The 250,531-nt window shown below is 43.1% G+C and overlaps 2 protein-coding genes and 2 long non-coding RNA genes across 8 annotated transcripts; 1 reads left to right on the top strand and 3 right to left on the bottom strand.

Moving 5' to 3' along the window:
• Nucleotides 1-7,342: 7,342 nt before the first annotated feature.
• On the bottom strand, nucleotides 7,343-53,299 carry LOC133270997 (uncharacterized). Its single transcript, XR_009743984.1, has 3 exons — nucleotides 52,716-53,299; nucleotides 40,189-40,263; nucleotides 7,343-7,737 (listed from the first exon to the last, which is right to left on the bottom strand). It is a non-coding gene; the product is annotated as an uncharacterized LOC133270997 (long non-coding RNA).
• Nucleotides 53,300-60,328: 7,029 nt separating this feature from the next.
• Nucleotides 60,329-61,623, top strand: LOC133270991 (uncharacterized). The gene is made up of 2 exons (XR_009743981.1): nucleotides 60,329-61,195; nucleotides 61,441-61,623. It is a non-coding gene; the product is annotated as an uncharacterized LOC133270991 (long non-coding RNA).
• A 1,049-nt stretch (nucleotides 61,624-62,672) lies between these two features.
• SATB2 (SATB homeobox 2) lies at nucleotides 62,673-202,819 on the bottom strand. 5 transcript variants are annotated; one of them, XM_061456601.1, is made up of 12 exons: nucleotides 202,804-202,819; nucleotides 196,368-196,446; nucleotides 192,516-192,734; nucleotides 172,804-172,980; nucleotides 136,153-136,279; nucleotides 134,016-134,139; nucleotides 129,190-129,292; nucleotides 116,080-116,552; nucleotides 103,731-103,943; nucleotides 98,588-98,743; nucleotides 86,566-86,763; nucleotides 62,673-65,799 (listed from the first exon to the last, which is right to left on the bottom strand). In XM_061456601.1, exons 3-12 carry the CDS (start codon nucleotides 192,682-192,684, stop codon nucleotides 65,344-65,346), a joined length of 2,196 nt encoding a protein of 731 aa, XP_061312585.1. In that variant the 5' UTR covers nucleotides 192,685-192,734; nucleotides 196,368-196,446; nucleotides 202,804-202,819; the 3' UTR covers nucleotides 62,673-65,343. The 5 variants fall into 5 exon arrangements, with proteins under 5 accessions (XP_061312585.1, XP_061312591.1, XP_061312577.1 ...); XM_061456607.1 differs by lacking the exon at nucleotides 202,804-202,819 and adding an exon at nucleotides 197,997-198,413; XM_061456593.1 differs by lacking the exons at nucleotides 196,368-196,446; nucleotides 202,804-202,819 and adding an exon at nucleotides 193,287-193,980.
• Nucleotides 192,735-198,551, bottom strand: LOC133269520 (basic proline-rich protein-like). Its single transcript, XM_061453939.1, has 4 exons — nucleotides 197,642-198,551; nucleotides 195,830-196,182; nucleotides 194,540-195,372; nucleotides 192,735-193,260 (listed from the first exon to the last, which is right to left on the bottom strand). The coding sequence occupies exons 1-4, from the start codon at nucleotides 198,549-198,551 to the stop codon at nucleotides 192,735-192,737; spliced, it is 2,622 nt and encodes an 873-aa protein (XP_061309923.1).
• Nucleotides 202,820-250,531: the final 47,712 nt, after the last annotated feature.

The raw sequence follows: 250,531 nt of genomic DNA, 5'->3' as shown, positions 1-250,531 counted from the left end.
GGAAGTCTCCTTTATGGAATGCTAGGGAATGACAATACAGACTGAAAGAAGGTGTTACATTTATTACTTTTTAAGCATCACATCAGACTTTTGAAAGTAAAATATCTCCAATATAATCTTATCAGATCTCCACTGAAACTGAAATCTAATGTAATTACTTCTCCTCCAAACCTTGTAGCAAGGCACTCGGGGGAGTGTTTATACACATCAGTGTTGGCTGTCCTTTATCACCACTGATAATCCTTGAGCTATGCTTATATGAAACATTATAAAAGGCACAGCAAAGTTACCTAGCCTCTGTCTCTGCTGACCTCCCCACCTGTACAAAAGGCACCATCCCAGTGAACATAAAAGCAAACAAAAGGAATGTATGAAGCTGACTGAACAGCTCAGGAGGAGATGGAAAAGTTATTTGTAACCCTTAACAAGCTCATAGCAACGAGATGACATACTAATTTACTGGCTGCTTTACACTGCACAGTCCCCAAAACTAGAGTAAACAGTGCATTGCAGGAATGATACTTGGCTATTCATTTTCTCACCAAACAATTCTCAGTTACAAATGTAGAGGTTGTTTTGTTTCTTAAACTATATTCCCCCAAGAAACACCAGCAGTAATAAAACAAAACAAAAACCCCCAACATTGCCATTTCCCAATTTTCAGCAGACACAAACTTCGGCTCAAAGGTTTGATTTGGCACCTATGCCCCAATGCCAAGTGACCACTTAAATTTGCCCCCCTACCTCTGACTTTCTTTATATCTTTTTTGATATGCAGCATGTGGGAACAGGGTACCCCACAAAGCCAGAACTGTTGCCAATAACACACACTCCTTATTCAAAATGCTTCCAGCTTGATGGAGTTTATCTACATTTATTTTATACTATATATCCTTCTTGCAGAGTCCCTGTCACTTACTAGAGTTTGGAAGAAGTGTCACAGAGTCTCAGTGTCACTTCATTTAAAGCTTATAGTTATCATACATTGCAGAAGCTTTCCTGCTTTTCAGCTCAAGAGAAAAAGTTTCCCAATTTACACAATTTTCTGAAAGTAAAATATGAGGGTTTAAAGTACTTAGTATTCCCAAGTTCCCAGGAAAGACTAAATCCATGTTTCCCACCTTACACTTTTATGTCTTCACACAGATGCATGGATCACATTCCCCCTCTATATGCTTTGTCACTCCATACAGTCTTTAAACCTCCTGGAGAGGTTCCTGCTTCTCCAAACATCACTGCAGTTACCACCACCACCACCAAGACACAGAGAAACAGCCAATTCATATCCACCATCTTAGACGCATTCACTGTAGTGCTGGATAGTCATCTCCTCATAGACACACTGACTACTTCTCATGCCCCAGCCCACTACACAGCCTCCCTGAGTTCTCTTTCAGTATTAAATCGTCAGCAGCTTCTTCTATCATCTGAAGAGCTGCCCTCAAATGCTTCAAGATTTTCTATTTCGATCCTCTTGCTCTCTCTCTGCTCTTCATGACAAGACCCCTTTTCTCAATCTGCAGAACTCCAGCTCTCACACACAGACCATTCTCCTTCTCCAGGCACTAGTGCAAGCAAGCCATAGGAGGACTTCAGATCTGGTTTCCAGCAGAGAACATTTGAGGGCTGTCAAAAGCCAGCCTCCTAGTAGAAAAGAGAGTTTGGATTAGACAGGAGAAAGAATATCTGTTTAAAACATCTTGGGTTTGTCTTATCTTGCTATAGCTCTCATCATCAATACACCTCTTAGCCTTCTTAAAACACAGCTCTGGGCCACCTTGAGACAAGAAATAAGTACACCCTTGTCTTCAGACAGCTGTAAGAAGCCCACAACAACCACATGCTAACAACAGCAATGCCCAGGAGCTCTACAGACCTGCTGCAAGAGAGAGCAGCAAGCCAACTCTGCCTCTACCAGGCCTCCCCATATTAGAGACTACGTTACTTAAAGGCCAAAGAAATTTCAAGGTTAAAATATCCAAGTTTTCTTAAGCCACTTCTTGGGTTTGAGAGGAGCTGGCAAAAAATAAACTTATCTACAGTAGTTTGTTGAGGAATTTAAGTTAGATCTGGCCCTTGGCCAAGTTAGCCATTAGAGAGCACTAAACTTCCTTGGTTTTGTCTGTGTGTGTTGGGGATGAGGAAAGCCAACAGGATGGGCACCGTGTAGAAACTCCCTGAACCCATGTTCTCCTGTTCCCCCACTCCAGCACAGCATCTGTCCCAGGCAAGTTAGTGCTGGATAGCTTGAAAATAAATAGAATAACACCTACACCTGCTCTAGCCAGTAGACAGCAGGTTTTTTATCGCTTTACTTGCCTGGATCACCCAGATAGAAGCAATTCTGACTCTAGAAGAGAGTAAACCAGACACCTTGCGCACAACTCTGGTTCATACATAGTTTCATCTCTTCTGCAGGCTTGCAGAAGAAAGGCTATAAAGACGCAGCACAAAACCCAGCTTGCATCTACTCCACACAGGACTCAAGCCTCTTGCTACATGCAAGGGACGACTCCTTTGCCCAAATCACTACCTCTATTTTTCTGCAAAAGCACTTCTTTTCACATCACACATATACAAAGCTGTTAGCATACAGCTTTTACTCTAATTCAGCATAGCCTTCCAGCTTTGCCAACCTCATCCAGAGCACAAAAATAAACCCCTAAACTTCTGCTCTCTTTCTCAAAGGAGCGCTACTAGGATCCAGAGTATATGAGAAATAAATAAATACAGCCCACAAAGAAACCAAAATAGAAAGACTTACCAGACTAAAGCAAAAAGATTTAGCTCCAGGAGAAAAACTGGCAGTACTGTGCTGCGCTCCAAAAAGGCTGCTCATCCCGTGCCTAACTCCCACCAGGCTCCAGCCAGCCCATTAGCAGCCAATTAAAAAGTTCACAGGTGCTAAAGTGACAAGTAGCAGAGTATTTTGCCTATCCCGGTGTAGCAAAACTCTGCAGTGGAGGAGGGCTCACTTCGGGCAGATTTGAAATGCTTTAATCAAACTAAGTTTAACAAAAACCTTACTACCCCCAAAATCTTAGTTTTTTTCTTTATACTGACTTTTAGAAATGTGAAGCCACCGATGGTTTGTTTGCATTCTCCATCTCAGCTGATTCTGAGCGTTTCTGTATTTGATCTTCATTTCCCCTGAGTTGCTGTCTGGGACATACATACATACATACAACAGCCATGCAGCTTGGTACAGCTGTATTCGAACCAAGCTTTTTTTCCTTAGTATGTATATTTCAAGTGCTGGTTACACAGACTGTGTGTGAGGGAAGCATTTACTTTTGTTTCAGCTTATCTTCTGATACAATTCCAGATACTGGATTAGAGTTACGTAATAACAATATTTTTCAGTTTGAGACAAAAAGGTAATAAAAACATTACTTTCTATCTTCATCAACTTTGCTTGGGTAGAGCTGCATTCTTAAACAAAAAGAGGGATTTTGCTTAAAAAGTTGTTCTACCTGCTTTGGTTTCCCAGGCTGTTACTGGGAATTTGAGCTGAAAAGATGTGGGAAGAATATATTCATGAAACAAACAATGATACTAAGGAAAATACACCGATGGGTTACAAATGCAGGTGGCTTTGACAGCTGGTGCTAATAAAGCCTCATGGAGAACTACTATTGCTGTCTTCTGGCTCCATAGTGAAGGAAAAGTGAAGGAAAACCAGTCGTGCACAAAGAGGCTTTTGGCCTTTAACCTCCACCCAGGACATATTGTACTGTGCTAGTGCACACTTCAGGCTAAGCTTCTTTGCAGGATAGCCTGGGCGGAATACTGGCTCAGCAGGTCCAACTTATATATGGTTTGCATTGTCATTTCCAGGCAAATCACTCACCTCTGTGAGCCCAATTTCAGGTTACAAACCTATTTTGTACCTAGCAATATCGAGCAGCATTTTTACTGGTCCTTACCTAGCTCTCAGGGTGGAATGGCAGGCTGACAGCTCCCAGCACATCCTCCTCAGCATCCTTGAAGAGGCTCAGAGATGGTAGGAGAAACCTAACTCAGTGAGGTTCACTCAGCAACAGCCAGATTTCATATGGGTTACTGCATCCTCTGCCTGTTCTGTCTGCCTATAACCTGAACTCCCTACTTGAAAAGCTGCGTAAACCCAGACACAAATAATAGTGCACTCTGTGCTTGTGCACTTGCACAGTTTTCACCATAAGGTCTCAAAATCAGTGGGTCCCCTTATATGTATTCCATAGAAAGAGTCCTTTTCTTGTTACCCTAGATGCGGTGTACACGTGTTTCTTTTTAGTACAAAATAGTTTCAGCTACAGAGTTCACAGTCTAAATATACAGGTTAGGCAAATCAAGATATGGGAACAGAAAAGAAAGGTAAAACCTCTTGCCCAAGATCAATGATGATACAAAACCAGTTCCCCTCTCACACCCCACCACCCTTTGCTGGATAACACTGTCTTGCACTGCTTTGACTGCTCTGGGCAGTTTTAATGAAGCCATGCTGAACTGGAAGATGATGATACTTTTGGGTCCTTCACATTAGTCTCAGCAGGCCTTATGGTGTCTTGAAATAGTTTTGCTCCATTCTTATCTTTAAAACCAGGAGAAATGGCTCTTCAAAGGTGGAACCCACTGCTGGCAAGAAGGCGCTAAGGATGTTTGCCATTAAAGGACTTTTTGACTCTTTACCAATGTCTTACAGCATTGGTAGACACATAAAATTACTTGCTTCCTCAGACATCTCTCCTTCTCAGCCCTTCTGTTTAGTTCTTGGTGCCAACAGACTTAGGGTTTAGGGAAATTATGAAATTGAGGAACCCAGTTTCCCAGTGTGCTGCTTCAGTTCAGAGAAAAATCCTGTCAGAGAGGGTAAAACGGCAGGAACTGCATTTTCCGTATCACAGCATCATGTTTAGCTACACAATACTCACAAGATATAAACTGAATTAATGACATTATGCCCTGTGTCCATTTTCATCAGAGCGTGGTGCAGCATAGTTCTCAATGCTGGGCAGTAATTGTTTGAATTTGTACCAATGAGAAATAGTTTGAAAAGTATCATGGGAGATCATTCTTATAACTCATCTGCTAAAAAAAAAAAGAAAATAATTGGGATGACTAAAAGTGCTTGACAATTTAGTCAACTTGAGCAACCTCATCAAAAAAAGGAGAAAACTACTGGAAATGCCAAAAATTTCCAGCTTTTAGTGTCAAAGAAGCATCTTTCTTTGCAATAGACCTTTGAAAGAAACTAGCTAGAGGGGCAAATAGTTAAAATGCAATAAAATTCTAGGACAGTGGGCACGGAAGACTTCTTAAACTGAATCAGCTGAGCTTGATCTGAAGAACAGGTGTCCCAAAATAAAAATCAAAGAAATCCAGGATGAGCCTCCCAGGACAGTGAGCAGTGCACCCAGTACAAACAGCTTGTGGGGTTAGGCTCACATGCTGTTGGATCACTCTCCACTGCACACAGAGGATGGGTATTCCTCCACCCAGGGGGGGCACAGCTGCCTTGGCTTCTCAAAGATGCGCTGGTGGCATGAAGCAGAAGTAACATTTGCCTTGAAGGAGGAGGCACAGGGGGAGCCAGGAGAGCCCACCTCAGAAGCAGGCAGTTTCTGCCGCAAGAAAAAGCACAGCTCTTTTCTTCACCAGACTGGCCCCTTTCTCAAATGGTTTAAGACCTTTTTGTCTGCCTTTGTGGCAGAAGGACACAACTGCAGGTCCAAGAGGGAAACCTGAAAAGCCATCAGATTCGCTCTGGACCAGGGTGAGGCCAGTTAAAGCAACTTGTCTTTCTGTCCAGGCACTTGAGCCGAGAGAGACAACTGTGAAACCAAACTGATTCTGGTAAAAGATGATAAAAACTGTTCCTCTAAATCAAGACAAGAACTGTTGAAGATATCTCTGTGTGTCCCCCACTCCCACTGCAGGAGGGTGACCCCGGGGGGGGGGGGGGGGGCATGGACATGTTAAAAAAAGCTAAAATAAGCTTATGAGATCCCAAATGAATGTTTCAGTTTGTCACACAGGCTGCTAGTCTCTCCAGGCTGACTGTGTCCCAACTCCAGGGTGAAGAGACTGACAGGGGCCATGGGTAGGGGCAGGAAATGAGCCACTTGCAAACCTGCCCCAAAACCTCATGGGTCTCAAGAGAAGGGCAGTCACACAGGAACAGATCTGCCTGCCCATGTGGCTGGTTCCTTTCAAGAACTGGCAGAAATGCTGAAGTCCCACAAACTGTTTCGGATATGTTGAATCAGCCTTTACCAATGAAAAAAAGATGCTGTGCTGGGTAATTTTTCACCAGCTGTAGTTGCAGGATACAGTAATCAGAGGGTGGGGTGGTCATTATTACCACAGGCACTTCTGCCATATTAAAAAGGAAACACAGTACAGACCAGTAGGATGAGCCCTGGAGACTCTGTCCCGCATGCTGTTACACACCTGGGGCGCTAACACATGAATTCTTCAGTAGTGGGATAACACCAATTCCTGCAGAGAGAATGTGGGCAAAGATCCCACAAGTTATGCCTGAAAAAGAGCTGATTAGGGATGCCAAGTTTTGTCCGTGTGTAAATTTACAGTTGGTGGCATTTCCACTGTAAGTGCCATTGTCAAGATTTTAGGATTGGATTGCAAAAAAAAACCTGCATTTGACTGAAACTTGCCATTCAACTTCTCATCATCACAGTAACATACCATACTGTACCAAGAATGAAAAGAGAGAGAGAGAGAAAACAACAACATTTAGCAGGTTTTAAAATTATGCAGATATTTTTAATGGCTTTGGAGTATTCAGACACTCACTCATATGTCAGAAAACAGATTTGATTTATAGGAATGACATTTGGCAGAGCAATTAATCCATACTATGTTCTAATCATGTTTGGTATAAGGAGAGGAAAAAAAAGTCAAACTTAGGTTTAAAGCTGACTGTGCCAGGAATTATTTTCAAAGAAGGCTCAGAAGGTTTTTTAGTAAGATCAAGGACAAAATCTGGTCTTTTATTCCTTCCCCACTCTACCACCCAACAGGAGAATGAAGACTGCATCCCATTTTCTAGTTGATCTCAACAATTAAATCTTCTTGCCTCCTCTGGAGGTAAAATGGGAGTCTGGACCTCTTTGGTTGTTAAGCAGATAAGCCCTCCTTCCCACATTATTCCTGATTTCCAGTGAGATTGCCTAAAGGAAATCTTGAGAGGGAAACTATGGACATAAAAAAAAACCAGGCAGAGTAGGGATTTGCCTTTGCGTGAAAGCCCTTTGGTCTGGTTTGTTTTTCCTGGAATGAAACTTTCATTGGTCTCATTTGTGTTCATCTCAGAAACATTTCTTGAGACAGAAATGTATAGCTCCCCACCTGGCATTGCTTAGATCTCCACTGCCACTTGCTATGGGGGCTTTCACGCCACAAGAGAACAGCGCTGCTGCTCAGGCACCTTGCAGTGCAGGCACCACTGCAGCAGGGCCCAGGCCCAAGGGGGACCCACTCTGCAGCTTCCCTCCTGGGTGCAGGGTGGGACCTTCATGTCTGGGCCCCATGGACCCTGTGTCCCCAGAAGAGGTGTCCTGCTGAGACCCAACAAGCTCACCTGGGAGGGTACAGCCAGACTGCTCACATGCCCAGCAGCTGTCTTTGCTCTTCTAGGTAGACCCATGGCTGCTGACACCTTCCTTGTGCTAAGCTGGTTTTGTACAAACATGAGCCTGTTTCTTTTATTCCTGCTTTTATCCATGATGTTGAGTTCTGCAGAGAGGAGAAACAACCCTGTGTTTCTCATTCAGTGTGACAGACATGACCATTAAGAAAAGCTTCTCTGACAAATCCATTATGGAACACAAGAGCAAGCACTACATGGTAGCTTTCACTTGGGGACTTTGCAGAAGCTGTGTGCCAGCTCACACAGTAACTGCACCATGTCTAACACAGCACTAGTGCCAGTTTGCCGGGAGAAATCTCTCTTAAAGCCTATTTTGTCTCAAATCCCTCAGAATTAAGTCGAACAGCTGTTCCACAACATACCAATGTTAGACGTGCACTTGAGCTTCTACCATGGACTGCTCTACACTGGTGGTTGGGCATTCACCAACAAATCAAACAAATCTAACACTTCATTTGATTTTCCTGTTCCTGGGTATGTTTGGGTTTTTTTTAATCATATTTCTTAAAACCAGACCTCCTCCCTCCATTAACTAGTACCTCTCATTCACACCCTACCTTCCGAAACTCCAGCTGAATTTATGCACCAATGAAAATGTATTCCTCTACACTCCTTCCAGGATAGCTTTGCAAATCCCAGGTTACACTTTTAAAACAAATAAATAATTTTTTTAGCAGGTTGCGTTTAACACCTGCTATGAAGATTGCAAAACCATTCCTATTCTACCTATGACTCAATTTTCTCACACTCATAACTCAGAAAATATTTGCCTCTGGGTTTAATAGCTTCCATATTCTTTTCTGTCTGAAGATGTATCGTTAAATATTATTACTACTGGAGGTATGTTTGGGCAATATCTTTCAGCTGTATTTGAATTAAAGGGAGAGAGAAGAGGAATTCTGACCAGATGCACTGTTTTTGGAAGACGAGTTACAAAGAACCAGCTGGTCTGAGCTAGCTTCCACTGAAAATTATACCTTTAGGAAAGACTAAGGTAGGAGAGAAAAGTTCAAAGACATTAGGGAGTAACTACTGGGCCTGCTGTAGCAGCCACTGACTGTCTTGCAGCCAAACAAGGATTCATTCAGCTCTATGCAGGTTTGTGCCAGCTTATTACCCAGCTGTACTGACCCAATAGGCCAGAGAATGCTTGCAGCAGCCTGCATAGTGGGACTGTAGCTCTTCCAGGGAAAGGGGCATACCCCAGCATCCATCAAAAATCACAATGAAATCCAATACAGTAAAACATCAACATTAGGAACTGAAAGGAAAAAGAAATCACAGAAAAACCCATCAGACTTGTGTCTTGTCAATCCTGGCCACAAACACGACCATCCTCTGCAATGATTTCTTCTTGCTAGCTCATATTGCTAGCACATATCCTCTGCCACAGATTCTGCTTTTGCAATGTGAGCTGGTGGGATGGGTGAAGCTAAATGGAGGGCTAAGAGGGGAACCTCTCCACCATATAAAATCCGTACGTTCTCTCTCTCAAAGGAGCTCTGTGCAGGCAAAATCTCCTACCTATGGGAGCTCCCGTGGGTGTTAATGGAGAGTTTCTCCCTGACACACACATCTGAACTGCCTCACTGCCATACCTGAGCAACTTGTACATTTTGCTTTGATTAACCTACCCTCAAAACTCTTCTGTGCTGCCTTGTGCCTGCTAGAGAGGGAAGAAGAGGTTGGGGCAGCTGCTGAGGTTGCTTTTCAAGGTCCCCAGGCTCTGCCTCACACCAGCTGGGGGGGGCAAAAGTGCCCATGCAAGTGCCTCAGGGCTGCCGCCCTTAAATCACCAGCTGGCTGTCCCAGCCTGGAGCAGAGCTGCTGTCTCCACAGTGCAGAGACTGAAGGTTGTGTCCAGTCTTTCTATTGCCTTCCTGTTGAGAAAATTGCTGCCTATCCAGATGTTGCTCTCCAAGTGTCAAGGACAGCCCTGTGCTCACTTTGCCCCCTTCCCAGCAGCCAGCCTTTATTAAAGCACTGACTTGGATCTCAGTCTGGTGCTGTGAGCTGCTATGTGAAGCCAGCTAGAGGATAGGTTACCCAAGGCATGAATTCACAGGTGACTTTAAGCACAAATAGTCAGACATAACGCCACAAAATAAAACTATGGAATAATAACAAAATGTGGCTTTTCAAGTCCCCTGCCTTTTTCAGGGGAGCAACTTAGGGTGTTACACTCTTACAGAAGTTAGTTAAAATTGGAACAAATAAAGATCCTAAACCAAGCAACACTTCATATGCAAGTATGAGGCCTGATGCAGTGCTCAACTGAGTCAAGAGAAAGATGCGTATTCAGTTCCCTAGGTCATAGTAAAGCATGCTTTTACCAGAACATGGAGTCTGATTTACACATTTTCACATGGTATTTTGCTATAAAAACTTTTCATTATACCTGCCTGAAGCTTTCTCTCCTAGATTTACTACTTATCAGTGTTTTTTTCCTGCACTGACAGAGACAGACACTGTCTGAGGAGTCATTATTTCTCATACAAGTACACAAAACTGGTAAGTGTTTCAGGTTTGATGTTACAGCACTCACTGTCACCTTGGTATCTGCTGCTGCCAGTTATTGTCTTCACAAGCTCTTTGTCAGAGCGGTTTCGTTTTTGCTGGAAGGCTTTCAAGTTCTCTTTGTGACTTGAAATCCGCATCACACATAGGCATGCAGGCATGCACACACACTGCTTTAAATATCATAAACAAATGATACCATGAGCCTTTCCAAAGCATCTTAAAGAGCTCTTTTCTTTCATAGGATGATGTATGTGGATTTTTCTGAGGATGCCTCACGCACTGTTTTGGGGATTTTTTTGTTTTTTAATAATAGGAAATAGGTGTTTCCTCAAAGCCTCAATTTTGAAATCTGGAGTGTGGGTTCTTCAGTAGGTGTGGCAGCATGTGGGTATTCTCTCCTGTTTTTAGAACTCAAGTTGCTATAACAACCCATGGCATCTGTTCAACCCACTACCTAAGAGGCCCCTTTCTTTATTTCTTCTTTTCTTTCTTTCCTTTTGGGCCTCCTATTCTTCTGAAGTCAAGTGCTCTGCTTTGATTTTTATTTCAGGAGCTAGCTTATGCTCCAATGTCTATATGCAGAATGAGATGAAAGAAGACAAAATCTGTGCTGAAAAGATCACAACTTTGGGAGAATATCAGGGTGAGTAGGATGAGTTCAGGGCTGGGCCCTGTTCCTGCTGAAGTAAAGACCCACTGGTTCCTGCTGTAAGCCTGACATTCACTGCCCTGGTTTATGAAAGTGGGGGTATCCCTGCTGAATGACAGAGAAGTGATGGACACTACCAGGGAGCCACTGGCAGAACAAGAGCCAACAGATGGACAATGAGTATAACTTGCTCTGTCTAATTATTATGTTTCCTCCTTATCAGCTGCTTTCTTCCCTTCTGGAGAAAATTTAGATTTTTATTAAAATGGATTGCAGGAGGGAGAATAAAAGAGACAGAATTTCATTCATTCATACCAGAGCAGCAGTGGCACACAGGCTCTGGGGTTTGGATATCCCACTCTCCCTGTGGGTTAGCTGCACAGATTTCATGCTTCAGGATACAGCACTGCCTGTGAAAATAAAAAGAGCTTGTCACTGGTAGAGTCCTTGGCTGCAGTGCCACTGGGGAAGCTGTAGTTCAGCTACAGAGTCCTACACATGGAAGAAAACGGGAATGTAGCTATAGTTCTTGTGAAGTAAACAGGACACTGGTTTCAATGGGAATATTTCTGATTTAGGATGAAACATTCTGTCTGTGAGTTTTTAAAAATACTTAGGATTTTCTATCCACAGAAATAAATTTCATTAAAACCTTTGTTTTCCACAAGAAAAAAAAAAAAAAGCGCTTTTCACTAAACATTAGCATTTTCTCATCAGCACGGCTCCAAAATGCTACTGCTGTCAGTCAGCTGCTAGCGGTGCTGGGCACACCATGTCTGTCCAGCCCCTGTAGCCCCCTGGTTTGTCAGAAACTAGAAACTGATGTGGCATTTCTTAGGGCCTCAGGCCAAGCTGAGTGTCTCAGAAACACTGCAGCAGTGTTCACAGTAACGTGCAGAGTGACAACTCTCCCATATGTGATTCTGGACACAGGTAACTTGTAAATGAACTGAGGTATAAGCTGTCCTGTCCTGACTCACATACACCTCTGAATTCATGCCTCCAAACCAAGGCACTGCTGATGAATGTGCTCAGAGCTATAGACAAGGATACAAAGCTCATTGTGGGCAGGATTTGCAGGCTTTTGGATGCCACGTGAGGTCTGTAGGAAGCCAAGCTCCTTGTCTCATGCGGCCAGCCCTGTCTGCAATGAAGCTTTCCAGCAAAGAAAGCTCATACAGGTAGCAAGAAGCCTGGTGCTGGTGTGCTGGAGTGATGTAACATGTCAATTCAGCCTCAGCCTCTCCCCACCCCACGCCAGATGCTGAAGGCAAGAGTTCGCAGGGACGGTAGGCTCAGCAGCAAACATGGCTGAGCCACACAGGCAGGAAAAGGTGGCTCTTGGATCAGTGCTGGGGACAGGAGATGGCTTAGACCCATCCCAGGGACTGGGAGGATGGAAAGCCTCCAGAGAGATCTGTCCTCCTCAGTCTCTCCTTCTTCCTGCCACCACTAGACCTAATCTTAACCTTCACTTTTACCTAAATACAAAGCAATATCTTTACTTACTAAAGAGAGGCAGACATAGGCAAGGTGTCCTTCACCTCACTTAAAGACTTTGAGGGCTAATAAGTAATCCCGTGCCATGAAAACTCCCATGAGGGGCAAGCAACCTGGTTTCCCATTTGTCTCAGGAAGCATGAGATAATTTTCTCTGAAATCACACCTTTCTCCTTCAAAGCTTCTGTGTATATTTGGTAACTTTTACATATGTCATTTCTGTACAACAGCCACAGCTCCCACCTGGAGTTTTGCAACATTGTCCACATGTTACCTTTCCTGCAGGATATAAATGTGTTACTGATACTATTTTTGCACAACAGAGAGAAAATGAGAGGTAAAAAAAAAAAAAGTAGAAGGAATGAAGTTGCATGCCAGCTGCCAAACTGGGGCTCACCTTCCACTGGAGAAAAGAGAATGAAGAAGAGCCACCTTTCTCCTTTACTTTGCAAATGCACAGAGGCATCCTGTCACAGGGATGAACACCAACCATCCTGAGCTGCCAGCAATCCTGTTGCTGGTCAGGGTCCTGAGGACCTCACTCCCAGCAGGTAGGTCTCTGAGGTTCAGCAGCTACAGTGCAATAACACTGAAAGTAGACCTTCATTCACCCACAGTCATCAACAGCCTTGGCACTGGCGGTACCCACTCTTTCTTTCCTGTAGTCTGAAGGCAACAAAACATGTGGGCATCCCCACTGAGATTCCAGCAGGATATCTGTAGAAATGGTTAAAAAGAACTGGAGAAATACAGAACCAATTGCAGCTATTGTAGAGATCATGTAACTCAAAGTGGAATGGGAAGGGAAGATCTCAGTGTCAGGCAGGAGCCAATGTGCCAGCTCCAAATCAAGAGCCAAAGAGTGACTGCAGATGGGTTCATCCTGCAAATACTTCCTAGTGACACCAGGTATCACAGTGCGGCACATGAATCCTCAACTTTGTAGGATTCGTGTGCTCACCAGGTGAGGATAGCCGTGCACAAGTACTCCTGAGTAGAACAAAACTGGCCTAAGTATTGAAACCATGTCCAACAAGCATATATCTGGTTCTTCTCTGTGGGATGATGACTCCCTTTTAACATCCTTCAGTGTTAACCCTGGGTTGCAGTAAAACATCACAGTTTAGCCTTTCTACACTGGTATACATCAGCTTTGCAGAGCCGGTGTTCTGTATAAAGGGTGTAATAAACCATTACAGTGTTCCTGAAGACTGGTTATTGGAGAGGCAGGAATCTCAAGATTAGTCTAGTGGAAAACACAGACATACCTGATTTTTTTCCTGCACACTTCTTATTTGACTTGCACTCTGAGAAATGCTAGTGTCACTAAAAGGTAACACCTGAATATTTTAAATGGACACATTTATTTCTATTCTACTTTACCAAGAGTTCTTCTTACTCGTTTGGGTAGGAGAGAGGCCACGTAGGCATCTGTTCACTTGTCAACATTCTCTAAACCCCAGGATTAATAGACTACTACTGTGAAGCCCAATCAGGAGATGATATAGCTAGAGTCAGACTTTACTGCAACTTAATGCTCCTATCACAGTAATATGATCCGATCCAGAGCCCTCATTTCTGGGTGTAGGTTATAAACAACTGAAATAAAGATTTCTTTCATTGCAGACATGGCAATTTGATCCCAAATGACCAATGTTCCGTATGAAAAGTCCAATAACCAATGCTGTGAAATACCTTTTAAAGCTTCATTTCAAACTTTCATACTAGGTTTTCATCCCCATTCTGCCAGAGTTCAAATCCAGACAAGTCTACCCATCTTTTGGTCATATCTCTGCATTGATACTTGGAAATCATAGATCTAAAATGACAGTTCTGTCACTTTTTCTATGTTGAACTAAAATCCTGATGCAAAACACTCCAATCAATATGGCTCTTTTCCAAATTAGGATCCAGGACTGGGGCTCAAATCCACTGGCTGCAGGGGAAGGTGTTCCACCCTGACCATCAGGCAGAATTACAGATTCCCAGAACATTTTGAGTGTTTGGTACTTTGGTATCATTTTGAGCTTTCTGCAGTAGGGTTCAGTGGCATTAAAGCCTGGACTCTTCCATATGTGTAATCAGCATTGACAACTTGTTAAGTAATTCTTCTGAAACTCAGCAAGGCGAACATAAGAGATTGCCTGTGTTCCTTGTGCAGGTTGGGACCACATGCAGACCACGAGATGTTTAAAAGTATTTTCATTAGGCAGCATTTCCAGCTATACTGCTAACAGTGTTCAAAATGGAAAGCAATTCTCTTCCTGGCAACATTTCAGAAGATCTAAAATGCATCATTCTAATTACTGCCTGACAAATAATCCTGGAATGCTAGCTAGGAAGTTTGAAGTGCAGACAACAGATATATTATCATCACACTGGTATACTGAACTTTTTATGATGTCTAATATCTCTAAGTTATAAATGAATGAAAGCATCTTTTGCCACTGGTGGAGTGCAGCCCTCTAGCACGCAAACTGAAGGTTCAGATGTTAGTATGACACAGCTATAAACCCAAGGTCATTTTGTGGTAAAACAGTCCAGAAGAGGTGCCAAATCTGTCTTCAGACTACTCTTGATCATTCTGGACAGTGATTTAATTCACTCTTTCCAGAAATTCATAGAATTAAATTAACTCTTTGCAGTTCTGTTTTTGTCACAGAGGACTGCCTAATCTCAGGAAGATTGGAGTTTCCTCTGTCAAGCCCACACATAGATCTGCTGTTCCGAGCAGCAGAGCTCAATTCAAACTTCTTCAGAGGTCTGAATAATTAATTGCCACCCCCAACCCCCCCCCCCCCCCCCACCCCCTTCCCAGGTTCCTGGCAGCATCTGGGATCTCCACATTCCAAAATACCAACAGTGTCTTTGTCCTCCTCATGCACACAGCCCCACTGTGGCAGCTGAGAGTATGCAGAGACTTCACTGGGCTGTGGGTATGCCTGCCTTGGCTGTTGTTCGAGGAAGCTTCCATGCCAACTTTTCTAAGCATTGTCTGTCACTTGTATGAGGTGCACTTAACATGCAGAGTTGATTTAAAGCCACAGCCTAAGTGAGCCCAAGTGAACGAGTGTGATTCACATGTCAGGAGATCAAAAGTAGTTTCGAGTGGGAAAAGCAGCCATTAGGAGAGGTAAGAAAGTAAAGGCAGTTCCCTGTGTCCCTGCAATGCCTCTACAGTCATGAACTGAGCTGAATAATGTAACTGAAAATTGTGCTAGCTGCCATCTGTAAACACCTCTGGCGGTTACTGCTTATCACCCAGGCTAGCAATGTGGACGGATTTCATGGTATTCAATTAATTTAAACCCCCCTCTCTCTTCTCTCTCTTCCTCCCCCCTCCTTTCTAAGAAATAGCTATTTGACATAAACATCTTTGTTTGGCATATCATGAGATCTGCTGCTAATTATAATGCTGAACCCAGATGCTGGTGGAGGAAATTAATCTACGTCCTGCGTAGTTTGTTGGGCTTGTTTTAGTAGATTTGCCAAATATTTAGTGAAACCCTCATATGACTTTTATTATCTGGAGATAGATATTAAAGGGCCAAATACTGTTCTTATTCTCACTAGTGTAAACCTAGACAGTTCCATGGAGGGAAATAAATAAGGTTACATTACTATGGATTTACATAACATTAGTCTAGATTTACGGTACTGTAAATCCTCAACAGTCAAACTAGGAAGCTAAACCACAAATACTCCATCATCTAAACCTGGACTCTTAGCTGAAAAGCACAGTTTGGAGCTTGAGCGAAATGCCAGTATTCAACATTTATTTTGCTACATTGGCATACAAAAATCACTTTTATTTTACAAGTTGGCCTACAGAAAACACCTGTGGAATAACTAGCATCAAAATGATTCTGTTGAGAAAAGCAAAAATGTTTCATTGTAAAGCAGTTCAAGCTATGAGCTGCTCCAGGGGCCAAAAAGACTCATTTTCCTACTTGGTTCACTTGAGTTTCCCCCAACACCCCATAACATATCACCAGCAGAGGAAGACCACAGGTGGTGGAAGCTGTTTGTGTGTGCAGGGCAATCCCAAGGTGAGCACTGGCACTGGACATACAGACTGCACACGTGAAGTCCCTGGAGGCACCAAGAGCTCACTTGGACCCAAGGGAATTTCACACTCCCCCAAAGAAAAACATTTCAGTTCCTTTAGTAAAAATGGTCCAACCATAGAAAATACGCATTTCAGCTGCAGAAAAAATGACCATTTCTCTGTAGAAAAATGGGGTTTGCTAATTTCCCCTTTCCCCACCCATTTTTTTACAACATAATATTTTCCCGTTGCAAAACTGTGAGGCGGGGAAGCATCAAAATAACCGGTGTTTCCCACACAGAAGACAAATGTAAGCTTTCAGCTCTAAGCTTGAAACTAACCAAAAAACAAGCAAACAACAAACCTGGACAGCCTTTAAACCCCAAATCGCCAAAGTCAGTGTTCCCCAAACAGGAGCAAATCTATGTTGTGAAAAGCGTATTTTCCATGAGAAACACAACTGACAGAACATTTCCCACCCTGCTCACAGACAAAACTGAGTAAGCCAGAAGAGCATCCCTGTATGCCAGCTGACATTTAAGGCAGTAGTATCATTTAAGCAATGCAGATCTAAAGACAGGAAATTTCCTAAGGAAAAAAAAAAAAATAAGAACTTTGCTGAGAGATGATAACCTCTGGTGCAAAGAATGGCTGCTAATCCCAGCTGGACAGCATTTGCAGGAAATGCCATAGCCCTCAACTGTGGTGATGACTGTAGAAAGAAAACAGATATTTATAAAGTAAATAATATGAATTTTTAATTTAAATAGATATGCGGCTTCATCTATGGCATTTACAGTGCATCGTTAATTGTAGTTACCCCATTGGAAAGATACCTTTCAGAGAAGCACTAGGTCCTGCGATTACAAGTGTGAAACAGGCTGCTGCTATCAGAAGGGGCGGAGACCCCCATCAGTAAGACTCAATTTCCCATTTCATGGAACAGGCTGCACAGCCCAACTCACAAGTTAAGAGATCCTCAGGGATCCATGTAGATCAAAGTAATTTACAGGAGCCTGAGGCTAGCTGTACAAACTGAGCAAAGTCATGTTCTCAGCCTGACAGTAATTGAGTGGGACAGATTTTAGGCAAAACAAGTTCTTGCTTTGTGCAGTACTTGGAAGGCCTCCACAGTTTTTTCCTACACAGGTACAGTAAGCCAGGCAAGTTCTCTGTTGAGAGGAACTTCTTGTATTGCAGATTTGAAGACACTGCCACCAAATAAAAAACTTCAAAACATTTATTGTCTCTTTTACATCCTTTTCCTTGGATATTCTCTGTGGAGCTGTTTGCCACCTGAGTTTGCTCTGCATTTTGCCCAGACTACACAGGTTTAATTTTCAAATGTCTTTTCCAAGCCAAGAGGGGCAGAAGTAATTTGCTACATTAACAGGCAGGTTAAGTATCTTTCCAAGCAGCAGCAAATTCTTATCCTTTTTGACAGATGTGTCTGGAGCAGCAGAGGGTGCATTCACCTTTGATGTGGGTTTGGAGAGCTCCAGTGCTTTGTGTAGTCTTTTGGGCTAAAGCAAACACAACATAATTTGCCTTTCTGCAGCATGGTTCCAACTCAAGCTAGAATTTGGCAAAGCAAAACAATGCTAATAAAGCAAGTGTGAAGGAAATCCGAATATTCATGATTTGCGTGGCAACATCTTCTACAGTCCTTTGGACATTAGAGTAAAAATGGAACCTTAGACTTGCTTTTTTTCTCCTAGAAGCCCAGCTACATGTCACACCTTCCCAGTCAGCACCACCCAGAAAACAGAGTTGAGCCTTGCTTTCCAGAGGAAGGCCTTCAAGTAACACTTCATGCTGCAGCTACTCACAGGATTAACCTTTCTCACTGCACAGGGATCTGAGGGACAGAGGTTTCGACCCTTGAGGGCAGTGGTAAGAGCACAGAAGCCCCAGGCTATTCAAATGTACACCCCATACATTCATCAATGGAGTCAGGGTACAGAGGATGCAGTTTGCAAAACAGTCCAGTTACCAGTCTAGAAGGAAGGGAAGAGCTGGAGACAGCACAACCTCTTCCTTCTAAAATGCATCAGGGTTTCCAGAATCACAGAAATCACAGCAGAAATGTGGTTGCCACACATTTAAGAAACTGACTTCAGGTGGGCAACCTGCTCTGACAGATTTTGCATTAACACACCAAACTGTACTTGCTAACACTTCACATCAAAAAGCAGGTGCACGCATACATGCGCAAGCAGCACACCAGGACTCCAAGCCCTGATCCAGTTGGAGCTCGATCCAAGGAAGCATGGGACACTGCCAGGGTTCGAACATGAGGCTTGGCTCCAGAAAGGATGGGAACCACTAGACGACACACTTCTTTGGCACAGGTGGAGCCCAACCCCAGAGATCTGGAAGACAACCAAATACAGACAAGCCACTACAGCCGGCACTCAACACAGCTTCACACAAGCATCCTCCTGTAACCTTCTAGCTTTGCAATCATTCGCACAGTGAAATGGCAGTAGTAAGCTACAGTATGAGGAGTAATGCTTTCAGATATCAGTGTGATATATGGCCCTATGGAATAATACTTCATAAAGGTAAATATCCAGTTGTTCTTGTGGTACTCTCTTGATTGTCATTCAGCCCACAATGAACGCTATCAGTGTAGTAAGCTAATAGAATTGAAATGTTAACTAAGCTTATTGATAGTGCCCTGTATCTAGTCCATTATAATCTCTGCCTAGAGATTGTGGACTTCGTAATAGCTGGCAATAAAATATTTTTGTCCATAAAAAAGGAAGATAACCACTGCACATATACTTTGCTAAAAAGCATTGAATGACTTAAAGTTTATAAATATGCAATGCTTGTTTCAACTAATACGCATTTTTGTTTCATAAAAGAATTCCTTTTACTGTCCTTTTAGCTGCAAATTCTGTTTTTTCAAGGACAACCTAATACAGTCATGTAAATTGCTGGCATTTATATCTCTAATAAAATGTAACCTGATAATCAGTGACTATAAAGGATTTTTTTTTTCTCTTACATTATCACAGAGCAGCCGTAAAAGTACAAAATCCACTGAACTGTGTGTACCTAGTCCTAATGACAATCACAGGGCTTCATCCTTCTGGCCTCAGCAAAACCCAATAGACTGGGCCCCTGAATGAAAAGACTAAAATGGTTGTTCCCCTCAAATATTTACTCATGCTTCCTCCTTTCTCAAACCAGATGCCAAGCTCCTGCTGCCTCTTCACTTTTAAGAGTATTTGGCTCTTTGCTTTAACTCTTCTAGTGCTCTGGGTGAGCAGAAACTCCCAGTGCAGATCACACCCACTGTCACATTTACACCAGGAAGGGGCTGGGAGAGGAACTGCCGCTTCTATTTTACAAGAGTGCTTTGGGCGTTGGCACGTACATACACAAAGTGGCTGTTGACTTCCTCCTGAAGACATATTTTAATGACTTATTTATTATGCCTTCATTTTACTTCGGGTGGACAGAAACTCCCTGTTTAGATGCACTTTTATACAGAAATCCAGCAGCAGGCAGCAGGGGAAATACCGTCCCTGTGCTGATTCTACGAGAATGCAAGGATGGCCTTACTGGGTTTACCCTGTACCCCAGCCAGAACAAGAATACTACACCAAACATTAATTTAAATGCCATAAATTTTGCATCAGGTAGATGAAAACCTATTTGTACAATCTGCTTTGTCCACCTCATTTCCAATTACCTGGATTGTCAGCCATCAACACCGTATTTCTCACACCTCTATAAGCTTCTGCTTTCTCTTCCCTTTCTTGGATGCCCTTTTCCTCTTGCCTTTCTGTTGCCTAAATTCAAGCTATAGGAGGAATTCAGGAGAAGAGGAAAATATTGGGAGGAAAATACATCATGGGCTAAAATGAAGCCAGAACTTGTTTGACAGTGAGTAAGGTACATCCTCACCTTGGGCCAAGCACATGTTCCTGCTGTGAAGGGAGCGATATTGCTGGCAGGGCAATACACGGATGGGGGAGCACAGGCTGCCCTGTGTGCTCCCTCCCCGCAGATGAAGGCAGCCTCACTCTGCTACCAGATTCTCCTGGGCTTTTCCTTTTTTAAAGGGCAGGGGAAAAGAGAGGCCCATGTACAAGCAGTATAAATAAATCCAAACAGAGACATAATTAGACTGTCTTTGCAACAATACAAAGCACAGCAAAAATACAAGTCTTTAGTAATAAATGACATTTTTGGTCTTGAACAGATTATAAGTACTATGGATTTGAAAGTCAACATTTTCCTTCCATTCACTAGCTCACATTTTTCTTACAATGGAGTCCCTTTTAATAGCTAATCACAGACACCACATCCAAGAAAGAGAATAAGCAAACTGGCCTATAAGTCTTCAGCTCTGTGAGGTGGCAGCTGCATGAAAGATTTCAGGGAAAGTTTGGACCCAGCCAAAGCCCATTGGGAACACCAGGGACAGCTGCAGTCCTGAGTACCTTTGCTACAAAACACTCTCCAGAATCAAGGGCTCTGGGATCCACAGCCATCTATGAAGCTATTTAGCTATTGCTAAAGCCTCTTTCATTATAGTTTTTGTTACCAATGTTTTATTGTTTTTCCACAGCAATGCCAATGAGCATTAATTCTGTTTCCTCTTTGTACCATTTGATGCCAATGTGTCTCTACTTACTTGTGATTTTCTCTGGCACCCAGAAAGGTATGCCAAGCCCAGCTCTACAGGCTACGTGCAGTCATTTATACCAGCACAAAGCAGATGGAAATCACTCCATGATCAGGACAGCATTCGCTGCCTGCTTGCTCCACTGCAGGCAACAACTCCCCTTCAAGCAGGTACAGGGCAATGGCAATTCCAGCCTTGAGCCTTTAAAGGCTGCAGCTCTTCACTGTCCCATTCCCTTGCGAAGGGTATAAAGTTTTCAGCAAGACGCATTTATTGAAACTTTGAGGGAAGCAAGGATTCATTAAATGCCCTATCAGATGTAAAATATATTTTGCACAATCCTGCAAAGAAAGTTTCTGCAACAAGGTTAAAAGACATCACTGCCAAATGTTTCAGAGGAATAATGTTTATAGACTGAGACTGATTCCCTTCTCCCTGTTGGAGCTACAGCCATAGAGAGTCAGTATAAGCCAAAGCAGAATCAGGTTCTGGCTAATTTCAAAGTACTGCATTACCAAACCTCTAACCAGGTGTGGCAAGTGGGTGGAAAAGCTACTAGTAGCAAACAAATTATTTTGGCCACCTATGAGTTAGGAACTCAGGAAAGAGAGAAAAATGGAGAAAAGGCATCAAGCACAACCAATCACATGAAATGGGTCAGCACTTAGGAATGCAAAAGCTTGTCGTATCCCTTTAATTATAAGGGTAAGTTTAAGAATAAAAGACACAATTACAGCTGAAAAAACACTTCACTTAAAGACCAAGGGAATAGTTATACATCGCACATCTTTCCAAAAGAAACATTTCTGAGATGGAATATATATACAAAAAAATACCATCAGAAACCCAGTAACAATTCTTTTAAAACATCTGACGCATAGAGGGTTCTCTTCCAAAGAATGTATCTGAGGTGTGAAAAGTCACTTTGTAAATACATTCTGATTTTTCAAAGGCTGTGAGTTGGAGCAGAACTGTTCTCCAATCAAGAAAAAAGCCCAAGAGAAATTTATAGAGCTCCCCAGGTGCAGCCATCCTGTCCCCAGCCACACCACCTCTCCGTGGGCCTTCAGAGATGGGCTATGCAACACAGCACAACAGACATCCTCCACTACTATATGGCCTGTTATTTAGCTTTCACCTACCAAAGTTCTGGACCCCATTTCTGTGCATGCTGGTATCAACAGACACTAATGAAAAGCCCCTCTCTTCACACTTTGCTCCCTCATTTCCTGGGCTACCCAGGCAGGTATAATGTACCCAGCTAACATGGGAGTCACAAGTCCTTCCACTGCAAACTGCAGCTTTCGGTCTTCAACGTTGATCTGAACAGTTTCTTAAGAGTTCTGTAATTTTAAAATCCGGCCTCAAGGGGGAGATGCCAGAGTTAAGGATCTTCATTGATCAGCATGTGCATATTGTAATAGTCTTAAAAGTTTGCTAGTCCCAAATTGCATTGCAAAGATAATCCTTCTACTACACTGTCCCTTAGCCTTTGAGCTGTGCTTTCAGTGACAACCCACAGTGACCTTCTGCCAGCTGGAACTTGACCACTGCTTCTGAAATACAAATCCATATCATTGACCTTGTCCCAGTCAATTCCACAAGCCAAATCTGAAACCCATCCTTGTCAATAGGAGCCCAGAACTGATCCCGTTGGCTGGATCAGATCTTTGCATTAAGCACACAAAGGTTATAGGAATGCCAAATACTTTGCAGGATCATACCGTTGGTTTCCATTAGTTTGCAGTGCATCTTTCCAGACACAACTAAAGTAGTGAACTTCTGCTTAATTTAAAAATATATATATATATACAAAATATAACAATATATCTACTTAGTATCCTGCTTTCAACAGCAGGGAAATCAACCCAATCCTGTCTCAGCTAAATTGACCTAAACTCTCTGCTTCTTCTTGCATCTGGTTCCCCATAGCACATTTGGCTTTCTCATCAGGATAAGCCTGGTGCTATGCACTTCTTGACATCTACTTCACAGGGCAACATACAGTGTTTACGAAACAGAAAATACTTGCATCATCCATTTCATCAAGGTGTTCACATGCTCCACATCTTTAATGACAGACCATGTACCACCAGGCTATTTTGAGGAGCTTGAGATAATACGGAAGAGCCTTAGTTCAAGCTGAGGTAAAAACCTACAAATAGTTTTTGGATAAATTCATGAAAATGGTACATATTAAGTCACTGATACACTGAGAATATTACTTCATGTAATTTTATTACTGAATATGAGAAGGAGTACAGACAGACACATGTAGTTTCTGGGCGTGCTGAAAAGCAGGTGTACAGCTGATGAACCAAGGTAGATCAGTGGATAACAAACAAAACCTTACTCAGGAGGTCTGGTCCAGGTACAACATCTCTGCATCATGAGAATATATGCAAGACAGAAGGTGGACCACAGCTGGGTCAGTCAGCAGCCTATCTCTGAACTCATGACACTTAGGAGGTGCTCAAGGATGGAAGAGTCTGACAGCTGAGGCTGAGTTTGGTTTAAGCCTGATGGCATCCCTTATCAAAGCTGGACTTTACCCTGTCCATTTAATATGGCAAAGATGTACTCCTTCCCTTCAAACTATGGACACATGGAAAAACCCGCTGTCAAATATCCTTTCCCAGGAAAAAGAGAGTTCTTTTCAAATGTCTTAAAATTATGGACAAATATTGCCTCCTGTGTAATTGTTTAATGTTCCTTCCCCTTAAATGTAAATTTGTGCTGTAATCACAACTCATATTCTTATGTAGCTATTCTCAGGTAACCATACGCAAATACTGGAAGCATTTGTATATTCATGCTTTAAAGCCAGTCTGACTTGCCTAGCTTTAGCATCATATAAAAAGCTGAACATTGTATCTAGCTCTGGTATAACATATAAATTTGTTGGGGAGGAGATTGGCAGGTAAATCAGGGGGTTAATATTCTGGTGCTTTTCCAGTGACCCCCTCCCTGCAGAGCAAACAAGTTTTCTCTAAACCAAACCAAAAGGGAAGCAGTCCATCCTGCTGGCAGCAGCACACACTGCTGGAGGTGCCCTCCCATTCCCCCACAGACAGCAAAGGTGAGGAGCAGCAGGGTAAGGCCAGAGCTGGTGGGAAGGTGGCCTCTGCCCAGCTGGTCCCATGCTGCTCCCAGCCTGTGCATACAGGCACAAGCTCTGCATCCGTGGCATACCCCTGTGTGTGCTGCAACTCTTAGTGCCCAATGCACACAGTGAGGCCTGGCAAAGCAAATGAGTGAAGTCTCAGTAATCACTTGGCCATTCAAGTTCTCCACAGATATTAATGGGACAGATGGAATAAGTGATTGGTCTCTAAGTGATCCAGCTTCTACTGGCTCAAACTGGAGCTTGAAGACATGATGACATGTACAGGCAATAAATTCTAAAGGAGATTTACAAAGCAACAGATTATTTGGTTGAACAAAGCCAAGTTATTAAACATTTGCAAAGCCCTAAGATCACCTAAAGGCACAAAGAACTCAAGAAAGCATAAAAAAAAGTTATACAGGGAAAGAGAGAGAATAAAATAAATTCCCCTAATGTACCACAAATATCAACCACCACACACTACCTACAAACCATATGTTTTTCCCATCTGTTCTGTTATCTTCAACTAAATTTATAGTATTTAGGCTATCAGAAGAATTGTCAAGCCTTAGCTGGGCAGGATTATAAAACCTAGGTGTTATTACACTTTAAAAGACATTCATTTCCCCCTCCCCCTACCACACCAGGCACAAAATTATGCCTTTCTCTTGCTGCCTCCTGGCTCTGGCACTACAGAGGATGCTGTGCCTGTTCCCAGCTACAGTAAGTGGTAGGGCATCCCCAGCACCCCAGCAAGAGAACAGTCATTCTGCTTTTTTGTTTTTCCTTCTGTTCCCCGTCCTTCTCTCCAGGTAGGTCAAGCAGACGGGTGCTGAAGCTGCAGAGCTGCTTCCTGTGATGCTGCGAACCACCAAAGCCCACATAAGTCAGCAGGGAGCTCCCAGTTCTGCCACAGTTGAATTCTCCAGCTGCTTAGCCAGAGTTTCAAATTTGAACCAACAGGTGTTAGAGAGATCAGTGCTGTGTCCATGAAATGATAGTGCAGGCAAAAGACTGGGGCAGAACAACAGTTTGCTTCAAAACATACAGGAAGTGAAGGTCTTTGGGAAGGAAACAGTGAGGCCCCATAAGTGATCACCAGCATCATGAAATGAAAAAGGCACCCTCCCTTCCCCATGTGCTTTTTTTTTCCATTCCCCAATGCTTTTACCGTTAGCGCAGCCTCCTTCCATATACTGCATGCCTCTGAGGAAGCCAGAGCTTTTAAACTGCTCTAAGAAAAAGCACTTTTAAAGTCACCCTGGATGACTCACAGTCCACCCTTTCACTGTTAGTCCTACAGCCAGTCCTTTAGGAAGAGTTCAGCATGGTGGACATTTAAACTCCTTAAAAATATAGCCCTAGTCTTGAGAACCATATTCCTAAGAAGTGTTATTCCATCCAGGGCACATTAGATCTCTTCCACACATGCAGCAAGTGTGTGCTTAAAAGCATAAACACACAGAGGAAAACCACTTGGAAAAACCCAACCCTGACTGTCAAGTCAAATAACAGTCCTCCATGCTGAACACTACCCCCTTCGTGCACAAGACTCTCCAGTTTGTGCATTGCTTGCAATAGCTGTCTGCCTCTCAGCACCTCCATCCAGAAAGCAACACGACTTGCACAGCTTCAAAAGCCTCCTAGGAAGCCCGCAGATAAGTACAGTGGGTAAGATTCCAGTTTGGTTTTTCACTTGCAAAGGATTACGGTAAACGTAACAATTTTCCGCACAGAAGGTCTTTAAAGAGTGTGCAGAATTCCAATTGGTGTCTCATTAATGCCAAGTCGTGGAGCAAATGGTGCCACACTCCTGCTGTGTGGTCCACCTGCCCGTTGCCAAGCGGTTCTCTCCAGTGCTGCCTCAACCTGCTGACTGCCAGGTGATGGTCTCCTGCTGCCCCCACCCCTGCTGTGGAGCTGGTGCTGCCTCCAGGAGGTTCTCTCCTTTGCTTAAAGAGCTGATTTCTGAAACGTGCTAAACCTCAGCGTTGATCCCTAGGAGTCCAGCTCCCCCTTCGACCTTAAACAGTGTGTACAGAGGATGTGCTGGCACAGCACCACCACCCTTCTGCTTTCCAGGGTGAATGGCAGATTGCAATGCAATTTTGCTCTCAGTCTCTCTGTATTCATGACTTTCACCTGTCATAATCAGCAGTCATTTCCAAGCTTGCCACTGTCACGGAAGAGGCAGATGAGTTCAGAAAGAAGTGCTGTTTCATTCTTACAAATGTTACTGCACAAAACGGGATTTGTGGTGCTGCACCACACTTCTTTTAATCTGTTTTCAATAAAAGGAAGGATTTGCATCAGGGAAGTAGGAGCAGGCTACAGAGTCAGTCCCCTCCATTTCCTTCTCGTAATATTGAAACAAGTCTAGGTCAGGTGGAACACCAAACATCATAGAATGCCCTGGAAAGTGGTACTTCTGGCCAGCAGGCAATGTGGGTGCAAATCCCACCTCTAGGCAGTAATCTACAAACAGAGCTCTGTAAACAGTGGAGTTTGGTGTTCAGTGGCTGAGCAGAAATATTATAAATTAAACTTGGCAATAAGCAGGAGGGCCCTTCAGAAGGTCTGCTGTTCATGAGCAAAGGCTTATTGATAGCGTGGTTTAAGCTTTTCTTATGAAGCAACTGTTTCTTGATACAGGTCTAGCTATATGGATACAGCATAAAATATTTCAACTCTTATAGCCAAAACTATTCATCCAATTTGATCCAAATTAATCACTGGTTTTCATTGCTTCAAAATGGCATTTGAAATGCTATAATGAAACTGATTAATCCCATTTTTTTAGGCAAGTTGTTTGTCTTTCAATAACTTTATATTCAATACTGCATTCAGTGTTGTGTAACAAACATACTCAGTCTTTGTAAAACTGTTCCCCTCTTCACAGCTTCCTAAAATCTCACAAGCAAGGCTGGGCTCTTTTTCCCTAGATATATCCCTGTAATAACTCTAAATACAAGTCCAAACTTCATCTTTTGCAATATCTATGTAGGGCTGATGACAGGCAATCACACAACCAATAGAAGAGATTCCTGAGAAAGGAAGAACTCCGCTCATCTTGATCCAAGACAGAGTGCAGAGGGTTACCAAACACATCTTCACTTTTGTAAAGCAAAGAAATCTGACCTAGAACTGAGAAATATGAATCCAGGAACCATACTATGCCATTTGGAGAGAGTCACCTTTAGAGTACAGCAGGCCATAGAAGCCACCCATGTGTGGAAAAATCAACACTTTTATTCCAAAGTTAATCCGGGATTTCAGAAATTCTTTTCTATATAAGACATGAAAGAGATCATTGTACAGGATAAGCAAAGAAACCCTTGCACAGGGGGAAAACAGCAGGCCTGCCACACCAGGATGTAGAAGGAGGCTTGCTGTTGCATTCTTTCATGTCTCCATGCTCAGGAGCACACATACATACATCTGATGCACACATGCAGGCATGCTCACTCACTTTTTCATCTGAAATCTGCCTCATCTCACTATTACTGCCCCCAAGTAAAGTAGCATGCTGCTGATGTTGCAAGGCAGGACAGTTGGTCTGTGATCAACCAGCCAGCCAGAAAGAACAACACCACTGGGGATGCACAGTTTTGCGTTTTCCCACATTGAATGGGGCATTAACTTCAAAGTCTATGATCCCTTAAACCTTTAACAATAATTAATAGGAGAAAGATGACTAATATTTGTGTTTGCTCTTAAATCTGCTTCGGAGGAGAAAAAAAAAAGCTCAAAGAAAGTGACATTTTGTGCAAGCAAAGTCAACAATATTAGTTATTCCTGAATTGGTTTGTCTTAACTCCGGTGTTAATGCTTTACTTGGCCTTGTGTTCCCAAGTGGATTGCATTTAGCACTTCAGTTCCTAGAGCATGAAATATTTCACTCATAGGTCTCCCTGTGCTAACCAGAGCAACCTGAGGGCTACAGCAATGTCTGCCAATTGCCATGGGCTACTGCAGCCCTGAGGAACTGTCAAAGCTCAAGGAAAATAAGCTCACACCCTCCAGTCCTGAGTCCCAGACCCTGGGCTTGGGGACTCCAGCGTCCCCAGTGCCAGGGTATGGGATCCTGCAGGGAACCAACACACCAAGTGGGCTGATGCTTTCCTAGCCCAAGGGGAGAATCACATACATTATCTCTAAGTGTTAGCTTCATCACTGACCCCAGCAACTCAGTATTTCACTTCAGAAGGTTTGTTTTCTTCAGACATAAATGGTGTGATGGATTTTATTTTCTTCTCCAGTCAGATCCATGTATTCTTCTATTTTGACAAGCAAATTTACAGTATTATTTTAAGAGGACTCCATGTTCACATCATCTCCAATGTACCACCTCAGGGAAAACTGTTAAAAATTAGAAAGCTGTTCTTTCACACCAACCAGAGGTCTGCTGAGCAAAGCCAGATTTCTTTCATCTTGTGTGTAATAGCCATACCGAGAGAGGCTGCACACATCTGAGAGCTCAGAATGACTAAACCAGCAGAAAAGACAAACTCTGCAGTTTTTATTTGTCAGTTTTAAACAACCCATGGAAAGAGGTGGTAAAGTTGACAGATTTTTCCTAAGTTCTCACCGCAGATGCTCTCACAAGGCCATTTTACCATTTTAAGAAGCCTCTCTGCTCACCCAATCCTGGCATTGCTTTTTGCATGCCAGAACACTAAGCCAGGTCAGCTACCCCAAGCACTGCTCACTCCTGAGCCAGGTACAGCAGGCAATGAGAATTTGTTCAAGTCCACATCAGAGATTATGGGGAAGTTGAGTGATCTCAGAATGCCCTGTGATAAGGAGATGTTTCCTATATCGAGCTCTGCCGAGTGCTCTATACCAACAGCACAATCTAAAGCCACCCCAAACCAAGGGGAGCCTGGGCCAGAAAGCATGGAGTTAGCAGTTGCATTTCATGTTCCCTCTGTCTCGCTTAAGGCAAACTTACTACCAATATTCACGAACGGGATGAGCCTCAGAACCCAGGAAAAGGTCAGGTCTCAAACTAGCCCTGGAGTCAGCCCAAATTTCAAGGGTCTCGATTTCCTCTGGAATTCTGAGGCTCCCAAATTTCTTGTTATTCTTGCCTCGTTTTAGGCATCACTTAATCTACATTTAAATGAATGTACAAAATTAAAATTTTGTTAGATTTTGTCTGACCATTTCCAATTCCTTAACAATCAGTAATGGAGTAAAACTGAAACGGAAAATGAATGTCCCTTCTTTCAGGAGAGCCCACTTCAATGGCCTAAATCCAAAAGCCACTAAACTAAATGGGAGTCCTTGGATTAGGTTCTTAACAAGTTTCAGATGCTCAGTCATTTCCATCAGTCACTTGCAGAGATGGGAATGAACTTCAAAGGGTTTGATGTAGAACTGAACTTCCAAGACTTCGGATCTGAGCATCCTGGGACTTGTAGGTATGTTTCCAATCATCTGCAGATGCAGTCTGCAATGAAATGAAACAGATCCCTAAAGGTTCTGTATTTTGCAGACAGAAAGGTCAAAAGAAAGTGTTTTGTTTGCAGGAGATGGTCAGTGCATTCTCCCAGTGATTCTTATCAAACCCTCACACAAGCATGTGAACCACAAAGACAGGAGCCAAACTACTGGTATTTAATGGCTCATTCTCCAACACGGATTGGCTTATAAACATACACTGTGTTCTCATTCAGTGGTAATTTACTTTAACAATAAACTTATTGTGACTTGTATTTCCACTTCAAAGAGTTTTAATGTGGCAAATGGGAGGGACATAAGTGGGAGTTTTCCTCTGGTGAATAAAACAAAGATACAGTAAGGTGAAGAAAAAAAGCTCAGTAATTATCCTCCATAGGGTGTAAGGCTATAAAATAGCAGTGCCTCAAATTATTTGCAGACATGTCCACATTTGAAAGACATAAAATCTTTTAGAGGATAACACACCTGTGCCACGGGTAATTGCCCCCACTTGCAAATTAGAACTGCCCAACAGATGCTTATTCCACCACACACGTACAGCAAAAGCAGTAGGAAAGGCTTTACCTCTTTGGAGAAGTGGAAAATTATTACACCCACCATAAACGTACAAATCAGCTTTGCTTGTACCTCATTCTACAGTGGCTGCTTCAGCACACAGATCTTACCCTTGCTAGGATAAGCACAGATGTGAGCCAGCCCAGAGGCTGCCTGGGAGGTGGGCAGGACTCAAAGATAACAAGTAAGCCTCCACCTATGGTAGGGTGTCAACAGCCAGAGATATGCAGGGACAGCAACCCTGAGTTGTACAGGGAAGAGACAGGCAGGTGGAAGAGGGCTCTGGGGTACCTGCGAGACCCCATCAAGCCCCAGCACAGAGCCCGGGCTGCAAAGCTGCTACAGTGACTGCTGAGGGAGGACCAGCCCACCCTATCGGAACAACTTGGACCCAGCAGCCTGAGCTTAAGACAAGCTGGCACCTGGGCAATTTTGAAACACTGTCCAGCGTTTTCCAGCAGGGTTTACAACCCCACCCCTCCCTGCCTGGGCTAGCCCTGACGCAGCCATCCAAGACTGCAACACGCTGAGGGATGGATCCCTGCAGGTCTCCAGAGCCTCACTCCCATTGATTTAGCTCAAAAAAAAAACAACAAAAAAACCAACATGAGTGTCTGTGAGGGGCTGGCTCTACCATCTCCTCTTTCTACTGTTCTCCTGTCCTTAGTGAAAACATTTTCTCTTCCTAAGAAGTCCCAGATTCCTTTCATGGCACCACTTGATTCAATCCAACCACCCATGGAGTATATGTCTCCAGCATTATCAAAGATTCTACTCTGGAAGAGCAGCCCAAAAGAAGAGCTGTTTGCAGGGTGTTGGAAGGGACAAGGTCAGCCTGATTTCCACCCTGTATGTCACAGCTGCCTGGAAAAGCACTGACTAAAACAGTTTTTCTTTGAAAAGATCGATGCCATTTTGTTCATACCAAAACGTTTAGGGAAACATGTTGATTATGATAAAACTGTAATGGGGAAAATAGTCCAAACATTCCATTGCAATCATATCATATAGTTAATGCTACAGGAAATATTTATATTGACCCTTCACAGCCATGCATTTTCTATTTAATATGACTATTACATTTAACATTAAATCTAATAGAACAATTTCTAGGGAAATGATCAACATTTCCCCTGATTCACTTCACATAAGATGCTGAGATTTTAATTTTTCAATTCAATTACAAATGAACTTTAATTTTTAAACACTTATACCTCCTGCCAGCCAGGAAATTTGGCTCCTCACCGCCAATAGTCAAAGGTCAGAGTAGCTCACTGGAGTTGCTGGTAGACCTCCAGCCTCTTGTTGCCATGAGAGTGACTGGGAGGTAGTCCGCCAAACAGGTTATCACAGGGCAAAGCTGGTTGCTTCAGCACAGAGCGGACATGCTCAGCAGACCACAAGTGAAGAGTCAGAGACAGCATTAAGGGCCATAGCCTGCTCCTAGCACACCTCTCAGTCTGCGAAATGGCTTCTCATCATGTGTAGGCAATTGGAGACTTGTGTTTCACCACAGCAATTTTACCTGTTTTGTTCCAGTTCTACAGTCTGTCCCTTAAGATATTCCTGTTCTATCTGCTGAACAGCTGGTGATCTTCATCCTGCATGTGTCACATACATTTACGTATGTTATTAAAACCAAACCCCATTTAGCCAAGTGTACTGGGAGATACATCACTGAAAGCACCGTGTTAAGTCATAGCCTAAGCAGCACCAGCCAGGAGTGTGGTGGCACCTAGAGAAATGCCACCTCTGAAGTGTGTTAGATCTGCCATATATGACATGTTTAATTTGCTATTCATTTCTTGTGCTTGCTCTGCAGCTTGAAGTACCTACTTGCAAGCTTGAGCTCTTGAGGTAAGGAGCTTCTTGATGTGCCCCACAGCTTATACAAACATGTCATTAGAGAAGTCTGCCTAAAAGGCTGCTCTAACATAACCTATGCCAACTTTCTTAAGCATAGCATTCATTTAAACATATCTTTCTACATATATAAAGTATATATATCTACAGATACTTTTATAAAGAGTATGTCTGTGTAGATAACCACTGTCATAATATAGTTCAGCAAAATGTGTCTGGGATTTTGTATCTGTTTCCAGCCCTAATGGTGGACACACACATAAATGTGTTTGATCAGAGGCACTAAAAATATGTTTAGAGCAAACACTTGAAGAATAGCCACTGAAGCCAGCCACAGTCTTTCCTAAGAGCCCATCACACTTTCTTCCTCTTCCTTACCTTCTAGTTGACTTCAAGCAATTAATTTTCTGAAATGCCAAGTACATTTTCCTCTTCACTCAATTTTAACTTGCACTTGTTTAAACCACATACTGATAAGGTGTCCCAGTTACTGGAGGGGTAGGGAGAGTGCTTAAAACAGAATCCAGTGCACATGAAAACCAGAGACCAGGAGGCATTTTGAGGGGCTTCTCCTCTAAAGTCTATAATTCTTAAAACTACATTTTGGTGGGCTTGAATTTTAGTTTAACGATAGCTGGGCTTAAAAATATTGATATTACCAGCTGAGAATGGTTTTCGACATTATGATGTAAAATAAACAGCTTTGCCATATAACCATAATTTTTGTACACTGCATGCAGTACCCATCATAAAAAATTCAACTGGATTAGGAAATTCAAGACTCAAAGTAGGCTGAATAAAAGATGTTGTGAATTTCCTGGTATTTGCAGGGTAATTTGGGCAGCTTCTTTTCTCTTGCTTCACCAAAAGACTGTGACTATGCTGAGACCCCACAAATCTAGTAGCATAGAGGAGATTTCCAACCAAACCACATATATACAATGGTTTGGGGAATCCCAGATCTGCTTTGGACACACTGAAGGCTGACAGCTCCCTTCCAGATTTTTCCAGAACACACTTTGCTTGCTTGTAGTGACATTTTGCCCAGGAGGGGTATGAAAACCATGCCTTTTGGTTTACTTGTTTTACTGCACAAACTTCTGTGCTACCTTAGACACTTTTGAAAACAAGAAGCCATCCACAAGCAGTAAGGATGCTAATAAAGGCATCGCTATTGTTTGTGGGTGCAAGTAGGATGCCAGTCCATCAAGACAATGTCTGCAATGGCCTACACTGACCATGAAATGATATTGCACATTATTTTCCTTCCTGTCTGCACTTCCTACTAATCATGACAATCTACAAGGAAGTGGGGCTTAACACCTAAATATTATTATCCTAAATTTTATGGGTTTTTTGAAAGGTAGAAATAATAAATTAAAAGCCTCAAAACCAACTGGTCTTGAACTAATTCTCCATCTCTACACACACATATGGGCCGTTTTCTCCATTTGCAATGATGGGAGAACTTACTTAGCTTACAGCCACCATTTTAATCAAGATTTTTCCCTAAAGATGTCCCCAGTCTTTTGATGCTGAGAACACACACTGTTTGTGACACAAAGAGGTTAACAGTGCTACCCAGCTGACCTGCAGTCTGTCCTGCACAATTTCCATGGTTTCTTCTCCTCCTTGCTGATCTCAAAAGCTGAGATACCAGCACTATGAGTGCTGCAGTGAGCATCCTCTCCTATGCCCATTCCCTCTTCAAGCGATTGGCAAAATAGACATTACTGCATATTTAATGTGCTGGAGTCACATAGCCCATGGTTTACCTTCTAGCGTCATGCCAAACACATCACAGGAACTGGCACTATGAGCACCAGAGGCAGAGCAGCTCCTAATCAAAATGGCTCCCTCTCAAACAAGGGTGCTGAGCCAGGGAACAGATCTAGCTTGTTTTGTCCCCAAATTGCCATACTCCTCAGGGGCTAAATGCCTCCCTGCCCCAACTCAAGCCACTGCATCTTTGCCTGACAGCTCTGTTAGTTGAATACAGCCTGCACTTCCTACCCAGTTGTGGCCAGTCAGCTCTCCCTGCTAGCATACAGCCACTCGCTTCCTTCTGCCAGGACCCACTGGCAGTTGTGACTGCAGCTGTGAAGGGCAATGGCAGGGACTGAAGGCAGTGGGTTACCACAGACAGCAGAAGCAGCACCTTAGGGTACAGCTCAGATGCTGACATGGCTTCACACAGTACTCATTTAGTGCACTGTATCTGGGGTTTTTCTTGTTCTCACTTGACCCATAAAATAATGCTCATCTTTTCTGTAAGAAAAGTGCATGCCACTGTTTGAATAATATGGGGCAAAGGATTTTGCATACCTGTTCTGGCAGCTCACCCTAGCCTGACATGGCTATTCACTCCACACTTCTGTTGTTTCTGGTCCTCTGGCTTTGAACTTACGGTTATTCCTGTGCCATTGGGACTGGTTGGCTTGAGCACAGGAGTAGCAAGGGGTCTCTAATGTGGCAAATGAAAAAGGGAAGACTTAAAGGAGATGCTATCAATACTTCTACAAGACCTCTGGATTGAAGATAGCAGAGTATGCAATCAAGCGGTTTTGCTTACCACTGGCAGCTCCAATCCAGTGGGCGCAGCCTTCCACAACAAAAAAGAGGCAATGGCTCTATTTAGATTACCGTGCTGCTGTCTGTGCTGTCACATGAATGTGCTGTCACTGTGTTAGGTGTGCCAAGAAGCTAATGAGCTCCTGTAGCTAATGTGGCTATATGTAAGCTGCAGCTTAGAAACACCCTGAGGCAATACTTGTGCCTCAGTTTCTCTGTAAATATACCCTATCTGTAATAGTTCTTTCCTAAACTATACTTGCAACTGAAAGTTGCTGAGATAACAGGAAATGGGGGTGTAGGAGTACAGCAGTGACATGTTCTACAGCTGACCCAGGAACTCCAGGGTAAAGGTATGAACCACCAGTGACTGATGAAATTAGCTTAATCATTAGGTCTGAATGTATAAATGCTGTAGTAAAAGAACAATCCCAGTTTCTAATATATCTTCCACTTCCACAGAAAACTTTACCTAGCACTGATGCCAGTGATACAAGAAATAGGTGTTCTTTCTGGGAAAGGTCCAGCAGCAAAGGCCAACTGTGTCTCTGCCATTTAAAAAGACATGCTGTCTGTAGGAGGAGAGAGGAGAACTTGCACAATCAGGTGAACATTTATTTTCTCCATCTTTAAACTCCGGTACACTGTATCAGAAGACACCCCAGCCTAATTGGGTCTCTGTGTGAAGTACGTAGCCTCCTAGTTAATGAGTTACTTAATAGCTCATAAAGTGTCCTCTAGGCTCCCCTCAAACTATAACCATTCCCAGGCAGCAAACCAAGCACTTATCACACTTACAGACAGTTTTAATATCAAAAGTCAGAAAGCAGAAGAAAGACTAAATAAATAAATTTGTTATACTTTTTGTTGAGGGGTAGGGGGAAAGACGGGCATTCTGTCTGCATGTTAGGGGACAGGCCCTTCTAGACTGCTTTTTCCTTTGGTCATTAAAATGCAGAGAGACAATAAAGCTGTGTAATCATCCTGTAACATTTCAGCACAAGTATTAAACCAGGATCTTCTACTGAGTTAAACCGAGACCCAAGATTTTCCTGGATGTTAGGCACAGCCATTGACAGCTCACACAGACTGCAGCAGGAGCCGAGCACAGCAGAAGCTAAGCTTGGCTTCCTCTGGATCAAAGGGCACAATCCTTTGGCACCACAACGCCAGGTAAAGTGTCTAGATGGACTTTGAAATATGCCAGAAAACGCGAAAGTTTTCAAATTAACTTTTATGTTACATCCCACTCAGCTGGTGTAGAGTGCATTAAATGCTACCATGGAGTGTGTCAGAGCATACTCCATAGAGGACATTTAATGTTAATGTCAGCACTTACAGGGTCACTGGCAATAACAAGTGGTTATCTAAGTGACTGATGACCCAAGCCTCTGGCACAAAGGTTGTTATTTCTTTTGTATTTGTGGTTATTTCCTACTAATAATGCATGTGTTTCTTTCCTCATACATAAAGCCTAAGAAATCTATTAAGATGACAGTATTTGAACAATAGTAAAATACAGTGCAGTTATGAACTATTAAAAAAAAAATTAGTAAGAATTTGAAACTATCTAGCATGTACTCTTAGGGATTTATCATTCTATCCTAAAGGGCTTTATTCCAGGAGAGATTTGGTCCAAATGAATATTAGTGACTTGCGGATGTGCAATGTATGCCTTAGCTAGTATACCAAATCATGAATGAAATCTTGGCAGGGAATATAGGGCACGTATTGGAAGAAGGTTTTCCAGACAATTGTGATTTCAACAGTTATAGTGAATTTATAAAATACTTTAAGAGGCAACATTTCTTCATGGTGCATCCTTGTTATTTTCCATAGATTCAGCACTGCATGCAAAGCATACATTACAAATTATGCATGCTAATGAGCCAGTAGCTTATAAGTAAATGTATGTTCTCTAACAAACATAGACATTATACCTGTGCTTGCAGGCACACAGTTTGCACTATTTGATGTTCCTTAACTTTCTGAAGATCTAAGGTTGTTTCCACAAGAGAATTAAATACCTTTTTCAGTAATAATCCCTCCTTCCCCCCAGCTTTCTGGAGAATTTTGTTGACCTTTTTTGTTTATTCTTGCTGCCAAGCCATAAAACTCACACAGTTAAGGCAGTATTAAGGTGACTTTTGTCATTTTTGTTTCCACAAGAGGCAGCTCCACTGACCCAAGAGCCTCCGAGGCAGTATCACTTCACTCAGGTTAGCATGCGTGGCTGTGCTGCTCGCTGCAGAGAAGACCTCAAGGGCGGGCATTTCGGCATGCTGCCAGCAATGACATCATCCCCCAGCTTACAAGAACCTTGTAAGCTTGGTTTGGGCAGAGCAAATCTGGACAAGTGCCGATGTGCAGTCAGACACAAGAGCAAGGCAGAACACTGTTCCACCACAGGCTCACAGAAGCACAGTACCCTGCATCCCTGCAAACGTGGCTCTGGAGCCCAAGTACACTCACTTGGAGAAGCACATGCCCCTGGTACAGCTCCCAGGAGCCACTTTTTTCTCCTTCTGCATAGGACTGTTTTAACACTCGCACTTTTTAAATTCCTTTTACCCTTGCAGCAACAAGAATTAGCTGGAGGCAACTGGTTACTCACTGACCTCTGATCCCACACGTATAACTGCCTGTGCTTTGCACCCACACCAACCCAGGCCAAGCTGTGGCTGTGCAGGCCCATGGAAGGCCCCGCACCCAGTCCTGTATGGCTGAGGAGTGGAAGGGGTACCTGAGCTGGAGGAGGTCTGCAGAACCTCACCATGCAGGGTGACGTTTGCCAAGGAAATAAGCAGGTTGGCTTTAAAAGCATGCTGTTCGATGATTCTGTTCTAAAAGCATCATGATACATTTAACCAAGTTGACAGAACAGGAAGAAAACAAGAAAACAAACTCAAGGCAAACTGCATTTGATCTGGAAATTATTAATATTTGAGACAATAAAGACAACCTCATTGAATACTATTTGCATAGATTCCCTCCTCGGAGCCAAACCACACTTTAAAGGACTTCATCTTGAAAGAGCACTGCCGAATTGAAACAGAACTACTACCATGACTAGAGGGCTGTGGTGCCAAAAGATGTCAGATTGAACACGAAACAGAATTTTCATTCTTTTGTGTACTCCATAAATATTAACAACTTGACACCCCATAATGAAAGCAAAATGCACTTAAGCACGGGCAGAAAAACCAAACTAGCCAACTATTCTTCTTTTAGGATTACAATTGAAAATTAGTGGTAGGGGTCAGAGTTTTCCAGCATAACTGTAGGTTGGGATTAACTCTATGGACATCCTGAGTGCATAGGAGGAGAATTTAGCCTTGAGTGGTGCTGGAGGATTGCAAACACCATGAAACAGGCACCCTACCCTTCCAGGGCTTTGCTGGATGGAAGCAGCTGCCCAATCCTTAAGTCAGCCAATTGGCCTCAGCCCACACTTAAGGCCATGAACAGAGAGGAGAGGTGCAGCACAGGACTACGGCACTTAGCTGGCCTGCTGAGCACCAGTCCTGAAGGAACCTCACCTGCTGTGGTCCAGAGGCAGAGCGTTACCTCCTCACATCCATGTGATGTACTGACAAAGTTTGCAAGTCACACAGAAAAGAAGAAAACTTCAATTGCTGGGCAAGAAGTGACAGGGAGAGCACAGCAGACAGGATTTGCTGCAATGCATTGCTTCGATTCGTATCAGTTGAGCATTTGCCTACCAATTCTCACTTTGCTCATTTATCTGATAGAAGGCTCTGTAAGTCTATAGCAAAAAAAAAACCAAACCAAAACAAAACCAAACCCCAAAATCTCATAATTTAAATCATAAAAGATTTTTGTCTTGGTGCCCATGCCCATCAAAAACTTTTCTAGGCAAGAACTTCCACCAAGACCTATGACAGAAGAGAAGTTAACAGAGAGGTTCTGAGTATGTAGACTCCACAGGGGTGCATTTGGTTTGGCTCCACAAAATACTTCTATATATGGTTTGGAGAGAGCTGTAAAGGGCAGGAAATTGCCTGTCTGTGCATAAAGTAGTAAATGGTGAAGTATTTTTTTGAATTCTCCCCCCCTCTGCAGACCAGCACAGGCTTTTGCATACACTATCAGGAAAGAAGCATATTTACAAATATTTAGGTGATTGCATAACAGAGTGAAAGACAATTCTAGCACTGAGAAGTGCACAAGTCACAGAAATATAGTTCTGTAGTACCTTGCTGCTCCTCTTATAAATAAAATTAAAAAGCAGAATGTTACTACCATCACATATTTTCTTCCACCAATTTTAGAGCCAGCTTCAGGAACCAAAGTGAGAATTAAAGGGGCAAAGGTGCATCAGGAAATAAAAGTGTTCCTAAGCTGAAATATGTCAACTTTTGACTCCTTCGGGTTTTGCAAGTCTCCCAAGAGCCGTCTATATGCCTGCTCCTTGTTTACCACAGTTTCATTTGCTGTGTCTGAGGCAAGAGGAAACTAACCTTACTGAGGGCCCTGGACACCAAGATGAATAATAGCTTTCCTCAAGGAAAGTTCATATTTGACAGTGAGGGCATGCACAAGGCTTTGCTTGCAAGCTTCTGTTGCAGGGAATCAGGGCCTGCCTGAGCTCAAAGTCGTTAATGCTTCCACATCCTCCTCCAGCACAGGAGGAAAGCACTGTGGAGTCTGTCCTACCATCTCCTACTGAGACACACTGTATTTTCATACTCTGGCAAATACAAACTGCGTGTGTACCGCCTTCAAGGAAGGCTTAGAGCTTTGCAATGCTCTAATCTCTACATTGTTTAGGCAATTTCATTGACCCTTTCTACTCTCCTGGCAGCTGCTTTAGGAGGACATGCAGAAGCAGCTGCTGTAGGAGCATAGGGGTGGTCCTGACAGAAGTAACTCACACCAATGCTTCTGGAAGAGGCACACAAGCCATCTCTTGCACCAGCACCTTTTTTAAAGGTGCCACAAAAATGCTCTGAGCTCCCTTGGTTGCTGTACAACATAATTCCAATGTTTGATCAGTTCCAGGAAGTGCTTTACAAGGCCAACTTACATTTTAGACCCAAAACACCTCCAATAACAATGAGACAGAAAAAGAGCTGTAGAGGTATTTTACTGCCCAGCCAGAAACATGTTCTGGTTAGAAGCTTCTACCTTAACCCCAGCAGCCTACCCAACAGATGTTACTATGCTTCCTGGGGCTCAGGATGACTTGATCCAACTTAAACGTAAAAGTACATGAGAACAATATCAACACATTTATATAAGCGACAAATGTGTGTTTTAAATTAGCTTGTTCCACAAACATAGGCCATTGAACAGCCCCATCTGCACATGGGGAAGGCAGCAATGGCCAGGTGCGTGCGTAGGAGAGGGGAACGATGAAGCAAGGAGGTAAAAACTGGAACAAGTAGCTGAGTGCAATGAGAGGAAAGACAAGGGAAGAGGAAAGAGGACAGAGCTTTTTAGTGCAGCTCAGCAGCACAGTGCTGACCTGTGTCACTGCTGCTGAAACTACTGTGAAGCAGAAGGGTAGTTCCAGGGATCCTGCAATTGCACCGCCACCGAGCTTCACTTTTCAGGGGCTTTCTGCAAGCTGCTGAGCCTAGGTAAGTCTGGCATTCACCCGAGTCTGCCTGGCAGCCCAATGGGATGCCTACAGTGTGACTGCCATACCATTTCACTGGGAACAAACAGGGGCCTGCAAGAGCAGGAAAGGAAGCGGCAGCCTGTTATCCTTGGGGTGGAAAAACCCCTAAGAAAAAAAACACACACCAAACAACAAACACCCCCAAAAACATCTTGGCCCACCTCATTGCCATCTGCTGACATGCAAGTGGAACAGGGATTTACAGTAACCCTGAGAGTGGCCAGAACCACTTTATGAATTTAACTCAAACATCTCATCTGGGTTTGAAAGAGGCTTTTTAAAAACCTACTAAAGCTCAAGCTGAAATTTTAGAGATCCCAAGGCAAAATCCTTGGCTCTGACCAGGAAGCACAGATGGCAAGTGCTCAGGGACAGCAAGACTACAACAAAGCAGGAAACACCTCCTCTTGGAAATGGGAGCTACGTGGAGAGGGAATCCATAAATACTCAGCGCCTGGGGTTTGGTCTGGAGCAACAGCCACAGGTCTCTGTGTCTGTTTAATGATCTTTGTATCATTAAACCTCCTGTTTTCCTAGTTGCAGATACTAGCTGGGCGCTCCCTTGGAAAACCTACGGCATTCCATACCCAAATTTTGAAATTCAATGGACATTGGCCATTTAAGTCCCACAGGGACACAGGAGCATATTCTCAATTTCTGTGCACCTTCACCTTTATGCATGTGCTTAAAATGACTGCATTTTAAGTGTCACTGAAAAGGATGTGTTAAATATGCTTCCACTGGCTTTAGACAATCCCAGCTTTTTACCAGAGGAAACTGAATAAATAAGATTTTAAATAAAAATTACAAAACCTTTTAAATAGACACAGCCAAATCATTCTGTTGAACCTTTTGATATATACTAAACCTACCACATTCTTTTAAAAAATTACAATTTTTCTAATTTAATTTAAACCAGCCACGAAAACAAAGGATTTAACTGCACTGCAGTTAATGATTCCAATAAAAAACCCTAGCTGTTTACATGTTCAACACAGAGAGTTTTCCTGGCCCCTTTTAGCTGTCCATACAATACATTGTTAAGTTAACACTTAATAACACCAGATTAATATATAACAGAGAGAGGGTGTATTGTAGCCTCATTTGCTCCATTTAGCAAGTTCTATTAAATTCTGGTTTTCTCCCTTAGAAGATCATAAATATGCCAGTGCTCACCTTTGAGAATGAAAGTCTAAAGTGCAACTTCATCTGGGCAAATCACTTGGCAAGTAATTTGTGACCCTTGATTTTAAATCACATTAAGAGTACCTATTCTGCTAAATGGGGGACCTGAGGCCAACTGGAGCATGAAGAAGAAGAGCAGGTTAGTTGCCCCTTTCCCCCCACCTCTCTCCCCAAGCCTGTGAACCTACCTGAGAGCCAGGCTGGTCCCACACAAACACTGCTGACCACAAGCTAAAGAAACACTACCTGCAAGTCTTGGCTTTCTCATGAGTATCGCTGTACCAGCTGACATTTAGGGGAGCCTGTCTCTTGCCAGCTTGTGGTGGTGTCTGATGGATGTTACTGCAGCAAGGAGCACTCTGACATACTGAAACTGCTATGAGTTGCTAAAGGATACAACACACCCATGACAGGCTAAAGCGGACTAATAACAACCTCCCCGTTCTCCACCGTTGGAAGGGGGCAGCAGAAAACTCCAAAACAGAGTTTGCAGCAGGGATTTTTGGAAAAGATATGTAAAGAAGACCACAGCTCAGGTTCCTGGGGAAGCCCAAGAACCCTCAATATAGGAGGGGGGGACTTGCCTTTGTAACAGAAGTATCTTTGTTCAACAGCAGCCCAAAGGTCGGTGCAGGAAGCCAGGTGCCCAGTGGGAAGACTTACAGAGTGACCCAAGAGTACCTGTGCTGGAGGGAGTGAAGGAGCACATCCAGCATCCACATACAGAACTAGCTCATAATCATCAAGATGGATACAGGGAGACTTCACCAGTCACCACTGTTTGTTACCATCCTTTTAACCACCTCCTTAGTCTGTATTGACTTCCCTTATCCCCTCCCTAAACCAGAAAGGCTGTTGAGCTGGATGCTGCTACACCTGCACTGCAGATATGTCCCCCAGCCCCTGTGCTCACCCAGAAATCACAGTGCAGCTGATTATGTCCACCCTGCTCTGAGCAAGTGGCACTGCCTCCCTGACTCAGTGCAAGATTTGTGCTAGAGTTAACTTGGGAGCAGCTATGAATTTAGGTTCCCTGCTTTTTATGGGTCTGCAGGGGTAACAGTAGCTTATACTTTAGTACAGTCTAACCACTAGTTCTCTTGCTGATGCACTTGGTCCTTAAGATTTAAGGAAGGCCTGTGTTACAGGAACAGGAAAACCAAAACAAGTGTAGGAGAAAAATACATTCTGGCTAGAACTTCAGCAGGGATATGGTTCTCTTGTTAATGACTGCAAATATATGAAAGAACTATAAATAAAGCTACAAATATGTCAAGGTGTGATTAGCAATGAGAAAGCAGAACTCCTGCTCGTGCGTTTCTGCAGTGCTGACCAACACTCAGGATTTTGAAAGCAGTATGTGGAGCGTGCATCTTAGCTCCACCACTGGTGTCCAAACTCTTTCAAAGGACATTCTTTTGGGTTTTTGCCAATCACTTAGTGCTTTGTACTCTTATCTTAACCCCCACAGAAATTAGGCATTCCTAGCCATGAAGATTAGTTCAGGTTCAGCTCTAGCATGTATACATTTTTGCCAGTTGTTATATGTAATGTACTATATATTCTAGTATAATGTAATAAATTACAGCAATTTAGCAGTAATAGAGTATGCATTTTTACACAATATTATAATAAACACAAATTAAGAGAGAGTTTCTAGGCACATCTTCTTTCTAAATCACAAACATAGTTGTGATACTTTGTAAATTATGTGAATTAATACAGTTGCAACATTACCAGAGCTCTCTGGCCTCATACTGATATTTGGCGAGAAGAACCTGAAACTTCCCTGCGTTAGGAAGACCACAGAAAGCTTCTATGTCCTTTACTTCCAGGTGGCTGTACTAAAAGTGCCAAGTACAATTGAGCATCCACTGATGAGCAGCTACCTAAAACAGAGGAATACAGAACACTTCCAGGCCTCATTCTCCACCACCAAGTTGCACTTGGAAGAGATGGGGAATGTCTGCACTGTGCAATTCAGTGCAGGGCAGATACCCAAGACCACTGGGGACCTGAAACAGTGCTGCCACTACAGCAGGGTGCTCTGCCCAGGATAATTAGTTGGTCTACAAAGATCTAGGACAGCTCAGCTGCTCCCAGGGTGAGCACCCACCTGCAGCGAGCTGTTCTGTGCATCCGTTCAAATGCCAGGCTCCCAGCTTCCCTACAGGTCACCTGGACTGTAGCATGCACAAAACAAAAGCACACAGCCGCCAAGCTTTTCACAATTGCATGTTCTCCTTTCAGAGGGCTTTACCAGTTACACTGGGTTTGGCTAGTTAATTTTCTTCATAGTAACTTGTATCATGCTATGTTTTAGATCTGTGGTGAAAATGGCGTTTTCACTCCTAGATGCCCATGTTGAGGCACCATATCATATCTCATCTTGTGTAGCCCAAATGAGTGACAATACACACCACAGGTAATCACATTGTCTAGAGCATCTGCATTTGAGGCAAGAGGAGCTGAGCCCAGATGGGTCAGTTCCCAGCTGCAAGGGCACTCTTACAACTTGAAGCAGCCAACTTTTATTCAACTGCATGGAAAAGATTTGTGGAGAAAGAACCAAAATGCAGTGGAAGCTGCAACAGCTGCAGAGGCTGGTGACTGGAACATTCCCTTATGTAGATGGAAAACATAAGACTCAATTCTTTCAGCCTGAGCTCTGTACTCTTCGTGGTTGACATTCCCATGAAAGAGCTCATTGTCAAATACAACATTAGCTGCTCAAAATACACACCTTGCCTGTATGTTATTTCTCCCAACACATTTGTTCTTCTGCAGCTGCTTCCAGTTCCACTGCCTAGGTACCAAGTCAAGTCATCTAAAAGGAGGAAGGCAGAGATTCATGCTTTAAGAGATTAGTGGATTTTCCCCCATCTCTGTACTGTTCTCCCCATATTTCTGTAAGGCTGGAAATGCCTTGTCCTACCTTGGCATTTCCACCCTTTATACAGTGTTCAGCCAACTCTTCTGTACAGCCCTGCCAATTAATTAGCAGCTGCACTACAACATGGATGATGGTGGTGGATGTCTTACAGCTGTGCCAGCAGAACGTGGGCTGCAGTACACCACTAGCTGGTAAGCAGCACATGAAATACCTGATACCAGGAGAAGGGCATTGGACAAGGCCACTGCTCGAGTTGAGCCCTGCTTAGGGAAAAATCAGAACAAGTTTCTCACCATGACATCTTTAGGAGGGTGGCAAGGTGGGCAATGCCAGGCTGGTGGCCAGCTGCAACAGCCCTGGGTGGTGTTTCCCTTTCCCCAGTTCTAATGTGGGAAGCATTGCCAGCAACGGGCATGAAAAGTTTTCCTGGTAGACCAGAAGCTTGTTGCATTTTGCAAATTAGCTTGATCTTACCCGAGGAAACATGCAAGAGTCCCTTATAATGTTTCTAATGGCTGCTAAGCCTCGGAGCTAGCATAAAGTAATGGCTTTCAGGCTGTTTATTGCTCCCTGCCACCCCAAAACCTGTCTACCTTTTGCTAACAGTAACCTTATGTTTAGAGAGGCATTTGCAGTTTATTGTACCATTATTTTATGTAAGCTCCAGCTACTATTTGCTATGGACTCAGAAGGTGTCTCTGAAAGCATTTCTGTTTACTTCCCTTTCCAAATAGTAGCAATCCTAAATTTTCTGCATTTGGCCACACATAATGTGTGTCTGAGGAAAAGAGACCAAATCCTGAGGTACAACACAGTAACTATACATTTAGTTACCGGTGGAAATTACATATTAACAGCTGTTAATAATATACTTGAATAGCTAATTCTGAAGCTTCTCTCTCTTTTCTTGGTTTTCAGCTCAGTCCATACAGCCCTAGGCAGTTGTGAGCTGCTTCCAAAAGGATCCACAAAAGATCATCTCAGAAAAGTAAACATGTCAAATTTCAGTCTCCAGAAAAAGGAGAAAAGCCAGTGCTCCATATTAATAAAGAGAGCTGAGTCTGTATAATCAGGGCTCATATCACATATTACTATGCATGCTAAACCTACTGTTTATGTTATAGATGTACCAAAAGCCTGTAGTTCTGGCCACTGCACATTTGGAGGTATATGGGTTTAGACTTTAAGCAGTTTTAGAACAAAGCTAATCTCACTCTGGAGCTAAAAAAAAAAATTAATATAAGCAAGACTTTCTCATATCAGAAATCCTTCACATGTTTGTTATTACATGAATCCTCCAGAATATTTTCTAGCAGAAATACTTGGCACAGTAAGAAAGTTCCTATGTATTTGTTCAGTTAAAAGAAATAAAATCAAATTAAGATTGCAAGGCTAGTGATGCAGTCATACCCCTGGATATAACCCGAGACTCAGACAAACCAGTAGTGGGAGGATCATTTATACTTAGCGACTAGGCTGTCAGCGTGAAACCTCAAGTGGGTTGTAAGTGTAGGGTTGACTGTCTTTGGGTTTTTTATATTTGCTGATTCAGCTCTGACGATCAAGGGATGTTGTTCAATTTGTCTAAGCAGACTAAATCAACTGATTTCATATTTATTTCAGTTTTGTTTGCCTTATCTCAATCTATTTGGCTGATAACCAGGCCTGGCAAGAAGCACCGGCATTTTCTTTAATGATCACCTTCTCCAAATATGATCTCACTCATCTTCAACACCCTTGAAAGTAAATATGCACAAAACCAGACATACACAAAAAGACCCCAACTATGACCATTAAGAGTAGAAAATCCTTTGTATGCCACACAAAACCAGAACTAAAGGCTCTTGGTCCACAGGAGGTGCCTGGTGTCAATTGCCAAATGCACTGCCAAACAGATCAGTAATTTTGGGGTTTATTTGCTTTGGAAGTTTTTGAAGTGTTCGTCAAGCAGCAAAACACCTCACACCATGTTTCCTTCAAGCCTGGCCATATGCCTCATGTTGACCTTGCCCACAGTTGCTGGTCGTTATTAATCAGAAACAGCTCCTCTCTCTTTTCCCCGTCCTTCAAAACCCTTGTCTTTAAGTGGGTTTGGTGCCATTTTCAGAGGGCCAGTCCAAGAAACTGAGAACTAGAAATTTTCTGGTTTCCTTTCTTTTTTTGTTAAGGTGTAGTTTGTAGGCAGTCAGAAGTGACATCACTTTTCTAACATATGTTCCTAACCATAGGTGGTGGGAATTCCAAAGCACACTCAGGACTGGTCTTCTCTCTTTTCACACTTAATCAATAGTAAGACTTCAATTGATCCTAATTGAAACTGAATTTGGTAAGCACTGGGGAAGCCTCACTCAAAGTAGAATAATTGAGGAGTCAGACGAAAGCAACAGCCTCCTGGATTTCAGGATTAAAAGCAACACAGGACTCTTAATCTTTCTCCTCTTTGCCCATTTATGACCAGCATTGCCTGGGCTCCTCAGACAGATAGTATCCATCTCTGCAGAGCAAACATAGTCAGGGGCTACAGAAGTCCAATTGCCTGCATAAGCCCTCCTGCTTTCCAAAGGCTCTCTCACCTTCCTACACAGTATGAAAAAATAATAATAATCAGGCACTGTTTTGATAGAGACAAAGTGGTTGTTCAAATAGTTCTGCTAATTTCACAAAGATGCGTGATAATGCTTCACATATGGCTCTGTGCCTTTTAATAACAGAAATTGAACACACATTTCAAGACACAAGTTTTGTTGATATGCTGCTGATAGTCCAGAGTAACTGTTTGCCTTGTGGTTTTAATTATTCTAAAGACAGCCCAGGGATCATTTACCCAGAGCTAATGGGTTTATGGGCTCTTTAAGAAGCATGATAAGCCCACAGATGTGGCAGTGAATGGCATGCAGGTCAGAGCTACCACAGGGGCCAGTAGTCTTGGAAGATGAGAAGGTCATAGGGAAGGATTTATACTGTAGCCTCAGGCCTCTTAATTATCACATGGCCGTTAGGATAGTTGTGCTCTGTGTAAACATCTCTGTTTTCTCTGGAGGGGACTCTGATCTCGAGGGCACAGTCCCAAGAGGCAGTTCCTGGCTTCACAACGCTGTACCCAAGGATAGGGCTGGACCACTCATGCCAGAGAGCAGGCCCTGAGGGTCAATCTCCTTGTTCCCTCCTCAAAGGGCCTGGCACTTATCCATGGTAGTCATCCACACCTGCGCAAGCCAGTCTCCCATACAGCCAAAATACATCAGGAGACCACAGCTGTTCTGCTGTCCCTATGCACATGCCTACCTTGCCAAAACCCCATGCCAACCCTGGGCCTGTTTGAGCTGGGATAGAAGCTGGACAGCTGGAAAAGGACAGGCTGCAACTAGTTATACCAGCTAAAATGACAACATTTGGCTGCTAAAATAGATTCTGGTTGCCATTAAGCCCTGTGCCAGGAGTTAGGCCAAGATGGTGATAACACTGTACCATCAATAGTGTTAGGGAGTGCGGGGAAAAGGGGCTTTATCTTGTGTTTATGAACAGGGACCATACCTAGGCCTCTCCATAGCAAGGGAGAGCCTTCCCATGGCTGCAACTTCTCCGAACAGCAAATATGGGGGGTCTGAAACTACATCAGGATATTGTAGGCCCAACTCCCTCTTAACACTGATCTAACACAAAGTCAGTGGTGCTATTCCTGGATCACACCAATATAAGGTGGGTAGGAATCTGGTCCCTTCTGTACAGGCTGTGTTACACAATATTCAGCATAATTTCTTTTAGAACACTACCTGTTAATCATTCTAGACAGTGACTCATTTTAGGAATTAAATATAACCAACTCATTGTATAAACGAAACATCTTGAAGCTAGAAGATGATTTTATCCAGAAAATGAAAAGTACAGACAGAGTACGCAAGAAGCCCTAAGAAGTAGAAGCCAACAGTGTCTTAGGTTTAAGAGTTTACAACAGATCTAGAGTGTTTGAAAATGCAACAGGGTGTTTCCCTCTGCACTGGTGGAAAGTAGGAGGCCAGCAGCCTCACAGACACCAACACAACCAGCCCCCTTGTCAGGGGCTGCAGAACCATGCCTCCCAGTTCTGCAAAGAAATTTGCCGTTCACGTGGACTTTCAGAAAGGGATAAGGACTGCCACATTAGAAGTGTCTCCTTCTTTGCGAGAGACCCTATCAATTTTGCAGAGGTTTTGAGCCCATTATCACATTACAGGTAGACAGTTGTCATAAAGCATTAGATCTAAGCAAGGCTGACAGAATAACTGCAGGCTAGCTCCAGGCTTGGCAGTCTGTGCAGCACCTGCAAGCTCAGGACCAGTGTGCTCCATGAAGAGACAAGCTGGTGTAATCTGCTGTGAATCACTTTGAATTGCTGCCCTTAATTGACAGTGCACTCAAGACCTGGCCTGCTATAAAGCACTGGTATACACATGCTCTTGCCAGGAACCTGCTTGCCCTTAGATGAGCAACAGCTTGAGTGCCACCTTTTTTTACTAGAGTAAGAACTCTGTATTTTGCTCTGCTCTTTCGTTACTGCACGCTCACCATCATCAGAAGAATAAATAAGAAAGTTTCTCCTGGGAGTGTGGAGGTTTTACAGGTGTTTGTGGGGAAAGCAGTCAATATGCTGCTACCCTGGGGGAAAGGAGAGGACACACACTTCAGATAAAGTCATGAAAGCCCAGACCCTGGAGAAGCACACAACCAGCATCAAAGTGGTATGGAATAAGGCTCTCTGAGCAAAATGGCAACAGCATTCTGGCATCCTGACACATCATTCAGGTTTCTCAATATCTTTTCTTACGGAGTATGCGTGGGAAAAGACATCCAGATGATACGGACAGCAGAGGACAGAAGTCATGATTGTCATCCTTGCACTCCAACATGAACCTAATTCTGTTCTCTCCAAGCCAGCAGGCATTTGCCAGATATTTCAACAGGCAGATGCCAAAACTTCCTTGGCCAGGTGAGGAGGATTCCTCTTTTATCTACTGCTGTCTCAAGTCGCCTCCTAAACAAACTCTCACCTCCTTCTGTCCAAAGCTGGGACACCTCCTTTGGCTTCAAGTTTGTTGTTCTCATTGATGCCAAAATCTTAATGGACTTTTAGATCCAAATTCTTATTTATGCTGTGCTGGAAGCATCAAGAAACTGAAAATGAAAGTGCTCAAATGCCTAGCTCCTGTGGTACCAATACAGGATGTAGAGATGCCAGAAAACAAAGGGGATTCAGGCCTTAGAGGCCCTTTAGAAGTCTCAGTTTTTTAATTAAACATCAAAAAACCTTTGCTGAAAAGATTAGGGGGCAACATTCAGAGCATGCTGGGGGGACATTCTGGCTGCTGAGCCAAGTCCCTTCTCTGCCACAGATGCAATTGTTTGCTTCCTGGTGCGAAGCCAGCTGAAAGAAAAACCATAAAGAGATCACATGGTTGAAAGGAGCAGTTTCCATGACCAGACAAACCCTTCTCCTTATTCTTTTAAAGTCTGAGGGGCCCAGACTACAGTACCTGGCCAGACTGACAGCTCAGAGCCACAGGATTTACCCAGGACTACACGCTGCATCCTGCACCAGCTCTGCCTTCTTCAGCATCCCCAGGGACCAGTCCAACCTCTTCGGTGTTTGCTTAGCCCCGCATGTTCCTTTCAAGGGCTGATTTGTAAGAGGGACCACCAGCAAAAAAAATGTCAGATCTGGTTTACGACTTGGTTTGAAGGCATTTAGATAGAGGAATAATTGCACAGGGATGTGGTTTACTCTGGAGAAATAAAGGCTGTGTTTAAATGTCTGAAATTCCTGGTGACTCTAATAATTGCAACCTCTGCCTCAATAAAATGCACAAATAATGTTATTGAAACATTTCCAATCAAAAGGTATTATTTTTGGTTTAAAACAGATGCAGTAGTCAGTATTTAAAAGGAAGACGTCTGGGCGGGCTTACCTCTATTTCAAGGGAAAACTACTGGAACATTGGTTCAGTCTCTCTTTCTCTGTTTTTATAGCCAACTTATTACAACATTAAAACCTTCATACAGTTCCTCTGTTACTTTTTCTAACCAACTGGAGAGTAGCTCTACAGTCATGAACTGAAGAGGTTTTATTGCATTAAGGTGTATTTAAGAGCTTGACCTGGTAAGCCACCACATCCCTGGAGAAGCTCTATCTCTGCAGTAGCTGAGCACCCTCAGTATTGTGCCATGTCAGCTTAACAGGCACCAGCATTGCTCCAAGCATGGCTATTGCACCAGTCTAGCAGGCAACAAATGAATTTAGAAACTTAGGTGCCCCCTGCCAGTTTTCACTTGGAGGATCACAGGGCTACATGACAATGGCTTGTAGGTTCAAGACTGTATTTTCAGTGGCATCTTGACACTTCAAGATACACCAGACACCTACCAGTAAGACTTAGAAGGTTCAAGCTTGTAAAGTGCCCACCTGCAGCTTTAAATGCTTAAATAGCAAGTGCCTCTCTCTCTTCTGAAAAGGGAACTCAGGATCCTCAGCACTCTTGGAATTTTGCCTTGAGCTCTCTGCTGACCTGCATTGCTCACATGAGCAAAATCAGATGCATCTCACAGAAGCTGGCAGAAATTGGGCCAGTGTTTCATGATTCATGTGCCTATAGGATTAGCTATAATTAGTGTCTTCAAGTAAGACAATAACTGTATCATGCTATTGCACTCCATGGATGCAGTATCAGCACATATGGAAGACATTTATTACTATAAATATTCGGGCACTTGATAGTTATCCAAAAATACAAAATCAGGTTAATCATTCTATCCTACAATCCCTGGCAAGAGATTTGAACTCAGGTTTTTCTGGCTCAGCTTAAGGTTTTACATATATGATCACTTCTGCCAGCTGGCAGAACTAAAATCTTAGGCTGAAGTAGTTCTCCAGCAGCCAAATCTATCTGCACAGTAACATTAAAGAGCTTGGCTTTTTGCAAGCCATTCACTACCTAAAGATATCTTGCTGCTGCATATAGCTATGAAAGTTTATGTAGAACAGGTAGAAGAATTACTTTTCAGAGTTAATAATTAACGTCTCTCAGGGGAATAACCAACTGAGGCTACTGTCTTATTTCCAAAGGTTGCCCATACATGCTGCCCACACATTATACATGGGTAGCTATGCTGTTCCCACATGCATATGTGTTAAGTTGTTTCCAAAAAATAAGCTGGAAGAGGAAACCTCTAAATGCTAGCTAGAATGCATAGCTAATCATCAGAGCCGAGGCATGGCAGAATAAACTAACAAACCTCCCGTCAAAAAGCTGTTCAGCAACATCAGCACCAGTGGTTATTCGACTTCCAGTAACACAGCACACCATCCTTGGACTCATCAGCTCTCCCACAAATGCAATAAAATTCAATGGCCATTTTATGATCTCCTATTAGGTGTCATAAAACCACAAGACCCATGTATTACTTCCCAGCCCTGCTTTTTAAGGGAAACTGGTGGAGTTCAGTGCACACAGGTCCATGATTTGTGAATTTACAGCAAGTACAGTCACACTCTCAGTCCCTGGATCTGTCTCAGCCCACCTGCACCGTTACGCATGTATACAAGATGAAAACATTTCTCAGATACCAAATATTCAGAGGCCTGGCCATGGCTCATGAGCCCAGTCGCAGCTCCAGGTTTGGTAACAGGACAGCTACTTTCTCTGGACAGAGTCAGAGCCAAAAAAATACACTAATGGATCAGTGCCAGCCCAGCACAGATGCACCCCAGGCACCCCTGCAGTGAGGTTCTGAAACTGTAAGGCTCTGCAGAGCCAGACCAGGACTCTGCAGATCCAGCACACAGTTAAAGCCTCCATCAGGAGCCAAGCTGGCTCTTTGCGGAGGCTCTGTAACACATCTGTACCCCAGCCTTCAATGCATCCCAGAGTGGATATACTACCTAGGTTATTGCACCACTCATCAGCTTATGACCAACTGATGGGAAACAGAAAAGCTGGTGGGATCTTGTTACAAAAGATTACAAAAGAGAGCAGCATCTAGTAGGTGAACACAGCAATGCTGATGCCATCTGGGACGGGAATTCCCCCAATCACATATAACTGCTCAAGTGTTAGGCTTTAAAACAATTTTTACTTCTTTTCCCCAAGTAGCATTGACTTAACATCCCTGAAGAACAAAACTTTCCCACACCACCACAGTACAGGTCCCAGGTACATGAAACATTCCACCTTTGAGCCATGTGCAAAAAAGCTGAAGCGGGTAGAACACATACGAGGTTTTTGCAGTACATAACATAGGGCCTCACATTCTTCCCCTTCACTTGGAAACTTCAGGTAACTCAAATCGAGGAGTTTCAAGCTTTCCCTTCCTAACCTTCACCTACTCCGCAGCTTACAAACGCACCACCACCTCACACACTTGCTCAGGGAGCATCCAGACTCTTCCTCCTTACCCTGACTACTTCCAGGATGAACGCACCAGCACATTCCTCTTCTGCTGCCATTCCTGCTCCTCTATCAAATTGCTGTAGTTAGCCCACTCTTCCCTGCTTACTCTTCCAGGTCAGCACATAACCACAGGCTCCTTACCCGAGACCACCTCTTTCTTTTACTGTACATGACAGTCTCCTCCAGATTCCTTCACTGTCTGCTACTTGAAAAAAAGCCCTCTTGACCCTGGCAGGAAAGCAGTAGGCTGAGCCAGTTAAACCCCCTCACGAAACACACCTTGAGGCATTTAAGCAGGTGGCCCCATTCCACACCCCTACCCAGGTTAGATCTTGGAGCTGAGTGAACCCTGCTCTGGGCTGGTAGCTGCTGCCCTAAACCACCTTTACCTCACAGTTCAAGGAATGTGCTTCTCCCTGCAGACCTTTCCACTGTGTTTTGGGCAGTAGGACAAAATAACCATGGCAATACATTACTAGTGCCTTGGTTCAGTTTGGAAGGCTGGATCACCATCTGGATACTGCAGTGGTTGACATACCCATTTACATGGCCATATATGTAGTATGTAATGTGTATATACCTGTATATGCATGTATATACAAGCATTTACCAGACAATACACTATGTTTATCCATAGAACCTTAACTAACATTGCATCAAAAGAAAAGAAACAATTTGCAGAGGGTGAGTGCCTGTTAATCATAAGCTAAAGGGGAAAGGAAAAATTTTAAGTGAGATATAAAGGGAGGAAGTGACTCAGTGGGTGGGAGGGAGGGGACAAGCATTCCAGACAGATGGGACATGAATAACTTTTCCATCTCCCTCTCTCTCTTCTCTCCCAAGTCTTGCAGGAACTGCTGTGTTGAAATAGTCAGTCATTAACTATTTGATGAGGTTTTAAAATCTGAACTGAATTCTCTGAATGTAACCAACTATTATTACAGGGTCTGCATCACAGCAATGCAAGTGTTGGAGCCCTTTGGCAAGCCATAGTGGTGAAGGCAGGCCTGAGCACCCTGTAGGAAAAGCCACTAAATGGCATCAGTTGTTTAGCTGTGCATAGCCTTGGTAATGCTGCAGGAATCAGAGCAGTGGTGATTAGTGAGTGTGCAGACCAACTGTGACCAAGCAACAGGGCATCCATCCGCACAGCCAGCACAAAAGCTGACATTCAGGCTCTGCTGGCATTGCTCAGCCTGCAGGAGAATCAGGGCCCAGTATGCACTGGGCGAAGGTCACGCTGAAGGAAATAACTGTGGTCTTCCAAAAACCTTCTTGCTTTGGCTGTCCTCCTGCGCTGCAGTCCCTGGGGTAGATTCTTCCACCAAACATCATCCACCTTTCCAGAAGGCTGGGGCGCAAGCAAAAATGCCCTTTGGTGCTAGTTCAAGGGCAGGATTCAGACCACAAGTGCCAATAAGTTCCCCTGCTGCCCATGGGGAATCTCTCCTGCGCAGTCCACCTTATGCTACACAAACAGGCTCTGAAAAAAACCCGAATGAAGTATTTCCCTTTCTGAATGCCAAAGGCTAATTGACCAGCATGAGACCTGCTGAACTTGGTGGAACCAGGGTGGATATAATCACTCAGGAGAGCCAATAACCAATTAGCTGAATGGCTTCAGCAGTTTTGAGGTCTGCCTCTTTATTCAGGAGCAAAATAAAGATCAATTTCTTAATAAGCTTTGTAATATCTGCTATTCCTTCCTTCTCATTATTATTATTAGCAGCAGTGTTTTGTGCATGTAATGAAAGAGTAAGACAAGGGCTGGAAGAGCCTGAATGGTAGAGAAGGAGTAAGCAAAGTGTCAACCCAAAACACCATATATGCATATGCATACACATACACATATAAAACAGGAAGGCTGTACAAATTATCTACAGCACAGGTACAGCAGGTCATGAGGGGTTTCTTACCACAAAGTAAGAGCCTACCCCTGCTGGTAACTTTTACCTATTTATCAGAGGTTTGGCACAAAGAAAAGCCACACCTAGTGTGGCAGTATCAAGCCTGGCCTGGCCTCTCCAGTGCTGCTGCAATGGCCATGGGCTCACTGTAGCCCATGGGCTCAGCCAGTTGCTTCCATCAGGCTGAGACCAGTAGGGGCCAGTTGGTAACCAGGCATGGTAACCAGAGCACAGCTGCTCACTGGCCCTGCTGCCGTGGCAGCGCATGGCAGACAGGGCATAAGTACACTGACCCTTCTGCCACTGAGCACACTGACCTCTGGCTGAGGCTGAGGTAATCTGCCACTGCTGCATCCATCAGAACCCCAAGAGATATGCTCCTCAAATCCCATCATTGCATTGCCCTGTAGTTCCCCTATGTGTTTTGCTTTTGAAATTGCAGGTTCCTACTCTCCCTGCAGCTACATCAGTTGAAATCACATTCCCTTTGTCAGAGAGCCTTCAGCACTCTTTGCTGTCTCCTTTCTTGCAGTAAGGCAAGAAACAGCAGAGCAATGTACAGATTCCTCCCTGCCTCCCAATTCCTCTGTTTCTCCTTCCCTGAAATCAGGGCTACTTGGAGCTAACAACCTCACCCATGAAGACACAAACAGCATTGTCTACATTTTTCAGCATCTCCCCCATACACCATCACGTGTTGTCGGGCAGCCTTCTTGTGCAAGTGTGTTTCCCTTTTGAATACAGGACTCTGTGTGGCCCAGAGAAAGCCTCCTCCACAACAGCAGCAGCAAGACTGCCTTCCTTTCTCCTGTGTGCGTTTTAGCTGAGAGTGTTTTACCAGACTGCGCAAGCAAAACATTGCAGAAGTCATCTCTAAAGGAGAAACTGAGCTCAAGAGGAAGGGTTAGGGTTTTTTTAAGGAGCTGTAGCTGGATAATTGTCCAAGACAGACTGGCTTGTTGACTCTCTCACAGCAAAAGGCACAGGGCTGTTTAATTGATTTTAGCCTGTAACTAAACATATACTTCTTTCAATATAATGAACAGCGATGCTACAATAGTGCTCTCCTAATGTAAATTGATCCATTACAGATGAGTGTTTAGATCAATGTGTGATGTCCTGATTGGAAATAAAACTGTTTGTTCAAGATCGCTATAAAGACAACGGGCACTGATAGATGATATTTATGTGACAAGGAATGGCTCTTAAAAAGGAGATTGCCAAGACCATGTCCATCAATTATGAAACTAACATTCACCCAGCAGATACGCACATATTTGTAAAGGCAAGAAAGAAGAAAAGATCCCAAAGCCTTTGATGTAAAATACACAAGAAACTGGAATGGCAGAGAGTCTTGTCGAAAGCTGAGATAGCTTCATGGCCGCACACGGTGACAGCGTAAGTCAGACAGAGGAGCAAGAGCACTCACTAAAATCTCATAGGACGAATCTCTGTGGCTTTACACGGATGGGAGACCTGAAGGAACCCCTGAAGCCTTGTGAGTTTGCAGCAGCTGAAAGACTTCCCAGGTCTTTCATTTCCAGGGCTGCCTTGGGGCAGCACCACGTGTCCCAGTTCAGCATTCAGGGGACTGTAAAAGGTAAAACTCTTAATGGAAGAGGGCCACGTACAGCCCCTCCCTCTTTGTGGTGGGGACTGTGCCCAGCCAGGGCAAAGCTGCAGTCTCTGCAGGCTGGTGCAGGTGGGCTCACCTCCCTCAGACCCTTGGTGCTGCTCACTTTCCAGTGTGGAACACACCGTCAGCCCCAGGCACATGGGCACGGGTGACTGCAGCAGCCTGGGTAGGGGAGTGAGCACCCGTGGCCTTGTAGGACTGAATGACACCGTTTATCTAGCCGCACTACACTGGGGTTTGTTCCAGATAATTGCACCATGGTTTGCGCCCTATATGCTCACAACCCATGTTTTGTCATCTCGGTGCATTTAAAGTTGATGACTCCAGTTACCTTCCAAGTCAGTTGTGATTAACACATGTGCTTCTCTCCATGGTAGCTGTTACTTGTGGTCTTTTATTACCTTTCTTGCATGGGGCATTTTTGTTTTCTCGTTTGTGTTTTCTAAGAGCTGCAGTATGGCTTGCCTTTGTGCTGGATTGTGTTCCAGACATTCATTACTGGGGCAGCTTCAAGCACTTCTTTTTCTTCTAGGGATGAGCTTCTCCTTTGAAGCACTCTGCCGGAGCCCCGTCCTGGCACTTGGTGGGACAGTGCTGTGTCTGTACCACCACACGGGGCCTGGAGCCCTCGTGCCGGCCGGATCCCCAGCTCCGCAGGCAGGAAACCTGGTCAGGGCAGGGTGGACCTGCCCTGTCAGTGGCGGTGCTGGGGGGTCCCAGCAGCATGGCCTCCATGGGTGATTGACACAATCAGTATGGGCACCAGGGCCTGCCGCCACAGACACCACCACACCACCTCAGAAGCAAGCTCGCTCTGCCCACCCTGGCTCTTCCTCATCCCATTGGCTCGGGCACCAGCAGCTCCGCTCCTGATTGGCTGTGCCTGTGGTCTGTCACCACACAGGGGCAGTATGGGGGAAGGTGTGGGGTGCAGGTGCGCTTGGCCAGATGAGGTGTCAGACCATCAGGCTGCAGGCAGCTCTCCCCTTGCTCCAGCCGGGGCTCTGGGAAGCCTTCTGTTGTCTTTAAATGGCGCCGGTGCAAGAGTGGGAACATGTGGGCAGCCCCGGTGCCAGAGCTGGGTGGACCTGCTGAGATGGGAGGAGCCACCGGTTGCCTGAGGACTGGCGGTGTTCAAGGCCAGGTAGGACAGAGCCTTGGGTGACATGGTTTAGTGTGAGGTGTCCCTGCCCGTGGCAGGGGGTTGGAACTAGGTGATCTTAAGGTCCTTTCCAACCCTAACTATTCTGTGACTGTGGTGACGGGTAGGACGGCACACTCAGGGCCTGGAGCCTTGCACTAGCTGGGCAAGTGCTGGAAACAGCAGGCTTGCCTCTCATTTCAGTACCAGCCAGCCACAGATGGCCGTGATGGGACAGGGCTGAGCTGGCTTGGTGCGGTGGCACTCAGCTTGCAGGAGGTGTAATTGCTGTCTGTGAATGGACTGGGTGATGGGTGGCCAGAGGTCAGAAGGGGACGCTGGGTGGGGGAAATTAAATGAAAGGACAATGTTGACACAGAACAAATGATGCTAAATGGTCTGTGAAAACAGATCCATTAAGGAAATGATATTCTGCAACAGCAGAATAATACAAATTTAAATACAAATAGAGGAGGAAAATAGCCTTTAAATACAAACAGAGGAAACTTGTGAAACTGGTGGCTGAACCTCCTGGTGAAGGATTGCATTTGCTGGTCATGTCCTACTCCGCTGTCCTTGCAAGAGTCCCCTTCATGTCAGTCTGCTGTGTCTGTCCTCCCCTGAGATGTAATACATACCAAAGACTTCTTCTGGCCAGCTCTGATCATAAATAGCTGAGAATGTGTGGAGTGTAGCATATACTTTCATCACATGGTAAAGAGGGACTAAGGCTGTGTGAGCAAGGAACAGTCTGTTAGGGCAAGAAGGAGCTGGTCCCTCTACTCTCAAAGCCAAGGGCATGAGCTCCTACTGATCTGAATAGACTTGGGACATGGAGGGGTCACCTCTCATGTCAGTTTGTGAGGAAAGTGTTCAGGGACGTTGTGGTGGTTGTTGCTGCTTAGGCACTGCCACTCATGCTCAGGTTGTTCAGTTATTGCAACCCAGGAGCAGGCTTCCTGAGGATGTGACAGAGCAGCTCTGTTGCTCTCAGCACCATGCCAGCTTATGCAGCTTTGAATGGTGTTCCTCCAGCATCCTCTGTCTCCCACCTCCATCTGTATAAAAGAAAAGCACAGTGGACAAAATGGCTCAGCTGTGTTTTGGGTGTTGAGGAGGGCGCAACATTACCTCCAACACTGTTTCATGCTACCTTAACAGCTCTACAGTGCACAGAGGAGTGTGGTATGAAACAGATGAGTACTGCATTAGAAAATAGCTTTTCTGGGAGCAGTTGCCCTTTAGGGCAATGCTAGCAGTTAACTTTGTACTTCACAGTCCTACCACAGCATGAAGCACATCCATTCAAACATCAGCTCTATAGCTCTGCAGAACATGGGTTAAGAAACAGGCAGGCACAGGCCTGTTGGTGACACCTCAACAAGACCAAGACTGATGTCTTCCTCTGCAGGGGCACAGACAGGGGCTATAATATTTCTGTAGCTCTTCTTGTCTCAGAAGGGTTTTGTTCCATTCACGTGCAGTTACTCTGTGTTTGGCCGGCACTTTCCACCCTGAAGGAAATCAGTCCCTCAGAAAGCCCTCGGTTGTGCCTGGAGTCACTCAGGAAATATTGGCCAGTGGCACATTCAGCCTGGTGCTGTAATGAGAGCAGGTCTGGAAACCTCCCCATGCCTACAGCATGGAGCCCTCAGAGCCGCCCACTGTGCGCACTCATCCTTGGTCTCACTTCAGTAGTGAGCAGTGATCAGGTTTATTCTCCCTGCCTGTTGCTCTCTTCGCTACAGCTCTCATCAGCAAAGGAGCTGACCTGGGTCTCAGCCAGGTAAACTCCTAGGAGGGACGCATGCCAGGTCCTGGCAATGCCAGAGGCACGAAACACTTCCAAACACTGCCCCAGAACTACAAAATCTCCCTCTATTACTCTTGCTTGAGTGCCAAATCAATGCATGAGACAAAGGAGAAATTATCTTCTCTGATCTTCCCTTGCCGGTATCTTTCCTGTGTCTGGATCTCAGAGCCACCTTACAGAGCAAAACCATCTGTTTTACTTCAGTAGAACTCTGATTTCTGTTTGAAGGCACCTGACCTATCTCTCAGGCTGAAGAGCCCTATCTATACTGATCCAGGTATGAGATGTAATGAAAAGCTACAGTTCTGTATGTATTCTGCAGATATGCAGAATAAAACGATGTAAATTAAAGAGTGACAGGTAGTACCTGTGCATTTTCAAGGTTCACAAGCAGCAAACAGCCTTTTTATTAAAAAGCTTCTCTTCCTGCCATTATCTTGGTGCACTCTCAAGGGCAGTACAGAGGGGAATTCTGTCGCTAACCAAAGCAGGTTTTTCCTTGAAATGGCCACCGTCAGCCCCAATTCAAGATCAGAACAGCTACTTCAGAGGGAAAACCCATCCTCCAGTACCTGGAACTTTCACTCAGAAGAAAAAAGCCTAACAAAACACAAAACCAGGAAGGGAAAGCCAAACAAATCCCCTTAGACTATGGTACAGATGTAGCAGAGGAGAAACCACCATTCAAACAAACTACTGAAGGCAACAGTAGATTTTTCCATCTCCTGAGGTCTTCAAATCAAGACCAGATCCCTCTGAAGGGTAAATTACGCCACTCCTCTTAGGAGGAACGGGATGTAGCTCCTGACACACGAGTGCAGGACAGCGGGGATGACTCTCGCCTTAAACATGCACTGCCTTGCAGGCCAGGCCGCGATTCCAGGGCTGAGGCATGGTGTGCCTGGTGTGCGCATGGGACCCCCGGCAGAGGTGAGCTGCTCGGCAGAAGGGCAGCCTGTCACACAGCCAGACCGCCAGGGGAACAGCAGCACAGCTCAGGAGCTTGAGGGGTGTCTGAGCCTTGCCTTGCCTCCCACCAGCCTTCTCCGCCCCCCTCCCCGCTCCAGTGGCGCACACCCGCCAGTCGAGCAAGAGTAATAGAAGCACTTGGCTATCAGCAACCGAAAATTGGGAAGGAGGGGAAAGCCTGCAGGAATCTGCGCTCGAGGCGCTGCTGTCTCTCCCTCACCCCTCTCATCGTTTTGCCTGAGGTGGGGCTGACTCACCCGCAGCACGCTCCCCGGCTGGCAAGCTCCCCACCGCCTGCACCGCAGCCAAGGAGTGAGCACACAGGTTTCCTGCCATCGCAGTGAGATGGGGCTTTCACACTCCTGAACTGTCTGTATATGAGCAAGAAGGGGATCTTGGCAGGGATGCCAGAGCCACCTCCTTCCATCCTTGCTTCCGTGAACTTTTCCAAAGGTTTCAAGGGTGGCCTGCATTTGCTGTTCCCTATTGGCTTTGTCACATTGCCTGCTCCCCAAGTCTCAGGCTGCCAGCACATCTCTCCCCTGGATGACTTAGCTCGTGTTATTTTGTGTTAAAACCAGTATGATTTTTTAATGGCTATAAATAAGTTAAAACTGCATCTTTAATTAATCACTGCACTTTATATTGTAAGTGGAGATTTTTCGTAATGACTCGTTTATGATTTTAAGATGCCATTTGCTCACTGTCAAATGCATCCCTCCATGTTTATCCCTTTTATCCCTCCCTGTTTAACAGATTCAGGGTGGAAACAAAATTTCATCAATAAAGGATTCTAATCCATTTAGTCCAGAGCAAATAATTGGTTACTAAGTAAGTGGGAAGGGATTGAGTGGATACTTTTATCTAAGCAACAGTGAACTTTAGGCAATAGACAGTATGTTCATAAACCCATTTTAAACTAATCTTAAAATGTTTATTTTTCACTCATGAGGGTTTGAAATTGGAAATACGTATGTCTGGATGACTAGAACATGAACAACAAATAGGAGCAGCAGTATGTAAAGTATAGAGGAGTAGAAGCATTGATAGAAATATTTCTGCTATAGCAGCTACTAAATGATATTTTTTTATGGTTTGGAAGAAGAACCCGTATGTTTATAGGATTTCCCCCCCCCCCCAATTAAAATATGTGTGTGTTTTTCCCTAGATATTGTTTAGCTATACACACACACACAGAGTGCATGTATAAAACTATCAGTGAAGTGAGAGCTGTTTCTCCTTTTGTTTCTTGTCCCACTGGCAGGCAGCAAAGGACACCCAATCCAGCACCATCAGCATCTTCACAGCATCTGCCCTGTGCAGGATCAAAGTCCAGTTCGTGCCCTCTGAGAGAGACCGTGGAGCCCCAGCCTGGCCTGCCTGCCTCACGCATCGGGACTGTGCCTGCTGTTGAGAGCAGAAGCAGCTCACTAGCACCAGGCTGTTGCGAGTTACAGCACATTGTGAGTCACAGCAGCTCAGCAACCCGTTGTGAGTTACAGCCCTTTCCTGACACTAAGGCTGCACCTCTGGCCTGGAGATGGTTTGTTCTATTTGCCTGCACCAGCCCCCTCAGCAGGGGCACAGGCAGCCCAGGGCCCCCTCAGAGGTCAGTGCAGGGAGAGCAGCTGTGCACCCACTGAACAGCAGTCAACCAAACACTGCCGTGCCCAGCTTGGGGGTGCCCACACTGGCTGTTCAGGTATTCCCTGAGCAGTCAGAAAGACACTTGTTTTCACTTGGTCTCGGATTATATTCAAGTGACAAGCAGGTGGCTGGATATCCGAAGATGTGTTTTTTACTCAAGGATGCAAATAAGCCACAAAAAGAACTACTGAATAGGAACTAGAGAAAAAAACAATAAATGCTTTTAAAAACTGCTCTACCTCAATTCCTAGACAACTCAAGTCTGATGTGCGGTATACGATCTGTCAGCTAGGATTGAATCCAGGCACTCACCACTTTGTTAGCTTAAGAATTTTGAGCAATTTTTTCCATTTATCTGTATTCTCCCCCAAATCATTTCACACATTTCTCAGATACATCAATCCTTCCGGCATTCCTCTAGACACTCAGTAGGATGCCCTGCTATAAATATAATAAAGCCTTTTATTATGTCCATTAACCATGGACATGTGTGCTCCAAAAGTTTCCTGACACGCAGTCATTTGTGGCTTTTTAATTATAAACAGGAAAAAAATCCAGCAAAAGAAGACAGCAGGCTGGAAGCGGATCTCCATGTGTGAGTTTTGAGTGTGTTCTCCGAAGGGCTGACGGCACCCACTCCCTCCTCCTCATCCCTTCGGAGACTGCCTGTGAACACACGTGTCCACAGCCAGTGACACAACAGGTCAGCTGTGCTGACCCCAGGGGGCTCCTGCAGGTTTACAGTAACACCTATTAATTTATTTGTTGATATGCAGGTACAGCCCCTTCATTTTGCAGACCTTCTTCCACTTGGATTCAGCAGAAAAGAAAAAAGGCCCAGTAAATTACTTGACAAATTAAGTCATATTTATTGAATGCCTTTTATTTCAACAACCAAAAAATTCTAACAGCCTAACAATGCACATAAGTTAAAAATTAATTATCACTTAGTGATAACAAAGATAAAGTTGATTTACATGGAAAAAAGAACATTTACAATATGTTAATCCTTATTCACATTGTTGATACCGCAATAAAACACAATTTGTTTTTTTCTTTTTTTACTTTTTATTTCACAAAAAAAGGCGGAAAATTGTGCTTTGTTAAGAGGCACTACAAGAAAAGTTTCTTTCTCCAAATAGATATTATATGATGGATATTGAATAAATAGACATATATGCATTGTAATTCGCAAAGTTCTGGCAAGACCACAGGCTAAAATGCCCACAGATTCACTTAGAACCACTGCAAAATTGGCAGTGAAATTAAAAATAAAAAGGCAAGACTCAGCATTGAAAAAATACCTAATAAAATTTTTGGTTGAAGTGTAAAAGATACCAAATGTTGATGCCATCATCGGATGAACAGCCTTACGGAGTGTGGCAAAATTCAGTTTCCTTTCAAATGTATGGAGTGATTTCAGCTACAGGATAAGACGACAGTTTTGAAAGAGTAGCTCTGAGAGAAACATAAAGCAGCAACCATCGAAATTCTGATTAAAGCTGCAGCATACTACAGAAATAAAGGATGAAGAGCAAAAGGGGCATTAAGTAAGCAACCCACCATCATTTTGCAAAGTTATATGAAATTTATGCAGAGATACTCATATGTTTCAAACATTAGTTCTGAAAAAATCCGTAAAAACTCCAGAGGTTACTGATCAGCTAGAATTAGCTTGTATTGCAACGTCTTCTCCCTGTATATTGTCTGTTCTGAGGAAATATCTACACGTAGAGGTTCGGTTTTCATTTTTAACTCCTACCTTTTATACCTTTCAAATATATAAATAGTATTAACAGTTATATTACATTGCCTGGTGTAGTAAACAGAAAAGTAACTTTCAAAGTGATATTGCATGAGGTCTTTGTCAAGGTTACACAAAAAGCCCATATGAAAAAAGAAAGGAAAAAACCCCAAAGCCTTGTTGGTGCGATTATGACTGCAGTTTGAACAGGCGTCTGAAATCAATCCAGCTGCACGAGTAGCAAAGGTGAGGTCTTGTCTCGGAAATCATTGCACAGGAGTGGAAACGAAATGCTACTTGGTGTCTCTTTCGACATGATGCCTCAGAACTGGTGGATGCTATAGGAGACTGCAGCTTTAGTGCTCATGCCACTGAAGAGTCAGTCGGTATTAGCTCTGCTTTATGTAACATAGCTGCCAGCTAGGCTGCTGCAAAACCCTTCGGCAGGAGGTGGATGGGTGCAAAGGGCCCCCTGTAGCAGGGAGCCCGGGGCACCGAGTCCTGGGGTGGGCTGCAGGCGGGGGACCCGCGGCTGAAAACACTTCATTTCACTGGCACAAAACGCGTGACACGGAGGAAGCCCGGCTAAACTGGGCACACGGGGAGGGAGGGCTGGCGAGAAGGGCGAGCGGGAAGTCAGCAGCACAAACCCTCGGTCTGTCAGCAATTTACCAGGACAGGGTGGCTGGGATTGTGGCGTTTTGTGTCCTGATGTAACTTTACACTTGTGTGAGTGTGTTTCACCTCAGTATAAACAAAAAGCAACAACAAGAAGGAAGCTCATACATTTTAAGATCTGAAACAGAGAACAGGTAAATAAAATCCACAGTAAAATGTGGTTCATAGTATGAATTCCGTACATCAAATCTCAACATGTTATCTTTCTTCTCTTTCGATAAAGACCTCGTTAACAGACAAGTCTGCTATGCACTGAATTTCAGGTTTAGTCATTCTGAATCCCATGAAAATTCATCTGTTCACTATGGAAAGGACTGTCTGGAGAGTGGAACATGCTGTATCCTTTTAAGTGTGCATTGTGTTCAAAGTACTTTAACTTACTAGTTTTCTTTTTAAGGTGCCCTGATTTGTTTTTCCATTTTCTCTCTTTTTTTTTCCTCTTTTTCTTTTTTTTGGCAGTGTTGATTTACATCTTTAAATACATACCTCAAAAATTACCCATCAAGTTGCCAGATAGGAAGCCATATAACAATGAAAAAAAAAAAAGAAATCAGGGATAAACATAGAAAATAAATAGGAATTCAAAAATAGTCACCACACCCTGAGAGCAGGTGGCAGTTTATCAAAAGCCAAAGCAACTCATTGTGAAGTGGTTTTAATACATAAACAAGCCTCATCTTTAAAGAACTCATTTCATAGTCTATACTTTTGGGTTGCAAAGTTCCGTCCCATGCAATTTTAATATATATATATTTTATGTAAATATATATATATACACACAGAGTTGTAAATTTTCCTTCATTGATTTCATAGGACTTTTTCTTCCCATTTACTTGCTAGATGTCCCTTTCATAAGTGCAAGATTAATGAAGGCATAATCCTATGTGATTACAATGATTACTTCAGTCAAATGTAGGAAATGTAACACTCGAGTGTCTGTGTCAAGGCGCTGTCTGATCGGGCAATGCTGAATTCATTCGGTTTGCACATGGATCATGCGCAACAGGAACAAACAAAAAGTAAAAAGAGAAAAAAAAATAGAAACAAAACCAGAAAATCCTTGGATCAATGTATTGCTTTCTGCACTCCTGTCTCACATTATCTCTGGTCGATGTCCGCTGGAGCTGCCTTGCTTTTGTCGGGGTTCTCCTCCTCAGGCTCCACTTTGTACATTTCCTCAGAGCCCTCCTCACTGTCGTTCTCCTCCGACTCCGTCAGCAGCTCCTCATCCTTGTACTCTGCCACGTCAACCACCGTTCCCAAATGCTCTTTTAGCTTCCCGTGGTGCTTTACATGGTAACGTTGGTTCTGGAAGAATTTGATAATGGTGTGTTTGGGGAGATCCAGCTGAGCAGAGAGGGTGTGGATGGCTTCCTGATCAGGGTAGAGACCCACATCGTGGATAAAGCTTTGAAGGATACCAAGAGCTTCCAAGGAGATCTTGGTACGGGATCTTGGCTTTTTGGCACAACTGTCCTCAGCAGGTGGAGGAGGAGCCTCTTCTCTAGGTGGGGAATTCTCCTTCGCAGGCTGGGACTGCTGTCTGTGCAGCACCTACAAGATCAAACAGACACAGACTTCACATACATGCTGACCCCCTCGGTGCCTGAGATGAGGGCACTTGCATAGGTCTCTACTTGCACAGGGTCTACTTTGTTTTGGTGAAGAAAAGTACAAATTAATATTCATTTACCACTGCCTTTCTCACCTGTAAGACAGCTGCACCAGTGAAGGAGAAAGTGATGCTAAATGCAAACAATGTAAAATAGATACAAACCCACAAATAAATAAGAAATACAAAATCCAAGTAATAAAAAGAAATATAAAATAGACAAAATAAAAATGAAGCCAAAAGGTAGTACAGTCTCATGGTCACGATGACTGGCCAGTTGTTCTCAGACAAGTCACTCTCTGGCTTTGCTTCTTCCCCCCCCTTGTTTCCTCACATCCTTTTAAGCTACAGACTCACCTTTTCTACTGGATGCCAAGTACCACAAAGGCCCAGACACACGTGGGGCTGTCAGGTGCTACTTTATCATAAATAATGATTTGGCATTGAAATCCATCACAGCTGCTTTATGGAAGAAAAAAATGAATAATAGAAGTGCAGAGATTTGTTAAGATTTCCCTTCTATGAAAAGTGACATCGCAGCCAGTTCAGTTGCTTCACAGAGCTGGCTTTAATGTGTCTCCTGAACAGACTTCTCTGTATTACATCTGTCTGAACTTCACTAGTTGAGAAGATCTGAGTTCAAATAATTATAACCCCCCATTCTGAAAAACCCTCTGGGCAAACACACTTTTCAGTCTCGCAACAGATTTTCACCAGCAGAATCTCCTTTTCGGCAAGTTTAAAGAAAAGCATATGTAGCTCTTTATCTTCCTAACAGCCACTTAAAATGACTAAGAAAGGGCTTGTGCAGCCCTTATTCCAGGGGAAAAACACCTGATCTGAATTGTTAGAAATACAGAGGAGCTCCATATGCTTTCTTTAAAACCAAATCTATACAGGAGAGATTAGCAGCAAAAAATCCCCTACAGGATTGCAGGCTGTATTTGCCCAGAGGTTTCTTCAGATGCAGAGAAATAATTATTAGAACTCAACACTACAGAGCTAACAAAATCAATATGGATAAATATTTCCTTCCACAAATAAGAGGGAATTCTGGCTCTTCACCCACAAAGAAAACATCTTTGCTGCAAACTGTAACATCCAGGAAATCAACCCTACATTAAAGAGCTTTAAAGGGAAAAAAAAAATCAGGATAAACAATGGAGATGTGCTGAGAACTTGCACTGAATTTTACACATGTAGCGAGCCCCAGTAAAACTCTATGTTGCTATTACAGCAAGAGGGAAGTTCACTGTGCAACACCAGCCTGTTACGCAAATAAAACAGCTCTGTTCTGAAGAGCCCTCTATTCATTTCCTTCATCAAGCGTTGCTGCCACAGTCATTGATAACATCCGTGATCCCCGCTCACACTGTCTGAAAAGCACATCCAAGCGCACAGCCACTGCCCACCGCACACATGTGGCCAAAGAGCACAAGCTGGAGCAGACACTGTTAAAACGACCCGACCTGCAGCGGGGCCAAGGCACGGGCCTTCTGCTGCTGCTGCGCCGGGGGACAGGGGGCAGCACTCAGCTGGCCCAGAGGGGCTTCACGTCCCATCTGCCGCTCAGTGGCAGGCACCGACGCAGGACCTGGCACCACGGCCCCAGTGGTACCTTGATGAGCAGAGGGTGTGCACGTGCAGACACACAACACACGTCCCACCGACCGCAGCACAAGTCACTGCAGCTGCCACAGAGCGATGCTTGTGACAGTGATGGAAGCACCTGAACAAGGAGGCAGCTTCCCAGCAGCTCCATGCTGTCATCTGGAACCAGGTGAGAGGCAGGGCTTGCCACGCTCCTGGCAAGAGCCGCTGATGGGCAGAAAGGCAGCAAATGTGTTTCAGTGCCAACAGATTCATTTTCCTCCCAAGCATGTAAATACTCAGGGTGTCACAGGAATGGACCAAGGAGCTGTGGGAAAGGAGAAGCTCAAATGGAAATGACAGATACTCTGGTTTGTGTTATCACATCTCTCAAAAAAGCATAATGTTCCAATGAACTGAATCGCTCAGATGCTCTTTGAGGATTGCTTTTTTGTCCATGGATTGTTTTCAAAGAGAAGGACTGACATCTCCAAGCAGAGGGTTACCGATGAGGGTCATATCCATCTCTACATCACCAAGGGAGCACTGAAAGCAGCAGAGTTGGGATTGCTGACAACAGCCAAGGACCTAGCCCATGAATTTGTCACACAGCCCCTACCCAAATTATCACCGCTGTTGTGCCCTCTGGTCCTGTCCCCTGACACTGTCGTGCCCGGAACAGCCAAAAAAAGAAAGAGAAAGGATTTAACACCACCAATAAACTCCCAGGGAATTTACACACAGCGTCATACGAAAAGCCTCAAGTAGCATTGCTAATCAGAAGCTGAATTCAAGTAGCAGCTAACAGAGATAGAACCGCATCCAGAAAGGGTGTGAATTACTCAGTTCATTCTTGTTGGAGTTGGAAGTGGGCTTTTTTTTCCCTTTTCAGTTGACAAATAGCATGAGAAACGATTCAGCTTGAAAAATGTTACAAGACTTCCAATCAAATATAATGATGAAAAAAATCCAACAATACAGGATCAGCAGCAGTAAAATGTTTAATTTGAAGGAGATGAAGAGATGCCTACAGCATCTATAAAGCAATCAACCAAAGAGAGGGCTGAGAGCGGGAGGGAAAGAATAATTTTACTTAACCCTTCCCTTTCTGGAGTGACCTCTCCATCCCCTCCAGAAAAGGGAATACATGACCCACGGTGATCAGTGTAGATACTAGGAAAAGGTTGTATTCTATTTCACTTCCACCATTATTTATGCCCTTAAATCTACAGGCAAAATCTCCACTGGCTTCATGCACTGCTGTGCACACCCTGCCATAACACTTCAGGTTTTGGGTGAGTTCTGCTCTGTGTCTGTACTCCAAAGAGGGAAATCCCATTGATCTTCCATGATTAAACATAGGCTGCAGCACATTTTCCAGTGCAGATAAAACCCCCAAATGATGGTGTGACCTACCATAAACCACCACCAATGTGGGCTTCAGAGAGAAGGGGTAAAAAAACCAGCCACGCTTGGCTTTCCTTTTCCCAAGAGAGCTGGTGCTGGGCTGGGAAAGGTGCACATCCCAACACAGGTGCACCGTGCTCCTCTTTTCCACTCCATTCTCCTTCTTCTGTGCCTTTCCTCACCACTCCCCAGTCACAGGTGGGGCAGCCTCCTCCTCCACCGCAGCCACCACCATCTGGAGCTGACTTCCTCTTCCCTCCCTCCCTCCTCACTGACTCCCCATCTACTTCCAAATCAAATGTGAAGATACAGATTTCCTTCCATGCCCATAGGACTTATTTTCCCCATCCTTTCAAGAGACTTCATTTTTAAACTCCACAGGCATGGCTGTCCTCTCAGGGTTTCAGAACAGAGCAGCTTTGGAAGATGCTGCTTCATGAAGGTTCATTCAGGTAGACTTTGACCTCAGAGACAAACTCATTTTTCCAAACACATTAATCAGCCCTGGTACAGAACTTGTGAGTCAATGACTACGATGGAAGTTGACTTTAAAAGATAAAGTGACTGGTTTTAAATCATGCTGCACTGAAATACGATTTGAAGGCCACAATGAAAACCAGCTGGAAGCCATGTGTAAAATATAATAGTACATGCCTACAGGGAAGGAAGTGAGATATTGAATGATTAAGTTTAGGAGAGTATATAATGTAGTGTATCATTACGGGAGTGATCAGGATTACTTGTAATAAGCTAAGGGTTTGTGGTCTTTCTAAAATCCAAAGCCAAGAATTACTGGGGGGGGAGGGATCACCGCACTGCTTTACACGTATCCACTCCCCACGTCTCAGGATGCTCCCGCAGGAGAAACCTGACTTTGGCAGGCTGGGACAGCTGTGTTCCCACAGAAAAGAGAGGTGAGTGAACCCTAACTGAACGATGAACGTCATTGTAATTGCAGTCTATGTCTGCACTGTATTTAATTTTGGCTGGATTCACTATCCCACTGATGTTTGTTTCCATTTCCACCCACTTTCTAGCTAGAACTAGACACGTGAAAATGGTGAGTTGCTAAGGGGAGCCAAGCAGAATGCTTGAGCGGGGTACACACACGGACACCAACTGCAGCGAGGCACTGGCTGACAACACGCACCCTGTGCAATGCCACCTTTCATTGCCTGAACAACCATTGCAGTAGATTAGAAATAGGAACTGCATCTTTACACCAAAACCCCAAGCTCTTTTGTTTCATAGGGGAGTTCTGCTCTTCCCTTTGCAAACAGGATTAGTCATGTGAGCTCCCTTCCCACGGGTTTTGCTGAGATGATTAGGTGCCCCTTACTATGAGTAACACCAAAAATGTTTCAGTCTTGCAAGACAAGACTGCATTTGTCAGAGACTGCTCTTGTTGAACAGACACTGCCTTCCTCTGTGCACAGAGAGCGAGCATCAACAGGCACCTCAAGTGGCATGTGCTGGCAGGTACCGATTCTGATAACCCAAACCACAAGGAGGAAAGTTGAATGGATTGGTCTTCTCTTTGCCATAGGAGGCTTAGATTGGATATTAGGAATCATTTCTTCATGGAAAGGGTTGCCAAGCACTGGAACAGGCTGTCCAGGGAAGTGGTTGAGTCACCACACCTGGAGGTATTTAAAAGACACGTAGACGCACTTAGAGACATGGTTTAGTGGTGGACTTGGCAGTGCTAGACTAATGGTTGGACTTGGTGATCTTAAGGGTCTTTTCCAACCTAAACAGTTCTATGATTCTATTCTCCACTCTGTCAAAGGGTCTCACCTTTTAGCTTTCCTTCACATTGCCCTCATGGCCAGCCATAATACTCCGTCACACCAACGGCTTTTATGCCAAAGAGAGCAAGTTTTTAGCCTGCTTAAGGAGCCCAAAATAGAAGCTTGGGAGAATGCACACACATTACAAAATGCAGGTTCAGAACGTGTGTTTGGTCTATCTAACACTGACCATCTATTACATCCCTTACAAGCATTCAAGGCTAGCGAGCAGGATTTGCCGGCAATTTGCCACTCAATGCAAAGACAGATTCACTACGGACTTCAGTAAGGAAGCCCTCTGGAAAAGCTCCTTCCCAAGGACTAGCTGAAGTCAAAGGGAGGGTGCAGGACAAGCCTAAACAAAGTGTTCAGCTGCGTTTTACTGACACCTGTAGCTGGAATTTGCAATACTTCACCTCTGCAAGCCGAGAGCTCCTGGGCAGTGCCTACCTATCATGTAAGAGTTTACTTAAGAGGCAACCTCCATCACCTTGCCAAGAAATCTTGCACCTGGAAGGAGGCTCTGTCCCTCTTATCAGATCTTACAGGAACAATCCGTGGGAGATCACCTACTCACACAAACAGCCGCACACTCCTTACCCCGGGTCTCTCTGGGCTGTGCAAGAAAAGAATAAAGCAAGCTGCTGCCATAAACAGGCTTGCACCCTGACAGCCCCCCAGCCCGGGGCTCGCAGGGGTAAGAGCATTAATTAGACACAGTCGCTGTGCCAAGACACTTTACAGGTTTCCTAGGAATGTCTGTACAAGAAACTGTAGCAGAAGTTACAATTTGCACCTGTGTTCATTTCTTTCCTCTTAAAAATGCGGCTGTTGGAGCTCTTTTTTTCCCCCTTGCAAAAATACATTCCCTGGGTAAACACTGTAGCGCCGGTCGCAGCCCCAAATGAAGTATTTTCTTTGGGCTCATTCTCACAAGTGGTGATTTCACACCCTGACACCATAAAGCTGTGTTAAAGACTGCGGTTTAGCTCCCTTGCTTTTCTTGGATTATACAGTATCCTAAGGTCAAAACTCAGGAAAATCCAAAACTGTTATTAAAAAAGAAAAAGTATCTATGAAGTGATGACAAATTGCAGACTACAGGTGTTAGATTACATTCTGACTCCAGGCAGGTTTAATATACTTCAGTTTCCTTTTACAATTGCCCTTAGCAGGTACTGTTATCGGTAAGGGATTTAAGAAAAACTATGGTACTCAATAAAAGAAGACCGTGTCAAAAGAAATCAATATGAGCGTGCAAAATGGTAGGAAGTCTGACATGGATAAATATGTTCACTTTCATCTAACTTCAGTCTGAGCTTCTTTTAATTTCATAGCTCAAAATGCCAGCCACACATCCTGTGCATTTTCCAATGCAGCTTAGTAATAGCTTCACAAGGGTAAACGCCATTATTAGAGATAATTATAATACATGTCTGTGATATGATGTGATATAACCCTAACCCCGTCTTGTGCAAACCAGACCAGATCAGCCAACCAGAGCTGGTGGCTACAACCTCTTGTAACCCGGCAGCCCTGGGTCATACTCAGCTGCAAAGACAAAGCAGTCACACAGTAAAAGAATCCCCCAGATTTTCAGACCTTTCCTGTCACCCTTCAACTGCTGCTGACCACCACTGGAGCCAGAATACTGGATCAGACAAACCCTGCATCCTAAACCCCTCAGCTCTGAGGTGCAAGTCACTCTCTGAGCCACGCAGAAGGGGAGTCAAGAGAGAACTGCAAGGAGAGAAATGAGTTCCACAGGGAGCTCAAAGTCAAAGGCAAGTTTGGCTTCCAGGCTGGAATGTGAGCTGGTTGAAGTGCTTCATTTTAACATCTTTGGAGCACACTTGCCACATGCTTCCCTTTGTGTTACAGCGGTCGCCTTGCTTAAGGGCAGGAAATAGGCAGTGAACTGAAAACATGGCAAGACACTGAACAAACACCCAGTCTCTAAAACAGCAGCCCCCTCCTGCAACTCTTCTCCAGGACTAAACTGTCAAAAATAGTCACAAAAGTGACCAAAAAGACAACAGGAAGAAAAAAAATCATCAAAAAATAACAAAACTTTCAGTAGTGCACTGCTTCTGCCATCCCACATGGAGTGAGAAGCACAAGCATTAGCACAATGCAATTAATCTTGACTTGAAGGTGGGGGAAGGTGTCTCTCCCCCAGTGCACGCTGCTCCCATTAATGCTAACAGGAGCTTAGCATGCATCAAAGAGCAAATACACCACAGAACATTTTTAAGAGCTATCATCACTAGAGATAAAATATAAATTACAGCCTGATTACACTGTGCTGCCAAGAGGCTGCATGTGCAGCATAGCCCACAGCGACAACTGGGCATGACCAGATAACTTCTGGACAGGTCTAAGGCCACTGTACCACATCCGTGCACAGGAGTATTTGCTTGCCTTTGCTCTGCTCCCGAGGAGCCGCGGCACTGCTGTCTGCACAGTTGTTTGAAGCATGTTAACGAATCAGCTTGACAAAGAGAAAAAAAATCTCTGCCATCGCTTGACCACAGTCATGATCTTATTCTTCAGTAATGTGTGGTTTATTTCCCTTTCCTGATCTCTGCTAACAGACAGCACGTGCCTACACAATAGCCACTATTTTGTCTGTATAATGTTAAATAAATCACAAAACTCTGACAATGCGGAGCAGTGTCCCGGTGTTTCCTGGGGTAACCGCTCTCCCTCGAACACTAACTCGACTCTTCCCACAAAAGCACAGGCCCAACTTTCATTGCTGTGCAAGTGCCTGAGAACTGGCTGATTTTATGGGGTAGCATAAATGAGCTCATGCTGATGAACGTTAGTGGATTAGCTCTGAATTTCCCATCTTTGGCTGGTTTAAGCCAGATTCCTAGGTTTACTGCACAGTGACTGTGGCCAGAAGAGGATGTCCCTTTCTCAAATACCCGGCTGCAGCCTGGGAGGGTTCTCAGCTGCTGTTCAGCCACAGGTGGAGCAGGCACATACCTACTGTAAAATACCCAACGGGTCAGATTCATTCCAGCTTCTGCTGGCACAAACCAGGGTGCTGGTTATACAGGGAGGCTGAAGCAGGAAGTGTTGCACAACCCTGCTGCAGACTCTCTCCTGAAGGCATCGGTGATGGATGGCTCCATTGTCTGGGAATGGGGCATGGCCAGCACAGCTGGCATGGGGGCTGGCCTGCTGCATCCTCCAGCAGGCAGCAGGGCTCTGCCAGCCTCGAAGAGCCTTGCAAGCCTCCTTGGCCTGTAACCTGCAGCAGAAAGGCAAGGGGGATAGCAACAGCCCTGTAAAGGTTCGTGCTGCCCTTCTGCAGGGTGATGCTAACTGGAGTGCCACCCAAGTGGACTTTGAACATCTGTGTGTGCATCCAGTTAACACTTACTGTCTTCAAAACAAGATCGTGAGCTTTGCAGACCTAGGACTTCCTTCTTCCATGCTTTCGCTTGCGAGGCTGTCCAGAGCACTATGGCATATAGACAGCCCTGCTTGGCAGTTTCCAAACAGAGTATGGGCTTGGTTGTGGCTGAAGAAAGGGTCTAATAAAGGTTTTGGGTTGATTCCGAGTTTCCCTATGCCAGCCTAGCTAATCTCAATGAGGAGCTGACAGAATGCCACAGGAACTAAGGAAGCAACACAAGGCTTTTGGTTTGCTTTTCCGCAGGAAAAATACTCCTGGTATCCTCTACATTTTCTTGCTTAATTAACACTACACATGTTCTCCTTTTCTTTTGAAAAGCAGAAGAGCATCTGTGGGCAGTGTGAGCAAGATCTTCCCTGACAAGCCCCAATCTAGAGCCATGCTTAAGGTCAAGCCCTAAACCCCTAACTATGGTGGCACCAAAGGCGCCCCTATAATCATGCTGTTTTCCAGTTCCTCAGATCAAGAGTAGGCAGTGCATTATTTTAGGAAGGGTATGTTTGGATTAGACACTGGGTTCTGGTGGGGGGTGAGGGGTAATTATTTGTCCCATCAAACTGGTTTAGGTCCTTACAGATGGCTATTTGGGGTTCCAGGAATACCCAACTGTACTGCTAATTTTTACAATGGGGGCAGTTAGAAGTCAGGAGAACCTGACTGTTATGGTTAGTGAAAATAGATTTGTGCTGATAAAACACTACTCAGCATGTTTTTTGCTTTCTAGACGTAACCACCAGTGCACTTAATAACAGGACTTGAGCAAACTATACTGTGTGAATCAAACACATAAAAGTATAAAAATTCCTTTTTTTAGAAAGCAAGTCTTAAAAAGTGCATTATAATCAACTACCATGGTAAGAGCAAAATATCCAGCATTACCACACACGCAACTGGCATAATGTGCTTTATTATACCCTTAGCTTGAAACTGGGTAAATAAAAATTGAATGACCAAAGTACAGTCTCCAGCACAGATTAGGGCACTGAGGACAGGGCGCCTCAGAGAATTAGATCTGAAATCCTTTTCTTCCTGATACACTCTGGAAAAGGTGGGCACATCCAGCAGGCTGAGGAAGCCACGCTGGTGTTACTGCTCTCTGTGTGTCACTACTCTGACCTGCACCTATTTTACAGATCCTGGATGCTGGAAGAAACAGGCTTTATGGAAAGTAAACAGCACCTGCAGTTTATATTCACAATATTGGAAAATATGCATTTGGGAGGAAAAAAGAAAGTACTATTTTGCTCATTTCTAATAAAATTGTTTAATTTATGGCCAGAGAGGCAGTATTAGGACAAAGCAGAGAATGACACTGTTATGGCCCTGGGATCCATCCCCGGCTTTCCTGCTGCCTGCTGTGGGGAGCTCTGTGGATGGCTCAGCCTGGGGCTGGTTACACACACATATTCACAGGGGTGAATTCACGCTTAACACAAGCCTGCAGCTAGTGCAGATCTGTGCGCAAGGAGCCCCAGGCTTTTGCTAGAAATGCACACCACCATTCTTTGCTTCGCTAAGGTTAGAACTGTGGGGCATTTTTCAGTCAAAAAGCATTCTTTTGGTCAAAACTGTTGTCTGAGTGACATCAAAGTACTGCCTAAATAAAGTCTGCTTTGCCAAGCTGTTTGTCCGGGGTGGCGGGGGGGGTGGTGGATACTCTGACAGAGTTCAAGCGGTTGCGTAGGCATTTCTCATGAACCAGCACATTCTGGTTGCTTTTATTCAGAACAACTTCTGCACTTCAAATTCCTCCTATTCTCCTTTACAGCACTTACGTTGCTCTAAACGGCCGCAAACCTTTGGGGTTTTTTAATATTAACTGAAAATAGCAATTTAAAAAGCACTGACATACTTTTTTTTCTTTCAGTATTTCAGAAATGTCAGCAACCCCTTAAACTAACTCAAGAACTTCTATAGCTCTAGGCTGTACCACCCTCACAGCCATCTATCTACTGACCTGCCTCCTTCACCATCCTATTTAGAAAGGGTTGCACTGATGGGAGCTCCGAAAGAATGAAATGTAACGCAGTTTATAAAAGGAGATGGATGTGAATCTTTCCCATCTCAAAATCCAATAAAGCTTATGATTTTTATTGCATGTGGGAGTCCTTTGGTCTATGTAATACTGATTAGCAGCTTGGCCAGTAAGTCTGATAAACCAGAAAGTACTTTCGAATATATTCTGGCCAGAGACACTTGGGAGAGAAGCGTGCGTGTTGCAGCTGATGGCCCCAGGGGCACACACATACCTTGGGATTTCTTCTTTGGTTCTGTTCCATCTTGCCGTGGTTTTGTTCCATTCTCTTCAGAATGAATGACTCCAAGGCTCTCTTATCAGTGTGTCTTCCCAAAAGGAGGCATCATCTCAAAACCATTCCCCCTCATCCTTCCTACACTCCTGAACCCTAAAATCTACAACCTGCTTCAGTTAGGGCTCTGGACCGGATTTTAACGGACTCCAAACAGAGCAATGCAGCATTCCTACTCCTAATCTCATTTAAACAAGGAAACACCAGGAATAACATTACTCCAAGTTAGCAATGCTTCCCCAGTGCTAATCAGCCTGTTAAAAAGGCATAAGCAGTTTGTTTGACGCAGAGGGGCACAGACAACCACAGAAATGAATCAAAACCAAGGAAAAACTAGAGATTAAAAGCAGTAATACTCCTTTCAGCAAACCACAGTCTGAATGCATGGTAAGTGGCTAAAAGACACAATCACTGCAAGATCTAGAGACAAAAAAAGGGTCCTCTGGCTGAATGAAATGTAAATTAAACTCACTCTGGTGCAGAACCGTTTCCTTTGCAGGGAAGGACTCACTGCCACCGGGAAATCCAGCCCTATTTCCTGCAAACAAGGGCTGTCGCAGCTGACCCTGCCTGAGCTCACCTAAGGAAAACACACACGCTCAAAGCCAACAGTTGGAGGGAAAGGAATTAAAACCCAAACACAGCACACTTCCTAGAAGAGATTTCCATGGAGGCTCCCCCTCCAGTAAGCAGATGGTTTCCAGTTAGTCAGGGCCAGGCACAGCCTATGTGGTTTCCTGCCTGCTTGTCTTTGTAGCTTATCTAGATCTCATCAAGATACATGGTCTGAAAAAATTAGAATGGCTATGTACAGAAATTAGGGAAACTGCACAAAATGAGCCGTGGGTTGCACTTGTGCAGAGGAGTAGGGGAATCTGTGCCCATGGGTGGGATGAACACAGCGGTGACGACCCCTCTGCCAGGGCAGCCATGTCAGGCTGTGGCACATCCCACCTGCTGAGCCCGGATTAGGTCACATTAATGCTGCAGGAAGTTACCGAACTCATGCCTGAGTCTACCCAAAACAGCTCAGCTGCTGTTTCCCTGCTCCCTGACATCAGTTTACAACCCTGCCTGTTCTATGGTGTTGGTGCCCGCTGGCAGGCCAGCTCCTTGGAGGGGTGGCACACACACAGTGCATGTCTATGTGTTCTGCAAAGCTCTGGGCAGACACTGGCTCTCGCAGTGCTGTGCATGGCAGCAATGCAAAAATCCAACCAGGCACATATGCACAAGCTACCATATGGAAAGGGCATTCTCAAATTAAACCCTGAAACCCAGATGAGATCTGAGCAAAGGACAGTTTCACTTAAAGGAAATCTCTGAGGTCAACCAGCAATTAACTGAAAGGTTCTGACTGAATACGCTATTGACTGTGCTCACATCAGACAGCTTCCTGTTTATTATACCTTATGGGCTGTCTAGGTGCCAAGACATTAAACTGTCAATAATCTATTAATACTAAACAGCTCCTCCCATGCAAATCCTCTTAGGCTAAGAAACTGCGCCAAAAAGATGGAAATTTTTGAAGTGAGATGGAAATGAGCTTTTTAGGGTATTTCTTTGCTTGGTTCCAGCTGAAAGTACAGCAACATTCATAAACAATATAACACGCAGTCTATAACTACATGGAAAAAATTGTGTTAAAAAAAATCAGACATGATTGAGACCATATCCTGAAATCTGGCTTTCTTTTCCAAGCCATCTTTAAACAGTCTAAGTTAAATTTAATTAACAATTTACAACAAGGAGAGAGAAGTTATTTAAAGAGAGGCCTACAGGTCCTTAACATTCAGTGTCTGGGAAACAGTTGTATATAAAAAAAAAGTTTTAATGAATTTAATAGAGAAAAGCACTTCAATTAAATGCTGTCAAAGAGGATTGTATTAATGACTGCACACAAAGGAATTTAAAGCAAGCCAAGTATATTTAGCAAATAGGAAGTAGGCTTTCAAGAGGCTGAAACTATTTATGTTTCTGCCATTGCAATGCATCTTGGAGATCGCGTTGCCAATTGAAAGCAGTTATGTTATTAGATATGATTTTATTTATTATGCATTATTAAAATTTCAAATGATGCAGGGATACATTTATTTCGCTTCTAAAATGAAAGAACAAAGATATTTCCTGCTTGTTCAGTAAGAAGAAAACTAGAAGAGGAAATAAATAATAAATACTAATAATAATAACTTAGCACTTAAACCAGTGAAGTGCTGTCCAGACAGATCTTTTTTATGGGGCTTGGTGTGCCCTGAAGTTTTAGTCTGCCTCTTTCTGCTACAACTAGATGGATTCACAGCTGCTACAGCAGCTTCTCTCAGCACAGCATGGAAGAAGGAGCCAGCTCTTACTCCCTGCGGGCAGGATACAAATCCTCGTTGTATCCTGAGGTAGCACAAGGGACTTCTGCAATACCCTGCATGTTTCAAATCAAAAAATCACCAAAATCCCCGGAGGTAAAAGGAAAACGATGTTGCCAAGCTCTGTGCAAGCACGACTGAGAAGACCAAGGTTTTCCAGACCTAGCCAAGAGCACTCAGCTCTCACAAAAGCTCCTAACAACTATGGGTCTGCACTAAGCCCTTCTGCAGAACGTGCTCACCTTCCTCAACATCAATGTGATGGGACCTGTGGCAGGAAGGAAGGGGGCTCTTCACAATCCTCCCTATCCATGTGCCTTGGATTCAAGTGCAGCACATCAACTGGGCATGGCCTAGTAAGAGCATAACGTAGAGTTCCAAACCATAAATCTGAGAAAAAGCAACCAGAAAATTCAAGGGTGTCAACATTATTTTGTGCTATGACGGTACAAATAGCATAAAACTAAATTTAGTACAAACTGGAAACCGAGGAATGCTTTTTGACACAAAGTTAATGAGATGGCTGGGTCTGTAATATCCAGGATATGTTCTGTGATTTACCACATCCTTTTTGCCATATGTAATGGTAAGATGTTCATAATGATTTTAGATGTTTCAAACTTCTGAACGTTCCACCAGAGGTACCTTATACGTGCTTGTATTCCTTGGTTTCTGAACACTAAATCCCTTTAAGTTAGGCACCATGATGTCAGTTAGTGCCAAATTACTGCTTTTAAAATGCATTTATTTGCACTTAAGTGTAAGATTTTTACCTTCTAATTTGAAACACGAAGAAGTGAGCAGAACTGCGCAAAAAGACATTGGAAAGGAGGCACAAGGGGATACCTACTTCCTTTCACAATGTGAGTAGCATCAAGTTCAATTTTCTTAAATACATTATCTGATTTTTGTTTAAGACTTTAATAAAAGTCATGTGTGATGTGTGTTGAGAATGTAGCCTTTGTTGTTCCACAGCTAGGGATCTTGCAAACAGCTTCGCTTCGTCTGTGCCAAGATATTTTGGAATATTCTTTGAAACACTGTAAGCATAGATGACTGTGAGAAAAAATATGTGCTACTGTACTTCTGGATACTTGATGCGTGAGAATAGTGCATACGCACAAAAACATTCCCAATTCAACCTTGTAAAAGCCCATAAAAACGTAGAACAACAGACACAGCATACTAACCCTGAAAAAAAAACCATATCCCTGCACCTATCCATGGGTATTTCCAACCATTCAGGAAAAGAAAAGCCCACCAATGAATTTCCAACGAGACCGGCCCAGGGCAAGGAGACCGAGTATCTGTGTGCTACTCTGCCATAGCCTAACCCCCAGAACTGCCCAGAAGCTTGGGGGAATGCTGTGCAACACAGGAGGAAGAGAAGCTCACTCGCTCTCAGAGATCTCGGGGGACAAGCAGTGCAATGTGCTCTGGTAGCACAAGACAATCTTGTTTCCCTCCCCATGTCATTTTTACAATTGCCCATCTGCACAGAAAGGTCAATGCAACGCTCCAGGGCTCCAACTTCATCTGAAGACTTCAGTGAGGAGCCCGAGAATTAATGCTGCATATGGCCAGTACCCTATAAACATTTACACATCTCTGAAGCCTGGTATTATTATTTATGTGCAAATGCGAGGGACAGGGAGTATTTAATGAGCATTAAAAAGAAATTTAAAAGAGCAATATTTTTAACTGCAGAAATTTTGAAACATAAACAGAGCAGAGGCTCATCTAGTGGCTCTTCAGCCTTCAAGACTCGCCTGCTGCCAGCCAGCAAGCTTCAAAGGTTGTGTGAATTTAAAGAGCTTTGTTTAGTAATCTTGCTCTAGATGTTTGCTCATCCTCAACCTACTACAACTCCTTACAACGCTTGCAGCTTAGCATTTACTAGGGGTCGAGGACTGGAAGAAAAGAGGGCTAAATCTGGTCAAATTGTGTGTGAAAGGCAAAAGGGTGAGATGACAGGGCCCAGATCTACAGTGAAAAACAACACTCCTTACTTGATCTCCCCTTTCATAGGGTTAAACGGAATAGTACTAAGCCTAATTTCAGAACAGAAGCAGTTTTGCTTCAATTGCAAGCACACTCCCCACTATCATTTCAAGGGGAATCGCAGGCTTAAAGTTAATAAAAATCAGCAGCACTTTTCAGCCACATTAGATATCCACACTAAACAGAAACAGCTGAGAGGGCACAGTAGGCAGGTTTGGCTATAGCAGTCAAAGCTCAGCGCCTTTCCACTGCAACTGTGACAGCTACCAATCACTAGAAACTCCATCAGACACCTCAGAGTGGAATGCAAGGGTCTCCTTGTCTGATATGTGCTCCTGTTGCCTTTGTGAAACCTCATGAAAGGCTCCTGAGCTGCTGTGGCACGTTGAGAAAATGGTGTGCACCAAAAGGATGGAAAAGCAGAGTGCACAGCCACAGCTTTTGTTCCGAAACACAGCGTGTGTGGCTGCAGGGCATGGGCACTGGAGCAGTATGAGAAAGGAGTTCAGAAGTGGAAGCCTTCTGAAAGCTTTGCTTGTATTGCTTTCTTTGAAGGGAGCTCCTTACCCCAACCGGAAGCAGACACACGCATGGTAAAAGATAAATGCAGAGTAAATAGCGTTTGCAATGCATATTGCCTTCAGCTTTAATACTGCACAGAAATAGAAGTCACATAATTTGAGAACTTTTTTGGTGAGGTTTTTGGATGGTTTAGATTGAAAGGAGATACTGAAATGGGCTGTTATTGTCTACTGTTAGTAGGAGAGAGAGAATGGAACTCCAGATAACATAACAACTGAGCAAGACAGATACTCTCCACTCACAAAATTTGCAGATCTCATTCTGACATGCATTTCCCCCTGTAGTTCTCGATCAAAGACTAAATAAATACTCCAGCTGCAACCCATCCAAACCAAAGCTCTGAGCTTTCTGAGTGGAATGAATAAACCTGCAACACAAATATCTCTGAAAGTCCACCTGGGCTTGTTGAGACACCAGACTTCAGGTGTCTCACCCTATCTGAGCAGACACCACAACTAGCCACAGAATAAGATACTGGGGAAATCAAAAAGCAGTGGGTATCAATCTGTGGTCTAGCTTTTGGGTGCAGAGAAATGATCAAAAAGCAGAACTATCAGGGTGCAGACATTACAAATGAATTGCAGGGCACACCACCCACAAATTGCCTAGAAGAAACAGTAAGCACCAAAGTCAGCGAGCTAGCATGGTTTGGGAAAGAAGTTTTTGTCCAAGTCTCCTGGACAACTCAGTCCTGATTTTCAGTATGCAAAATCTCCTGCTGTAACCCACACAAACACAGCAAAAACCTACTGTGCACATTAAGCACACCATGTTCCCCTATGGAATAACACAGTTTTGCTTCACTCATCATCTATGACTGGCCTAAGTATTATTAATTAGTATTATTTTTTAAGAAATGAAATCTTAAGCCTCGCTATTTTTTCCTGCACGCTATGCATTGTGTGACCCATGAACTCTGAAGACATTGGTTAGAATCAGATATTTCATCAGGAGGTACTAACGTGGTGTTCACTGTCCCTTTTATTACTTCTAGAAAGAGAATATGCAATTAGTTTCGTTGGATTGCCATTGCCACTTGCTTTGACCCATTTTTATGAGGGCTCCATGTTCTGCTGTTTTGTATTTCATCGTCATTTCTAAAATATTTGTTCCCTTCTATCCCTCACAAAATGACAAAATTAGTATTTCATTTACTTCTGTCATATGTTATTTTCCGCATATTTAAAGAGAGACCACAATGTTTGCAGTGAACACACAATACAAAAAAGCTTCCCTACAGCTTTCTGCTAAGCCTTCTTTTATTTACTAATGTTCCTCCGTGATTTATGATCTGAACTATTATAAATTGCCAGAGTTGTCTAAATCAAAGCTTCTGAGGAAAAAAAAGGGTAGAGGGATGTCATTTAAAAAAGTGATTAAAGTAACAGTGAAAAAAAGCACGTGAAAGCCATTCCTGTTTCTTTAAAGTCAACATTTGACTGCTCTTAAATCAATATGTAACTACCAGCTTCAGCAGGTCTATCTGTCAGCTTATGCAGAAAAGGAAAGGCAAGGTTTCCCCACCCTCTGAATAGCAGGTACTTTGCTGCAGTGGTGGCTCATTACTCCAGAGAACCAGCTTATCCACCCCAACACTCCAGAGACAACAGCCTGATTCATCATTTTCCCAACTGAGTCAGGTTTCTCTGCCCCAGCAATTAACAATGAATTAGCACTATATTAAAGTGCCAGGCAAGATGGTTATTCTCTGGAGTGGTCACCTTGGACACAGCAGACAAACAGTGGGAGAAGGGAGAGAAATTAGATTTACTGTGTCCCAGAGAGTCTGTAACAAACACTGAACCCCTGGTTGGCAACAGGAAGCAGCTATAGGCACTTCTCAGCATTAACACTCCAGAAAGGTCCAATGCCAGCCTGGGAATGGTGGGATTTAGTGAGGGATGAGAAGTAAGACAGAGTACCCTCACCTCTGCAGAGCAAGAAGCTAAACACAGAAGCATGAAGGCTGCTTGCTGCAAAGTGACTACTCCACATGCAGGCTGTCCAACAGATCTCCACAACAGCCAGGCCAGATCAAAGACCCAGCCAGGATCCCACATCTGATGGTGGTGGAAGAGGATGAGAACAGGGTAAAAACATTATAATGCTTTCTGGCATCCCCTCCCACTTTCCAGGAATCTGTGGGATAAAGTCACTTAGTGCACACCTGAATAACCTTAAAAACCAAGTGAGCGGCTGTGGCAAGCTCAGCCTGCACACAGAGCAACACGTAGGTATAGTGTGGATGCTCTGCAACCAGCATGTGAAGGCAAATCCGCACTCCAGCACGTCCATATGGTCACACCCGATGCTGCCAGAGAACACAGCCATGTCACAGAGCTCCACAGGGCTCACATTTTATGACTCCTCAGCACAATAACAAATAAATCAAGTGTGCAGGGAGGAACTTCTTGTGCGCTGAGCTTCCATTATAGACATTTTTCATTTCAGAAACAGGAAAATATTTGATTAAATGGATTAATATATAGCGGATGGGAAAAATCTAATGGGAGAGAGAAAGAACGAGAATGTTTAACACCCTGAACCTAAAGCGGTAGAGGCTACCAATACCAAACGGAGGGCAAGAACCTGCCACAAAAGAAACAACAACCCCTTAAAACATCAAAAGCTATTTCCAGCTGATCTTTTACAGCAGGACCACAACTGCCCCACTGCGCACACTATGCCGTTAAAGGACAGAAACCATACCCGGCCTTGGGTTGACTCCCTCACTGAAGGTGCACCCAACCCTCTAATTGGGAAGTGAGCTACACAAAGCTCATCACATCTTTGCCATTTCCAAGAAACTATACCAGAGAAAAGGCTTAAATTTATCTATCCATTATCTCTCGCTGGTCATGCCTCTTGTGATGACAAGCAGGATTTTCTTCCAAGTATTTCAGTCTGACAGAGGGGTGTCCCCAGCCCATGAGAAGGCTCAATCATGCTCTGGCATCAGCATGGGGCAGCCTGTTTCCAGGGTCTTTCAGTCCCACAGCTGGAGGAGCAGGAAACTCAAGCATCAGACACAAGTTACTGTACACATGCCAAATCCATCAGAGCAGAGAGGAAAATGGGGTGGGTGGAGAAGAGAGCAGAGGTAAGAGCCTCCTGCCTGCTTTGGTGTCACTGTATTGCTCCAGCTGCTACTCACAGCACTGCTACTTGTATCTTCTTCAAAAGACCGTCAACTTGACATCAAGGCTGCAGGTAAGGGCTCGACCTACAGTGCACTTTCCAGTAGCAAAGCCTACAAAGGAAATCAGGTCAGTGACTGCAGCTCTTGGATGTTTCCACCTGCTGCTAAAATGCAGCCAGGCACCGTGGCAGACATTCTGCACCCGCCACCGCTTTGAGAAGGAAATGAGAGTTGCCTTCCCACTTGACACTACAGGGGGAATTTTAGATAGGCAGAATGTAATTACTTGGCCTGGAGTTTAGCCAGGAGCGGGGCTCAAGACCCCTACCCTTATGTAAGGTGTCACAAAATCTCCCATGACTGCAAATGTGAGGACCTCAGCTTTACGTCTCTGGCTGCTGTCATTGATTCTTCATGGCTAATTACCTAATAGTGACCCTTGCAGCAAAGCCAAAAGACAAACCTTGCTGCCTGAAACAATTCAAGTCCCAGAGGCTGAAAACTACACCAAAATTGCTTGGTGCAGAGTATCTTCTGACAGTAGGGAGCAGGTGGACAGCAAGCCTCCTGTGTCTTGCACTGGTAGTGTGTCACTCCAAAACCTGCTGGGGTTTTTGGATGGGCAAACATAGCTTTAAAATGCAGCACCCTCAAAACACAAGCCTACTGTATCAACTGTTTACCAGAGTCTCCAGAGTTTTGCTGTATGTACTTGACAGCTGGTTCCATTTATTTTTCTTCATTTTTCGTATTTTGACTGTAATAAATAATTAATCCATGGCTTTGTAACTTGCTGACAAATATAAATGCACTGCATTCCAACACAGTGTAACATGTCACTCACAAGAGCCAACCTGCATGACACAGAAAAGTGATGTGCAGAAGGCTTTGGAAAGTAGGCTAATCATCAAGGTCACCCACAAGAGCTCAGGGAAACAACTTCAAACTGTTCCTTAGGGGATACACCTACTTGCTGTGGCCACCCAAACTGGGTTAATAAGCTCAGAACTACACAGATCTAGTTGTCTTCCCACATGTTAGCTCGGGCCTTTACTCTTTTGTAGCTCCTTCCCTCCAAGATCCCACAGATTTTTGGGAACATAGAAGACAAAACCTGGGGCATTCATTAATTACTCAGAGCACTTCCTCTACTTCATAGCTCTGAGAATCCAAATCCCAAGAAACCCATTTTTTCTTCTAGGAAAAGACCAAATGGACAGCACGAGGAAGTCAGCAGCAGAAGAGACAAAGAAGACTGAGCTAGGCAACAATTGATCTGGGCAAGACCAATGTGTTTCAGAAGGGGCAGGACAACAAGACAAGAAAATCCTCCCACCTTTGGAAAAAGGTGACTAGACAGTTGGCAGCAGTGCTAGCAGCAGCAGAACAAGAGCAGTGACTAAGAATAGAGGCTGAATGCCAAGGTTCACAGCAAGAGTAGCAGAGTGGTGCAAGCTGCCATCAAATAACAGTGGGCAGAGCAAAGGTGGGAGGTGGAATCATGAGATTACTGGAAAGAAACACAGTACAGGCAGCTCTCTGAGGGCAGTCACACCATGGGATCAGGTGAACGGTACAGAGCACCAGTGGCAATTCAAAAGGAAGGTCTGCTGTGGAAGGCGTTGCCTCAGCTTTTTAGGTTGAGAACAAACATCTGCCGAGGCTCTCTTGACCATCTGCAGATGTTTGGTTTTCTGACATGCATTACTAGTTATTAGGAATACACATAAGGCTGATTTTCTCTTCTGACTGAAGCTGAACTGCAAACATGGGAAGTCTTGTAATATTTTCACTTTGTTTTCCCTATGCATATCTGAATCTATTTATTTCTCATTCTGTTCAGGCCAAAACCAAGGATAGAACAAGGGTGTACAAACCAAAAATACATACTAATCACAAAGGCTGTATAGAGGAGCACAACAATCCTAAGGAGACTGTGAAATGAAGGCCCGTGCCCCACAAAATGCTCACCACAGTCATTTTAGAAGTATTTTTCAGCTCCAGTCCATGTATAAAAAGCACTTCCCCATGTTACACTCTTCAAACCCCCATGCATGCTGTTGCCCCACACAGACATCCTCAGAAGGGAGTTAGCTCTCTGACCTGCACAGGCTCAGGAGTCAGCTGGACAACATGCTGCATACGCTCACTGTGGTGATGCCTGGACTCCTCCTCATAGATCACATCCCTCTCGTGCTGGGGAAGGTTCAGGAAGCGGCGAATGGTGCAGAGGTTCTCCCAAAGGGTGCGGTTTTCCGGGCTTGGGTTTTCTTTCCAGCGAAGCAGCTCACACAGCCAGCCCTGCAATGGTAGGATCAGCACAGGTAACTCACTGAGCTTTAAGGAACCAGATGCGAGTGGAAGGTCAGCTGAACTTAAAGCTCTGTGCTGCAAGTTTTGCTGGTCTCATCTCACACAGCTTCCACACCCCACCCCCCCACCCCCCCCCCAGCTGCCCTTTGGTCCCCACAAATCCTTGATATATTTCCTGCAAGTGGGAGAAACAGAAACAATCAGCAGCACTTAACAGGAACCAGGAAGCACAGCATCTTGCTGCCTGTCATAATCATACCATGTTTAAAATGCTTGGGTATATTTCCTATAGAAAACCAGAGTTGAAATAAGGGTGCATCTCCACTTCTGTTTCGAAGCCCCTTTATTTCTTCATCCAAGAAAGAGAAAATGAGACGTAAGCCCTAAGACTTGCTAACAACCCTCATGGTGAGAGCTGCAGCTGCAGAACTACAAACTCAACCACTACTGAAAATGTTTAGAAGACGATACTATCAGGTAAAGATCTCTGATCTGCTGTCACTCAATTGCATTGGCACCCCCAGCTCTGAACCCTACTAAAATTTGACAGCTTTAAGTAATCAAATGGCCACTTAGAAGATGCAATCTCACAGAAAGGGAATCCTCTGCTGTTTAGGACACAAGCAGCAAAGAGGGCCCTGTAGAAGCTACTAGAGAGATCAAGATACTAGGTGGAAGCAATTCAAAACCCAACTGCAGATCATAACAGTAGTCAATTTTATTCCTGCTATCTTGTTTTAAGGCTAGTTTGAAATGCCTTCAAAAAGGTCCCACTGCATGAAATCCTATAGGACCTCTCCACAGGGGCTGAGAGCTCAGACCCCAGGAGGGGAAAGCATCAGCACTTCAGGAATAGGAAACTACCCCAAAGCACAAAGCCAACCAGAGAGTACCACATCCATAGCTGTTATGGTGAGGACAGCCCCTCGTGTGGTAAGAATGTGTGGCAGTGACCCGGCATCCCCAGCAGGTTAACCAGGGACGGTGGCCGCTGCTACCCAGGTGGGGACATGGGGACACAGCCAGCCCCACTTGGTTGGCGACAGCAACTCCCCTCCTGTGCCTGTGCACAGGAGATGCATGCAAATGACAGGAGAAGATAATGCTGAGGATGCTGTCAACGCGCCTTACTGACTCCTGTCAAAATATTTTACCTAGTAGCTTTATAACCCATCATTTCCGAGCTACAACTCCACATTTTGACACCATTTTGACAGGCACCTTACAATACCTAAAAGATAGCTTGATCAATGTTAAAAATGTTTGGTACAAGAAGTAGCCAAAACTGTATTTTTCTGAACAGCAAGTAGAGCAAGCTGAACAGCCGGGTTTATTACCAGCCCCCACGGGGGGGTCTGGGTATGGCTTTTTTGTGTAACAACTTGTAAGCCATTGATAACTTCTATCGTGCACTCTAAACCCTGTATATAACATCATAAGCCGTTGTTTGTCTTACTCTCCACTGTGTCTTTTGCCTTCACCCCCCCAAAAAAGGCAAGATTTGATTATCTCCGCTGCATCAGCCAAGACAGCAACACCAGCTGTTCTCATTGTGCAGCCTCTTCCTCACGGCCTACATGTTAATAACCTGATCATTCCATTTTCTCCTTCAACTGCCGGCTGCAGCACAGTGAAGAGACAAAAACCCAGGCCCATCTGCAGCAGCTGTAGGCACTGAACTGTGAAGCCACCAGGGATTTATAAACTAATCTGTAACACAACACTGCCTTGTTTTTACAAGTGAGAGGCCACATTTGTGCAGACCTGATCTTTTCTTGCAATAAACTGGGAGGGTTGGGGGGGGGGGGGCAAGGATGAAGACAAGATATCTGATCATTTACTTGATGGGGGGGGATCTGCATTGTATTTTCAAAGTGATTTCACTGGTATTTGGGTAATCTTGCAGCCAGGTGATGTCTGCATTTTAATGGGGTTTGGCCACATCCCTTGCCCTCAGTTCTCCTCTTTCCCTTTCCACTGCTCAGAAATCCCCCCAAACTCTCTCTCTTTTACAGGAAAAAAACCTCCCAGCTCCACAGGGCTTTCTCAGGGGCTACTCAGTACAAAGAAAATAAGTTTTGAAATGGAAAATAAACCATCTGTGGAAAAAAATAAGCTCCCATTTCTCCCTGTTTCCAGTGATCTAAAGAAGTCGCCAACTGAACTCTCCTACGTGTCTCAAGCAGGTATGTTTAACATCTCCTGAAAGGGATGCTGCAGCATGAACGCCAGTCGTTGAACAGAAAACACACACAAACTGCTGCAACCTGGTGGGGCCAGAGCCTGAGGAGGATGCTCCTGGGGTATTCCCAGGGCTGTGGAGCACTGCATGGTGCCTGGCTCAGCGCAGCCGCCTCCCTTGCCCAGCGCTGTGCCAGCTAGCCCGGACTGCTGCATTGTGATTTATCTGTCCTGTTATCATCAGCACTCATTACAATCACTTACAGCAACACTACAGGCCTCATTATGGACTAGGCACTCGCTGCCATTAGTCTTTAAGAAGGCTAGCGCTCAATTTGCCTGGCAACATGCGAGGTCCTGACCTTGGAGCTATTAGGGAAAAGATTAGACTGCAGTGTGACCATGTGTGCAGACATGAGCAAACCAAATTAATTTCTGGCAAAGGGAGGCACCAGGCAAAGACCCCGCCATCCTGAGGACACCTGAGAACTTCTCCATTCCCCAAAGGATATAAGCTAATGGCACGTTTAAAGGAGCCTGGTTCTGAAGGTGAAGCACATCCATGTTATTTAGAGAGATATTAATCCAGTTTCCCCACAAAGTATTTGCTTGGCTGATCAGATTAAGGGATCTAGCCTTCAACAGCACACCCCCACCACAGCAGGCCCCAAGAAATCTGTGATACTTCACAGCCTCAGACATATTGCACCATGTGTACCCAGCTGCTACAATAATTAGCTTATGAATGTATCAGCTGGTTCTGTGATTTTTATAAATAATAACTAACCTACAGAGCAGAAAGATTTTCATGAGCCTAATATTCGCAAGAAATTGCAAGGTGTGCCTAACCGAGCTGCCGTTGGGCTAAATGCCCCGTCTTCTCCCACCTTGTGCGGGACTGGATCTCCCCCTGTGCCATTTATAAATATTTATTTTTGCAATGGCAACAGCAATGTATTTGTGGCAGCTTTCTTCGCAACAGCCACGATCCGCTCACCCCCACACATACACACGCGTACCCACCGTGTGCATGTGTACGCTTCTCTGCAGCAGATCCGTCTTTGCATTGCTCTTTTCCTACCCTTCTCTTTATTTATTCGAGCAGTCACTCTATCCCCCATCCAGTCAAGAACCTATCTATCCATCCACGGGGCTGCTTATTAGGCGATAGCTCCGGTTAATACGTGAGGAAACACAGCGCTGCAGCTCACTCGCGCGTTCTTCATGACTGCAAGTAACCGCCTTTCCCATGCACAGATGAGAAGGCTGCATCGGATTCCTTTCATTATTTATTTAAATAATCCTAGCACGCCATCCAAGAAAGTTTTGCAGTACCAGGCAAAAAAAAAAAGAGGGGAAAAAAAAAAAGTGTAAATGTCAAATAAAACAGTGACAGATGACAGTATTCTCTATTGAATAGCACCGTTTCTTCGTGCATGTTCAATGAGAACTCATGAATTATTAATACGCAAATCTCCTTTTTCTGTTAAAAATCTCAACTTGGGGTTTTTTTGGTTGCAATTTTTTAGTTATTTTCTTTTATTTATTTCTTGGGGTCTGTGTATGTTACACAGAGCTTTCCAGGAGAATTATTTCATTTAAGAAACGCTAACATACAGAAATGCTTGGAGCTACAGGCATTCACAATGAATTTTCATCTATAGCTATATTTATTGGCATGCAGAAGGAGAAGTGAAGGAGACACTATCTCACCACCTTTTCCCCCACTCATCCACACATCTGAGCTCACTGCATTACAACTAAATCCAACTTCTGTGAGCGTATTCTGGAAATCTAACAAATAACACATCCTTCCCCAGAGCGCTGGTAGGCTGTGATTTTTTGATCCTGCCTCCCCTGCACATCACAAGTCTGGCTCCACTGCACAAACAGCCCCCTTGACTGCCACAGAGCTACCCAGAGTTTGGTATGCGACAGTTTCAATATGGGTGGCAGAATCTGGCCCTCCACGTCAGCTTCTAAGGTTCTCAAATGGGAATGTCTTCCATTAAAAATAAAAAAAGGATAAACAGTACAATTAAAGGATGCTTTTGGCTCTGCAGTCAGGCACACCCAGTGCTTGTGGTTACAAGGAATTCTGCTCAGAACTTCCTTCATTTCACCCCAAAACTTCCAGAGGCATTGAGAACACAGCCCAGTTTAGTTCATTAAAGTGAGCTGCAGAGAAGTGCTGGCCTCTATTTTTGTTGTCCTCATGAGACAAGATAAACATTTTCTAAGCATTTTATTTGATAAAACAACTAATATCATATTAATGTCCTATTTTTAACCTCTCTGTCTCCTAATCAAACACATTTCCACATAGCTAAGCAAACAACAAAAATCTGCAGGAAGCCAGCCATTCCCATTGTGCTTTTATGCTGTTAAAGAAACAGCGTGCTTACTACACCACAGCATTAGCCTTGGCGCACTCCAACCCCCTCGAGGGACAGTTAGCTGGTGCAGAAATCACAAAGCCGTATTCCCTGTCACTCATCCCTGAGCCCTTTTTAGCAGCTTGACCCTTTCACTTTTGCTAGACACCCTGGAGTAGGGGAGGATGCTCCGGCAGCCGATGACAATAAGGTCAGGTTTTCCAGCGCTCTATAAAGGTATGCACAAATATCCTGGCCCTGTAGCTGCGTCCTGCAGATCTGCTGACTTGCAGTCAGCCAAGGACCAAATGTCTGATTAAGGACAAGAGAGCATTTAGGAGGAGTTCAGGCTCAGTTTTGCTGGGGCTATAGCCCAGTGCTTACACCTTGAGCAGCATCTCTACGGAAAGCCACTGCAGGAGATGGCAGCTGGGTGTCCACGATGAGTTAATCGCAGGCGGCCTTTCTGCTTGGGCTGGACCTCAGCAGGGCACTTCGAGCTTGGATAAAACTGCAACTAAACTGACCTTACGCTTCCCTGCATTTACACTGCAATTAACAATAATACAGTTAGTTTTCTGTGCTGACATTTTCTAGGGTCTCCAGTGAAAGCATGAGTAGGCAAATGAAGAGTTTTTAGTAAGAGTGATTCAGGAATAAATCTCAAAAATAAATGTAAAAGGCCATTTCCTCACCCACATCATCAGTGCAGAAAATGTCAACATATGTGACAAAAGGAAAAAAAAGCAGCAATGATTGACGCCAGCCTTGAAAAGATTAGGGAAGAAATGCTATGTTCCCTAGAGAAAGCTCCCTTTCTACACTGGATCACAGGAGAACTCTGGACAAACTTCCTCAGCCTCTCTTCCCCCTGCTCAGTTTGGGACTCTCTGCAGTGCAAAATGAGCCAGATAATATTCAGCTCTTGTTCCTTAGTCGCCAAACTCTCTTTCCATGAATCCAATAAGTGTCTATTAAAATAAATAAACCCCCTAATGATTCAAGATAACCTAATCAAGAAAGCTGAAATGGATAAAAGACTAACTGTAATGGAGAGTTCTGTCATGGCTTCAATGAATTCTTGATGAGGGCCGGGGGAGGGGGACTGAACCTGAGAAGCTTTACTTGGAGCATTTTGATACAGTTCAAGGTTAATCACTGAATAGCCTGGGTTTTCTGAAACGTTCGGTATGTTTCCTCCCCCAAAACACAAGGCAACATGCCGAGCACTTCCATGAGGGCCAGTTTCTCACTAGCCTTATAAAACATGAAACCCAAAGTATGAATGAGGTACATGAGCCCTGGCGCATCTTAGATTCATGGGAACACAACGTCTGCTTACAGTCTTGGCCTCAGAAGGAAGGATGCTGTGCACTGAGGATATTTCCAGTGTGCCAAGTTTAAACTAGCTTCTCCCCACGCTGGAGAGGAAGTATGGGCTTGTGGTTAGGGCAAGCAGCCCGCCATCAGCTCCCAGGTCTGCCAAGGACTTCCTGAGCAAAGCCCCAGCTCCACCACTGTCCCTGCTTCACTTAGCTGCTGAGAGGCTAACGCACTGCTGCAGATGCTGTCAAGGGATCACAGAATCATAGAACGACTTGGGTTGGAAGGGACCTGGAAAGGTCACCTAGTCCAACCCCCTGCAATGAGCAGGGACATCTTCAACTAGATCAGGTTGCGCAAGTGCTGTTCAGCCTGACCCTGAATGTCTCCAGGGATGAGGCATCTACCACCTCTCTGGACAATCTGTTCCAGTGTTTCACCATCCTCACTAGAAAAAACTTTCTTCTTTACATCTAGTCTAAATCTCCCCTCTTTTAGTTTAAAACCATTATCCCCTGGTCCTATTGCAACAGGCCCTGCTAAAAAGTTTCTCCACACCTTTCTTATTAGCCCCATTTAAGTACTGAAAGGCCAAAATAAGGTCTCCCCAGAGGCTTGTCCAGGCTGTACAACCCCAGCTCTCTCAGCCGGTCTTTATAGGAGAGGTGCTCAAGCTCTCTGATCATCTTCATGGCCTCCTCTGGACTGACCCCAACAGGTGCATATCTTTCCTGTAGTGAGGGCCCCAGAGCTGAACTCCGTACTCCAAGTAGAGTCTCACAAGAGCAGAGCAGAGGGGCAGAATCACCACCCTCAACCTGCTGGCCATGCTCCTTTGGATGCAGCCCAGGATACAGTCGGCCTTCTGGGCTATGAGTGTACACTGTAAGCTCACATACACCTTTGCATCCACCAGTACCCCAAGTCCTTCTCAGCATGGCTGCTCTCAATCCCTTTATCCCAGCCTGGGGGTTGTGCAACCAAGGACACTGCAGTTGGCCTTCTTGACCTTCATGAGGTGCACATGGGCCCAGTTCTCAAGCTTGTCCTGGATGTGAGGGTACACTGTATTTGCATATAGAAGTCTGTAAAAGGGAAGCTAATGTCCAAAAGTAGTTCAAAGAAATTTTAAGGTCAGGCAAGGAGAAAAATGTCTTTCTGTATTTCCTCCACATGTAACAAGTACATCAAATTATCAGCACAACAGATATGCCCCAGCCGCCGAGATTCACAACACCATAAAGGCAACAAGATGCTACAGCAGTAAGACGTGCCCTATATGCACACACTATATATGCTACACGCCTTCTCCACCAGCTGTTTTTTGTAGCTGTTGTTGATCAGCACTGGAAGCTAATTAGTTTAAGGGCACAGAACATACCCAGTATAAGGTAAAAGGAAGAGAGAAAGCATCCCATCATATCAAATGAACACAAGGGAATATAAGTTAGGAAGGAAAGTGAAGGAAAGAAAGAGAGGAAATGACAAAATAAAGGGTTTCTAGAGCTATCCTGTCCCAGAGTGATGCTGCTCATTCCTCTCACAGTACCTTTCCTTTCTTCTCAGAGCATGGGCAGGAGGTGAGAGCACAGGCAGACATCCATGGTGCTGAGTCCCATCTAGCATGGGCTCCTACTGGGGAGCTACCACCCTCCTTGGCCAAAGAACAGGCTCCCAGACAATCCTGGCAATGAGGCAGGCATCTCACCATGAAAAGTCAGAAGAAAGGCAAGGAAATGTTGCAGTGATTTCCATCCACAGGCCTGGGTTTCTCTTAAGGGATTTTCTGCCGCTCGCCTCCAGCCCCCAGTTGAGTTTATTTTTTTTGTTTATTCATTTTTAAATAGGGCAAAGATACAAAAACAGAGACTGAGCTTTGCCAGCTTCACGTTTTTTCACATGTGGTTCCATGGGGTCTCTCATGCTTTACTGTGGTGCAACCGGAACAAATTCCAGTCCCTTAAGGAAGGATTTCAGTTTCAAGGGCTTACTTTTTGTTTTCGTTGGACTGATGAAGGTCAAAATCTCCCATATGTCCTGCCCGGGGTAGATCCCAAGCAGCACGTGCCCCGCTTACCCACACTGCCCCAGCCTGACTGTCCTGGGAGAAATGTGGGAAGTTTAGTCTCCATGTTCATACAAACTCTGCTGTCCCCCAGCCTGTCAACAAATGCTCCAACCAGCTATGCCCACTATGTATTTTGATAGTGACTGTTAATTATGAACAGAACTATATTTCTAAACTCATTTTGTATAGAGTAAGAAAAAACATCTGCTGAGCACAGCACAGCCTCTGCTAGGACTCTCACAAGAAGAGGTCAGAGGAGTGATCCTGCTGCATAGCATTACACAAATGCTGGCACACGGTCATGGGGGAGATGGTTTTCCTGAAGTCATACTGTAGAGCAGTTGCAGAACTGGATCTAGAAGCCAGACTTCACGACTGACAGTCCAAATCTGCAGCAAGCCAAGGTCAAAGTCTCTGCCTGTGCCACTGCCCAGTTCTGGAGGCACATAGGCTACCCAAACCTCTCTGAAAAGGTACACTGGAAACTCATCTCATTGTGGGTTAAATATAACCAGGAGACCCCAAAGCACAGATCCGAAACCAAATCCTGGTGTTCCAGCCACACTCTGAAACGCTCCCAACATGATAATACAGGTCCCAGGTTTAGCCATTTAAAGGACAAAGGGCATTAGCAGGCGGCAGCATCCCCAGAGAAGTATGCTGTCCAGTGGGTACATCACTAACAGCTGGCAACTAAAACAGGATGACAGCTTTGGAGGCTGTGTTTGGAAGGCACTGAGCCCCTCAGCTCCTGCTGTCTTCAAAAATACAAAGGGATGCAAAGCACTTCATAAACAAGACTAAAAATGTCTATATATAAGTTACAAGGCCTAAATGAATATTAAGATTAGTAAGTAATGAATAAGTCAATGTCTAAAATGAATGGCTTGAGATCTTTATATGGTTGATTCTCTTATGGAGGCACCCATAACACCTTGGTACGTTCATGAGACTCTGTTCCTTGCATTTATGTTGACTTCCAAGTACTGTGGTTTGTAAACTCAAGTTTGCAGCAGCTGCCCTTCCCTTTAGTTGCTGAACTGAGACTCTGCCATGACTTAAGAATAAAGATGGCTACTTGTTAAATTAGAGGTCAATTAACTCCACCAGTAGATGATGCCGCTTGCAATAACTGCTCTCAGTGGGTACCACTCTTCCTGTAAGAAGACAGAAGATGAAATGAGGCCTCCATTGGCTCTGGATGCTCTCCTGGGCACATGACACACAGCCCTGTGTATAAAATGTCAAAACAGCCCTGTCGGAGATTCACTGGCTGCTAAAACTGTGAAGATCTCACAGCACCGTGGATTGCTGTTGACAGAACAGCAGCGCCCAACATAACACATGCCTTGTTAGCAAACTGGAAGCCTCTCAGTAGTCTGGGGTGAGGGAATAATAGAGGAAGCCAACGCAACGCAAGCCAGGCCTGTGGAGAATAGCAAGTGAATGAACCTTGGAGGAGAGTCCAAGCAAACCCTCAGATTAGCTCTTTTTTCCCCTCTTCAAACTCTCTCTTCTGCAAACAAGGGCAGTTTTCAATGAGTGCTTCCCACCATGTAACCCAGCTGCAGAAATCAGCAGCATCTTCCCCAGAAATGCCCACAACTGGCCTGCACAAAGCACTGGGAGGGAGAGCCCCACCACTAGTTTTCAGACAAGCCAGACCTAAGGCAACATGCCTACCATCCCACCATGACAGTAGCTCTCTCCTACACAAGCAGCTGTGTCCTTGCTTTTGGCACTCCTCCTGGCCACGGGGCACCACAGCCAGTGGTAAGACACCACAGGCACACCAAGCCAGGCTGGGGGCAGGCATGCAGGTGGGCCGTGGGGCAGTGGTAGGCCCCAGACCACTGTGGTTCTTGGCTACGGCTTCTCTGTCCCTGCCTTCCAGTGCCACCATAAACCACTTTCATGCTCCAGCAGAGCGCTAAGACATCTCAGCATGGCGAATGCTGGGTCATCCCAGGGAGCCAGTATTGCTTTGGCAGGGCTGTGAAACAAAAGAAACATCAGCCTCAGAAACAGTTCTTTATCCGCTGCTGCTGAAGAAACCAAAACCTTTATGTACAGTAACTTTGCTTTAAACAGCAACATTTGTGGATCCTGTTCTTAACCTTTTGCATCTGGCTTCCAAAATCTGCCCTGTTCTTTTTCCACGTGAAGGACTATGGAGCTTGTTTGTGTTCTGGTGCTGGTGTGCAATGCTGCCAGAGAAGCGCGCTCAAGCTGGCACAGACTGAAGCTGGTGAGCCACCCAAATTATAGTTGGGTGGTTCAGTCCCTCTCTATTTCAAGAAGCCTCTGGGTATAATGACAGGAAGCTTGCAGGCAGTTTTAAGCCAAACCTCAGAGGCTGGCATTCAGTCTGTGTTAAACACTCCTTATTAAAAGCTGCCCAGTCCAGATTCTGGGTGGAACTTTGATATATGCATGGAGCAAAGAATAAGGGGCACGTTTGCAAAATCAATTGTGCAGTTTTTATATTTACTGCACGTTTACCACATATGTCATTTATTACACAGTGGAAAACCGTTAAATGCACAGTAGTTGTGCCAAGTGGCATTATGCTTTTAACAGCTTTATTCGTTTAACAGCTCCAGTTCTCATTATATTTTGCCATGTGGTACATGAGATTTTTATGCATTTAACAGTTTAAGAAGGTTCCATGGTATTTTCCTTTTATGTATTTCATACTGTGCCTGCAGTTTTGTTGGGGGGTACAGGGGTTGCGAACTGTAACCCCTGTACCCTGACAAGAGCAAGCAAAAGAAAATTAATGATTAAATGAGGAATGAAAAATTAATCAGAACTCCATGTGTCAGGGCGCAAATACCTGTTACAAGGACAAGGCCCTCCCATGTGCTTTGATAGCCTTTGATGCTTTGTTTATATGCCTTTCAACCGCTTATTTTACATCTATTTTAAAGACTATAACGGTGTTTCCCTGCACAGAGGAAAAGAAAGCATGAGTTTTGCACAGTTCATGCATCTAGATACTTCTATCCCACTCTCTCGTACTCACAGCCACATTTGTGTATTTTTGCGTGGATACTGATGCCCTCTCCAAGCACAACTGAGCAACTTCATCCAGGATCAGAAGCAGCCCTTTTCACTGAGTAAACCATTCTTTCCAATGGGCTCTGATCTACTTGCTGCCTTTTCTACAGGAATTCTATCTGTCCTCCTTTCCACAAAATCTCTTCTGGTGCATTATATTTTTTTAAAGAGTTGGATGAAATTTTTAAATTAATGGATTCTCTTCAAGAATTTCACCCCAACCTAGGTTTGCCCACATGTATTTTTTACACCCAAGGTAGAAATTCATCCAGGAGAACTCACTGCAGTGCCCTCTCACGTCTTTTTGTAAAAATGATTGGAGATGATGTGAATTATTCACATGGCAATACCATATGCAGCACATACAACATGCAATAAAAAGGAAACACCTGCCTAACACTTTTTCCCATTGCCTTCCCTTAGCTAATCACGTAAGAAAACAATTTCTTTACCTGCCAAATGAGAAAGATACCATCATTTTGCAAGGTCCTTGTCCCACTAGCAGAGGTATATGTTATATACCATGAGTGGGAAAAGGCATGCATTTTGTACAAAAGGGGAGAAAAAGCTTGGCTGTGAGCTGATCCTTTCCTTAGCCTATTTTAAAAGGGAAAAGGAAACCACTTAAGCAAGCAAAAGCCCAAAACACGACAGGTTCCCCAGAGATGAAGATTATTATTATTGTAGGAACAGATGTATTTTTATTGGTGGGAGGAAGAGATGGGTCTAGTTCCAACCCCAGCGTTTGCTTTAAAAACAAAACCCCCAAAAGCCCCGCAACAACAAAATCCCCTCCACCACTCACCTGACTTTTATTGGCAGCCACTTTGGCAAACAGAGCTTGAGATACCTTGGCCCTTTTCATCTCCTGTTGGATCTCGTCATAAATGGCAGCTGTGATGTTGACATTGGCGCCGTCCGCCTTAATGGGGAGGTCTGTTGTTGGTGTGGAGGTTTTGGCCTACCAAGAGACCATGAAAATAATAATTAAAAAAGTGCTGCTTTCAGCCCAGCCATCTGTGCAGAAATTATCAAAGGATTTCAGTCAGCTGATGCCAAACTGCATTAGCTACAGAGGGACACTTCCTGTCCATTATTCTAATCAGGTTAATTGTGATTGGAAATAATTGCAGTGCATTCCTATAGGACATGCAAGGCCCCGTCAACTCTCCCCCTCTCCCTCTCCCAGCATGTTTACTGAGCAGCTCAACAATAGGATAGGTAGCCAGGGCCCTCGGCTGCAGGCAGGCGCTGAGGTTGGCTTTGCCAGCTAGTGACTGCAGTATAGGCACCAGTCTCTACCTTCTCCCTCCTCTCTAAAAGTGGCCTACACCTTGGAGGAAGAGCCAATTCTCCCAGAAAAAATGAGTAAATGGGTAGAGGTCTCTAAATAATAAATTATTACTCAATTTAATGCACTCCCTCAAGTCTCCCTCATCCTTTATTAAAACTATACGTATGTCATTTGAGTATGTATGGTTTCCCAGCCTTGTCATCATTATGCTAGCCAGACAGTCACCTAATTTCACCTAGGAAATCAGTGGAAATGAAAAAAAAAAATAATCATTTCATAAAGCTGGGCTTTGGCATGCCTTTGATGTGCTGCCCTCATTCTCCTAAACTCATATTGAGATTTTGTGTATTCCACTGCACTCCTTTTAATTGAATGATTTCCCATCAGCTTCTGTGACAAATGAAGGACAATAACGGATGCTGCCAGTACTTTTCCTGGGCTGGACTACCCCTACGGAGCTGCTGTTGATATAGTTCAGCATGCTGCTACAAGACTTCTATTTTAAAGACCCTTGGCCATGGCAGACCCCAGAATACACAGGCGCAAGAGGGAGTGAGGGCAGCGTGATGCTTGCTGAGTGCTCCTGGCACCAGCAAGCCCCTCAGATAGACAGATCTCATTTGCTTGAAGAGGGGCTGATCACTGTACCCCTTATACCTTTTATGGGAAGTAGGTAGGTTATTGATACAAAACCTTGGCTTTCTCTTGAGATGTAAAGGTCCTAGGAAACAAAACAATCTGGGTGGGAAAGATGACACTTCCCGGTAGATCCAAACCTCCCATAGACCTTGGTGACATTCAGATATTTGGCCCAATTATAAACCTTTTCAGCTGCCTCCTGGTTTTGTGCCACAGTTGAAGCCTGCTAGAGTACATCTAATGTTAATTTTTAACTAGGTAGGCATGCCCAAATGCTTATTTGTTAATGGGAGGGTTAACTATGCAAAACCAAACCTTCTGAACTTCTTCTTCTGTTTTGCTGTCCTCCAAATCTTCCTTTCCCTAATGTCTTTTTTTTTTGTACCAAAGGCCACCTTAATAACAGAGCCAAAATCCAATCAAGACAACAATCTAGACTAATCATTCTTCCTACTGCTTTCAGATAAACCTTTAACCAGCTTGTGCCCTTTCCCATTCCTATTCCCCAAGCTCAGTAGGCATCGCTCTGGGCTTATTCCCTGTCTGTCCCCATGTAGAAAGGGCCTAAGATTCTCTTGCTGTATTTAGCCCCCTGCATTCAGGCAGGGGCAGCTGGATGGCAGCTGGTACAGACCACAGACCCCCACGCCCTGGAAGGCCAGTCCTAACCCACTGCCAACCACAGGCCATGAACACACATGGGGTAAAGCCCGATGGATGAACTAACAGGGACACCACACTCTGAAATTCAGTGTTCATAGACAGACAGTTAGGGCAATTGTGGGAAATGTGAGAAAGCAACATAGAGATCATGGGAAGGAAGAGGACTGTCCAAATCTGTCAGAGCTCATTTAGTGGAGCTTAATTTTACCAAAGGTCCTGCAGTGCTTCAGCGAGTATAAAAAAAGCCTTCCCACTCACTGGAGCCTTTGGCTGGTGCAGCAGCCAAGGTCACCACGGCCTCAAAGGCCATTACGGAGGCCTGAGATCCTGAGAAGAGCAAAATTAGCACATAAAAGAAAGATTTCAAATATAGCTGCATCCTACATGGGTCTCCTACACTGCTTAGATACACAGCCACATGTCAGAAAAAGCCTGCCCTACACAACCTGAAAACTGTGCCATTTCTTATCCAATCGCTGAAATAAGTAGGGCAAGTACCAAACCAAAATAGCACAGTCACTAAAATATTGTATGCTAGAGACCCAGACTCAAAACTGGTCTTGATATTAAGAAGGAGTTTGCCATTATTGGAATGTCGCATTGCAAACAGTAAGGAAAAAAGAAAAATAAGTTTGCAACCACAGCGCCAGACCACCAAAACCCAAAAAACAGTACTGCTGGTCTTCCATAGAATCATAGAATAGAATCACAGAATCAACTAGGCTGGAAAAGACCTTTAAGATCAGGTCCAACCGTTACATCAGGACTGCCAAGACCATGACTGAACCACGTCACTAAGGTTTCTGAGCACTCCAAGGGATGGTGATTCCACCACTTTCCTGGGCAGCCTGTTCCAATACTTGATCACCCTCTTGGTGAAGAAATTTCACTTAATATCCAGTCTAAGCCTCCCCTGTCACAGCCTGAGGCCGCTACCTCTTGTCCTGTCACTCGTTACTTGGAGAGAGACCCCCATGTGCACACAATAACCCTGAACAGCTCCAAGTCTCTTGCCCACAGCATTTGCACCCATCTGCCAGATCAATCTCCTCTTCTCCCCTTGGTGCAGGTCCTAAGTTGGGGACACCTTGCGAGGGGGCCTTGGGGCTTGGGAGAGCCAAGCTGGGTTACTCTGCATGCACTTACCCCTGTCTGCGTGACTGCCCCAGCACTTCCACAGGTATCTGCCAGCACCCTCCTCCTACCCAGTGCACTCAAGCATCATTCCCAGAAGTACTGCCGCAGGAGATCGGTATCTATGGAAACCACGTTTCCAAATGCCATCCCATCAACTTCTCCGGCACCCTAACACAATTCCTGAAAGGATGGTACAGCTCCTACTGCTGCTGCCCCGAAGCACCCTGCTCCAGGGTAGGTAACATACCTGCTTGGAGGGGCAATGATGCCAGGAATTGCTGTGCTGCACATGAGGATGGCATTTGTCTCGTCAGAACTAATACCAGGCATATGGGGAAGCGCAGTAGCCATGCTGCCTGCCCGGGAGCTGGGAAGCAGCCTCATTTGCAGAGGTGTCCAAGTTGTCAAAACAGCACCTGTGCTGACTGGTGCTGGCCCTCTGAGGGCTGGGGAAATGTTATCCAGCGGGCACAAGGCAAGTACTGGGTACACAAACCTTTGTGTGCTGCTTTAGCTGAGTGAAAACCTCACAATATTCTACTGGATGCTTCCAGCCAAAATAAAGCAAGGATGGGCTGCTTTATACTTCTGGAGTATGGTTTTCTATCAACGCTTGGCTCTTAAAAAGGCAAAGTTTCCATTATTTTAAAGGATTTTCTAGCTACAAACATGGGAAAATGTTGTATTTTGACAGAGGAACGAGATGGGGCAACAGATACAATTTTAATTCTCACAGGATTGCACCTAAACTCTCCATTCCCTTCTGTTATTTGATTCTAGTTGCAACATCTATTGCAATTCATGTAAGTAGGAATAAGCTAATGCTTTCATGAATAAATACAAATGCAGAAAGCAGATACCCTACTTAACCATTAAAATAGTTCTCCATAATTTTATTTTCACTGAAAGGTAACTAAAACACGTAAGAGGTATACAATGAGTTTCCCATGTAATAAAAATTTGGTGTTACAATTGGGTTGGCAGGATATACTCGCTTTCAATGAAAACAGTTCTGTACATTATGTTTTGTGGCAATCTGCACCCAAAACCCTGGGTTAAACTGAACAAGCTCAACAGTTCCTACAAAATCAACACACCTTCCTTATGGATGATCACTTTGCATGTAAAACTACGCTGTCGTTCTACACACCCCTCCCCTCCCCCCCCCCCCCCTTACTTATTTTTAGCAGCTGTGGCTACAGAATTCAGTATGAGAAGTGCTCAGTAATGCTGTTCTAAGGACAGCTAACACAGCCCAAGACTTTGCAGGCTACATGACTATGAAAGCACCAAAGCAGGAGGGTTACGTGGACTCATTTACTAAAGATCAAGAGAAGTGCTACAAGTGACCTGTCATGTCTTCACAGTAGAAATTTCAAATTCAAGTTAGGCAAAAATCATGACAGGAGTTAATCATCACCTCTGTGCAAGCAACTTTGCTTTTTCAGGGTGTATGTCTGGGACTGCAAGCAGGCTGGTGAAAGGGAGGGATGACTATTACAGTACAGTATGTGGATGCTCTTTCTTAGTGCAAAGGAACAACCTACCCAGGGAAGTGGGAGGCAACAGCACGCTAATAAACACGTGCAGTTAAGTCAAATGAGATGACAGCTGGTTTAGAGCTGGAAAGCATCATCCTCTTCCCAGCACGCTGCTGCCCATGTCTACTTTCTGTACTTCAAATAATTACCCGTGTAAACTTCTAACTCAAGGAATGTGATTTCCTATGCATAATACAGAGCACACTGACTTCTAGAAATGCCTATCTAATTAACTGTCGACTTCTGTTCAATACACACTTTTTATCGCAACATATATGAATCTCTCCATAAGCCCACAAATTTCCTCTGTATTTTGCAGAACACAATGGACACATATAAGAAGTTATGTGCACTGTCTTTTTACAATGGATTCTATAATAGCCATTTAGTGGATGTGTATCAACAGCCTACAGGTAATGCCCACATGGACTCTTTCAGACACTGATGTTACAGACTTTTTTGAATTTATGGCATTGATTAAATCTAGAATCATCATCACAATGTTGTACTTAAATCCACTAAACATCTCCTAACAGCCACTCCAAAACCTTACAACAAAAGGATTCCCACACTTCATCTGGACAAAGGGAGCAACAGACAGGGGAAGGGCAGAGAAAAACTCTTTCCCTGGATTAATCCACACAGCAAACAGAAAAGGAGGGATCACATCTTACCTGGGGAGTTCTGGAGGAGCTTGGGCTGCTGGCAGCTGAAGACACCATGCTCACGTTGGGGTTCATACTTCTCTCTCTCTCATCCTGATAGATACGATCCCGCTCCGAGTCAGGCAAGTTGAGGAAATTCTGCATTGCCCTTAAGTTTACCAGGAGGGACTGGGAAGCTGTCCTTGGGTCTTCTTCTTTACGCAGGATCTCTGACAACAAGCCCTGGTTCAAAAAATTAAAAGAAAAAAAAAAAAAAAAGCTCAGTCATGTGTTGGGTTTTTTTAGTTTTTCCCTTTTTTCTTTAAATTTGTTTAGTGTAACCAGCTGGGTTGTAATACTGAGAACCTACATCAGAATCGCATGGGCTCTCCCAGAGGGGATATTCTGTAGGAAAGCATTTGTCTTCTGGGGGCTGAGGTTTATTTTAGGACTGTCCTATTCTGGCACTGCAATAAGCTTCTGAGTATGGAGATGCTGTATAGAAAGGTATGTGCATTGGGTAGAAGAAATTGCAGTTACTACCAGGTGCTTGCTGCAAATATTTTAGGAGCTGTTAGATCTCTCTCTCCCTCTATCTCTCTTTTTACTTGAAGATGGGAACACTTGGCAATCCTGTTCATCTTTGACAAATCTGCCAAGGTTGGTAAATTTAGTTTCGACATTTAAACAGTGCAGGAGGTTTATAAAGAAAAACGTTTGGCTGGTTACAGTCCGTTCATTTTGGTTTGGACAGTCATTTCTGAGGAGAAAAACAGAGCAATAATAAAGCCTTCAAATCTAGCTTTAGGGATTTAACCCATTCTTCTTTCATGCCTCATTTTAAGATACCGCAGGCTATCACAACCATGAATGAAGACCATGCTCATCTAGTTTTTACACAAGCCATTATTCCAGGAGGTAACAAACACAGCACTTCCAAGAGGAAAGAGGGTGGGAAGACTTGGAGAGATGAAAATGTCATTAAAAGAGGCTTAAATCTAATGGGATTAAATTTCTGCATAACTGTACATACTCAACAGTTCCACAGGAAGTTAAAGGCACGACACAGAAGCTTGGATCAGGGCCTACAGAAACTGCTGGGACACTGTGAGCCACCAGCTTCCCCTAGGCACCCCTTGCATCCAGCACTTCACAAACGGGTGTTTCACTCCAAAAAGCAGTAACAGCAATGGCTAACTGTACTGGTGTCCAGAGAAGCAGAAAGGGATTTTTAGCCACTGAGACTACTTATATACCATAAGAAACATTGGTTGGATGTTCGTTATTTTAAAAGGCTATTCTGCCAGTATGTTTCCTTGAGCAGTCCAACGCTGCTCCTGCTTCCTGCCTGCTGTGACCCAGAGGTTCTCTGCACCATTGCTCCCAAGAGTGCCAGCCACAGAAGCCATGTGAAATCCCAGTCACAGCTTGGAGGGCTCCCCTCGACCTGCTGCTGTGAGAGGAGCAACATCCAGCAACCACAGATGAAAGGAGAACGCGGTGCCCCAGACATGATTTAGCTGTAGCTGTTGACATGAGCATTCTGCAGTTACTTTACAGCCACGATCAAGGCAAGCTGCCTCATGAGTACAGCCAAGGCTTACCCCTTCCTTGTAAGAAAAATCTTAACCACAAAGTCAAAACCCTGTAATATTTAGTCTTAGTTTACCTTCTTCCATATCAGAGTCTCCTCCAAAAAGCCTTGCTAAAACACCGCCGCTACAGTTGGCCGATTAACCAAATGCCAACATTTTAGTATGTATTGTATTTACCAGACTTCCTGACAAAACCAACACACCAGCAAACAACTTATCTGTGTCTGAATTCATCTGCTAACTGCTATTAAACACCTACATTAAAACACATACATGAAAGCTCTACTTCAGCAGTGTTTATGCCTGAAGTGCTCAAAACAAGCTCCACACACAACCTGAAGCGAGGCTGCACACAGCTCCATCTTTTCAGCTCCTCATCTACATAATCAAGCTAAGAGACATCCAATTACACTTTCCTGCAATTATCAGGGTAGTTACCAGGAGGACTGGAGCAGGGAATGGAGCCATGGTGGGACCCTCCAGTCAGAAATGGAATCGGAAAAGAGAAACCAGTTAGCAAAAAAAGGTTTACACTAGGGAAAAGTGTGAAGAAGGTGGAGTGTTGGGCTGGCATCTGGTATTCTCTGGGACCTCAACGTAACTGCATGCTTGTACCTGGCTTCTTCCACAGGATTTACTACCCCTCAGAAGAGCTAGGGACATGCTGAAAAGCTTTCCAAAGCTTGCCAGGCTCACAGGCTGAGGGAGATTAACCAAAAAGGACATCACAGAAGCTTGAAGCCATGACTTGAATGATTCAAAGATCGATACAGCAAGTTCCTATTAGAACTTTTCCTTAAAGTCAGTGGAAATTTGTCTAAATACAGTAAATAAATATCAGTTACACAGGTTCTCTAAATTCTTGATTTTTTGTGTCTGCTAAAGGATATATATCTTCTTTTCTAAAAAGAAAAGATCAACTTCAAAAGCTGATCAGTTTAGGTGGAAAGAACAGTACCTGAAAACTACGCTTCAGATTTCTAAGACAGCTTATTCTCCCTCTCATCTTAGCCTGGCTAAATTTATGGTCCAATTTCAAAAATGGAGAGCAGAAACATATGTGAAAGCCTGCCAGCAATTACTTTTCAGTGCCGTCATTGACTCCCTATGTAAATCAGATTCTCACAGGAACAAGTGTCTCGGTCATGGTACTCACCGCCTGGAACACCAACTCTTGCGCTTGAAGGCTCTGATTCATCACCAGAAACAGCTTATCATGGGGTAGATTCAGTGGGTTTGAACCCTAGCCTGCACCTCTCACTTCTACAAGGGTCTTGACTCTGCTGCAGGGATACAGCCATCTTTTGCATCACCTCCTAACGCAGGTACCTGCTCCAGAGAGAAGGGACCATCTCCTTCCCCAGCATCGTGACAGAGGCAGCACTTTGCAGAGGCGAGCCTTGCTTCCCCATGCCCCACTCCAGGCTCACAGGTAGGAAACCTGGTTGTAAAGGGGGGTTTTCTGCAGCTCCTCCAAGTGCTTTGGCAGCTTAGGAACCATGTAAACAGCAGAACAGATAATAAGAAAAGCAACTCAGAGGAAAAACTCTCATGTCCTCCTTCAACTGAAGATAAACAACACCGGTAAACTACAGTGGGTAGATAGCTGAGTGATAGGGTAGGACAATAAAGTAAAGTATCTTGAGAGCAATAACATTTACAGTAATATAATTCTGAGCTACTGAAGTATACATAAACTAACCAGTGAGCAACGTTCTAAAAAATAAAGTGATATTAAATAATCTGTTCAGCCTTTTTGTCACCTGCAACAAATTAGGCTTTCAATATGCAAAACATCTTCCTTCCAGAAAAACAAATGATCATGATTTCATTTAATTGTAATTTAATGAGGCATAATGTATTTTTTAAAGTGATACACACCAGGTGTGTGGTGAGGAAACTGGCCCAGCCACAAAAACCCGACTGTTTCTATTTTTGAGAAAACCCTAAAGCCAGCCAGGGACTGTTTTCATTTCTGCAAATTATGTTTCTGCTGGAGGGGGTGAGGGAGGGAAACCCACAGCATTTGTACATTTGTCATAAAGCTCCATTGGCTAAATTAGCTCATTCCGACTTACATGTCACATATTAAAATAAATACACTAAAAAATTAGGACTTTGCAGAGTAACCTACTCTGCACACCTAGAAGATGATCTTCAGGGACCAGGAAGTCTCAAACTGATTTTCAATAGCCAAACAGATCTTCTATACTAAATGCAGGTCGCAGGACACATTTTAGGACATGTAGCTTCATGATATCTTTGCTTTTCTGTTCCTGTGCCTCATTTGTAGAACAGCTGCTGAAGAGGCAACTGATGAGAAGTCTGATGCTCTCACATGCCATGCTCACAGCGACGTGCGCGTTACTGTGCAGGCACAGTTTGGTTTAGCCTTGAAAAATGCAGCACGTTCAAAATGAGACAATGGATCCATAATTGACTTTAAAAATAATACCAGTGGTGGGGAAAGGAGCGCATGTCCAATCCAAATAGAAAAGTCATTGGATCTATTTAAGGTAGGAGTAATTTTAACAGTGTTTTTTCGAAGTGGCAGAAATGTAGTCCTTCAAGCCCGCAAAGTCACTGTCGTGGGTGTTTGCTTGGCACTTATCTGATGAAACCCCATTTGTGAACTCATTTCTTTTATTTTTATTAACTACAGGATTTCTAGCACAAACAACCCAAACCTCATGGGCAAGAAATCTCTTTTTAAGCAATTTCTGAAAGATGATGCAGTACAATGTAGAGCAAATTTTCTTCAAACTGACTCCTATATCCAAAAGACCAACTGACCAGCCATCGAGGCCAACACCAAGGCTTGATCAAAGCCCACCGAAGGCGAGCAAAGCCTTTCTGCCTTCTTCCCGAAGGACTTTGGCTCAAGCCTGGAAAAGGTGCAAATGAGATCTCAATGGGACAGCAGACTGCACTGCCAGTGCCCGAATGCAGGACAGTTTTGCAACCAGAGCTTTTCAAAAGCAATCTGTATGGGGGTGAGGAGGTCATGCTGGCGTGCAGCCCAGACACACGTGTCCTGGGGACAGAGGAGGATGAGGGCCATCAGGCAGCAGGAGACTCCCAAGCACTGGCCAGGACCTCACACACATCGGGTGTGATGGCTTGGATGGGAGCTCTGCTCCCCTTCATACAGACCTGTGTCTACGAGACACAGCCATGTGTCTACGAGAGCAGGCACTAAAGTTAAAAAGGTTCGACACATGCTTGGGACAATCAAAATGCTGGCCAAGGCAAAAACTTAAATAAACCTGACTAATGTGCTAAACCTCAGGTTTTATGTTCTGTATAAGGAGATTATATATATGAAGGACTAAAAAAGCATAAACACTTTTTTCATACTTTTTGGTTTATTTGTGCTTGTCCATACTTCAGCTATATTGCCAAAAGCAACAGAGAAAATGCTGAAATACTAGAAAAATATTGCTCCTGTAGTACTTAAAGTTCCAACTGCTTTAAGGTCAGTACTTTTTCTCAATAGAAAAGCTATTCTGCTTCCCACCAGGTACAGATGTGACTCTGATCAGGATCTGAAAATGTACGGCTTTATTCAACATCTGAACCTTAAAGATCAGTGATGTAAACCTGTACCCCCTCCAGTTAAGCATGCAAGGCCGATTTCTAGCATGGAAAGCAGCACTTGAAGAACCCCTGGTTAGCTGCTCATTCTGACTGAACTACACTGAAATCATACCTTCAACCTAAAACAACAAACTTGATTTTGCCAGGCTGAAATGACATTTCTATTTAAAACCGTCTGCTATTTGAGATTGAAAGCTAGAGAGGCAGGTCTGCCCGGGGAGCTCTGCAGCAGAAGCACTAACTTCTCATAGCCCTTCAAGGAGATAAAATATCTACCTGCTGTGTTTTTCCCACATCAAGACAGGCTTTTACCACAACATCTCTCCGCCTCTATTATTCCAGGTCCCACCTTCAATATTGTCTTCTGGGTTGAGTAACAGACATTCAACAATTCTAAAAATACTTCTCCTTGCCTTTAAGTATGGAGGTCTCAACAAGAACCTCTATATGAAGTACCTGTAAGCTTTTTGGGACAGAAGCTCATTTTCAAATGCTCACTGCTTTCATTCCATTCCCTCATATCTCTTCCTAATACCATCTAGGATATGTAGCAGAATTGCTGGAAGTCTCATGAAAATGCTTATCTTGGCAACGGGACCAGTCCAATTTTGCTGAGCAAAATTGCTTTAGATAATCAATGGAACCTTTTTAGTGATTAGCCAAACCAAGCACCTTCATACCCATTCTGTCACAGATTCCATCAGGCAAAACCATGTTTGCACCCTGTTCCTTGATCAACTCTTCTGTCTCAATGGCAAAGCGTGCGGTGCCACGTTCCACGTCAGTTCATATGAACTTCGGAACTCAAGGGGCTTTGACTGGTTTTCCATCGGTGTGAATGGGAGACCAGCTGTCTCCCAGTACTCTCCAGTGTAGCTGAAAGCATCATGTCAGTCCCTCATTTAAAAGAAATCGCTTGATCTCTAGATTCCCTGCCTACAGCCAGAGTATGAGCCTCACTCTTAAACTCATTTAACTAATGCTACAATACGTACATCTCGGGAGAGAGCTGCTTAGGCACAAAGCATTTAGAGGCTGATTTGAATAAAACTTATGCAGGGTGCAACAATGACAATTTGATTTTTATTATTAAAAATGAAGCGCTTAAATCCTCAAAGAAAATGCCTATATTGCATTAGTTTAATAAAGCTTCTTTTTTATTATGGTATCTCTCTTTATGAGGGTAGACAGGATGTGCATGTGGAGCTGAATGTGGATGCATGGGGTAAAAGAAGCAGAGAAAGACAGACCAGACCACCTGTGGCCACAAAGTGCAACCACTTATATGACATGCATGTCAAACCTTTATACCAAAATACACCAGAAAATGAGCAAGACACACAGCTCCTGCTCCCTCCCTCTATATATCCACACATTTGCTTCCAATGCTCAGGACTCCTGTGCATCAGCTGAGCAAGCAGCAGCCTCCTCCTACAAGCACGCATTCTGAAAGCCTGACTCACATGCTACTTAAAATCTTTTCATTCAGCCTATTGAATACAATTAAGTTAATTGAAACTGAAATTTTGGGCAGTGCAAAACCCACTGTTGGAACAAATATCCCATGTACCAAAAATCTGCAATTTATTAAATTAAGCACTTCCCTTACAGACTGCCTTCTTTCCTGTGAGCACAACAGAACACTGCCTTGTGCCACATTACGCCCAAGAAAAGAACAAGCAAGCAGCATGAAAGGGTTTCCATGCAGTAAAAGAGAGTTTTCTATGCGGGAAAAAACAACAAAAAATCCCCCCAAACCAAAACCAGAACCCTTGCTAATTGAAAGTCTGTGCACAATGGGGCAGACACCACAGTGATGAATGCAGCATGACTGTCTCACTAGGTACCCGGCAGAGAATTAAAGCTGCCTGTCTTCCTCTCACTGAAGTTAAAGGGAAAATTACTTGCAAAAGGAATTCTGTCCAGGATTTGGCTCACAAGCGAGAAGAAATGGAAGAGTTAGTTACTTCAAAAAAAAAAAATTATTTCTCATCTTAAAGCTTCTTAGAGGACCATTTTGTAATCCCACTTCAGTTTGGGGGAATTTTGCCAAAGAAAGCAGAATTAGACATAAATGAAGAGTCGCCACCCACCACCCTCCTTGCCTGCCTCCAGAGCCTTTCTTTGGAGCTTCCTTACCAGCCATGCTCCTGCTTTCAGAGCCCCAGCCCTCTCTAACTGACTGGTGACACCTTTGCATGCCGCAGAATTGTTATTTACCCCTTCCTCACTGCAGTAGCCTGGACTTGCCCACAGTCACACATGAAGTGGAGGCACCATTCAGCACTGATCCTGTATTTCCTAACCCTAACCCGGTTTGGGAACTGAATCCCTCGAACAAGGAGGATCAGTTTAGTTTATTCCATTATAAGTTTCACTACATGCAAGGCTGCTGGGGCTTCCTCTTCCTTGTGCTTTATTTCCTTTAATCCCGAGAGATGCAGTTAGACACTAGACAGGTAAGCTGGGTAAGTCTTGCCTTCTGATCTGCAGGCTGGAAAGCCAATGCTCTCACCTAGATCTATTCAGGGCAGGACAGAGGAAGCAGTGCTCTTTGGGAAGAGAGTTACAAGCAGCCTGAACATGCCTGGTGTTTTTACCCAGTTCTCTTTGCATCTGGCACCACAACTGTTTCATTCAAAAAGCCTCAGGTCCACGGGTATTTCCAGTTTCTGAGGCTGCTCGGTAAAACAAGCACTGGCCACTCGCCCAAACATTTTACTAGTTTGGGCTATTATGTCAAAACATTGGCAAAAAAAACATGACTAAAAAAAAAGAGATATAAACAGAAGCAGTCATTCAGTATAGGCTTTGCACTGGGCACTCTAAAGGAGGAGAGAAGCAGTTCACCAATCCAGTGATTTACACTGGACTCTTACAAACAGCCTGACCAACTGTCCTTACTGCAACTCCACGGCCTGCAGTAAAGAGGGATGCTGAGCAAGTGGGGAAAGGAAGGAAATTATGTTCATTTTCCTTATGCAAAGCAGGGCTCAAATGACCTATTTTCCAACTAGGATTCTGAAGAGCAGAGATCATTTCAGCACCTCAAGATTTGCTAAAAACTCCAGAGAAGGACAAGACACATCTGAGACAGCATTTTCACAGAATCATAGAACAGTTTGGGTTGGAAAGGACCTTAAGTTTATCTAGTTCCAACCCCCTGCAGTGGGAAGAGACACCACACACTAAACCATGTCACTTCCTTCAAAATAGTCCTCTTTATTCTGCAACCATCAATGCCTGCCCATTTCTCAATACATTACAACCTGCGACAAGCAAGCTTTGGTTATTACAACCTTTTCGTTGAAACCTGAATCCTGTGTTAAGAGACACTGCAGTGCAAGGCAGAGATGGCACATGGACTCTGTCCTGAGGATGGCCAAAATCCATGTGTGTACTCTACTCCAGGAAGAAGTCCTGATAAAGGTATCGGGTATGACCATGTAATTCTCAAGTGTTTGATGGGCCTCGTACCGCTCTCTGCCTTCTATTCAAGCCCACTCACTGAGAACTCTCTTCTACCTGTCCTATTTGCTGAATAAATAGGCTTTTAGGTTCCACAGTAGGGTGAACTAAAATTGTGATACTGACTCTCTGAAAATAAAAAGAAGAGGCAGAGGTGAGCCCAACACATTTACTAAAAATCAGTCATATAAACTTCATACCCAGTTTCAAAGTCATTCACTGTGGAACTTTTTTTAACTGACAGAAACCCTCTTCATGGTTAACATAGCCTGGGCCAGCTCCTAGCTAAACACCTGGTGCAGCTCTCCCATGTGCAGAGCAGCATACGAAGCTGCCTGATGTTCAGTCCCCATATCCAAGTGGGACCTCAGTGGGAACACTGTGTTCCATGTAATGCACAGGATTTCTCCCTGAGCCTGAAGTGCTTTGGTTTCATGTGGGCAGACAACATGGCCACAGGTACAGAATAACAGCATCATATAAGCAAATACTGTCATCTTAAGTTATGTATTTCCAACTTTCAAAGGAAGATCTGAATGTTTGACAAACCATACAATTACACCCCTCCTTCTTCTGGTCCTTCTCAAGTCCCCCTTCCCTCACACACATGCATACACGCATGTGTCAGCCATTTGTTCCAATGGATGTAGCCTAGTTTGGATTAAAGCTTCCTCTACTTCATTTAACAGATTTGCTCAGATGGAAAGTCTCAGGGGAGAAATAATGTTAGTAAGAGGGGGTTTTTTAGCATTGAGTATGTAGGTCATTGGACTTTAAAATAAATTAGAGAATAGTTTATCTATTAAACAAGCCTCGCAGTACATATTTCATGAGGCTATAGTTAATTATAGGCTAATGTGCACCACAGAGCTACTGTGAATCAAGATTGTTTAAACAGTGTCCCATAATGCAGTGATTAATACAATTATTAGCTGGCTGGCATACAGCAGCTATTATTTGGTACCATCATGAGAAACAACAGACTGCAAGTTTCTAAGGCTGGCACTTCCTGTGAAATGCAACAAACCCAAACATTTCCAGAGAGAAACACACGTCTTTCGGCACCTCCCCAGGAGAGGATCCTCAGAGGCAGTAGGAAAAATGCAAGGAGGTGAGATTAGACTTGACCTTCCACTTGATGTGCCTTTTATAGAGTTTGCTTCTCCACCATGAGTGTATGGGAACATCCCACATCTTCTACTGTGCAGTGCAAGGCTGACTGTCTGAGCAAATACTAATACCTCAAACAGTCTCTGAGAAGAGGGGAGCTTGATCTGAGTTAAAAGCCAAGGACAGGGAACCATAAACGTCTACCTACACTCTTTTGCTACAGTGATGGCTCCTATGAACATGATGCACTGTAAGTAAGATCCACTGGTCTTCTATATTAAGGCCCTGTAGACTAATGAAACAGAGCTGTTGAGATGACCAAACCTTTTATGGATGTTTAAGACTCATCTGTTCTGGAATCAGTGTCATGGACTTAGGATGGACATATTACTTATGATATGGAGCTAAGTAGTAGGTAATTTCTTTTATATGAAATTATGTGCCTGATCTCTTGTAATGAGGCAATCAAATTCAGGGAGGATTTTTTTAAAGAAAAGCTAGAGAAGTTAGTAGTGCACCCCAAGATAAATGTCAGCAGGAGGAGAGGGGGAACGACAAAACCAGTCATACTAGCACCCTTAAGTACAGACATCATTTTACCCTGAACTTGAATGTAAACTAGGCAGAAAACAAAGCATCACATCCCATTCCCAGGTGCAGCCCTGCCCAGGAAAGGTGCTTGGCACCTTCTCAAAGGACATTACCTTGGCATGTGCACTCATGCTGCCCACGTCTGTGCTCCCAATGAGTGAGCCCAGCCTGAATGGTTTCCTAAATCATACAGGGTATTTGAAAATGCTGTCAGGTATGACTGGCCCACAGTGACACAGGAGCTGCTGGAGTTGGGAAGAAACCACATTTCACCCAAAGATCTATTTAGTGTCCTAGATATATGTCAGAATATTGCAGGAGGTGTAAAAAGACAAAAACCCCACCATCACCCTCAAACCATACTGCAGCTGATGTAGTCCAAGTTTCAGATTATCTATCGAGAGTGTGGCACAATCTCTACCACAGCTGCTATCAAACACCATAGGCAGATGCTATGCTGTGCCACTGCTAGGCAGAGGCCAGAGTGGTCCCTCTCACATGCTTGCCTTTTCCCTGCTGTCCTGGAAGGTCATTATACAATGTTTGGTCAGCACTATGCAAGTCTAGGGGCTTTCTAGACACTTGGGGCTTTTCTAGAGTCAAAACCTTGCCTCATTTTAAACACTACAGCAGAACTGTTCATTTATCACACAAGTTGTACGACTGCCTCCTTGGTGGGCAATGAGCTTTTAGTTTAATGGTGGACTTCCCATTACCATTCCAGCTCTCACAGTATGGCTAAGGCAGAGCTTCATGTTCAGTGACAGTAGCAAAATCCTCACCAGCAACATTGCTGGTGACCTCTTGCTCAAGTTCAGAATATGTCATTTTGTCAATAACATCTACCTTGATTATACCAGGCTTTACATACAACGGGTTATGATCCCAGAGGGATGAAAAGCTTTTCCAAATTAAAAGCAGCATTTTAAAGAGGAAATACTCATACATTCCTACACAGTTTTCATTTGATATCCTCAAGGCTAACCCCAGAACTCAAAGTCACATTGATTGGAAGGGAATGTTTTTTCTGAGTGCAGCCATCTTATGAATTTAATGGAAGAAGGGAAGTAATAAAAATGTGCTCCATACTTTAATTAGTTCCCTCATAACATGGCATTTCCAAAATGGCAGTGCCAAAGAAAATCATTAATCCAGGAGAACAGACAAAGGTGCTGTATAGGGCAAGGGACAGACCTCCAGGACACACACATGCACCCTTTTCTTCTCTTGCAGGTAAAGCTTACCTCAAAAACCAACTACAGTTGCCCCCCAAAAAAAAATTTATTGGTATTAACATTAAATATTAAGCCACTTTAAATTTCTTTAGCCTTACTAGAGAGTATCAAAATGGATAGATCATACTTTGTACATCTTGAATTGAAGCAAGATAAATTGTCTTTCTGAACAGACACCGACCCTGTGTACTCCAGGTGTTAGGCTTAAGCTGACCCTACCATGCAATCACTTCAACATCTGTATTTCACTAGGCAAGTGAGAAAACCCGTGTCGGATGTACGGAAGCAAGTATGATCTGCTGCAAAGGGCAGACATCTTTCCCAGCAGTCAGTCTTTAGGCCTATGCACACTTGTCTTACACATTTCTTGTGTCAGTAGCCTCTAGCACTAGTTGTGGCACTAGGTACAACAGGAAGGAATTGAGGAAGTGATAGAAGCCCAAAGACACTTCAGACTCTCATTGTTTCTTGCTATCTCTCCCTGGCCATCAGGCAGGGGCAGATGTGAAAGTTTATAATCACAGAGAGGAACTCGGGGAAGAACCCACATTAGCAGAACGGTTGCTAGAGAACAAAGCTCAGGTAACAGCACAGAAAACAAACAGCTTTTCCAGGAAGAAAGAGCCATGGTCAATCCCAACAGAGACTGAGGGAAGAAACGAAGCATAGCTTGACCTGTTTGTATGCACACTTCCTGCCTTGGTCTGCAACAACCACACAGCCCCACAAGAGACACAACTTTGCCCCCTCAGCCCTTCTTGATTATAGAATAGAAATTGATACCTGTGTGCGGTTGAATGCTACTCTTGCAAAGACAGCTTGAGACACACTGGCTCTCTTCAGCTCATCTCTGACTTGCTGGTATATATCTGGAGAGACTTCTACCGATGAATTTGATGGCTCTGGTTTGACAGCTCTAGGGATGGGTGGATGATTCAAGAACTGCTGGTTGATAGCCTGTGGATGCTGGTGAGCCAATAGCCGGCTGACAGCAATCTGCTGGTTTATCAGATGGGCCATTGCTATCTGCTGCCTCACCAGTTGTGGACTGAGCTGAGGAGACAGGAGCCCAGGGTTTATCATTGTCTGCATCGTTGGCACTTGGTTTCTGATTGGAGTACTGTGGTGAATTTGGCCATGAGGAGACTGTTCGTTAGTTTTTCCCAAGGTTGCCAGCTGGTTGATATTTGGTAAGTGCATGGGACGTTGACCAAGAACACAATAGTCTGAAAGGTTTTCTCTTTCCACTCTTTCCACTGTTAAAAGAGAAAAATTTGTTTGCCATCATTCCAGATTGCACTTACAAGAGGACTGTTAGGGTAAGGGTTACTGCAGGTGACTCTATGCAACAGCACTTGCTTAATTTGCAAACCTACACTTGCGTCATAGCTTCACTGAAACATAAGCAAAAGAGCACAAAGTAAAGGCAACAGCAATAATCAACATTTTTTTGGACTTCTCAGGCACCACCCAATGCTCAGGAAGACCTCCTTATCAAACCAGTAACAGGCATCTTCTCAAACCTCATTTCCTAGAGAAACAAGCTTGGACATTTCCACTTACAATGTCACAAACTTTTGAGCATGTCACAGCAAATTGAATAATACTTATAAGGAGTCAATGTTTCAGAGTCACTGGCATCTAGGTGAAGGAAAGAAACCCAAATTAGTATCCACTCACATAAAACCCAGCGGAAACCAGACCATTCTCTGTGCAGCTCATGGAACTGCTTCTCATTACAAACTCAGTACCTACTATAACTTAAACTCCACCTTGCATTCTGTGTGGATGAAGTTAGCTGGTAACATCAATTCACTCGGGAGCAATAGAGCAGAATCATGCTGCTTGTGTGAAAGCATGCTACAAAACCATGCAATTCACACATGAGAAAATTGTAAAGCAATAGTTCCTATACCCAAAGCCTCATCACTATGAGTCTGTCCAGAAACCTTAAACCATCTCTGCATGAATGCCCACTGTAAAGAAAGTGACTTCACTCTCCTCAAAAACCTTTGTTTAGAACAACAAAGACCCATGATCCCTAAGTGACACCATGCTACAGAAAAGGAAACGCTGCACACAAAATGCATATACTGTAATTTTATATACTGATATTGTCCCTTTTCAACATCTTATGTCAGCAAAATCACAGTATCTTTTCATGTAACTGAAAAACTGAATGTACGTATTACAAAACTAAATTTCCTCTAAAAGTAGTATTTAAAATACAAAATTAAGTTTAAAAAGTACATAAATAAAAGTGCTACTTCAATAATTTTAAGTAATCAGAAGTCACTTTACAGTAGGTTGTAGATTCCATGAACCTCATTACATGCAATTAGATAGGCATTTATATAATGGTCTGATATAAAGTGCTCAGGGATACATACCATACAACTAGAAGACTACTACCTCATCCCTGTATTGCTCTCAGCAAATAAAAAGATAGGATTTACTTCATAAATGCTATAATTCTATTATAACTTGTGTAATGATTAACACCTGTACAAGGCTTTGGACTCTTTTTTAGAATTTAACCTATATAACGCTTTGCAGCTTTCCACAGCTCATACTCAGGATGACAGTTTACTGATGAGTTTCTCTGTTTCCTTCTAAATAGAAGGACAGCTCTTTTCACCTTCCAGGGTTAATCTCAGACACAGAGGGTTGAATTCTCACTGGGGAGGGAGTGCTGCCCGGAATACACACAAACTCACACAATTACTATCTTTAGAGCTGTCATTCCAGAACATCACAAGTACTGAATTTTACAACTAGGTGAATGAGTACACAGAATTTTCTTGTCAGAAATTTTCACTCACTCTTCCCATTCTTTTAGAGGAAATACCCGCTTTCCAAAAGCTATAGATTTCTGAGAAAATTATTAATTCTATTTTTCACAGAAGTCAACGTTTCAACCCACCTGATTTTCTAAGTGCTTGTTTGTACAGCGTATTTCAACTATGAAATGCAGTGCAGTATGTGTAATACACAACCACTATACACAAAGGTTGCCAGAGACACAATGCAGTACTTCAGTTTGCTGAAAATACTGAAAACTTCTATTCCAAGGCCTCCCTGAAAATCAGGTACAGAAAGCTCTCTACCACTAGGAACAACAACTAAATCACTGTGAAATGTGACATATAAGCAGTGCTGGTATCAGGGATGAACACAGAGTTGATATAGAGATGTCAGGTGTGGGCAGAGAAGTGGGGGAGAGAAGCTGCTTTGGTCACAGCCCCAGACCACATCCTGCAACATGGACAATTCAGAGCCCATGTGGCTATCCCTATTTTCTCCTCAGCCCCTTGCAGTAAGCCTGAACCTAAGTAATGCCATTGAACACACACAATTGCCAGCAAAACTGAATGCAATTATTCCGAAGGTCCAGTAGCTACTTGGCAATCGGGAATTAACCTGGTGTAAACAGACTAAAGATGTTGCTCAGTGTACATGAAATACTTGGAGTACCCTGCTACGAGAAAATACAATCAGAACTACTTTCAGTCTTCATTTACACCCTGAGAAATCTAGAGTCCTTTCACTAGGAGCTTCAGAAGAGCTGAACTAAGTTCTGAACTATTTCGTAGTTCAAGAAACATACATAGAATAAGTCACTGAAACCAACAAATTACTACTTGTTAAAACACAAGTGAAAAAAAAAGCAGAAACAGTAACCAAGTGTTTTTGAAAACTTGGTGAGAAATAAATATAAATAACATTCACTTTCTGGGCTGAACCACATTTGCCAAGTTTCCACCCACTCCTGACATTAGTGCCAAGTTATAAACCCCTATAAAAATAAAGTTTAAGATGAAAAGGCTGCCAGGCTGTTAATCTCTGCAGTGCTACTTGGAATTACAATTACACAGAGCCATCACCTGACTTGCTTCCATAGGTGTATTTTTCCCTTATTATCAGTTTCCTTTTCTGATCACATTAGGCTATACAGCCATGTATATACTCCCAATAAAAGTACCAGATTCTAGTCACTTCAACCACTTCAATAATAAAAGGTTACCATTAACAGTTACGCTGGATGGAAAAAATGTGCATTACTCAACTCCTCAAGACTGTTTCCTTCTCTAACACACTGCTCGTATCAGATTCCCTGTTGTTCTTTGGTAACTACGGATTGGTAAAACTCTGTGGGGCCAGACAGGAGCAAGCCTGAGACAACTCCAAGATGGAGACTGGCACTGCCCTGGGAGACAGGCCAGCTTGCTGGCAATGCTCTAAGAAAAAAGGAATACAGGAGCCACAAAGCTGCTGTGACACCAATGTTCTGCTTCAGATCATCCAAAAAAAGAATTTTCCATTTGCATCCTCCATTTTCCATGTTCCTACCCCATTATCCTTCCCTTACTTGCTATTGCTCCATTCAAACTGGGGATACATTACAGCTCTTGTCGTCCTGTATGAACCGGTTGGCACTTGAATATATTGGAATACAAAGCAGTGAAGACAGAGTAGCGGGACCTTAAATTGGGAAAGAAGGGGCTCCATGGACATGCGCTGTCTACGTTCAAGTGCTGCTGATACATGTCCTCTGCTAGAGCTGCCTGTGCTAGCTGAACAAAAGCTGGTTCACGAGGCTGTTGCCACTTCCATCTGTGGAGTGACCACAGCAAAAGACATGGCAGCAGCTCCTTTTTCTCCCTGTGTCATGCTGCCTGGTATGTGATTCTGCAGCTCTTTGCTGGAAGAGCTCTTTTAAACCAAGTACAACTGTCATTTCAGAGCCACCCACCCCTCTGAAGCCATATACTAGGCCCACATACAAGGTGTCTGGACAGCAGGTACTGTGCTAAGCTCAGGAAGCAGCTCTCGGAGCATGCCAGAATAGCATCTGCCCTTTGTTGTCCTATATCCCCCTCTACAACATGACACTATCTCTACAAGACAGTCAGAAAACAACATAATTCCCAGAATGGGAGCAGAAAATCGTCAAATTTCAATGTTCCTTTCTCTTCTCATAATGATTACCACGTGTGTTGATGTATTTCAACTCCTTACTGAGTTAGAAATTTCCTGGATACAGCACAAAAGGAATGCAGTGCACCCTTCCCCTGTATGATGCTCTTAACCTCTACCCTAATATTCCTTGCACAGTCAAGCAGCTGACACAGTCTGCAGCACAATAGCTTGGGGTGGTCCACATGCAACTTTCCATTTGAAATAAAACCAGCTCAGAAGATTTAAAATAAGATTTATTTCTCCACCTTCCCTTCCCCTCACCCTTTATTTTCACCGAGCTGTTAATAAGAACATTCTGACAAACAGCCTGTGGGGCATTTAGGGCTTATGAGTGGCACTAAATTGACTGACAGCAGCAGAAACCGAATTCCTATGCACAATAATGGATGCATTAGGGAGAGCAAGAGCATTTTAACATCTCCCAGCACCGCACCGCAGTGGAGACAGAGAGATCCCGCTGGCACCCATGACCCAGCAAGTCCTGAACTTTTCAGTCCCACAGGCAAAGGGGCACTTTGCCTCAGAGAAGGAAGAGGCTGGTAATGTTTTGTAATAAGTTACTAGCCGGCAGAATTGCCATGCTTCGATTGTGACAGGATGTCACCACCCAGGGCTGTTCTCTAGTGCTTCACAGTTTGCTTCTTTGTTTTATTTATTATTTAAAACCTGGTGAACATAAAAGCCATTACCAGTGGCGGTCACAGCCAAGCAGAGAGAACTCTGTGAACTCTGGTATGCCCTGTGCTAAGCTTGAGATACAAAGGTTCCCACAATTTCTCCTGGCTTAGCACCATGCTACTCACTGGAGCAAGACCTGAACTTTGGAGCAGTGTTTGGGAGACAAAGTGCTCTCCAGCACGGTACCACCCTCTACCTCTGAGAGACAGGGCTGCTGCACTACACCGAGAGGGTGCCCTCTTGCTTATGTTACATAGTTATGAACTACCACTTTGTAAATAACAGAACCACTCCAGAGCACAGGAGGTGCTTTTAAAGTGGTAATTCTGTATCTTTTCATGCATAATTAGGATAATTACTTATTTCTTTTAATCACAGCCCATTTAACCACTTCAGTGCAAAGGGCTGGTCTGAGAAGTCTCATTTTCATTCAACACCTAATCTTCATATTTGCTCAAAGTTGTTCCCTGACTTCATTCATTGCCTGATCTCTGCCTGGGCAATTTGTTCCTGCAGCCAGGACTGGAGAAAAAGCAGGCTGACTGAAGAGGCTGACTTCATAAGAAGCTGTAACTTTTAAAACCTTTCACTTCCTCTATCCTGCAGGACAGTAAAAAACCTCAAAATAGCTATAGTGCACAAACATAAATTGTCTGGCCTCTAGCTGTGGTAGCAAAGGCTACCCACAGCTTTATCCAAGCCTAATGGAGAACAGACAGAAAAGGCCATTGTCTGTTCTCAACTGCAAATCATTCAGTTCCCACCAAAGCACAAATCTCTACTTTTGTAATTAGAAGAACCATCATTAAAAGTGGGCCTTTGATCAGCATCAGTTTTAGGTGAACTGGGCAGAGTATACTAACATCGCTGACTCTGCGTGCAGCTGACCTTCTCCTTTCCTTGGCCTGAAGGCTAGATCCAAGTCATCCCTTGGGACACAGAGATGCTAACATGTCTTCCAGTAGTTCTGCTTAAATATAACAAGTCATAGTCTTCCCATGGGCTGTCCCTGGACTGCATTGCTTCCAAAGATGCTTGTCAGAAAAGAAGAAGCTAATCCATGATCTTGTTTTTCTAAATTATTTTGGGGTTACTATCCAGGTTCAAGAGTGCACACAGAAGCACAAACTCAGTTCTTCATAATCACATTAACATCACTTGTAGGCAGGACATGCCAGGTCTATCTGGCAGGGAAAAATGTTACACTGAAGGTGCTTTAGTCAACACCTGACCTAATGCATGAATATTGGTCAGGTGAAACGGAAAAGGAGAAGCAGGGAAATATTACTCAGAACTGTCCGACAGAAAGACAGAGTACTGGTTTAGATGGACGGATGTTCTCATTTGATATAAAAATACCTCCCTTCCTGTCAAACTGCTGTGACAGAAGTCTGTCCTGTTATTTAAGCACTAACCTCTCGTGGGCACCTTGAGAGGGAGGTTCAAACCTCCTAGAACACCCAGTCAATTGTGCAATCCCTCCAGGAGATAGGTACGCATCTCTTTCTAACTCATAACATCAGTGGTGGTGAAAGGAATGAGGCAGAACACAAACACCATTTAGGCAGACATACAAACTCTTCAGATACTTCAAGTGAACAGAACTCAATTCTGCTTTCAGAGTTATGTATTCTATGAAATCCATGGGATCACAGCCACATTGCAGCTTCCAAAGCTTCTGTCTGTATCTAAGCTTCATGTTTTTCTCCTGTACCAAACTAATCTCCACTAATGCTTACTTTCTAAGAATTCTTTTGAGCTAACACGTCATTGTTTGGCAGCACACGAAAATACTTTTTTAAAATATAAGGGAAAATGAATCTTTGAGATTCTGCAGATTAAAATAAAAAAAGTGTTTGTTTTTCAGAAAATGAAGATAATCATTCTTTCCTAAGAATACAAAAGTGACCAGGTACTAAGAATACAATAGTGACCAGGCAGACATCTCAGCCTCAGCACACAACTGGTCTGTTACAAGCTCTGTACTTGGAACACAAGACCTCTGAAAACCATAAAATTGAGTGACATTATTTGAGCAGCTTTGGTCAGCATTTCCTAATTAAAACAGGTCCAATGTCCCTGCATGGCAAGGGCAAGACATGGGACAAGTGGCTAGGCAGTTTCCCTACAGAAAAGCTTCCAACCCTTATCACACTGACACACATTCCCTAAAGCAGCATCGGCTGCAGCTCCAGCAACATCCATGCGCAAAAGACGGCGTTCAGCTAGCTGCACATATCCTTTTGCCGTGACACGTCTGCTATTAAGGGTGAGAGCCACTGCTCCAAAAGGGCCAGAAGATATGCAAGACATTCTGAAAAGCTGAAAATCATATATGCGTTTTCTGCAGATAATAGTTAAGTAAAAAAACAAAACAAAGCAAACAAAAAAAACCCCAGCAAATGGTGTGTTTTAGTTCTCCTTACAGAGAGGAATAGCCAAGAGGGCCACAACTCAAAGCCCCTGGAACGCACTGCAGTGGGTAGATTGTTTCTTAACAATACACACGCTCAAATCCCCCAAACTGGCATTTAACATCAGGGACAATGCTGAAATGCAAAATGCTAGTGTGGGTGTGGAAAACAGCAGCCAAGGGGTCTATAACTCTTGCTGAATCTTGACAACCTTACACTTATATTCAAAGAGAGATGCTAATTTTTCTTCATGATCAGTGCAAACTGATGAACTACTCCTCTCATAAAACAGCACAGCAGGCCACAGACTAAGAGGATGTCTCTGAGGCACAGATGATCTTCAGGTCATATATGTCATCTACATACTGAAAATCTTGCCTGCAAATGATGTTATTTTCTTTCCTTAAGAAAGTGAGGAATGTCCTACTTTTAGTGAAATAAATACACAGGAGTGTAAAAGTAAGCAAAGGAAAAATTACAGTAATGTGAAGAGCCACACAGCTAACCTGAATGACCCTAACTGGTTTTAGTGCCAGACCCACAACTAATATCCAAACAAGGCATAAAATGATCTCTTCTTAAAAAGCTTAACATTTCTGACTCTATAATATTTCTGCCTGTTAGTTAAAAAGGAAAAAGGTCAAGAGCTATGTATGTACATCTATACATACATAAATCCCTCTATTTACAGAGATACATACAAACGCGTGTATCAATAAGCAGGATATTTTTAGAAGTCAAAACCAATGCTTGGGAATTATATGGTGTGCCTTTCCATGAGGCTTCCACAACATCTGCTTCAGAGGAACAATTAAAAACTATTCCTTGGAGCAGACAATGACAATTTTCCCCAGATTCACACTGGCATTATCACCACTCTGCAATCCTAGGTTCCTTCAGCCTGGAAATAAGAAAGCTGGGAGCCCTTCTGAATCCTGTTTCTAACCTCTTTCAACCTAAAACAGCCTCTAAAACACATGATAAGAAAAACAGATTGCTCTGTCTATCCGTTATGGGAAGTAAGCAAACATACTTTCAAGCATAAAACAGCACACAAACAACAAATCAGTAATATTGGAAAAATCAAAGAGCAGCCAAAACACATTCTCAGTTTAAGGAAGCTTTTTCTTATATTCCTGATCTGTTGAAATAGAAATAACTGAGCCCTCCTCCTTTAAACTGAAAAGCCTCATCATTCCACAAAAACTTTGAGACAGCCACAGTCTCAAAACTCACATCCACAGAAAGCTATATTTTGACAGACACTGATGACAGGAGCAAAGATGAAATGTTCTTAATATGCAGACAAAGAAAATATGTCTTTTCATTTTTAAGTTCACAATGTATTTATTTCTCCCCTCTGCCTTCCTAACTTCCTCCCACCGAGCTAAGTTGTGTCATCAGGCAAAAAGAAAAAATTCACACCAGTTAAAAGAGTTTTAGTTGTGAAAGAATTCTGATACAGTGATAGTCCTTTTGGTAAAAATAGAAAGCATGACACTTGGAAGTGAAATATCTATTGAGAAAAAGAGCTAAAAAATATTCAAAACACTACAAACCCAAAACACTGGGCAATGAGTACGTAACTGGTACAGCTTTGATCCCTTGACAATAAACCATGTTGCACGGCAAAGTTCTGAAATACTTCTTTCCATACGTACATATATACATACAGTTACTTACAAAGTGTTATTTTTATTCGTGCATCTGTTTGTGAATCAAATTAAGAACCAAAGCAGGCCTATTCAAATCCTGGATTCTCCCAGCTTCAGCAAGTTCAGCAGCTAGAGAAACCAGACAAGAGGTTCTCAATTGCCAGGAGCATCCCCTACGGGGCTGGCCAGGAGAAAGATGGTTTGAGAACCGCTGCGCTAAGCCATGGCTGTCACAGTTGTCATCACTTAATACGTAACCTTCATTAAAAAGGGGGAACTCTGATCATTCAAGTAGGTTTAAACATGCTTACACCCTGTCATGTATGCACAACTCAAACACCTTGCATTCCTCAAAAATAAGGAAAGGTAAAAAGTAACAGGAGTTAAAAAAGGCTTTACACAGTAATATTACATTCATTCACAGTGCATATTCTGGAAAATAAGAATTACAATACAAACTAGATAGCTTAATTAACCCCCAAATGATTACACACGTCCATGAGGGGAAGAGAAATGTTCACAGAAGAACTGTCAGCTTTGTGTTTCCAACTACTGCGCGTCTTCCATTCGAACTGTGTTAATACAACCTCTCCTTCAAATATATATGTGTATCCCAAGGAGACTGGAAAGAGTGGACATCCCGTCACAAACTCACTCATGTCTTCACATGTATCCCAAGTGGTAGGCTGAGAGCCAGGAGGAGACAAAAAGCCTCCATCCTCACACCAGCCAATTCCTGAATCTGTCTGTATGCTAACTCTCGTGCCGCTGAGTAAACTGTGAACGTCTTCAAACCTTAAGGGGCTGGGGCAGGGTGGGAGGAAAAATTCAAGCAGAATTTTATTCTAGCATCGTCTTGACACAAGACAAAATTACCATGCTGAGCTGAACCAACTGAAAACTTCTTTTAAATTACAAGCATAAATAGTTTAACTGTCTTTTTGGTGAGTTCAACAGAATGCACACTGAGAATGTTTACTTGAGATCTGATACCATTCTATTTGTATACAGCTTTTTACATCTGTTGCTGATGATATCAAATTATTGATCGTTCACGTTCTTATATTTATTTAAACATTAACTATAGACTCGGCAACCTGATGCTGTTTCCCCTTTTTTTTTTCCTTTTTTCCAGAGAACTTATTTTTGCCTGGCTTCAGTTGTAATTACTTTGATCTTCCAGAGTGTACAATTATTTTACTGTTTATTTATTTCTATGAGAAAGGAAAAAAGTTTGACCTAGGAGATCTATATGTGGCAATTTGTAACAGAATAACATAGCTTATGTTCAGGAAATCATGGTTTTGATTAAGAAGCAACCATTTAGTTCCCACTGTTTTATTAAAACAGACATTAGCAGATAATAGGAAACACATTTAACACTGTAGCCTGCATCTAGTTTGCAACATCAGTAAAGTTATTTTGAAGCCCCTTCCAATTTTGCGCTCACCATAGCCCATGTGAATTGCTTTTTGCTTTTACTTTCTAATAACCGGCTTTAGAGTTACACATGGATATGGGTGCTGGTCCAAAAGACTCTCAATGATAGTTTTTACCCAACCTATTCAGATTACAACCTAAAAATATTAATTGCCGCATCATCCATCCACCTTCATGGAAAAACTAAGTCCATTTTTTAAATTATTATTAAAGGAGCATGCGATGACTGAAGCATGTAACTGAAGTCACTGATTTTGCATACTAACTGAGCTGTCCTGTATGAATATATGGCTACAGAAAAGAAACAAAATGAGATGAAAACAGAAATAATGAGAAATTGAAACTATCCAAAGAAGTGTCGAAGTCTGTTTCCAGGGGGTTTAGATTCCTGCCCTGAAGTTGTATGGCTGTTTATTCTCCATGCACCACTGTACCTGCCATAGACTCTTTGTTTTCTCTCCCACTCATATGGTTGATGAATCAACACCACTTGAACTGCTTTATAGCAGCTTGTGTTTACTTCACACATACCTTAACCTTCCTTTTTCTCCTCCTACTAACACACACATACACTTCCAAACAGCAGCGACTGGCTGTGTTTCTTTGAATAGCACAGATACCGAGTTATCTGGCAAACTCTTCAGGTTTGGATCCTTGACCTTTTGATTGAGGTTTCATACTGCTTTTACTGCACTCAACAATTTAACTGTGCACTTACTAAGTAAAAAAAAGTAAGAGCTTAAAGAATTCAATGCTCTGAGAATGGAAGAAAGTGGAAGACAGCAGTGTGCTAGAAACACTCAGAACCTGTAGTGGCATCTCTACGGTTAAGAACACTACAGTTAAGGGCTTCCAGTGCCTCTGCAACTGGCACCCTTGCCCAGTTTGGAAAAAAAGAAGGTGGGGAAGGAGGGAAGCCTGTCTCTATTCTCCTAGAATGGCAAGTAAAAGCGAACGGTGATGACCTTGAAGCTGTTTGATTCCTCTGATTGTTTTTTAACCAAGGGGATATGTTAGAGCACTTCGAATAAAATTCTGTTATTAAGAGACCACTTAGAGCAAAGAAACCATTTAGAGAAAAATTTCAGAGTCACACAATGACAATTTAGAGAGAAAAGAAACTATGCAGTTCCTTTGGCACAAGGTACTGATACTGAAGATACTAAGATAGATACTGAATCAACATCTTTAATTCAAGCCTAAAAATTCTAGTAGGTCAAAACCAACACCTCCACTTCCTCATCTGCATTGTTACCCCACTTCTACCTGAAAAATCTTCCTTCTAGACACAAATAATTTTAGCATAAAGCATTCTATTTTTTTAAATCCCCTAGTGAAAATCTAATCACTGCATAGCCCAAGCCTGAGCCTCTTACAGGTATGCTCCACACGGAGCAGACATGCAGAGGAAAACCAGATGCCTCAGAACTTGTTCTGATATTTCATGCAATTTTGTTTCGTGTGTTCCTAACTCAAGCAGCAGACTCTTCATGGTATTATTATGCAGATTTCTAGTCTGTCTTATGGAAACCAAGCAAGCAACCTTTCACAGCGCATGTATGCCAGCTGTTTAAGAGAAAAAAAGGGCAGACTCTTTGAAGCTGCTAATCTTCATGCAACTAAAACTACAACGGCTTCTCAAGAAGGACAGACCATTACCCTATTTCTGCATAATGTTTTGGATCCTGTTATGATTTTCCTGGCTACTGAAAGGATCACAGGCAGAAACAACAAAAACAGCTTATGTCTTCTTTCAGACAATGAATCTTCCCTTCAGTGGTGTAATAGAGAGAAAAACTATGAAAAAACCTATCACGGAGTAAAGCTGCTCTCCAAGGCTGATGGACACTTGGGGAGGAAGGAGCCAGTTGGTATTGTGGAAAAGCTTTTGACTACCCCCCAGTATCCTACTCAAAGCACCCGTGTATTTTAAAACAAAAAACCTACCAAAAGAAATGGTCCAGTACACACATAAGTGTCTTCCCAAAGGAAAGGATGGATAAAAGAACAAATTACACATGGGGGATCCTTGTCACTCATTTTGTGTACTATTAAAAGGTGATCAAACATTTCAGTAGTGAGCATGGGATGAACTGACACAGTAATTTTACTGCCTCAGGCATTCACTGCCAATCATCAGCTAACACAATTTCATTGCAGAAAAAAATAGAAACAATATACAGGGGGCTGTTTTCATCTTAACTTTAGTGGATGCAGCACTTTGTTATTTAGAGCAACATCTCCTAATAGTCGGATATTAAATCCTCAATTGGTAACCAGATTCACATGATAAAACATGGCAGGAGTGCCAGTACACTTTGCAGAATTGAAAACAGAAAACAAGGGCACACGTTACTTAGATGGATGTTTTTCAGCTTTCATGAATAAAACGCAACTAAGGTAATTTACACAGCAGTTTAACTTTCAAATCCTGAGATACTGGAACATTTTTTTTTTCCAGAACGTTTTAGCTTAATTCAAAACACAGTTGATCTTTCAGCACAACTAAATGGGATATTTCAAGCATGTTTTAAGTGCCCTGTGTTTTCATACCAGCCTTGTTTGCAAAGTATCAGATTTAATTTCAAATGTGCTGTGACTGTGCCCTCTTTGTAGACAAATTCACTAATATTATTATAGCCTATTATCACTTTTACTTAAGGCAAATCCTCTCAAACTGTCAGCAGAAGTTCAAGAACTTGGAAAGTCATAAAAAATCAATTTACCTTTAATCTTCTTGTACTTTTTGTACCATCTCCCAAACTCCTGGCACTTGGTTGCTGACACATTGGCATAGTATGTGCTATTTACAATGGATGAAATCATACTCTGGAAGCACAAAAAGAAAGACAAGAAGTGTTTTAAAATATCTTCCACAATTAGAGATCTATTCCAGGAAAAGTGAATGACATGTGAGTGCACCATGATCATCCATTTGTGACTTTAAAACTAAAAGAAGCATCTAACAAGTAAAAAACTTGGTTTCATTCTCCATGGTCCCAGCCATAATTAAAATTACAAAATAATAATTATTGTTTTGCATAATAATGCAAGAAAGATTAGAATGAACCTAGGGTGAGACCTGCAGCTCAGGCTGGCAGAGCAATTTTACTTTAGTTTTTACTTATGTTATTATTACAACATCTAAACTTGAGTTGTGTAAGAACAGGCAGTGCCATGCTGGGGAAAATATGCTCACTGTACCCGGGTGAGAACAAGCATGATTTAGCTACCAGGTCCTAAGGTAAGGTTAGATGCTTCAGCATGCATAATCCAAATAATGCTTTTCAGAAGTCTCAGATATGTTTCCAAATGCAGCACCATCACACAGTCAAGAACTGGAGAACATCCGTGCTACTCAGTGCAGAACAAGTTAGGCAAATAAATCAACTTAATTTATAGAAACGTGTGATTAGCCCTTGTGTGAAAAATGACCCAAAAGAGAAATTAACAGTGCCATTCAGAGGTAAGGGAACTACAACACAGAACAACCAAAAACCACAAAAAGCTCAACAAAAGAGAAATATCACTTCACCACCAACCCTCTCTATTCTTCATGAATTCCCTCTAAGTGATTCTCAGTACAAGCCAACAGAAGCAGAGAGATGCAGAGCTGTTCTGCAGCACCTGATCCTCAACAAAATTATACTTCAGACCTATGATGCTTCTGCCCATAGCGTGGGAAACAGCCTGTGTACTGGCAGTTCTTCTTTTCTATTTTTTCCCCCTCCCTTCATCCACTCTATAGAGGAGATAATCTTTTTAACAATAACATTTTGCTTTCCTTTTCCCCCCTCTGAATTCTTCCAAGGTCAAATCCTTCCAGCACATGTACATTTCCAGCAAGGAAATGCAATCTAACACCACTAACGCATGGGGAGCCAACGCATCTTCTCCAGAAATCACATTTTCCTTATGGCCTCCTTCCTCACTTACTACAAAGGTCAGAAAAAGCCCTGGCACATTGTATGACCTTTCTGCACAGAGATGAGGAGAGTGAGGATGATCTCACAGCTCAAACAAGCTACCAACTGTAGGTTCAAGTTCTGGCCCACTGGCTCCTGCAGGCTCTTGTACAAAATGGGATCTTGGCCATCTCTGGAAAGCTACAAGGCTTACACATTGGCTTACTCAATTTTAACAATGCTTTAGAAACAAAAAACAACCCCTCCCTCTTCCAGATTTATCCAGCCTTCTACCCACTTCACTGCAGTATCACAGGACTCCAGCTGTTCCTGAGCTCTTGAGTTTTGGAGACTTAAAAACCATCAGCAAAACTGAGAGACTTGAGTTAACTGGGTAGTACAAATTGGTCCAGTCCTCAAGAGGTATTTTCACTTTCAGTGAAGAGGCTCTTCTGCCTTTGAACTTGAACTTTTCCGCTCGAAGGCTGCTACAGTGCACTGCAGTAGAGTCTGAAGGCTATGAAGTAAGCGCCTTTTTAAGCAGCAGCTTCAATCTCTAAATCTGAGATTCAATTTTCTAATTAAAATCAATATTTTGAGACATAAACCTAGCATTGTGGCAGTCAGCAGCAATTCCCTGCCCATAAATCCTCCCTTGCTCTAAGTCATTTTAACGAGCGATAGTATTCTGAAAGCCTCACATGGAGATAGCCTCTGCTAAGGAAAGATTTTGAACAAAGTTGAGCTGAGGCAACTTGGGGGTTTTTAGTATCACTCTGGTTAAATTGCCAGTCAGTAAGGAAGGGTGGGGAAATTGTTTAACTCAATCGACATAACAATTTGGGTTTTCCTCTTTTTTCCCCCTTCCACAAAATCCTCTACCTCTACAACAAATCAACATCATTACTGAAATTGGAGGGCTATTAAATATGACAGAATATATTAACCCATTAACCTTTATTTGAGAAAGCAAAGCTTAAACTAAATAGTAAAATCAAATAATAAATCAACCACTGGTGAAAAACCCCAGGACAGATTCTCTTCAACTGCTTGACAGTAGAGCAGGGGAAAGAACCATGATAACTTTCAAACTACATATCCTCACAATTAAGTGTAAAGGAACACCGGAGGTATTTCTAATAGGAATCTCAGTAAGTCTGCAGAAAGGAAGTATCTGTTCAGAAGAGAGCGGCAAAAAACCAACTGACTAATTGCAAATTTCTAAATAATGCATATTATTACTCCTGGGAAAAATACTTAAGGAGAAATAGATTACAATAAGCAGCAAATATGGCTGGTATGTGTGCGGCCATGACACATGTCGAATGAAAACTACTTAGACCAGGAGGGAGCTAAGAAATATCCACACAAAGAAAATTCAGTGCACTAAGTTCAAGGAGAAAAATATGGAATGCACTCACATCCCAAGAAATCTTGCTCCAGCAAAGGGACAAAATGAATGGCCACTGCTGAAATGAGTTATACAATGCACAGGAAAGACAGAGGTCTCTATGCAAAGATAGAAATGCTGGAATAATTGGATTTCTTTCTGCCACACACACTCCCCCCAACCTATCCTCCTTCGTCCCAGCTTGGTTAACTGGGATTTATGTGTTTGAACAGGAGCCGTATGCTACAGATAGCTAAGCTGCAGCCACATAATACACCTAGCAGAAAAAAAACAGAACATTTTTAAATCAAAGTGAATGATTACATTTCCCATTAGTGGCAATCAGAATCCCCATCTGGGCTGCATGGAGAGCTCAGGCACTGGGAACCAGAGACAGAGCACCGTCACTGGTGGAAGCAAGAGCTCCCTGCGCTGCCCCTCTCCACTGCTGTACTTGAGGCACTGTGAACACATTAATAAACAGCAGCATTTACTCTGCAGTCTGACTCCTAAGAGACCACTCTGCAATTTGCTGCTGTCAATAATATATTAACCACAAGGGGGTTGTAATGACATTTCACATTTGGCACGATATTTTTTTAAAACTGATTTGGGAGAAGGAATTGTATTAGAGGCATACTCAGATGATGGCAATAGACAGCTCCTATACAACCTTCCATTGTATCTTCTGCATTTTGTGAGCCAAAACAAAAGAGATTGAAACTTTTTATGGCAATAGTAATAATAAGAAGAACAATAATAATAGCAGCTGCATTCTTGAAGTCCCAGTTCAAGGGTGAGCTTAGTAACTCAAGGTCACTTACACGTGCTTAAAAGTAAGCAAGCTCAGTTTTCTACAGAAGGATCTCCTTTTAGATTTGCCCACTAAATAACTACTGGGGCCAGGATTTTTGCTGCTGCAGTTCTGCCATCAATAATTTTGTAAATGTGTTTCAGACTGAGGCTATAGAAGGAGTAAACCAACTGCAGCATTTCCACCTGCTAGGCTTTGAAACAGAAGTGGGAGGAAAAAGTCCCAGACAACAAAAGACTTGTGCATATGAAATGATGTGTAGTTTAGTTATCCTGGATATTGAAGAAGAATGGGCAGACACAACCATATGCTGCAATCATCATTAGCTGACCAGATTCCACACATAATTCTATTTAAAGAAATTAAACTGTGTGAAAGAAAAAATACTTTTGTATTCAATGCACTTACGCTCTGTAGAGTCACTGCTACTCCTTTAGTAAATAAGGCAAGTTACGTGGCTTTTCCTTATACAGCCTTTCCATTCTTGTTGATTCTGCAGACCCCCACTTGGCTAAGGAAGATGAGGAACATGATTCCTACTGACTGCAAAGACCTATGCTCTGCTCTGTATCTCATCTCTGGTGCTTATATACAGAAAGACTTCTCTTGGTTCACAGAGGCTTTGGATCACAAACTGCAGGATGAGCATACAGTGCAACACAAGACAGGCAACCACAGGAGAAAAAGTGTTGGATACGGGCTAGCAAAACAACAGATTTTTAGCAAGCAGAGATTACTGATGTTTTGACTTTTTTAGATTAACCAGTGATGCTAATATGTTTTTTAGAAGGCAATTATTCACTCCTAAGCAAAGTGACTTGGCCTGGGTGCTGAAGTTTTCAGTCATGAATTTTTTATTAATTTCTCATTATGAAAGAACAAATAAGAGCTAATGAGATCTGTAGGAACCTGTGTCTTAGACATGACACTACTGCCGTTTGTAAAGCAGTCACAGAGACTGAGACTGAGTTTTTGTTCTTTTTTTATCATAACTACGTATACACTTTTTTGTGCTGTTTCCTAGAAACTGGGGCACAACTGTTAAAAGAGCACATTTTTTATCATAGTTGGAGGCTGAAGAGAGCTACCTATGGGTTAGTAGGGGAATCAGGCCTCTGCTAGTGAGAAGAAGCTACTCAAATCCTGCATTTCAGGACCACCAGTCACATTGCAAAAGGTTCATACAAAGGTCTAAGTAAAGGATTTACATCTCTGTGAACAACAGGATAAAACCCAAGAAATTCATTCATAATTTCCACCTGGAAATGCACTAAGAAAATATGGTATGATCTTTTGCATATTAATTAGAATTTCTCCTTTCTAAAGAAAACCAGAAACCTACTTGGTATTTATGGAATTGTTTCATCTAAGACCTTTACTGAACAAATATGAACTGTAGATTTTATAAATTTGGCTTTTCCTAAGCCTGTTAAAAACACTGACCTGTGAGAGAGGGCATTCTTTGGCTAATGTGCTCTGATTCATCTCTTTGAGCAGTTCCTTTAAGGCATTGCGAACTGTGGCATGGTTCCACTGCTCTGCTGGCAAGTCTTCCAACTTTGAACAACTGTTAAAACAGAAAGCAAGAAGTAGACAGAAACATTACCTTCACAGATGCTTACTCTTTGCATACAAGCACTGCAGACCTTTAAGCAGTGAGCATAACCTAGTAGATGCCTGCTTAGCCAGCCAATCAATCAAGGTCTGTCTTCGCTTTTTCCCCTCCTCACCAAGCCTGACTCCCAGAAGATGTGTATTTCAACTAAAAGAATGACAGTACATGGCAGGAATATCAGCTAACCCTACTACCGTATTATATGTGTGTATAACCATTCCCTCTGGGGCCTGACAGAGAGCAAAGAAACTTCAGGCAGAGAAAGATACTCCTGCTGGGATAGAAAAATAAACGTATCTACCACCCTGTCACTAACAAAATCCCTAAAGAGTAAGGGTCCTCATTGTGTGGAGGTGGGGCTTTGAACAATGAACTTCATGTTATACAGGTTCTTATTGCTGCCCTCATTGTTCAAGTATCCAGGAGCCTTTCAGAAACCCATTAAGCCATATGCCCAAGATCTGTCACGTGCAGTTCGTTCTCACTTTCATTCTACAACAACTGCATTATCTAGTGAAGCTTTTGACTTTCTGTGACTTGTGCCACTTCTAATTTAACAAGCTTACAGTTTGTGCCTACATACATGGGGACAGACCTGAGAAGCACATCAGAAAGTTGGGAGAAGCTTGGCATTGCCATTCATGCCTGAGAGACTTAATACATGCTCTCCAATAAACCTCTGAGGTTGCTCTGCCTATACAGTCTGGCCCTTGGAGTTGAAAGGTCAGTTACACTTGAGGAGTTTAAGTAGTCAATGACCATCTTTATCTCAAAGACAAGGGCTGCCTTTTATTTACATTTCACCTAGGCATTCAAGCACTTTGAAGATAAAGAATGAGACCTTGATCTTACGCTGATACCCTCCAGTGATATATATGTGACCATAACCTAGATGGACTCCTGGTACTTCTGAGGAGATGAGTTACCTCACTCCAGTTTCATAGCAGCTGCAGGCTCTAGATGCTCTTTTACAACTATGCTGCAGAGATGAAGCCTAGCTGAGAAATGATAACAGTATATAAAGCCAATGAAAGGCCTATTAGAGGGAATTGGAAACCCCAAGCTCCATCAGAGATGTAACAGGAATGAAATGTTGCTGTTAGTGAGGCACTAGCTACTTCCAAATTACAAATTGAACTGAACAGTTGGAGGATATATACCTGCCACCAAAGGACACACACACACATCCCACTGGAGCCCTCTCCTTTCAAGTTGAGCTTCAAAGAACTGTGAGCAAATTATTCCAGTCTGCCTGTTATTTTTGCCTCTTTCCTGGCCATAGAGCTATAGCAGACTGTGCAATGCAGGCTTACCAGCAGGTTTAGAGTATGCCATGCACTGCCAGGGGCCTGCCGCAACTCCTTATGCAGACATCAGTAACTATTTGAGGACTCTTTTGAAGGTCAATAGACAGAAAGGGGGAGAAAAAGAGGCGGGGTGGGTGGGGACATCAGGAGCATTTGCTTTGCTAATCAGAACTAGCAGGAAGGAAAATATGTAGTAACACATCCCTTCCTCATCTTCTTGCCTTTCCACTGGGAAGGCCACTTGAGAAAGAAGAAAAGTCAAAAAGCTCCCCTCCTCCCCATGATGAAGACCTGGATTCTCACTATGCGGTCCTAAAAAAAAGGCAAGGAGTTTGTTGTTTTGACGCAATAAGGCCTCAATAACCCATTAAATTAGGAATTGTGGAAAGGGCTGCCTTTAAAGGCCCCGTATCTTTACTTAATTGAGTTTCTGGCCCTCCCCTCCCTACTACCACATTGCTACTTCAAAAAACATACAAATCAGTTGGAACATGCAGCAAAAAGCTGCCAGGTGACCCACCCTTCTCTTAATTTTTCTTTTCATTTCATCAAAAGACCAGAAATTAATGAAGACAGGATGTGCTAATCTCTGTAGTAATGCTGTAATCGACAGAGCAGCTCAGAGAATAGAGAAGGACAGATGTTCAGAAACACCCACCTTTGTAATTGGATTTTCAATGTCACAACATGATAGACATCTTGTAGCATGTCGGCTACTGTCGCATCTGGTGCATCAGTCACATAACTGAGAGGGAGGGGATTCCACCTCCCAAGCTTGATTATTCCTAAGAAGAAAACAAAAAAAGTATACTTTATATTTTACCAGCCATTTACTAAACGCTTTGATACGCTTGTTTGCTCATGAAATTCATGATCTGCCTTGAGGTTTAATGCAGTCTTGCTCAAAAAGACGTGTTGTACTGACTCCTGAAGCAAACAATGGAGAAGAGTAGGAATAGATTTTAAATGCTTAGCAGAGAGCTGCTGACATGTTTCTGGCTCTTAAATTACTTCAAGGAAGCACAGGAGGCTTCCTCCCTTCACATCTTTCGTCATCCCACTAAAGCCTAGTTCTCTAAGTTAGAACAAGCTTTAAATATTCTGTAGTCCCAATTTTGCAGTCTACAAAACCCTTCAGTAAATAAATGCGTTAGTTTTGACTTGAAGAGGAAAATTCCCATGTGTGGGCTTTCAGCACACAGTTACAATCTAATCATGGTACTATTCCCAGTGTGGATGGATAGCACTGGAAATCCACCAAGTAGGAAGAGTTCATTCCCAGCTACAAGTTGCACCATGCAGACAGTTGCTTTTCTTTGTGGAAAAAAAAAACAACTGCAAGAAGCTGACCACAGATCCAAAATAGCATTTTGGGGGCAGGAGAGAATGCGTTAAGTTCTATTTCTACTTCTGTTCATTCTTTAATAGGGATCATCACCTCTTCTGTATGAGCTTGTCACAAAGACTGTAAACTTGGATGGTAAACCATTTGGTGCAGAGGTATTATTTCTATTTAGACAATTGCAGAGGGCCCGCCCACACCAAAAACAATGACTAATACCAGGAATGACTTCCAGGAAGATGCCAAACAAAGAAAGCCACAGTGCCATCTTACATGAGAGCAAAGCGGTTCAGCCTTTTTCTGCTTGCCAACTACTCCTTCTATTCCCTCCTCCACTATGTTCCCAGTGCCTCACTGTTCTGCTCACACAACTTTTCTCAGCACCACTTTACAAGACACCAATAACCTTTTCTCTTTTCTCCCATTTAAACTGATGCCTTTTAAGGTTTGCTTATTTACTTTCTGATCTTCAAAAACACCATCTGTAAACACTATGGCCAAAAATACACTAACACACTAATACATACAAAAACTACTTCCTCTGCGATAACACAAGCTCCAAGAAACCTCTTTGCATATCTGGAAAGATGCTGTGATGTCAAGAAACTTCAGCCCTCTCCTTCTCACTTTCTACTCCCAGCTATTCGCCAGTTCTGCAAGTAATCAAACTGAAATAAATTGCAAAAGCTTTTCAACCTGATCTCCCAAATATGATCAGAAGTACCACCTCTGAAACACTGAAACAAAGCTTCTTGCACAGAGACAGTAACAGAACACAATGCTTATGAGCCCACGAATTAACCTGCTATGGAATATTTTTCCCCCATTCCTTCATAGGTTGAAGAGAAAGTAATTCTAGTACAACTCCTTTTCTCTAGAACTTCAATCTTTGCATTTACCACTGACATATTGCTTCGCAAGGTGTTCCATCATCACATACTGAAAGAAGATGGAAGTGACCTAGGTCATCCCCAGCGGCATGAAGTTTTGCTGTAACATGCTGGTACAGAAGGGCTAATATTTCAAGAGGCGATTAGAAGGCATTTGGCAAGGGGAGATCTTGTCCAAATGAAACAAAAAGTTAGTAAGTGCTGCTTGATATCCAATGCTTGAAAATGGGACATAAACAGAACAAAAACATTTAAATGATGCACTGTTTCAGTATTAAGATTTAACAATCTGGTGCTGAATATGCTGCAGTATAAATAGTGCCTGGACTCAGATCCAGTAAAGTAACACACAGCACTCATTCACAGCACCGTATGTCTCCAGTGCTGGCTCCTTGAGTCATATTCCACTTGCCAAGAAAAGCTGTTTTTCTTAAGGGGATAGTTTACTTAATGTTATCTCTGGTGACAACAAGAAATGCATATAGTACAGCATATATTAGTCATGAAATGAGCATCAAGGGTCCACTGAGTGTAATACATGCTGGGAAAACACAGTTTAGCTGCTGACTTCCTTCACCCCCTTCTGCTATATAATAATTTAAAGCAAAAATCACCTAAAAATCCAGAAATCTATACCAGCTTCACAGAACACTTGGCTTCCTATGTTTAACCACGCCAAGTTCTCATGTAATTGAAAAAATAAGCATCATATGTGCCCCATAAGTCACATCTAAATTGGTAATATTTTACAAGAGGCTTTATTTTTCATTCAATTAAGGAAAGCACTCGGAGAGCACACCATCTGCAACTGCTTGGGCCTGGCAATGCTGGCAGGAGACAGAGATGGTCGGGGGGTCAACGAAGTTACCAAAGGTGTCCCCAAACTAAGAAGGGTTTATAGAGGAACACCACAGTGCAGCCAGGGTGCACCAAGGGAAATCCTACCCGAATTGCTCTACAGGAAACGTCTGCTACTACTGGAAGTAAGGTGGGTTTTACTTCTTTTTTTTAATCCCCCCCTACAACTGGAGAGGAAATTGTCTTGGCTGGATTTAGACAAACACAGGTGTTACCATAATGCTCCGTGCCTCTGCACGTTAGCACCTGCTGCGAGTCCTTTACTCTGCGTTGCAGCACTGCTGATGTATGCTGTTTTTTCAGCCGGTGTGATATGACGTGTGAAGTTTTTTTCCAGAGCACATTAAGCTGGTCCAAATGATAGCCAGAAGCCATGGTTTCCATCCAGCTTCTCAGCAGACTTCACAGGTGGTTTATTTCATGGCACTGTACTTAAAGCAACTCTTGGGTTGCATTTGGGAAGATGATGCCAGCTTGTTGAGCAAGCGTATTCTCTGCACATTAGAAGACATCTCTGAGTGACTCAGGGGAGACCTTATAGCAGCCTTCTAATAGCTAAAAGGGGTCTACAAGAAATCTGGAGAGGGACTTTTTACAAGAGCATGTAGTGACAGGACAAGGGGCAACGGTTTTAAGCTGACAGAGGAGAGATTTAGATTAGACATCAGGAAGTTCTTTCCTGTGAGGGTGGTGAGACTGGCACAGGGTGCCCACAGAAGCTGTGGCTGCCCCATCCCTGGCAGTGTTCAGCATCAGACTGGACAGAGCTTGGAGCAACCTGCTCTAGTGGAAGGTGTCCCTGCCCATGGCAGGGGGTTGGAACTGGATGAGCTTTAAGGTCCCTTCCAACCCAAACCATTCTGTGATTCTACGACTCCACAGTAAAATCTGAGTAGACCAAAATTTTCCCTGTAAAAAGGTCCCTTCTCATTGAGGACTGGGTGTTTCTAGTGTTATACATGAGAACAGCCTGGTAGCAAGGGGTCAATTCCACATCATTGATTTTTATTGCTCCTCTCATTGACTCCTAGTGGTACAGCTCAGGCCTTTAAGAAAATCATTTTAACTAGTCTGACTGACCTTTTGTGTCTCACAACTGAGACACGGAAGTCTGGATAGGAATGAGCAATGGTCACAGATGTCACTAACAGTGTTATTAACGAATCCACTATTGCTCCAGGAGTATCACTGCTCTGTCAGCTCCAGACTTGCTCAAAATTGTGTGTGGATAATGTGCAGCAGACCAGATTGCTCAGGAAATCTGAAAGCACATCTTCTATGAGTTCACAAAACTCCTGTGTTAGTAAGTCTGGTTCTCCTTTCTCTATCAATGACCCTTTTGGACTCTTTTCTTGTATGAGTTCTTTGAAGGGAAAGTTCAACAGATTTCAAAGCTTGCAAAGACTGGAGAAATGGCTGAACTAGAACAGCTCTCAAGAACTCATCTAGAAATGGCTGAACGCAGCCCAGGTCACTTAGATAATTAAAGACAATAAACAGATCAAATAGTTGTCTCAAAAGATTTCACCCCCAAGCCCTTCATATTTTAGAAGAGATTCTCTAATCCATGCTGGCTGCTGGTTCTTGAATGGCGTGTCCTTCTACAGACAGGCTTTGTATGAAGCTAAGTGCTTCACAAGAATGCAGACGGGGAAAAAGGAAAGAATAATCCAGTTAAAAATATGTATAACAACTTTTACCCACAAGAATGCCAGAACATTCTTCAAACTTCAGTGAGCTCAAGCGCCAGGTTCGTATGTAACAACCACTGCAATTCACTGCCGTTGTTCCACACAGGCCAACAGAGTGCCACCCTCCCAGAGTGCTTTCAATTTAGTTTCATTGAAAATGCAGCTCCTTCGGAGAAGAATGTGATAACTATGCATATCAAAGTAGAACAATACACTGAACGTAAGGCCTGACCAGCTACCTCATGGCTGATCTCAATACCTAGCAAACATTTACCTGTATGGCCTAGGAGCCTCTTTTGTCTTTGCAAATGGACAGATAATCACACAGTACCCTCATTCTAAGAATGCCACATCTGGGGTTTAGAGTATATATCTCACAGTCTAGCTATGACACTGCCTGCCGTTTTCCAAATTGCTTTTTGCAGTTAAACAAATCAAACAGTACCAGAACATGCCTCACGCTGTCACTGGTTCCCTTCACCAAGTATTCCCATCTCCCACCATGGCTAGACTCCTGATTTCACCTTTCACAAATTATAAGCATACCTGAGTTACATCTTGAATGGATAGTTGTATGTATGTTATGCAGGATCAACTCAACTTATTCAAAATCCTACTCTGTGAGGGTTAAAATAAAGGAATCAAGTGAAGAACACTTTCGAACTTCGTATCAGCATCACCACCCCCACCTCAACATTTTCTGGAGACAGCTACAAAATGAATCACAAGTAATACTTGCCCAAATATGTACAGAGAGGGCTAGAGAAGGAATTTTGTGTTCTTTGGATAAAGGGAAAAAGAAGGATAGCAGAGAGCACTGATTCCTTACCAAACTTTGTTAAGAAAAGCACTTGACAACACTAAGCAGACAAACCAATTGAATCCCTGAAGCGCAACACCAAAATCTCTCATTTTCTACAGCATAAGCAAATGTATGCTGAGACTCACACAGGGTGAAGTGTTAAAGCAGACAATTGTTCTCCTTGTGGATTGATGGACACACTCAGGCTGGAAACTGGAGAAGTGCAAAGCTTGTTTCTTACACTACAGCTCCATGCTTACTAACACGTTGCAGGCTGTGGCAGTAGAAGTTACATCCAGTTCAGCCAAGAACATGTGCCTGTACAGTCAGACACAGCAAACACCACCATGTTTATGTGAGCTTCAGACGGGCTAAGGGCATAAGCAGTGACCAATCCAGCTAAGATCTTTTGGGCTATATTTACACCTTGAAAATATGTTGAGCACATCTGAATCTGCAGTTAACACTGCACCAGACCCATGCCTCACGTGGCTGTGGTGTTTCAGAGCTGTCCTAGGTGTCCTAGTGCTCGCTTTCCTGCATAGGATCACAGCCTGGGTGACCAACTGCAAACATAAGGCTGAGTGACTAACACAACCAATATTTGTCGCCATGCTCTGAGTTCTATTCGTTTAAACATCTTACTCTTTAACAGCAGCTCTTAAAAACACAACAGAAACTAAAGGGAAATCAGCATTAGCACCCAAACACTTTTGATTCCTTTTACATCTCCAAATGAAAAACTCAGTGAAACACTCAATAAAACCCCCACTTCTGCAGCTATTAACCCATTTATCCACCAACCACTACTGACAGCTCTCCCTTTGAGATGGGTAGGCTCTAGTGACGTTGACTGCATCTGTTTATCCTCCACTTTGTCCCTATGCTATAGCATGCAATTTTCCTTTGTTCAGCTGTGCTTTGTTACAGAAATTAAAAACTGCCTGTTCCATGTAACAAGTGCATAGAATTATTCATCCATAAATCAGTTTGCAGGAAATCACTACCCTGTGGTACATAATAACTCAGCCTGTGTTTCTAACCTGTACCCTGGCTATAGTGTATCATCAAACCATAACAACATAAAGGCATCATTTGTAGCAATAGCAATGACTTTTCAAGCAGAAATGAGAAAAAGGCAACAGGAAGAATTTAAAAAAAACAAACCCCGATTATATTATTTTTTTTATTATATTATTGAGCTGCATTTTCTAGCTCTTAGGGAAACCTAAAAACATTACCCTGCCTTTGCCCATCACTATAAGGTTGCCCATATTATACTGTTGAATTTCTGTGACCTATCCTACCCTGAACTTCTAAAGCACCTTTCATCAGAGGATCCCAAAGCACTTTAAAAGCATTAATTAATTGAGCTTCATAACATCCCTGTGAGGTAGATCGCATTACGCCAATTGACATATCAGTGATTTAGTGATTGAAAGCACACAACGAACATAATCCTATGTTTATGCCAATACAAAAGAATCTCCCTCCTTCCTCACTTCAGGCCATAATAAATAATTCAGTGAGAGAACAGGAATAAACTATGTGATTACACTGTGATATACACATCCACAAATCAGCGGGAACACCCACGCTCCCGGAATGACGAATGCTGTACCCCAGTGCATGAGACCTGTGCAGCTTCGAGGCTCCGCACAACAGCATGACCTTCACCCAGGGAAAGCTACCTGAAGCTCTGCAATGCAAACCTCCTCCTACGGCTGTTGCTGGAGGCCTTTGCTGCTGGTTTAAAATGCTGTCACAAACGATCTGTACTAATGGTGGTTTACAGAATGCAGTTTTGTGGTGCCACAACACATCTATGAGCTGGTCAATTTAAACAGATCTAGGTTTTCTAGCTTTCACATCTGTATTAATACAGACTTATATTACCATGTAAATGCATAGTCTATACAAATGATATTTATCTGAGTATATATTAAAATGTTTATAGAAACATGGATGCAAGTATCAATAGAAAGACTGTTAGTGTTACAAGGTTTAACTGCTGAACTTCAGAGTACTTTCACAGATGAAAATCGCTTTGATATATGAAGCTTGGTTTGAGTTTTTAATTTTTTGAATGCTAGTGTTGCCCATTCCTTTCCTCCAGCATGACTGTACTGAAGTATTTGACTTAAATGACACACCAAACAGTCTGATGCCTTGCAATTCTGCATATCGGGTTTACATTTTACTGTAAAAAGATTGTGCCTCATGTAATAGATGCTGCTTCACATTTGGGAAACGTTATGTGAGGACCCTGACTTTTATTAGATTAATTTAATATGGGCACTAAGTTACTAGACTAAATTAATAAAGATCTTCTAAAAAAAAAAAAAAAAAAAGAAAAGGGGGGGGGGATGGAAGAGAGAGAGAGAGAGAACAGAATGAACCCACAAATTAAATAAAATTTTCTGGAGCTTGTTATTTTGAAAGTCTTTATTTAATTTTCCAACCTCTATTCTGTTTGAAAAAACAGCCAATAATGGGTCAGGAAACAAAGAAAAACGAAGAAAAAATAGGTTGATGTTATTGACTTGAGGGGATTATTTTTAAAACTGTTACATGATAGAACATGAATACCACAAATAAACAGGAGGGTGACGAAGCAAAGGAGGGACAAAATGTTACAAAACCAAGTATTTTTTACATTTTCTGTATTACTTTTAAAACTGTTACCTCCATTGAGGAAAACCACATTTAGACCTGCAAAATATCTTTCTTTTGCCATTTTTGGGATAAGTCTGCACTTACCTCAGATAGCAAGAATATATGAATGAAGAGATCTAAACATCACTTCCATAGCATGAAACAAGTCTTTTCGGTCATGAAAACTCGTGACATTAAGGCTACTGTATCCAGGATATTAAGTAGATCTTAGCAGTTGTCCTTCATAATTCTGTCAGACTGGAGCCCAGCTTTACCCTCCACCAGGCTGTCCTCTCCTGAGAGGCACCATCACACCAAGGCTACTTTTCTAAGCAGTATTATTAACAAGCAGCCCAAATGCCCACAGGGTTGAAGCACCTGCTCCTTCCTTAACACCATCCTCACATAAAGCCAAAAGCATGGCACTTTCCCCATTTTTGTATGAAATTACTGCCTTTTGGACAACTCTTACTTTTATGGTAAGATCCTTCACAGCCCAGTCCTGGGAACACTTTAGCTCACTCAGCTGCACGTGAGCAAAGCTTCCTCCCTGGGAGCAGTGGCTCCCAAATGTCTTTGTGTCACAACTCAGCCTATTCCTTGATCAGAGCTTCCTTAGCAGCTCCCATGCCTGGAGGTTTGCTTTGCCACCTTAAACCACCACTGTTCCTTTTGCTTTGGACAGCAGCTGCCTCTGTGAGTCCCAGGGTCTCTGGAAAAACACTGGCTGCTTGTCTGCCATCCCCCAGCCTGGCACTGGGACCACAGCTCCTGTCTATAATTTAGTGCCTCCCAGACAGCCAACACAGACAGATACTGCTAGTGGGGACCTCAGCCTTACAGGAAGAATATTGGGGCTTTAGTGTAACTGCTTCAGTAGCTAAGGAATGTGAATGCAAGAGTACTCAACATGGGGTGCTTTTCTCCACTGCACAGGTTTCTTTAACCACAACAAACAAGGCCTAGATCATCTTGCCCCAAATTCTGGACCCGGTGACTGTATTGCCACTTCATGACTTACAAGGGGCTTAACATGAGCAAACAGAACTTTACACAAACATTTGCTTTCCAACCTTCTTCACTAGCTTCCAGCTAGTCCAACGCCACTGATACAGCCTGCCTCACAACACCTCCAGCAAGGAGAGCATGGCATCTGGGCAGACAGCCTTTGGTCCCCACCCTCCAGAAGCCTTTCTTGGATTTATATTGTGATGCTTTTGAATGGAGAAGAGAAGGAGAGGTAGATGTTTTCCTTCTTTGGGGAAAAACCTGTATCTGTTTTTAAAAAGATGCCAGTTCCCCAAGCTCCTTTAATTCACCCAGCTTCAATGATTGCCTGTAAGCTTCACAGAGAAAGAGTCCACTGAACAGGTAAAAAAGCATAGTAACATGGCATTGCAACTGAATACATAATACACAGGCTGTAAAGGCTGTAAAAGAGCATTGCTAATATGGCATTGTAGAGGCTAATAGGCTTAGAATTAAGCCTACAGACATTGTTTGGCCTTGTATGAACCTGAATATCCTGCCTACTCACAGTAACACACTACATGGAGCACAGAAAGTCTGGCTCAGTCTGCAGACATACAGTAGCCAACTATCTCTGAGTTAACTGTAAGTAGATTTGAAAACTCATGGGTCTCAAGTCCAAAGGGAAATAAGGACACACTGTGCTGAAAAACCAACCCCTAAACTGAATGCAGTTTCATATTCTGGCCTATTCACTTCAACAGCTTAATCTCTTTAGTTTAAAATGTGTGTCTTCTGGGGTTTTCCTTACACTGTGTACAAAGACTAGCAGAACGTTTTGTCACTACTAAATTACTACTTTTGGTTTGCTTTCTGCCTTTTCTTTCCTCCCACCATTCAGTTCTTGACTTCCATGGAAAAAAGCACTAACATGGGAAGAACTAGCAGGCCAATGGCTAACTAGCAGAACAGAAAAGCATGCATTGCTGAGGAAAGTGAGGGGTTAAAGCACTTCTTTGGGGAGTGGTCCACCCAAACAACAACTGCTGACACTAATTCAACATAAATGTGAAGATAGGGTTGCTATTACCTCTGAAACTTGACTCAGAAGCCCTTTGCTCTCTGTAGCTGCGTTATTGCAAGCAGATCCATTCAAGACCACACAATTTCCATAGGCTCAATCCTAGTACCTTTAATTACATTCAGTTAAGAACTAGATCCGCCATGAAGCAGCCAGCAAAAGAGGCAAGACTTGCGTTCTAGCATTTTTAAATTTAAAAATTATAAGGAAACAGAATTATCCATATGTAAACGTACATGCACATTTAAGAATTTATCTATTTAAGAATCTGCAATAGACTGAAGACTGGGGGTTTGTTAAGCTTTAGGTTCAGATCTCCCTTACAGCTCACAAACAGGTAAAAGGCAACAGATCAAACCTTACCCTTTCCTTACAAATCTATCTACTAAAGAGAGACATAGTATCTTTAAGGTTGCAATATTTCTTTTCAAAATACATTTTAATAATCTCGGTCCCTAACTTGGGCAGTGCTGTAAAATCAAGCACATTCAATTAAGTTCAATACAATTTTTCCCTTGGCTGACACTCGTTTCAGTAACCTGATTCTCAGGTTCCTCATCTCCCTCTCTTCTACCCAGGATGAGCAAAACAACTCTGCCTTTCTGACAAGTCTAAATAAAGCTTTGCTGGTTACTGCACTGTGGTACATTTCCTATCAACAGAAAACAAAGAGAAAAAAAAAGACTCGTTCACCACTAGAGGAGATGACTCAGAGCAAGCAGGAACTGTTACCAGACTCAGAAAAAACAATTTTCCCTTGTACTGTGGATGAGCCCACATTATGCTGAGATGAACCCAGATTTGTTTTCTTAGCCCACACCTTCCTAGAACTGAGCCTATTTTCTTACAAAGCCAGATCCTTTTTTTGATCCTGTTAGCGTTTTCATCTTCACGTTAGTCAGTTTGTGAATAAAAGACTGAAAGATAGAAAGAACTATATTTTAATTTGAATGATAAACTTCTGTGCACATGGCAAAAACTGGAAAGATTTATTCACTTTTTGAGGAGGTCTGCAGCACACACCACCATGCTTTGAAGTGTTCCCAGAAGTTTACTGCTTCTTTACACTGCTCGTAGGATTCTCGTGTAATCACAGCATGTAGAAATTGTGGAGTTGCTATGAAGAGAATTAACTCTATCCCAGCCAAAACCATTGAAGGATTTTAAGGGACACCATCAGACACTGCATGACTCAATAGTCTCAAGCACTGGTAGCATTGCAAATACCCTCATGAGATGGTGCAAAGCTCTAGTATCTCCTGAGATCCATCCTCCAGTAAGTAGCTCACAGTGCTTCTCAACCTACAAAGCCGGAAGGCAGCACACCAGCACTCCCAGGCCTCACTGTTTTTTTTCCCGTGGCACTACCTTAAGAGGTAGGTTACCACAACAGCCCTAGTGATGTGCCTTCTGGCAAAAGAAACTGCTGCTTAATACCAACACTTCTGTACTAAACCACAGAAACACAGAATCAAGTAGGTTGGAAAAGACCTTTTAAGATCATCAGTCCAACTATTACTCTAGGACTGCCAATGCCATCAGTAAACCATATCACTGAGGGCCTCATCTACACGGTTTGTGAATACTTCCCTGGGCAGCCTGTTCCAATACCTGACCATCCTCTCTGTGAAGAAATCTTTCCTAATATCCAGTCTAAACCTCCCCTGCTACAGCTTGAGACCATTACCTCCTGTCCTATTACTTGTTACTTGGGAGAAGAGACTGACCCCTACCTCTCTTCATCTTCTTTTCAGGTAGCTGTAGAGAGCAATAAGGTCCCCCCAGAGCTTTCTCTTCTCCAGACTGAACAACTCTAGTTCCCTTAGCCATTCTGCCTCAGACTTATTCTCCAAACCCTTCTCCAGCTCCAGTTCTTTTCTGGACCCACTCCAGCACCTCAGTATCTCTCTTGTAGTGAGGGGTCCAGAACCGAACACACTACTCAAGGTGTTGCCTCACAAATGCTGAGCACAGAGGTATGATCACTGCCCTGGGTACAGTCCCCTGTACCAGCATCCTATTCCTGCAGAGCTCAGTGCTCTCACCATTTCGATCTTCTTCTTTCCTAAATTCTATCTCAGGTTCCAATGCAAAGAGCTAAAATGGTGATAAAGGGAGAAAAGACTGTCACTTCTAATAATCTCCCAAAGCCCCAGGTGTCTTGGACCCACATATGCACAACTTCTACATATGTATGAGCAGAAAAGGAATCCAGAGACCCATTTGCAGCTCTGGGGAATATCATTAAATAAAGATACACTGAGATGGCGCCTTATTCAGAACATGGTGCCAATACTGGAAAATCTCTGGAATCTACCAAAGATGCTATTTCAGCATAAGGTACAACCTGTACTGCTGCCAGTATTCTCCTCTGTACCACAAATACACAGTAATTGACTAGGGATTTCAACTAATAACATCATAGTGAAGGAGGTAATAAGATATAAATAACAGTACTTCCCGAAGTCTTATGTAGGAAGATGAAGACACTGCATGCACATGCATTCCCAAAAGAATAGGCAGAATGACCCTACAGTAATCCAGACGCATTCTCCTCTCCCTACTCACACAGGGAACCAGAGTAAACCTCAGCACCAAGGGAGCACCACCAGCACAGGAAAAGCAACACAAAGAGGCAGCTTTGGGAGGTTTATAGTTTTCACAACCTGATTGATTTCAAAGGTCACCCTGGAGGAAAAGCCTCAATCTGGTTTCTGCCGACACAGTCATTTCCCAAAGCCCGTAACTATTCCCTGCTCTTGGCACTCACTCAGGTGGTGGGATGTGGGTTGCACTCTGGGTATCTGCATCTTAATGAAAGCCTATTTTACTCCCCCAAAGTCTGTTGTTCATTTGGAGACATGGAGTATTATTGGTTGTTTCATACTGCAGGTCTTAAGACAGGTATAAATTGCAAAGAAAAAGACCTTCTGAGTAGAAACTCTATTACTAAAGAATTATGCCAGAAGTCTGAGATGGTTAAAATACTGAAATAATTCAAACTTCAAAACCATTTGAAATATCTTCTTTTTCTAATCAGTAAAAAAAAAAAAAAAAGAAAAAAGAGTATGTGGAGTAAAGAGGTGATATAACACACCCACCACAACAGGATACTCCAGCACCTCTTCAGGTCTGTAGTTCTCTGAGTAGAGGCAGTTCAGCTTTTCTGCCCATCTTTTTGATGGGCAGCACTCTAAGTGAGGACCAAGCATCCATCGTAATGCATGTCCACCTGGAAAAAAACACTGCCTCCTTTCTCCATTTCACATTTGAGCTTACGGTGGATGAAAATCCAGAGGAGCCTGTCAGCATTAAAACAGCTTTCCTGTTCCCCTGATGATAGCTCTGGTTTACAGTTTATCACAGAATAACTCACTGTAAGAGCTCATGCAATAAGAGTCCCAGCCAGTGTGACCAGTCACAACTGTGATGATGTAGATGTAACCTCTGAGGTGTTACCCTCTTGTTACTCTGAGGTGAAATACTTTCCATTGCATGGCCAAAGAAGAGAACTGAAGATCTGGCGACCCCTCATCTGGAAAGGTCTTAAGAATACTGTTAATTTATAGAAAGCAATATAACAGTTCGTAATGAAAATTCTCTGTCTTTAGGTTGTGCTAATGTAAGCTCTTTACAAAAAGGAATGAAATGCACGTGCCAGTTTCAAGACATTAAGGACTTAAGCCAGCTTTTATCCAGGTATGTGGTGTACAAAAGACTTCATATTGCATTAGCTGTGTTGCATGCCTGCATGTGCCTTATTTAAATAAAAGGAATGTCATACCCAAAGCATCCTTTGAGTAATTTTTATACTGAAGGAAAATACTGAATGTCACAACCAAAACTCTAAAGCAATCTTGGTAGAACTGCAAAATTATGCTATTATCACGGCTGAGGTTTTTACTACCAGTTGGGGAAAAGGAATTGGCAGTGCCGTATCTCACAAGAGATGGGTAGACTTGACAGGCTGATGGGCAAGAGTGACGCACATTCTTCCTCAGCTTCAGTGAGATATCAGAACCCTCCAAAACAATTACCCCAACAGAAAATGGTCCTAAGACTTGTTGCCAGTCCTCTAGGCCTCCTTCTGTACAAAGGAAATAGTTTTAATTTTTAGCCTGAAAATAAATTAATGTTTTCTTTCCTGCTAAAATAAGAGCTCAAATTCATCACAGTCCATAAGCTGCTTTCACCCCTGGATGAGAATCCCCCATAGCAAGCAGCTCTGCTAGTCAGTACCTGTTCACACGCCCACCAAGGGCCACATCACTGTCACCTTCCTCATCCTGCCCATGCCATGCTGCTCCCCTCTCTGAATGATGGCCAGCCACCTCCCAGTTCTACAGGAATACATCTCCAGACTACAAACCATAACCCCAAGGCAACAACTTACACTTTTTAAAAAGTCATGACTTTTCTTCCTATGTTCTTACCATTCATTTAACCCAAATTTATAAACAAGAGAAGGAGATCACTAGAGGCTGCCATGGGTCTGGTCTACTGCGATGCACAAGGGATGCTTGCTCCACAGGAGCCGTGTCCAAGGGTACCTGGCACACTCACTCAGCCCATACAGGGCAGGGAAGCCCAGGAAACACAAAGGCACAAGCTCCCAGGCCAGGGCGAAGCAACCCTTGTAGATGAGAAAGGAACAGGACGGGCAGGCACGGCGATCTCTGCCAGTCACATTTACAGCTCAGCGTTAGCTTTCTTCACTGCGCACGTATGGGCTACACATTTAACGGGCTGGCTGCACAGACCCATCTCTCCCTGCAGTCAAGGAGAAAAAAAAAGATTTCATTTTCCTACTAAAATAACCCACTTTGCTGCCAAAAAAAATCTTTTTCATATACTCTCTTCTGGATCAGTTTTCATGTATACATTATTAAATATTTAATGGAATAACTATTTCTAAATAACATGCATAATACCTTTTTAAGTGGCTGCAAATATTATATGCATTGCCACATCATGGAAGAGAACAGAGCAGCCAGTTTAAATCATGCTCCCCTTACTGATTTTCACAGCTAAAGTAGTAAAGTACTTGTAGAGAGCTGATACAATAAAATGCAAAGTGAATTTAAATTAAAAGGAAAAAATAAAACACTTAAAGAAACTAACACTTCTCCCCCATTCCTGCATACAAAGATACATGTACCTGTAGCAATTCTGGACACTACACAGTTGATATGTATCTAGACATAGATACACAGCATGTTGGGATAACCGAGAAATGAAAAAAAAAAAAATAAAAAGAAGAAAACTGGGGGGAAAAAAGGTTTTTTACATTTTTTTCTCCTAGTAATGTCAGAAATCTCTCAATTTCATCTTGGGGTTTGAACATTAGTAGTTATTCTCTGATGATATTTAGATGACGAGCTTTCAACTACACAATGTTGGTAAAGTCGTTATTTCTACTGAAGAAAATGATCTTCAATCTTTTTGTTCATCATCAAATCGCTACCAAAAGACAACATCATTTCTGAATAGTCCCCGTGTAACACAGATCAGTAGATTGTGGAAGCAACAGATATTTTGCTTCAGTGGATAAAAACCAGGAGAGAAAAAGAGGGGGAATCAGTTCTTAAAACCACAACTTGCGTAACTGTTTTTGCTTAAATGAAAAACAAATCAAGTGATCATTTCCTGGCAGATGAAGCATTACATTCAAACAGAATCTAAGAACTGTATTATTTCATTATTTAGTCCTATCCTTCCTCCCTATCACTCTATTCCTTTTCTATTTAAAATCTTGCTTTTAAAGCAGATAAACTTTGAAGGAGAAATTCTGCCTCAAAGCAGAAGTTGAAAATAGGAAAAATATTAAAATCAGATCACCTTGAAACAATGTATTTTGAAACTTCATGCCCATGCCTCTTCTGCTGCTCAACCTTCTCTCCCAGCAAAACTATTAAATGAATTTGATGAGACTTCCAATACATTTGTTTAATCCCCAAGCCCTCCATGGGCGGCTTTTACATGGATTTGCTGGTTTTCAGAGCAGTGGCACAGACCTGGGGGGTGAGCTTCCCAGGTGAGGGCTGAGCCCTCATGAATCCAAGTTCATCACCCGCCACATTGCTAATGAGACAAGTGCAGCCCAACACGAGGTTAATTGTCAGAAGCAATAATCCAAATTAAACTGGCCAACATTCAAGTAACAGGTACCGTTTAAAAAATCCTTTTCAAAGGAAAGCAATCTCACGAGTTTATTTGCCTACCCAACATAGAATTCCAAGTTTAAAAAAAAACCTTCCTCTTCCCCTCTAAGGAACCAAAGTAATTATTTTTAATACAGTGACATATGTTAGACAAAAGTATTAAGGAGGGGGCTTCATTCCACTCCAAGTCTCCACGGAATTTTCCCTTATGTGATCACACATCTGAGCTCAGATTTTACCCCAACCAATGAAGGATTTTTAAAATGATGGCTATTAGCTAATGAGAAATCCTGCCACAAATAATGGCAAAACACGGAAGATGTAGTGTGATGTTCCCAGCACTGAGAAGTATAATTAAAACAATATGGGGAATAAAAACAAAGAAATAAAATAAAAGTGAGAGTTCACGAAAACATTTGAGAAATGGCTCAAGTCGACTCAAAGCTCACTTGGTTTTGGCTGGGACCCTGGGCTTCAGTCTGCCAAAACAAATACAACCGCCCATTTCTTCATGATGCTTTCACCCAGGGAGGGACCTGCTCCTTTACTTTCCCCTGCTACGATAATGACACGCCTGCTAGGATTTGATTGGGGTCCTGATATCCCTGCCCGCCTTTGAAACAATTATTATTTTGTTAATTGTGAGAAGAAAAGGACTTAAGTGGCACCTCAGACTGACATAATAACCAACAGCTTCCAGATAATTGTTATGTGCTTTAATTAAAATAATGCACATCATTTAGGCAAAAAGTTTAAAAATACCTTGGGGGAAAGTAGCTTGGGATATAATTCCACACAGGGAATCTGTATAATTTTGGTTGTAACCACAGAGGAAAAATGTAGAATTTAAGATAGAAATTATTCACTTACCATGCAGAGTTAGTATATAAAAAAAGCATATTCATCTAATAAGAATGAATGTTGTGGGTGTAGTTACAATGTTTTATGCATGTGTTTACCCATAAGGAAGGACTGCAACATGTATGGGAAAGTAGTTTTCAATTAACCTTTTTTATATTTTTAAAATTATTTGATTCTCTGTCATTTTTACGAAGATAACAAAAGCCAGTGAGTGGATACAAAGCTCCCTTTCAAAGCATTCAGTCATCTATATCTAATCTCTACACTACTGACAGTCAGAAAACCCAGGTTTTCAAAACTCCCTAATTTTAGCCTTGAACATGAAATCATTTTAATTCAGTAATGTGGTGAAAAACCTCTCAACTTGATAATGATACATGTAACAAAAAGGAACGATGCTGTATAAAATACTAGGAAAGACAGTGGATTCAAGTAAGTAATATTAAATGGGAAAAAAACTTGGCTTGGCTTTTAATGATATTCCACAAGTGCCTTTCTTTTTCTAACACAGAGTTCAACTCTTGAATCACTTACAAATGCCTTTTAGTCTAAGAGGTGGCTGGCAAACACGGTGGCATGAAAAGCATCTTGAATTAAGACTTGGCCAGTTCCAGATGAGGATGATGACTTGAGCTAGTTATAAACATTTTTACGTTCCTCTTTTTTTTAAATTCCCATCTGGGAAGCTGCTGGTCCCTCTCCCAAACATATCAAATTCAATCCGCAATGCAGAAGCTTTGTTACATTCCATTCTATTCCTTGGATTCATTGTACAATCTACTGCCTACTCAGGAACCCAAAGGGAACATACAAAATGACACTCTCAATGCACTAAATGGACTCTGGAACTTAGACAGAAGCACATATTTACCTTCCTTCACCAGCACAACAGCTGCTTTACTAGTAGCGCAGCCAAATATGACTTCTTGAAGACAAATAAGCAGTAGCAAAACTGAGAAGCCTCAAGAGTTCTGAGCTTTGTAGGTATTAATCCTAGGCTACTGACATGCTCTTGCTGTCCCATTCTTAATGGGCACACAAAAGCAGACAGCAGATGGTCAATTCATAAGCTCAGCAACACTGGCATAGTCAACACAGTCATTGATCTGTGCCCACATTCAGACAACTAGAGGCTGATTCATTGAATCACAGGATGGTTTGAGTTGGAAGGGACCTTAGAGATCATCTAGTTCCACCCTCTGCCATGGGCAGGGAAACCTTCCATTAGACCAGGTTGCTCAAAGCCCCATCCAGCCCGGCCTTGAACACTGCCAGGGAAGGAGCAAGTGTGGACATGGCTGGCTGCTTGTTTTTCCTATTGAGGGCATCTTCTTGCAAAGCAGTAAGAGCTGCCCTGCAGCACTTGGAGTAAGTGGTACACTTGTTACTTTAGTTGCTCACTGGAAAGGGTGATTTTCTTACAGTCATCGATCAACTGAGCAAAGACCAAAGATCCCTGGAGTACAGCTAAAGGCAGGACTTAAACCACTGGGTCAACTGAGTAAGGCTCTTCCTGGTCCAAGGTAACCTATTTACAAAAAACATTTTTCATTTCTCTTATATGTAGTGGTTTGATCTTTCTGTTTTTAAAATTGACTTTCTCTTTCAGATGTGGGAAGTGGGCATTTTAGTCTTCATTTCTCTCCAAACATTATCAAAGGTTCATAATATAGTCCTACTTAGAAGGAAATACTCGAATGAGCAACTATTACAGATGTAAAGATACAGAACTGCCTGTTTTCAGCATTACAAGCAAAAAATAGTTCCAAGCAGCTTTCCTAATTGGACTAAAAATATGCTAGGTGGCATCCAGGCTACCATTTCTGTTTCCGAAGCGTACTCTTCATCCTTCCAGCGGAGATTTGAAGAAGGACACAATTACAGTAAGGTCAGAACCATTAAGCAGTCAAGACACAGAGCGAGGGGGAAATAAGGCAAGCAACATAAAACAGCCTTGGAGTTTCTAATTTCATTTCAAATGAAGAAACATACCACAGAAGTCTCCTACTTGCCTGACGCTTTGCACCTCCAGCAGTCAAGGAGCAAAAGACACGCAAGGAGCTGTAGGACTCTCATCTGGAAGAAGCCTAATATATCCTGTCCCAATCCAAAGACACAATCCCAGCGAGGCAAGCTGTCAAGCAGCTACTTGAGCCAGATTGGTGAGGTTATAGTTCTTTACTTCTGACAATTTAAGCCCAAACTGTAAATGCTTATTCAGTCTTCTTACAGCTTTAATGACTCAAGCAAGCAGGATGATGACCACCTTTGCAGGGCTAAGATGCTGTTTACTGCTAGTTAGAATTAAATAAAAGCAGAAAGACAGATTTGGAAAACCTAAAGCACTTTCAAAAAATTATACTCTGCTCCAAGACCTAACACAGTAATAGACTCTCACAGGAATAACTATTTCCCTGGCAAGATAGTGCAATAATGCAATTACTGCCATTTAATTAATTTATAGTCTCAAAATCTGTCTCCTTACAATTTCTAAGTATTTCGCTTCAACATCAAGACAGGATTTTCTGCCCCGTTTTGCCATAGCAACCCCTGCAAAAACGGCAGTTGTCTATAAAAAGGGGGGACTTTGAGCACACATGCACAGTTTATATGGTTTGTTTTAGAGCAGGTCAGAGCACAATGGACCTTTTCTACCGTGTGGGATTGAACACCAAGAAATCTCACTTCAAGGGCTGCCACGCTCCTCTGCAAAATGAAATGACACTGCTACTAAGCCTGGATGTAATTACAGATATGAAAGGATGGCTGTGAAAGTTTGCTTGTATCTTCCTCTCCCTCCTATACTATAGATGTATTTGCCATACAGCTGTTAACATCCTGAACAAGTGTGCAGCAGACTTAACATTTCCTTTTTGTTTTAAGTGTTAGTATACAGTGGTGGCTGTTAAAGCACATTTACCACTGAAGAATGAGAGCTTTGTCTGTCTCTGTTGCAGGCAGAGCCCTCCCCTGCCTGCCTGTGCAGCCTCAGGCAAAAACTATACCGGGAAGCCTTGACCTCCGGCCCAACAAGGACACTTAGTGGGGCTAAGGGTAATCCTGACTCCTCCTTGCTCATTCAGTTTCTCGAGCTGTTTGAAGCAATCATTACCAACTCAGCTACATTTTGTGGTCACATTATAAAATGAATCTTTGTTCAATAGTCCAAGATTGCTAAACTCGTTTTATGTGTGGTTTTGAGTAGAGTCACTGGTTGCTCAGACCCCTCAGAGTTGTACTCCCTCCAGTCTAGTCGCAGCAGGGAAAGCACTCGTCTTTGGCATTAGTCCAGACGTAGGATGGTGTAACAGAGCAGCATTTGGCCTCTAGTACTCGTTCTCACAAGCTCCTCACAAGCTAGCCAAGATTTTTTTCAGCCACTTCCATTTGAAAAGCTTTTACCTCAGAGAATCTCCAGCTTTTGTGCAGTCCTAACATGACAACTTCTGGGAACTGAAATATCTACCACTCCTTTTGCGGTACTTCGATTACACCCTCCCAAGTGTAACTTCTCACTACATGTTCCTATAGGCACTATATCTGTTTTAAGAGAGCCTGTGGAATATTGGATGCTGGGATATGGAAGTGAATGAATGCTCCATTATTCACCTTGGTGGTACAGCAGTTGGTTGCTCTGAAGTTTTACAATGCAGCGTATTGCTGTAATGACAACATATGACATCATAAATCTCCCACAATTTCTAAAGCTTCTGACGAATGTTCCTACATAACCACCTTGTTAATAAATGAAAAAAAGTTAATCAAAGAAAAATCATGTGCACTATTAAAACGTCTACAGACAAGTACTAACTACCTTATGCTTTAAAACCAAAAATCTTTACCTTAAGTTCCAAAGAAGGCACCATCTTGATTTATGGATGCAGTTAAGACAGGGAACCCTGCTTTTACCTTAAAACCTCACAAAGAAATAACCTCTGCAAAATACATGAAGTTCGAGTAATACTTCTAACAAGTTCCCTGAAAACAAGAAGTTACTCTATTTCTCTTATTACACCCAAGTGTTTATGTTATTTCAACCACAAACAGTTCAAATTAACAAATATTTTCCCCTTCTTTTAAAGTTTTCCTACATACACATATGTATTAGTCAAGCTAAAGACCAACTTCTCCTTGGCAGCTGCACCTTGCCAAAAAGGTGGATGTTTGCCATCCTCACCATCAGTCAGAAACACAGAGAGACACACACACACACAACTAAAGCAACACCACAACCTACTGTAAGGCTCCTAACCTAAGGCTTCACGTGTCTTCCTACTCTCTGCAGCTTTCTTCTTCCTCCAGTCTTAAGGAAAGTAAATGAAACCATGTCAAAACTTACATATATTAAAACAAACATGCCACCCCATTTTCAGTCTAGAGTTCCCCACTTCTGCCCTCTGAGGACACAAGTCATCCTTCTCCATGACTGCAAAGGTAGGAAGATTCCTGTGGGTAATTTCTATTTTGTTGCCACAGTCTAAGTCACTGTATTTCAGGTATTCACATAAGCAAGCAAGAACCTAAACCCAAGCTTCAACAATGTATTATAAAAATAATCAAATTAACTTTGAAGATTGTTAAACAGAAACCATCCTGCAAATGGACAGCTTTTATATAAAGAAAACTGCAGGAAAATGGCTTTGGCCTATCCCTTCTGTAGCTAAATAACTCACTCCAGAATAGCTGTATTGAGTTTTGCTTTTCTGTACTGGGACACAGCTGAAAAATTAAATGGATGGAACACCCCAAACAAGCTTTCTGCAAACAATCAATAGTGGTTACTGATCCCATAGATAAACATATCTGAAGCTGTGTTACCTATGCTCCCAACAGATTATTTACTTCTTTATATAAAACAAGTTTGAAATGTAGCTTGAGATACGTCTGGAAATAAAAGTCAACCTCTACCTTCAACTGCATCAGTGGAATTCAAAAACTCCCCTGACTTCAGAATCATTTGATTTTATTTACACTGCTGTAAATTAGAACATGGCTTAATTGTCTTGTAAAGAATCCCTTGTTGAAGCCACAACACCAACAAATTCTGAGCACTAACATCACTGAATGTGATGATTTTCAACTCCACATCACACAACTGGATGCCTGTTTAATTTCTGCATTTCACTTAGCCTTCACCCCAAGACAGACCTTTCTAGTTTCAGTTTTGGCCTTCTTACAGTAGTACCAGAACACTGCACTTAAGTTTCCATCACTGCAAAGACTATTTGACCCTGAGATATGCACATTACACTTAAGTTTTAAGAAGTTAGGCCATTATCTCTACTATCTCTACTACTACCAGCTTCTTCGCTTCTGTTCTTAACTCTTCCTACTAAAGAAACAAAGCCCCAAATTATATTGTCAGTTCAGACTCTTCCTGGCTCCTAAAAGCATGTTCATGGCTTCAGTATTTCTTGTTCTTTCCCATCTCCCTCTTCATAGGCCATCTAAGAGAAAGCACTGCTTTTTCATAACCTTTGCTAAACTCCATTAGCTCTCTTAAGCCACTTTGAGCCCCAGCTTGTGCCAATCACCATGCAGTTCTGCCAGAACATCAGTAAGACATTAAAGAGAACATGTCATTCCAAGGAAATATTTAATCTTCTATTTTTGCAAGTTCATATTGCTGTGCTGCCGATAGTAGGAATGGGACAACAAGATAATAGTACTGAAATCCTCTTTTTTCTGGGAAGAATTAGAAAACATATGAACTGTCCCATAATATTCAGTGGTTTGCTGAGCATGACTATGGTCCAGCCGCATGCCATAGTGTATATATAGCCTTACAAGTTTATAACATACTGAGGTTTCTGCTTAATTTAAATCTCCTACTGAATTCTAGTATCTAGTTCTCTCGTTTCCCCATCTCCACACATCCCCCACCTGCACTCAGTGCCAAAGGCTCAGAAATAACCAAAGGGCCACAGGAGGCCCCAAGCGTGTTTGAAACCAACACAGAGGATGACACAGTCACGTGCCTGCACATCCGCAAAGTATGTGCTTCAAAGAGCAAAGCTGTATCCCAAAGTTACCCACTCGCTTCTTTTTGTTCCCAGCAAATTAAAATGCTTGGATTCTTTCTATTCCACATTCTCATGCCAAAGATGGGATCGTGCTCACAAGCTTCTGATGGAATCTTCTAAGATTTTATTTTTTATCTGTATAAATTGAATTTTTAAAGAGAAGCTGAAGCTCCCCTCATCGAGAAGTATGGGAAAGAGAATGTCAAGAATTAACAACAGTATGTATTCTACTCCCACACAGGGTTAATTTTTTTTCTGGATAGCATGCAGATTTCTGTCCCACCCATCAGATGAGCTGCTATACTCCTATTAGCATTCTGGCACCTCCTTCTGTACAAACGTAGCCCTTTTTCTATAAGGCATGTTATATAAAAGACAGTCCAGCAAGCACAGAAAGGAATTTTTTTCTTGCTTCCAGATTTAAACTCATCACTCCTTGCATCAGACAGCATTTTCTTCCTCCTAAATACTACATCACTCAACTAGCTGGATGTAAAAAGACATTCAGGAGGTGTATGAGTTCAAGGGAAACCAGGACCAGCCTTCCTCTGTAGAAACACTGCCACAAGGCCTGGCCAATGGGCCAACAATCCATGCCAAAATTAGGACACATTCCATCTTCCTTCCTGTTAACTGCACCTCTGGGGAAAAACTGCAGGTTTTATAAAAGACAAATGCTATGTTGATATAAGAAGTTGTTTTATAATAAACCAATTACATTTTGTACCTAACAATGTGGACTAGGGGATTCACAGTTACTACAAGATATGCATGCTACAGTTACATTGCTTCATATGCAAATTTAGATAGACATCTTGCCATACAGAACACAGGACAGTTTTAATAGTCCTAAATACAGTTCAATTAACAGCAGCTTGTATCCATACCCACTGCCTGGATATATGGCCAGATAAAATCTAGACAAAATGCTAAGCGCTCAAAGGAAACAAAGTGCACACTGTCTGTTAACTGGAGTTAGCACTGCCATCACGTAATCCTTGGTGAAAACAGGAATTCTGATTTCTTTTTTAATGTATTGCGATCTGTTAAAAGTCATTCCGTTTAAACAGCATTGCACAATTTCCAGACAACTGAATCTGTGAAAAAAGCCTTATGGCTCTGTGTCAGGTCTTTCCACATTATTATGGTGCAAAGGCTACATAAATTTATCTCCTTCTAATTCTGGATTTTTTAAAATATCAAGACACTGGGGTTTTTTTTCCATCTGCAGCTAAGACTTCTCCGTCTCCCTCGAATTTACATGCAAAGCCAGAGTTTATGTCAAGAAACATGGATGAAGAGAAGGATGCAGAAGCCTTGAAGATGTTTGACAGCAATTTTGTTCTGTAACACCTCCTCTTTCCACAGAATCCATGTGGTGACCATAGGGCACCACAGTGCCTCATCAGTACTAAAGCTGTACCTACAACTCCATCTCAACCTCACTTCAACAAGAGGAAAGAGTCTGACAGGTACTATTTACACTACAAAAAAAATCACTGCTTTCCCTCACAGAGACATAACATTACTATTACAAACACCACTTGCTCCCTTGGCTGTCTCCCTTCTTTTCTGCTTTCTCCCTCCCCACTTTCCTGTCCAGACACACTCAAAACTGTAAAGCAAAAAAGTCCTTGCAAAATGAAATTTTACTAGATAGCTACAGAAAGGTAAGGGGGGAAAAAGAATCATGTTTTTATGGTAAATGAAAATACTCCTTAACATTGTTATTGAAATCACTTTGGATTATTAGGCCTAAATGTTTTTACTACTGCAATCCACACTTCACCAAAAATGCTGCAGTTTTAATCTCACGTCACTCAAACCAGACCATGGAAGCTGTCCAAGTATTACATTTCTGTCCTACTTGCCTTTATAAGGTGCCATACTACCCTTTTGGGCTCCCTTCTAGAAAAAAAGAATCATAAATGCATACATACATCGAGATTCAGACAATCTGGCATCCATCTTTTAGTATCTGAGAAAAACAATCAGCTTAACAGAAGCAGCTTTGTACAGTAAACTTCGTAACAAAAGTACTTCTGGATATATAAATAAAATAACATCTCTATTATACAATACCAAACTAATCCTTGTGATAAATTTATTAATTAAACCCTCAAAAGGTCACCAGAATATTATTTCATTCTTTTATGGACAATCTACTTGCACTAAATATTATAATAGGGTTTAATCTAATCTGGTTAGATAGACATTGGGTAACATTTGAACAGTCTTGACACCAACACTGACACAGTTTAGTAAAAAACGGTAAATTTACTATAAGCCATTTTAAATTTTCAATGACAGAATAAAACCCATGCAGAGCAGTTACAAAAAACAAATCTTTAATAATTGCTAGTCTCTGATGAATTCTGCCATAGTCATAATGTTCAATTCTGAAAGTAATGTATCAGTTTATACTGGTAAATACTCAGTTGTTGACAAAGAACACCTACCGGTTATGCTTTAGGGGCAGCAAGAGGGATTTCTTCAAGGTTCCTCCAGAAGTCACCACAAGGGAACTGCAGCACTATGGCATCCTCTGTGGTTATGTGGCACTAACGGGGCTACAGCCGGACCTACATTTCCTTTACATCAGGGAAATGGCCATCTCCAGTACAGTGCCATATACATTGATCATACTTCCCCACTAAAATCCAGATTTGCACTCCTTCACCGGCATGCTCTAATCTAGACTGGGGCATCTCTCACCTAGCTGGAAACTACCATTTTACATACAGCAAGTCACCTTTTAAAAGAACACTTTTGAAATCAACAGGTCTTTCCCCTGTGAACAGCAAAGTTCTATGTTTGATCCACGAGGCAGATCTCGCTACTTCTATGAATGCATATAAAACATATTTCCTTTGCAACAGATTTATCCCATTCTGCATAGGGGGTTATTTTATGGGCGGGGCTGTTTTTTGTTGATTTGGGTTTCTTCGTTTCATGGCAACTAGCTGTAAAACACCTTAAGATGCATTGCTAGTATGACTGCTCAACAAAGAGCACTTTGCATCTTATTGTAAAATATTCAGACACTCAACCCAAACAAATGGTGTCTGTAATAAAAATACTGCCATGCATGTTCATTTGTACTAGAACAAATCAGTTTTATTTGTTCATTTTGTGTTTTAGTGTCATAGGTCTCTTAGAAAAGATAATTTATAATTCCTTATGCAATTAGATATGAAATTAAGTCATCTTACTCTGCATAAGAATTTATAATAAAGAGACCAGGTTCAACCAGTTCCACTGAAAATATTTTGATAGCATCAAAAAAAAGAAAAAAGACAGCATAAAAATCTTTAGTGTTTTAACAAATTAACACATGCCTTTTGGGTAAAGTACTGTACATGCTGTTAATCTTTTAATTAGGTTCTCAATTTCACATACACATTTATGGTAGGGGGGATTTTCAGTGATCAGAAAAATGCAAATGCATGGTGTTACTATGCTCTTTTTGCAGAGATAGCAGAGAAAAAATATAGTATGTGTATCCCTCTACTTAAAAGCTCCACAATAGAATATTAATAAACCTTTGTGAACATTACCAAAGAAATACCGTTCTTCATTCTTGTAAGCAAACAAACACAGTTTTTAAATTGAGGGGGAAAAACAGACTTGTTCTCCAAGCTCAAGCCACAGAAAAAGAAACTTTTATGTTCGTAATGCATGTAGTTTTTAGACCCATCATCAACATTTTAAAATGTGTAATTGATGCTATCTATATAAATGGATACATAAACAGTGACGTGTGAAACACATTCTACGGTAGCATTTCACAAAACGCCAATTTCCTCGTGCTGACTGCCGCACAATTCTGCCTAAACATCTCCTTCCAGGATCTTGAAAAGATTTAGTATTATCTATAGCTCATTATTTGATACATTCTTTTCCTCGAGCATTTGGTCCATCCTCAGTTTCAACACAAGATAAACACTTTTCCCCCCACGGACTATTTCACAGATTCTATAGCTGGTGCCGAAAAAAAAAAGCCTACTCAGAAAGGCAGACAAATTGCCATCAGTTAACGATCCCTATGCCAAGGGACATTTTTAGCATGGAGTTGTCACTGTGAAAGTAGGAACTATCTACTAGCTATCCCACATAATGATTTTTGTTAGAAAAAGGAAGAAGGCCAAAATGTGGCTAAGCAGCAAATATATTACAAAAACAAAGTATGAAAGCAATTTAGCTAAGAATCCTGACTGGCACACGCATTCTCCTCCTAGCCTGCTTGTTTGAATTTAACTCTTTATTAGGAACTGTGGAAACAGCTAGGTGAAGTCAAAGATGCTGCACATACAAAACCAGCGAATAAAATGGAATACAATACAGACCCCAGATCCCAGGATTACTATAGCTCTATTGCTTAATAGATAGCTGCTTCATCCTAGAAGCATTATTTTTCTGTTGGAATAAAGCTGAAACCATAAATACCCCAACCTCATCTAACTTGATGCAACGCCTTTCTTATAATCACATCGTCTACATAAACCAAAGGTATTCGTTGGTGAAAGGGAAGAGTACAAGTAATTCTCCATAAGCCCTGCACCAGTACAGAGAGGTAAAGACACTCATCCTGAATAATGAAGTAGTTCAGTGGACAGGAGGAGGACCTACACGCCTGCTTCTCCCAGTCACAGCTTGAATTCGAACCATCATCAGTACTCTCTGAGTGGGTTCCCAGTAAGCTGGACAGTAGGCAAAAGGAGGTCAACAGCATCGTTTTTTGCTCGTCTTTTTCCATTATGTTAATATAGACATTTAACCTGCTGCAGACCCCCAATGGCAAACAAGGCAGGAAGGCAGACTGCCCTTGTAAAATTCAACTGGTACAAAAAGATGCAAACATCAAATACATTTGCTGATTGACAACAAGTGTATTTGATGTTACTTTATATTCCAGTAAGGGCCAGGAGGATTAAAGCCAGGTCCCTTCTACAATGCTCACACCCAGTGGTGAGAAACCCTCCGAACTGACCCTTTGCCAGAAAGATCTTTCCTATAGAGACACAGAATAGGGGTCAGCATGTTTGCACTCTCTTTTTAAACTAGGGAACATTTTCTGTTTAGCCCTTTACATTTTCTCCCCTTACTTCGTCTGGTTTTCAGTCTCAAACCAAACTGGTTTCTATGATTAGCTTGTCAATATGGTTGAAGGGGACTGCAGAGTACTGTGTTATACCGTAAGTTTGCAAGGGACCCCGTAGCCAGCACAATTGCTCTCCACCCGTTCAAACCAATTCCCCTTCACATGTGCAGTGAGATCCAGACTAGGGCAGAGATGACAATAAGAGTTCAGACAGACCAGCCAGCAGAAAGAGCTCTGCTTTCTCCCCAGCAGCATACCCATCATAAATGCTGCATAGGGGAACCTATGCTCAAGGCGAACCAGAGACCCTAAAAGTTGAGATGTGCAGCTGAGATAAGCAGAAACCAATCCGGTAGATGTACCCTGCCTCTGCTAGTTTAAAGAAAGAAGCAGCTGAAGGTGGGCTCAGCTCTGTGCCCCTGTTGGGAAGGCAGATGGAGCAAGGCAACATGCAGCTGGAGTGAGAAGCATTCCCTCATGCCATAGGATTAAAATGCTGCTTCCCTTATCTAGATCAGGATCAAGGTGGGGGCAAAAAAAGCCTCAGCAGACAAAAATGTCGAAAAAAGAAAAAAAAAAAGGAGGGGCAAAAAAAGCTACCTTAGCACATTAACCAGCACCAGGCTTTGCTCTCCTCATACAACTGAATGTTCAAATACTTAGCTTGTTTGCTAACAGGCTGCGAGCTGTATCTCATTTTCTTTCTCTGGACAGGGGAAGACCTAGTCTAATCTGATTTATTCCCATTTTTAAATACAGCACTGTTTCATGATCAGATTTTATTTTAAATTAAAATTAATAAAGACCATTTCCCAATTTTCCTCAGAAATACCAGTGGTTCATGGGCTTGTGGGCTTAGCTGAGAGGTTGGGAAGGGGGCCAAGAAAAATTGGAATTTATTATATGCTCGTCTAAGTTTTTAATTGAGTGCACACAGGCCTTTTGGAGTGAACCTGATTTTTATTTTACCCCAAACTACTATAAGGGTTGCTGTGACACAAAAAAGACTGTGGCTCAATTTCCCCAGAATTTCTTCATTGGTTTATAAAGCTGGCAGAATATGTGAAAATCTCTCCTTGAAGAACACAAGTCTTGAAGAAACTTCTGTCCTGCAGTACTATCTTTCTGCACATGGCCTGCAATGTAAAGTGAATGGAAAGCACTAAAGAATACAGTCCTCATCAAACAGAAGCACCGATTTGCTGTTATAGCCTTAGCAGTTTTTCTCAGAAACAAAGGGGAGAGATAAGAAGAAAAGGTTTAATGATTTCTACCCATAGCACAGCTGGAGTTTGATCCATGGAACAAATGCCACATACACCACTGCAACAAGAAGCCACCTCCAAAGCATGATGCGTTTCAAAGTACTTGGCCTCAAGCTCCCACCACAGGTACGTGGAGTCTCACAGACACAGAGGGAAAGAAGAAAGGGTGTTTCACTGGGACAGCCAAGGCCCATGCTGCTCTCTCCTTTCACCCCTGCCTCCGCTCCTGCTTGCCAGTGGTGCTGTGCTCAATCACAAACCACAAACAAGATGGAAAGCGGCTGTCAGAAGTACTGAGCTGTTCAGGCCTACCTTTAGTTACCCTCCTTTAAGCTCTTCAAACACTAATAAATTACCCATTTACTTATACAACCCAGATGTTTGCCATCTAGAAAAATAGATTATTATTTGTAGAAGGTTTTGTTCCATCACAAGAATCCTGTAAATAATATATTGGGATCAGAAAGCCAACATCACATGGCAGCTTTTACACACAGGAGCATGGCGGGGTCGCAGGGAAGGAGAGGAAAGAGAGACACTTCCTGACCACTGGTTAGATGTTAAGAACTTTCACAGTGACCTTATCAAAAACTCAAGTATTCACTAGAGTTCATGCTGTTGGGATAATGAGGTTACTTAAAATAACACTACAAATGGAGAATGAGGCTGACAAGCAACCTGAAAGGTTCCCACATATATACTACACTGTGATATAAATTTATATTTGTATGTGTGTATATGCATAAAATACACGTGCACATTTATACTCTATATTAAGCTGTATTATATGTGTTTATATATAAAACAAAGTAAAACATAAAATACAGTCCATTTTACATATATTACATCCTAACATTACTTTGTATGTCATGTTTTTCCACAAAAAAAAAAGAAAAAAAAAAAAAACACTACTCTTAATAAACCCTACAAATACAAACAGCCTCAAAGTCTACCTCTCCTTTCATTTTTTACATAAGATTTCTTTAGAGTTCCAAGCAACATTTAAAGAGAACACTGGGGCTCCGACTGAAATGGGATGAGATGCCGATCCTTTAACAACAGTGTCTTTCAAACCCTGTGTGCATTATGCACTGAAATGCCTATCAAAAAGAAGGCAAAAAAATGAAAACAAAGAAGGAAGAGGTTTTCAATATTCTCATTAAATTCTGAGTTTCTGTCATGGTTCCTGTAATTGAGTTTCACTTACAGTTGTCATGAAGTTTTGTAGGGTAGACAACATAATGATTTGATGGTAAATGTCTGTATATATAGGCAGGGAAATACATATTTGAGAAGTACTCAGACCACTTTCTCAAACATCAGGGAGAAAGACAAAGACTACAACTCAAGCAATGTACAGTTCAAGAAGGAGGAGCTTTTACAAGGAAAACTTTGATCCGGATGGCTGAATATTGCTGCAAGAAATCCAGTCTTGGCAATCCCAGACAAGTTGTCATGAAATTGCAAGATGTCCATTTAAGTCATACCCCTCACACATATTACTGCTAAATGGGTCTTTTACTGGAGACCCGTAACTGGAGGCAAGAAAAAAAAAAGTTACCCATTAAAAGTGTCCCAAGTAGAAGCAAAGGGGGCAAAGGGGATTACTAAGGTAAAGGAGCTGTTAATTATAGATGGAATAAGACCAAACTGCTGAAAACTGAACCAAAGAGGGCTGGGTTGCTTGCTTTCAATTGTTTTAAGACCCAATGGTTTAGGATGGTGAGGATACTCTGTAGCAAAAGAGTTTGAGCTGAGAGAAATGGAGCAACTCTACACAGACTGACAACTCTGTTAGGTGAGACCACTGTGCTATCTCTACAAACAAGAAAGTAGCAAGCAAACAGTAACAGAGCCAGGAAATGACCCAACATTCAGTCTGCTGATCGCTGCATTTTCTTGTTATTTATGTCATTGTATCACTAGTGTCTCGTATAATGCTGACTAGAAGGTCTTTGATCACATGAACAGGGAGCCATGTCTATGACATGCAGATGACGCTAAACTTGGCAGAGGAGACAGAAGATCCCAGATTATAGCACCCTTGTAATTTATTGCACATTGTTCACAGGAGAAGCCTGATCCCAGCTTTCCTCTCATTTTTTCCATACTGCTACCTTGCACAAGTGTTAAAAATAGCATATCTGGTCTTTCCAGCTGCAGCAACCCTAGCTGCATACATCAAGCAGTTTAGCAGAGTTTCACCACACTTTTACTGTACTTTTCTAGATACAGAAATATAAAACCAGCTTGTACATGTTCAGTACAGCCCCCAGCTGGTATGTTCTGCCTTTACCTGACATTCAATTGGAAGCTATTGTGGTCCTGGAGACAGCACAGATGGGAGTATTTCACAGGATCTTTCCGTACTAATCATCTGCTTAGGTCCTTCCAATTGCCCCAGAGCCCTACCCTCCTAGACCAGTTTAGGCAAATCCTCATCGGTATTTACACCCTTCAAGTATTTGTCCACATGGTTATAATCCTGTAAGTGGCAAGATGCTCACACTGCTCTCACAGAGGCTACCCAGAGTGAAGGAGCCCAGCATTCAGGCTGCCACATTCTCACACATAGCAGTCTGAGGTTTGGGCTGATTTGCTAAACGTCACCATATCAAACAAAAAATGCCTTTGCTTTGAAATACTACTTAAATACAAGCCACAAGTGCAAGAGGCCTCCAATTAACAGCAGAGACCAGGGCTGAGCTCACCTATTTAGACACCCTTGAGGGAAATGAACACACTTGCAGTCTGGGTTCCTTCCTGCCCTAGCCACGTGCACTATGGACCCAGAGGAGAGCCCTTACATGTCTGTGTCTTGGTTTCCTTGCTACACAGTCAGGAGAGCCACCTTTCACTCTTGCTGTGGCTCCCTGCAAGGACAGCTCCACTTGGTGCTCCAGAGCACAGCGCTCTGCAGAAACACCAAAGCCAAGTCAAGCCTGTCTTACAACTTCCCATGGCTGCAAGCAACATTAGAGCCCCACAGGCAAGGCTGCTAGAGAAGGGCAGCTGGTCCTGAGATACAGCTCTAAAGGCATGCCATTAGGGCAGGGGTACCCCATCAGCTCCTCTGGCCAGGCACTGACTGGCAGCAACAAAGTTCTCCTCTTCCTCACTACAGTCATGCAAGGCTGATGGCCAATGCTGTCTGATCTCAGCTCACTAAATCCCAATCACCACTGAGCATCACTCTCCTCTGTGCCCAGCTACTGCAACTCCACACGGCAAGGCAACATACTTAAACCTTTTCTGTTTCTTATTCTTGTCTCACACCTTCCCCACTGATCACTGCCAGCCTCTCCTTCCAGCCCTCCACTCTGACCGGCCACCCCCAGCTTTCAGTACACAGCACGAGAAGAAACCCAACAGCGTGATGAGAGGCCTCCAAGGCATTAATGCAAGGCACTGCCTCCTGCAATGGCTCTGCTCCTGGCAATACATTGCTCAAGAATTAGGGGGCTTGGCAATCTCTACAGTGACAGGAATGGGAAAGATCTACTGTTTCTTTTGCTCTGTGTTAACTTCTCTCCACTATTTTCTCACCCCTCCTTCTGCTCCACTTGGCATCTCAGCACCATTTCACTCTTGTGTACACCCCTTTTCTTGTGTGGCCACACACAGCAAGTGATCCAAGCAACCACTTGGACTGCCCAGACACAGCAGTCAAGGCAGTCACTCTTTGACTCCAGTGCCCTGCCAACACACCTAGCAGAAGCACCTGGGAGGAGAAGGCCCATTCAGCTTTGCAAGCTTTTGCAGATAATGTACACCAGTTCTGTGTATATGCTTACAACAGCTCACAAAGAACCGGTCAAAAGGAAAAAAAAAAACACATATATACATATATCCACAAGAAATCACACTATTTTTCATATAGATTTTAAGAAAGTAGAGCTTGCTAAAACCAAACTAGCACTGCTCTTCCTCCACCCTGCAAGGAGGAGGGAATCGGCTTTCACAGCAGGTCCCAAACCTGCAGGACTGCACACAGGTACTCTAGATTGCAGCTACTGTCATACTACTCTAGTCCCAGCACTCAGCACTACGTACTGTATGTAGCCCCTACTAGTCCCCTTCTCTTGCATAGCCCAGTTAGAATATCCCACCCACAAAAAAATAAAATAACATGAAATTGCATCAGGGCATGTAAATTTTATTAAACTACTCACAGAACAGGTGCCCCTTTAAAGCATGACTCTCTTCCTCTCCGGAAGGCACATGCAGCAGGTTCCCTAGTGTCAGGTGTAGACTCAAGTGATGAAAGAAAAATACATAAATGTTTATTAAACCTTTGTTGCCATTCACACCACCAACTTTCACACCCCAGTGCCAAGCTGTTAACGGATTCCCATGCTGTTCCAGAAGACTTTTCACAGCTCCTGTCAGAAAAGGGAAGTTTCACGAGGGCAGCACTCGCTGGAAAAGTCTCTGCTCTTGCCACCATCAACAAAAAATGTTCACAACCAGCTGTTTGTGCAGTAAGTGTGTCCTGCCCAAACTGTGTGGGAATAAAGAGCTTCTTCCAGCGAGGCATGGACTTTCACTTATACATCCTGATACATGTTTGACTCAAGATTGTTTATGCTGAGATTCCTCTCAATTCACCTAATGAATAGGACTAAAAATTAGCCGTGATAAGCCAAGTGACCATCGGTTGGTCTGTGAGGCTTCAGGCCAGGTGCCAGCTGTGTGTGCAGGCTGCAGCTCATACGCTCACACAACAGCATCACCTCCTTGGAGAGCTCTGCTGCTGCTCAGGCAGGCAGTCCCACAGCACTGCCCCTTGGGGCGCACACACCCCTCAGGGATGCAACGCAGCACCCACCCCTCTGTGCCACATCTCCTTTCTGGCACCCAGGCTCTGCTGTATTGCTGTACCGCTGGCAAGTGTGAGGCAGGGCCCCGCAGCGAGGCGTGCACCACCTGCTCGAGCCTCAGCAGGGCTGTAGAAGTGCCATGGCGAACTGCAGTGAAGGCGGTGTGAAATTGCACAGCAATTCTCTCTGCTGCCAGAACTCCCCTTTTTCCCCACAACTAGCTCTTTTATCTGCCACTGGAGACCCTGTTCTAAAAGGAATAGGCAAAGGCAAGATGTTTCCCACAAGATGAACATTGCTACTCCTCTCAGTACTCCAAAACAAGAGGGGGGCGAAGTGAAACACTTTCTCAGCTCAAAAGGTGACAATTATTACATGCTACATTACAGCTTAGACGGCTTTTACAATACAAAAGCTTTGACAAGCTCATATTTACTTTGTCCCTGAAGCACATGGGGACACCTACTCATGTCAGTGTTTTGCACAGCATGTTGTTCAAAGGTTTATCATTTTGAAAAATGCACCTGAGGATCTTCAGCTTCTCATGCAGATCCTATAATTCAGCTGATCATAAAGCATGAAGAAGAACTAAGTGACTGTTTATCAATGTACATTGCTAAATGAAATTAACCCAAGCACTAGAACAGAAGCAGGCTGTTCCTATAGCCAGAATGAATACAGCAAGTAGCTTTATTTTTCTTCTCCAAAGATCAGAAAATTGTGCTCCTAAATAAATTCTTATAGCAACAATTTAGCAGCATGCTTCTGTCAACCTCAGCTGACATATTATAGCCCAATATTATGTAAGTTTTCTCATTTATCTAAACAATCTGAGAGATCTGTCAGCTCCCTCTCTCTGCCTGTACCTCATCTCTCAGCTTGCAGACAGCTAGTGCAACATACTACCCAGCTTCACATATTAAAATCAGTGTGACCCTCATTATTTGTCTAGGATGCATAGAAGACTTTGAAGAGCTGATCCTTCAGTGTGAAGGTAAACTAAACTGACCAAGTAAGAGATTTGTTAGCTGACAGATCTTTAAGGCACTTTCTGTTGTTTCTAAATATTATTCCATCTGATGCTTTCTAGTGAAAGGTAATTGCTGCCTTAAAAACAAAAATGCCAAAGTCTTTTCTTTAAAGACTAATTACAACAATTCAAGATTCAACTTTTATTTTCTAGATGAGTTATTCGAGTGACACATCAAGTGACAGATGAGTATCTGAACCTGCTCATTGTCAAAGCCTGTAGTTCAAAAACACAGTGCCCCTTTCCTCCCCGAATGGTCACTAATTTCCTTTGTGAGTCAATCTGTTTCTCCTCCTTGCTATTCTCACAACAGAGAGATGCTGCAAAAGCAAGGTTCCCCCAGGTGAGAAGTTCAGCCAGTGTGGATCACTGCACTGAATGGCATGCCTCCTTGGAGCAGGTTTCTTGCAAAGCCCATTCCCCTTTGTAAGTGCCAAGAATCAAATCTTAGCCACCTAATGCAGCATGTTCCACACGTTAGTTCGCAACACATTGAGCAACTGTGTTAACTGAGATGGATAGTGCTGTCAAACCGGAGGCTGGCTCACCAGGATGGAAACAGTGGGATATGATGACCTTTTACATTCAGAAGAAAAGTGTCCCTAAAATGACACGAAACATTTCATATTAAAAACCAAAACAACTACCTTCTTGCAGAGCTTTTACTATCCTGTTGTGCAAATAAACACGTGTGTGAGCTCTGCCTATGTAAAGAACCCGAGCCTCTCTCTCAGAGCAGAGGCTGACAGAGGAAATGAATCATTATCACCCTGCTTGGAAAGAAGTTTGTACAAGGAGCCTGTGCTATTAACCACTGCCTGGAACTCCTGGATTCAACATCACTGCTGCTCCCTCTGTTTGCACGTTCAAATGCCTAGCTATACAAAATAACTAAAACCAATACATAAAATCCAAACCCCCAGGCAAAGCTTCTGTTACACTACTCTAAATGCACACTGGTTTTACTGGTGACATAGAGATGAAACTGAAACTTACAGGCTTCTCATCCAAAAGAATAAGAACTGAAATAACCTGTTTAGTATAAAAGCCTCTTGAAATGCAAAGTTCATTCTGGGAAGACTTTTCCTAACCCACCACCTGCTGCCTATCTCCTTCAAGATTAGAATTTTAGGTTTGTTTTTTTCAAGCTGGTATTTTGGGTTGAGAGAGGAAAGTTTTGTTTATTTTAAGATTTCACTGCTACTGGAGATTCATCTCTAAGTGGAAGAGAATATAGAGCTTCACAAAAGGCTTTGCAGCAATATAGTAGGTAAGTGAAAACAGAGAAATCTGCCTGTACTTTTTAGCACTACAGCTACTGGCCATAAAGAGAGCATGTGTATATATATATATATAACCGTTATATACAACATATAATTTAAAAAATGAAAGACTACAATATGTTGTTCAAAATGGCCCTGATACAAAGAGAAATACTAGATACTATCTAGCTGTACACCTAGAGATTCTATCTAGCTCTTCTGTGCTGACTTCCTCAAAGCAGCAACCTGCCTCATACAAGTGCGTCATGAATATCATCACCACATTTCACACTTCAGCAAGATCCAGCTAATGCTTTCTAGGCAGGCCAACAAGGTAGGGCTGCTTGTACACCTAGTTTAAGATTAAGCAATCAACACAACTGATATAACCACTTCCAAGATTTGCCACCAATTTTCTTGCCTACTCCTTACATTGAATAACCTCAGATGCCATCTTCTGCCAGTGCAGAGAAGGGGGAAAAGAACTTTATTGAATACCTTGTGCCTGAGCTGCAGAACTGTGGGAATACCCCAGAGCCAGGAGCGCTGTCTCCACCAGCTGGCTAAAGAGCACATCTTTGCGAACCAGAACGAACTCAGCATGTTCTTCTCGATTATCGTATTCAAGAGAGGCGTCCGACTGTTCCACCACACAAAAGACTGGAATCATCAAACCTAGATGGGGGGGGGGGGGGGGAAAGCAAGCAGAGCATCAGTAAGAGAAGAACAACAAGTGTGTCATACATCTCTGGTTAGAGTTGTAAATTAAAACACCTCCTAGAAGGCTCATCTTAAGTGGAAATCTGCCTTTTTTTTCCCTGTGGGATAGCTTTTGCTTTCTTTCCAAGGGAAATACTGAAGTCTCATCACTTGACTCATTTAAAAACCACACTAAAAGCTCCAGAAAATACAATTCAGGAACAGAATCACAGTCAGCATGAGGACAAACAAGATTTCCTAATAAGACCTTTTCAACATTGCAGGAGTTTTCTACAGTTCCTTGAACACCCCTGTTCTTTCAGGTCAGAGCTCCACATTCGGCTGTAATGAAAACCTGACACACAAATGCCACTTCTGCTTCTCTCCCCACAGTCAATGTATGGAGAGTCAGCAGAGGCTACTCCCATATGCAGTTCTTAGCTGAGATATACTTATTTGCACACTTTCAGACCATGGCCAGTCTTCTAACTGTGCAAGGAAAACATCCTTGCATTGATTTCACTGAAAATTATTATCTTGTGCTGGCAGCTATTGGTCACTCTGCAGACCCAGAGAGGCAAGGGGCTGTTCTCCCACTGCATGCATGAAGAGAGTGAAAACAGCTCTCTTCGAAAGAGGATCTAGGATGAGGAGGAACCACAGAAGTGGAAAACTCGGGGTGGTCTGGATTCAATTTTGTTCTGTTTCATTGTAAATTTACTTTTATGGTTACAGGATCAAGTCATCTATGGCAGTAAGTCATGGGGCATGAACTTACAGGGATACAATACCACAGACAGTAGAGAAACAAGCCAATTTACAGGAACTGCCCTACAGTACTTGAACTGCATGCACAGAGGGAAGATGGAGCAGACAGAAAGCCTACAGAACTGCATGGCCCTTTTCATCACTTGCTACAGGCCAGGCTGTAAACATGGGATGGCAAAGGAAAAACCATTACCACCATTCACAGAAATTTATTTATTTATTATATACCATTTGGTAGCCCCCAGATAAACTGGGAAATACTGGGGCAAATCTCAGCCTAAAGCAGCTCTCCAAATGTGCTAAGGCTCATAATACTGCCAGACAGTTCACCTCTAATCTCTGTTCTTCAGCATGAAATATAACCATTTCCAGTAGATAACAACTATGAAAAGTAACTGAGCATATTTATGAAAGGCCAGACACTAATCACTGCATTCCTGGACCACGCACTTCTTTAAGGGAAAAAGAGAAGAAAGCCACTTTCCAGTTCTCCTTCCATACACTCAAACGTCTTTGACATCATCTACTATCAGTACCTTCAGTATCTACAACAGTCATATATCCCTTCGGAGGGGTCACCCTGATATAGATACAGTCACACCAGTAACAAATGCTGCGGGACTTAAATCCTCTTTGTCTGGAATTTGCAGAGACCAGATTTACCTTAAAATATATTTTAGATACACGATTCTCACTTAGTGACCTTTCGGGCATGGATCAGCTACCAATCTGACATTCTATCTGGAGGCCAGCAGCAGAAGCTACAAGCAACAATATCCAGCTGATGTGTTTCAGTTCTTGGCTTTAAAACACACCCTGAAGTAATGTGTAAGTAGGTTATGGCATCACATTGATGCTTCTCCCTCCCTCATCACTGCTTGATTCTGGGTTAAACATGCAAGTTCAAGCAGCCAAATTTTAACACACGGTGTTAAAAAAAACTAAAATCTTAGTGAAAAAAACTCTCTTGGTGCTTTCCTGAAAAGACAGTGCGAGGCTGAGCCTGCTCCTCAGGAATCAGCGACAAAACGTCTATTCCTAGCAAAGGTTAAAAAATAAAGGCTCTTTGTTCGTAAATCATTTAACTAGTGTAAATGAAATTTAACCTCCATAAGCAACACATGTCCCCTCCTGCTGAACTTAAGCCCATCATAGCACTTCTGATGGGGCTATTAATATCCTAACAAAAGAGCCACATACCTGGCCAGCTGCCGAGGCTGTGATATGGGTTCTGTAAACTACAACTTGGCAAGATAGAAAAAGTAGGTGAATACAAACTGATGAGAGGGATTCCACAGCAATTTTTATCCTCCTGCTGGATGCTTTCCCTGTCATACAACAGTCTTTCCACCTTTTGAGCACAGAATTTGCACCTATTCTCCACATTTGTTATTTACTGTCCCATTACATACATGATCTCAAATGCTAGAACTGATGCTGTACATGACATCACTTCATGGATGGCACGAAGGACCCACAGGACTCTTGTCCATGATGATTCTCCCGCCCCTTCCTGCGGCTCGTGCTTGCAGAGACCCTGCTACAGAAAAAGCTTTTGCAAAAACATCTCTGAACTCAGTGAACCAGAGTAACTGATGATAAGCTGCTATGAGTATCTTAAAAACAGAGAGCAAAGGGCAGGTTACCACATCTGCCATTGCTAACCCAATCTGCTGCCTCTCTATAGCACCTGGAATTTTAGTACCAATGCTATTTTAACAAAAAACAAAAGTAACCTGACTTATTTCCAAGTAAGTCTCACTCCAAGGAAGTTCCACCTGCTTTGCCCTCTCTTTCACATTGGAGAGTTAAGCTATAATGTCTCTAGTAGATTTATTGCCTCAAACTTCCCTGTTTCCTGGTATTAGCTGAAAATAAATTAACATACTTCCAGTACATTGGAATCTGAAGTAAAAAGCATCTGCAGCCAAAAGCCAACATACTCCTTTCACACTGAAATACACCATGTCTTATTCCTAGATGCATATATTACACCTCCAGCTCACTACAGGGCCCTTACAGAAGAGCAATGCAAGTTAGTCACTGTTCATTGTCATTTCATTGAAGAACTCAGAGCAATATTCAGAGAGCAGGAGACCAAGCATCCATTATGAAGTCTTGCATGCAGTGCTACAGCAATGCAAGGCAACCTTACTCATAAATCCTGACTCTTCTCAGCTCTTTCCCTAATGCCCAATCAGCCAGAGCTACTATCATCATCCCTCTCCCATGCTTAGGCACAAAAAAGGCTCGGGTCCCTTCTGCACTGAGCTTCCGTGCATTTGCCCTCTCAGCTTTAGAGAGATGATGCAGTGAATGATGCTCATGGTAGATGACATACAGCACTGATTTTCACACATGGAGAAAATGAGGGGTAATCTGAGGGCTAAAAAGGAAACAATTTGTTTCCCTAAAGGATGAACACAATACTGGAATGCATACAAGACATTCACAATGATCACGAATTATACAAAAGACTTTTTCTCCTTGATGTTAATTCACTTAACTGACTTACAAGCAGCTCTTTCATGCTTCTCACAGAGCTTCGACCCCATAGAGATAGCATCTGCATAAAATGTTAGGGGAGCATAAACCAAGATCTACATTAAGGCATTTATAAGGACATTCATAAGCATCAAGAATTCCTTCTTGATGGAAGAGAAGAGGAAAAAACTGTCCCCACTACTCCCCAGAAGAACAGAATGGTTAGTAATAACTGGTACTTTGTATAACATACATTACAAATCAGGGATTGAATTTAAACTCTGCTGTTGCTTTCATGGAACAACAGAGAAGACTTGCTAAACACAGCTGCATTTTTTGCTGAGACTCTTCTAAGGGGCAAAGAAATTGAGAAGAAATTAAGTATGTGTCACAGACCTATCTCCAAATGCACATTTTTAACTCCCTGTCCATTTCAAGCTATAGTTTAATTTCACCAGGGAGCAATCCATCCGTAATAAATGAAGGAAAGAGAATCAGCCATTTCATTCAAGAAGTGAAAACTCTGCTGCATACAACATTACATTTTTACACCACCCCCACCCCCCCCAGAAAAAAAACAAACACCTTGAAGCCAGTTAAAAGTATTATTAAAATGCAGACACTCAGCTCCCTGGAAAACATTTTCAGTTGTAAAATTTCTAAGTAAAAGTTGTAAATTTCCAATGACCAACTAGAAGGACAAGAGAGAGTAGATATCAAGAAGTCCTGCACTGTTTCTTTTGTTCATTTGCAAATGATACTTTGTGCAGTGCATGCTTTAAAGCAAGTAATAAAGGTGATATGATCAACACTGAACTTCTACACGTTGTCTACTTCCCATAACCACCACAGAGTTGGTACCTAAAGCAAAAAAAGAAAAGGATACAGAAAGCTGAGGAGGATGTTAAACTATTTCAGCCACCTACCTCTCCAGCCATTAAACAGGGAGCAACGCTTGCGTGTCCTAATAAGTACAAGATAAAGATCAACCAATAAGAAGAGGCACAGTAAAATTTTGTGTCTTTTTAGATTAAAATCTGTTTCCATCAGCACAAGTTTTAAGCCCTGTCTAGGTGTTATTTAATTTAATCTAATTTGAACAATTTCCAAACATCAGCTTGATTAATTTCAACAGCATGGTGTTATGGAAAGATTTACTGTACAGGGGTTGTCTAGCAGGGAATTAATAAAGAAGCCAGTTCTTAGCCCTGAGTAACATGAGGTTTTCCCACATTTCTAGTGGGAATACTTCACAGCACAAGCATGTTTTCTTCTGGGAGTGAAACCCACCAAAATTATTAAAAACCGAGATCAAATGGTGGTGTCAAACCCAAAGGAAATCATTCTACAGTGGAGAGATTTTTATCAAATGAAGAAAGTGGAAAATAAAGTTTTTGTTGTTGCTGTTGTGCTTTGGGTTTTTAGGTTTTGTTGGTGGTTGTTGTGGGTTTTTTTTTTTAAACAGAACACAAGACACACATGCAGAGAAATCTCCCTCACAGACAATGCACATTTCTATGGATGGGAGCTCAAAAAGAAGGATATTTCTTTGAAAATTTATAAACTGCTGAAAATCCTTTATTATTCTATGCAGAAAACATTTCCCCCAGCAGAAACTGTAACGTGGGTTATTCTCTAAGCTTGTCTTTCCAACAAGGCGTGGGGTTGAGGGAGAAAGAAATAAATCTAGGTAACAGCAAGAACAGAATCTACAAAGGTTTATTCCCAATCACACCTTTAAACATCGAATTACAGCAATTTCAGCTGGACTTCTAAGATGAGACTCTTACCCTGCAACTGAGACTGGGAAGCTCAATTAGCAAACCACAGGTTGTCCAGAAATTATCTAGATAAAGATTCCACACATTTAAAAATAAAGCATGCTTCCACAACTGGCAATAACCACAGGAAGCAATCAAACTACAAACATTTCCTAAACTAAATCTGCTTCTGCTTTTTTCTTTAGGCAAGAGCCCTCTGCCCAGCAAAGGCAGCAAAGGGAAAGCAGCCCTGCTATTTATTTCTCTTTGCACTGCAAAGGAGCTGACCTTACATATACCAATTTGGTATTAACTCTCTTTCTCACTCTCTTAAACAAATTTGGAAAATGAACCTGAACTGAGAAAGCTGTTTTAAATGGCAGAAATCTGCATCCATGTGGCAGAGGAGAGGTTTACTGGTTCTCCTCCTCACATCGTGCAGCTCTAATTGTAAAGGCAGAAGACAATTCAGTTTGACATCTTTCAGTTATCTGAAAATACCTGAATTTCTGCACCAAAGATAGCCATCCTACATCCCAGAGCAATGTAAATCTGTAATTTCTATTCTGAAAAACTTAACACCACCGCCCAGAAATAAAATAGAAAACCAGGTGAAGCTTCAAAGCTTCAGTGTACCACTTCTTCAATACAGCGTAAACTGCAAATCCCGACGCGATCCGGAATGAAAACCTAGTGCGTATGCTAATAAACAGGAGGTTTCTATTTAAGACTCAACTAGCTGAAAAAAACCTAGACTCACAGGATCATTGCAGTTGGAAAAGTCCTTTAAGATCACAGATAATGCGAGAAGATAAATTCATAATGAGGAAAGATCAACTGCATTCCAAAATTTGCTTGGGGTTTTTTTCTAAGACGAAGGACACCAAATAGTATTTGAAAAAACAGGTTTTTGCTCTTATCTCAACACCACTTTGATTTAAACCAAAGTGCGGCTGTAACTGGTGACGAGTGAGATCTTCTCCCAAAAACCCTGAAGAGCCCAGCTGAGGGATGCAGATACAGGATATGCAATGCCATGCTGAACAGGCACAACCATGCCATTTCCACAGTGCCACGCAGACTATTCCCACTCAAGAAGGATCAGGCTTGAAGCAGATCCCAGGTTCAATCCATACCACTGCAATTCAGTGATGAGGTGGAAGAGACAGAGCTCACATATTCCAGCAAAGGGCTAGTCATGTCCATTAAGGCTCACTTTCAAGCTACTCCATAAATTATAAATATAATTAAATCGGACAGAATATAAGCTGTCGGCACTTAACTTATTTACAATAAATGCTTGGTTTGGGTAAATGGGCTGTATTTCAGCCTTTTATATATTGAGCACCAGCTTACAACAGTCTCATTATGAGGCTGAGAATTCTTTCCCTGTAAATCTTTTTTAATGGGGACTGCAGGAATGACTTTGCAGTTGTTTGTCACTAACCACTCGGAACCACGTGAAGAAAGCTGCGCGTGCACACTGACAGGGGCCAGCGGGAAATCTCTATGTCAAATACATGACACTGTATCAGGATCTTTGCAACCACACAATCCTATGCAAAACAAAAGCATCAAGGACCTCATTACAGCAAAAGGTTTTCTTTAAAAACAAGGACCTTACTTCCTGCTAATCCTCTGCTCTCCCGTGTGCTCTATACAAAACGTGAGATATCTCATTTTGCATATAACCAGTAATGCAATGCTCTTAAACTCCCACTCTTCATGGGTTTATAAGCCCGTTGCAAATAATTTGTTCCAGGATGTAATTTGGTAAAGAAGAGCTCGGTCCACAGATGATTTTAATACAATGTTTGCCAAAGAAACAAAATCAGCTTAAATAACATTGTAGAATTTTCTTCTTAGGAGGGCCAGAGGAAGTAAAACTAAGGACAATATCTTTCTCCTCCTCCTCAGTTATTTTTTCTGGCTTTGCATATTCAATAAATCTGGAGGCAGGAAATGCATTTCTACATATTATATTTTAGCCAATGGTGAACACAAACCACAAGATATTATTTACATCCTTCTTCAGCTTCCAGTCCTTTCTGTGGCTTCAGTTTCCAAACCATCGCAACTATCCCAGATCTCAGGAAATCTTATAAAGAAGTCACTAACATCTCTGCAGATGTCCCCTGCTTCTGACAGCTTAACTAGCCAAGGAATCGTTCTCCTAGCTGAAATAACAGCTTTACTGTTTAACACAAAATATTCCAGGCCACTATTCCACCACAGAAACATATTATGAAACTCGTAACTTGATTTGATAATACTTGAGTTTCTCAAGAAAAACAGTATAAAAGAAAAGCCACATTCAGAGCATGTGCTGAGACAAATGAGAAATGGGAAACTGAGAGGGGATACGGAGTATTTACCTCTAGCACAGCCTCTCCGGCTGTGTGCCTGGGACAGAAGTGTTACTACTCATGGGAGATAAGGCCTTTTGTTAGTCAAAGTGGATCAGCTGCTTCTGGTAACTACCCTCCTTTGCTAAACTAGTTGCACTAACTCAATCCAAACTTCGAATCTGAACCCAATGCTGAGGCACTTTGTGTCACCCGGTGAACCCAGGGACAGCCACACACATGGTAGCCAACAGGGAGAAGCAATTAAACAGGAGAATAAACCGCTTTCAGCTCTCCACCTAAATGAGTGAGAAGCGAGAGCAATGGTAACCTCAAAATAGGGCTCTAAGGAAGCCTGAGTCAGAAGGCAGCACAAACAGCTGTCTGCTGCTCTAGCAGAAAGCTCAGGTTCCCCTGCCAGCCCCCCCAGACTTGCAGCATTGCCCCTGGCGATACAAGCACCATGCCCTCAGCCAGAACCATGTGTGGGCTTCCCAATTCACAGAACCCAATCATGGAATCATGAAGGTTGGACAGGACATGCAAGATCACTGAGCCCAAGCATTCATGGCAAAAGGCAATGGTGAAGACACGATGGCTACATTTTTCCTAAGCAAAACATCTCAGTTGTTTCAACTTGTTTCCCAGTTAAAAAAGAAGACAAAATACCCCACAGCAGTACTTTACATTATGAACTAATGGAAAATACACTAATTTCACTCAAAACCAGTGAGGGAAACACTTTTAAATTAAACTGGTGGGTTTTTAAAAAATCATCTTAAGACATTAATTTCCTATAAGTTTTAGGCTTTGGTTTCTGTAACTTAAAAACAAGTTTAGGGTTCGGGAGGGGTTTTTAGGTTGGGGGACTGCTTTGTGCTGTTCTTAACTACGTAACAAAACTCGCCTAAGGGGCTAAGACTCTCTAAGCCAAGTTCCACCCAGAATTAATTTTAATGACCAACATTTTTAAACCTGAAAACTGGAACCACTAATAAGCCCTTAACTTTGGTGGTGCTAGCAGATCCACCATGTTATGTAATTTTTAAAGCAAAAAAAAAAAAACAAACATCTTCTAGCAAAACCATTTTAATGAAGGTTCTATTAACCAGTCTCCTGGTACTGGGATAAGTCCCCTGGAATGTAACAGAAGAGCTTTTGTAGCTGGTTTGAGGTTTTATTTCTGGAGCAGAGCTGCGTACCACACTCGGGCCTGTTTTGGGATCTCCACTGGGACCCACCAGCAAGCTCTTTTCTTCTTTATGTCCATTCCTCTGTGAATCACCCCCCTGGCAAGAAAAAGAAGAAATCATATCACCCCTCCTTTATGTCACCAGATAGAGTTGATGGAGAGTCTAATGGAGCTACTTCAAGCCTAATGGCAGGCTCCAGCTGTAAGACAAGCTGAACGCAACTGTAACCATTGTAATCGTTGCTGCTTTCCCTCATGTCTTTTAAATACTGGCAGCATTAGAAAACCTCATTTCTAAGTGACAACATCAATAGATACGGCAGAACTGGTTACGGGCAAAAGTTACAAGTATGCACACAATAGTACAAGCCACATTAAACTCTGTCTCAGAATAAATGTCATCAAACTCAATGATTACTGATGGAGCTCTTCATCCTGCTATGCTTTCAGCTACTGCTATGGCAACATCATTACTAGATGGTATTCTTCTGGTGTAAGGAGACCACAGAAATCTTCATCAGATCATCAGTGGTAAAATAAATGGAGGAGTGAACCACAACCAAGAAAGAGCAAAAGCCACTGTGTGACTTGGTTCACTAGAAAGCATCTAACTTCTCCCTCTGTCTCCCTTTTCACCAGTCAATATGCAGAGCATCTTCAGACAGCCTGCACGCGTGGCCTATTACGGGACAAGAACTGGCATCTGGGGCTTGGCCTTTTCTTAGGATTTCCATCTTCCACACCCCACACCCCTGCAGAGAGAGAGCAAGTTCTGAGTGGCATTCTCTCGTGCTCTTTCTTTTTCAAAGACAGAAGATCAAAAGCTGTGAGGGAAACACTCCTCATTTTCACACAGACAAGATCACACATTTGACAACTATCCATCTGAACATCATTCTTTTAGGAATATTCACCTTTGATCAGGCAGCAGGTCACATTAGCCTAACAGCTTTTAATAACTACCACATCTTTATCGAACAAGTCAAGAGGTCAAAGAACAAAGAAAGAGTTAACAGGTACGTCCTCTTTCTCAGGTATGCACAGTACACTTACTTTGTTCAGGCACTTAACAATATTTTAGGGAGAGAGTGGGAACGACCTACCTACAGGCTGACCTACTGTGTTTAGACCCACTTGTTGAAAAGTCAGCATTCCGTGCTTTTGGGGTTCAACAGGCTGAATTGCTACATTACATACACAGAGCTACCCTAGAGAATCAGATACTTCTGCTAGTGCAAATGCATGTGCTTCCTGAGAGGTGTTAGCCAAAGAAAGCAGATTACATCTGCTCTCCAAAGGCTGAACTGGCTCCCGGTACACTTTCGGATGCCATTCCAAATGTTGATTTATAAAACTGCATGGTACACGACAAGAACCAAGGCTACCGTAGAGAGGATCAATCTCGCCCAACGTATGGTATGGCAGAAAGGACACTTCTGCTTACAGCTCTAGGACTTCGGCTTCGAGGAAAATGGAGAGTCAGCTTCCCTCAGCTTTGGGCCCTCAACTACAGTCGGGTCCTTTCTCAAGGAAGAGTGCCACCCAGCATGGAGCCTTTCCCTTTATAGGATTTAATCAGTAGACCAAGATGGTGAGGCAGCTGAAGAGTCACAGAAGAGTCAGTCCCCAGGCAGTGCTGGCTTAAGAGACCGGGTACTCTTACTGGCATAGACATCCACAGATTTTGAGGCAAAAGTCATGGGAAAAAAAAAACATAAACCATAACGTAGCACACCTTGTTATTCTGAAGGAGAAAGAAGTCATTCTTACTACTTTCTACCTATCCACGGCATTCTCTGAGCTCACCTATTTGGCAAGTCAAGTTTGACACCATGATCATATCAATATAATCGGGGAGGTTCAAACCAACGACAGCAACATTATACTCATTATTACGCCAAACTCAGACACTCAGATGATGCCTAACTTGAGTGTTACTGTCAAGCAGCACCACTTCTTACTACATACTTGCTCACAGGAGCCCATACAAAGTCTACCATCCAGACTTCAAGCTTGAACAACAAACTCTGCTTAAAAAAAAATAAAAAATTCAAAACTAAAATAAAAAAGCCCACACTTCTGTTACTCTGCATTTTCTCCAAGCCTAAAAATTGGTAGAGTGTATGACAGGTCCACCTCATTTTTCTTAATGATGCTTTTATTATTCTTTCACTCAATTAAAACAGAAATGGATATTGCATCTTCTGACTGTATAATTGTTATTGTAATCTGTTTTCGATCACTGCTTGGGAAATGGGTCCAAAACAACATAAACTATCCACAGCCTCTGAATACGAGTCATTTTCTTTTACTATGATACTTAAAGAGACATCTATCATGTTGCTCTGCTAGCATGTTTGTATTATGGCAAAAAAGTTATCTGTAAGTTGGGAAGAGACATTATGAAAATCACCTTTTACTCCAAAGTATTGTATAACTCATAATTTATAACTACATTTTTTAATAACCACTCAAAATAATAAGGCTGGAAACTGTGCACATCTAGTTTTAATATATAAATAATGGAAATGCATATAAACCAAAATATGCTCAAAATATGAATTTATATGACTCTCAAAAAATAGTCTGGTTATAGTTCTGAAAATGACACGCTTCATTTCCAATATATGCCTGTCAACTAAATTTATGACAAAACATTTTCTGTGAGTTTAGATTACCAGGATGGTAAATACTTCTATGTGAGTCTCCTCACTTAGCTGAAGTTTCCCTCCAAATGCAGACAAAGTCAGCAACTTACAGAAAGTGAAGTATCGGCGATACGCAAGTAAAGACAGACTAATCCGTCCGCTTCTCAGCATTACCCAAGTAGAACAGAATGCCTGAGAGAAAGTAACCTTGTGGCTGTATGCAGTGCTACGAATCGTGGGGTTTCATACAAGAAACTCCCCTCACAACATTTCTTGCCAGATTTAGTACTTTTGAAAAGACTTGCTGTCAATAGAGTGCCTTTTCATCTCAGCGTGTGTCTTCAGGGAACAAATAAGGAGGGAGCGTATTTAAGTACAAGACATTTCTACTGCACTCTGAAAATGCAGCGGGAGTACGGTTATCTCAGGAGATGCTGCAGCTTCATATAAAATATAGTCTGACAGGTTATTTTTATTAATCTCATTCTGAGCTGTTTTACCTTGCTGACATTGCTACTAACAAGGTACAGTTGTGCTCGGACTGTTTAATATTGCATGTCCATCTAATACAAGAACATCACTTAGAGCGAAATGACTGACAATTTTTACTATTAGGTAATTTTCTATTTATAAAACAAGTCATGTGCTTAAACTCTATCTAGAGCTACCTGCCTATTTTCCTCGAGTTCTTTCTGTTCCCTTCATACAGCATCTACAAATAATGACAATCTCCTTTTCCTAACATCGCTGCATGTAACATCAGTAATCATTCAGCGCTCGCCAGGAAATTTAAAATACATCTTGAGTTCAGACATGAGATCTCTGCCCAGCTTACAGTATTACCAATGCAGGGCTCTCGCTTCATCTTTTAAAGCAATTCTGTAAATTGTTTGTGCAGCCTTATACCAAGTGGAAATGCCTTCTGGAAGGAGACTTTACTAAGTCCTTAAATATTAGCAACATCAATGTTCACATCTTTAACAATCAGAGTAAGAATTATACTGAAAATAAACCCAAACAAAACAAAACAAAACCCACCAACTTCCAAACATTGCTTCTAAGGGTTCCACAATGTTAGCAGCCTTAAATTGCTAATGGACAAAAGCTGACATCTCGGTCTGCTTATAAATCTTCAGGGGACACCAGCAAAGTTAGTACAGGTATTTAGAAAGGAAAACCAACTTAAAATACTAGTTCATGGGTTTTTTCAAAGTTCTCGAAAAAGAAGGAAATAAAATTGGATATATGAAACAAAATATTCTCCCTTTACTAGTACGTGGATGAGTACAAATGAAGACAGGGACAAAGCACACACAACAGCTGCAGTACGTGCTTTGGTACAAAGCATAGGAACTAAAAAAAAAAAAGAAATTCCTAAGTACAGAACTGGGATAATATGGACAACATGACCTGCTGGCTGAGAACATAGCATGCATTAAAGCAGTCAGCACTTGTGAATGGCCACCAGAAGCCCAGCTAGATGTGCTAACAATTTCCCCCGAATTAAACGGCAAAGCGTATTTTCTGCCTTGCGTACCACTAATCAATGTAAACTCATTTGTATGGAACCCCTCAGCAGAGATGTCGCTGACGAGCGTTCTGCAACAAGTACAAAGCTTGTTGGAGGGCAATGTTTTTAGTACGCCTAAAGCCTAGAAAACATTTCTCAAAAGCCATCACATACTCAGCTGCCTTTTGTCTGCTGTGACTATTCCTTCCATCTGCATTAGTGATACATGTCACTGTGGGGACCGATGCAGCTGACCCAGGACATTTCATGCAGTAGGAACCAATTACCACAAGACAGTTTTTTCTAAGCTAGAAAGGGCATCAGTTCCTTGTCCAACACAGCAGGCTGGTTTCAAAACCACTCTGAGATTCTAAAGGAGAGCACACTTGTTCGGCACTTACAGAGTCTGAATCAGGCAGAGGTTATCTTGAACAAATCGCCATCATATCAATTCAAAGGGACTTGGTAATACTTTATACCTTGAAAACCTGGGCCTTTAATCCTAACACACAGCAGTAGTTACTAATTTAACTAAATTATAAGGGACGGTAAGTAAAGGCCTAACTTATCTACGCCTTGCAATTAGGGATTCGAAATAAAAACTTCCTAAGTTTTACAGATTTTTCAGTTATTTTGAAATGCTTAAAAATAAGATTTAAAAGCAGGTTGGGGACTGCTCAATGGCAAAAATAAGAATTTTTCTAAACGGGTCACACAGCTGATTGGCAAATATAAATACATGACTGCAGTAAACCTGTCTTCATTTTACAACATCATAGATGCCATACTGTATTACCACCTTCTGTGTCAATGGGAGTGACAAAAACCTTACTGGTCCAAGTACTTTATTTAAGCTCCAAATCAGCATTGTGACCTTTTTCCTCCCCATTCCACACAGACAGCTTTAAGGAAAACAGCAATGCTAGAAAGTTACTGCAAAAATAAATATTCAGACTAACATCTCCATGAAGAGTATTAAACACTTTCAAAGGTATTTTAAAGTAACTGATACCATCTGAAAGTCTGTGCTACAAACTATAAGATTTAAATATGACATAGCTGTCTGCTGAAATGACTTGATTACAATTACATTATACCAGGTTTTTTCTACTTTCAAATCCAGATAAAATAATCAGCACAGTAAAATAATTTAAATATAATACAAAGACTCCCAAAAATTAACTATTTAGGAAAGGAATCTGTATACCTCACCTTTGAGTGTTTATTCGTAACAATAAAAGCTTAATATTGCTTTTCGTCCTTCGATGTCTGAATCCATCTACATTCTGAGTGAGAAACATGTCGCTATTTCATTTCCTGAAAGTACATTTCCTCACTGGCATCTTTATAGTTTTTAATACGATTTTGCCATCTTCTTCAGGCACAAAACAATTCTGGGGAGTCACTCACAGACCCACCTTAGCAGGCGTTTTCAAACAATTGCCCTATAAATAATTGGCAGTAAATATATTCTGTTCCATCCCAGTGAAACTAAGAAAAAGCAGGACTCAATTTAAAAAGGCGGGGGGGGGGGGGGGGGGATTAACACTGACTTTTTCAAACATGCTGGTTTCTTTTTCTTTCCTTTAGTCCACAATGAGAAATAACAGCGCCCAGTTAACTAACGTGGCCATGGGTATGGGGTGGGAAGGAAGCGGGGAGATGACACACTTAGGAATTGTTGTGGGAAACAGTAAAATGTTACTACAGCTAAATCTTAAATCTTGAATTCAAAATTGTCAGTGGCTTTCTGCAGATGCAATTTAAGAGTTCCAAAATTACTCCAAACATCAAATTATGCCTAGGTCACCGAATGGGTGGATACCCTATATTCTGTTTAATGCATATGTTCAATTGGACGTATATTTTAACCAACTGTGTCTTTATTTTAATAACAGACCAAGTCCTGAAACACATAAAAAAAGACTATTTTTTTCGACCTCAGCAAAAAATACAGCTGATACACTACATGACTCTTCAGGAGCGACTGCTCTGTTTATTCTACTTACATGACATAATCCGACTGGAAAAGGGGGGTGGGGTGGAAAACAGCAAAAAGACCAGAATCACATTTTTAGCCATCAGGCATGAAAAAGAAATCACTGTCTCTCTTTTCTTACTGTTCCTGCTTAATTAGAAGCCTCTTCCTCCTTATGTATCAGAAACACGTAAAATCCAAGAATTTACATTTCCTCATAATCCCTACTGAATTATATCAAAGTATAAAGCAACATTTTCCAACTCTTTTGCAACAGAAAAAACATAAAATACATTCACATACTGCTGTTTCCTGAACTAACAAGGATTTGTGGTTTTCATGCTTCTATATCTTGATGTGTACTTCTTTCAGGAAGCAGGAAGATATTCTTCATCTAGGATCAAAGCAAGAAGACTATCTAAAACTTAACCTTTCACTTTACTCAACTGGTAAGGACAAGTGAAACGTGCCTCCTTACTCCCTTCAGGATACCATTTAGAGCTTAATGTTAACTAACCGCTTAGAACTGAGGAGCCAATTTGATCAAACTGTACAGAAGTGGATTTTCTCTTCAGTAAAGTACTTTAAGTCCTTGTAAAATATATAAAAGGTAGCACAAACCCTATGGCAATTTTGCAGAAATATTCAGAATGGATTTTGACAAACAGCTCTTCAACCATCCTCAGTTGGCATTTCTGTCACCCCAGAGACATATTAAAACAGATTTCTAACTACACCTAAGCAGACAAGACTGCGACATATCAGAACTTTACTGGGCTTACAGCAATCAGCAGCAGCCCTCTGAAGAGTCACTGCATACAGTTTCTGGTGCACCCAAGTTTGTACGAGCATGGTAACCACAGCTACAGATCATCCCGAACATACCATTCAGTATGAATTGCCTGAAAGTTTTCTCCTCTGTTACCATTCTCCAAATTAAATCACATATTTTAACGCTTTCATCAATAAGAATGTATTACTATCAGGCTGCATGAAACTAATCTAACCAGCAAATTTTTTGCAGTTATTTCCTGCTCCAAATTTGAACACCTTCTCTTGGCTATATTTTGGCTCTCTGTTTCTATTTCAACAAAACCAAACTCCAAAACAGTTCATTTTGCACACCGGCATTTTAAGCTGCATTCAGAGATTTTCGATGCTTATTATCTATGTTCTTCAAAATCAACGCATACACATATATAAGCACATCCACTTATATACAAACAGGTTCATGAACTGCAATCAACAATTTTGTAAATATACGTTTCCTAGCCATTAATCATCCCCCTTTTTTTTTTAATCCTTATGGAGTGAATTACTAACTGAGAGGAGACGCCAATTCTAGTAAGTGAATGTTACCCAACAGGGATATAAAGCTGTCAACACCATAGTGCTCTTGCTTGCTCTAAACTCTCTCCCAGGCTTCATATGTTTTTTAAAGCGATATAAGCCTTTTTTTGCCAGGGACCTTTCTAAAACCTGCCTCTCCTGAACATCTGAGCACTTGTGCTTTATTACATACAGGTTTTTAAACAGACTGGTTAGATAACTGCTGAAACATTTTAGAAAGCACTGTGTTAGTCAGGCAAACTGAAATCGGTCTCTTAACACGCTGGACTGACGCTAACAACATCATAAAAAGTACCAAAACTTTTAAATCCCCCATTAAACACAACCTTTAAGACCCCGTTTATCTTTTTAGTGACCTTTGCTAGTTTATTATTGCTGCTATAATGGCCCTTTGAATTAAGTACGTTCAGGTTAGGAACAAAAAAAAAGGAGAGTCATAAGGCAAAATTTCTCATGAGGATAATTGATTTTCTGTCTACACTACTAAAGCTTATTTTAATACATTTTTTCACTCATAAACCTAGAGAGAAAGCTAAAAACACCTACAGCACTACCATATTTCTCTGTTTCTCAGGGAAGTCACTGGAAAAATAATTGTAGCAAACACTATGATTATAAAACTTGTTACCAAAGGTCATCAGGCACATCATAGCACGAGTTAGTTGAGAGCTTATTGCTCTGCTCTCAGGGATTAAGTTCAGAAACAAATATTATTACACCAAAAACCCACCTGACAACTAGGAAGGAATTTCAGCATTTACATATCTAAGGCCCAAAATGAGATGAAAAAAAGGACTGCTAGCATCTGTCTTTGCTTTCAAAACCTTCAGATACACTTTATAAAATAAAAATAACATAAAACCTAAAATGGTCTCTAGTTCCCAGAAAAGTATTTCATTTCTCTCCCAAATTAAGTTCACATTCAATAAATGCTAGCGCTTCTTACAGCTTGAAAAATACAAATAAAACTGAAAGACTGACAACTGAAGCCTTGGATGTCATTTCACTATGACTTTCAACAGTTTCCTTTTTATCAAACATTAGGAGCAATACTAGAATAGCCTTTATTAATATTTATTTGAAGGGACATTTTATACTAATGTGCCAGTATATGAAGTCAGCATCTCCACGAATGTCTACAGCTGCGTTCCACAACTCAAGTGAAAAAATGACCACCACCACAGCCATCACTGCAAAGACACAGGTTTCCAGAAATACCCGAACTGGTGTGATCTGCATTCAGAAAAAGATCACTTGGTCACACAGGTTCTTAAAGATCAAACTTGCAAAGAGCAGAGAAAAAAAAATATCTGGAAATTAACTACGCTGATTTATCTTGAGAGCAGTTCCAGGAGGAAAAAAAAAAATGAAATCAATTTTAAACAGCACCATTATCTTATTAAAAAAAATCCGGCTTAACTAATTTAGTATTGAGTATTACAGAACCTAGGTAAGTATTCACACAAAGATAATTTTCTTTTTGCTTTCAGTATCAATAAGGAGTAATGAATAAACTTTATTATGAATAGGCTAAAACCAAAGAGATTGAGACTGCTTAAAGAACACCAGCTAAGGAGAAACAAAAAAATAATAAAATGCCTCCTGCATTTCCTATTCCCACACACTTTTACATTCCAATCTACTCCAAGTTTATAAACGAGCTTAAGAGCAATGAACGAAAACGTAAGCTCTTAAAAGCTCGCTTTCAGAAATGAGATTCTTTGTCTTAAGTGGAAGAAATCTTCCATAACTTAACAGGCCAGATTCAAGCTGTTCAACCAATATAACTATACAAGCCGGTGAATTTCTCTTGGCTAAGACAACTGCAATTAGAAAGCAACATATATTCCAAAACATTAAAAAATATTCCTTTAAAGTATATTTCTCTAAATGCCCCCAGGAAAAAGATTTTTGTTCCAGTTCTCACATTCTTTAAAATCAGCTATAACGCCTCAGTCTCAAGAAAGGTATCCAAAACTACATCTCTTACTTTTCATATGATTAACTAGTTCATTTTTACAATTATTCAACAGATTATTCCTCCACCGATTTGTAAATGGAATAGTACTACAAGTCTTTCACTGCAAAGCTGATTCTTCTTTTCCCATAACAGTAGAACACAAAACCCAGACATACAGTCATCCAAGAAACATAAAAAACTGGTGAGATCTCTTACCCTTCATTAGGTACATAAATGAATCCTACGTTTTTAAAATGAAATAAAATCTGCAGCCCCTTAGCAAACTTCAGCAATTAGGAAGCCTATTGAGCCAAAGAGGTCTAAAACAAGCATCTAATGGTAAAATAGCTAAATAAATCTCACGTAATAGAGAGTCATGTGATGACCATATCAAAGTATCTCCTGAAGTGTCATTTACACAAACTCGTTGTGTACAAGCAACTACATTTATGCGTTGCCACGCTGCACATTTTAAGACATAAATACAAGGAGATGGATTTTTTCTTTAAGGTCAAGTTATTTGTGGCCTGCCCTGCATTATTTTGCTCACAGCATCTGGCTAATTCCAAGATTTTTAAAGGTATTTTTCCTAACATGAGGAATACCGTGTTAAACGCAACATCAGAGTCAAGATGAAAAAAAAAAGAGGGTTATTTAGGAGAAGTGACTGGAAAGTTTAGCTACGTGGAACAAAAGGGAAAATAAAAGGAACCACAAGCGTTATTTGAACATGCTCTAAACACAGAACTGACCAACAACTAGATACCAAAGTACACATGAAAGTTGAAGTATTCTAGAGAATCGCAGGAATGCTTAACAACTAATGCTCGATAATTTGGGTGCAAGAGTTAAACCCTGCCCTCGTTTTGCCCTGTTCTCTTTCACAACGGCTACAAAACGCTACTCACGGGAACTAAACCCACCCCAAACATATCCCTAAATGCAGACATAAACGCTGCCATTTTTTCCCACCCCGGGGACCCAGCTCTCAGGGTTGTGGCGGTGGGTGTAACACACGTAACTCATGCCACCCGCACCCGTGAACGCAGCCGGGTGACCTAACCTAACCTGGAGACGATGCCGGGCCCCTGGGAGCCGCCGGCCAGGGCAGGGTGCTGGCCGCGGGTTGCCCCGGCGCGATCCGCCAGTGATCACGCAGAAAGCGCCGAGGGCATGGCCCAGCTCGAGGATTAGGCCTGGCCTTTGTGAGCCGCCCAGCCAGAGCTCGGGCCTAGGGGTGGCCTCTTGGGGAAGGCGGCCTTCTGACGAGCGGGCTCTGCAAGCCGCAGACCTCGGCACCGGTCCTGCCCCGAGACTGCAGCACCGCAGCGGTGTTGAGCAGATGAACGCTTTCCAGTGAAAGCGGGCAGTAGCTCGGCGGCCGCCACACGAACCTGCAGCCCCTCCGCGCACAGTGCCGACCCGCCCGCCAACTGCCCCCATGCCAGCGGAGCCGCCGAGCCGGGCCGGGCCGGGCCGGACGGCGGTGTCGCCGTGAGCGCGGCCGCACGGTTACCTCCCACGGGCTTGGTGACGGCGCCGTTGGGCCTCCCGCGGGTGCCCATGGGGCTGCCGTTCTGCTCCAGTCTGGCCACCTTCCCGGGAGGGGGTCCTTTGACATCGGGGCTGCCGCTGCCTCTGTCGGGGCTGTCCCGCAGGCAGGGGCTCTCACTCCTCCGCTCCATGCTCGGAGACGCGGCTCCCGCTGGCAGGTCGCAGTAGAAGGAGCACGGACCTAGGGGAAGAGAAACAAGGAGCGCTTCAGCGACCGCCGGCCCGGACCGCCGCCCGGCACCGGGTCCCCTTCCGCCCGCCAAGGCCCCCACAGCGTGTCCCCCGGACGGCTCAGCCCAGCGAAACCGGGCGAGTGCCCGGCCGAGCGTGATGCCGCCCCGCGCCCACCGCCGGAGAAGGCACCCCCGCTGAAAGCGAACAGCTCGGCTTCGACGGCCCCGGCCCGGCCGGACCGCCTTACCAGCTCGGCCCGCGGGTCCCGCTGCACGGCCCCAACCTGCGGCGGGCAGAGGCAGTCAGCGCTGCTTCCCGGCCCCCCATCGCGGCGGGCAGGCCGGCGGACAGCCCACCCGCCCGTCGCGGCCAGGTGGTGCGCCCCGGGTCCGGCCTCAGCCCCGGCCCGCCCCCGGGAGCCGCGGGGAAGAGGCTGCCAGTCCTGGCTGCCCCGCTGGCACGGCCCCCCCGCGCCGGCCAGCTGTGCAGCCACCGAGTAGCCGGCTGCTGGCGAGAAAGCCTCTAGCGAGCAGCTCCCGGGAGCTGCCGCTGTACTTACTGCTTATAGCCTGTCTGTAAGTTGGCTGAGTTGGGCTCTGTCCATGGATCAGAAGTAGAGAATCCAGGGTGGAAAGTTTTCTTGCTTCCTCCTCTCACGCCGCTTTCTTCCCTTCTACTGCTTCCCCCCACCCCCAGCCCCCTCCTTGCCCTCCTCCGGGGGTGCCGAGGCGGCGGGGCCGGGGCGGCTGCCCGCTCTGCGCGGGGTGGCAGGGGCCAGAGCCCCTTCCCGGAGGATCGCGGGCAGCGAGCGGAGCGGAGCGGGGAGGTCGGGGCGAGGGGGCGGGGAGCCGCGGGGCCGCCGGCTGCGGCGCGGAGGAGAGGGGAGAGGGAGCCGACTTCTCACACCTTCCGCGGAGAAAATCAATACCGGGGGAGACGGGGGGAGGAGAAGAGGAGGGAGCGCCGCTCCCCCGGGCTCCGCGGCGGTGGCGGGTGCCTAGCGGCGCAGGGAAGCGGCGGCGGCGGCCCCCGGTGTGTCACTTTCAATCGCTCCCTCCTCTGCCAGCGACAGCAGCGGCAGGAGGGAGTCGCCACAGAGAGCGGAGAAACGGTTATTAGTTGCGTTGAGTCATCGAGGCAGAGTGAGTCCTTTTTGGGGTTGTCCTTGGTTTCGGGTTTGGTGTGTGTGCACGCCTGTGTGTGTGTGTGTCTGCCTGTCTGTCTGTCTGCGCGGCGTTCCCGTCCCAGGGCTGTGCATCCCAAACATCGCCACCCCTCCTCGCCTCCGACACCCCTCCCCCTTCCCGCCCCCCCGCAAAAATCAAGTCTCGGTGCTGTCTCGGGATCGGGTGCAGACGGGCGCGCAGCAACCCACCCCCCCCGGCTCCGGCCCGCCCCGCGGAGCCCCAGCGTGGCCGGCCCGCTGCGCCCAGGGGTGGGAGGCAGAGACCCACCTGGCAGGAAATTAAACACCAATAAATAAATAATACATCTCGCACACGAAAAGCGAGCTCGGTGCCGCACGGAGGGAGGAGGGCGGGCTGGGTGAGGAAGGGGAAGCGCGGCAGGACGAGGCAGTGGTGACAGCAGAGACCCAGGGCAGAAGGGCGCAAGGACAGGGGCAGTCAGGCTGGGGGAGGGCCGGGGGAGTAGGAGAGGAGGAGGAGCTGGGAGAAGAAGGGGAAGGGGGGAAAGGGGTCTTAGAGGGGAAGTCGGAGTTAGGGAGACTGGACCGACCGGGGAGGAGCAAAGCTGCCACCGGCATCCAGTCCAGGCGCCGGGGTCGATCTGACGCAGCCGGTACGGCCTCACCACCTCCTGCCACACCGCGACCCTCGCGGGGCGACGAGCGACGGCGGGAGCCCTCCCGCCACCTCTCCCGGCCGGGGCGAGGCGACAGCAACTTTTCCGGTGCGGCGGGGGCTGCCACCCCGAGGGCCGGTCCCGCTTCCTCCGGGGAGCTGAGAGCGGGCGGCACGGCACGGCCGCAGGTAGGGCCCAACTGCCGCTCTAGTCCCCGCGCCCGGCTCCAGGCAGTTACCAGGCTGGCCCTGAATAATTGATGGTGGGGGCCGGGAGGAGGTGACAAGCCGGCAGGGAAGCGCTGCTGCTGCCACCGCTAAATTATTTAATAGCTGTGCTCCGGGTAGGGCATGACAGCGCTGCCTAAGTGCAGCCGGCGGGAAGAGAAGGGCTCCGGCGGGGAAGTCGCGGCGGGGCGGGCTCGGTCGCCTCGCCGGTCGCTCGGCAGCAGCCACCTCCCCCTCGGGTGTAAGGTGCACCGCGCCGCTCCCCGCGGCGGGCGGTGGCGGCGCGGGCGCTTCCCCCGGCGGGGCCATGCCCGGCAGCGCGCCCCGAGGGCTCGCAGCGCCCCCTGCCCGGCCCGGGGGGCGCAGGGGAATGAGCCGGCGGCCCCGAACCGCCGAGCCCTCCCCGCCCGGCGGCGGAACGAGCCCCGTGTTAAGGTGGACCGAGGAAATCTCCTCCAGCGCGGGAGGGGGGAGGCGGAAGGGAGGTGGTGGGGAAGTAGTGGCGGCGGTGGGCACCGGGATGCCCACCGCCGCCCCCCACACACACACCTCCCGTCCGCCGCTGGCTCCCTTCAGGGCACCGCCCTCCCCGCCGTGCCCCCTTAAGAGCTCTGCCTTTTACGGTGGCGCCGGAGGGTCAAAAAAAGAGGGGGCTGGGGGGGGGGGGGGGGCTAGGGTAGGGGGTGTCTGGGAGCCCCCCCCCCGCCCGGGCACGGAGGGAGCACCACCGGGCAGCCCTGGCGGCAGGTTTCCGTCCGCCCCGTGAAGGCGCGGGGAGTGCAGGGTGGGCAGCAGCGGTAGCCCCGAGCCCGCACGCAGTCGTCCCGGAGCGGCGAGCCCTACCAGTGCTGCCCTGGGGTTACGAGGAGGAGGGAAGAGCAGGTCTCCCGCGGGAGTACGGCCGGCGCTGGCCCCGAGCTGCCCCCCTCGTTCCCTCCCAGCGGCAGTGACAAGGCCGCCCGCCCGCCCGCCGAGCGCTCGGGGCTCGCTGGACTCCCTAGAACCAGTGCCGGGAGAAGCCGCGGATCCCCGGTCAGGGTAAGAGAAATAATCGCTTCGCTCCACGTCCGACCCCGAAAAGCAGCGCCAAGTGCGGCTTCTCCAGCCCCGGCCGATGCACTCGCGTCTCTCCTCTCCTCAGAAGGGGCAGGGGAATCCGCCGCCAAAGTCTGGATGCGGTATCAGCCTTCCTCGGGACAAGCAAGCCGCGAACGGGGGTGGGAGCCGGACCCGCCGCCGGCTGAAGTTTGGGGGAGCCAGAAAAGAGGCGGGGGCCAGCGGAAGGCAAGGGCGGGGGGACGCCGCCCGGGTTCGGGGGTCCGGGAGCTGTCGGATGAGCGAGCGCCGGTGCCGGGAAAGCGGAGGTTGCGGAGGAGGAGAGAGCTCTGCAGCGGCTGCCGCCGGCCAGGTCTCCTCCTGCCGTCCCTTTCGGAAAGGAGGCAAAGTTTGGAGAACTCTCGGTTTTCTTTTTAAATAACTCGAGCTAACTTTTCTCTCTCCCCCCCCCCTTTTTTTTTTCCCTTAATCCGATAAAGCTTAGCAGCCGCTCTCACATGGAAGTGAACCTTTTCCACCAGCTATCGAATAATCGAATAATGTTTTGGTCTTACCTTTGATGTTGAACTACGAATCCCCGCGGATCAATGGCCAGAAAGTTAGAAGAATTGGTGATTTAGGACTTCAGTACTTCTGGAAAAAAAAAAAAAAATGCCTATGGTTTAGCCAGGATCTTCCCTGTCTGATTCGTTACTATTATTATATCTGATGATGTGGATGGATGGAGAGATTCAATCCAAGCCCATTAATGAGCTATTTTATAAACACCACCGTCTGAAGATCTTCATTTACATTTTGTCAGTGATCCTTTCTTTACCAGCGGAGACGTGTGGCGGCAGAGCGATTACAGGACTTTAGTAAAGCTCCTCTAAGAGCACCACTGCCTTGTTAATCGATTAATATTTTATAAAGCGTAAATATTTTATAAAGTTTTTAGGAAAACTATCGATTCTAAATTATTAAACTAGTCAAAAGGGCATTTGAATAATGCATACAATTAAATACATTTAAATATATATGTAGCAATTGCTTTATTTGCAATGAATACCCTGCACCTTTCTCTCGCGTTCGTTTTTTTTTCCCCACCGCAGCTGGTTTCTTATTTGCATGTTCACTGGAATATCGGCATTGCCAAATACGTGTTTATTCCTGTGTTTGTAAACTGAACGTTTACACAAATTACTCTTTTAATTTCGAAATCGGGAGCGGTAATCATTTGAGAGTTTCGACGCGGAAGCAAAAGGGCTTATTCATAAAACTGAGGGGAAACAGAACCAAGCGCGTATAAATTTTGCTGGTTGGTAACTTCTGGTTTGTAAACATCACTTGACAGATTTTATGATACACAATGCTTATTTTTCTTTTACATATTTTTTTCCGAATAAAAGCCTTTTATTTCTGTTTCAAATTACAAATGCCTTTTTTTTTCTTCAGTGCATAATTTTCACATGTTGTCCTTATTTCCACTGGAAAAAAAAAAGGCGATTATTTCCCATCGCTTTCCCCATTCGTCCTCGCTATAAACCTCGCTATAAAAAGAACTGTTTATTTTTAATACTTTTTAAATTAATAATAACAACAACGTCTTTTCCATTTTCTAACACGAACTCCAGTAGACTTTTCTGCTCTCGCACTCTGGTGAGACCAGGAGTGGGTGCGCTCCTAGTCCCCAACGCTCCTTGTTACCGAAGTTTATAGACGCCTCAAGTGGTTGATAGCCAAAAAAAAAATTGAACAAATGAACAAAAACACCTCCTTGGAAAAGTTTGGTTTTCATTAACTATCGCTTTTAAAGCCAAAACGCATGGAAGCGATCGTAGCTCCGTGCCTGCACAGGCTTCAGAGGCGGGCGGCTGCAGCTGGGGCTGCCGTGGGCTGCCGCGCCTCGGCCGCCCGCGGTGCTGCCCCCGGGCCGGGGCCGCCCTCACCCCGCACAGCTGCTCCCGAAAGCACCGCCGTCCCCGACAGAACCCGCCGGGCTCCCGTGCGCTCTCCCCTCCGCCGGCTTCCTCCCGTTCCGCCCAGTGCCTCCTGGAGGCCGCGGCGTCCGTGGGACGCCAACCCCACCGCCGGGCTGGTGCCCCCGCGGCGCGGCGGAGCGCTGCGGCCAGGGCCGAGGAGGGACTCCGGCCGCCGCACACTTGGGTGTCGGGGGGCGCCGGCCTGCCCCCCGCGGGCACTACTTCGAAGCGAGGAGGCCCAGAGCTGCCGCGACGATGCAGCGGCCGGCAGAATGGGAGCGGGGTGGTCCCGCAGCCCCGGTAGGGCAGCGCCGAGTGCCCGCGCGGTCGGAGGCAGCAGCAGGCACCGCCGAAGCGGGCTAATTCGGCAAGGGGAGAGCGGCTTCCGCAGGCGAGGACTCCCGTCTCCCTGCTCACTCGCGGCCTGAGCTCCCTTCCCAGCGGCTGCCATCGCGATGGGACCAAGCTCGAGGCCGCTCCTCGGGGCCGGGACCGGACCACCCGCCCGACCCATCCCGGCGTCTTCCCCTTCACACAGCGCCATCGCGCGGGCACCGGCGCCGGCGCAGCCCGAGGCGGCCGCTGCTCAGCCCTGACTGTGGCCCCGGTGCTCCGGTGCGGCCGGGCAGGGCGAGCACCACCTGCTAAGGGGGGCGCCCGGGCTCCTCCTGCGCCGACCCTACCGACCTCCACTGCGCCGCTCCGCCCTGCCGCCTTGCCCGCCGCGCTGCATGCCGTCGAGGCTCCGGTACCCGCGGCCAGGCCCGAGCAGGGCATAAAGGCCGGCCCGGAAAAACCCGTGGGGACTGACCTCCTGCCCGGTGCGCTTTTTTGGCGCTGCCCCCGCGGATGCGGAAAGGCGCTGCGCAGCCGAGGAGCCGGCCTCCCGTTCCGGAGCAGCCCCTACATTTAGCTCCCGCCGTCGGGGACGAGCCGTCCAACCCTACTGCGCCACACTACCGCGATCCCCAGCTCGGCGCCAGGTTTAGGAGGTGAAGCTAAAACGAAACGAAAATATCCCTGATCCCAAGGGCAGGAGGAGCTCAGCCCTTCCCACAGCACTTCGAGGGGAGAGCTCCATCTCCCCCCAACAGGAACACAGGCGGGTCGTCGCCCTTTCCCAGCCGCACACCGCTGCTTTGCTGACGGCAGACCAAGCCTAAGTGGGCAGCTGCCCAGACGTCGAGCGCGGCGGCTGCCCGGGCGCCTGGCGAGTCCTGGCTCCGCGATACAGCGCCTTGGCCCCGCGGGAGCTTCCTCAGCCTCTTCGGGGTCCGCACGGCTCGTTCGTGCTGTGCCGGTGAAAAAGGCGGGGGGGGGGGGGGGGGGGGGGGGCAAGAAACGGAAAAAAAACCCACAAAATAAAAAGCGTCTTCATGGCGCCCGAGTTCCGACGGAAAGAGTATCTCTGCAGACTGCCCTCGCCTTCATCCTTCCCCTCACTGATTTTATTAATAAATCCTTTGCCGCTAACACTAGTTATGTATAGAAGGAGCTGCGGATAAAAAGAAATCTCTACAGCCAAACATACAGGGAAGGGAAAGACTCGGCCGGAGCTGTTATTACACCCTATTTCGGTGTCAGAAAGCAGCGCAGCCCCGGCGAGGCGAGCGCACGCAACGAGCTGGCCGCCGGGCCGCCTGGAGAGGGGCTGAGCCGACCGCTGCCAGGGTCCTGCCCGGCTCCCTCCTGCCCTCCGGCTGCCACTGCGATCTGCAGCTTCCCCTTGCTCCTCACAGCCTTCTCCAGCTCTTGGCTGTCCCGCTGGCCGCAGGCTTGCGGTTTTCCCGCAATCACACGCTGCAGTGAGAGCCGCGAGGGATTTCCTCCGTGAGATTTCACGCTCATCGACCCGCCTCACCTTAGACTTCAGAGACTCTTCGGTTTTGTACAGCTTCTCTAAAATAATGTTTAGATTTGTCAACTGTCAGCAGCAGAGAGCACAGACCGAACCGCCTGTGCCCTGCGGCTCTTCTCCTTCAAATTAGCAGCTTACAATTGGAAACGAAGGAAGAGTTTTACTACCTTCGTTGCGATTAAGGAAAATTCCTTAGATCCGAGAAAGAAGTGACTAACAAGTTCCGAGACGAGCCCCGCCACCGAGCACCAGCTGAGGCTGCTGGCTGCAGCAGCCCAAGGCCACTCCGGTGCCGTCTGCCCCGGGCCGGGCGGCGCGTCCCTCTCTCGCCCCGAGATGCCCGCGCCGAGCGGCGCTGCCCGGAGAAACGCGCGTCCCGCCTGCCGCGCACCGGCAGAGCCACGGCATGAACGAATGCGGCGGGGGGCTGCAGCGGCGAGCGGCCCGCCTCGGCCGGGGAGCCAGCCCGATGCGTGCCTTTTCACCCAGAGGCGTTTGCGGAGTGCCCAGGGAGCCGCTTTTACCCCCAGCCGTGTTATCGCTTAGGGCTGGTGCGAGAGACGGCGGAGCTCAGCAGGACATACCAAGAGTGCAGGGCGGAGGACTCGTACCCTAAGGCACGAATCGTTAATTGCAACGATTTAAGTAAATTAGCAAGAGCCCTTCTCCCCCGCCCGGCTCCGACCTGGAAGCAGAGTACCACCCGCCCTCGTTCGACACCCACCGCCTCCCAAACTCAAGTTCCTGCGGCCGGCGGAGACCAGACGGGAGTAGAGGCCCCAGCAGCGCCGGGAGGACAGAGCCGATTCCCAGCGCCCTCCCCGAGAGCAGCGCTCAGCCCTAGCCTCGCCGTCTCCGCCGTGCTCATTCCTCAGGACGCGGCTGAACAGAGACTGACTCCTGAGCAGAGCAGGGTGACATTTTCCTCCTAAATCCAAATTTCGTCTTTAACACTCTGATCTTTGCACGCAAAACACCCGTGAAAAATCAAACCACCAACAAATGCGTACAGAGAAGCCTCCGCTCTGTGGCGCAAGGCAGCAGCTCCAGCCGGCTTCTTGCAGTAGAGATGGTGCTCGGGGAGCGCAGCCATGGGGGAACCTACCTCCCCCCCTCGCTCCCCCTGAAGCCAAAGGCAGGTCATTCTGAGACAGAGCTGAGCCCAGCCGGCAGCTGCTGAAGCCGGGCTGAAGGGACCGGGCTGAGAATTTAGCCGTTTATGTGCAAATAACTGAAGGTTGCTGCTCTGCTCAGTGAAAAGGGGCAGACATTGCAGGGGATTTCGAGTGAAGATAAACAGAGGTTTTATTGAACTACAAAAGCTAAAAATGCCGTTGAACAGATCAAGGAAACGCACCCTAACGCACACGAGCACCAAGCCTCCCACAGCCCAGGTCCAGCAAACGGCAGCCAGCTCAGAGCCTTCCCGGCCCCATGAAACGGGCTTGCCCCCGTCCCTAGCGAAATCTCCGCACCTGAAGAGCTGCAAGGTACTGGCGGGGTGCCGCTCAGCCGCTTCAGGCTTTGGCAAGCCCTGTACTGCTACCAGTGGAGCTCAAAGGGCGCGCTCTCTGCAAAGGGGACACCCATGTAGCTCCAGGGCAGGAAAAGGCCAAATCCTGACGCTTTTCCTCCTACAAAAAGTCCTATTATCTTTTCCCGTGGCCTCAAAACTCTGCCCGCCTATATGAGCAAACACAAAGAGCTTTCGGGGCCAGGACTGGTACTTGGCCTGCAAGAGGACCACCTGGGGTCTGAGGCTGCCCGCCCGCTCTCAGCAGGTTCAAGGTAGTGGGAGGGCAGTCCCGGTGGCCTTGCAGAAGCGGCACCCTATAGCCTGAACGTGGCTTCCCGCGGCGGCAGATACCGGGGCTGCGGAGGCCTGCGGATACTGCCCGGAGCCTGCCCGCCGTCTGCCGGCTGGGCCGCGCTGCGCTGCCCCCGCTATGCTTCCACACGTCCCCATCCAGCCCCGTGCCCCGGCGGCGTTCAGGGAGCGAAGCGGGCCGGCATCCTGTGCCCAGCAGCCTACGAAGGCAGCCATCTCTCAGCCTCGCGTGGGGGGGGGGGGGGGGGAGGCAGCGAGAGGTGACCATGGGGCCGCGCACCGCTGTCACGCAGCGAGCTCGATTCCTCCTTGATCCTTGTCTGCCACTAGCCCGAGCGCTTCACCCGGCCTGCGGGGCCGGAAGGCATCCGGCTGTCCCGGCTCTCCGCCGCAAGCGGCCAGTGCACTTCCGTGATAGATTTCAGGTTTGTGAGGGACTGGTTATCAGTACCCGCAGTTTGAAATCCCGTTACAAAACCGGACCAGACGCAATGCTCGTCTGCTTCCCATCACGGAATCACTCCAACCAAATCAGCATCTAACAAGCGAGTTTGTCCCCAGCGGGTACGACAGTTCTCGCTTCCTCCGCTCCGTGAACCGCTGCACTTCTGCCCCAGGAAGTGCCTTTCGCCCACACCGCCCCTGCGGGTGACACGATTATTTCTCCTCATGGCCAGCGTGTCGCGGGGAGCCGGAGGCACCCTGGTCCCCAGGGCGAACGGGCGCCGGGGCTCAATCCGCGCCGCCGCGCCTCTCCGGGGTCCCCCGCCGCCGCAGCCTCCCACCCTCCTAAAGACGAACCGTTCCGAGATCTCTGCGCTTTGTCAAGCCGCCGGAGTATTTGACAGTCACAACTACCTGTAAATATTCTGACTGGTTTGTATACGAGACACTTTTTTAGCCTCAAGCCTGGCAAGTCTCACCCGAGAGGAGCTGTAACACTACCGCAACTTCACCGCGCTTCGCTCTCGAAGCTGAATAGCAACTGCTGAGCCTGGGAGCGGTAGGGACAGCTACCGCTTCCCTCTCCCCGCACCTTGAAATGCGGTAGCCAAACACTTGATTTAAAATGCTAACAGTGAGGCGAGAATTCAAACTGGTAACAGAGAAAAAGAGGTGCCTATTAACAAACCATCCTTTCGGGGACAACAAAACGGTTCACGCACGGGCTGATGTGCCAGATTTTCAAGCATACTTGCGAACGCAGTTTAAGGAAAAAAAATAATCATGAGATCAGAGCTTCTCCCTGCAACACTCCGAGATTTCATAATCGGTCTGCCCAGTTTTTACTTCAACCTCTCCTTTTCCTACCCATTACACAAAAATTAGCAGCGTGGAATTACCTGTCTGCTTCTTTGTGCCTCTTTCAAGCAAAGGAAGTAAAAGTCACTTCACCTATTAGCTTGTGTAAGTAATAAAGAGGTGGTAACTTGGAGCTACCACATTTTGAAGATAGCGTCATACATTTTAGCATAAATAAGGGCGTTATAGCTCTAGTGATTACTGGATCAATTCATCAGTGCAACAACTTGTGGCGCCTTCGGTTCTTAGCGAGTATTTGTTCCGTCACTGGGAACAGCTCTGTACACCCCGCCTCGCTAAGACAAGAACGGCAGCAGCCCCGCTGTTTCTGGGGCGTCTCTGCGCGCGTTTATTGAAGGGAAAGGCAGTTTGTGAGCGCCTTCACTCTGTATCAACCTATTTTGAGCCAGACCCGATGGGATTTCTCTGGTTGCAGCATCTCCCCCCCCCCCCCCCCCCCCCGCGCAACGAGGACAAGGTGGAGATGCAGCGGCTCCCGTAAGAGAGCGTCGTGGCGTGAGGCTTCAGCCTCCCCTCGCACAGCAGCGAGGAATTTGCCCAACTTTGCGCAAGTTTCACAGCCCTGGGCTTTTTCTAAATCGTTTGCAATAAAGGGACTGCTTAAGAGCCCAGCCATGCTGCCGGCAAACTCCAGAGGCTTTTCGCAGAACTGCCTCCATTCGACTGAGGGGTCGAGAGTGGGGCGCACGCCTGGGATGGGTGAGCTCCCGGCACCTCACGCCCCGCCGGTTCTAGCCCCTACTCCGGCTTGCTCCGCTCTCGGTGCCAGAGGGAGCTCCGAGCCGGCTCATCGCCAGGCTGGCAGCGGTACTTCCACCGGCAGACACTGTTGCTCGTACCGGTGGGAGCCCACAGCCCCGCCGGAATGCTGCACTGGGTAGGACGGGGACACGGAGCTTCATCAGGTATTGGACTGCTGGGAGAAAACCCACCCAGAGGAAGCCGGGCTCCGGTCCCCGTGGGATGGGAGAGGACGGACCTGCTCCTGCCACCCCGGGAGGGAAGTGTCAGCAGCATCCGGCTTTGACGCTTTCGGCCTCGGCGACCCTCCCCAGCTGACTGACCGCCCGCGGGCGGCGGCGGCAGATGCTGCGGAGCGAGGCGCGCCGTTAGACCGGCACGCCGGGAGACCCTCTGCCAGCTCACCCTTCGAGGCGTCTCCCGGGCAAGACGAAAGGGTCGGGTGTGGGCCAAGTGCGCAGGCAGCAGCAGAGCCCTTCTCAGCCCAACGGGCACTGCCTGTCCCCCTGCCTTAGCCGTTAGGAAGGCCAACCGGCCACCGGTACCCCGCACGCCGCGGCAGAGGCCCCGACCTCTGCGGACCCTTTTAAGTGCTCATGGCGCGGGGCCTTCCCGCTCTCCCGAGGTGCCCTTCCTCGGGTGGGTGCTTCTCGGCTTCCCCTTTCCGTGGTTGTGAAACGCTGCCACCACTATCGCAGAGTGTCGACTCTCCCTGCAAAAACCGGTCCTTACAACTGGACGGGAGGTTGCAAACAGCATTGCTAACCCCATTCTGCCGTTTGTCCTCGGCATTCTCACCCCATTCAGGGCCCTTCTGGCAAGTTATGGTGACATCTGCACACCTACAAATAGAAGCAATTGTCCCAGGTTTTCACCGCCAGGTGGATTTTTTTTTTCCTAGTCTTGCATGATGTGCAGCTGTACCAGCTGGAAAAGAGGATAAGGGATGCAGTGGGACCACACAGCCAGTCTAGCTTCAAGAAAGATGGATCCAGGGCTGTGTTCGCTACACAACCTGCCCGGGCCCACCGTTTCTCGCCCCTGTTTGTGCTCACTCTCCCCACGGTGAAGCTCACCGGACCCGGCTGTGGGGTGGTGGGGAGCCTGTCAGGAGCTATGCGCCCTGCCCGAGAGCTGGCACCGCTGAGGGCAAGCCCTCCATCCTCACTGACCCTTGCCTGGCCACCAGGAGCCCGAGGGCTCAAGCGGCCACCGGAGCACACTGTCCCCCGGGTGGGGACGGGGACAGGACCCGTCCTGTTTACAGGCTTTCCGACACCCGCCGAGGCTGGGAACCGGGCGCCCTGGGAGCAACTCCCTGCCTCTGGTCCGACCACAGACACACCAATATCTGCAAACTAGTCGCAAGCGGACGAACAAGATCCGACCTCCAACCGCCCCGCCGGTCCGGCTCGCCTGCGTGTGCGGCCGGAGCCCGGCCCGCGGCCGGCCCCGGGGCGGTAGAGAGGCTGCTGCCCACCGCCCCTCTAGGTCTCAGCCCCGTTACCGCCGGGAGAAGCCGAGGGGGTGGTGAGGGGTGTTGCCGACGAGAATCAAATAAATCACTTTCTCAATTTCCACTTTGATTATATAGTCCTGCTTTTATGGGCCTGCCCGGCAGCCTGGGCCCACGGATTTACACCGCTTTCAAAAGCTTTGACAGTAAAATCCCAGTGAACTCCAAGCACCCGCCCACTCCCACAAAACAAACGGGAGCACAGCGTCAGGCTAGGCTGACCTCCCCTCTGCCACCCCACAGTCCTCGGGTTTATTACAGCCTTGGATGTCTTTCAGCTTGGGAAAAGAAAGAGGAGAGGAAGTCTGAGGTCTATTAATATATTTGCGATTAAGACAATTAAGTAACCCACACGATGTAGCAGCCCCTCCCTCTTAACAGCTTCCTCATTTCTGCCAAGACAGTTTACTCACTGCGGCTAAAACAAGCTCCCTGATCCCTTCACAAAAATTAGAAACAACAGCTAATAAAGCAGCAAAATAGGAGGTAGGCTCCATGGGAAACCAGGCATGGAAAGTAACTGTGCGACTGCCAGGCTGGATTGCTCTTTCATATTCATGTCTGATGGACAATGTGCAGCTCATTTCCCTAAATTCTTCAGGATTAGGCTGCAGCTGGCCGTCAGAGTGGACATGTACAGCAGGGTATGGCCCTCAACTGGCAGTGGAGAGATTTTTCTCTTGGAGATGGCAGTGGGGTTCACTGGTGGCTCACATGTCAGCCCCTCACTACCCAATTCTGTACAGTCAAGGATTCCCCAGCAAGACAGCAGAGTTCCTGAGGAGATCTGGGCTGTCTGCCCTCCCAGAGGCCTCCTTGGAACAAGACTCCTACAGTTTTTCATCTCCGAGCATAAAAGTAGCATATACAATAGTATATATATTTGTTTTGAAACCTTTTAGTGATTCACCAACCAAGAAAAACTGTGCTAGTGTCCACAAATTAACAGGCTACCTTTTGAGATATCTTCCACCAATGCCTGCAAATAGACCCAGTGACTCCCCCTCCCCATAAGTCATAATAGATGCACAACTCCCTCTAAAGACCTGTAGCTGATGGCTGAAACAAGCCGAGGTATAGAAATTACAAGAGGGACCTAAAGAACTCTATCAGAACAGCAAGTCCCTGTCAGTAATGAGCAGCTGAGGGATGAGTGGAAGAGGGCAGTCCGGTTTTCACCTCCCTGATGTGAGCTGCCTAAACTAAAGGTGCAAGACAAACCAGAGAGTCTCTCTAGACAAAAGAGAACCATCCAAGGAAGAAAACATATATGTACCACCTGCAGCAAAGAAACTGTCGTATATAGTTGTCAGCCACCAGACACAAAGCCGCAAGTAACATGTCACTATTCCTGGTGTTCATGAACTTCGGTGTTTAAGATTTAAAATGGAGGTGATTATTTGTGATACCCTAGATGTATTCAGAACCCTGTCTCAATGCTGCTGACTTATGTCCTGCATAATTCAATTCCCAACACAATTTTAATTGCAGAAAGAGGTGGTTTTTCTTTTTCATTTCCTGCCTGAAGCACAGCTAATAAAGACAATATAAGGCAGCTTGCTCCCCTTCCCTTCAGTAGTTCCTGTTCAGCATGAGTTGAAGTGACCGCAGTGAATAATTTGTCTTTGGGTCAAGGTCACGATCCCATGTCAGCCTGAACACAGCACTGCCTTTGAAGCCAGCAGGGGCCTTGCACAGAAACAGCTCAGGGATCATGCTACTAGTTTGTAATGCAATCTGGAATGCTTTAGAATCAGAAATCATTATAAGATTTGAAGTTACAGTCCTGATGCAACCTTTTTGTAAACGGTAAAAAAAAATCATTGGTACCAGGTCACACTGTTCTGTGCTCTCATGCAAGCTCTGCTCTAGAAATAGTGCCAGTATTTCCTAGAAGTTCTGGGGTAATGCCTGCTTTTATGCAGTTTCTATTGGGCTCACTATTGCTCCTAGAAAAGTGGAGTTGTTGGAAGATGCATTTGGTTTTCCTTACTGTTTTGCAAAAGGTTTTGTTTTGCTGTTTTGGAGGGGGTTTTAATAACAAACAATTAGAAAGAGCTTGTCCTCTACAAAGATGCCTTTTCAAAGCACTTAGAATGAGTACAAGCAGGGGAAACAGGCTTTGAAAGAAAAATTACTTTGGACAAGTTTTGAATTTCAAACATAGTCTTTGTTTATATTTGACTGACAAAATGCCTCTCAAATATTCTTTGAAAGGTGATTACATTAGGCAGGGGCTATTTTAGCAATTTCACATCTCATGGCACTATTGTATACAGGGATCTGTCCACCCACTTCCCTCACTACAGTCACAGCTTCGTGAGCCTTTATTCAGCCATCTTTCACCACTTCTAAAGTCATGCAAACTTTTTCATTTCTTGCAAATTAAAGTCAACCTTTTCTGTGCCACAAAGTCTTTTCTAGGACATTCTGGTAGGCTGCAGAATCACTTCTGGCCTGGTGGAGATGTTGTGTTTAGAAGTTTGTTGTAACACTATGCACGGAGCTCGGCAGGAAAAGTTTTCCTGGTTTTACAAAGTTTTAGAGTCTTAGAGGATAACAGACACCAATTCCCATTTCAAATCACAACACAAGTATGATGAAACATTAAACATTTCAACTTAAGGGGGAGGAGAGGGAGAATGAACTTATACTGCAAGCCCTTTCCAATTACATATCCTTCCTTCTCCATTCTCTTTTTTCTGTAACTTAGGAAAAGAGCACAAAGGCCCTTCCATGAAGGCATTGCACAGCCATGACAAAGTGGAACATTCAGTTATTCCTATCACCAGCTCAGGTGCTGAAAACTTCAATACCCATTCAAGTTTTGAGTGCCAGGAAAGCTCTCACTGTTCTTACTTTCTAGATAGTCTCAACACCACCATATTTTGATGTTCCTGCTGTACTTGTGCGTCTCCTGCAATAAAAACTTAATTAGTTGATATATTTAAAAGTTTTTAAATACTCTTTTAATATTTTTAATACACATGTAGCAAGGCAAATTCTGTTCCAGCTTGGGATCCATTAATACTAATAAATACCTTGCAGCTTTAGGAATGTTCCTGGGCCCTGTGCCACCAAAGTTAGAGACTGATTCTTGGAATGGTTTTGGCTTAAGCACCATCTGAAAAAGCTCTTGGGCATGATTCAAGAGGTATCCCAGGCCAGACTTCAATGCCAAAAAGGTAATTCACATGAGGCTACCTTGTTTTGGTGGGCAAGATAGTAGAACAGTGTTGATGGAGACTGTTGCGGGCAAGATAGCCTCAGTGACAGAACCCTTCTGATACACTAGTACAGACACTGCTTCTGTCAGTCCAGCAGAAGGAAGATGGAGCAGCATGAGCCTAACATCAGCTCAGGCTTTTGAACTCCAAGTTCCTGCAGTGTTGTAACAATGCACAATACAGTGCAGTGCATATAAACCAACTGAAGATGAACAAAAATGGCCACTCAGTGCTGCTGTGATGTGCTTCTGTACATTTGTACCAGAGCAGATGAAATCAGAATTTTGTTCTGTGTTGCACTATCAATATTTAATTCTCTGTGTCATTACAAACTCTGTCCTTTCTCAGGTACAGAACAGTGGCAATCTATGTGGTAACATTTTAGTGAAAACAGACCTACAAACATAACTACTACGGTAGTTTTATGAACACAGGCAGAACCCCAAGACTTCTCTTTTCCATCAAGCACATTCAAGAAAAAGGCCTCACTGGTCTTCAATCTTCAGTCAGTGCTCTCACCATTCAGATAACCACTGAAAACCACATCATCAGATCTTTGAACTGATCCATTCTAAAATTGGCACAATTTTTGATCTATTACTTCTGCTGGATGCCATTTTAAAAATCTCATTCTTTTAAGGCTAAACTTCTAGTCCAACTCAAATTAGTGACAAAGCTTCCATTTGTCTTCAATGGCACCAGGATTTCATCCTAAGTATTAAGGCACTTAATTTTACTTTTGGGCACTTAATTTACTTAAGGCACTTAATACTTAGACTCTCTGATAGCAGAAATCGGCATAGCTCCATTAAAATAAAGTGAAGAATAATGCTTAGGATTTGGTGTTACATGCTTCACGCTCATATAAAAAGGATTTTCTAATGAAGCTAGCTTAGTTCAGTGCTGTAAGCAGAACTTAGTTTAAAGAGGCATTTTACAAGGCAAAAGCCGTAACTATTGTAACTATTAAGTGAAGTATTCAGACTCTGAAACACACTCAGTATCTGCTTTTTAACCTAGAGCTGTTTAGACAGACCAGAAGACAGGCTTCTGTCTGTGCCTTAGGCTTTGCCTCTTCATGTCTTTAGTCTTGCTGGTGACAGCAAGTCAGTGCTTATATAGGCCACAGAAATATAAAAAGATACCTTCAGTAGAAAGGGAAACTGACTCTGACAATAAAGCACAGCAGATCACAATAAGTTATACATGACTTGCGACATCTGAGCAGTGATACAGGCAGTGTTTCCCAATTGCTCTCCCAGTGGCCAGAAGCAAAGGCTGACATAACAAAGAGACAGATTAGTGTGCCTTTTGGGGGCCTGGTTGCAAATGGTGGAGAAACTTTGCTAAGGGACCGCATCACATCCAATGAACCAAGACTAGTAACTGGCAGCCTAACTTATTCCCCATTCGGGTTTACAGTCCATTGGAAAGGTTCCAGAATTTGATGGAAGAGGAGGGGGTTGGAAATAGGAGGTGCTAAGCACACCGATTCTCAGTAAAGAAAGATCTGCTAATAACTAGCACAGTACATAAGCTGCGTTTTTCCTTTCAATGTTAGAAAAGCGATGAAACGCATTCTGCATACTCAAGCCTGGACCTATTCTTGCACTCACCAGTACAAGCCACTAAAGACAGCAAGCCCACACCAGCTGAAATCTGGCCTTGAGATATCAAGAACGACTCAGACTCTGCAGTAATATGGAAGGTTGTATCTGCCACACACAACAAGAACCAGAGTGGTCTGAGAACAGTTTTGCCAGATGTGGATTAAGGCTTAGTAGGGCTGAAGCTATATAACAAATAATAGAACTTACCCTCTGGGATGCAGTATTACTATCTGACAACTTCCACATGAGCACTTATTTATTAGTGTCTGGTGGAGCTCAAGTCTCACTAGCTTCTGTTTTAAGAGATGGTTGAATGGTTAGGGTACAGCCTGGCTACTGAGAGGCTTGGGCTACGGACTTAGTTTTACTCTAGTTCTCTGTCCGCAGAGATGTCTTGGGTGGGGCACATTGACACAGGAGAACAAGTCTGAGTAATCATCTGCCAGACACATCCTCCTTAAGTCACAAAAGCACAATTGAGAACCTTGCAAATCACCTCTCATTTTCTACATCAGTAAAAGGAAACAAACCTGACCCACTTGGCAATCTTAAATCTGTAAGGATCTGTTTGCTGACAGTTGTAAAGTCTTAACACTGAATTTGCCAAGGCAGATAGTTGCCCTTTCCCAGAGTAAAGAGGAGCCAAGTGCCTGAAGAACAGTCACATTTCAGTTCTGTGTGAAGGCAGGAGAAAGACAAGGATCCTGCCCTGCTGCTCCCCAGCTTCTCACCCTCCACGTGCACTAAGCCTCATTTTGAGCAAGGGGGAAGTGAAGCAAGGAACTGAATTACTGCCCAAGGCTACCCAGCCAGTCACTGGCAGGTTCCCCAGTCATTCCTGATTCCCTGTGCTGTGCATTCTTCCAGACCAGGCTGCTTCCCAATCTGGGAAAACATTTCCAAAACACAAGGCAAAACCCAGACTGAGATTTTCATTTGATTTTGGATGATTTGCAAACTTTCCATATTTAGAATAATTTTGAACTGTCTGTTGGGACACAAATATTTGGATTATTATTAAGAGACCAACAAGATGTGTAACATCTAGAAACTCCCTAGGAAAAATTGTATGTGTTTATTATCTTTTCTTTTACACATTTAAAATACTTTAAAACTTCATCTGTCTCATCACCTGGTCTGAATCAATAGTCAACACAAAGTGGGAAAGGAGCTTCAGAAACAGGGCTGAACCTTACACCTACCAATGGCAAAAATCCCATTTGCATTAGGAGCAGGTTTCTGTTCTGTTACACAAGTAAATAAGCTGTGCTAGCCCTTAGCCTTTCAATTATTTTAAGGACCGATTTACTGAAGGTTTATCCACAATAAATACAGTCGTAAATATTTCCTTTTATACACTGACAATTGTTACCATAGAGAATATTCAAACATTGAATAAGCCCTGAGATGATTCCCTTCTGATCTGTTTCTGAAGTCTGGGATTTGTGCAGCCTGATTTAAGTAAAAACAATTTTGCTGATAAAGTCAACTAGAAATTGGAATAAGCAATACAAAAAGGTTTTGCCCAATTTTTTTGGCTTCTGTTGTTCTTTGGGTTGCTCCTTCAGGCCTCCTTAGCTCACACTGAGTAATTTCTGTCTCATAGAAAGCTACTTTTGCTGTTACTAAATCAAAGGTGCTAATGAGCTGTCAGTTTCACTATATCAACAAAACAATGCAGTCCCTTCTGCACAGGGGAAATCAGTAGCTACTATCAAACAGGAAAGGTTTTAAGCAAACTTTGCCAGGCAGGTACATTTACTGCTGTGTTCCTTCCTTTGGTCATGAACTCCCAACACACCAACAATTATCAGAGCAACGAAAATAATCAGATAACCATGATTAGATACAAGGAACCTGAAGTGTGGAGGAGGCTTTCATACAGTGAAGAAACTCTAACTTGTTCATTAGTATCTACAGCAAGATGAAGAACGTTCAGCTATGAATAAACTCAGCAAGCCTGGAAGAACATAGACGCCAAGCCAGGATCCAAGACTTCCAAAGAGTGACTCTTCAATGGACAGAGTTTGATGATTCCCCTGGGATATTCAGTAGGGTAGTAAACAAAACCACTCAGCTACCGTTCAGACAGAGCTGCCTCACTGAGATACCTGCCTTGAAGACATCATCAGTTTTCATTTTTGTCACTGGCCAAGCTACAAGTCTTGGATAAACTCATCAGCATTTGCTGGTTTCCAGCGGATGTTCATCCTGACTTTAGATGGATGCTGTTGTCTTTGGTGAGTTACTCTCTTGCAGATCCTGCTGCCTTAGGGTTTAGAGACATTCAGTTTAAACAGGTGGCTATAATTAATTATGCAGAATGATTTTTAGGAATTCTGATTTTTTTTTTTTCCCTACTGACAGTGCATTAGCAATAAGCATTGTACAGAAATAAGGCAACTGCGTGCTCTTCGGGGTATTTGTGATTAAAACAACATGCTCTAGCTCATTGTAATGCTTCTGAAGGCTGGCATTCTTTGTGAGAAAATTTATTTCTTGTAGCTGCTCTAGGTTTATGTCAGTTGTGTATTCTAAGAATAACATCCACTAAAGCAGTTTCATGTGAAAAATGGAAATCTATTTACTTCAAGAAAGTGAAACTGTGAAGTGCATTTCATTTCTAATTCCATATGAGCTGCATTTCTAATCTCATCTCGCTTTCATTCTCAATAGGTCATTACCAAATACCTGGTAGTGGAAAAAGTTCAGAATGGTCAGCCAAAAAGATTATTACAAAACAATTAGGGACAGTCAGCAGATGAGGATGCTACAAGGTACTGTTCTGACAAGCAGTGGTATGAAGAAGTTAGAAGAGCTACAGGAGCTAAAACACATACAGTACCCACTAGTCAGCAAGTATAACATACTGTATTCTTGAGCTTGTAAAGCAGTCTGAATCTAGCATTCCATCAAGGAATTTCTTAACAAGAGAAGACAGTGAGCTGCAGTGTGAGAGTCAGGAGCCATCAACTCTCCATACAGCTACTGCTGTACATGGAAACAATAGAAGAGACAAATAGATCTTTGCATTACCTGCTTTCTCCCTATTTCCCGTAGCAGATGAGGTATTTGGAGACAAATACCGTTCTAGACACAACTGTTTCCTCATAGCATTTTCCAGACAACACTTTTCATTTGAGTATCATGGCAGTTTTTCACTTAAAATGTAACCAAATTTTAAACCAAATGGTTAAAAAAGGCAGACAATAGCTAAAACACCCCCCCCCAAAAAAAAGAAAAATCTAACAAAACCCAACCCAAACCTAAAACCCAACCCAAACTTATCTATCCTCTGATTTTAATATATATATTAAATATCTCCAAAATTTTATTCCAGTTCTTTAACTCCCCCCCTCCCAAAATCTGACCTGAAGTGCTTCTTTTCCTGGGTGGATTGTTTGATTCCTGATTCACAAACTTACTCTTTTCAAGAGGTAGCACAGGCTAAACAGGGTTGAGCTTAAATAGAGTTCCTGGGCCCATGGGCAGGGCGTATAGGAGGGAGCACCAGATGAGGAAGATCAGAGCCCTGACAATTATTCATCTGCCTCTAAATGGTAGAAAGAAAGAGCAAAATTTATACTGAGGCTTCAGTGTTCTGAAAACAACTTGTACTTTCCCAGTCATCCAGTGCCTTAGACTAGGTGAGATGTGATGAATTCATGCATATATGCGTGTTCTGCTTGGGTGGAAAAGCACCATACTATCTATCTTTAGGCCCAGTGTTAATAATCTAACTGAAGGATTTTCTTTGGTAACACAAGCACTGGAACTTCCCGCTAGTAGATAACAGTTGTAAATGCTATGGAGGCTGAGCCAGACTTTGGTCAGCAGTGTGTGATGCCCACTAGAATACTGAAAATCTGAAAAGAAATCCTGTGTCACTAAACTCATGCAAGATTTGCCACTGCTTTCCATGCAGCCAGGATCTTGCCTCAGGCAAAAGCAAAACTGCAGAGGTTACAATATATGCTTTTCCACTCCAGCTCCCAGGAACAAGACTTGAATGGCAGATGTATTATTATTTATTGATATACAAACTTTCACAAACCTTATAATCTCAAATGATAGCTGAATGCTTTCCTAGTTGATAAACCATATTTGAAGAGCTTTCTCAAAGAAGGCCTAAATCTGAACAAAACGGGATGTCAAAGTATAAATATTGAGAACTGTTCAGATATACTGAACACATGCAAGCTTCAGCTGGCAAAATCCGTTACAAAGCAAATTTCACCTGGACTTGCACAATGAGTGGGTTTTTTGACCTCAAGAGATGTGTTTGTTGGTTTCTTTACATGGAAAAAGGCTAAAAGAAATATCTAAAAGAGCATATTAGGAATCTATTGTGGCACAGGAGACAGGGCTACGTAACACAGGAACTGGGGGATAATTCAAAATAAAATCAAATACATCAGTGGAAACAGATTTAATTCACTGGTGAAACTGCCTGTAAAACATTATTCTACCTTTCACTCTTCCCTTCTGAGAGATCTTAAACCAACTTGCACATTTTGTTGGTTAGTACCTGGCAGCAGTTTTTTCGAAGGGATGATGAGGCTTTTGTCCTTGGTGAGCACCAGCCAGTCTGGGCCATGGCCCTGTGTCATTCACTGTGGCCAGGAGAGTCTTGTCCTTCTCTCCTCACTGTCATTTGGGCTGATACATGTTCATTTTAGAAAAGATGGTCAATTATTAATCATGATGCTGCCTCTTGCCACCCCTGAAAAACCATGATGAACCCTAACAGTTAGCTCTCCTGCTCTTACATTTTGAGGAAAACAAAAGCTAGGTCTTATAAATGCTCCAAGAAAACAAGGTTCCTTTGTTGCAAACAGGAACTGAGGGAACTGAGCCAACTAGCAATTTTAGAGAGTAGACCAATGTCCTTATCTCATGGCCATACACCCCTTTCAGTTCATAAATGTAAATGCCATTGACAGCAATGTCCTCTGGAGTACCAGTACAGCAGAATTAGAAGGTCATTGAAACAGATGAGTTTTTCAATCCCTTTTCACAGGGTTGGTTTTTGTTTTGTTTTTTTTTAACTTGGCATCTGTTCTCCCATGTGTACAAACATATAAAGGCCGCTAACTCTAACAGTCTCTCTAGGCACATTTTTGTGATGGGGATGGGGAAGACCCTTTCTTCGGAGCAAAGGACATCAGGATCTAAAGCACCAAACCTCATGCTTGAAAATGCCTTGAACTGCTGCAGTTACGTGATGCAGCCTGACAGCTGGCTTAACTGGCTCACCACACTCTTTCACAGGTGAAAAGGTAAAAGCTTAAAAGAGAGAATAGAGTCCACAATTTGCAAAGCACCTCTGGGTCCTTTCAATATATTGTGTACATCATTTGTACACATGTGTTTGTGAGATGGGGGAGGCAGATCTGGGAGAGGTATAGAACATGTAGGAATATAATTAAACCTAAAAACTAATAAGAAGAAAGATCTATAGGAAGGTAATATCACCTTGTGGTTTTGCAAGTTATTTTTAAGTACAGTATAAAATCAGTGAGAATTTGATTGTGGCATTCACAGTTGTGATACTAATCACTGACTCAGTTACAACACAAATCTGGCCTCAGGTTTATATTGATTGAACAACTATTCAATCAATAAAAAAACATAACCCATTCCATTATTTCATTTAGTCTTAGAGTCTGTTGTCCCATACATTATATCTGAACTCAAGTTAACCACTACAGCTTATCCTGTTCACTTCAATGCACAAAGAACAACATAGCTCTACTGCTTTTTCACACTGTGAGCTGAGCTCACTGGTGCTGTTGTACTAACCAGCAGGGACAGATGCTGAATGAAAAATCCTTCTGATAGAGCTCATGACAGCATTTTGCTCCTGATCAATACTTGCAACGAAAAGGGGTGGAAGGAAACAGGGGAACAATGAGGAATATTTGCATAGCAGCAAGGACTCACAGACTGTGGCTTTTGGGTCTTGGGACCTGGGATTTGCCACCTGAGCTATTTTTGGATTGGATGAAGAAGCCCTGAGTTTGGACCTATTCCCAGTAGACTAATCAGACATGGATGATAATCCCAACAGATATGGAAAAAAGATTTTATCAAATCAGGTGAACAGAGTATATTCATTTTTAACCTTCACTTGAATTACAGAAGAGCTTGCTCTCTTATAAACTAACGAAGAAAGCAGAGATGGTTTTACAAAAAAATACCTGCTGCTATTCCACTTTCTTTTTTGTGAATGTAACTTACAGTTTATTATCTGCATGTCAGGGTCTTGTGCACCTTATGAAATCAAATTAGAATTGGTAGAATACAGTGAATGAAGAACATAATAGCTTCATTTTCATGAGGCGGTGCACACATGCATGCAGGAAGCCTCCTAGTGAAGGAGCAGAAGCAAGGATGGGGAGCCAAGCTGCCGCTGGGCAGGGCTCATTTTTGTCCTCGTTATGCTTACCAAAATTCCAGGTTTTATTCACAACCTGATTGTTTGAGACACTCCTCTTTAATCCTACACTAGAAATCACGAGCTTGAAGTTCTGACACCCAAAGAAATGACAGGGGCAGGTTTCAACAAAAAGATCCGGTTCAATCAGAAGGCAGGCATGTCCTTTTCTACCTGCCAGGAGTTTAGCAAAGGAACTTTAAGGAACTATTACGAAAACCAAGTGAAAACTACAGGGTAAATTATTATTAGAAATATTAGTATGACACCTGCCAGACAGTACCTATCCAGATTATTAACAAAGATTTTGGTCTCAAAATCTTCATCCATTTAAAAACCATTTCCCCAGCCTGACTTTGGTAGACAAACCCATCTGTTTAATTAAAAAAGAAGCCCCAATAATATCATGCAGCATGGTATTTCAGAGGTTAATTCCACTTTGCCTTCAGAGTATTTTATTTTGTGCACTTTACATATGTCTTAAATTCCACTGACTGAACCTTCAATTCTGGAAAATATAATAGGGCAAACAACCCAAGACAATCTGGTTTCCTTTCAGAATTAAGATATATGGGGTGTCTCCCCACAGAAACAAACTAACAATGGAGCACCGCATGTTTTTTTATGGGAGCACTGCCTGTGTAGCACTGATGGAGCCCTACATTTTACATCCCAATAACAAGGATGTATTCTGGAGGAAGGTATTTTAGAGACTGCTGTTGACTCTGCCCTGGAATGTCTGCGTGTAGCAAAGCAAATGATTGCCCTGAGGGGATTTTCCCACTGCTCATAAAAAATGTCACAGCCTAGCTTTGTCCCATCTGTACTGTGCTTTCTCAGGGCAACATCAGTGCAATCCATTTGGAGAAGCCTCTGCTGTAAATAGCGGTGTTTCAAACATTACACAGAACAGTGGCATTTTTTTTCCCATTTAAAATGTTAAGAAATGAATATATTAAAAACAAAGCACAAAGAGGTGCTTTACCTGCAAAAAAAAAAAAAAAAAAAAAGTAGCAGGGACAGATCTGTGAAACAGCAGATTCAGATCCTGTCTTCATTTGAAGTGAAAGGTTCAAGGAAACTGAGAATCAACAGGAAAAGTTATGCATGTTCTTGCATATACCCGCATGGCCCACACAGTTTCTACTAGAATTGCAGCCAGTAACTCTGCTTTGCCTGGCCCACCTTGTATCCTTACTGGATGTAGGGAGATCTGAGATCTGAGAAGTACTTCTGGCACAAAAAGTACTCCTAGCAAGGGGGGCTTAGGATGTGGCAGGGAGCAGTCGTGTTTGAATTCACCCATATGTGTGCCCCATGCTCCCTCTGTCACAAACCCTACTGGATCTAAAGTGTATGAGCAAAATAAATTTAGCTTTGTGATGTCTCTTCACTTCCAACAAACTCTGGAGCGCAAGTTAAGGCTTCCTCTTGGAACAGACCGTAGGATACGGGTATAAATTTAGCCTGTCTGAAAATGAGAAAAACCCCAAAGCTATGCAGCCCTTCACAGGGTGACACAAGAGGCCAAAACCCTCACCAGGCCTGCCTCTGTAAAGCAGAATAATTGAAATGGTATATGGGAGCTCTTGCTCTGACAGAACCTTCCAAGTCAATCTATTGGCTAAAGTGGTCTACCTACATATAACCTGCAAGGCAGCAGGCTGTGTGCTTCCTTCCACCACAGTGGGCATACTGAAAAACTTCACAGGCCCATGCAGCTTCCCAGTTTGTAATGGCACCTACCCAACAAGCCAAACATGCCCACAGCTGTCTGAGGAACAGTCCAGTAGAGCACAACCACTATTCTAGTATTTGCAATTAGATGTTTGCTACGAGTGCATGGTGGCTGCCAGCAAGGTTGAAGAAGCGGCAAAAAGAAGGCAATGGCCATAGGTCAAAACACCTGTAATGGAGTTAATGAGGGATTCTTTGTTTTATACCCTTAGACTTGCATCATTTCACACCCTCCTTCCCATGCAAAATAATGCTGTCTCTGAATCTCCCCACAGTCATCCTTTCTGAGATATCCACTGTGCTTCTCTGAACATTTTCTCGTTGTTGTATCCATTTAGATATGAAACAGGTTAAGTGGAACATGAGTGCAAAATGAGTTTGTGCTTCTGAAAAAACAGAGATAAACCTGTACCTTTTGCTCTGATTCACTCTTTCAACATGCTTGTTAGGAGGCAAATCAGTCCCGATTTGATGTGGGTCCAAGTTTGATTTTGGGTCACATTTGCAGATATGAATCTCCAAGCTAAAACTTTTTGATTCAGCAGCCTAAAACCTCAGGGAATAGCGAGACCATTACACACACTCTGTAATTCTCAGGGACCTTTTTGCCTGGTCTGAAATCCTTTTTTATCGCTTACTTTCTGCACAAGAGGATGGTACTCCCTTTAGAAACAGAAATTGGCAGAACTGGAAACAATGGATGCTGATAAGCACACTATCATTATAGGTATTTATGTGCTGAGTATCAAATTGATAGTACCTTCATTTGTTACTTTTGCTCATCTGTTCACTATTATTAAATGAGCTCAGAAACCGGAGGAGATTTGAAAGTGACAGAGGGTAATTACACACCTTAGGAGAAGATATTTTTCATGATGGGTTTTGAACATAACAACCTCTTAAAAAAAAACACCAGCAGAAGGAATGTGGGTATTTCAATTCAGCTGCATTGCTGCTCTCAGAAAGCAGACTCATTTAAAAATCTTCTTTTCACTTTGATTCTAACTAAAGAGACAAACATTGCAAAGGCTACAAGAAGTTTTCCTTTAAGTAATCAACTCTGCTTAATGTAGATTTTTGAAAATCCTGTATTTAAATAGTGAATTTAGTGAATTTGTGCTGTTAATCAACAATCTTAAGATTTTTAGTTTTGTGGAGTGATTTATCTGTTTCCTTTCATAACATCCACCTGTATACGGATCTGTCTAGAAAAGCTGTAAAGTGGCTCTGGGTGTTTTATTTAATCTAGCATCAAAATGCTAAATATTTTATAACATTGAAGTTAGCATGGAAAAAAGGTATACTGAGAATGAGGATCAGCAAAGGTGTGGGGGAAAACTAACAAGCTGTCCTATCCATATTACTACCTGAAATTACTAGCTCCAGTTTAAAAAATAGGTGTCAAAAACTACCCCTTTAGGAAAAATGTAGCATATTGTTATTCTGGTCCTGTACAATGAGGCCCTTCAGTGGCAACTCACCTTTAGTTCAAATCTTCCATTTCACATGCTGAGCAAGGTTTTACTCTTCAAAAAGATCCTGTGGTTCCCTACTGCCACAGAGAGCTAGTATCATCTGGCTATTGTTTTTTCATACAGAGGTTCAAGTCATTTGTCTATTCCTTCATATACTATGCCTGCAGCCTAGCCAAAACTCACAGGAAAATATACATCATTTTGCCTGAAAAAGCTACCCAGAGAGCACAGAAGTCCCTGGCCAAGGATTACTTCACTTTATGTTTTTTGCTACGCTGATCAAAGGCTTATTGCTTTTGTCACAGTGTTGGATGTTTCTGCAAAAGCAACACACTACAGAACTACAGCCTGAAAAATACCAACATTTGCTTCACAACACTAGAAAAAGAAAGCAGACTCAACAGCTGATTCAACCACCACATAAGCATCCCCAGATGATCGTCATTTTATAACCCTCCAATTACCAGAGACATTCTCTTCTCTGCAAACTTCCACTACCTCCATTTCATGTTGTGCAGCACTGTGTTGCTAAGACTCTGCCATAAGCAACAGTCTTGACATGGTACCAATGACCACAAGAAGATGGCATCTGTTTACCTGGCAAAGGTATTTAGCACCTGTCATTTGGAATACTTTCTCAATTTGTGCAGGGTCTATTGTGCCAGTGCCCTGGTTTGAATTCAAAGAATAATCAGAACCATGTTTCAGACGATCATTTCTTTTCAGCTACAAAATCTTTCTCCAACTGTTTCTAAAGCAGACACGAAAAACTGAGTATTTCCAAAAGGGAAGGGACTTGTGGGAGGACTTGTGTTCAGTGTGTATATGGGGACTTGTATGGTCCCATTTCAGACTGAGGCCAAAAGGACTATGTTTTCTGGTTACCGCTAATCTACAGCAAATGGAATAGTTCATCTTTTCCTATCTCTTCATCTTCAGAACCCTCTAACCCATCCTGGTGCAAACTAGCTTAATAAGATGGTGTATATGTATTTCTGGATCAAGATAAAGTAAAATGTTAAAAGCATTTATTGTGTTGAAATTTTCTGTGCCAATTTTCTGCTAAGGAGGAGGGATTCAAAAGGTCAGGGCTTTTGCAGTACAGAGTTAGTGGTATATTAGTTACAGTAATTCAGCCTGAAAATTCCAGGAGAAACAAACACAATGGAATGCCATGGATTACAGGAGTAGACCACAGCTTTAATCAGCTCTTGGGAAAAGAGAAACATGCATTCGGTTATTGACAGTTGATAAACTGAATTATGAGGTTTGAAGAAACTAGGACTAAGAAGGAGTTCTAGGATTTTTTTCTTTAAGTAAATAAGCTTTTGTTTTCTTAATTTTTTTTCTTCCCCCCACCCCCCATTACAGAGACTTTTTTTCCCCTCCTGTTTATTATACTGATATACTTTCAAAACTCTTACCACTGCTCCTGGCACTCAGGTTTTTCAGACCCTCACTGGACTGTAAAGGCTGGGAAGAGTATATCTCTTAAGTTACGTCTTGAAGTAAAATCAAGGAAGCAGAGGAGATTTTGAGAGGGGTGTGATTGATTCTGTACCAATGAAACTGTGAAACTGTACCAGTTACACAAAGGTCATAAAATCGAATCGTGAAAGGGTTTAGTGAAGCCTGTATAAGACAACACAGTCAAGGCATCTAAATCAGCTTATCATGTCTATTTTCAGGAGCCACCAATTTCCACAATTCCATCTTTGGGGAACCTGCAAGTGAATTTTCCTCTTTGTACAAAATTCTGGTTGAGAATTTAAGTCTTTATAAAAAATTAAGATTAGCCATGACTGTGTGTGCTCATTCTTCCCCACACCATCGTTATCATTGCCATATTAAGCAAATGCAAAGTAATCACTGAAAACACAAATAAAGCATTAATTAATGTAGTATCTGAGTTTGCATAGAGCCTGAAACACAAGCTTGGAGGGGAATAAAGTACCCCATTCATTCCCAAAGTTTGAGTACTCTACAGCTCTAAAGCTAGCATGTTGATGTTACATTAAATGGCTACGGATTATATCAGAGAACTTTACAAAGTTAAACACCTTTCTATGAGTATCCAGGCTGAAATATGAGAGGTTTGAAAAGAGTAAGAAAAAAAAAAACCACCAAAAAAAACCTTATATATAAGTAATAAAAAAACAAACAAACAAAGCACAACTCATTATTTTCAACCCAATCTGGTGGGTTTTTTAATTTTTTTTTTTTTCGGTTTGGCTATTATTTCCAAATGTTTCAGCAACATTTTCTGCCTTGGCCAGAAGCATCATAAACTGACACACAATACCAGAAGACAAGTGTCTGAATGCCAGAAAACGAAACAAATAAGAAACTATGGCCAAATTCAGAAACAGCACAAAGACATGAAACAAAGAAAACAAATCAGTTTGACTACCTTTTGTTGGTATTATCTTATACTAATTAATACCATAGGACAGGCATTTTTGTTTTGAATAAGATTTCTTTACTTGACATTGCCTTGCAAAATATCAGCGTATGACAGCTGTCAGGTTTTCTCCTCTTTAAGTAATGCTGCCACATTTCCTATCAAGTAATTGCCCTCACAAGCAGGTACCAAAATAACATGGGACAAAGAGTTTTGCCATGTTCTTTTGTAAGACATTTGAGTCAGAGGTTAAAGAAATCACTGCTCCAGAGGCTCTTAAACATGTCATTGTCATAATATAAAAACTGACTTACTAACTTAGATTATTTGGAGAGTTAAGTGCTTGTGTTATTGCAAATTAAAGTAATTAGTATCATTTCCTGACAGCTGCAGTGAGCGATAGCAATTCCATGATTTTTTCTTCAGCCGCTCATGTGGGATGAAAAGAAGAGTGGAGACAGCTTTGTGATTTAATGGAATGGGATCAGTTTATCATCGTAAGGGCACATCGTTCCATTCTTAGCACAGCTCTGCTGCTTCGTCTGCTCCCTCCCAGTTCATACAGCTATTATTGCACTATTAACTTATTACATGGAAGCCAGGGTAGACAGATGGAAGTTGCTGAGAACTTTGCAAATAGCCAGACAAAAAAAACTGGAATTTGCTTGCAATACTTCCCTTTTGGAACTGTTGTAGATTATATTCACCATCCTTTTAACCAAAATTGTAGCTGCCAGTAGAAGATACAAGAACTCATTTCAATACTACAACTGGTTTAATTGTTATAAAGGCAGATTCGCAAACTAGCGCTGATTGGAGTCTCCAGCTTAGATGAATAATTGCATGAAAGAGAAAGTTATAGTATGTAATTGGCAGGCATTTAGCAAATCACTCGCATTTATCATGTGTGGAAAATGTGTACCAATCGTGGTGGTAAAAGCATTGTGCTTACTTCTACCCAGAATTTCCATAAGATTACGTGAGGAACAATAGCAGACAGTCCCAACAAACTCTTATAAAATGTCATACTGAAAACTAAAGGTAATCCGATCAGTAAGGAAAAGTCTAACATTTCTTTAGATGAGCCAGAATGAAATAAAACTCTTGTCCATCTCCCACTTCACAGAAGCCCACACAAATGGATGAAATTACTCTGAATTCAATTATTCTGGAATTCTAACTTTCTAGAGACCATTGGGTCGTGCTTGAACTTTTTCATTAGATCACTTTGGTCAGATTTATGCTCTACTTATATTACTAAACTGGCTCCAAAGGTTTGCTCTATCTTGGAGTCATTGGAATAGACTGTAGCTTTGCGGTTCACAGACTGGATTAATGTTTTCAGCTACTAATTAATTGCTGATCACCAGCATGGAAACTGAATTATCTATAATCATATTAAAATATGGGGTTTTGTTCCCCTCCTCCATGAATCATTTAGCTTAGAAAGTCTTGATGGAAAGAAACGCATATTCTTGAGACAATACACTACTTTAGTAAAAAGCTAAAAGGGTTGGAGAAATTAATCCTCTTCCTCATTGCTGAGCAAAAATTAATGCATAATTCCATCTATCTAATATCTCAATATTGTCCCTGTTAGCACAGGGGCTGAGAACCTTCCACTTTTTATGCATTTATTTTCAGGACACTCCACAAACTGGGGAATTTCTATGGTTTCTAATGATCATTTGTCAAAAGAAGAAGTAAAGAACAAAAGACTGCTAATTCCTCAAGGTAGCACTGGAAATGTGTGATGAAACAGGGAATTAAAACTGCTTCCTGCATGTGCCAGATTTGTATCTGTAACCACATCATTTTTCATATCTATAATCAAGATGGCAATAACAAAGTCCATCAAGGGAGAACTAGCTGTGGATCCAGTTTCCATTCCCTGGTTTCTAATTTCAGGGACCTTACACATTCTGAACCAGCAAGTATCCTACATGGCTGTGAAGGAATCACCTCTTTCACAGCATCTTAACACTTGCAGTCATTATTTTTCTATTAGACTGATTTCCATCACCCGTTTTTTTCTTTTACCTGGTTAAAGGTCTACATTAAAGCTGAGCCAACCTAGCTGCTCTCCACTGCTGAATAGGAAAGATGCTGCTCCGCCTACACCCACCTCTCTGGGCCTCTTCTCTGCCACTGCTCTTGACCACACAGCCCTGTCTCCTTCTTGGCCCTTTGACGAGCTAATTCACCTTCTTGACTTGGCAAAAAACTATTTGCCTTTTTTTCCCCCTTCACAAAATGCATTCCCAAGCACTCTGTCACACAATTCAACCCTTCACTTGAGACAGTATGTTCATTTGCCATGAGATTTGATGGCTTGGAGTCTCCAGTTGGTGAATACCTTCGAGCTTCTCTGCAGACTGTGTTTCAAGTCCTGCTCTGCGGACCTCTGAAACGGTCCCACTGCAATTTGGAGAGCAGATTTAGCAATACTGGCCAGCACACAAACCACAAAGGAAGCAAAATGACTTAAAACTCTGCCCAGCGGACTGTCAAGGGGAGTCAGCCAATTCTTTCCTGATTCAATTTTTTTTTCTCTCTGGAAATTCTCCCCACAGCATGCAAAATGGATCACATCTTTTAGAAACACCTTGCATGGTGTTTCTTTCAGAGTGTACTTTCAGATTGGCAGTTTTAGGTTTATCACAGACCATTTGGAAATGGATCAGTTTGGGTCCAAAAAATGTGAACATGCTGGGACAGCTCTTGGTTTAACAAATGCTTGTGTGAAATAAAATACAAAAAACACACTCAAAAGCCAGACTCCCATTACTGTTGTCTAACTGCCCAGATCTAAACAAAAACTTAAGGCAGCAGAGGGGAAGGAAAGAGCTAATCTTTTGACATTTACACTTTGGCCCCTACCCTCGTCCTAGACATAACTTCTGGAATGGTGCAGCCATTTTTCCTATACTGCCAGCATCAAACTTATCTGCTTTCCCTAATTTATTAGAATAAATTTCATTTCTTTTCCCAATATATTACACCTGTATTTACAACACAGCAATGTTGTGAGCTACTTCACACTGTTCTTTCCCTTTCTTCATATGTACACAACACAAAGGTTTGTGAATTTCAGCTTCCATGCCCTGCTGCTCCCCATTTTTCCACTTCCATTGGCAGCCAGGCTTGCGGGGATGCACAACTGGAAAGAATGATGCAGGCTCTGTGGTAACTCCTGCAATAGCTCTGGTCAGGTCTGCACCCCAATGTTTCTCTGCAAGTCCAAATATAACTGAATTTCTAGAACTTGATGTCAGTTATTTCTAAGGGTCCATCTCATTTTAGATTCTTCTGACTATTCAGGAGGCAACTCCTCAGTCTCTGATACACCTGAGTAATTCAAGTAGCTGTCTGGATCCAAAGCACACATGAAAAGCTTGTACCAGACGAACATACTAAGTCAGAGTCTTTTTTCTGAAGTCAGATTTCATGGCTTCATCAGCTAGGACACTCAAGTGTGGAGGGAAACCTCACTGCTCCCATTCATTTTCTTAGCCATTCATTAGGGGGTACGATTTAAAACAAAAAACCCCAACAAAACAAATTGGTCTCACAGAGGAATTCCCCTTGAAAGACAAGAAGTCTTGTGCTGTTACAACAGATTGTAATACATAGATGGCTCCACTAAGAATTTTCTTGGGCAACAGAAACCTTTGTGTGGTCTTCATGATGGGACTGATTAAAAATATCAGTTATTTTCATCTAAGGAGCTTAATTAGGATTAAAGAAAACAATAAACAGTAACAGGAAATTTTTCTAAGATAGTACACTTCTCTCTGCATAAACTGCTCCAGGATAGCTTGAGAAATGCCTGTTTTCTTTTCTTCATGAGTTAAGGGATTGGTTCAATTAAGGCAAAAGCAGTTTAGATAAAACTTACACCTACCATGGAGGCCTTCATTTAGAGGACATCCTCAAAATGTTTCTTAATTCAGCTCTGATGCTATTTCACAATCTCTGTTGCTTTGTAAGAGGCATTTGGTCAAAGGCACATGCAAGGTAAAGGCAAATAAACAGGCTGTAGTTACTGCTACTAGGGCCAGTATGTACACTTTTCAGACACACCAAATGGGAGAGGTTATGCACTTTAAAATTTTCATTCATTTAACTGAGTGGGCAGCTATTAGAAATAATCAGCATGCTCTAGACATAATTTATTTTTAAGTGAATATTCAAGGTCTTCAGGAAACTCCTTCTTAAGAAAAACAGTACATCTCAAAAAGAGGTAATATAAAACATACAGTGTTAGGGTGGATTGTCATCTAACAAAACTCCTTCACTGTGAAGTCCTTGCTCAGTTTGTCAGCCAGAACAAAACATATCTTATCACCCAAGCAACAAGAAACAATACTCAGCCTTGGACAAACCAGAGATTTAATATTAGAGATGGGTAAAACTCTTTAAGTTTGTGACTTTGGGGAATTCTTAAGACTCACTTTGCAGGGCTGACCCAACTGAATAGTAGTGTGATTTTCTTTTCCTGTGTTTCAAAAGCCATGCACTGCAGGGTCTTTTCCCCTCTTATGAAGTATATTTAAACACCTACATGAAAACTTTCCTCTACTAGAGACACCATGAAAGCAGAAATGAGAGTACCTTATATCCTCTAGGACAATATCCATTAAAGCCTACTCTTCATGCTTGCTCCTTTTCCCAGACCAGTTTTCCTGTTCTGGCTCTTCTCTGCCGCTTTATCTTCACAGTGTTACTTTGTCACTATGCCCTCCCTCCTCCATTCACTACTTCAATGTTCTTAAGGCATCATTTTTCATTTTTACCCAATACTGTATCTTAAAAAGTAAATCCAAAGGTATGTAAGAACAAAGCAGTTTTAGAATCAGCCACGTGCAAGCAAGTGTAGATTTTAACTGAAGAAGTTCACCTTCATTGTCTCCAGCAATGTGGTTCTATTTTAACTTTCCTATAATCAAAATGTATTCAAGGTGAAGCGACACATCCCTGCAGAAATCGTCAAAGCACTGTCAGTAACAGGGACTTTGCTCCACAAGCTTTCTCATTATTGAAACAGTGACAGCAGCTGTGAAGTCTGAGCAAGACCCTCCTGCTGTAGGCAAAGCCTACACAACTCTGGCATTTTGCTGTCTCCTAGCAGGTACTCAGAACTCTCTGTGTGTGTGTCCAATTTGCTCTAGTGATCTACTAACTTGCGAGAAGTTTGTTACTGGAGCCAATCAACCTGTCTTTCACTGTGAGTAGTAAACACACCTCAGTGTTTCCCAACAGCACATAGGAAGTTAACATCAAAATCAACTGAGTCATTTGCTGAGAGAAACTTGGTACAATACTTTTAAAATGTATCGTAGAAACAGAAGCAATCCAATTCTAATTTCAATCCAACTTTAAAAAACATATTTTTATTAACTATAGGTTCATATAGGTTATATAATTCTACATGTCTTGAATTATTATGAGCTTTAGAAAACAAATATTTCAACATGCTACATTACATAAAAGCATGCAGTGAATAGTGATTTTGAGTATCTGATCTGATATAGCTGAAAGGAGATTGATTTAGTAAGTTCTAGTATCCAGCCTTGCTTAAGACATCTCAACAGTCTTTTGCAATCTGATTTCCAAAAGTTCTTGAAGACCAGTAATTTGATATCCTAGATGGAGACAGGCACTAAAACCATACAATAATTATCTTGAGATTACCAGCTCCCAAGGATATTTAGGCAGAACAATCTTTTACAGGCTTTTTGAGGGGCATAATCTCAAGACTAGTCTCGAAATGATTGAAGCAGCAAGATCTGGTGAACACAATGTTTCTTTATAGACTGGAAAAAATAAACAGAATTGGGTTTCCTTACCGGAAGCACATTGCCATTTCTGTATTATAAGATAAATTAAAATAAAGAAGTCAGCTATTGACTTCTCAGGTTACAAGGGTTACCACAATAGCAAAACAAATCTCACACTGCTGATCTATTGCAGGGGTTATGGCCAGTCCTGTCCGGAACAATAGCCACAGCAGAACCCACACAGTGCAGCAGGGATGTGCTTCTCAAAAAAAATACTTCTTGCAGAACTTGTCATGAGTCTGTGGTAGACATCCCTGAGACATACAGTTCCCTCATGACAAATATTGTCTATTACTCAATTAACACATCTTTAAACTGAGAAGACAGGCTCTTGGCACAAGGCATTTGCATTGTGTAGTTAAAGAGATAAAATAGTTGCTTGCCTTGTTATAGAAAAATACTCAGCAGTAGAAGTGCATGCCCCTTCCAGCTGACAGTTTCTCTACACCAGGGTGCGACTCAAGCATCTACAGCACTGAATGCTTCACACCAATATCACACAGGATTTGCAGTGGTCTGACACAATTGTGTACAAGTTTGCACAAGAGCCATAGAGCTACGTGCTTACCAGCTGTAGTAAATGTCATTTCCTCTTCTTCAGCTTTCCTAACAGCAGCCAACACTGCACCTTCAGAGACTTATACAGGATTTTGCCACAGACCCTTCCTCTTACCTGAGTGATAAGCATGTGTCAAAAGCTCATGTAACATGGCTAGCTGGTACTCCTTGCTTTTACTTTCAGAGCTCCACATTACCACAACAGCTTAAAGCAGCACTGTGAGCACACGCCAAAAATGCATGTCAACATTCCAGAAAGGAAGAAAGGAGAGAAAGAAAGTTTCAGTAGTGATCTGCTGCCTGTTAGTCATTCTAGGCAGTAATTTAGAAACAATAAGAAAACGCTTGACCAGGCAATTACAGTGTGGTTGTCTGATCCTCAGTGAGCATCTCAGTGCCAAAGACTCCCTTACTGTCTGACACAGTCTTCAGAATCCCTTCTAGGAGAGTCTTTTTCTGTTATGTGCCACACAAGTCTTCCTTTCTGAAAGATCATCATTTAACATCCTTAGTTACAGTCAAGAATAGGTCTTTTTCATTCATTTCTTATTCCTTACATCTTCCTTTATAAGCACTGGGGAAAACCAGGATCTGCAAGTTACTGCTTTAGTGGTGAACACTGTGAAGTAGGCAAGCCTCAGCACAAACACAGTCTGTGGCCTTCGTGAAATGCCATCAGGGGCTCCCCCTTTCTAACTTCTTTTCCATAAGGAGTGTTAACAGCCAACGGTCTTCCTGACTAGGCTGAGATGGGGTCTCAAACTCTTTTCCCTGCTGTGAAACCAAACATTTTAAAAGGCTGAGACAACTGCCATGGATGTAGAACCACATACGAATATGCTGTTCGATCTGTCACACTTTCTCTTATGCTTATTTGCAGATTTTCAGTTGGTTCCTATTTCAGCTTAACTTCCTAAAGCTTCTAAATAATTTTGCTGCAAGCCAATTTACATCTTTTTAATATAAATGAACAAGTAGAACTAAAATCTCTAGATTCAAACTATTTGATTTGTGTTTAGAACATAAAAGGGCACTTACACTGGAGACCTTGGCTCCTTGTTGTGCTAAGTACACTCCCTCTAACCCAGTGGATTAGAAAAGTGAACCTGCATCTATCTGGTGCATTAGGACTAAGGATGACAAATCTCTAGACTTGACAACATGAGGTTTTTGAAGGCAGGAGATCGTCATTGTTGGCATTATCAGTGAATACATGTGTATTTCTAAAAATGTTAGCCACTTATTTTGGCACATAAACCCAGAAAGGCGAATAAATCTGTACTCTGCCACAGGAACACTTTCTGCTTTGTTAATCCATGTGTCTCTTTAACTAGCCACTATCAAGCCAAACAGAAACGTTTCTATAGTTAATTCACAATAAAGTATTCTGTTCAAAAACTCTAAAAAAAATTATATATTTTATTTACAAAATTTGGGTTTGCATATGTGCTTTTCCTATACACACTACTTTTTGAAATGAGAATCCTTCTGCTACTTTTCTCTGTTATAGTTGATAAAAAATCCAGAGAATAAAATCCCCTGATGTTCCAACAAACTCAATCAAGAAGAATTTTAAATTCTATTCTAATTCTAAAAAACATCCCTAACCAATCTTTAGTCTGGAGAAAAGACAAACTTCCACCAATATTTTTCTTCTAAGGATATACAAGCTTAAATATTGGAGTTAAAAGAATCAGGAAATAACAGATTTCTTCTATATTTCTATGACTGATTTCTCTATCTGCTAGCTAGATTTGTAGAGGATTAAGCTTTGTTTAAGGTTTTCAGATCAGGTGGCTACTTAGTTTGCTGCCTTTCAGTGCTCTAATACTTACATGCCATTTTACTTTTTTGAAAGAGAATGACAGAAAGTGGTGAGAAAAGCAGGTATTTATGAATATCTGGGTTGTGATCTTTATCATCCATTCACTTGGCTTTCATATTAGTAATGTTCTGTTTATAGGACCTCAGTTTGCTATTTTAATAATTTAAATAAGAGTAAATGCTCTGAAAAGAGAAAGGAGCTAGAAAGATACTGGTAGGGGTATTTTCTGATCCTATTCCTACTGCTGATCAGGCAATATTCATTAAGTAATTGTTCTTATAGTGCCATCAGACAGCAGCAGAAGCAGCGGTTGGTAGCTAATACAGAAGAAATCATATTTATACTGAAAGTGTTAGTTGTAAGATAGGATGTGTCTTCACACTACATACCGCACCAATGTTCAAACAGCCAACTTGGAAAATGCCAGGTTATTTTTAGAACAACGATAACAACAATAATAACTATTCACAACATGTAATCATGCAAACTGAATAAAACTATGTTAGTCCTGGATTAGTGAGACTTGACTCCTGTTAAGATTGCTCTCTGCTGGGGAAGAAAGCACTTCTTTTTGCCATACCACTTCACCATGGCACTATGCCTTAGGCAGATACAGCCTAGGTCAGCGAGGAGGGGTTTCTGCTGCTGCAGTACATTGCAGTTTGGTAGTGCAGCAGCATGACGCATTCCTTGTAAGGCAGATTAATGTGATTTGCCACTGTGCGATTCACAGATATGATTGCATCTCATTTCAGACCTAAGTGGAACCGTCTGCCCCTTTGTATTCATCCAAAAGCCACACAGCAACTCTCAAATCACAGCTGCCTTTACCACCTAAAACATGAAAGGAAGCCAGCTTGTGTCTCAGCAGTAACTTTGCTCTTTGTGCACTAAATTCAGCAACCTACCTGTTCTGGTGTGCACAGCAGTTCCCTTCTTCTCCCACAGACAAGATGAGCACTGATGGGATTTGTTTCAATACAAGAGTCTGTTCTCCCCCTTTCCCTGTTGGGCAGTTGCACCTTTTCAGTCTCTGCCCCTAGCCAGTTCTGTAACAATACAGATTTCTAGAAGGTGTAAGAAATCCCCTGGCAACAAGAAAAGCCTTGGAATTGGTATGTAACTTTTTCCTTTAATTTTAAACTTAAATAATAGGACAGTTGTATTTCCCAGGTACTGTTATTAGCTGTGTAATAACAAAAGAAGACTGTAAGGCTCAGTTGAAATGAGGTTCCTGCCTACTGAACACCTTGTATCCCCGAAGGAAGAGGCAATCCCTGCTGTCAAACCTCAAAATTAAAAAACTTAAGATAAATAAAAAGAGCCTTATCACTGTGTGGTTTGAGATGGGAACAGAGATTGAAGAATTTGTCTAGGTCACCTAGGAATTCCACAGCAGAACAGAAAGAACACAGATCTTCTGAGTCCTAGCTCTGCAACCTAACTACAAACCTTTTCTTCTGATTAAGTGACCTGAAGCAGCTAAGCCAGCATGACTTGTTACCTTCATTCAAACTAACTAAAGTGTTTATTTAAGACCATGTATTTTCTGATGGCTGAAATAAAAACTGAGTTTTAATCAGTTTGATGCCAGCAGCAATGGGATTTACCCCTCCCCAGAACAGCACAGGATGCCGTCCCAAGAATCCGTGGATCTGTAACTGGTGTTTGTAAGGCTTCACAAAGGATCCCCTGTTTGTAGGGCCAGAGCCCTGCAGGGAACTGTGGCTTCCCTGGACTGACACCTGAGTGCTGTCATAGGGAACAAATGCTGTGTATAGATTAAGCCTATTTCCTCATGCAAGTCTCTCACCAAGAGAAGGATGGTTAGGAGGTGGGAAGGAAGGGAGTTGTTGCAGAAGGTAAAAAGAGAAGCACAATCCTGCTAATCACAGATCTGAAGATAGCATTGTTGAAACAATGAAAACAGACAGGATACAACCAACATTACTCATTTTTCTTGCCCAGAACATGTTTCCCTGGGAATACCGGTGTCACCTGGAATAACTGTCAGGTCTGCACTGCTCTTACAGGTAGAGCTGGAACACATACAGTAGTAGTTACGATTATAGATAAATTCTTAACAGCTTACAATGAATCAGAAGCACTCATTTTGAAACTGAACAAAGCAGCCCAAAATTTCCAAGACCAGATTTTCCTGTGCCACTGCCAGACTAGCTTCAAGTCTTCCTGGTGACGTGTCAGTCATTACGAATCCTCATGGCTTAGCATACTGAAGAAGAGCTGCAAACTGCTCATCAAAAACCTACAGGCTAATCAAGGAACTGGCATGTACTTGAGTTAGTCCCAGCTTCCACCTACCAAAGGGCAGCTGTGTAGACATGAGAATGTGTGACTCAGACATGCAGTGCACATACAACAAGAAGCAACGTGGTATCTACATTTCAAAGCAGTACATGCTCATTTGTGGACCTTGTATGTCTGAGACCTCCATCCCAACAGTCTGATTGCTACAGTTTTCATTATTTTTTGTTCATCATCATGAAGCAACAACCTCTAGTGTTTCAGCCCAAGAAATAGTGCAGTTTCCTCTCCACATCAAAGAGTCTTCTAATATTAGTGCCTTGCAAAACAGGACATCAACTGCTATCCCAGAACTACTTAAAAAGCAAACCAAAAACAAAAGCCAAAGCCTCCTCATCATTATAGAACTGCAAATATTTTGGTCCCGCACGTCAAACAAGCTTAGTTTTGACACAGACTTCTAAAGTTTCCGCTGACTTGGCAATCAACACCCCTGTCTCACAAGATTCTTAATATCCTAGAATTCCACAGCTGAGCAGCAAGAAATGATTTGGTGAGGGACGATGGATTAATGTGTCTCACATATCTGTTTGAGGGAGTGACAAGAATGAAATAATTTAAAGCTAAAGGTCCTTTCATGTCTTTCTTCTGAAAGACTCTTTGTATCAAATGCTATGAATTCATGTTAGTCTGCCACCAGTGAGGCTTTTGCAATATGGCAGCGGCAGCAAATAACATATAATAACTTGTGGTGAACTGCCATGAACATTTAATTTGATACTGAACACATTTCCAGCAAGGAATAGACAAAGGTGTTCTCTAGGTGTTAAAGTACTTCTGCATCACTGAATTGATACCACAAGTGTCTCGTGCCTTCCAGCAGGGGGCTGCAGTATCTGCAACAACTGGATTTTTTTTTATCATGGTTTTTGGCACTTTCCGTAGGCATCATACTCAGCTAATAGCTCTAGCACAAGTTTACAATCCCAGAGACAGACTGGATGCTAGGAGAACATTGCCGTTCCTCCCAGGGAGTGCCTGGAGGTCTGTCAGACCAGCTAGGGGCAACATACAAAACTTTCCAGGAACCCACAGAATTTTTCATTTTGCTGTGGCCTTTTAACTATCTGGCAGAGACTGGGAACTCCTGTTTGCATCAGTCCTAAAGTGGGCTGGCCCATGCTAGTGCCCTGTGAAGAATGCTCTGAGATCCTGAGAAGACCACAGCTTCACATGCAGGCCATGTGCCCTGGAGGCAGTGGTCTCCACCCCATGCAGATGTTTTAATTTGCCACTCTGAAAGCAGATGTGTCAGTACTAGCAAACTTGGGAGGTGACCACACTTATGTCCCTGCGGGACCAGTGCAGAAGGAATTCGATTAGCAAACTCAGGCTTCTGCCACGGCAGCAGAGAATGCAGCAGAGATCCTTCCAGACCTCTTTACAGTGGCTGTAATCATCACCCTTTAGGTGACTACACAGCCACACAGTAGTCTCTCCTGCTCATCTTTGCAATGTGATTAAAAATGCAAGGATCGTGTCTTAGCACATTAAGGAAGCCACAAACGAAGGCTCCACATCAAAGCATTTGAGAATTATGTTTATCACATATCATATGAGATAAATAATCCTCTTCTGTAATGTTGGTTCCTATCTACAATAACATAGATGTTGTACTTACCAAAGAACAGTTCTACAGCACTCCAGAAAATGAGCAGTGAACAAGCAAAGTGCTGTATACTTGCATTCACATATCACACTGAGATCTTCGGGTATTAAAAATGCTATAACCATTTTTTTCCAAATAACATCTACTGCATCCTCGAATGAATAGGACTCTGATGGGACTTCTGTTAGTATGGATGCCACATGACTACTGACAATACACTGCACTATTCCAGGAAAGGGAGAAGATCTAGAAATGCACTTTATTTTATCTGAATGAAGTCTACAAGGTTGCTGGGGAGGGACTCTTCATCAGGGACTGTAGCAACAGGTCAAGGGGTAATGGGTTTAAACTTCAACAGAGGAAGTTTAGATTGGATGTAAGGAAGAAATTCTTTACTGCGAGGGTGATGAGGCACTGGAATGGGTTGCCCAAAGAAGTGGTAAATGCTCCATCCCTGGCAGTGCTCAGGGTCAGGTTGGACAGAGCCTTGGGTGACATGGTCTAGTTTGAGGTGTTCCTGCTCGTGGCAGGGGGGTTGGAACTTGACAATCTTCAGGTCCTTTCCAACCATAACTATTCTATGATTCCATGATGTTAGGATCATGATCTGCTTTGATTGCTTGAAGGTGCTATCATCCCTCAATACCAAATATATGAAAAGAAGGAATTTGAGTTGATACTGATGCAGTGATCAGCATTCACAAGACGTTTCTCCTTTCCACATTCAGAACTGAAATAAGCTGAAGAATCAGTCATAGAAAGCAACCTGTGACAACAGAAAAATAGGAAAACCCCAGACATCTACTTGATTACAGCCAGACATCCTAAACACAGCTTTGGCTAGCAGTCTGGAAAATGCTAGGCTTAAATGCCAATATTTGTATTTGACACTACACTAACTGCATAAATCTTTCAACATGACACTTTGATGAGTTAGAATTCTATGTCCATAAAGATATTAAAAATAAAACTCAAATATCACAGCGGTTTAAGAAATGGAAACTGAATTACTGATGGTTGTTGGGGTTTTATGGCAGCAGGTATATTTGGGGAAAGCGTTCAATTAAAGTTTTGGCTTTTACATGATGCTTTGTGAATCAGGTATCATCCAGACATACAAACTGTTTATTATTTGCTTGTAAGGCACTTTGATTACCATACATGTGGCTGTTGATTATACTTATGATGAAATAAAGACACAGCACAGAGTAACTGAAAAAGCTCAAATATGGAAAATATCTTTCTTGTTACTTGAAGAATCAGTTTTCTCATTATTTTCACTGTCATTTTTTAGGGGAAACCAAAGCCCTATTTATTTCCTTTTTTTTTCCTGTGAAAAGGTTTTGATATTATGTACTCACTTGTTGGTTTAGGAAAACATGGATTCTTTTTTTTCTAACTTAAAACTACATCTGTTTGGTAAAAAATAGGGATATTTAACAGCAGCTGAAAATTCCTTTTACAGAAAAACAGACTGCTAGGTTTAACAATCTTTTGGAAGGCAATTGTTGGCCAGCTCTACTCTTAGATGCTTCTTGGCCTTTTATCGGTGAAGAATTTGCTATCTGAGAGCTGTCAAAGGTTTGTAGTGTGCTTTATGGCTTAAAACGTATCTCAGCACATTTCAGCAGTAATTTCTGTCTCCAGTTGAGCATTTCAGCAGTGAGAAATTGTTTCAATGCTTCTGATATGTTTTTCCTCATTGCATCCCAAGAACAGTGGGAGAAGAAGAGCTCCAGGATAAAGGGGTAGACTACTGGTGGAACTGAAGATAGCTCTTAGCAATAGCAGATTTCTAATTCCTCTTTAGAAAGGAAACAAATTATTTTCTAAGTGCCATGAAGTAGCACAAGACAGTGCCATGTCCTGTTGAGCTGATTACTGCATATGACACATTAGTTCATGTAGCAAAGAAGTCATTAGACAGCATTAGCAAATACACTTTGAATACAGAGTATGATACTTGGTGTCAGCCTCAGACATTAGATGGCTCTGCAGCATTCCTTCTGCCTCATGACTCTATCTGCAGTGCACACGGGGTGGTGGGTTTCAGTGGTCTGCTGACTAACTATGCTTTGCCCATGGGTACACACCTTAGAAAAGGCTGTGGCTCTGCACTGCATCCCTGCAAGAAAAAAACATCCTAACTACACAAAAATGTGAGGTAGGAGTCAACCTATTAATCTGCCTCTTGATGTGTGTCACTTAAATGTGTGCTAATGCACCTCCATGGACGAGGTGCAGGATAAATCAGTTGCACTGGAGATGGATTACAGCCACCGATGGCATATTCAGGCTAGCTCTAATTTTCCTCATATACTGACAATGACTGCAGTGAACATGCAACAGGACAGGCACCAGCAACTAATCTCTGGAAAAACATCCTTTTCCCCAGTGTTTTGACATGTTCTGCATGTTCTGCTCCTAAATGCAATGATTTTCTCTTTTCTATGCCTAATTTCTGTAATTAAATAACTTACTTCATTTCAGTACTGAATGTGCGTTGTTGCCTTTGCTTCCCCTGCAAGCAACATGTAACTGAAGAAGCAAGATTCTGACTGTTGCCAAGTGACACTAACTCCCCTCAAAACAAGATGACCCCTGCAAGAGAGTACATATTTCTGCAAATGAAAATAAGCTTACCCCATAAACGGTATAGGGTACAGAAAAAAATGGCTATTATTTTTGTATGAATATTTACACTACCCCATGACTCTCCACCAAACTGAATCGCTTTCTGTCTAAAACCATATTAAAGTATCCTTGCTGGATGGCATGATTTCTTGGTGGTTTTTATAGCCAGCCACAGGAAAATTAGGTTACGTGCATTTTAGTCAGAAAGTCTTGTTTCAGGTTCAACAAAACTGGGAAGTGATTAATCCTCTTCTAAAATATTCCAGATGAGAGCTGACACATAAAAAACCCTCCAACCCTCAAACAGTTACTCTCCAGCAAGGCAGTTCATTGTATAACTGGCTGAAACTGCAAATGGGTCAGTAAATAAAGCAGCTAGATTTTTCAGCTCCAGTAGAACAGTACATTAATAAAAGAGAAAGAGGTTTAAACTTACGTGTTTCCTAAAGATAAGACAGAAGCAGACACTGTTTGAAACACATCCTATTTTACAGAACTTTGCAGTTGGCCTAGGAGAAGATGAAACACCCACCAGCAGGCCAATTCCTAGAGGCCAGGGCCACACACAGTAACCTTGAGGAACATCAGCCATGAGTCCGGAGAATCCTCTTCTTGAGTACTGTATCTTATTACCTTTTTGAAGAACTCCTTCCAGTACCTCCCCAGCTGTAGGGGTTACATTTAGCATGGAAAGAGCTATGCGTATCTAGCATTTTCCCTGATTGCAAACAATGAAGTAAATAGGGCAGGTCAATAGAGTAGCAGCTGGGAGGTCATGGCTACAGGGACTTCACTGTGTGCCTGCCTGTGGCTTCCTTGCCACCAGCCTGCATTCCTGAGCTGCTTCTATTGCACAACACTAGGAATATATTTGCATCTCTGGTCCTCAGAGTTAGCTTGCTATAGCTACACAACGCTGCATTGTGCCATGTAGACAGAACTCATATTTCTTGTAATGCAACCTCAGACATACATTGAGTTGCAATGATTAAATTTCATCAACCATGCCTCTCACAACAATCTAATTATGAAGAAGAAACCTAACAAGGCTCCAAAATTGGACAGACTAAAACATACCTCGGATGTACAGTTGTAATACTTACTCTCAGCCAACTACCACTGCTTCAGCATTAATATGCTTTCATGCACAGTCAGTCACTACTAGTCACTAAGAAAGTTGAGCCAGGCCAGACAGGCAAAGTAGAATTAGAAAGTAGAGTGCCACCTGTGTGCTGAAAATATTCTTCACCTTTCCAAAGGTCTCACAAACACATTCCACAAGAAAGAACAAATCTTTAGGATTAAGATCTTATTGAAAGAAATTCTCAGCATCTTCATTCTCAGCATCAGTATCATTCATAGAATACATTGTTTTGTAATCTGAATCTGTTAAAAATGCATAATTGAAATAAACCTCTCTATTTTTTTTTCCAAAGGAAGGAAGAAAGAAAATATTAGTAGTTTGCATTCAAAGATTTGATATTCACTTGGCATTCTGCTGTACTTAATGATAGCTCTACAAAGAAATGCAGTTACCATTTTATGTGGGAAAGCATACTTGTGGCTGAGATAATGCTGCAAAGAGAGCTTTGGTAGTTTTATACCACATTTTCACCCCAGTTTTTACAACCAGATCATTTAGTCAAAAGTTGTGTTTTCTGCTTCTTATTTTTCTTTTCCTATTCCCTGATATAATGTTTTAGTTCTGGGCTGAATACGATTCTGTGTGATGAAAGGTACCAAGACACAACTAAGACTGTAATGCTTTGTGAAGTTCAATTACTTCAGCTCATTTTATGAGAAGGTTCTTGAATCAAAACACAATTTACGTTGCATTTCTTTTATATTCTTAGCTGTCTTCTAACCCAGCCAGGCCTCCTTCACTACGCAGGTGCCTTTATCACAGGCCCACTTTCTAGCAAATCACTTTTCCACCAGCACATCAAAGCTCCCCTGGAATTCAGAACTCTGCAGCTCAAGAAATCTCCTGTTCAGCAGCTCACAAAGATGTTGTTCCTTCACTGAACAGTCTCTCAAGCTCCTCAAGATGAACTCTCACTTCTTGTGAACAAACTACTTGCTCTGGAAAGGCTGCTGTTGTCTGTACTATCTGTTCGTCTTTTACAGCCTCCTGTGTACCTATCCAAAAGGGGGTGTTGTATTGTCTGCCTGAAGTTCAGACAGAGCTTGTTCTGTTGTGTTTCATTCCCCTTCATTGCAGACTTTTTCCTCACAGGACCTAACGAAAAGGCAAGGTTCCACTCCTAAGTTTTTGGAAGAAAGACCACAAGTGATTTTGCATCTTATTCAAGCCACCGCAGTGTCTGGGAATTTTCTCTCTTTATTTCAGTAGGTTTGCCACTGAGCTCTCCATCTACTTCTATATAAAGCCAATGGATTGTGAATTGTATTACCCTCCATTGGTTCAGCATTTGAGGCTTCCTGATAGAAAACAGACAGTAAGGTCAAACTCTGCAATCACAACACACCTTTTAAGTGCTGAAAGCTGGTCATGAGTTTCTTGGGTTTTGTCGTGTTTCAAGTGTCATTGCATTGTTGCTGTGGCTGCTGTGTTTCCTATCAGAATGGCCTTCAATTTTAAACATGTTATGATGATCTAACTTCCCTGTTTCCTGGGATTTTCTCAGAAAATGCAGAATGAGAACTTTTACAACTTAACAGACAGGGTTCTCTGCTCTCTAACAAGGGCTTCTTTCCTCCACTGTTAGCAACTAAAGTTAAATACATATTCAAAAAACAAACAAAACATTTAAGGGCTCAATTTTTTCTCATAGATTATGTGAAATTATTTTATTCATTTCATAATTATAGCCTTGCCTTCGAGGCTTGGTAAGACCCTTTTTGGTTTGGTTGTTTTGTTTGGGTTTTTTCTAATGTAAGTAATAAACCAAATCCTCCTGCTTCCATTATTTTAAAATCTTGTCTTTCCACAGGACAAACCATCTGTAAGGGATAACAAAGCAAGACAAGAATTTATTGCCTGGCCTATGGGGATGAGGAAACTGGAGGTAGCTCTCTTTTCTGCTACATGTAGAGACCTGTTAAAAGTTGTCTGTTTACATTTTTTGCCTTAACCCCTAACCACATTTCTTGCCTCCATTTAGTAGAAACTGATGCAAGAGGAACCCAGTTGGAACAGTCCATCATAACCCTTCAGTTGTGTACCCCTTTTGGCCATGCTAGTGTGAAGGATATGACTCCTTGTTCAGCAAGGGGAGGCATAAGATTAGCACTGAGCTTTGCTGGTGTTCAAGTGACTTTGTCTTCTTTGGGATAACAGCAATCAGCTGTCCCCTTTCATTATCATCAGAAGCTGCTATTGTGTTCTAGACTCTTAAACATAAAGTACCTATGATCAAACCCTATTGTTTATTTTCTTGGGGAGGGGATGTCTAACTTGGTTTCTTTAAGCAAGTAAAAAATGAAAAGCCAAATGTGACCATTAGTAATCATCAGGATGCTGTATTTCACTTCTATATATCACCACAATTAGTGTCTGGAAAAATCAGGTGGAGAGGGAATTCCTTCATCGGCTCTGCACAGCCTCCAAACTAAAAAGCCCATAAACTGCTAGTGCATCTTCAAGCAATCTGTCATGAACTTCAGCTGCCATTTGTGACAGCTTAAGTTGTGAGAAAAATACAATCAAGGTACCCAAGGCAGCTCCTTAATTTAGTACCCGGTTTCAGGAAGGAGCCCCACATACATGCTTTCATAAGCAAAACACACATCGTCTTGTCTTACCTCTCCTTATCTCTTGGAGATTACATCCAGAGGTTGAGATTGTGATACAACATACTTTAATGCAGAATCACTGCCGTATGATCTCCAATGTGATTAGCACAGCTCAACCTTAGTTGGTATATTATGGCTTAGATTATTCCTATTAGTTTCCAACTGATCTTGGAACGCAAGTATTACATCTGATTTTAATGAAACTTTAGAGTTCGTTGTTTTCAGTCAGCTAATGAAACAGTTGAACCTTCCCATGACTTGCTGTAATTATAAGAAAGGCTGTGCATTATCATGAACAATGCTAACTTCTTTTCAAGATGTAAAGTTAATCCTCCAGTACTTGTGTATTGATATGTTTTGTAATGTAAACTGAGGAGTGAAAAGTAATTAATGCTACCCTGGTGAAATGTGAGCCTACCTGGCACAGAAGCTTTTACGCAGCACACTTTGATACATGCAACTTTATGTTAACAGAAAAAGTCACTTTAAAATCTGTTTTGTTCATGAAAGCCTCAAGCACATACACAATTTAATCACATTTAGAAGATCACTTTAAAGCACTCGTGAAAAAAAGAAGTGCATTATAAGGAAAAAAAAGAAATATTCAAGGTGGAGATATCACCAAGGCCTTGAGAAGAATTTCTTGGTTTCAGCACGCAAAAAAAGTTTGCATTTGTGAGGGCTTTACCAAAGACTACGGCAAGACACTACTTTCAAGACTGAAAATGATTTCCATTGGGTGGTTTGTTTGCTGGCTTCTGTAAAACAGATTGGTGGTCCCAGGACAGCTCTTGCTGGACTTACGTTCTACACACAAAAGCCACGACTGTAACTGTCATTAACTGTTCCCCGCTTTGGCAGCTTCATCTGAAAAACTAAAAATCAAATACACAATGTGGACACACTTGCCCTTAATAGCCCTTCCACATCAGGGCTCAGGGCATACTGAGATTAAGGAATTGGGCTTGTTTGTGAAGACAAGCAGGCATCTGCAATTTCTTCTACTGTCCAGTCTGTGGAGTGATTAAAGGACTACTAAGTGATCGATCCATCAAGAGAGAGAGCACAATCAGATCCTCTCTGGAGAAATGGGACATTTTCATGGCAAACACTAGGAAATCTCTCTCCACCCTTGAGCTGCAAGGTGATCTTAGTCATATCAATTTATGTGCCTCCTGGAATACATGCACCTGTTTTAACATATCTCTCCAGCAAAGCATCCTCAGCTGGAAAGGGATGTTTAAATACTAACAAATTCTAGTGAAGGGTTTCTCAAAATTTAGAAATAAGTTTATCTCCTGGGGCAGGGGTGCAGGAAGAACAAGTAGCATCCTCTGCAAAGTTACCCTGTTTACAAGCCAATACAAATGTGAAAAGGTTCACTCCTTTACCTCTCTTTTCAGGTGTTCTGTTTCTATACTTGCAGGCAAAGGTACACGTACATGTGTTTTTCACGCTTCTGAAGATCACCAAGGGTCCACAGGTCAAAAGTTGATAAACATAAGCACTGACCTATAGTAAAATCTCTACTGACAGAGACACGAGCGAAAGAGGCTGAACCAGTTTCATACTTGCCAAAGCTGGCAGCTGCACCAGCAGCTGATACACAATGGTTACCAATTGGCTTGCTTTATACAATAAGCAAACTCTATTAAATGAAGCCTTGGGTAGCATGGTTTAGTGGGAGGTGTCCCTGCCCATGGCAGGGGGTTTGGAACTAGATGATCTTAAGGTCCTTTCCAACCCTAACTATTCTATGATTCTATGGAAAAGCAAGTTAATTTGCCTTGAAATATTTTAAAACCACAGTGACCTTCGCCTTCCCAGTAAGTACAGGTAGGGAACAACTACTGCACTGTCCAGCAACACTGAAGCAGTAGTACAAAACCATTCTGTTAAAAACTCCCATCCCCAAGGACCGCTGCGGCACACAGGTAGGTGTTTGCAGGCAGACCTCCATGTTAGTACAGGCCCACTGGTTGCACAAAGGCCTGAGGCAACAAAATGTTGACCCTGGGTTTTAGAGGGTTTCCAGTGACAGCAAAGAGGCTGTACTCTCAGTTCTGTTTGCCCCCAGATAAACAGTTATATGCTAGGATTTAGTAAGATTTTAACTACAGCCATATAACTATATCCTTTCCTTAAAAAAATCCCTACAGTTTTCAACAACAGCACAATTGAGGACTACTCCTTTGAATGAATTATGAACATTTGCCAATGGAAAACACATGTGCTATTACATACAAAAAGTACAGATTCATGTATTAGATGCATTAGATGTTTGAATATATGCCTTTTCTTAGTGTGCTGAAGCCTTCATACTCAAGATTGTTCAAATACTATTTGAAAAGGCAGTATGAACACCTTTCTGTCTTTCCTGCCCTGCATTTTCACACAGACACACATATATACTAACACTCCAGGCACTCAGTCTGAATTACTAATTTCAAATGCAAGCAAACCAGCTGTTGTCATCTATTCATTTCTACAGCCATGACACCCAGGATCCCAAAGTATGGGAGCACTGTTGGGCTACCAAGTGGAAGAGCAGTAGCATTTCTGTGTGAAGAAAGGTTTCCAGTTGCATAACTGGTATGCAGTTCAGGCATAACTGAGGGCTGCAGGCAGCAAAGTGGTCTCTTAACTGTGTTTCTCAAGAGCCTGACAAGTGCTTGTTCAAAGACTTTCTTGTTCTTGACTGATCAGTCCTACACCTTGGTAAGTATGACAGAATGGATGAGGTTGGAAGGCACCTCTAGATATCACCTGCTCCAACACTGCTTTTCAAAGCAAGGCCCACAGAGCAGGTTATCTAGGACCTTTGCCTGAGATAGAAACACCACCTCTTCTTCAGTCACTAGTACAAAAGCCTCCAGGATTCCAGAACAAAGGAAGAAAGACTTCAGGAGTCTTTCCTTAACCTAAGCTCTCTTTTTTTATGACACTGTAAGATGGGAGAAGTCAGTGACTATGATTTTCCATTCAGTCTGCTGTAGACAAATGCTTTGATGTCCACCTCAAACATAGCAAGCACTACTGATAGGACAAACTGTGCTGAAACCGTTAGCAAGAAATCAATAAACCTCCTTATGCTCAAGGCCATGAGAGATACAGGAGTCAAGTGGATAAAGCTGAGCACTCAGAAGCCTGTTGATTAGTGTTCTGTTCCCAGTTCATATCAAGTTACTTCAAAAAATGTGCTATACTGTAGAGTGTTTCGAGATCCCATGGATACAAGTCCTCAGTCCCATTCAGACACACGCTAATTCACAGCAGGCCATGAAGTGCTGTTAAAACTACACTGCACCCCTGAAAACATAATACCTGTGCCAATTTTTCAACTGTGCTTATTATCAGATTATACAAAATTACATGCAGAGAAAATTACACTTCATTAGTTAATTCAGCATAAATGATATAAAACTGCACACAAAGATAATTCCTAAACAATGCTACAGTTGTTACAGTCTGAAAAGCCAATTCAGCCCATCTCAGGCAAGTATCAAAATAAACCTAGAAAAGTTCTGTTTTCACGAATGTTGATGCTTCTTACATACAATTTATTTGCATGTATCTTATTTATTAGGTGTTTCCTCCAAAGACACATTATAGCATCAAAGCACCAAAATTTACTGATCCTTAAGAGAATCATAATTTTTAGGTGACACCCTAATGCAGCATCTGCTGATTAGAACTGATTTCTACGTAAATAGATGATCCACTTTAAAAGAAATGTTGTTGCCAAAAATATAGTACCATGAACTATAAACACAGAAGGTACCATTAGCAAGATAAGCAATTTAGAAAATCAGCTTAATAATGAGTGGAGATATTTACAATAGTTACGCTAAATTTTCATCAAACAGTTCTGACTTTCTAAAATCAGTTTGTAAGGAACCTCTCACATTTTCAATAAATTAAAGACAGAAGAACACAGTTAAGTTGCCTGCTAAGCAAGCAGTTGTGGGAAGGATCTGGTTAGGTCCCTTAAAGTAGGCTAGCTAGAGACTGGCTAGCTGGAGACTTTTTACCTCTTGCTTTTAGGCATTTCCTTGAGTACTATGAAAGTGCAGCAGTTACTCTTGAAAGAAAGATTGAGAGGCCCTATGCTTGTAAGTGGACTTTCAAGACAGAAAAGTTAGACTTTTTTTGAGGACAAAAATTGAAGAGGCTGATTTTAGAATTAAAGTAAGCAGCCTACAAAAAACATGCTGTGATATGTACTGAACAGTAACATGATCACATTTCATGAGCTGTGGAGTGCTTCTGTGTGAATTTCTCCTGATTTCTTGTAAAAAGAGAGGAGAGGGAAAGCTACTTCCAAATTCTGTTTAACGTACCAGTTGTTCTGAACACGCTCATGCACAACTGCAAACTGAAGCTTACTACAGTTGTGAAAACAGCTTGAACTTCCCTTCATGATAAATGTAGCTGAGTGACAAGCAGGGAGTTTTCCAAAGACCCCTCTAATTGACAATGGTCAAATTAAAAGAATTAAATTATAAAAGGTCCCTCAGTGCAATTTCTTCTGACAAGCACATCCCAATTGTGATACAAGTATCGCTTTCAAGCTAAGAGAGAACCGGAAGCCATAATATCGCATGCTGGCAATAAAGCAGAGGATGAAATCTTTACCTATACTATGTGTAACCTTTAAATATAAATAAACATGCCAGCCATGAAACAAAAGTACACAACACAAATTTCCAGGAATTAGGAATTAATCTAGATTGAAATCAAGGCAGATAAACCTGCTTTCAGTAGTTTATACAGATTCATTTGCATATCACTGCCCTTCACTATACCATCCATTGTGTATACTAGCACTGACACAGCACATCTTCCAGTGGTCAAATAGTTTGAAAATATAAGAAAAATAATGAAGAATAATTAATAAAATAAATCAGCCATAAAAGCATGAAAAAGCGTCTGAAGGAACCTCTATTCCTCACATTTTCAATGAACTACAGAGAGAAGACACTATACAGTTAAGCTGTCTGCTAAGCAAGCAGACACTTGCTCCTTTGCTTTATAAGAAGGTGAAATTCTTCTTTTTTATTTTTTTCTGAGTTGGGAGAATTTCCAGTGCTAATGGTCTCCTGGTTGGATAATCATGGAAGTCTCTTTATAGCAGCTATTTGTACTAGCATATATGCAAAAAAAGCTCAAGCTAGTCATCAGTTTTAGCTAAGAAATGCTAGGATTTGGCTGTACTTTTAATGGATAACTTCATCAGGTTAAGGGAGTTGGTTGAGAAGCACATTATACCACCTCCAGGGTTCCTCATATAAGTCCCTCAGGCTAGAAAGTGTTTTAATACCCACATTTAATACATGTTAATCATGGCATAGCAAAGAGGGGTTATGGATCATAAAGTTAATTTGGGAGATGGGTACAGTAAGTCAGGATATGCTGGCTTAAGGATCTTACTTAACTGTTTAAAGCATGTGTCCAGAAACACTGGGGTTTAAGTTCGTTTAAAAGTTTCAATAAGAAATTTCAGGTGACAGAGGTCTGATCCTGCAATGAAGTTCATATTGGCACAGTGCGTACCCCTTCTTCTAGTCTGTGGTTTTGCAGCATATTTTCTAAGGACCACAACACAGAAAGAAACACAGCCGGAATGCAAGGCCCAGACTGGAAAGCAGCAGAGAAAGCTAACTACCAGCTAAGACTTACCAGATGAAGAATTTTCTCGCTTTTCTTATGGGAGAGAATATAAAATATGGGTGACATGACTCTACTGTGATGATTTTAAAATCAAGGCATTCTCTAAGGAAGAATGAAAGCTCTTTCAGAAGAACAGAGGAAGCTTTTAATAAAGGAAAAATGACAGAAAAGCTGTTTTGATGAGCTCTGGGGATTTAACGTGTCTTTTGTAAAAATCTGATCTGCTGTTACTATCCTCTGAGCAAGAGAGTTTTTATGCTTTAATGATTACACAAATAGTGTGTTTGAATACTGTGTGTTTCTGTAATTGATTGCTGACAACACGTTACTGAATTCCGTAGCTGCAAAGGGTTGCTCTGGATTACTGTTTATAAAAACAGTACAGCGTGTGAAGCAAAAGATGGAATAACAATGTTGCAACCCATGGACATCCCATGGGCAAGGCCAAATCCTACAGTTGCTCCCTGCAGTAAGGATGTCCCTCACCACAGTAAGTATGATGCCCAATGACAAGCAGCTACAGGATTAAATTATGCATAGTCAGTGGTGATGAAGGGCAATAAAAGCAAGTGCAAAGAAAGCACTGGAAAACGGCATGTCTTTATAAAGTCCCACTCTTGAAAAAACTTTTATGAGCTTAGGTGATTTTTCTGAGCTTCAAAGAGAGTGGAAAAAAAACACCGTTTCCCGAGTAAGGAGTGAGCCCGAGTAAGAAGTGAGCCAGGCAGACAAATGTTATCCCAGCAGTATAAGGGAAGGGGAACTAATTACATAATATCTTGCCAGATCTTCCCAAAGAGGGAAAAAACCATTACATCGCTTGTAAAAACATTATAGTTCAGGCATTATAGGAGAGCAGGTGTGATGCTGAAAGTGGAGAGGGGGGATTTTTGCTCAAGCAGTGTACATCTGAGGGGCAAAAAAAAAAGGAAATAGAAATGGGTTTTGGCCTTTGCCATAGCCTTAAAAATGCCAGGCACTAGTGGTCTAAGCTGAGGGAGCAAATTCTGAAGCAGGAAATACCTTGAGTAGCCTACCTGATAGAACTTTTCTGTTAACAACTCCGTTTTGCTTAGAGCATGTAGATTCCAGCTGACATGATTTGGGAGTTTTTCATGGTTTTTCAATTACAGTTGCAGGTCTTTCCATTAACAGCCTCCTGTACTCTCTTTTACTACATACTATCAGGAGAGTGCTTCCAAAGGGACAAAACAAAGGCTGTTCTTTAAAATTTAATGCCTTACTTTTAACTATACTGCTTTCTGATAGCACCTTTAAAAGATTTGTAAACTTGTCTCCCCAACACGCTTAACTGTTGCTTAGAAAGTTTATTATATAGTTGTTAACTTTCAGTATGTTTCTAGTAGTCAGTTGGGATTTAATTATAGTAACTATCCAAATAAATCTGACTCTGTAGATTAAATAACAGCTATTCTTAAGTAAATAACACTTGAAAATGCTTTCCCTTTCTCTGTCATACATAGACATTACTTGGAATAGTAACAACCTTGCAAAACATACAATTTCCTAGCTATTTGGTCTCATTAGGTATTGTTCTAGCATTCATTTGTTTCATTAGAACCTTAGGACCATTTGGGCTGGAAAGGACCTCAGGTCTTTCTTTTCTTCTTCAGTAGTCCAGCTTCATGCTCAAAGCAGGCCCAGATATAGTGAAATCAGATCTACTTGGGATAGACACAAAATCATCATGTTTTTTTAAAACATGGAGCTTGGAGCCTTGGTACAGGATCAAGGTGGTTAATGGCTTATTGTAGTGAGCATTGTGCCTTTAAGCAGAGTGGGTGTTCTAAGTCTGACCACCGTGGACTAAGGAAGCTGGTGTTATAGAACAATCATTTGGGGTTAACGTATGATATTTGGAACATCTGAAACCTGTTATTTTTCCTAGTTGAGGTTTATCCTGAAGCTTCATAAACTTTCCATTTTAAATTACAGAGCTTCCTTTTTTAACTATAATAAACTTTTATCTTAAAATGGTGTGTGCCTTTTAATCATTCCGAAGTATTTACTTTAATTAGGTTTTAAAAACCCTGCAGAAGACAGCATTGCTCTTAATTTTGGCTGTGAGAGGTTGTTCTGCATTCAGCTAGCAGCAGTTCTTAATACCCCTGCTGAACTTCAGCCAGATAGAGCATTTGAGGCAAAGCAAGATGGCGTGAATTCAAAAAAAGACTTGTTTTCATGAAAACATTGGTCCAGTTTTATGGCCTTATCTATAATCCGCTAGTTTAGCTGAAGAAGACAGTTTTCATCTTTCTTTCTCTACAGACATGCAGCATGTGGCATTCCTGAAATGTCAGTATTTTCTTGGTTTTCCCCATCCATCGTTAGAGATTTGAAGTTCAGAAGCCCTGAACATCTCCAACTCAGCAAAAACCCTTAGGAGCTGAAACACTCCTTAGCAAATCAGGTTCAAATGATATGTCCAACTGGGGAGGTGATGGGGAAAGAAGAAATCAAAAATATACAAGATTCTTATGTTGGGTTGCTCAAACTTTGTACCTGAGACTATAATAGCTTCCTACCCGAGACTATAAGAGCAGCAAAACAAGACAAGGCAGGTTTTAACTGAGGTTATCAGTTAAAGTAACAGATAATTGAGGAACTCGGAGTTATAGTAAGTACCATGCCAAGTTGCAACCCAAGATCCCTTTTTTCCTCTGGCATGTTAAATCAAGGTAGTTAACTTGGTGTAGTTGGAGTTAAACTACGGCAAAATTTACCAGAGTGCGAGACTTTTCTATCTGAGCAACCTAAATAGTTCTGGTCCTTTTCTGCTGTGGGGTCATGCAAACAAGACCTGAGATGGGAGAAAGACTGGGATGGGCTGAGCTAATTTCTTCATCACTTACTGCAGCTGAGGTTTTCTCCCATACTGGACTAACTGCTGGCCACAGCCACAGGTATTGAGACTGGCATGAAAAGGTGTGGGATTAACATCCTCCTCTTCATTCTGAAGAGACATTCTAGCAAAGATAAAATATTTCTGTTTTTTCTTTAGGACACCATTCAGTGGGTCAGGGTCACTGGAAAGCATTAACACCTGCACAGCCATTTTGTAAGGACTTCCTGTTACTCCCATTTTACAAGCAGGAAGAATGTCTCCAGCTACAGGCAACCTCTGACACCAAAACAAAAAAGTTGTTTCCTCCAGTTCTTTCTGGGAATATTGTAGAAAAGGATGCCAACACCATGAGAATTACTAGCTCTTGCCTTTGTTGACTCAATGCATCTGAAAATTCCTAGATTTTGAAAACAGGTTTCTTGTAAGCTGGTAAAATGGGTTATCAGTGCTCACACACACAGAGGAGAGAGTGGTTGCTTTGGCTGGGTTATAGTTGTCGGCCTGCAAAAAGAGTAAATGGGAACCAAAATACCTTAATTTAAGGATCAACTTAATATAAGGGTCACAGAGTAATTGCATTTCCCTGGAGTGCTACGTCTTGAAAAAATAGATTCCTGGGTTTTAGATTGCCCTATATTCAATGGTATGTAGGTTTTCTGCGTTAGGCAATTTTTCAGTTAGTCTTTGTTCCTGTTTGTGCTCTTAGATGTCAGTTCTGCACAGGAATAACGAGGCTAATAAACCTCACAGATGTATACTTGCCTAGTGATATTTAAGAATTCTGGAAAGTGAATCATATTATTTATTAATCTGGCCTCTAGTCCTAATTTAGTCTCAGAACAATAGACCCCGCTTTCCTACCTAGAAAGAGCTAATGTAGCCCTTAAATAATATGACTTAAAGTAGACTTGTAATTGCAAGGTAAGAAACATCTAAGTAAATCACACATCCTGAAAATGCCAAATTGACTTTTTTAAAACTCTGCTCAGCTGGTGACATTGGGGTTGAACATACTCCCACTTCCACTGGTGCAAAGCCCCAGTTTGCACTAGCCTAAGCAATATAAGCACACACTGAATTTTAAATGCACTACTCTTGCAGAATATCAGCATGGAACTACTGAAATACGTAACACTTGCTATTGTACTTAAGTATCTCACCACTATGAGACCTAAATAGATTCAAACTGGTAAACTGCAAGGTTGAGCCATGGGTTCTGATTACTTTTTACATTATGTGAATGTGTTTCTCTGGCAGTGTACAAAGACCTGAAAATAAACTTTTTTTGACAATATTATTTGTAATGATTCCTTTACAAGCTGGTGCAGCACATCACTCGTTGACATGGAAAGCACAGATTAGGAAGACCTTTTGACAATGACCAGTACCTTCTAAGTTAGACCATGTCAACCATGAAAAGCTTGAGGCGATCATTGAAAGAATACTGCCATCACGTTTTCTTCTGTGTTCTTTTTTTCTATTCAAAATTTAGGGCAGTTCTGAGTTACTCAACAGAAGGAAA

Source organism: Pezoporus flaviventris, unplaced genomic scaffold (assembly GCF_033815535.1).
Source record: "Pezoporus flaviventris isolate CSIRO_AGI_PZ_B2104156 unplaced genomic scaffold, CSIRO_AGI_Pfla_v1 ptg000001l, whole genome shotgun sequence".
NCBI classification, from domain to species: Eukaryota; Metazoa; Chordata; class Aves; order Psittaciformes; family Psittacidae; genus Pezoporus; species Pezoporus flaviventris.
Note: the sequence above shows the minus strand (reverse complement) of the source record. Positions and strands in the feature narration are given on the sequence as shown.

What these genes read in the sequence shown, in the direction of transcription:
- SATB2 (XM_061456601.1), bottom strand. Translation starts at nt 192,684, where the DNA reads ATGGAGCGGAGGAGTGAGAGCCCCTGCCTGCGGGACAGCCCCGACAGA. An exon ending in TTCTGCAGCTCAGGCACAAG is followed by an intron (nt 136,280 to 172,803) that starts GTATTCAATAAA and finishes TTTTCTTCTTAG; the next exon opens with GAATAATCAAGCTTGGGAGG. An exon ending in AAAGTACAAGAAGATTAAAG is followed by an intron (nt 116,553 to 129,189) that starts GTAAATTGATTT and finishes CTCTTTTAACAG; the next exon opens with TGGAAAGAGTGGAAAGAGAA.
- LOC133269520 (XM_061453939.1), bottom strand. Translation starts at nt 198,551, where the DNA reads ATGCCCTGCTCGGGCCTGGCCGCGGGTACCGGAGCCTCGACGGCATGC. An exon ending in CGCCTCTGAAGCCTGTGCAG is followed by an intron (nt 196,183 to 197,641) that starts GCACGGAGCTAC and finishes CCTTTCCGAAAG; the next exon opens with GGACGGCAGGAGGAGACCTG. An exon ending in TCGCGGTGTGGCAGGAGGTG is followed by an intron (nt 193,261 to 194,539) that starts GTGAGGCCGTAC and finishes AGCTCCCGGGAG; the next exon opens with CTGCTCGCTAGAGGCTTTCT.